General features: G+C 42.0%; 3 protein-coding genes across 5 annotated transcripts; 2 read left to right on the top strand and 1 right to left on the bottom strand.

Moving 5' to 3' along the window:
- The first annotated feature begins 52,618 nt into the window (after positions 1-52,618).
- Acyp2 (acylphosphatase 2) lies at positions 52,619-204,903 on the top strand. 3 transcript variants are annotated; one of them, XM_085692328.2, is made up of 4 exons: positions 52,619-52,940; positions 75,730-75,746; positions 76,909-77,018; positions 124,002-124,603. In XM_085692328.2, exons 1-4 carry the CDS (start codon positions 52,805-52,807, stop codon positions 124,144-124,146), a joined length of 408 nt encoding a protein of 135 aa, XP_085548454.1. In that variant the 5' UTR covers positions 52,619-52,804; the 3' UTR covers positions 124,147-124,603. The 3 variants fall into 3 exon arrangements, with proteins under 3 accessions (XP_085548454.1, XP_085548456.2, XP_048283537.1); XM_085692330.2 differs by lacking the exon at positions 124,002-124,603 and adding an exon at positions 87,428-88,653 and having other exon boundaries at positions 52,647-52,940; XM_048427580.3 differs by lacking the exon at positions 124,002-124,603 and adding an exon at positions 203,920-204,903 and having other exon boundaries at positions 52,763-52,940.
- Tspyl6 (TSPY like 6) lies at positions 169,847-172,499 on the bottom strand. Its single transcript, XM_048427591.3, has one exon. It carries the CDS (start codon positions 172,497-172,499, stop codon positions 171,492-171,494), a length of 1,008 nt encoding a protein of 335 aa, XP_048283548.3. The 3' UTR covers positions 169,847-171,491.
- A 26,850-nt stretch (positions 204,904-231,753) lies between the features above and the next one.
- On the top strand, positions 231,754-280,165 carry Cimip6 (ciliary microtubule inner protein 6). Its single transcript, XM_048427576.3, has 5 exons — positions 231,754-231,881; positions 258,153-258,360; positions 267,810-267,963; positions 278,882-278,997; positions 279,665-280,165. The coding sequence occupies exons 1-5, from the start codon at positions 231,859-231,861 to the stop codon at positions 279,863-279,865; spliced, it is 702 nt and encodes a 233-aa protein (XP_048283533.3). The 5' UTR covers positions 231,754-231,858; the 3' UTR covers positions 279,866-280,165.
- Positions 280,166-288,358: the final 8,193 nt, after the last annotated feature.

Here is a 288,358-nt window from a genome sequence, read left to right as displayed (position 1 = left end):
CCCTCAATTCCATCAAAGAACTCAGAAGGATGTAATATTACTTGAATAAACAAAGTAAATTAAAAGCAACTTCCAAAAAACACAGAAGTAGAAGAGATATCCGGCTGCCTGGACAGTCACTCCAAGTTTCCTCTCCAATGTTGGAGCACCCATTTTAAGTCTACAGGCCAATAATATTTTCACAGACTTTTCTGTGAGGCAGGAGTTTTTGAAGGCTTGTCCTACCCTATCTTGACAGCATTTTGCAGTTGCTTTCTTTTGTGTCCTGCTTGTCCAGTTTGGACAGCATATTGTCAGGAGTCAAAGTAAGGGCAGTTTCTTGCCCAAATGACTAGCTTTTGCCAAAAGAAAAAGAACTCCATATGTACATTTTTCAGTGACCATTATCTTCTCTGAAGTAGATCGATGCTGCCTGGAGCAGACAGGCCTTATGTTATTAAAAATATTTTAAATGTTATATTTTGTCTTTGAAGTATTTGAAGACCATCTACCTCTCTAAAATATATCTCTGTATGACCTTGACAAGATACCTAACAGAACTATAAGTTTGATTGTTACAGATGACTAAAATATAGGATAATCTATATTTTAATATCATAAATAGCTTTTAAAGACTAAAACGTTACTTAACCTTTTAAAATGAGCTGTATAGCCACAAAACCTTAAACAAGAGTAGAAACATACATATAGAATAGCAAGAATAACCTTAAATGTATACTAATATACAAGAATTCATACCAATGTAAAATATTTGCTAGTAGTGGTTAAAAGTAGACTTAGTAATACACCCTTTTATTTCATAATTTCTGTACTATATCCTCCCTTTTTTCCTGACCATGACAAACAACAACTTGTAACCAAATCCCCAAATAATAACAAGCATCTATAACACATCAAATGACCAAAAGTCATCCATCCCAGTCCTTGTGTTCTTTAGACTGCTCCCTGCTGTTTGGAGGCTCTGGCATCTTTAGGAGACCCTGGGAAAATTGGGATAATGGTCAAGTCCTGGGAGCACTGTCTGCATCATTTATTGTCCTGTCTCTGCGCAATGGGAAAGTATAGGGTTTGTCGGTAGCCCTGGCTAGAATAGTCTGCAAAGTTGGACCATCTCAGCAGCAGCTGTTGAAGCTGTTCTAGGCACAGAACTCTGAGAAAATTACGACAGAAGCACTCTGAGATCAGTCACCTGGACCACCCAATTTCATTGATCTCTGGTCACCTTGCTCTGAAAACACATGAGTTTTCAAAGGTGACATACCTATATGCATTAATACAAGTATGGAATGTGCGGTGTGCACAAGTCAGTAAAAGATGATATCTTTTGTTTTATGTTTGAACAGGTAAATGTATCTGTCAACTTTATAAGTCCATTTGCATTGTATAATCAAGCTGTAATATAAGTCTCTATTCATGCCATATGAAAGGATGGTGTATAATAATAAGTCATGAGGACTCTGTAGCCAACAAGATTTATCAAGAATCATCTCATCTCAGAGCTGTCCCCATGTCAAGGTATCAGCTTACATAGAACTCTCCTATAGTCTTTTTTAGCTTTCTACCCCATGTCTGTAGCCGTGATAATCAGGAGGTCTCCCCCAGTCAAATCCGATCTCTATTAATCTGGAGGGAATCATCTTTAATTTCCTATGGAAACCAAAGCAAAACCTCTCCCCCAATGCAACACATTGTCTAACTTACATTTTGAAGTTAAGACATGTTTTAAATATATATGTTGGTTTAATTTAGTGGTTTCCATTATCTTGTCTCTCAGCAGCCATTGTTTTTATACATTAGCATTTTTATAAATTCAGTTAACAAGACATCATATAGGATCCAGACTCCCAGAGCATTTTCTACCCTTACATGCCTTTTTTATTGTTTTACACTATCCTTAAATACTTTACTATTATTTTTAAACTATTTATTTTTTTATGACTGTCTATACCCATTTTTCATAAGTCTATGCACACTATTAAATACACTATAAACTATTTAGAGATTTTTTTCTGTCTGAACTTGCTTTACTACATATCTGCATCCTTTTCTGTCTGCATGAGCAAAACCTTAAACCACCACATGGCTTAGTTCATGGCACACTCGCAGTTCAAACACGCAGGTGCCTCATGGGAGATGTGTCTCTTTACCACCACTGGCATGAGAGATGAGACTAGGAAGCCATTTTTGTTTCTGTTTTTGCGTGTTTAGAACCTTTTTTAAAAGCTTTTTTTAGGTCTTATGTGGATATACGTGGCCAGACACTGGGTGCCATTTGTAGGCAAATTTTTCTGTCCCAATAGCCAGTTCCCAAATCATGACACAGGGACTTATTTTTAATTATAAAAGTTTTACCAATAGTTTAGGTTTATTTCTAACTAGCTCTTAAAGCTTAAATTGACTCATATCTTTTAATCTACATTTTTAAAGATGGCCCAGTTACCTTTACTTTGTAAAGTTTGTGCTGTTTGGTGTGCATCCCTAGCATCTCCTCATGACTCTACCCTTCATCTTCCCAGCATTCTCTCTGCCCCACAAATCCTGCCTAGCTATTGGCCATTTGGCTTTTTATTAAACTAATCAGTGGCACATATTCACAGTGTACAAAGCAATTATTCTACAACAGCCATCAGGCTTGGCAGCAAGCCTTTAAGGGTGAGTAATCTCACCATTCCTCAGTCTTTTGTTCTCTCCTGGGCCCACCGAGTCACCCAAAATACTCCTACGAAAGATCCAGAATAATGTTTGCTCATATGCTTGGAAACAACTCCAGCTAAGTTGAAACCTAAAACCATAACTACAGCAATTACCTATTCCTTCTAGTTTCTCATTGGTCTTAGTGATTGGATAATTTTAGAAAGTGGCATTATTAATTTTCCTGGAAAGAAACTTTAAATGTAGCTTGCTAGTCACAACAAAAAATTGAATATGCAGTGTGTGTCTAGCAGGTTATTAGCACAGTTAGTAATGGAGTAATAAAAATAATTCTTGATAGTCAAATGATATACTGTTTACCACAATTATAGGGGCCATATTATATAGGCCCATATTTCTACACTGTACGGTGGCCAGAATTTTCTGGCCACAGTTTGGCCTGTCACACAGGAGGTGGTCACTTAGCCTTTTGAGACAAACTGACGCCATCCTAAAGAGAGTGTCAGGACATGCTAACGTCGCTCTGCTCCTTCTTTGTAATTTGGGAGGTCACCCAGGAAAGAGATGTTAGTTCAATCTATGTGACAGAGCAGGCATAGGTAGGAAGACCTGACAAAATGGGCATAGAAAGGTGTGGATGTAACCACAGTTATTTTCCTGGCTACCTAGGACACAGAATGCTAATGAATTTCTCCTCAGTTTATGTTTTGATATAAAAGCTGTTTGGATCATAAACGTGGGTGATTTTTCAGGATGCGAACTCAGGATTTCATGAGGGATCCCTGAAAACTCCCTCCCGATAAAGCCATGTGAGTTGTCTCAATTATTCCCACACCTCCCCTCTGGTCCGAGAAATAATTTATGGTCTTGGCTGGCCCTGGACCACAACACATGATCTTCCCTTTTAATAGATTTTTATGTAACTAACAGTTTTTAAATGTTAACATTTCTCCTTTTAAACCAACATTTATATGCTGTGAGTTCTTTGTAGTAGAAAACTGTGAATCTTTCCTTAAAAGAAAATGTTTTCATTTTAGTTTTAACATTATTTCTAAGAATAATGTTAAATATTCATTTAACATTCACTAAATGTGAAAGTATTCTCTCTGAGAAATCAGACATTTGAAAACAAACTAAACTTTTTTGGTTTCTTATGTATAAAATAGCAATTCTAGTAGAGAGTTTATGTAAGAAATAAATTCTGGATGAAATATGCCAAGCTGAAAATGGATGTTGAGATCACCGATGGAAGTTCAAAAGGAACTTCAAAGTCACACATATTACACTAGGATTTTGTTTAGAGGATATACACGTTTTTCTTATATAATTAGTAATCATACATGCTGGATCTGGCCTGATTCCCTTATTTTACATATTGCTGAATGTTGGCCTTGGTAATTTGAGAGACTCACGGCAGTTTACACTGTAGTTAGTAGCAGAGAGAGGACTAAAAGTCAGATTTCCTGTTGCCCAGTCTCATGCCCCATCCAGGAAGTAATGTAAGACAGAGTGTTTTGCTACATCCATGGCTGTCTCGCCAGTGTAGCAGAAATGCTGACTGGATGGGCAAATATTGCCGGAAGGATCAGGATCTGCGCTTCTCGGAGTTGTGTCCTGGGCTGTCCCTTGGCAATCAGTTGTGGTGTAATGCTACCTGAGTTGCCATTTGTACTGACTCGACCTGACTGTACTTGGTGCTATATGTCTGTCTTTTCCCTTGTCTGTGTGTTCTTTTTGATCCTTGCATATTGCTAACAGATCAGACTATTCCAGGCAGTTGCGGATACAAACAAGACTGCTGAGGACATTTTTGAGTTTTGCGCCCCTATTCATTAAAGCCTTTAAAGAAATAGCCAGTTCTGGAAATAGGGAAGTCATCGTAAAATAATTCCTTAATGATGTGGAGCAAAAGGAGTTGCTCTTATCAGGAGAAACCTTAGAAGCCTTCTGTAGGAAAACAGCTGCAGCAACACTAGATGTTTGCCTGAGAATTACGTGCAGGAGGCCTATGCAGCCTTCATTATGGCCAGAACAAACCTAGGCTAATTACAACATCTGACCCTGAGAGTCGGGGAGGGAAGAAAGTTGAGATTTATGGTATGAAACCAGATTTAGACAAGTTTGAGATCATGTCTAAAATTTCCTAGCAGAAAGTTTTCCCAGGAAGATAGTGGCCTTCTCCTCTCACACCCCAAGATATTCTGAGCACAAGGTCACTTAGCCCTGCCAGCCGCCTGGTACAGACTGGGTGAAAGTCCTTGTGCCCAAGTCAAAGCATTTTCAAAGATTCTTTTTGTAAACTATTCTATGCTTTTTTTTAATGATCTGATGATGTATGCCTTTGCCAAGTTCTTTGTTTGTAATAATATAAAAACCTTACACTGAATCAGTAAAAACACAGCAGCATTTTCAAAAATACATTGAAAGTGGTCTGTCTGTCAATTCCTCCGCTGTATCCTGAAATCTTCCATCCTTTGCCCTGATTCCCTCACGGTCTGAGTGGTTCCCCTGAGCCGGTCCGTAGCAGTGTTTGTTTTATTTTGCTTTTGTTTTGAGAGAGGCTCTCACTGTGTACCACTTTATGACCTGGAACTGACTGTATAGACTAGGCTGGTTTTGAACTCACAGCTCTGCCTGCCTCTGAAGGCTCCTAAAATGTGAAGGAGGTAACATCTAGCATTTTCCTCTACTGAGTCTTAAAATTGTGGAAGAAACTTTACTTCCATAAGCATAAAGATTAAATTATGTCTATAAACTATTCATATTTAATCCTATAACTGTACCTGGGCTTTTGGGGTCTTCTAGACAAGTGTTATTTAGAAATAAAACAGTATTTCTTTTAATCAGGCATGTATGGATTTACATAACCCAAGTTTTAAGAAATTGTATATATTCAAGGTGGTATGGCATAGACAGAATTCAGATTTTCAATAATGTGGGTTTTGTGTGGATATGCATGTGTGTACAAAACTGTTACAACCTAATCAATTTCAGTTAATTTTCAATACATTTATATTTTTCTCCGTGTAGATTAGGGAAGAAGTACTTGCTTAGTATATGTGAGGTCCTAGCTTTGACCTCCAGCAAGTCATAAAGAGCATTCAAATTCAAAATAGTAATAATAATAATCTGATACATTAAAATTTTATTTTGGAGACAAGGTTATACTATGTAACCCTGGTTAGCTTGAACCTCACTATGTAGGCAAGGAGGGCCTCTAACTCACAGAGGTTCACCTGTCTCTGCCTCCTGAGTGCTGAGATAACGTTTAAAAAGGTTTGTATATTTTATGTGTGTAAGTGTTTTGTTTGCACGTATGTCTATGCGCCATGTGAGTGCCTGGTGCTCACAGAGGCATCAGATACTCTGGAATTGGAGTTGCAAACTGTTGAGCCACCACACGGGTACTGCAAATTGAACATAGTTCATTTGCAAGAGCAGCAAGGCCTCTTATCCCCTGAGCCACCTCTTCAGCTACCTGACGCCTCTGTGGTATTTCTCCTACTCTTGGGAGAGAGATTGCTCTATTGTGATTGGACACTGTGACCGAGACAATTTATACATAGGAAAGCATTTAACTGGGGCTTTGCTTGCAGTTTCAAAGGGTTAGTCCATTATTGTCATGACATGGAGAATAGTGGCACAAAGGCAAGCATAGTCATGGAGAAGTAGCTGAGAGCTTTACATTCTGATCTGCAGGCTGGAGGTGGAGAGAGCTAATTGGGGGAATGGCATGGGCTTTCGAAAACTCAAAGCCTACCTCCAGTGATTTATCTCCTCCAAAAAGGACACACCAGCTAATCTTTCCCAGTAGTTTACCCACTGAGAACTAAATACTCAAACATAGGACCCTATGGGGACCATTCTTACCCAGTCCACCAAAGATGATGTGTGTTCTATGATATTCATTTTCACGGTAACTCTAAATCTAATTTGTCTAAAGTTGACAATCAAGATTAACCATCACACTGATGATACACATGAATTTTACAATAGAAATCCATTTTTAGTGATTCTATTTAGTGTCAGAATATTTAGTTTGTACATATGTGAGTACTTTTATAATCAAAGTTCTTTTTATTAAAGCAGGATGGCTCTCTCCCAATAAGCTTGATTTTCCTGCATTTTCATAACCTTTCACTTCTTCAAAATTGTTAGTTTGCAGCCTAAGTCTACTGCAGATTGTCTGATCCTAACAAACTTACAGTAGTTAAGTTATGGGTTGATATTCATAGTCTTATAGGCAAAACTCAAGTTCATAGGTAGGCTGCTAAGCAATCCTTACTGTGGTGGTTTGAATATGAATGGCCCCCGTGGGCTCATATATTTGAATGCTTAGTCATTAGCAGGTGGCACTACTTGATGAGGAATAGGAAATGTGGCCTTGTTGGAAGATGTGTGTCACTGGGGGTGAACTTTGGGGTTTCAGATGCTCAAACCAGGTCCAGATTCTTTCTGCTTCCTTCTGCCTGTGGATCCGGTTGTAGAACTCTCAGCTCCTTCTACAGCACCATATCTGTCTGTGTGCTTCAGATAATTGGACTAAACCTTTGAAACTGTAAGCAAGGTACAAATAAATGTTTTCCTTTATCATTTGCCTTTGTCATGGTGTCTCATCACAGCAAGAGAACATTCACTAAGACATTTCTGAGGGAACAAGAGATCTCATGTTGTAATGTCATAAGAACAGTTACCCGTGTCTTCCCAGCAACAGGACCTGTTATTGTTAAAAGCATACATAAATGTTAGTGCTTTCCCACAACCCAGAGAGGAGTTAGCGAGCTCGTGGTGTCTCCGCTAAGGGCTGCACAGTAGGTATTTGACAGACTACAGCCACAGGAAGTCCTGTGAAGCTTTGCCCATTCTGCTAGAACTTTCAGGATCACAAACATTTCTACATTTAATTCCATCTTATTGGTGACTTGGAAAGAGTCTAATTCTCATTACTGACCTAGAATGTCAGACGGAGACAAGTCCCAGTGGGTTGGTGCATTCAAGAGAAGTCAAGCCTTAGTTCATTGAGAACAGCCATGGTTGGAGGAATCATGAAAATACAGAAGATAGGAAAGAATAGTGACGCTAGGAGAATCAAAAAAGCCCAGACATGAAGTATGGGGAACAACTTCCTCTCCAAACAAGTGACAAGAAGTTGGCACAGGCTTAACTGTCCTAGAATCCTGCTCTAGCCTGTGTCTCTGCAAAGGCTCAGTCTGGACATTATATTCTCATGCAGGTTGGGGCAGAAATAACTTTAAAATAGAACTGAAATCCTACCCTCTAGGCAAAAGGCTGACCAGATGAACAAAGGTCGCCCTTTCTCAAAATACAAGAAAGGTTTCTATACTTGCATATGCCGGAGCCTGGAGAGTGTGCCCTAGTTAGGGGCAGCTTCCCACGGAGTTCATGTGAATCTCACAACTAATGTAGAGCTGTGCTTCCCTTCTGGCACACTGACAGTACAGCTAACAGTCACAGTTACTGAAGAAAGAAGTCTGACTGCTCCCAACCGTCTTGTAGTATTAGTGGCTAGGAAATGAACATTCTGTGTGAGTCGGCAAACAGGAGCCTTAGGCCGAGGAGTGGTCCGAGCATTCCTATCTTGTTTTACTCTACCCTCTTCCTGTCACCCACATCCAGTCACAAGAAAGAGCCTTGGAGACTGGGGTGCTGTGCCCCTTTAATAGTTCCTCTTGTTGGGATGGCCCCAACCATAAAATTATTTCATTGCTACTTCTTAACTGTAATTTTTGTTACCATCATAATGTAAATACATGCTATATAGGATATCTGATATGTCACTTCTATGAAAGCATTACTCAATCCCCAAAGAGTTCAAGGGCCTCAGGTTGAGAACTGTTGCCTTAGGGTGATGCGGATTTAATAATTAAGACAGCTCTGGTACCATCATATCATGTAGCAAATAATTAGATCTCTTTTATCTTGACTTCCTAGCATTTACTTCCATTACTGAATGGAGCTGAGAAGCTGCTAAAAGTGGCTCATGGGCTGTGAATAATGGGAAATTCATCTAAGCCAGGATCTTGATTGATTAACAGTATGTCTATATTTAATGGTAACCTATTGTTATTGAGTTTATCAATATTTTCCAACCTAAGGATTTTATTCCATTAAAAATATTTCTTCAGTCAGGTGTGGTGGCACATGGCTTTAATCCCAGCAGTTGCGAGGCAGAGTCAGGAAGATCTCTGTGAGTTTGAGGCCAGCCTGGTCTACAAAACAAGTTCCAAGACAGCCAGAGTGGTTACACAGAGAAACTCTGTCTTGAAAAAAACCAAAATAAATAAGTAAATAAATAAATAAGTAAAAATTAGGGAGTCATTGTCAGGGGCCCAGGAAGGCTGGAATGTTGGCCAATTCTAAGAATGGAGAGAGGAGGGGGTCCACTGAAGGTGGGGGAGGGGGATGAGTCCCATCCTCAGCAATAGAGACTAGGCAGGGAAGCTTAGGCTGTTCACTGATAGGATTACTTGTCTGGAGTTCATTTGACCCATGAGAAGTGGTTTCAGGTTGAGACTTGCTGAAGCTTATAAGATTTTTTTAAGTTTACAGAAAGAGAAAAGTTTTAGAAATATTAACATTCCTATTGTTTGTAATCCACATTGTAGAAAAAAAGAGTAAATTCACACCTTTGAGTTATAGAAAAAGATAAAACAATTATTTGGGGTTGAAAACATGAATACTCTTTCCTCTGTCCAAAGGACCATATCTATCTATCTATCTATCTATCTATCTATCTATCTATCTATCTATCTATCTATCTATCATCTATCCGTCTGTCTGTCCGTCCATCCGTCCGTCCGTCCGTCCGTCCGTCCGTCCGTCCGTCCGTCCGTCCATCCATCCATCCATCCATCCATCCATCCATCTATCTATCTATCTATCTATCTATCTATCTATCTATCTATCTATCTATCGGAAAGAGATGTTTTTAGCACAATGAGAAGCACTTAAATCTATACTTATGGGAAAAAAAACAAGGAAATTTAGATTTTTTGGTTTGTGTGTATGATAATAGTCGTCAGTGCTTCACCAGGATAGACTCACAGCTTATCAGAGCTCCGCTCATTACTATTAAAACTCTGAACTTCTGAAGTCTTAGTAGCAAAACGGTAGCTTTGTGAGAAGGAAAGACATCTGAAACATTTCTCATTTTAAATCACTTCCCTAGACCTTGTCTCAGTCAGGGCTTCTGTGGCTGTGACAAAACCCCCAACCAACAGGCAGGCTGGGAGGAAAGGGTTTATTTGGCTGCTGTTCATCACAGAAGGAACTCAGAACAGGAACTAAAACAGGGCAGGATCCTCCAGGCAGGAGCTGATGCAGAGGCCATGCAGGGGTGCTGCTTACTGTTTCCTTCCTATAGCTTGCTCAGCCTGCTTTCTTATAGAACCCAGGACCATCATCCCAGGGAAGGAACCACCCACCAGGGGCTACACCCTCCCCCATTGATTGCTGATTGAGAAGAAGCCTTAGAGCTGTATCTCATGGAGGCATTTCCCCAGCTGAGGATCCTTCCTCTCTGGCCACTCTAACTTGTGTCAAGGTGACACACACTACCAGCCAGCACAGCCCTCATCAACTGGCATTTCCCCCCTTAAATTGTTTTCTTTGGCTCTCACAACTTACTTCAGCTTTTACATCCTTAGGCCTTTATAACTTGCATTCACACACTTTAAGACCCTCACAACTTACATAAACTTCAAACCTTTTCTTTCCAGCCAGTCATTTACCATGAGCACAAGTGCTTGATTTCTGAAAGCAGTTGTAGATGTACTAGTTTAGAAAAGTGAGGCCTGATTTTTATATATGAGACACACTGACTAGGAAGCTGCAATCTTGGGATTCCGGGCTGGTTTGCCACTGTTAAACTGATAATGATATAGTTAGCCATCAACACCATCACAGATCTGAAAAGGGTAAATGATAACAGGAAGTCTCATCCAAACAGCCGCTGCATCAAATAAAATATATCAAATAAAATAAAATGACAGAGACTCACCCACTACTTAGCAGGTTACTTAGGCTCCCCATGGTAGTCTCCATGGCGATGTTGGGGTAGAGGATGGGATGGTTTTGGCTATCACACAGGACAATATTATATCTCAGCTGCCATACAGGAGGGCATTAACCTTCAGCTGGGAGGTTTTCCTATAAAAGAGGAACTTGGGAAAACTTACCTACCTGGGAGACACAGAATAGGGCAATCACCCCCAAAGTGTCCACAGTTTGGGCTGGGCCCTGGTGGCAGGTGAGGGACAGGATGGCTCTTTACCCAGTGGTTAGCAACTCCACAATCCAGGTGGAGTCATATTTTTTTGAGAGCTCAGGGTCACTGTTGAGAGCTGACATTTTCTATAATCACATGAAGATTTTTATTAAACACTTTATATGCCATACTCAACAGAACGCTGAGGAGTTTGAAGACCATCTATTAAGTATAACTGATTTTAAAAAGACTTTGCTTATCTTTAGCTACTTGTTTCAGGCTTAACCTTGAAAATATAAACAGGAGGCTAAATAAAGTTTGTACCTGTTAATGAATTACATTTGTACCTAGCACGATTATGAGCATATTTCTGAGTACATTAAAGAATTCAATCTTTTCTAAAGTGATTTGAGGGTTTTAATTACCTTTAACAATTTACAATAAGTTAGTAGGTTTTATAAGATTAGGAATTTACACTTTATCCCTGTTAAACTGAACCTTAAAAGTTCAAGTTGAAGACTTAATTGAGGGTTCCCTTAGCATCAAAATAAAACTTTAACCAAACATATGGTCACAAAGACAGAGAGGTTAGATAGATATCTTCAAATCAGAACTTAGGGACTTATAAAGTTTATTTATCTAATCTACTGTATTCATCAAACTTTTGCTTTTTATCTAAACATTTTTAGAAGCTAGGTGTTGAGCAGTTAGCAAAGACGTAGACAGTTAGACATACATCTCTAAATCAATTTCTGCTAGCAGTATACCTTTATAACTTTCGGAATTTATCATCATACAAAAATCTATCTAGTCCAAAATATTTTTGGAGACCTAGTGTTGCCTCTTTAGTCTAAAAGGAGATACACTGACAGGCACAGGGCTCAGTATAATTGTTACAGTAGTTTGTTTATACCACGTGGTCATATTAGTCAAGATATTGCTAAGGTTACATTTCATGTATTCTCCTACCTTCATTTAGATGGATGCCAGTCACATGGTTGCTACTTAAAAACATCTATTTCCTAAACAAGAACTGAATTCAAATTATACACACAGTAAGTCGATCTATCTTTCTAAATAAGATTGCATATGCATAGATTTTTAACTATCAGCCCTTTGTTACAAGTTTTAAGCTAACTTTTGGTTACAGATTTTACAGATTTTTAACCATACTCAATAAATTGACAAATCCTAAGATAGTTCACAGCACAGTCTTAAGGGGAATAAAAACCTTTCTGAGAGCATAGAGCAAAGAAATAATAGTGATACAAGATTTTAAGAGTGCAAAGTAGAAAAACCTTAGAGATAAGAGAATTTTGAAACTTTAGAGCAGAAAAAGTTTAGGTTAAGGAGATTTTGTGATCATTTGTTTGGGAAGTGCTAGAAGTTGTTACTGTGAGAGAGAATCTGAAATCGAGTGTGTCATCGTTGGCCACCAAGCTATACTGAAAGCAAGCCTTTTGTCGTAAGACAGGGAGACTTTCATGAAATCACTGATTCTGAGAAGGAAGCATAAAGGGTTGCAGGCAGGAGCTCCTCTGGAGGGAGAGTTCCGAGAGACAGAAAAGAGTGTAGCCATGAGGGAGAAGGGCCATACTCCAATATTACCATACAGGCACAGGTATGACAGGTATGACAGGAGAGACAGGGCAGGCAGCTCTGAGGGGGAGATAAGGAAAGAGCTGCAGGGTATTCCAGGAGGGCATGGAGGAACTGGAGGACCGCAGCTCCTAGAGAGGCAAGGAAGCCTGAGGAGGAATCTGGAAACAGAGGGAGCAACAGAGATTAATTGTTGTGTTGACAAGAATTTTATGGGCATCTCCATGAAGGCTGAGAGACTTGTCCCAAATCACAGAGGAGAGGCACCCCTTTTCATGTGAGAGAGGTCCAGTGAGCCGAGAGGATCGTCTTGGTACACTGCTGTGGCTTTTGTATTAGTAGACAAAGCAGGCAGCTCCAGAGGGACACTTACTTAGTGGAGGAGGCAAGATGAGTGTAGAGGAAAAAACAGCTGAGAGGTGGACTGGGAGAGATTTGGGGGAAAGGGAGAGTTCCAATAGAGAGAGTAGCAATTGTCTTTGCAGGGATGTGCCCACGAGGATACAGCAGGCTGCATGAGCCAGAGAGATACTATCCAAGTAGGTGAGTGTTGCAAGAAGGGCTGCTGTTGGTTCCTGTCTGCTCAGAAGCTCAGACCCGAAATAATCACACAGAAACTGTATTAATTAAACCACTGCTTGGCCTATTGTCTCTACCTTCTTATAGGCTAGCCCTTACATTTGAATTTAATCAATTTCCATTCATCTGTGTATCTTCATGTGGCAGTGGTTTACGAAGTAAACTTCCGACATCTGTCTCTGGCGGGGCTACATGACTTTTCTCTGACTCTGCCTCCTTTCTCCCAGCATTCAGTTTAGTTTTCCCTTCCTACCTAAGTTCTGCCCTATCAACAGGCCAAGGCAGTTTCTTTATTCACCGATGATATTCACGGCATACAGAAGGGAATCCCACAACAGGTGAGCAGCGATGGATAGTTAGAGCAAGATGCTGTGGAGGTAGACTCCAGAATCTAGGGTCAAATATGGTGGGTGGCAGAAGCCAGAAGGAAGAAAAATGATCCTTACATACCTTCGGAGAGTCAGAGAGCAGCTTGGTTTAGGTTAGAAGAGAAACTGAACCCCTTGGAGGATCATACATGCTCCTCCTGGGTTTTGTCACCAGAGGAATGGTTTTTATTGTAGATATGAGGGAAAGTTCAGCCAGACATCTGGAAGAGTCCAGAGCAGAGTAAGTTACAGATTGAACATGGCCAGCAAAATACTGGACCATGAGAGGAGTTGGTGGGGATTGGGCAAGAGAGAGAGGAGCAAGAGAAGGGGCAGGAGACAGGAGTAGAGGACCAAGGAAGCCCGTGCCTGAAGTGGCTGGGTTATATGGGAATCAGAAGCTGGGGGATGGGAAGGGAAACTCCGGAGCTGGAGAGGTTTAGAGTGGGAGGATGTGTGAGAGAAGAACACCAAAACCACAGGTACTGAATCAGCAGAGAAGCCAGGATATGCTTTAGCATGCTAATAGCACCTCAGTAAGCTGTTTTCCTGGTTTTTTGGGGGACCTGACAGAGATAAACAGCGTAAATCAATAGGAGGCAGCAGCATGAGATACTTTATTAGAACAGTTTTTTCTTACTCAGAAAAATTAGAACATGAACTGACTATAAAAGGTAAATAAAATTGTTGTCAAGTTATTTACACAAGCCTGTAACCTGAGGAAGGCGTGTAGTGGCATTTCAAATGTATTTTAATAAATAAAGCTTGCCTGGGGACTGGAGGGGGCGAATAAAACAACCACACTGGTCAGCCTTATAGCCAGGCAGTAGTAACACACACCTTTAATCCCAGTAGCCACACTAGTTGCCATAGAAACTAGGTGGTGCATGCCTTTAATCCCAGTGGTGCACACCTTTAATCCCAGCCCTAGCGAGGATTAGAAGATGGGAGAAAACAGCTCTCATACATGGTCTCATTCTGAGATTCTTGGAGGCAGAATCACCATTTCAAACTGAGGTCGAGGTAAGAGTCATTGGCTGGTTGCTTTGCTTTTCATATCCTCAGATTGAACCCCGGTTTCTCTGTCTGAGTCTTTATTATTTGTACTTCAGTAGGAGGGTCTGTCTCTGAGAAGGGTGCACTCTAAAGGCCAGGCTGGCAGCCCAAACTAAGACATCTTCTGGAGTCAGCCTCCTGAGTGTTGGATTACAAATGTGAGCCACCATTCACAAAAGCACTAGTCCCAACCAGCCAATGAAACTTTCTTTCTTCTTTTCTTTTAAAGATTTATTTATTTTTAAATATATATTTTTATTTTATGTCCACTGATGTTTTGCCTGCATATGTGTCTCTGTGAGGGTGTGAGAAGTCCTGGAGTTAACAGACAAATCTGAGCTGCTATGTGGGTGCTGGGAATTGACCCCCAGGGCCTCTGGAAGAGCAGCTAAACCATCTCTCCAAACTCTTAAAGACTTATCTTTATTTTGGTATATATTTGCATGTGTGTTCATGTGTGCATGATGCAATGCTAATAGAGGCCAGAAGAGAGTGTAAGGTCCCCTAGAACTGGAGTCACAGGCAGTTGTGAGCCACCTGACTTGTGTGCTAGAACTTGGGTCCTCCAGAAGATCAGTATGTTCTCTTAACTACTGAGCCAACTCTCCAGCCCCAAATCTTTCTCTTTTTTATACTTCAATTGTTCAGCATCATGTTGCATTTTATTTTATTTTATTTTATTTTATTTTATTTTATTTTATGTCCATGCTAGGGATGGTATCTGTTATTGCAAGTTTTTTGTTATTCTGTTTAAAATTTGTGTGTGTATGTGTGTGTGTGTGTGTGTGTGTGTGTGTGTTCATGCACACTTTCCAAGGCATACATGTAGAGGTTTGATGTGGGATGTCTCCCTGTTTGTTGTGAATATGTAATATAGAATTTCTCTCTGTATGCTATAAATATGTTTTATTGCCTTTGATTAATAAAGAAGTTGATTTTGGCTAATGGCTTAACAGAATATAACCAGACTGAAAGAAATATAAAAAGAGAGAGTAGGAAGAGTCAGGTAGAAGCCATGTAGCTGCTGCAGGATGCTGGATGCTGGATGAAACCTTACCGGTAGGCCACAACCACATGGCCATATACAGATGAATAGAAACAGGTTAATTTAAGATATAAGAGTTAACTAGAAATATGCTTAAGCTATTGGCCAAAAAGTATTGTAATTAATATAGTTTTGTGTAATTATTTAGGGTCTTGGCAGCCAGGAAACAAATGAGCAGCATCTGGCTACAAATATGTGTTGCTGTCATCGGTTGGTAAATAAAGCGGCTTTGGTGTATGACCAAGGCAGGATAGAGCCAGGTGGAAAATCCAAGATACAGGAAAATAATGGCAGTCTGGGAGATACCAGCAGCCAACCAAGGAGCAGCATGACAGAGCACTGGTAAACCACAGGGCGCATGGCAATGCATAGATTAATATATACGAGTTAATTTAAGATGTAAGAGCTAGCAAGTAATAAGCCTAAGCCATTGGTAAAACATTTATAATTAATATTAAGTCTCAGACTGGTTATTTTTAAAAGTAGCTGTAGGATAGGGCAGAACAAAAAACCTTCCAGTTAAAATGGCACACCAACATGAAGCTCTCAAATTTTCATAGGGCCTAAGAAAGTTTAAATTAAAAAAAGCGTTCTAGAACACACAAATGGAGCCAAAAACAGCTTCCTAATTATATCTCCCATGTGAGCTGTGATACAGGATTCCAAAGCATATGGAATTGAGCATAGCATGGCAAATTTCTACCTTGGTACACAGAAGTGTCTTCAAGCCAAACAACATTCTATATAGTGAATTTAACTTTTGCTCACACAGACAAAGAAGGCTAAAGGAGACACAGTAAAAAGAAGTCCATACACAAAATCCTCTGAACTGGTTCCAGTGTATTTTACAATGTGTGTAGTCTTAAGAAAGAAAGAAAAACAGTATAGGCAGTTAAAGAAAGTAATGAATAGTTTTAAAAATAAAATAAGGTCTTTAAAGAAAAAACATAAGTAATATAAAAGAAAAAAGCCACATAAAGATTGGAAAATACACAGGGAGTCTGGATCCTATATGTTATTGTAATGATTTTGAATTTTTTAATGGCTGGTGAACAAGAGATAGCTACTGGGAGACACAGGATTGAAAGAGAGACTGAAAAAATATATCAACCTAAATATTTTAAAAATGCTTTATCTTTAAGTCATTAAAAGTAAAAAAGTAAAAAATGTATTTGTAAAATGGAACTTAAAAGACACATTGCTTGAAGAAGCAGTTTTACTTTTGTTTCCATAGGAAACAAGAGGCTATGAACTAATTCTACATTAAGATGGACCAGCTTTGATCAAGGAAGACCTCCTGAACCTTGACAGAGATAGCTATAAACAAATAGGCGATCTTCCCAGGACTTGGCCTTTCTCTCAAATTTTCTCAGGGACCCTTGCTGTGGGACATTGTTCTCTTCCCTGTCACTTGTATTTAAAATAAATGCTGATTGACTAGTATCCAGGCAGGAAGTGTAGGCAGCACAATCAGGCAGGAAGTAGAGGCATGACAAGGAGAGCAGGAGAATTCTGGTAAGTGGAAAGATTCAGTTTGCAGTCATCATCCAGACATAGAGGACACCAGACAAAGAGCAAGCAAGTTGTACTTGCCTCACTGAAAAAAGTGCCAAACCATGTGGCTAACACTGACAAGAATTATGGACTAATATAAGTTATAAGAGTTAATAAGAAGCCTGAGATAATAGGCCCATCAGTTTATAATCAATGTAGACGTTTGTGTGTTTCTTTGGGACTAAATGGCTGTGGGACCTGGTAGGACAGAAATCTTGGTCAACAAATGGTGTGCCAATGTGTGGCTGACTAAACTCACTTAAAAACCCAAGAGAGTTTGGGAAATAATTCTAGAAAAAAAGTACAGAGTTAAGCATGGCTTCTTGGTAGCATTTTCTCAGGTGGGCTGTGCTTGCTAGAGGCAACCACTCTCATTTAAGAGAGGCTTCCTGACTCAGCTTTAGCTGTAAAACCTTGCAACTCTTTTAAGAGGTCCTTCCATGGAATACTTAAATGGTGTTGATGAAAAGCTGACCACATGCTTTTTGGTGGTGGCAGCTACCTTGAAACACCATAGAGTTGTGGCAATAAACATGACCCCAGTCAGTACCTACCTCTGCCATGAGGCTAGAATTTCAGAAAGCTAAAAACTGGGCTAGATCCAGCTGTCAAAGCCACATCGTCCTAGCCATATCGTTCAGCAAATTAAAGACTCATGTGGTTGGAAAAAGAGAGATACACAAAAAGGATAGATTCAAATGAAGAAAATCTATAAATAGTCTACAGTGTGTTAAAAATATATGTAAGCTTAGGAGAGAAAAAAAGGATAAAGTCCTTAAAATAAAAAAGAAAGAAAGAGAGTAGTTGGGTGTGATGGCGCACACCTTTAATGCCAACACTTGGGAAGCAGTGGCAGGTGGATCTCTGTGAGCTCAAGGACAGAGGGAGTGGTGCCAGGACAGCCAGAGCTACACAGAGAAACCTCCTCTTAAAAAGCCAAAAATTTAAAATAAAAATTAAAACAAAGAGTTTAAAATAAAGCCACATAAAGACAAAAAATACATAGAGAGTCTAGATACTATATGTTATCGTGTTGTCTTTAAATTGTTTGATGGCTGAGGAAGGAGCAAAAGCTGCTAAAAGATATTTGATTATAAATGCCGCTAGATTAATCCAGCATGTATATTTTGAAAATGCTTGACTTCAAAATTTAAGTCAAAAGGTATGCTACTTTGGAGAAGAGGTTTTGCTTTTGTTTCCACAGGAAATGAGAGGCTGTGGATTCATTCTGGATTGAGGAAAATAAGGTTTGATCAAGGAAGACTCCCTGAGAAATCTCCAATAGGAGCAGATGGCCCAGATGATCTAACATTTCAGAGGACCTCTATTGGAGTTTCCTCTGAGTTCTACATCCAGAACAGTTTCAGGACTGCTAGCTGAGATGATCAAGCCACACAGAATTTTCTAGTCAGGATTTGACCGTAATTCTAAAATTTCCTTAGGTCCCCATAAGATTTTCAGTGTCCCCAATTAGCAGGAAGTAGCCTGGAAAACCACACCCACATTTCCAAAAAAAAAATGGATTATGGATGTTTGCCTTTGTTAAGAATGTTGTTTACAAGTTGTTATGGATAATGGTCATTAGAAAAGCTAAACAAAGGAGACTCCATTCAGAGTTTTTGTTAAAAAAAGGGGGGTGAAGTACTGTGGGACAATGGTCTCTTCCCTGCCACTTGTATCTTAAGAAAATGCTGATTGACCAGTAGCCAGGCAGGAAGTAGAAGTGGGGCAATGAGAACAGGAGAATTTTGGGCAGTGTAAAGTTCAGTCTGCAGTCATGACCCAGTTGCAGAGAAAGCAAGCTAGCAAGATGTGACTGCCTTGCCAAAAAAGGTACTAAACCACATGGCTAACACAGACAAGAATTATGAGCTAATATAAGTTATAAGAGTTAATAAGAAGCCTGAGATAATAGGTCAGTCAGTTTATGATTAATGTAGACCTCTTTCTTTCTTTCTTTTTCTTTTCTTTTCTTTTTTTTTTTTTTTTTTTGTTTTTCAAGATAGCGTTTCTCTGTGTTCCTTTGGAACCTGTCCTGGAACTAGCTCTTCTAAACCAGGCTGGCCTTGAACTCAAAGAGATCCATCTGCCTCTGCCTCCCAAGTGCTGGGATTAAAAGCATGAACCGCCTCTGTGTTTCTTTGGGATTAAATGACTGTGGGAGCTGGTGGGAAAGAAACCACTGTCAACAAACCCTAAAGATACTTCATTCACAGAGAGCAAGAAACAGTTTGGAGAGAATAACATCCATATTCCCAAGATTTGGGGGGTTATGGATGATCTTTAGTTATTTGGTAGGTTACAGATGTTTGCTGTATTTAGGGAAATGTAGGAATAAAGGATGAAAATACAACTATTAATATCAGATATTTTGCATTGACATGGATTTTGGTATGATATAATTTTTTAAAGTTAATTTTGTTACACTGTATATATGTTTCTACTTCTACTTAAGATATTTTTGTATATTGATACAAATTTAAGGTTATTATCCTTATACTGAACATCCGGGTTTTTGGGGGGGGCTTAAAGTATTACCTTTATAGCACATACACCTTGCTTAAGTATACAATATATATGAAGTTTTAGTTCTTAAAAGTTATTCAGGTTACTAAAGAAATAGAAGCTAATAGTCACCCATACCTATCAAACTTATATTCATGTTAGTTAGATTTTCAAGGTAATACAGAGGTATATTTCAGATGGATAGGTAATCTTCAAACACTTCAAAAACCTATAGAATATGGCATTAAAATGCTTTAATAACTTAGACTTTTCTCAACATGAGACGTGTCTGCTCCTGGCAGCACCAATTGCTTCAAACAAGATGATGGGCATCAAAGAAACACACTATGGAGTTTTCTTTGAATGTGGTATGACTAGCTATTTAGGTAAGAAATTGCTCTTGCCTGGACTGCTTGACAGTATGCTGTATAAATTGGAAATGCAAGACCACAGGAAAAAGATCACTAAACTTTTCCAAAACAAGGTAGGATGGTCCTTCAGTTTCCTACTTCACAGAAGAAACTGGATAAATCTCTAGCTCTGTCTTCCATATTGCCAAAGGAGTATTGGGATTATAGATGGGTGCCAGCACAAATGATCCTTTATGTAGGCTCTGGGAATTAAACTCCACTCATTAGGTATACACAGCTAATGATTTTAACCCGTGAACCACCTGCCATCCTGTGACCATAGTTTTCAATCTACACTTGTCGAACTTCATTTCAGACTATGTTGAATCGACCATTCCATGTCTCAGCCCATTTGCTGGAGACCACTTTCTATTTTGGGACCAGCAACTGAAGAAAAAGCACATCCAGTGATTTGTGAAACGAATAGTCTTTTATTGGGCCAAAATGAGGCTAGAGGGCTCTACAAGGGAAGGAGGGGGAAGGATTACTTGAGCCCAGTTCAAGATAAAGTCTGACCCTTCTGCCACTACCACCCTATCCCCTGAGAAAAAAAGTTGGGGGCAGAAATTTGGTCTTTGTAGATTCTTCAGAATTTTTCAGGATAAATATCAACAAAATGTTAATGTGCTCAACTTTAGGCAATGAGCAGATGACCCTAGCTGAATGACTGAGACAGCGGGAACTAGCTTGAACAGAAGATTTATTATCTTGTGTCTGGATATTGGCCCCAGGGCTGATTTGATTCAAAGTCTCCAGTGCTGCAGAGAACTCTCAGGCTTTCCTGAAAACACCAAGGCTTTTCTTCTGAAGAGAGGAATGTGCTTGCAGACAGGCCCATATCATTTTTTGTCAAAAAGGTATACAGGAGAGAGAAATCCTGTTCTTTGACTCAATTCTATGTAAATCAGAGGTCATTTGAACGCCATTGCTAGGAACCTAATTAAGCCACTTTAAGCAAAACAAATAGATCTGTGACTCTGTTGACTTGTGTGATTGAAAGTTTTTGGGAGGGTTCTTTTAAAAACTAGCTTTTAAGAAGTTAGTCTAAGGGCTTAAACAGCCCCCCCCCCCCCCATTAGCTTTTGCCTTTATGTGACTCTTCCTGGGTGTGGCTCCAATCAGGCAAGTTTTCTGGGCCTCTTGGCAAAAAGCTTCTGGCAGCGCTGGCTCAAATGTCTCAGCCGTCTCCTGAGTCTCAAAGAGAGCATTCTCTCCAGCCGTTCCACTGAGCCAACCAATCATTGCAGCACACGGATGAAGTACTACGATTAGTTAAGCATGGACCTGCAGCCTCTCAACTAGTGTGAGGAAACGGATTAGCCCTAGTCAATCACCAGGACCAGGGGCAGAGGCAGGTTTGCAAACAACAACAGAAACAGGAGAGTAAACACTGCACAAACAAAAAGAATAAACAGCAGTCCCAGCAACTTTCCACACAATAAGCTTACGGGGTGAGAGGAAGACTTTTCCATGCAAAGAGAGAAGATGAGAAGGAATAATGCTGAGATAGGAGCAAGGGTTCTCCAAATCTTTGCTTTAGTTTGTATGATATGTGTTAGCCATTTTGTGGGCTCTTTAAGGAGTTAGATGCCCATTTTTCTGTGAAGGCAGTCGATTAGTGACAGAAGATTTCTAACACACTGATCTTACTAACCCTTTCCAGTTAGCATGCTGGGGATGGTTTTCCCATCCGTTGCTTCTTAGCTTTGCTGTTTCAGTTATATAATTTTAGATCTACTTTAGATTTTAGGTCTACTATATAAAGTAGACCCGTGCTTTTATTCATCTTGCATGAAGGAGTTCTATGAATCAGTTACTCTGACTTAACTTCCACGATCCAGTTTCCTCCTCTGTGAAACGAATGGTAACTTTTCCTTCTGTGTTTTAGACATGTTTATGAAGATGAAATAAGGTCAATTTATTTCAAAGAGTAGGCCTCAAGACAGTGCTGTGAGCTCACGCCGCCAGGGGGTGTTCAGCGGTACCCATAGCAGATACTGCAAGCAATTCATCTGCAGCTTATGTTCCTTCTGCCAAATACAGCAGGAGTCCCTCCTCCCTTGCCCCAGCCAGCCAAGGCCAGCAGCAGGAAAAGAAGCCGCAGTAGTGGAGAGAAGTCAGAGGCCAGCGAGAGCCTGAAGAAGACACAGGAACTAAGGCAAACAGGTCACAGGCACACAGACCAGGTTAAACCAGAAAGGGGGAGGCTGGCCCTTTCCTGAGTGCACAATGTAGCCCCTTCCAACGAGCTCTGAGGAGCTGCAGAGATGACTTGGTGGTTAAAAGCGCTTTCAGTACAACCCCAAGGACCTGAGTTCAGATCTCATAGCCATGTAACCAGTGAGGCACAGTCTTATGGCTGTAACTCCAGCAATGTAGTGGGAGCAGGCAGGAGAATCACTGGGCGTTGTTGGCTGCCAGCTTAGGTGAAAATGCAAGAGCTCCGGGTTCATTGAGACAACCTACCTTCAAACCAGTGAGAGAGCTACAGGGGAGGCTGCTTGATGTACCTTTCCATACACAAGTACACCCACATGCACATACATGCACAACACTCTTGCACTCACATCAACACACAAACTTAGAGCAATTCCAAAGACACAGATTAAGAACATTCTGGTCATTACATTGGTCCCTTGACTCTGGCAGGCTCTCTTGATGGCTCTCCTCCTGCCCACTGGCAGTCCGAGGTGCCCCAGGATTCTTTCCCCACCCCACCTGCAAGAGGCTCACTTTCGGCTCTCCATCCAGCACCTACGATGGGTAAGCTTTCCCTCTCCCTGCCAGTGCAAATGCTTTGCTGGATCCACGGGAATGACCATCAAGTGTCCAGCACCCCTCTGGTATTCTCGGAGGTGGAGGAACCCCCGGTCACTTTGCTGACACTCACCTCTGGCCACTTCCCTTGAATGATGCTTAATCTTTTGAGTGTGGTCTTCAGCCTCTGGCTTCATTCATAGTCTTGGTACTTGGTGATGGATTTTCCCCCGGCTTTGGCCCTTGGCCCTGCCCAGTGTGAGATGTCTCACTGGACAGCTTGTGCCCACTTAGTTATCTCTGAGTTCCTGGGATGCCTTGGGCTTTCAGGCTTTGAAGGCTTTCCCCTTCCTCATCCATGGAAGCTTCATCCTCGACCATACCTCCAAGCTCCCCGTGGGATATCTTTGGGAGAACATCAGACTCCACACCTAGCATCAGACTTAGGAGTTTCTAAACTTTTCTGCATTTGCAGTCAAATCTGGCCCCAGTACCCCATAATCTACCCAAATGGCTACCTGCCTGCTTCCTAGATCCCAGTATTATACAGAACATTCACAACTTCTGCCGGCAGTCGGTTAAACGGAAGGAGGTCCCCTATGTCCCAGCTTTGGTTTGTCTTTTCTCCAAGTCTTCCTGTTCCCCCGTTCAGCTCCTTCTGTCTATGAAGCCCGAACCAGAGGGAACCTCCCCTACTCTTGTCCGTGTAACCAGCTCCTTGTCAGCCACCATGCACAGCCCCATCTCCTCCTCGGCTCACTTGCTCTCTTTTCCTCCCCAGCACAGGTTGCTCTAACCACCCCACTCTGGTACCCACTTTCAGTTTACTCCACCAGCAGCCTGCAGTCCCCCAACTACTCACTCCTGATTTGCAGTAGGACTCCCTTTAATTCTTCCCGCGTGGTCTAATCCAGCCTCAGTTTTCCCTTTGTGGGAGGTTTCTGGGGTGCATGGCCTGATCAAGGTATATGTCCTCTTCTCATTAAGTAAACTCTCTCAAATAGAAAAAAAAAACCCTGGCGTCTAATGCCTCTGAATCCTTTACTTCATTAAAGAATTCCAGTCCCAGTCATATAGTCTTATCTTCCATGACATATACGTGATTCTATCAACTTAGTTCTCAAAGAGCACAGGTAAGTTTGAGAACAGACACAACACACCAAACTAACAGAGGCAGTCCCAGACCAGGATCCCCAAAGAGACTACAGCACCCCAGGGAACATTCTAGCTAAAGACTTATTTACAACTTGCCTTCTGACTGTTCTCTGTAAGGCTGCCCTTGAACCAGTAAACTCTGAGAAACTCCAAGAGTCCATCCAGGACAAACAGGAAAACCTGTCTCAGCTCCTAGAAGACCTCACAAAGGCCCACTTATACTATACCAGTCTAGACCCCAAAATCCAGATGAACAACTCCTCATGGCCTCTTGCATCTCCCCAAATTCCCCTGACATTAGAACCAAGTTAAGCCTCTGGAGAGAGGACTCCTAGCCCCACAGGCAGAAGGTGTACCATGGGAGGGATGAAAAAGCCCATAAACAGAAATACCAATTGCTGGCCAAGGCCATTCAACCAGCTTTGGCAACTGCCTAGGCTCCCATGTCTCCTAAGGCTCAAGAACCACTGGGTTCCTGCTTCAAACGAGGTCAGGAGGGTCACTGGGCCTGGGCCTGCCCTGACCCCTGCACACCACGTCCAAAGTGCCATCAAGAGGGACATTGGGTTCTTAACTGCCCTTTTGTCTTTCACAGTGCAGGGACATCAGATCCAGATCACCCATGAGGACAACTGAAGGGGCCTGAGCTCCCCTGGGCCAACCTCTGTCATCTCCAAAAGGGCAACCCAGGGATTCACTACAGTGTCAGAATGATCCTTCTCCTTCCTCTTGGATACTGGGGCCACTTTACTCAGTCAGTCCTGATGGAGTTTTGGGGACCCATCTCTCCTTCTAATTTCCGTACTGCCAGGACAGTCTTACCAATCTTGCCAGTCCCCACCTCTCAGTTGGATTTCAGGGGTGTTCCTCTCACTCATTCTTTCCTGGTGGTGCCAACCTGTTCTCTCCCTTTGTTGGGAAGAGATCTTCTATTTTCTCTGCTCCCTCTCATTCACCTGATCTCAACCTCTCTAGCAGCCTCGTCCCCCTTCTTCTAGCCACTCAGCCTGCTGGCTCCAGCACTCTAGTTCCTTTGCCAATCCCCCAGGTGGACCCCCAAGTCTGGGATGCCTCAAAACCCTTCTGTTGCCCAACACCCCTGCCATCATCCAATTATAGGAGGCTACCCAGTACATCACCCAAGGCACTCTTGTTCCAGCCTCAGAGGACGCCTTCTTCTCTGTCCTCTTCAACACCCGGTCATAAAACATCTTTGCTTTCACCTAGGCTGACCCCGATCCTCACCTCTCTACTCAGCTCACCTGAACTCAGCTCACCTGAACTGTCTTACTCCAAGGGTGCTGGGACAGCCCGTACCTATTTGTCCAGGCCCTGATCTCTAATCTGCTCTCTTGGTCTCTTTCTCTCTCTGTCCAAACTTATACAGTATGTAAATGACCTTCTCCTCTGCAGTCCATCCCTACAAATTAGCCACACTGATACCTCTGCTCTTCTCAATTTCTTGTCCAGCTGGTGCTACAAGAGCAGCCAAACACAAAAGACACAAAGTCACCAGGCGAAGTTGGCAGCTTAAACAGGAGACAAGAAGCGATGCTGCCCACGGACAATGCTCAACTCTGTGGCGGGTCAGGGAGTATTCAGTTTCATTGAATATCAGGTTTGAATAGCGGAGGTGAGTGCACTGTCCGTACGGGATGGAGCTGTGACTTCCGTGACTGTGCTGTGCAGGCACTGCCTTCTGCAGAACTGATCCCTGGCTTGGGAGACGCTTCCCCCACTTCTTTCTCTTTTCCCCTTCCTCCTTTCCCCCTTCCTCTCCTCTCCTCTTCCATCCTTTTCACTTCCCTTGCTCCTCTCCCTCTTCCTCTTCTCCTTTCTCTTTCTTTCCATTCTCTACCTCCCTCCTGCTACATTTGCTGTATTTACCTCCCATCATCCCAGCCTCCGTGGTCTCCTTCCTCACAATACTCGGGCCACTTAAGCTGCTGTTGGAAGCTCTCCCAGGGATGTCCAGTGGCCGGTGGTTTTGTGACAGGGATAACAACTCTTCTAAAACGTTATCTTGGGTGAGGGGAGGGGTGTATGGTCATCTCTCTCTCTGGTGTCTAAGCAGGAATGCCTGATGGTCACCTCATGGCAAGAGACGCAGTGTCCTCTGCAGAGCAGGCTGTCGGGCGGATGATGGATCCCCCTGTGTGACATGCCTGCTCTGTTCTTTTTGCAGCTGAGTCCCAGTACATCAGGAGTGGCTCCTTCCCAGTGGCTCGCCCCATCTTGTTCCTGAGTGGCCTTTGTTGAATTCTTCAGCTCCTTCTCTGGGCTACGTTGGCTTGTGAATAACAATGTGGGCATGGGTGTGTATGTGCACATGAATGTGTGTGTGTACAAACGTTTCTTCTGTGTGTGGTTTAAGGCTGGCACCTCCCACTCTGCTGTCTTGGTGAGCCGCAAACAGTCTTCCGCAGGCTGATGGAGTGGTACCAGCATGTCAAGGGGTAGGAATGCGTTGCCTTCCGCGGCTCTCCCCAATGAACCTTGCCTCCCTCACTGGCTTGGTGCTCTCCAATGATGAGCTCATTACTGATCTAACTTAGGGCCATCTTTGGTCTGAACTAAGGACAATTCCCTCTAGAGATGATGGGTTTTACCCTTGCCAGTGGCTGATGGAAGCACACTGGGGTCTCAGACCCACAGGCAGGCTTGCCGTCACTGCTGGATGGATTCTGAGCTCAGTGCCCTTTCCTTGTTATTCAGGATAGGCTCAGAGCTCTGGAACATGGCCACTGTCTGTCCTGTAAGAGCCTGCGGCTCAGCCTTCAGCTCTGACAGGCACTCTGTGCAGTGCGGTCAGTAGCTGTGCTGAACTGTCCCCCTCCTTGACAACAATGTTCAGGATTGGTAAGTCATCCGTTAAGTTTAGAAAGATTCTTTCTACTCTCATTTCATTAAAAAAATTCTCCAATTGCCATTTTAACGGATCTTCTCCATCATTACCTTAATGCAGACATCTTCTTTTTTTCAATAGAAATTATCGTGTTTTTTTTTAGTTTGTTTTTTTCCCCCAGGAACGTCTTCCCAACCTCCTGGGTTGCTTACTGAGATGGCTGTCTTCATTTTTCTAACACAAATACCTTACTTTATGGTTCTATCCAACTTGACAATGCAAAACAAATACAATTAATTTTATGCATATAAAACTAAAATAAAATCCATCGTGGCACCCTATATAGAAACACCAAAAACCTCAGTGATCAGGGGCTAAAATTCCAGAAAATCCTGAGATGAGTTCATTGAGCCGGCTCTCAGGTAAATGCAGTGGGAGACACATTCTTGTTTTCTTGGAATGAGAACTATTTGATGAGAGTGTGGAATTTAAATTAATTAATTAATTTATTATTATGTATACAATATTCTGTCTGCATGTGTGCCTACAGGCCAGAATAGGACACCAGACCTCATTACAGATGGTTGTGAGCCACCATGTGGTTGCTGGGAATTGAACTCAGGACCTTTGGAAGAGCAGGCAATGCTCTTAACCACTGAGCCATCTCTCCAGCCTGAGAGTGTGGAATTTAAAAACAACAACAAAAAATTGTATCAGTGTTTTGTTTGCATGTCTGCCCACCATGTGAGTGCAGGGCCCGCAGAGGCCAGAGGGTGTTAGATCCCCAGGACCTGGAGTTACAAGTGTTGTGAGTCATCATGTGAGTACTGGGACTCGAACCTGGGACCTTTGGAAGAGCGGCTTGCACTCATAACAGCTGAGCCATCTCTCTAGCCCCAATAGTATGGATTTTTGAAGTGCATATTTGAATACACATTTTTCCACCTAAAGAAAACGGAAGCAGTTCGTCCTGCTCCGCGATTGACCTGAGGAAGTTTACTGTTGACATCATAGCTCAGTGAGGGGAGCTTCCAAGGTTTTCTTGGTCTGGAATACTTCGACTAACAAATATTATCTGTAGGGCTAGAGAGATGGTTAAGAGCTCTTCTTGTCCTTGGAGAGGACCCAGTTTTGAACCCCAACACCCACATCATGGCTCACAGCCATCTGTAACTCTAGCTCAGGGAATCTGGCTCCCTCTGCTGGCCACGGTGGGCACTGCCCCACAGGTCATCTTTACAGTCACACAGGCAAAACACACATACTCAAGCAAAGGAAAACAACAGAAATAGAAATCTCATTTGAGTGTGAGCTAGGGCTAGTTTGTAAACAGCCCTGGCTCAAACCCTTTTACAGGGTTTTGCCGTCCTTCGGGGCATTTTAAACATTAGAAGTAATTTGAAGCTTCTGTAATTCCCAGACTTGAGTAATTCAGGATGATTTTCTCTTCAGAGACAGGAAAAGCTGGGGAATAGAAACCTACTTCAAGATGTTGGGAGACTTAAAAGGGGCAGCGAGGAAACACGGACCTGGAATTTTGGAGGAACACTCAGAAGCATGTTGGGTGCCTTTTCCAGAGACTATCGATGCCCTGTGGCGGGCCCTGTGGCGGGCCTCTGAGGCTCTGTGATGCTGTCTATGCCTTTTACAGTTTGTTTCTAGGAATAGTTTAACCTTGCTCTAGATTTTGATTTTTGGGCATCTAGACACACATCTCTTTTCCTGTGTACGTATGTGCGCATGTGCGAGTGTAGGTCCCCGGTAAACATTGGTATCTCAGCTCTTCATCTTGTTTTTGAGACACGGTCTCTCACTAGACCTAACCTTGGGCTTGCTGTATCAGCTAAACTGGCTGGCCAGTGAGCCCGGGCGTCCTCCTGTCTCCATATCTACAGGGCTGGGGTTCCCAGTATAAGCCGCCATGCCCCGCTTTTACACAGGCGTTGGGGTTCCACACTCAGGTCCTTGAACAGTGAGCACTTTACCCACCCCTTCTGTTTCTTTTTCCCCTAGGGTTCCTTAGTGATGCACATTAAATTATGTTTTCCCAAGCGTAAGTTGAAGCCCCCAACCTCCAGAATGGCAGAATAGGACTATCTGAGGTTTTTATAGAAGTCAATCAGCTAACACCAGGCCATGGAGAACCAGCTAACACCAGGCCATGAAGAACCAGCTAACACCAGGCCATGAAGAACCAGCTAACACTAGGCCATGAAGATGTGCTCAATCTTATGTGATCAGAGTCCTTCTTTATTAAGTGGGAAAATTGGGGCACCTAAACGGGCAGAAGTCAGCTGCCGGGGTGACACTGAGGTGAGGCCTGCTGGAAAGGGACTGTCACACCGAGCTGATGGTGTGAAGCAGGGCCATGTGCCTGGCTGCTGCCTCCAGTTCAGGCTTCTGGCTCCAGAGCCCTGAGAGAGTGAACTCCTCTGGTTAGCCTCTAACTTGGGGTTCTTTTCTTTCCTACTGCATGCAGAGAGAACAGCTCCACCCGGAAAGCAAGTGTGGGTGGGGCTAGAGATTCTCTTTTTATTCTATATTTTTATTTATTTTTTTGAGGACTGAGCCTCTTCTCTCTATAGTCAGGGCTGTCTTGGGTCTCCCTTTGGAATCAGGCTGGCCTTAAGCTCACAGAGCTCCTCCTGCATGGGATTAAAGGAGTGAAACCCCACACCCAGCTAGGGGGACTGTCACGTGTGGAGTGAGTTCCAGGGACAGAGGACATTGTGCAGGGACACAGCGCACAGCAGACAGGACTGCCGAGAAGCTTGTGTCTTTGACGGGGCTATGGACTCGGATTGTCCAACCAGGAGGCGGAACAGGGAATCATTTCTTTACTAGTCAATGCCCAAGTCAGGTTCAAGGTTCAGCTGTGGGTATCAGTTCCCTTGTGTATCAAGAGGATGGTACAAATCCTGGGCCTTTTGCTATTCTTTTGCAATGGGAAAACCTGGGCTAGGAGGTAAGTCGGGTCCAGTGCAGGCCTGAGGTGACATGAGGTGGGTTGCACTGGAGTGGCCAGGTGACATCCACATATAACTAGGGCAGTTGTGACACACCAGGCGGCTGCTTAGGACCAAATGCTGTGTTTCTCCGGAGTTCATACCCTGAAGCCTTAGCCTATCACGGAAGGTAATTAGGTTTGGATGAAGTTGAGTGGATGGAGCCCCATCCTATGATTAGTGCCCTTCTAGAAAGAGATAGAGACTCAAGTCCCCTCTCTCCGTGCCATGGAAGGGAGCAACAAGAAGTCAGCCATTTCCAGAAAATAAGCAACCTGAGGTGAGTATCCTGAGGTGCACCGGCAAAGGACCAAGTCCTGGTGCTGGTTTACAGGTGCGGGGTTCACCGCCACCTCTTTCTGCCCGTTGTTTTCAGATCTCTGCTAAATCCTCAGTCTTGTTTGTTATCTCTATAAACAAAGAATGCATGTTTATTTGAGATTAATAGATGATAATTTCAATACCCAAGTGCCTGTAGGATTGCTTCTCTTATGTCTGTCTCCCCATATATTTTGTCTTTGGATGGTTACTGTCTGATAAACCTTGTGTTTAGTGTAGAAACACTTCAAGATGTAGAACATCTTCCCCTAGCTGTGAGCCACACTTACCCTACTGGCCACCAGGGGTCGCCAGAGCGCCATTACTGGAGTCGGTGAATTTCCTTTCCTGTTCTAACCAAACCCATGGACAAGCTTCTGCAGCAGGCCTACGCCAACATCATCCTGCGTCCCCACCAAGCTGCACTCTCTTGCCCTTATGTACAGAGCTGGTTTTAAACAGAAATGAAGTCAGAGGCATAGAAAATATCGTTCAAGACACTTTCAGACACACAAAAATAGAGTTTGGTTTAAGAAGAAGCACACTAAAAAATATCAAATGTCATTGTTCAGGCAAAGGGGTGAACTTGGATGAAGGCAAGAGATGCAGGAAGGAGAAAGAGTGCCGATCATGATGACCATAGGTGTGTGCCTAGGCTGCGTGAACGTTTACATCAACAGCAATGTCTTGGGTTAAGAATATGGAGAGAGCGATGGGGGTTTGGGGTGGTCTTCGCTGATGAAATGTTTGCTGCCTAAACACAAGGGCCTGAGTTTGGACACCAAGCACCAACTTAAAGCTCCGAGGGCTTGCCTGAGGCTGGGGAAGGAACCTTCTTCAGGCGAGTGCACTCAGTGCTCAGCCAAGGTTGGGAACAGCGCCGGTCCCACTAGCTGTATTGGAACCTCTCCGAGGTTCAGCCAGATTGTGGTGTAGGGTAAGAGAGCCAACCAGAGAAAACCATCCCAGCTCTGAAAGAAACACACCCTGGTTCTGAACTCTGTAGTGTGGGACTGATTATTTTATGTTGAACACTGCTACAGTCTTAAGGAAGACTAAAAGAAGATCATAGTAATTTACTTATTTATTTATTTATTTATTTATTGGTTGTTTTGAGTCAGGTATTTATTTGTGTAGCCTCGTCTGTCCTGGAACTAACTCTGTAGATCAGTCTGGCCTCGAACTCAAGAGATCGGCCTGCCTCTGTCTCTTCAGTGCTGGGACTAAAGGCATGTGCCACTACTACCTGGCTATTTTATTTTAATTTTAATGGATCTGTGTCTGTGCAAGTGAAGGCAGTGCCTACAGAGGCCAACAGAGGGCATCAGATCTGCTGGTGTTGGACTTACAGGCAGTCGTGAGGTGTTTGACATGGGTACTGGGAACTAAACTCAAGTCCTACAGAAGAACAACAGATGCTCTTATCTGCTGAACCATCTCTCCAGCCCTGATCATAATATTCCTGAGGACCTTCACGGAACCTTTGAAAAATCATTTCAGATGACAGGAATTACAAAGTACCCAGTGCCCAATGAGGTAAACTCCAGAAAGCGTGTCGTCTAAGCAAGAGTTACCATTCATATAAGCAGCAGAGAGACAAACATAACCAGTCATGAAGAGGAATATCAATGAACTGACAGCAACTCAGAACTGATGAGAGTCTAGAAGTCCTCATTAGAACCATCTCGATAGGCTCGAAAGGTCAGGGAGAAGCACGGAGGATTGACGCGACAGCAAATGGGCACTAGCCGAAGTTTAGACGGAAGAGCAAAACTGGAAGACACACCAGCAGAAGCCATCTAACACGGAACGTGGAGAAAGGAGGGCTCTGGCCCAGCAGGCAGCGCTGGGATTCTGTCTCCCTGCCTGCATAGCAGCTGCATTGGAGCTCTGGAGTCTGGGGAAGGCTGCGGCTTCCAGAGGAGAGCTTAGGTGGCAGGGGAGAACTCCAGTTCTTTTTTTTTTTTTCAGTTGCGGCTCTGAGCATAGTGACAGTGTCTCATGTGTTCCAACTGGCAGGCCACTGTTCATATACATCAAGAGTAGATTGCATGTGGCTTGCAGTAGGAGCGTGGACCCAAAACACCTTCTCCCCAAGTATCAAGAGATATCCTTGGAGTCAAATACTGCTCCTGGGTCCAGAGATGCTAAGAGGTGGTAGCCACTGTTCCACACTTGCCTGCCATGTGCAAGTCTCTCTCCCTCCAGCTGAGGTGCCTGGCCATTCTTTCTTCTTTCTTTAATTTTTTCTCCCCATGTAAGAGACAGATTACAAAGATTAAAGGATTCAAAAGGACTGCATGGATGGAGAAGATGGCGCAGTGGGACAGATGCTGAGTGGGAGGAGGGAGAAGATGTGCAGGGGGTACAGATGCTAGTGGGAGGAGGGAGAAGATGTGCAGGGGGTACAGATGCTGAGTGGGAGGAGGGAGAAGATGGTGCAGGGGGTACAGATGCTGAGTGGAAGTCATAGGTTCAGAAAGACCTGAGATTCTGAGTCCACACCCCAGGCTGATCTTAAGCACAGAGACAGTCCACTGTAATTAAAAACTAAACAATTAAAAAATCTCTTCATAAAACACACACACACACACACACACACACACACACACACACACGCACGCACGCGCGCATGGTGCACACTCACACGCACGCACATACATACTGAAGTGAGAAGCACTGACAGTAACGAAGTTCAGGTTCCGGGGAAGAGGATCTGACTCTCGAACTGACACGGTAGGAAACTCTCATAAGTAAGAAAATGTGACCCTTTTTAGAGAAAAAAATCATCAGGTGTTCCCTGGGAAGGATTTGGTGGCAGATCTATTAGATAAGGGCTTTAAAACTGTCAGAAATACTCTCAGACTACTAAAGGAAGATGTGGAGAAGTCAAAAAAATGGCAAGTGAACAAAACTGAAAAGAATGTACAAGAATTAAAAAGAAACCAAACAGAAACTCTTTACTTGAAAAACCCAATACTTAAAATTCATAATTTGCAAAGTGTAATTTTATGACATTTTTAATGGATGAAACTAATGGAATAGAGGGTTGGGGGCTGGAGAAACGGCTGAGGGGATAAGAGCAATTGCTACTCTTGCAGAAGATCCAGCACTCAGATGACTGGTAATCTCTGTAACTTCAGTTCCTGTGTGTGTGTGTGTGTGTGTGTGTGTGTGTCTCCCTCTTCTGGTTTCTTAAGGCACTGCATTCAGGTGGTGCACATACACACGTGCAGACATACATTGATACACATAAAATAAAATCATAAATCTTAACAAAAGGACTGAACGTTTTATAAGTTCTTGACGTTAACTTAGCATAAACTCAAGTCAGACGATATAATTTTAGGGTGTTAGTCATGGTCCCCATGGTAACCACTAAGAAGACAGCCAAAGAATACACACAAAATGAAACGAGAGTTTAAGTGCTTCAGTATAAACAGTTAAACACAACAGAAGCCACTGGTACAGGAAGAGACAGAGAAGCTACAAGGCACACACAGACAATGAACAAAGCAACAGAAGGATCGCTCTCCTCTCCTCCTTGGTTACTTTAAATGTAAATGAATTAAACTCCTCAGCAAAGAGACAGAGATTGGCCTAATACGTTAAACCCCCAAGCTAAACAACCCTGATTCATAGGGGACCAAGGTTGACACTTCTTTCAGCATTTGCCAAATGTGGCCCTCCCTTCAGGTTCTGAGTCCTGGCTCACTGCTTCCAGATCTCTTCTTTGCCTTTAGGTTTCTCAAGTTTGCCAATGATATGTCTTGGCGTTGATTTTTTTCAGGTTGCTTTTTTCTGTAGTTTGCTCAGCTTCTTGATTTCATAGGCTTATGTTTTGTCAGTCTTGAGGAAACACGTATCATTTCCTCAAACACCTGTTTGACCACTGCCCTTCTCTGTTTCTTCTGGGACTTTGAAGATCAGAGTCTCAGGTTTTCTGATAGCTGATAACAGGCTTCCAATATTCAATCACCTTTGTCCTGTTTTTATCTGTTCAGATTTACTAATTTCTGTGTTTTTAATCTTGGTCCCTTTGTTGTGTGATTAATTCCATTTTCAGTGAATTATTACATTTTGGCTATTAATCTTTTTAGCTGCAATTTCTCCATTTGTATCTTTTTATGTTTTTATTGGAGATTTCAACTAATTTCAAATGTGTCTGTAACTCTTCTCTGGGTGGAAATTCTTCAGCTCCTTTTCATAGAATTCTGACATGTAAGATATCTTAATGTTAGCCTTTTTATTCTAGTATCCATGATATAATATCCTAGATGCAAAATTCTCAATGCAATCTGAGCAAACTGAATTAAATGTCACATCAAAGATATGATAATACCCAAGTGGATATCTGCTTTTGATATTCAAGATTGCTTTCACATATGCAAAATAATAGGTGTGAGGCAAACATTAATTAAGTAAAAGATTAAAACTACTCGAATTATCTCTGTACACAAAGAAAAAGCATTTGGAATAGTCTAATATCCTTCCTTGATCAGATATAAAAATATTAGAAAGTTATTTTACTAATACAAAAACCATAACACTGACATCAAAGGGGATAAAAGGAAATTTGTTTTGAAATCCAACATGAGCTGTGATCATAGCTCGTGCAGCGGTTTTCATGAGGATGGATCCTATAGGTTCTTAAGTTTGAATGCTTGGTCCTCAGTTGGTGGAACTGTTTGGGAAGGATTAGGAGGTGTGACCATGTTGGAGGAGGTGTGTCACTGAGGGGGCTTTGAGGTTCCAGAAGCCAAAGCCATTCCCAATTAGCGCTCTTTCCCTGCCTCGAACATTTGCAGCAAGATGTAGGTCCTTAGCTGCTGCTCCAGTGGCATGCTTGCCTTCTGCTACGCTCCTCACCAAGATGATCAGGGGCTCCAGCCCTCTGGAACCATGAGCCCACCAGTTAAATGCCTTCTTCTCTAAGTGGCATTGGTTTCGTAAGTAGGTCAGACTGACAGCACAGATTTGGATGGTCTCAAATTCCATGTTCCAGTGTGGTAACAGCTTGATGAGGGCTTTATAGTGACAGAGCAAAGAAAGTCATTCCCTCAAGGCGCTTTGCAGATACGTGGAGGGAAACATTAAGTAGGTGGGCTGCAGCGAAGTGGAGAAGTGTCACCTTCAGGCCTCAGAAGCTATCTGATGGCAAAGCTTAGTCTTTTCATTGGTGTAAATTAGAATTTTGTTAAGTTGATGAATTCCAAAGGTTTTGATTTTGGTAGTCATGGAATGTTAAGTCAGACACAGATAAGCTCAAGGGTGTCTAAGAAGGGGTTAAAGAAAGCCCAAGGTGAATTGCAAGTAAGGCCAGGACCTGCAACATCCCAACCTTGTCAGAGTCTCTGAAGTTCCAATCAGCTTTGCAGAAGGTTAACTTGAAGGTGCAATTTCTTTTTATTTTCTTCTCCTCCTCCTCTTCACCCCATCCCCCTCATCTCTTTGTCCTTGTCCTTCTTCTTCTTTTGGAGACAGGATTTCTTTTTTTTTCCCCAAAGTTTATTAAAATATAAAAGTTTCCATTTCGCCCCTCCTCCCAACACCCTCCCACTCCCCCCACTCCCTCTCCTCTTCCCTCTCCATTCCTAAGAGCAGTCAGGGTTTCCTGCCCTGTGGGTAGTTCAAGTTCCTCCCGCTCCCTCCAGGACAGGGAAGGTGAGTATCTAATCAGATTGGCTCCCAAAAAATCCAGAATATGCAGAGGAAACAAGTCCCAGAGTCATTGTCAATGACTTTTTAGAAAGACTTCGGGCCAGCCACATTCAGAGAATCCAGCCTCCTCCAGAGAATCTGGTTGGATCAAGCGCTCCTTCAGTCCCAGTCAACTGGCCTTGGTGAACTCTCATTAGATCAGTCGCCTTGTATCAGTGGGTGATCGCTTCCCTTGCGGTTCTGATTTGCTTTTTCATGTTCTTCCTCCTTCTGCTCCTCCTTTGGACCTTGGGGGGCTCAGTCCGGTGCTCCAATGTGGGTCTCCGTCTGCATCGCCAATCATCGCCGGATGAAGGTTCCCTCTGATCTTGCCCTCCCTACTCACGTTCTTCTTCCTGCTGCTTCTCGGTTGGACCTAGGGATTTAAGTTCAGTGTTCCAACGTGGGACCCCATCTCTATCTCCATCTATTGCCAGATGAAGAATCTATGGTGATAAGCAAAATATTCATCAGTATGGTTATGGGCCAAGGCCAGTTCAGGCACCCTCTCCTCTGTCCAGAGAACAATCTGGGGATCTCTCCTTGGACCTGGGATCCCATTTACAATCAAGTCTCTAGTAAACCCTAAACTGACTTCCATAGTTGAGATATATTCTTCCCTGAACCCATACCTATCCTTCCTCCCTCCCCCCCTCCCAGTCCCCCGAGTATTTCCCATTCCTCCCCTGCTCCCTTCTCTCTAACCTCCTACCCTTCCAACTACCCTCCCAATCCCCCATGCACCCTTGGTTACCTGGAACTCTTGTCTATTTCCAATCTTCAGGAGGAAAACTACCTGAATTTTCTTCAGGTTCACCTTCTTATTTAGCTTCTCTAGGATCACGAATAATGGAGACAGGATTTCTTAGTGTAGCCCTGGATAACCTGGAACTCACTGTGTATATATCAGGCTGGGCTTGAACTCACAGAGATCTGCCTGCCTGCCTCCCGAGTGCTGGGTTGAAGGTGTTCTCCGCCATGCCAGACACTGAAGGTGCGGTTCTTGCTGGGAACTCTCCTTCATGCTGTCTATAGAACACTGATGCCATAGTTGGTGACAAAGGTCATTAGCTAGAAGCCCAAGGCTAATAAACAACCAAGGCTCAGTTCTGCTAGGGTGTCACAAAGCAAGTTTGTCATCATTGCCTCATCTGTTTATACACCATCAGAAGTCCCAAGCAAAAGTAACCAGACAAGAAAAAGATAGGCAATCTGCACCCAAAAAAGAAGAAAGAAAATTGCCTGTTTGCTGATGACCAAATGTAGCCACAAGGCTGCCACAGAACTGTTGGAACTCAAACATGAACTCAGGGAAATTGCAGAATGCAAAGTCAGCTGGAAGAACTGGTAACATCCCTTTATACCAATAAAAGCCATCCAGAAATTAATAAAGCAACTCCATTAACAATGGCATCAAAGCAGCAAACCACCCATGGGAGCCAGAGATCTTTAAGTCGTTGTTAAACTGGGACAGTAGGAAAAACAAAGGAGGAAAGATAGCCCACGTTCAGACTGGAAGAATCAATACAGGTTCTATGAAATCAATATCAAAATAGCAAATTTCTTTCTGTTTCTGTTTCTTTTTCTTTCTTTCTTTCTTTTTTGAGACATGGTGTCTCTGTGGCTCTGGTTGTCCTGGAACTTGCTTTGTAGACTAAGCTGGCCTTGAACTCACAAGAGACCTGCCCGCCTCTGCCTCCTGAGTGCTGGGATTAAGCCGTGCGCCACCACTGCCCAGCTGGAAATTTCTTATAGGAATAGAAAAAAAAGGTATTAAATTTGTGTGGTGCTACCAGCAATCACATAGACAAAACCTTGGGAAAGCAAACAACACTGGGAGCTCACACTTCTTGATTTACAGTTTTGTTCCAGAAGAACAGTAATGAATGCAGTTTGGGTCCAGGATTTGGTGTCGATGCCCCATCACCAACTGAGCACTCGCTGGAGTTTATTCTTGGCAGTTGGAGCAGTTATGATGCAGGGAGTGGAGTAATGGGGATGGGGAAGGAGGAACTGGGGAGGGGCTAACAAAAGTAATGTGTATACGAGGAAGCTACATGGGGACCCATGATCTGACAAATCTGTGAAAGATAAAATAGAAGAAGAAAATAGAACACATTTGATGTGGACCAACAGCGAGGGGGCAGAATACTGGGAGCTAAAGCCTTAGATGTGCTTGATGGTGGACCTGGGAGAGGTGAGTGGCAGGAATTGGGTTAACCAGATCTGAGAACGCCCGACCCTTAGAAACTCCCCTCGCTTGTGAGCTAATTAAAGCATCTTTGAACAAGAGTTTGAACAGAGGTTCCCTGCTTGGGTGAACAGTGCTGTTCCCAGACATGGTTATTAAATGAAGATCTCAGTGCCAGGCACAGGGTATCTCCTTGCAAGTTAGTCAGGGAGGCCCCAGAAGTCCCCGAGACAATACAAGCTAATGCCGTTGCTTTTGGTTCCCTACCATAACTAGATGATAAGAAACCAATGCAAAAGATGTCACATGCTTCACGTGCTGGCACAGAGAAATCTGCCTTAGCTGACTGTGAAGCTTCCTGCTGGCTAGTTCTCATCCTGCTGGGAGGTGCTGTGGAGGTGACTGAGGGAAAAGAAAAATCCAGGGTCTTGCCTAGTGCTGCCCCCTGAGTGCCACAGAACCAACCAGCCAGCCAAGATGAACCCACTGAGCAGCAGTGGCAAGACTGTGTAGGGATAACCAACTGCTTTCTTCACGCTTGGTCCTGAAAGCATGGTCAGAACTCACGGTTAGGTGAGCCCATGGGTCCTCGGAGAGAACATAGTGACTTGTTTTTCTAAAGGTCATGTTGTCAAACTGATTCCTAAATATTTAGGTTTGTATTCATTGATTTGTGCTGCTCTTAACTTTGGTCAGAGATGTTTCTTATTGCAGAGGGTAGTGGTTAATGCTGATTATTATTATTATTATTATTGGTTTTTCAAGACAGAGTTTCTCTGTGTAACAGCCTTGGGTATCTTGGAACTCACTTTGTAGACCAGGTGGCCTTGAACTAATAGAAATCCACCTGTCTCTGCCTCCTGAGTGCTGTGATCAAAGTCATGTACCACCATGCTTGGCAATATTATTTTTTGGTTGTAGAAGTTTCGCCACATTGGCTGAGACGACCATCTTTCTCCAGCACTATAAAATGTGATGTGTTGTGTTATGTTGCTTAATTTCCATATGCTGAGCCATCCTTGCATTTCAGCAATAAATCCAAGAATTGATGCTCTCCTTAATACGCAGCTGGATGTGTGTGCTAGTAATTCTTTTAGAAACAAGAGTCTCTCTGTTTAGCCCTGGCTGTACTCACCATCTAGACCAGGTTAGCCTTGCTTGAATTCACAGAAATCTGACCGTCTCTGCCTTGCACTACTTGAATTAAAGGTGTGCACACCTAGCTTTGTTTGCTAGTGTTTTGTTGAATTTTGCATCATTGTGCATAAGGACATCAGTGTGAGCTTTTCTGTAGTTTTTTTTTTGTACTGTCTTTGGCTGGTTTGGGTATCTGGTTTGGTGATTGCACAGAATGAGTTGGGGATTGTTCTTTTTCCCTTAATTGTTTTTGGAAACATATGAGAAGGGCTGGTGTTAATGCTCCTTTAAGTCTTTGTTGGATTCCACAAATCCCCAGGTCCTGGGCTTTTCTTTTTGTTTTCTTATTTTTTAATTGATATTTCTTGAGCTCTACATTTTTCTCTGCTCCTCTCCTGCTTCTCCCCTCTCCCCTTCAACCCTTCCCCAAGGTCCCCATGCTCCCAATTTACTCAGGAGATCTTGTCTTTGTCTACTTCCCATGTAGATTATATCTATGTAAGTCTCTCTTAGTGTCCTCGTTGTTGTCTAAGTTCTCTGGGATTGTGGTTTGTAGGCTGGCTTTCTTTGTTTTATGTTTAAAAACCACATATGAGTGAGTACATGTGATAATTGTCTTTCTGTGTCTAGGTTACCTCACTCAAAATAATGTTTTCTAGCACCACCCATTTTCCTGCAAAATTCAAGCTGTCATTTTTTTTTCTGCTGTGTAGTACTCCATTGTGTAAATGTACCACATTTTCCTTACCCATTCTTCGGTTGAGGGGCATTTAGGTTGTTTCCATGTTCTGGCTATGACAAACAAAGCTGCTATGAACATAGTTGAGCACACGTCCTTGTGGCACAATTGAACATCCTTTGGATATATACCCAAAAGTGGTATTACTGGGTCTTGAGAAAGGTTGTTTCCTAATTTTCTGAGAAATCACCACACTGACATCCAAAGGGGCTGTACCAGCTTGCATTCCCACCAGCAATGCAGAAGTGTTCCCTTTACCGCCACAACCTCTCCAGCATAAGTTGTCATCAGTGTTTGTGATCTTGGCCATTCTTTCAGGTGTAAGATGGAATCTCAGAGTTGTTTTGATTTGCATTTCTCTGATGATTAAGGATGTTGAACATTTCCTTAAGTGTCTTTCAGCCATTTTAGATTCCTCTGTTGAGAGTTCTCTGTTTAGGTCTGTACTCCATTTTTTTTTTATTGGATTATGTTTTCTTTTGGTTCCAATTTCTTGAGTTCTTTGTATATTTTGGAGATCAGACCTCTGTCTGATGTGGGGTTAGTGAAGATTTTTTCCCATTCTGTAGGCTGTCTTGTCTTGTTGACCATGTGCTTTGTTTTACAGAAACTTTTCAGTTTCAGGAGGTCCCATTTACTAATTGTTTCTCTCAGTGTCTGTGCTGTTGAGGTTCTATTTAGGAAGTGGTTCCCTGTGCCAATGCGCTCAAGTGTACTTCCCATTTTCTCTTCTATAAGGTTCAGTGTGGCTGGCTTTATGTTGAGGTCTTTGATCCATTTGGACTTGAGTTTTGTGCATGGTGATAGATAAGGGTCTATTTTCATTCTTCTACAAGTTGATATCCAGTTATACCAGCACCATTTGTTAAATTTGCTTTCTTTTTTTCATTTGATATTTTTTTAAGAAGCAAAAGGTGTTTGAAGATGTGTGGATTGATATCCGGGTCTTCCATTCAGTTCCATTGGTCCTCCTGCCTGCTCTTATGCCAATACCAGGCTGTTTTCAGTACTGTAGCTCTGTAGTAGAGTTTGAAGTCAGGGATTGTGATGCCTCCAGAAGTTCTTTTATTATACAGGATTGTTTTGGCTATCCTGGGCTTTTTGCTTTTCCATATGAAGTTGAGTACTGTTCTTTTGAGGTCTTTGAAGAATTTTGCTGGGATTTTGGCATTAGATAACATCTTGTCACAACTTTAAGTTAATTTAAAAATTAAATTTATGATTATTTTTATTTTATGTGTATGAGTATTTAGACTACATATATGTGCACCATATGTATGCAGTGTCCTTGAGGACAGAATAGAGTGTTGGATCCCTGGGACTGGAGTTACAGATGGTTGTGGGTCCACATACTTGCTCGGAACTGAACCTGGGTTCTCTGAAAGAGCAACCTGGGCTCTTAACCACTGCCCCAGCTTTCTAGTCCCTTTATGTTAATTTTAGGAGCTCTTTAACCATGTGTTGTTATGGTGGGACAGATGCCGAGTCCAGAAAGACTTGTTCTGTGTTCGGGGCGGGGTTCCCACATGGACTGCTTGTTGAAACACTTCTCTTTCAAACATACAAATGCATGTTGGGTCTGACGAAGATACAAATCCTAATCTCAGGCGCACAGTTGAAGCACTTATTTAAAAACAACTTAGAAGGAAAGGCTGGAGGAGATGGCTTAGTTAGTAACTTAACTTTTACACACACACACACACACACACACACCAGACCACAAGATGAAAAGTGTGAAAGTGTGAACCACTCAGAGTTCAAGGCCACCTCTGACCCAGGGCGGTGGTTTGAACTTGTCAGACCCGGTCTAGAGACCCCACAGCATCTTACTAGGTCACCTCTCTTGACATCTTCACTCTGCAAACAGAACTACCATCGTCACCAATAGCCAGACTGCAAATTAAAAGATGAATTGCCACGCCCCTCCAGAACCCTTTCTTAAGCTTCTGCTCAGCAAGCCCCTGTGATGGTTTGAACAAGAAGGGCCTGTGGAACCTCACACACTTATGCTTGGTTACCAGGGAGTGACACAAGACGGGAAAGGTTCGGGAGGTGGAAGTATGTCACTGCGTGTGGGCTTTGAGGCTTCAGAACCCCATGCCAGGTCCCTCCCCTCTCTCTACCTGCTGCATGCAGATCAAGATGTAAAGCTCTCAGCTACTTTCCCAGCGCCAGTCTATCTGTTCCCTGCTGGGATGATCCCGGGCTGGGGTGACAATCAGTAGAGGAGGAGCCATGCATGGCTACTGCAGGTAGAGAAGAAAACACTGGCGAGGTGGACTGGGAGAGGCTTTTTGGGAAAAGCAGGGAGGAAGAGTAATGTTTTAATAGAGATGCCCATGTGGGGGGGGCACCCCAAAGGGCATAATAATTTTCAGGAGTCAGAGCAATGGAGAGATGCCCAGGTAACAGGTGCCCAAGGGAGCATAGTAGACTACAGGGGCCAAAGAGAGAACACTTGCCAAGTAGGTGAGGAAAGACAGATGGGTAGGTGGAAAGAAGTGGCTGGAGCCGAACTCTAGAATTTGGAATCAAATATGGTGGGTGGTACAAGCCAGCAAGGGCAAGTGATCGACAACAGGAGGGTCAAAATGAGCAGTTTGGTTCTATGAGGAGAGGCTGAACCTCTTGGAAGGGCAGCTCATGCATGTCCCTTCGCGGGTTTCTAGCTCCAGAGTGCATGAAATGGGCACAGTAAAGAAGCCAAAATAGTTGCTCCATAGGTGAAAAATGGAGGAGTTTATTCCAAACTGCCCAAACTGTCTTTTAAGATAGCAGAGAAAAGTAATTGTGTGTGTGTGTGTGTGTGTGTGTGTGTGTGTATGTGTGTTGGGGTCATCTCCAGGTTTATGTGGGATTGAGAACCTGTGAGAAAGGGAGCCCTTGAGCTAGGTTGCAGGCTTGTGAGAAAGGACTGAGAGAGCCTAGGGGTTAGATTTGATCTTGACATGCTAACACATGCCACAGTCATGTGTTTATAGGAGTGCCTCATGTTCCTTTGCCAGAGATAAGGAGAATGAGTCTTCTCATTAGGATTAGAAGCTATCTTCAAGCCCCTGAAGGAATACAGGCATTTGGCTAAATGCCAGACTTCATGGAAAGGAATTTCTTGGGCCCTGACACTAGGGAAACTTGGGGTTTCCCTAACTATTTCCTTTGCCTGAATTCACTCTTCCCACCTCTTTTGATTTACTTTGGGTTGGGGTAGGTTGAGACATGGTTTCTCTGTGTAGCCCTGGCTGTCTGTGAACTCACTCTGTAGGTCAGGCTGGCCTCAAACTCACAGAGATCTATCTGCCTCTGCCTTCTAAGTGCTGGGCTTAAAGGTGTGCATCACCTCTGCATGGTTTTGATTTACTTTTATACATTTCTTTTATACATTTCTCAGCACTCACCCTAACATACCTTCTGAATAGGGTATCAGCTTCACCCCTACACCCACTGATGACACACATTCATCTCACCCTAAATACTTCCTAACGCGCGAATGAGAGACCATTGTAAGGTGAGTTTTTGCCTCAAAAGGTCAGTTTCTGGGTAGGATTCTGTTTCTGGTGATCTTGAAAAAAAGGTCTTTAAAAGTTCTTAGGCTATTTATTTATCTCTAAAATACAGTGCTTGTCTTAGTTGATCACTGTGGCTTTTGTAAAATAAATTAAATGGGAGAAAAGTATGCTTTGAGTTTGAATGAAAATGAGGACGTGACTACTCCAAGGTATGGTTGAGGGAAAGGCTTCTATTATAGATATGAGGACAAGAACAACAGTCAGAGGCATCTGGAAGGGTCCAGACTGAAAAGGGTCATGAAAGAGGTGGTGGAGTGAATGAGAGAGAAAGAGAAGAGAGAGGGACCAAGAAGCTGAGAGAGACAGTAGAACCAAGAGGCCAAGGGAGTGCATGGGTTGAAATGCCCGGATTATATAGAGAGAAGCCTGAGGGAAGGGAAGCATAGCCCAGCCCCTGGACTGAAGATGTTTTGGGTAGGGGGCAGGGTGAGAAGTGCTGCAAGGAGCCACAGGTGAGGCTTGTCTTTTGAGACCTGACAAATGATGCAATAGTACAACCATTGCCACTGAGAGGTGGTAAATAATTAAAGATTAAATCTTGCAAAATGTTTCCCATGCTCAAGTGAGCTCTTCCTATTTATACAGCAAATGCCCCTGAAACACACTGGCTTTCAAAAAGACTCATTTTTCTGGATGTAATATAAGACAAGATGGCTCAGCAGATAAACTCACTTGTCACCAAATCCAAAGACCTGACTTCAGTCCCTGGGACCTGCATGGTAGTAAGAGATAATCAATTCCCACAATTTGTGCTTTGACTTCTACAGGAACACTGTGGAATGCGGATGCCTCCAAAATAAATAAATAAAAGTTATTAAAACATCTTTTGTCTTTTAAATATTTGTTTACTTAGTATGTATAGTGTTCTGCCTGCATTTCTGCCTGCATGCCATAGAGGGCACCAGATCTCATTATAGATGGTTGTGAGCCACCATGTGGTTACTGGAAATTGAGCTCAGGACCTCTGGAAGAACAACTTAGCCTCTGAGTCATCTCTCCAGCCCAATTAAAATATCTTAAAGAGTATAGTATAAATATACTTCCAGCATAATGTCTTGTATAAATGGGAGTCAACCAGAATTTACTATATGAATTTCCTTAACTTGTTTTTTTTCCTATAACATCTATAGCTAACAATAATTCACAGTCAAGATTATATTTAAGCCACCTATTGAGTGAAGGATCCTAACAGTGTTTAAATATATTTCTCATTTAAGGGTTTAGTGTGTGTTTATGTAGTTTGGAATAGTGACTTGGGAATGAGAAGCAGTGTAGGGTCTGCTTGCCTTTCATTTTCTGCTCATAGCCTGCTTTGCCTTGAACAGTCGGTAGGTGGCAGCAGGAGATCAGAACTTATGTCTGATAACTAAGCAGCACTCTGGAAAGGTTCCTTGGTTTGTTTGGTTTTAGGTTTTCAAACAGGATTTCATTTGACACAGGCTAGCCTCAAACTTGCAGTGATCCTCCTGCCTGGCTCTCCCCAATCGGGGATTATAGGCGTGTACCACCACACCCAGCTAGAAGGTTCTTTTTTGATGTTAGGGTTTTATTAATTTGTAAAAGAGAAGCAGGATATCAGGTAGACAGTAAATACAAATAAGCACGAAGCAGCATATTTACAGAACATAGATGGCTCAAGCCCCCACCGCATGATATGTCAGCAAACTGCTAATCAAAAGGTCAAGGGTCACTTTCCTTATTCTCTTCTCTCCTCTTCAACCCCCATCGCAGGTCAGATCTTCTTTAGTGGTTTGAGAGTCAACCAGTTCTGTCTTGACCTGATAATGACTTGGGAGTCATTGATTGAGAGTTTAAGTCATTTGCCATGTACTGACATTGTGATTCTGAAAGTAGTTTTTAAAGAAATGACTCCATGAACCACAACGGGAAATTATTTTGAAATGTTATTATGAATACCTATAAAATGTTCATTATATAAAAATAAATAAACACACACACACACACATATATGAAGACAAACATTGAAAAGTAAACCTCTTATTTTTTGTTATGTTAAGAAAGGGTCCCGTGTAGCCCAGGATGGCCTCAACCTTGCTTTGTGACTGAGAATGACCTTGAACTCCTGATCCCCCTTTTCACCTTCCGAGGCTCTGGGATTATAAGGGTATACCGCCATACCTGGCCTACACAGTAGACTTTTACTTTTGAAACAGCTTTAGATTTATACAATGATTGTGAAGATAGCACAGAGCACCCGAATACCCCACCTTCCACCCTTCTCATGACTCCTGTCTTAGCACTGGTAACAATGGACATGCTTGGAACATCATTCAAAATGCCACCTTTATCATAATTAATGAGCCAATAGCATTCTCTTACTATTAACTAAAGCTCTGACTTCTGAATTCCTTGGTTTTATTTAGGGTTCTTTTCTGCTTCATGATTGCATCAGGAGCAGGCATTATGTTCACCACTCCTTAGACTTCTGGAAGGTGTTTCTCAGAGTGTTGCTTCTTTCTTCATGACTTCAATAGTTTTGAAGGTTGTTAGTCAGATTTTGTGTTTTTTTTTGTTGTTGTTTTTGAGACAAGATCTTTCTATGTAGCCCTGACTGTCCTGGAACTCACTATATGTATAAGGTTGACCTTGATTTCACAGAGATACACCTGCCTCTGTGTCTCCGTGCTGGGCTTAAAGATGTACACCACTATGCCTAGCTATTAAGTATTTTATAGTTTCTCAATGGATCATTTTTAATTTTCAAAACTTTGCAAAAGTTTCAAACGTATACAAAATTAGAGAATAGTTTAATGAAACCTCATATGCCCAGAACTCAACATTCATAACCATCATCAGTTCGCCAAAATTATTTTTATCTACAATGTCCTGCTCCCTACCCTTGAGTATTTAAAAATAAATAACGAATATATTATAGTACTCTTTATTTCAGCATATACCACTAATATAGTAGGTATATGCTGTTCATGACACATGAATTACCTGCTCATGTGTTAGAGCTGTAACTCAATTTGTAAAGTAAGTTAACCTAGCGTGTACAATGCCTTGCATTCAACCACCAGCACCTCAGGGCCACCAAGCCTGATGTCCTGAGTTAGATCCTCAGAACCCTCAGAACTGAAGAAGAGAACCTACTCTATGAAATTCTTCTCTGACCTCCACACATGTGCCATGGCACATGTATAGACAGACAGACACTTACATGAGGAAGACTGAGAAAGAAGAGGGGAAGAGGTAGTAGTTGTAGTTGAAGGCTGTCTCTGGCTACATGGCTAGTTTAGGACTAGTCTGGGATACCTGAAATCGCTATTGCTGCATGTAATGAGACACATGAGGTAGATCCTTGCGATTTCAGCACTTGGGAAGCTGAAGGAGGAGGACTACCATGAATTCTAGGCTACAGAGTGAGACCCTGTCTGACCAATAACCAAAAATCACCCCAAACAAACAAATCAAAACAAAGCTGATGATGACTGTGTTATATTGAGTAGTCAGCCTGCATTCAAAATTTTAGCAGTCTAATTGGGCTCAAAGAAGTTTTATGGAAAGCTTTGACTCAATGCTAGGGCATTTTCCTTGCATGCATGACACCCTGGCTTCTGTTCCCAGCATTGCCAAAGTGTGTGTGTGTGTGTGTGTGTGTGTGTTTGTGTGTGTGTGTAGCGGGGGAGTCCTTTTCAATTAGCATACTCAAAGCTATGATCTAAGCAAGGCTTATTGATTGAATTTAGCTGATTGGAGAAAGGAAACTTTTACATCCATTTCTGCTAAGACCTGAAGTAGCAAAACTACTGTTATTCTTAAATTCAAGAGGAAGTGCTACATGCCGTGTGAAACATGAGGGGCATCTTAGACTATTTACAATGTTGCTAGTCCAGCACCTACCTCAAGCTGCAAGAACTGTTGCGAGGAGTCACTAAGTATTGGGAGCCCTGTGGCCTCATTTCAGATCAGCATATAAATACTTGTTCAATGGCTCTCTGAGAGACAAGACCCATGGAGATGGTCTCTCACTTGGCAAGAACCACTATACCTCAGGACAGTGCCAAGACCACAGCCTGCACCTGCACATTCTCTTCTCTCTCTCTCTCTCTCTCTCTCTCTCTCTCTCTCTCTCTCTCTCTCTCTCATATTATTGAAGACTCTCTTGATGTTTTTAGTGTCATCTTTTGAGGCACATATGTAACAGAGGCTTATGTATGTTGGACCCTTTTGTAGAACAAGAGAAAAGTTAGAGAAATATAAGCCAACTATATGCAGGCAGTTTATGGCAAATAACCCCTACTTCTGTAAATATGCTTTGTTAAGTTTTGAATAATATTGTTCTTGAGAATTTGTCCCTATGTTTCTCACCTTTTAACTTTGTAAAGACAGGATGTGCCTGGCTTGATATTTAGCCAAGCTAACAAAATGCTGAGCACTGTTTTAGGTTTAAAATAGTTTTGATGTAAAAGTTGGGAAACAACTTATTTGACATATTTGTTTTTGTTGGAGGTTAACACTGAAGGATGGGAAAAACATGTTTGCTTGTTTTTCTTCTTTTTCATTGATTTTATTGAGCTATACATTTTTCTCTGCTCCCCTCCCTTCCTCTCCCCTCCCCTTCAACCCTCTTCCATGGTCCCCATGCTCCCAATTTACTCAGGAAGATCTTGTCTTTTTCCACTTCCCATATAGATTAGATTCATGTATGTCTCTCAACATGTTTGTTTTTTAAGTATAAAATAAAGATGGTTCAAGTTCTTTGGGGTTGGCCACTTGTGTGAAACTCATCTGGTGGTCGGACAATTCTTCAACTGATACTGCTTCCCTGTCTCAGAACCTGAACCTAGGCTGCAGTGAGACCACTAAGGAGTTCAGGTCTTTTCATCTCACTTGAGAGTGTGTGGTGGGTGTGGTGAAGCATTTCTCTTTCTCCCAAGCACAGAGGATCTTTAAAAGAAGTTATTTGGGAGCTTGGTGTTAATTCTTTGGAGCTAGTAAAGACTGGTAGTTGGGCCAACCTAAGGAGAAGAAAATGCACGGCTGGAGAAGCCTGGACAATGTCAGCAAAGCTGAGCAGAGGGCAGGGAACCCAGAGCGGGCTGTGCCTTCATCAGTGGCAGGGCAGAGAGCACCCAGCGATGAGATGGGATGGAAAGGAGGAAGGCTGTACCTGTGGTCAGTTTACAGCGGACCCATCCAGATGTCTTTTTGTTAGGGGGGGAGTTTCAGCTTATATATCGGAGGATCATATTTAATACAGACACGGGAATGGAGCAAGTACAGGGAAGACGCCTTGTCCACCAAAGACTCAGTCAGGGATTTGTATATGATAAAGCTGGAACTCAGCTTCTAATATTTCCAATCTCAGAGAGGCATATTGGAACTTGTTCCTCACAACTCCCAGTTAGGTAGTAGGATATTAAAGAAAGGGGAGGGATCAACCAAGCCTTTCCTCCTCTCTAGCCTGGGCAGTACTGAGGTCGAAGAGGTAAGATGACTTAGTTCTTAGCCCTTGGCCCTCAGACCCCCTGAATTTCCAAAACTAAATTGGGATATAATAAAGAAAAATTACTTCAAACCTGGGACAGAATTTCCTTCTGGGAAAAAAATGCCTTCCTGGTAAAATGCTTAAGCAATGTTCTGATAAATCACAAGATGAAAACCTCTTCCAGGAAGTTATTTACTTATTCAGCTGGATGGCTAGTTAACCTCCAGAAAAAACAAACCAATCATATTCTGATGATTTTGAAGCTAGTTTGGTAATAATTTTCTAACCCTATCTTCAGCTATAAAGTGTGTCTTCCACAAGGTAATCACTGATTGGCTTGTTTAGGTCTCTTCACACACAGATACTGTAGGGTCTGCTCTTTGAGTGATGACAAAGGTGTGTCAGGGACAGCAACACTGTGGCAGAGACAGTCATTTCGGTTGCCTGTGATATCAGTCACATTTTGGTACCAAATTTCTGAGAAATCACTCTAGGAATCTCTCATTGACTTTTTGTGGTGATAAGGTGATCAGTTAAAGAGATTAATACGTAGTATCTCCTTAGGCCAAATAACATCGGGACACAGAGACTGCATTGCCTACCTCCAGTTCACAGTTTCCAGGGCTTGGTCTTTATACTGACCCTGCAGGCAGAGTTTCCTTTTCCATGTATTAACCTAACAGGGCACTACAAAACAAGCAAGTTGCCTTTCTTCTTCACTCTCTACTCCTCCCCTTATCCCCTTTCCCAACTTCTCCTCCCCTTCCCATCCCTTCCTTTTCCTTTTGACAAGTTGTAGCCCAGGCTGGCCTCAAATTTAAGATCCTACTAACTTAACTTGTTATATCAGTTACTTTTCTCTTTTCTCTAACCAAATACTTGACAGAAGCAACCCAAGAGAGGGAGGGTTCACTTTGTTTTGTGGTTTGAAGGAATAGTGTGCATCATGGTGGGGAAGGCATGGGGAGAAGCAACTGTAGCCAAGAGCATGTGGCAACTGTCTGTCCACACCTCAGTGGAGCAGAGATAGACGCAGCCCCAGAAGCAGACGCAGAAGTAGGTCTGAGCTACAGACCTCAGCTGCCCCCTTCCTCCAGCCTGGCTCTCTTTCCTGAAGATTCCATAAATACACTGAACAGGTGTCTACCAAATGTTTAAGTACAAGAATCTGTCAGACTGCTTCACATTCAAACCACAGAGTCTCTGGATCGATAGGATTACAGGAGTATGCCACTACTCCTGACCTACAAATTCCTTGAAGAGAGGATTGAGTCTGAGGTGGGACACAAAGAAACCTGTTTCCTGACCATTCCCCAAACAGGAGAGATGTAGCTATATACATATTTCCTTTACAATATTTTTTATGATGGTGAAAAATAAGCAGCCTGAATGTGCAATAAATTAAATACATTATGTAATATAAATATAATTATAATGAATTAAAATATTCATTAGAAATACCATGACCTGGAAAAGACAACAAAAACTCAATTCATAAAGCATGCATGCTTTATATTAATTATAGTTGAATCCATGCTGTATTTAAATACATATATACATACACACATATGTATACACACACACACATAGAAGACAGTAAAAAATGATAACGTGTTAAGATTATGGATGACTGATTTTTCTAATTTTTAAAATTTTTCTAGATCTTTCCTGTTTAAATTTACTTAATATCAGAAACATTTGCTTATGATTCTAAAGTTTTATGAAGCAAAGGATAACCAGTCTACAGTCCACAACCCCAGAGAACCTAGACAACAAAGAGGACCCTAAGAAAGACATACATGTATCCACTTAGGAAGGAGAAAAAGATAAGATATCCTGAGTAAATTGGGAGTGTGGAGAACAGGGGAAGGGAGGAAGAGGAGAGGGGAAAAATGTATAGCTCAATAAAAACAAAAAAGAAAACATTAAAAAACAATTCTAAAGTCTTAAAAACACATTTTATTAGCAATCCATGCTGAAATGGTACATAAAAATTTTCATTTACTAATGTTCAGCTGTTGGCAAACAATACATTTTTTTTTGTTTGTTTTAGCTAAGCAAATGTCAGTTGTTACTATAACACTTCTGAAGTTAATACAGAGCTACATAGTAACTGGCAGAGGTTCTCCTGGGTAAAAGTGGAGAAGAACAGGCAAAGGTCCACCTTCCCAGGCAATGGTTTTTAAGGTACAGAACTAATGGGGAGGATGCAATCTGAGAAGGACTTGCAAGGCAACTGAGCAGCGAAGGGAAGATTTAGGGGTACCTGGAGGTATCCCAGGTAAAGTAGGTTCCAGAGAAGAGTTTTTATTACGTTCTCCTGAAAGCGCTGGACAGCGGGTTACCTTCAGTGTTGGGGAAGCACCAAGTAACAGGTTAGAGGAGGCTGGAGACTTAGGCTTGGTTCTGAATGCAATGGAGAGAATCTGAGGATATCTGAGAAAGGCTAACAATCTATGTGAGCTCCAAAGTCTTCAGGAAGTGACTTGGGAGTGGAGGGGAAGAAGTTAAATTGTGACATCTTTGCATCACTAAGCCCATCATCAGCTAAACTGATCGAGAGTAGCAAATCTAGAACATATGTTACCTAAATATTGATTTGACCACATTTTGTCTGAGATTCAGAGTACTCACTCTGGCCTGGAAGCAGGCTGATCTCACACTTAAAACATCAGCTGACCTCTGCCTCTCCAGTGTTGGGATTAAACGAGTATGCCACCACACCTGGCCCTGAGTTTTGAGTGTTCCAGACAGAACTGGCATATAGTATTTAATCCAGTTATAGTAGATTCTTCTATTCAGAAAGAGGCAAAGAAATGTCTAAAGGTATCGAGGCCAACAAGTAAATTGAGAAGTGGAATTTCTCACATGTAAAAGTGTTTGAAGTTTAGAAGGCAGGTTATCAAAAGTTGTATCCTGATTATTTGGAGTGATGGGTTAGTATAAGGCAAGACTTTAAATACCTCCCTAGAAAATATAATTTTCTAAATATAAATGGTCTTAATTGTCCTAGGCAACCGAACTGTCAAGACCACGAAAACAAAACTACAAAACATCTAAAACTGTACGACAACAGACAAGATGACTGTTTCCATTAGCATGGGAGGAAATTATTAAAATCTCTCATCCTAGACAATATTGCATCTATTTAGAACTGGGATTCAGGCAGAAACCTTTCTGAATCAGGAGCCTAACCGAAAAAGTCAAGCTTAATTTAGGGGTTAGCTCACCATGACTGTGGATTTGGCAACTGCTGGAATATTTCAAAATTAATTCGCCAACTGAAAGCCTTGTGCCACTAAGCTAAGCAGCTCCTTTAACTGAGGAGGGGCTGGAAATGGGGATCTCCTTCCCAGGGCACATTTGTTCATGTGGAGTGGAGGGCACCACATTTACAGAATGGTGAGCATAGTTAAGAACGACAAATATAACTTGAAATTGTTGAGATCTTAAATGAAATTGGATGTGAGGTGAATGTTAATTAGCTTGAATTAATCTCTTAACAGGGTACCGACCTGAAAACATTTAAAACTTAGAAAAATCCTTTGGCAGTTTTATCCTTATATATAATGAATTTTGGTAATTTGTATCCGCTCTTGCCCTCTCTCACCCTCTACCCCTTCCTCGTCCCAACAAGTCTCCTCCGATTTTCATCCTTAAGGAAAAAACAAAAAACCTAACATTTTTGTGTGTCAAATAAACGTCAGTAGGTAGATGAATATACTCGTTCGGTTTAATCCCTTCGCCTGTCGACCTTAGGCACTGGGGTCCGAGCAGATTGCCTGGGAGCGCGAGCGCCCCGAGTCCAGCCGCCCTCAGTGCGGGCGGCCGTCTGTCGCGTGACTCGGCGCTCGCGTCCCGGGCCGTCGCCGCCGGGCACCCGTGCCAGCGCCCATGAGCCTCCTCCGCGCCGCCGTCGCCGCCAGGCACCCGTGCCAGCGCCCATGAGCCTCCTTCGCGCAGCCGCCGTCGCCGCCGGGCCTGCGCCGCACACTCCGATCCGGCTGCTCGCGAGAAACCTGGCCGCCATGGCGGAGCCGCTCAAGTCTGTGGATTACGAAGTGTTCGGGAGAGTGCAGGGTACAGCCTGACCCTGAGGGGCCGAGACGGGGCTGGGGGAGGGACAGGAGGAAGATATGGCCGTCCATCTTAGGGCTTCCTCTTCCTTCCGAGGCACGCACTTCCGCTCGGCCATGACACAGCAGCCGCGCGTGGGAAGCAGGGGCATTGCGCGTGCGCGGGAGGGCTGCAGCAGGGAGGCCCTGGGGGCGGTGGGAGGTCACCCAGGGTATCCGAGGGGGCGGCCGCCACCCCACTGGAGAACGCTGAAGGTTATCAGACTTGGGTTTAGCAAGGATGCTTAATGATACTGGCTGGTTTACTTTGTCCGAGGTTATAGATCCCCTCCAACTAACTAGCAAGTTTTTTTCCTGGGTTCTGGAGATTGAACATATTTTATACTTATTTTTGCATCTGTGCACTATTCCACTGAATGAAATTTTCTAATTTTTGTTTCATTATAAGCTTAAATAGTTGCACAGAACATAATGTCTCACTTACTGTAAAATTTTTATATTTGTAAATTAAAACGTTAAAACATTCTTTGAAATTTACCTAATGGGCTTGACATGGTGGCTCACGCCTTCATTAGGCAAAAGCAAGTTGATCTCTTTGAGTTCGAGACCAGCGTAATCTACACACAGAGAAAATTAATAGAATATAAATACTGTAAAGATTTAATATATACTATTATTCATTTAATGGAAGAAAGCTTTTTGAGACTGAGAATTTGGCTCATTTGGTAGAACACTTGTCTAATTGGGTACCTGCACCACACCAATGTGATGTGGTGGCATATGCCTATAATCCAGCCAGCTCTTGTGAGGTGGCTGCAGATGGAGTTGGAACCAGTAGAGGCTGCATGAGACCCTGTCCCCAAAATAAAAACAAGTTTCTTTTACAATGATATAACTTTCTGCTTGCGTCTGATTTCCATTCTACATCCTCATAACTTTATACCATTATTTGGTATACAGGAGAGTTCCTTACTACTCACTCCATCTTCACCCACCTCCCATCCCATATGTGCTGTGCATGTGTGTAATAGAATTGGCATACAGGATCCTTTTATTAACTTCCAACAGCAATAGGCTTTAATGCTAAGCATTCGATTGCAAAGGTGAGTTTGTATTGGAAATTTATTTCTACGCAGTGGAGCTGGGAGTTTGTTGTTTTTTTTAATGGAATCCTGTTTAAGGAGAAGGAGAATATTATCATTTTATTTTGATATTTAATAAATATTTTACATTTTGGGGATCCAGGACAAGTTAAAATGAATGGGAGTGCTTTATTGTTTCTGAGAGTCACTATGAAAGGGGAGGTAGGGAAGGAAAATCACAGCACGCAAGTCTGAGGTCAGGTTTAGGAAAGAGTGCATGAGGAAACTGGAAGCTTGAAAAGCGATTTTTTCACAGTTCTTGGGTTTGTGCCTTTAGAAAGTGCACAGGAGTCATGGCAGTAGTACCCACCCCATCCTGTCTGATCCCAGAAGCTGAGCAGTATTGGGTCTGGTTCATACTTTTGATACTGTGATAATTTGTCTACTTTTGGAGTTAACTAAAATCCCAAAATGGGTTCTAAAAATCCCTGAGAGGCATTTTTGTTTTATTTGACGTGCGAAGACCCACTTCTAATCCAGATCTTTGAGGTAGAAAGACCCACCTCTAATCCGTGCACACCTCTGGAAGCCTATATAAGGACATAGAAGAGGGAAATTTTGCTAATCCGGGCACACCTCTGGAAGCCTATATAAGGACATAGAAGAAGGAAGCTTTAATCTTTGCCTGCCCTCCCTTTGCTAGCAAGTCCATCCCTCACTGGCATTAGAGCCTAGTTCTTCAGGATTCTGGCATATACTGGAGACCAGAGGAAACACCCAGCCTCATGGACTAAGCAACTACTGAGCAATAATAGCCAGCCATTGTTGGATTAACAGGACCACAGCCTATAAGTCTAATAAATCCCCTTTCTATATATATTCATTCTGTAAGCTCTAGAGAACCCTGACTAATACAGATTTTGGTACCAGAGGTGGTTCTAGAGCAACAAAAGTATAAGGATGACTCTTTTAAGTATCTGGAATAGGCTTTCTAATTTGCCAACACCTACAGTTACCGAAGCCTCTCCTGGGAGCTTAGAGAGCACTAGAAGCCCATGGCAGGAACTGTTTTACAAACTTCAAGAGATAAAGGCCTTCGTTATCCCGATTCACCAATTATGAATGGAAAAAGATTTGGTAACTCAGTATGTAAAACTTGAGTTTGTGGAAAAATAGGGCAAATGATGCTGCTGGTTGATTGTTCCTAGATCTCTGTATAAACTGACAATGGAAAGGAAGAATTCTGTGCTAGAATTAACCTATCTCCAGCATCTCAGAATAGGGTGATAGACAAGAATGAACCTGGTGATAAAAGTGACTGGCTCCAGATATAAAGTTTTCTAAGTGTGCACAGGAAGAGGATCATCTCTCCAGACAAGAATGAACCTGGTGATAAAAGTGACTGGCTCCAGATATAAAGTTTTCTAAGTGTGCACAGGAAGAGGATCATCTCTCCAGCAGCCACAGAGCTCAAGTTTTGGAAAATCAAGCCAAGGTCCTCATTATAAGGTTGACTAAATTGCAGTGAAAATTACAAGTCCCAGCTTTGGAGGGTGTCTTTGGTTAAGGTAAGGGCATTCATTGGTAAAGAATGGGACCTTGCACCTTGAGATGGGAATGTGTGGAAGTACCCTATTGAAGCTGAGAACTTTGAACCCTCAGGATTTCAGGGGTTTATTTCACCTGAGGAAGTAGTCTCTATACCCTCAGCAGAAGATGTACCCAAGTCCCACCCCCTCTTTCGTCTTTGATCGAGGAAATTAATCCTTTGTTATCTTATAAACAAACAAACAAACAAAGAACAATGAATTTTGCTGAAGGAAATGCCAGGCAAGACAATTCTGGTGTCCCACAGGGCCCACCGATAGTTGTCTCTAGACTTCTAATCAGACTTAAGGAAAAGAAGGGTCCTGGTGGGAAGGCGGGAAGTATAGTCCATGGGGACTAGTATAGAGTTTAATGAGTTTACCATTTTATTCAAGCAGATATCTGGGGCTATTTGTGGGAATAGATTTTTAAGGGTGTAGGATAATGTGGAATAAACATAAAACTGGATCAGGCTGAGTGTATTGATATGGGCCCACTAAGTGGAGATTCCAGGTTTAATATGGAAGCTCTCCCAGTTTAAAAAAGTGTCACACATGAAGTTGAATGGTTGGCTGAAACATTTGAGAAAAGTTATCATACAGAAAAGGAATTGGAGATGCCTGATATTCCTTGTCTTAGTGTTGATGAAGGGGTTCTTCTCCTCTTCCTCTTCTTCCTCCTTTTCCTCCTCCTCCTTCTTTTCGGTGTGTGTGTTTTGAGACAGGGTTTCTCTGTGAAACAGTCCTGGCTGTCCTGAAATTTCCTCTGTAGACCAGACTGGCCTAGAAGTTACAGAAGTCTGCCTGCCTCTGCCTCCTGAGTCCACCACTACCGCCTGGCTTGATGAAGGAATTTTAAGGTTCAGAGAAATTGCGATGCTAGAATGGGTATGCTGTGTAAAATCTAATCCTCCACAATGGAAGACACAGAAGACACGCCCTTCACTGATCCTATGAGACATAAAGTATTGAGCGGGGGCACCAGTACACTTGGAGGGCTTTGTTGTTGCCCCCTTTCTTGTGTCATACCTTAGGTTTAGAGACACTGCTGCTTAATTGTATGAATTAAATGCAGTGGGTTCAACTGGGGACAAGGTACCAACAGCCACGTGCCAGCACTGAATTATCAAAGACAAGGTGATCTTGGTTATTGTAATGGGCAGAATAGACAAAGAGTGTCCATAATTGACCTGACCCATAATGGTCATCACAGGCAAAGCAGCATGACTCATAGATCTCTGGTACTGGCTAATCAACCATAGAGTTTCCATTCCATATATGAAAGAGATAAGAAACCTATTGAATTTTTGTTTGATCTATATATGTGGATGAAAAAAATCACAAATGAATGAAAAAAAAGGCTGCATTGGATTATGGCAAAAGGCAATCAATTTCCAAACTTGAGTCAAATTGTGAATTAACAGCCAGATTCCACTGAGGAAGGACCTTGAAAAAAATATTTAAAGATTTTATGGTTAGCCTTTCTCCAGTCCTTTCCAGAAGAATCTGCAGCCTTTTACCAGGGTAACTATTCAATGGGGGAAAGAAAATAGCCAGACTTTCTGGGGTCTGTTGGATACTGGTTCTGAACTGAGGCTGATTCCAGGAGGTCATAAGAAACGTTGTGGTCCTGTAGTTAAAGTAGAGACTTATTGAGGCAGAGGCTGATGTCCAATTCAGTAGATCCAGTGGTCCCCAAACTCATCCTGTGGTTATTTCCCTAGAAAGCATAATTGAGATAGATATAATTAGAAGAGGGCTATTATGTATGGAAAGGCTAAATGAAAGCCCTTAAAGTTGCTCTGCCAAGGACTATAGTGAATCAAATCAGTATCACTTCCATGGAGGAACTGCAGAAATTGGTACCAACATCAAGGACTTGAAAGATGCAGGCGTGTGGGCTTTTACCACATCTTCCTTTAGCTTCTTATTTGGCCTGTATGGAAGGACAGTAGAGAATGACAGTCGACTATTAAAAACTCAGTCAAGTAGTGGCTATAATTGTAGTTGCTGTACCAGATATGGTGTCCTTACTTGGGCAAATTAACACATCTGGTACAAAGTATAAAGCTATCGATCCAGCAAATGCCTTTTTTTATTAATTTAATTATTTGTTTATAAAATTTTCCACTTCCTCCCCTCCTCCCCATACCCTCCCATTCCCCCCACTCCCTCTCCTCCCCCCCACTCCCTCTCCTCCTCCCTCTCCGGTTCTAAGAGCAGTCAGGGTTTCCTGCACTGTGGGAAGTTCAAGTTCCTCCCCTCTCCCTCCAGGTCTAGGAAGGTGAGCATCCAAACAGACTAGGATCCCAGAAAGCCAGTACATGCAGACAAAACAAGACCCAGTGCCATTATCAATGGCTTCTCAGTCAGCCCCCATGTCAGTCACATTTAGAGACTCCGGTTTGATGACATGCTCGTTCAGTCCCAGTCCAGCTGGCCTTGGTGAGCTCTCATTCGATCAGTCCCCTTGTATCAGAGGGTGAACACCCCCCACACGGTCCTGATTTCCTTTTTCATGTTCTCTCTCCTTCTGCTCCTCATTTGGACCTTGGGGGCTCAGTCCAGTGCTCCAATGTGGGTCTCCATCTCTATCTCCATCTATTGTCAGATGAGGGTTCCCTCTAGTCCTGCCTTTCTTGCTCATGTTCTCCCTCCTTCTGCTTCTCATTTGGACCTAGGGAGTTAAGTCCAGTGTTCCAATGTGTGTCTCTGACTCTATCTCCATCTATTGCCAGATGAAGGTTCTATGGTGATATACAAAATATTCATCAGTATGGTTATGGGCCAAGGCCAGTTCAGGCACGCTCTTCTCTGCTGCCCAGGGAACAATCTGGGGACCTCTCCTTGGGCCTGGGAACCCCTCCAGAATCAAGACTATTGCAAACCCTAAAATGGCTCCCTTAGTTGAGATATATACTTCCCTAGTCCCATATCCATCCTTCCTCCCCCCCTCCCATTCCCCCAAGCCATCCCCAATTCTTCCCTTCTCCCTTCTCTCTAACCATCTCCCCTTACTTCCACCCCCCCAACCCCACCCCTCATGCACCCAAGTTTGCCTGGAAATCTTGTCTACTTCCAATATCCAAGAGGATAACTATATGATTTTCTTCATGTTCACCTTCTTATTTAGCTTCTCTAGGATCACGAATAATAGGCTCAAAGACCTTTAACTATGGCTAGAATCCACTTATGAGTGAGTACATACCATATTCCTCTTTTTGGGTCTGGGTTACCTCACTCAGTAAAGCATTTTCTATTTCCATCCATTTGCATGCAAAATTCAAGATGTCATTGTTTTTTACCGCTGAGTAAAACTCTAATGTGTATATGTTCCACACCTTTTTTTTAACCATTCTTCTATTTAGGGGCACCTAGGTTGTTTCCAGGTTCTGGCTATTACAAATAGTGCTGCTATGAACATAGTTGAACAAATGCTTTTGTAGTATGTTAGGGAATCTCTTGGGTATATTCCCAAGAGTGGAATTGCTGGGTCCTGAGGGAGGTTGGCTCCCAGTTTCCTGAGAAACTGCCACACTATTTTCCACAGTGGCTGCACAAGTTTGCATTCCCACCAACAATGGATGAGTGTTCCCCTCGCTCCACATCCTCTCCAGCATAGGCTATCATTGGTGTTTTTGAGTTTGGCTATTCTGACAGGTGTAAGATGGTATCTCAAAGTTGTTTTGATTTGCATTTCCCTGATTGCTAAAGAGGTTGAGCATGACCTTAAGTGCCTTTTGGCCATTCGAAGTTCATCTGTTGTGAATTCTCTGTTCAGATCAGTACCCCATTTTTTAATTGGGTTAATTAGAGTTTTAGTGTCTAGTTACTTGAGTTCTTTGTATATTTTGGAGATCAGACCTTTGTCTGATGAGGGGTTGGTGAAGATCTTCTCTCAGTCCGAAGGTAGCCTTTTTGTCTTACTGACAGTGTCCTTTGCTTTACAGAAGCTTCTCAGTTTCAGTAGGTCCCATTTATTCATTGATTCTCTTATTGTCTGTGCTACTGGGGTTCTGCTTAGGAAGTGGTCTCTTGTGCCTATATCTTGTAAACTACTTCCCACTTTCTCTTCTATCAGGTTCAAAGTGGTCAGATTAATGTTGATGTCTTTAATCCATTTGGACCTGAGTTTTTGTGCATGATGATAGATATGGATCTACTTTCATTCTTCTACAGGTTGACATCCAGTTATGCCAGCACCATTTGTTAAATATGCTTTCCTTCTTCCATTGTATACCTTTAGCTCCCTTGTCGAAAATCAGGTGTTCATAAGTTTGTGGGTTAATACCTGGGTCTTCTATTCGATTCCATAGGTCGACTTCTCTGTTATTATGCCAATACCAAGCTGTTTTCAATACTGTCGCTCTGTAATAGAGTTTGAAGTCAGGGATGGTAATGCCTCCAGAAGTTCCCTTATCGTATAAGATTGTTTTGGCTATCCTGGGTTTTTTGTTTTTCCATATAAACTTGATTATTGTTCTCTCATAGTCTGTGAAGAAGTTTAATGGGATTTTGATGGTGATTGCATTGAATCTATAGATTGCTTTTGGTAGAATTGCCATTTTTACTATGTTGATTCTCCCAATCCAAGAGCAGGGGTGGTCTTTCCATTTTCTGGTATCCTCCTCAATTTCTTTCTTCAAGGACTTAAAGTTCTTGTCAAATAGGTCTTTCACTTACTTGGTTAGTGTTACCCCAAGATATTTTATGCTATTTGTGGCTATCATGAAACGTGATGTTTCTCTGGTTTCCCTCTCTGCTTCTTTATCCTTTGTGTATAGGAGGGCAACCGATTTTTTGGAGTTGATCTTGTATCCTGCCACATTACTAAAGGTGTTTATCAACTGTAGGAGTTCTTTGGTAGAGTTTTTGGGGTCGCTTATGTACACTATCATATCGTCTGCAAATAACGAAAGTTTAACTTCATCCTTTCCAATTCAAATCCCCTTGATCCCCTTATGTTGTCTTATTGCTATTGCTAGAACTTCAAGCACTATATTGAAGAGGTATGGAGAGAGTGGACAGCCTTGTCGTGTTCCTGATTTTAGTGGAATGGCTTTGAGTTTCTCTCCATTCAATTTGATGTTAGCTGTCGGCTTGCTATATATTGCTTTTATTATATTTAGGTATGACCCTCGTATCCCCAATCTCTCCAACACCTTTATCATAAATGGGTGTTGAATTTTGTCAAATGCTTTTTCAGCATCCATTAAAATGATCATATGGTTTTTTTCTTTCAGTTTATTTATATAAATAAATATTTATATAAATAAATATGGATTACATTGATAGATTTGCGTATGTTGAACCAGCCCTGCATCTCTGGGATGAAGCCCACTTGATCATAATGGATAATTTTTCTAATGTGTTCTTGGATTCGGTTTGCCAGTATTTTATTGAGAATTTTCGCATCGATGTTCATGAGTGAGATTGGCCTGTAATTCTCTTTCTTGGTTGTGTCTTTGTGTGGTTTTGGTATCACGGTAACTGTAGCTTCATAAATTTGGCAATGATTCTTCTGTTTTTATATTGTGAAATACATTAAGGAGTGTAAGTATTAGCTCTTCCTGGAAGTTCTGGTAGAATTCTGCATTGAAACCATCTGGTCCTGGGCTTTTTTTTCGTAGGGAGATTTTTGATAACAGCTTCTAATTCTTCACGACTGGCAGGTCTATTTAGATTGTTCACCTGGTCTTGGTTCAACTTTGGTATATGGTACTTATCTAAAAAATGTCTTTTTCTTTTACATTTTCCAATTTTGTGGCGTACAGGCATTTGTAGTAAGATCTAATGATTTTCTGAATTTCCTCTGTGTCTGTGGTTATGTCCCCCTTTTCATTTCTGATCTTATTAATTTGCATGTTCTCTCTCTGCCGTTTGATTAGTTTGGATAGGGGTTTGTCAGTCTTGTTGATTTTCTCCAAGAACCAGCTTTTTGCTTCATTGATTCTTTGGATTGTTTTCTGTGTTTCTATTTTGTTGATTTCAGCCCTCAGTTTGATTATTTCCAGTCTTCTAGACCTCCTGGGTGAATCAGCTTCTTTTTTTTTTCTAGAGCTTTCAAGTGAGCTGTTAAGTCTCCAATGTGTGCTTTCTCCGTTTTCTTTAATTGGGCACTTAGTGCTATGAACTTTCCTCTTAGCACTGCTTTCATAGTGTCCCATAGGTTTGAGTATGTTGTGTCTTTATTTTCATTAAATTCAAGGAAGACTTTAATTTCTTTCTTTATTTCTTCCTTGACCCGGGGTGATTTAGTAGTTGACTGTTCAACTTCCATGAGTTTGTTGGCTTCCTAGAGGTAGCACTGTTGTTGAATTCTAACTTTAATCCATGGTGGTCTGACAAGACTCATGTGGTTACTAATATCTTTTTGTATCTGTGGAAGTTTGCTTTGTTACCTAATATGTGGTCAATTTTTGAGAAGGTTCCATGAGCTGCAGAGCAGGAGGTATATTCTTTCCTATTTGGGTGGAATGTTCTATAGATGTCTGTTAAGTCCATTTGATTCAATACCTCCAATAATTCTCTTATTTCTCTGTTAGGTTTCTGTCTGATTGACCTGTCCATTGGTGAGAGAGGAGTGTTGAAGTCTCCTACTATTAGTGTGTGTGGTTTAATGACTGCCTTGAGTTCTAGAAGAGTTTCTTTTATATAAATGAGTGGATTTATATTAGGGGCCTAGATATTCAGGGTTGAGACTTCCTCCTGATGAATTGTTCCTGTTATGAGTATAAAATGTCCGTTTCCATCTCTTCTGATTGATTTTAGTTTGAAGTCAATTTTGTTGGAAATTTGAATGGCCACACCTGCTTGTTTCTTAGATCCGTTTGCTTGAAAAACCCTTTCCCAACCCTTTACTCTGAGTAGATGTCTGTCTTTGTGATTGTGAGGTGTGTTTCTTGTAAACAGCAGAATGTTGGATCCTGTTTTCGTATCCAATCTCTTAGTCTGTGCCTTTTTATATGTGAATTGAGTCCATTAATATTAAGTGATATTAATGACCAGTGGTTGTTGACTCCGGTTATTATTATTTTTTGTTTGTTTGTTTAATAGAGTTTGTATGTGTCCCTTCTTTGAGTTGAGCTTGTGAAGGGTCGCTAGATGTCTGAGTTATTGTAGGCAGTGTTGGCAATGTTGGATTCCTTGGGTTGCGATTTTCCTTCTATTACTTTCTGTAAGGCTGGATTTGTGGCTACGAATTGTTTAAGTTTATTTTTATCCTGGAATATTTTGTTTTCTCCATTGATAGTGAACGATAGCTTGGCTGGGTATAGTAGTCTGGGTTTGCATCCATGGTCTCTTAGTTTCTGCAGTACTTCTATCCAGGACCTTCTGGCTTTCATGGTTTCCATAGAGAAGTCCAGTGTAAGCCAGATAGGTTTACCTTTGTAAGTTACTTGACCTTTTTCCTTTCCAGCTCTTAATATTCTTTCTTTAATCTGTTTGTTTTGTGTTTTGATTATTATATGGTGAGGGGATTTTTTATTTTATCAAGTCTATTCGGTGTTTTGTATGCTTCTTGAACCTTCATAGGAATATCATTCTTTAGGTTGGGAAAGTTTTCTTCTATAATTTTGTTGAATATATTTTTCTGGGCCTTTGATCTGCAGTTCTTCTCCTTCTTCATTCCCTATTATTATCTGATTTGGTTTTTTTATTGTGTCCCAGATTTCTTGAATGTTTTGTGATGAGAATTTGTTGGATTTGCTGTTTTCTTTGATCAGAGCATTTATTTTCTCTATGGTATCTTCAGAATCTGAGATTCGTTCTTCCATCTCTTGTATCCGATTGGTTATGCTTGATTCTGTAGTCTCTGTTCGTTTACCTAGATTTTCCATATCCAGCCGACCCTTGTTTTGTATTTTCTTCATTGCCTCCATTTCAGTTTTCAATTCTTGAACTGTTTCCATTACCTGTTTGATTGTTTTTTCTTGGTTTCCCAGTGTATCATTCACGGATTCACTCATTTCTTCAAACTTTTTGTTATACTTCTCATCCATTTCTTTACTCATTTCTTCAATCTTTTTGTTGTACTTCTCATCCAGGTCTTTAAGCGAGTTATTCATATCCTGTTTAAGGGACTCTATTGCTTTCATAATGGCACTTTTTCCCACTTCTTCTGGATTAAGAGGTTCAAGTCCTTCTATTGTAGGGTCGTTGGGATCTGGTGTTTTCATATTGTTTTTCAGATTGTTGGAGGAGTTCTTGCCTTGGCGTCTGCCCATCTCTTCCTTCAAATGCTCTCTATTGGATCTTCTGATACTGGATCAGATTCCCTTGTTGGGCAGGGACTTCACTGACAGAAGGCCTACCTTTCCTCAGGCAGTCTATTGAAACACAGGCACTCCCTCCTGCTGGGTTGCACTCACAGCCCAGGCCCAGTGCTCAAGATAACTGAGCTGGGGAAATCCCCTCCTCCGATGGATGTCTGCTAGAAGATCACTGCCTCTTGCTGGCCAGGAATGTGGCTGAGCTGACACAGGGCCCACTTGTCCTCAGGCAGGCTATCAAAACACAGGAACTGCCTCTGCCGGGTTGTGCCCACAGCCCAGGCCCAGTGTGTAAGGCAGCTGCACTGGGGAGATCTTATGGCCCCAAGGGGAAGGGGTGAAGAGAGGAAGGTGTACCTGGATGAATGCTGGGATGGGATTCGGGAGAGCTCAGCAGGGTGGAGCCGCTACTGCAAGGTGACCAGGAAGTCAGGGGGGTCTGGGAAAGTCTGAATTCCTCCTTGCCGGGCTTGTGCCTCGGGCCAGGAGCACACTCACCCCTCCTCCAATGGATGTCTGCTAGACAATCACTGCCTCTTGCTGGCCAGGAATGTGGCTGAGCTGACACAGGGCCCACCTGTCCTCAGGCAGGCTATCAAAACACAGGAACTGCCCCTGCTGGGTTGCGCCCACAGCCCAGGCCTAGCGCGCAAGGGAGCTGCACTGGGGAGATCTTATGGCCCCAGGGGGAAGGGGGGAAGAGAGGAAGGTGTACCTGGATGGACGGTGGGATGGGAGTCGGCCAGCAAATGCCTTTTTCTTGGTACCTGTCTACAAGGACTACCAGAAACAATTTACTTTCAGTTGACAAGGCCAGCAGTTTATACCTTTACAGTTTTATTTTAAGAATATTTTAACTATTCAGCCATGTGCCATAACTTAGTTAGAAGAAATCTTAATCCCCTGTCTCTTCCACAATATATATCATTGGTGCCCTATATTGATGAAATTATGGTGATTGCACCAAAGGAACAGAAGGTAGCACTTTCTTTGGAGTCATTGGTAACCCATATGTGCATCAGAGGATGGGAAATAAATCCAACCAAAATCCAAGGACCTTTTACCTCAGTGAAATTCTTAGGAGTTCAGTGGTTTAGGGCATGCAGAGTTATTCCTTCTAAGGTAATGGATAAGTTAATGCTTCTGGCCCATCCCACCACCAAGAATGGAGCACAATGTTTAGTGGGCCTGGTTCAATTCTGGAGACAGCACATTCCTCACTTGGTGTGTTATTCTGGCCCACATGCAGAGTTACTGGAAAACTGTTAGCTTTGTGTGGGGCCTGGAACAGCAGACGGCTCTTCAACAGGTCCAGGCTGTTGTGTAGGATGATCTACCATTGGGCCATATAATCCAGCAAACCCTATGGTACTTGAGGTATCAGTGGCAGATAGGGATGCTGTTTGGCAGGTCCCTGTTGGTGAATCACAGAAGACACTTTGGGAATTTTGGAGCAAGGCCCTACCATCATCTGAATGTCTATCCCCCAAATAAAGGGCACTCTCATATGTAAAAGAAACACCACTAATGCTTAAATCACACATTAAGCCCTACACACTAATAGTGGGAGACTTGAAAACCCCACTCTCACCACTGAACAGGTCTGTCAGACAGAAAATTAATAGAGAAATAAGGGAACTAACAGATGTTATGACTCAAATGGACTTAACAGACATCTATAGAACATTCCATCCAAACATAACAAGAATATACCTTCTCGGCACCTCATGGAACCTTCTCAAAAATTGACCTCATACTAGGTAAGAAAGCAAATCTCAACAGATACAACATAATTGGAATAACCCCATGTATCTTATCAGATCACCATGGCTTAAAATTAGAATTCAACGCAACATTAAATCCAGAAAGCCCACAAACGATGGAAATTCAACAGTGCTCACTTGAATAATCAATGGGTCAAGGAAGAAATTAAAGATCTCCTAAAATTCAATGAAAATGACCATACAACATAGCCAAAATTATGGGACACAATGAAAGCAGTGGTAAGAGGAAATTCATAGCACTAAATGCCTACATGAAGAAGCTGGAAATCCCACACCCGTGGATTAACAGAACAGCTGAAAACTCTCAAACAAAAAGAAGCAAACTCACCTTCAAAGAGTTGGTTCTTTGAGAAAAATCAACAAAATAGACAAACCTTTAGCCAAACTAACCAAAAGGCAGAGAAAGAATATCCAAATTAACAAAATCAGAAATGAAAAGGGGAACATAACAACAGATACAGAGAATCATTAGGTCCTATTTCAAAAACCTGTGCTCTACAAAATTGGAAAACTTAAAGGAAATGGACAACTTTCTGGATAAATATCACCAAAATTAAATCAAGACCAGATAAGCAAATTAAATAGACTTATATTTGCTAAAGAAATAGAAACAGTCATCAAAAGTCTCCCAGCTGGAAAAAGCCCAGGAGCAGATGGCTTCAGCTCACAATTCTATAAGATTTTCCCTGAAGAAATAATACCAATACTCCTCAAATTGTTCCACACAAAAGAAACATAAGGAACATTGCAAAAATCTTTTTATGAAGCTTCAATTACCCTGATACCCAAACTACACAAAGACATTACTAAGAAAGAGAATTACAGACCAATCTCACTTACGAACATTGATGCGAAAATAATACAATACTGGCAAATCAAATTCAAGAACACATCAGAAAAATCATCCACCATGATCAAGTTGACTTCATCCCAAAGATGCATGGATGGTTCAACATACAAAAATCTGACAATGTAATCCACCATGTAAACAAACTGAAAAATAAAAACCACATGATGATCTCATTAGATGCTGAAATAGCCTTTGACAAAATACAACATCCTTTCATGATAAAGGTCTTGGAGAGAGCGGGGATACAAGGAACATACCTAAACATAATAAAGGGAATATACAGCAAGCCAACAGCCAACATCAAACTAAATGGAGAGAAACTCAAAGCCATCCCACTGAAATCAGGAACAAGACAAGGTTGTCCACTTTCTCCATATCTATTCAATATAGTGCTTGAGGTTCTAGCTAGAGCAATGAGACACCAAAAGAATATTAAGGGGATACAATTTGAGAAAGAAGAAGTCAAACTTTGACTATTTGCTTATGATATGATAGTTTACGTAAGTGACCCCAAAAATTCTACCAAGGAACTTCTACAACTCATAAACAGCTTAAGTAACGTAGCAGGATACAAAATTAACTCAAAAAAGTCAGTAGCCCTCCTCTGCACAGATGATAAATGGGCTGATAAAGAATTCAGAGAAATATCACTTTTTACAATAGCCACAAATAGCATAAAATATCTTGGAGTAGCTCTAACCAAACAGAAGACCTATATGACATGAACTTTAAGTCTTTGAAGAAAGAAGTTGAAGAAGACACCAGAATATGGAAAGATCTCCCATGCTCTTGGGTAGGTAGAATTAACATAGTAAAAATGGTACTCTTACCAAAAGCAACCTACAGATTCAATGCAATGCCCATCAAAATCCCAGCAAAATTCTTCACAGACCTTGAAAGAAAAGTACTCAACTTCATATGGAAAAGCAAAAAACTCAAGATATCCAAAACAATCCTGTACAATAAAGGAATTTCTGGAGGCTTCACAATTCCTGACTTCAACCTCTACTACAGAGCTACAGTACTGAAAACAGCCTGGTATTGGCATAAGAACAGACAGCAGGACCAATGGAACCGAATTGAAGATCCAGATATCAATCCACATACCTGAATTTTGACAAAGAAACAAAAAATATAAAAAAGAAAATATATTTAACAAATGGTGCTGACATAACTGGATATCAACATGTAGAAGTATGAAAACAGACCCATATTTATCACCATGCACAAAACTTAAGTCCAAATGGATCAAAGACCTCAACATAAAGCCAACCACACTGATCCTTATAGAAGAGAAAGTGGGAAGTACATTTGAATGCACTGGCATAGGAGACCACTTCCTATATATAACCCCAGTAGCACAGACACTAAGAGAAACAATTAGTAAGTGGGACTTTCTGAATCTGAGAAGCTTCTGTAAAGCAAAGGAAATGGTCAAAAGACAAAATGGCAGCGTACAGAATGGGAGAAGATCTTCACCAACCCCACATTGGACAGAGGACTGATCTCCAAAATATACAAATAACCCAAGAAATTGATCATCAAAAAGAACAAATAATCCAATAAAAATTGGGGCACAGATATAAACAGAGAACTCTCAACAGATGAATCTAAAATGACTAAAAGACTCTTAAGGAAATGTTCAGCACCTTAAGATATTAGAGAAATGCAAATCAAAACAACTCTCAGGTTTCATCTTACACCTATAAAAATGGCCAAGATCAAAAAAAAAACTGATGACAACTTATGCTGGAGAGGATGTGGGGTAAACGGAACACTCCTCCATTGCTTGGGGGATTTCAAATTGGTACAGTCACTTTGGATATCAGTATGGCAATTTCTCAGAAAATTAAGAAACAACCTATCTCAAGACCCAGCAATACCACTTTTGGGTATTTACCTAAAGGATGCTCAATCATACCATAAGGTCTTCTGCTCAACAGTGTTCATACCAGCATTATTAGTCATAGTCAGAACCTGAAAGCAACCTAAATATCCCTTGACTGAAGAATAGATAAGGAAAATGTAGTACATTTACACAATGGAGTACTACACAGCAGAAAAAACTAATGACATCTTGAAATTTGTGGGTAAATGGGTGGATCTAGAAAACATCATATTGAGTGAGGTAACCCAGACCCTGAAAGACAAATATCATATGTACTCACTCATAAAGACATAAAGCAAAGAAAAACCAACCTAGAATTCACAATTCCAGAGATCCTAGACAACAAAGAGGACTCTAAGAGAGACATACATGGATCTAATTGGCATGGGAAGTAGAAAAAGACAAGATCTCCTGAGTAAATTGGAACTAGGAGATCATGGGAGAGGGCTGAAGGGGAGGGGAAAGGAACTGGGTGGAGTGGAGTAAAATATATATATATATATATATATATATATATATATATATATATATATAAACAATTAAAAAAATAAAGTTCAGATACACAAAGAAAAAAAAAAGAAATGTGTCCTGGCCATGTGCTGGTTTACAAGTACCAGGAGTTTGTTTTGGACAGTAGTAACTGGGTCTTAGAATAGGACAAGTTTATTAGAATGTAATATAAATAGTTTTTCTCAAAGTTTGTTTAAGCTTTGTATGCATAGTGGTGCATACATACCTGTAATCTCATCAATCAGGAAACTGAGGCAGGAGGATCACAAAGTCAAGGCCAGATACATAGCTGGGCTACGTAATGATATCTTGCCTCAAAGAAAAGAAAGATCTAGGGGAAGGGGGTTGAAGGAGGGAAGAGAAAGACAAATAAAAAGAAATATTACTTCAAATCTAAACCGTGATGAATTACTAATGGTCTCATCATATGATCAACACATACATATCTTCCCTTGCATAGACAGATAAATAGAAAACCTGCATTTTCAAAGTTAAAAATTTAAGTACATTAGAGTCAAGATGTGTAACGATGCCGACTCTCACACCTGACATTTGTTATTCCCTTTTGTTGCAGTTCTGCTGCATCCCCCACGTCATGTCCTCTCATCTGTGCTTTTACCCCACAGTTATTTGAGTACCCAGCTCTGTGTCTCTCTCTCAGGAAGGGCAATATTTTGAAGGTCAGGCTGAGGGCTTGTGCCTCTGGTAGGGACTTTAAATTGTCTTGAAGTAAACTGTGAAGAGATGGTGTGGGGGCTGTTTCAACCATTTGAAAGATGCTAACATGACCTGGAGCTCTAAGGAACCATGGAGAAAGGTAAAGCAGAATTTTAGTCTTTAAAAGGCAGTCTTTTCTGGGAATTAAACATGCTCAAAGTTATTAAGGGAAGGTGACCAATCAGTGGAAAGTCTGCGAGGAGACAGGAAAGACAGTGAGGGTTTGAATATGTCCACAATATGTTATACACATGTGACCCCATATAAACACATTTTATGTAATTAATGAACACCATTTTGAAATCATTAAAGAATTAGATGTAGAGCAGTGACTTGCTCACTTCCTGGGTTCAGGCTGGCATAGTCATTCAAATCCTAAGATAGAGGCATATATTATAGTATGCAAATATGTTACAAAAAAGGATTCCGATATTTAACTTCTTCATATGGCTTCTTCTTTGATTGCCAGTGTTTCCTTGTAGACTTGAGTATGTTTCTTTTGCAGATATTCAGTTTTCTCACCGTCTCTCTTTCATCGAGTAAGGAGCAGGTTGCTGCTCACTGAGCCTGCCTGAGTGACAGTTGCCCTTGCGTCCTTCCTGACTGATAGGGCCTATGTCCGTCCCAGTTTCCAGAGCAGTGTGCCACATCAGTTCCTCTTCTCTTTCCCAAGTGAGGTGGAAGCAGGGTGGGGGCAGGGAGCTTTAAAGGCCTCTCCAGCAGTGGCGTGTTCTGCTCCAGCCACAGCTGACGGACCGCAGCAAATGTGTCTGCACCTCTGCCTTTTGTTTCCATTTCGATGGCTGTCCACTCCACAGTGCACATGAAACTAGGGTCAGGCCTCTCGGAAAGATTCCAGAAGACTTCACGTGGGCTGTGGAGCTTTGCTGACTTCTACATGGCTCACTGCTTCAAAAAGTTAATGAACTGGAGATCCACCTGACACACATTCCTTCTAAGGATTTAAAGTAAAGGGCCCAATAACCAATCTCCTCCTTCATTCTCTAAAGTGTTGACAGGGAAGTGGCATGTGTGTGTCCACAAGGGACTTAATAATAACGTGTGTTACAGATTGCATGTGAGCACCTTCAGAGCACGAGGGCAAGGCATGTGTCTCCTCAATTCATGAGATGAGTCGCACATCCCCGGGGAGGAGTCCTGCTAGGGCGCAAGAGGTTTTCTTCTCCAGCTATAAACGTAAAGTCCTGGGAAATCCCCACTACTGAGTTCTGCTTCCAAAAGGCCACTTGTCAGTCCTGACTCACATGGCATCCCCGACTTTTGCCTCTGTCTCCTGGCACAGTGAAGCTCTCACAAGTCACATCTGAGGTCTCGCGGTTGCAGTGACCCAATTAGTATTTAAGGACTTTACACAACAGCCAAGTGGTCTTAACTTTGAAACATTAGGTATACAATGAAGACAATTTAAATTTCTATTAAGTATTTATTACATATTTCATGCAGAAGTCATCTGGTCCCCTGTCCCCCAAATATCACTCAGCAGTGATACGGGTTAGACAGTTGCTCAAGAAATATGAACTTGGCTCGAAACTATGTTCTTTAAATCCTGTAGTTATTTAGTAATTTTAGTAATTTTAAGATTGTGTGTGTGTGTGTGTGTGTGTGTGTGTGTGAGAGAGAGAGAGAGAGAGAGAGAGAGAGAGAGAGCTAACCATTTATAGTTGCAAATACTTTTAAATTTAAAACCTTGGAGTTTAAATCAAACTAACATGTGTGCTTGGTTTTGCAACAAATCAACGTCAAAATGGAAATTCAGTAGCTACCATATCTTGTTCAATTTTCCACCTCAAGTTGTCTATATTCTACAAGACACCCAACTTAAAAATTTATTTGTGTGTGTGTATGTGTGTGTGCGTGCGTGTGTGCGTGTGTGCATGCACACCAAGTGTTCTATATCTGCCAATGTCAATTTAGGCATTATTTAGAAACTTTCTGCTGTCTTTTTATTGTATGTGTATAATCATGTTTGTGTACTGATGTATACATTTACACAGATAACTATAGGCATGGATACATGCTATCTTTTCAGTCACTGTATTATTACTTATGTAAAGTTCTTCTAGAATCAGTATAGAATTCTTGATGTTTGAGATTCATTTCAGAACTTTGAATGCAATAACTGTATTATCCTTATATATGAAAGTAAATTTAAATTCTAATTGATGTGACAGAAGCTGAGAGATTATGCCTTCAACTGTGTGCAGTAAAAAGAATAACTGAACTGGAAGTGGAGTGAGGCTTTAAATCCCCAAAATCTGCCCCCCCTCCCCGCCTGTGGCATCCTTCCTCCAGTAAGGCTCTACCCCTAGGGTCCCGTCACCTCCCCAAACAGCAGCACAGCCAGGGGAATGGCCAACTGAGAGATAAAGGGCTAGTAAGGTCATAGAGGATGTGGTGACCAGAATTCATTTTATTTTCAGTATCCTGAGGATTTTAAGCTTAGGAAGGGGTGGTTTTGTTTTATTTGAGGAAAGAAAACCACCTTGCCTGGTTTGTGACGAGTAAGTAGAAGGTGGAAATGGACACGGGATGTGGGGAGGGAGTCTGGGAGGTGCTTGCAGTAGACACGGGATGGGGGAGGAGTCTGGGAGGTGCTTGCAGTAGACACGGGATGGGGGAGGAGTCTGGGAGGTGCTTGCAGTAGACACGGGATGGGGGAGGAGTCTGGGAGGTGCTTGCAGTAGATAGGTTGAGAAAGTACAGAAGCTTTTGGTGTGAAACTATTTCTCCTAGAATGAAAGAGGTGGAGCACAACTCAGCTATCTTTTAGTAAGTCTTCAGTACAGTTTGGGGTTGGGATATAATTTTCCAAGGCCACGCATGACTTTGCGCGTTTGCCGGTGTGTGATAATCTTAGCTTTGGGCCTCTGCCCATCCATCTGTCATGTCCCTTTGCTCTTGCCGTACTAATTGTTGCTCATGAATGAAGTCTGAACTCTCAAAACCTCGTTTAAAAATTATTAGTTTGTTTTAAAAACTAGCTTACAAAATAACAGGCTTCATATGACATTTTCATAGATACTTCATTTTGAAAGCCCATTTTTCAACGAATGTGTCTAAAAGTCACCAAGATTGATTTGTCTGCCTAATAAACTCTCATTTGTGTCCAGGCTTATGGATATTATCGCTAAAATTGTTTTTTCTTTTATTTCTATTTTTTCTCATTGACTTATGTTTTCATTTGTGTGTGGGGTATGGTGGTCAAAGGGTAATGTGAGAATTGATCCTCTCCTCCCACCATGTGGGTTCTGGGGAACAAACTCAGGTTGCTGGGCTTAGCAGCAATTGCTCTTATCCACTGATCCATTTACTTGCCTTGCTTTTCCTTTTTAAAACAGGGTTTCATTCCTCCTATGCAGAACTCACTGTAAAGACAAAGATGACCTGGAGCTTGAAGCAGTTCTCCCGCCTTTGTCTCCCAATGCTAAGATAAGCAGGTTTATATTATTTGCCTATCCCTGCTGTAAATATTTACTGATATTGATTTTTTGAAATGGAATCTCATGTAGTCCAGGTTGGCCTCAAACGTGCCATGTAGCCATGCTGTGCACGGCTGAGATTCTGGCGGCAGTGTGTTTCTGTCTGTGTGGGGTTCTACTTCCCCTCCTGGATTCTAAGCTCCTAGATGCAGAAACACTGCGTCTTTCACAGTCACTTCCTCCTTTGTACCCTGAATTAAAATAACCTTTTTGTTACACAAATAATTTGTAAATAATAATTTGAGTTGTCTAATATTTAGATTTTATCTGAAAAATCCATTATAAGATTATACATGTCATTTTCTTATCCTTACAGTTGGGTATGTCTTTGTTGTTTGATATTATTTTTGAGTTCTAGAAGAAACTGCAAGTTCAAAACCAGTGTGGTCTACACAGTGAATGTGAGACTAACCTGGGCTATATGGTGAGACCTTGTCTCAAAAAACCAAACCAAGCCATATTAGAGTGTGAATTAGGGTTTTCTCATGTACTGTTGACTTGTAAGCTAGCCATACCCACTTGTTAAGCGATCAGATGGTTTGTCATGCACACCAGCTGAACCACACCAGTGGGAAGCCACCACGAGGGCCCGAACCCAGGGCCTTGTTCACACTGGCCAAGTGCTGTACGCTGAACTCCACACCTGACCTGAAGTGAGAACCCTTTGCAAGCCTACCTGACACTTCCAGCCGCTGGCCGCTGGCTTTGGCACACAACAGCAGGTTCCCTAGATTCTAGGCACAGTTTCTGTAAGTCTGAGATGAGGTCTGAGGACACTCCCAGTGTCTGGTGGTTTGTGGACGTTCAAGTAAGGAAGAGATCGTGTCCTCCTTTTTTATTCCCCTCTTTGTGATGCTGAGGCTTGAACTTGGTGCCAGTGCTCTGTCCCCAGGCTACACCCCAACCCTCCAGTTCCTTTTACTCCAGTAAAAAGGCCTATCCCTTGCTTGTGCATGGGTTATTGAGGTTGAGTAGTCCAGAGGGGGTATGTCAGCCTGGAGCTGTCAGACTGTGTGCTTGGTCAGTACTTACTGTGTTCTGAGCCCCTTGCTGTGTGGTAGAAGCCACATGTGTGGCTTTCTGCTGTTTCCGTTTATATGCACAGGCGGATGCCTTTCCCTCCGTAGATAACAGATTGCTCTCTGGCTGTCCTTCCCATCAGTCCTCCCGCCCCTCATCCCTCCACACGCTACTTGCTTTTCAAAAAGATTTCTATCGTCTCATAACATTTCGCTGGTGAGATTGCACTGTCTTTATTTCCTCACTGCTCTTTTTGTTCCTATTCATTTGATTTTACAGTCTCCTGCCATCAGGAAACACTGCAGCGTTATAAAACACCCAAACGATGGTGCCTTCACATGCTTCTCCACATGCTTCTGTGTGCAAACAGTGTCTTTTGACCTCCTTGGAGGTTGGTTTGGTCTGTTCCCTGTGACTTTCCAGTGAGTTTTTTCCTGGCTGTCTTCCACCAAGGTATAATTGACAACTGATAATGTTTCTGCTGTCTTACACACAGTTTGTTTTGGCATGTATGGGGCCATGGAATCTCCAGCACAGTTCAGAGAGCACCCATCACCCCAGAATTTCCTTGAACCTCTTGCTAACACCCGCTTCCCTCTCAGGCCTTGGCAATAGACAATCTATTTTCAGTCTCTATAGCTTTGCCACTCTAGAACACATAATGTGTGAGTTTAGCTTCTTTTGCTTAGCACACTGTGTTTGGTTCGTATATGTAGTTCCTAAGGCTGTGCGTGGTTTTTTTTTAACTGTTGAGTAGTATTCCACCTATTATGTGCACCTATTGTGGTGGTGGTGGTGGTGATGGGTGTGTGTGTGCCTCATTGATTCTGGCTATATCTAGAAACAATTTAAACTTGAATTTAGTTCTTGCATTAGAAAAGAAATTCTAAAAACTGAGGATAGGTACATTTTATGTCAACTACTCTCAACTATTCGTTCATTTAGTTTTTGTGGAATTAGGGACTGTCTAGGACTTCTTACATGCTAAGCAAATGTACCATTGACCTGCATGCATAGATAGCCTCCTTCCCGTTCTTATTATTTTGAGGCAAAGTTGCCCAGGCTGGTCTTGTATTTTCTATGTGGCCTACAGTGAACTTAAGCTTGTGGTTCCTCTGCCTCAGTCTCTCAGGTGGTCAGGATTATGGGCCTGTATCACTAGATCAACTGTGTTTTTAATAAACATTTTAAAATATTATTATTACTATTACTTGGTTTTTCAAGACAGGGTTTCTCTGTGTAACAGTCCTAGCTGTCCTGGAACTAGCGCTTCTAGGCTAGGCTGGCCTCAAACTCATAGAGCTCCGCCTGCCTCTGCCTCCCAAGTGCTGGGATTGAAGGCGCCACCACTGCCTGTGTAATTCAACATTTTGTTATCTACATTAGTTTCAAATATTGTATTTTTCCCAAAAAGTCTTCATTTTAAAAGAAAGTAATTTTCAAGAAGACCCTTTGAGTACATTCAGATAGGAGTGTTTGATTCATTTTGTTACTCACCCTTTAATAGATGCAAGTTATGGAAGAAAATACAGTTTATAAAAGGCAGACAAGCTGACGTTTCTCTTTGTTCTTCTTTTATTCAGGTGTTTGCTTCAGAATGGTAAGTGAGACCTGTCTTTTATTTTTATGCCTTTTTTTAACAATTGATTTTAATCACAGAGGCATTTCCAACCCATTTCTAACCTATAGTTTATATCCTGTTCATGGCAGCTTTTTTAAAAAAATTTTTCTTAAAATTACTGATTGTGATTTCTATTAAAACTGTCTTTAAGGTTTTATTATGCTTCCTATGTTTTATTATTTATGGAACTTGTATGAATTCCAAACGTATTATGTACTGTTAACTGTAGTTTGTATTTTTACCTACCCTCTGAACTGGCCATCACTGTTTTAGGTTTCTGGTTGCTGACTCCACGAGTCCCACCATGTCCCCATCAGTCAAGCCCCTCTGTATTTTGGATAACTCTGTCCTTAAGAGTTCATTGCCCCAATTTTTACTGTGTTCTTGATTTTCAGTCTAGCTCCTGAATTTGTTCATAGCCAACTGTACCAGAACCATCTAACTATGCACTAGCCTCCGGACCACTGTGTCTAGGCCAGTGTTCTTGCTGGTTTGATTTTATTAGTAAAATTGTGTCTGTTTTATTGGAATTTTAGAAATGATTCAGTATCCATTCCTGCCTGTACGAATTTTATATTGATCACAAACTTTTAAATCAGTGATCGAGAATCCTGGGTTCATCAGTCTACGAAGCCCAGATTAACAATGTAAATGATCATTAATGGATGTGAGGAAAAACAATTAAATTATATGTAGTAGAAGCCATTGGAGCAGTTCTCACTGTTGGTCTATTTTCTCTGATTGCACCAATCTTACAAACAGTGGTGTGACCATAGGTCAGCTATGCAAGCACATAGACTGTATTTTATATGTATGCATGTTTTGCTTGCATGTATGTCTGTGTACTGCTTGTTTATTTAGTACCCACAGAGGCCAGATAGGGCATTGTATCTCCTGGAACCGGAGTTATAGATGGTTATAAGCATCCACGTGTGTGCTGGGAATTGAACCCCAGTCCTCTGCAAGAGCAGTAGATGCTTCTAACCACAGAGCTATGTCTGCAGTCCCAAAGACTATATTTTAGAAAACAAATGATGTCAGGTGAGCGGTCTCTGAATATCAGAGTTGTTTTATAAGTATACACTTCTAGTGATGCACTTGACCTCTCTTGTTTTGTTTGTTTGTTTGTTTCCTGAACCAGTACACAGAAGGAGAAGCTAAGAAAATAGGAGTGGTTGGCTGGGTGAAGAACACAAGCAAGGGCACCGTGACGGGCCAAGTGCAGGGTCCCGAAGAAAAGGTGGATTCCATGTGAGTAGTCAGACCAGCAGTCTGCAGCACCTAGGAAGCTCTTCTGATAGTTTGATGCTTCATTGGAAAATAGTGGTTCCAATGGCCAGATTCCGCTCTTGTGACTCATAACAAGGCTGGGGTAGGTAGGCCACAGTCAGAGCGGCCTTTCTCTGTTGGGAGTAAACTTTCCTCCTGGGCAGGGTTCAAGACGAGCCGTGGCACTTCTTCCCAGTCTGTCCGCCATATCCAGGACCCAAGTATTTATCTTTTCAAGTATTAGGATGGCGCGCAATGTCTATAGATGGTTCTTAATGCTGACTTCAAGGCAAAAAGATTGCTATCTTTTTTCCGATGTGTAACAGTATGTTTACCTAATTTTAGTTTTAGTTTTACAGTGGTAGAATTGTTTAATGAATGCGATTGTTATCACAGTACAAGCCCTCACAGTCTAAAGGAGAGGGGATTGCGCAGTGAGGGTGACAGTGCCCAGGCTGCATGATACCATTTTCAAAGGCTTTGACTTTCCAGCCTCACAGTTTCCACAGCTGCCTACAATACTTACTTTTAAAATAACATAAAAATAACTGACTTTCATTGAGCATTTGCAACACGCTGGGGATGAACGAATATATTGCATGAAATATTATATATAGTCTTTCAACACAGCCTATGACTTAGATACTAAATCATATTTTAATTATAAATTATCTTTTTTTTACTGTTTTCACATTCCAAAAGTAATATTTTGTTTTTGGGTTGTTTTCTTTCTGTAATAAGCTTGATAACAGAAGGCAGGGACACGAAGGCAAAGCTGGCACCACTTCCTCTCTGCGTCTCCTCAGTGGAGCCTGTCCCAACCCCCAACAGCTGCCTCTTTCCTTCCAAACATTTATGTGTGCACTAAAAATTGCTATTTTATGTGCATGCATGTTTTGTACGAAGGTATGTCTGTACATCATGTGCATTTCTGGTGTCCAAAGATGCCAAGGAAGGAGCAGATCTCCCAGAAGTGGAGTTATGCATGGTTGTGAACCTCCACGTAAGTTCTGGGAATTGAATCTGATTCTTCTGGAAGAATAGCCATTGTTCCTACCCACTGAGCCATCTCTCTAGTCTCCTTAAAGTAGATATTATAATTAATATCTCATTTTTATCACCCACTGTAACTCTGGCACATTTTCAATAATATGTTTTCATTTGATAGGCATTTTTACAGTTGGTAAGTTTATAATGAATGAATTCCTAGTTTTCTAATTTATTTGTATATAGCTGTGCATTTGCATTTATCTGTATAATTGTGCGCCCTTTCTTCATTGGTGTTCTATTGTGTAAGTACCTCTTACAAATGGAAACGTTTAACTGGGGGCAATGCTTACAGTTTCAGAGGTTGATGGGGAGCAGGCAGATGCGGTGCTGGAGAAGTAGCTGAGATCTGCATCCTGATCTACAGGCAGCAGATAGAGAGCCACTCGCCTGGCATGAGCTTTGGAAACCTCAGTGCCCACCCCCAGTGTCAGGCTTCCTCCAACAAGGCCGCCCGCCCCATCTCTGCCTTCTCATCCTTCCTTGTTCCATGGAGGACTGAACCGCAAATGCATGAGCCTATAGGGGCCTTTCTCATTTAAACTAAAACCTCACAGCCACCAACTTGAAAAGTGGTGTCTAAAAGTGATCTCATATAAAATATGAGTTAACAGTTAACCATTAATGAACAGCAGGATGCTCATAAAACACAGAAACTGTGAGATACTGCACAGAACAGGCAGGTGATTGTGACGTGGTTTAAGAGTAGAGTCTGTGAGGAGGTGGGAGTTCAAGCCAATCGTGTTGCGTTCCTCGTCCTCAGGGAAGCATGGATTTGATAAAGTGTCTAACCTAAGTCATGTCACTGTCTTCCTCTTTAAAGCCTGCACCGAGTGCCAGCAAGGTGGCGTGCAACCTCCTGTCCTGTGTCCAGGTCACATTCTCGCTTTGTCTCTGTTCCTTACAACCACACAGACAGACAGAATGGCAAAGACTGACATAGTTTGTCACATACACATTAATGATTTTTTAATAGGATTTGGATTTTAAAAATAAAACCACAGTTTCCTAAGTCACATTTTGTCACTTAAGATGCTTCTCAGAAAACTCTTCTGAGCCAAGTGGTGGACATTCTTCTTCATGGCTGCTTCAATAATAATGTGTGCCATTATTTATTTCCCCATTGCTTCAAATGCTTGTTTTTGTTGCTTGCTCTTTACAGTAGAAGAATGCTGCCATCAGCCTTTGATCGGTCTTTTTATTTTGTTTTTAGGGGGTGGATTCCCAGGAGTGTGGTTTGTTGAGGTTTGGTGAGTAAAAGCACTCACCAGACTCTGTGGTGGTTTCATTTCTCTTGTGATAAAGAACCAACAATGCAGCTTACAGGAGACAGGGCTTGCTTTGGCTTGAGTTCCAGAGGGTACACAGACCATGTGCCAGGGAGCGCACGGCAGCAGGACCAAGGACAAGTCACATCAGTAGTCAGAAGTAAAGAGAATGGGAAGTAGGCCAAGCTCTGTGACCTCAGTGCCCACCCCTGCTGATGTACGCCCTCCATCAAGGGTCTATCTCCTGAGACTATGGGAGACATTCCTCATTCAAAGCACAGTGGACTGCTTTCAAAATTAGATGTAGAAATATGCTCTTGCCCTCCTCATTCTGTTAGCAATTGCTTTTATTGTTTTATTTTTTCTTTTATCTAATTAGCAGTGGAGTGTGTTTTAATAATTTAATGGCAAAAGTTACTTTAGCGGGTTGGAGCCAAGGGGTGCATGAGCCAGATCACACTTGAGAGAGGCTTCTGGGGGCGGGGCAGAGGCAACCTCTGAGCAAGAGTGGAAGGAAGAGGCTGGGAGAGAAGGCATTGGTCTTTATAAGGGGATACAGTGTATGCACATAGGGAGAGCACATGACTTCTGGAGGGAGTACCCATGGGGTCACACCTTGGCTGCTGCCACTCGGTCTCCGAGGGCAGGCCAGTGTAAATGCTGAATGCTGAGTTTTTATTTATATTAGTTACACTTCTCTAATTAGTAATTAGCTGGAGCAGTATCATGCCTCTGGCTACACAGGTTGTTCTCACAAACCCCATTTTCCCATTGTTTAATAGTCTCTTACCAATATTGAGGGCCTTTTGGTATACTGGTAATGGATACAGCCCATAGAGGTAGACTATTAACTTTGTCTATAATAGTTTTTGCAACATAAATTATTTTTAACTTTTATAAGCTCAAATGTGGTTCTTTTCTTTTCCTCATTGAGTAGCACATTGTGCTGTGTGCTAGGTTTTTTTCTCCCTAACTTTTGATGCTTTATTTATTATATTTAAGCATTTACTCCATCTGGAATTCTTTTTTTATTCATATTTTTAGTGAAAGAATCATTTTCTACCAGGTGGGTAGCCAGTTGTGCCAGCATCACTTATTAACTAATTGTGCTTTATGCCATTCCGTTGAGATATATTTTTGTCATTTATTAGAATGGAATAATGTAGCTCTTCCCCACTGACCTATTTATCTCCAGACCATGTCATTATAGATTCAATTACAGTCACTTTGTAGCATTTTTCTTTTTACTATTCTTCTTTAAAAAACTCTTTTAAAAGATTTATTTCCATTTTTCCATGAATGAGTTTTTTGCCTCCATGTAAGTCTATGTGACACGTGCATGCAGTGCCCTCAGATGCCAGAAGGGAGCAGTGGATCTGGAGTTACTGATTGTTGTCAGCTGCCATGTGGATTTGGGGAACCCAAGAGCAGCCAGTATTCCGTACCTGCTCAGTTGTTACTTCAGTTCCCAGTTTTTGTTTTAAACCTACTTTATTTTTTATTTCTTTCTTTTGCTTTTTAAAAATATTTATCTATTTTCTTTTTATTGATTCTTAGATTCTTTTCTCTTACAATATACCCTGACCACAGTTTCCCCTCTCTCCACCCCTCTCAGCACCCCCTCACCTCTCCTCTCCCCCAGATCCACTCCCCCTCTATTCTTCAGTAAGGAGATGACCTCCAAGAGATAACAGCCGAACAGGACAAAACAAGATACAATAAGACAGGACAAAACCCCTCATATTGAGGCTGGACATGACAACCCAATAGGAGGAGAGGAGTCTCAAAAGTAGACCTAAAAGTCAGAGCTACCTGCACTTCTACTGCTGGGAGTTCCACAAGAACACCAAACTAAGAGCCGTAACATAATTGGAGAACCTGTGGCAGACTCACGTATACCCGGTGACTGCTCCTTTGGTCTCTGTGAGCTCATGTGAGCCTTGCTCAGTTGATTCAGTGGGCTGGGTTCTCCTGGTGTCCTCCATCCCCTCTGACTCCTACAATCTTTCCTCCTCCTCTTCCACTAGGGTTTCCAGAATTCCAAGGGAAGCAACCTGATAGAGACCTCCAATTTAGACTCTCTGCATATATAATGACTGGCTATGGATCTTTGCAACCACTCAAATCTGCTGCTGGAGAAAGCCTTTCGTATGACAATTGGGCGAGGCACTGATCTATTAGTGTAGAAGAATATCATTAGGAATCATTTCATTGATTTTTTTTTCCAGTTGTATTTGGTTCTACCCTAGGCCTCTTGTCTATCCAGTCTTTTGTTCCTGGCTATCCAGACTGTATAGGGCACGGGGTCTCTCTCATGGCTTGGCTTAGTTTAGTTAGTTAAACTAAACATCGAGTGGCCACTCCTACAAGTTCTGCAACACATCTTGCAGGCAGGACAGATTGTACCTGGAAGATTTTGTGACTGGGTTGGTTTCCAGGTTTCCCTTTTTGTAGCCTGCAGAGTACCTTCCCACACCAAAGATACTAGAATGTAATGTAGGAGTGAAGGCGCCACATCTGCACCAGCTCAACCTAAGATTAATGAGCTGCGTGGATGCTTTCCTCAGCAATAGGGCCCCACTTTCAGTTTTCAGAGTGACCTTCTGTCAGCATCAGTGTGGGTTGTTTAGGGATCTCCATGGGACCTTCTTGACCAGCAACTCAACCTAATGTAACCTGGTCTCACCACTGGAAGCTTTTTTTGTAGCTTGCATAGCTACAAAAGATGGCCAGTTCAGACTCTGTGTCCCCTATTACTAGGCACTAGGTGTAGGAAGTTACAAGGCCAAGAGATGAGTCAACCTGTAGTCTGCCTGAGGGCCTAGCAACAGGCGCTGTCAGAGGTCCTGACCTTGCCTAGCCAGTGAGGGGTGACCACACAGTGTCAACAGATTGGAACACAGCCTAGGTGCTGGGAAAAGGGTATATAAGGCTCTCCCATTGCTGAATAAGTCTGCTGTTTGCCCTTTAACTGACTCCCAGAGACTGTGCCATTGACTCCGCACCTTCTCACCCCCTTCCTTGAGGGATTCGTTAGGGTCCCCCTCATAAATTCCACTGTACTGGATATCCACACTGCCCCTCAAAGGCCCCTTAATTCCAGCTGTCTCTCCCTGCACTCCCTCCATCTCTTCCCCCATCCAGCTGATCCCTCTCGCTCCAAGGCCTACCTGCCTCCAGTCCACCTACAGAACCTATTCTATTTCTCCTTCCCAGAGAGGTCCATGCTTTCCTACCTATAGCCTTCCTCTTTACCCATCCTCTCTGTGCCTGTGGATTGTAACTTGATTATCATTGACCTAGCAGCTAATATCCACTTACAAGTGAACACATACCATATTTGTCTTTCTGGGTCTGGGTTACTTCACCGAGGATGATATTTTTCTGGGTGCATCCATTTGCCTGCATATTTTATGATGTCATGCTTTTAAACTGCTGAGTGATACTACATTTTGTAAATGTACCACATCTTCTTTATCCATTCTTCACTTGAGGGACATTTAGATTGTTTCCAGTTCCTGACTATTTTAAGTAAAGCCACAGTGAACATAATTAAACAAGTGTCTTTGTAGTAGGAAAGAGTGCCTTTTGGGTATATGCCCAAGAGTGGTATATCTGGGTCTTGAGGAAGATCAATTTCCAGTTTTCTGAGGAACAACCATATTGATTTCCATTGTGGCTGTTTGCTCTCCTACTAGCAATGGAGGAGTGTTCGTTCCCCTTGCTCTACATCCTCTCCAGCATGAGCTGTCACTTGTGTAATTCATTTAGCCATCTTGACACATGCAAGATGGAATCTCAAATTAGTTTTGATTTGCATTTCCCTGATGGATAAGGATGTTGACCATTTCTTTAAGCATTTATCAGCTATTTGAAATTCCTCTATTGAGAAATCTCTGCTTAGATATATACCCCATTTTTAATTAGATTATTTGGTTTTTGAATATCTAGTTTCTTGAGTTCTTTATATATTTTGGATATTAGACCTGTATCTGATGTGAGGTTGGTAAAACTCTTTCCATTCTGTAGGCTGCCCCTTGGCCCAATTGATGGTGTCCTTTGCCTTACAGATGCATTTCGGTTGCATCTTAGTGCCTGTGATTATGGTGTTCTGTTCAGGACATCTTCCCTGTGCCAATACATTCAAGACTACCCCCCCACACTTTTTGTTCTATCAGGTTCAGTGTATCATATGTTATGTTGAGGCCTTTGGATAAACATGGGTCTATTTGCATTCTTCTATGTGCCGACATCCAGCACATTTTGTTGAAGATACTTTCTTTATTTCCAGTGTGTATTTCTGGATTCTTTACCAAAAATCAGGTGTCCATAGGTGTGTGGATTTATGTCTGGGTGCTCTGTAGGATCCACAGGAGGCATGGATGTTGAGGGGAAGCTATGTCTGTTGTTCTGTTGCAGCACTGGGGCAACGCTGATAATTGGGTCTGGGTGGAGAGAGTGGGCAAGGTCTGTGGGCAGTTTGTCTTGTCTTCTGACAGGTCGTCTATGGTTGACCAGGGGATGTCTACCTGAGTTGGCAGCTGGGACACAGGTGTGGCCTGAAAAACCTCTTTCTTATGCACTTATCTGGAATTGTGTTACCTTTACTTTTAAAAGAATTTCTGTCTCTTGTGTATGCTTATTTTGGTTTTGTTTTTTAGAAGCAGGGTTGCTTTGTTAAGGCCCAGCAGTCCTGGCTGTCCTGGATCTTGCTTTGTAGACCAAGCTGACCTCGAACTCACAGAGATCTGCCTGCCTTTGCCTCCCAAAAGCTATCATTGGAGGCATGCACTACCACCAAACAATACTTTTTATGTATGCATTACTTAGAAGAGTTTTAAAAAATTTATGAAGATAATATAGCTGCCATATATTCCTTACTAACACTTTTCATTGATATCTATAGATGTTATAGTTAATTAATTAATATTGACACATCTTAAGTGCTGAAGAGATAACTCAGTAAAATGCTTGTCAGGCAAGCATGAGGAACCCAGTTCAACACTCAGAACACACATAAAAAATCTGGGTATAGTGACATGTGCTTCTGATGCCAATATTGGGTAGTTGGAACAGGTGGATCCCTGGGACTTGCTGGCCAGCCAGCCTAGCCTACTTTGGGATATTTGTTCTTTGTTCAGGGTAAATATACTTTATCACATTGAGCTCTGATTGTTTCTGATATTAAGGTTACAACATTGATGTCAGAAACTGTATTTCAGGGTTCTCTGAAAGAACGGAACTGATATAAGGAATATATATATTAAAAGGGAATTATTGTATTTGTCTGGAGTTTTGGTTTGGAGAGTTCAATAATAACTATCTCACCAGATAGGCTGAGAACCTGATAGCTGCTCCTAATTTGGCTCTGAAAGTCTGGAAGGTTCCTGGAGAGTTGCTCGTATTCATGCTGGAAGGCCAAATATAGGTCCCAAGTTCAGCGAGGGATGCAGCAGCAACAACAGCAGAGAAATAAGTGAGCTTACCAGCAAGAGTAAAGGCGAGTAGGCAAAAGCAAAGCTTTCTTCATCCGTCCCATGTCTGGGCTGCCACTAGAGGGAGCAGCTCACGTTTAGAGTGGGTCTTCCCTCACAGCCAACATTCAGGCAGTCAGTGTTGGCACAGCCTTTGATCCCAGCACTCAGGAAGGAGAGGCAGACGGGTCTCTGAGTTCATGGCCACTCTGGTCTACAAAGCAAGTGCCAGGACTACATAGAGAAAGCATCTCAAAGCAAGAAGAACACAAAAATCCTCACAAGAATGCCAAACAGCTCGCTTGCCTTTTAGTTGATCCCAGATTCAGTCAAGTTGACAACCGAGATTAAGATTCTCCATCACAAATCCAGGACTTGTCAGCCTGACACAATAGAGTTACATGGGAAGAGAGACTAGATGAGGGCTTATCTGGATCAGGTTGGCTGTGGACGTCTCTGGATTGTCTTGATTAGTTAACTGATGTGGGAAGACCAGCCTATATGAGTGCCACCATTTCCTATACTCGGGATCCTGGGCTGTATGCGTGTAGAGGAAACTGACCACTGCTTAGCATGCGTTCATTCTCTGCCCTTGACTGTGGGTGCAATGTGACCAGCTGGTTTAAGTTAACACCACTTGACTTCCTTGCTGTGATGGACTATAGTCTGGAATTTTATCTCAAATAATCCTTTCTCCCTTGAGTTGCTTTGTCAGATTATTTCAACCCAGTGACAGGAATGAAACAAAAATAGGCTCTGAACAGTAGAATACTTTGTAGAATCCCTTACAGATAAATATTTGCTATTAAATAGTGAATTCACAATTTATAATTCAGCATTTTTGTCACTGTGTTTTACTTTTTCTGTCTTTTATTAGCATATATGTACCAAATAATGGATGTTATTATGACATTTCTGTAGTGGGAATTTTTCGTTGGGACTATTGACTCCCCAGTAATGACATGGAGACGTATTAATTATAAAAGCTCAGCTGATATCTTAGGCTTGTTTCTAACTAGTGCTTATAACTTAAATTACCTCATTTCTATTAATTAACTTTTTGCCTCTAGGCTTTATTACCTTGTCTCTGTATTGCCCATCCTGCTTGCTCTGCCTCTCCCGGCATCTCTGCTTACTTCTTCCCAGCATTCCCTCTGTCTGGAAACCCTGCCCTACCTATTTGCTGTTCAACTTTTTATTAAGCTGATCAGGGTGACACATCTTACAGTTTACAAAAAGATTATTCTATAACACATTACCCTATGTTTATAATGTTTTGAGTTGTCTTACATTTATTTATTTGCCTATTTATTTATTTATTTATATTTTTTGTGCTTGTACGTGTGTGGAGGTCATCCTGTGGAAGTCTGCTCTCTCCTTCTACCATATAGGTCCTGGGGCTCAAACCCAAGTCATTAGGTTTGGTTGTAAGGTTTTTAATCATAGCCCCCAAATACCTTCTCTTGCCCCTCTCTTTGTTAAAAGTCCTTTTTCCCTTACTAAATGGTTGCCTTCTACTTTCTGTCTTTTCAAAAATAAAATATAGATTCCTGATAAGAAAGAACACACAAGAAGTTGTCTTTCTGGGTCTTTCATTTAATATGATAATCTCTAGTTTCAAGCAAATGACAAAGTTTCATTTTTTAATGGTTGAACTAAGCTCTTAAAGACTTCTAACTTCAAAGACCAGACGCTTAAAAAAGAAGATGAGTCTGTTTACTGAGGTGTGAGCAGAGTGTGGAATCCTGGATCTGTTAGAACAAAAGAAATGAACTGGGAGGGAACTGATGGGCAAAGAGAAACTACTCGAAACTGTTCTTTCATTGGATTTTGGAGTTGAAGAACAGCTTGGCCAAGCCATGTTTGGCTGCAGTGAGCTGGTGCAGAGGGAAGGGACAGGAGTGGGATTATATGGGCTAGTACCAATAGGTGCGTCTCTGCTGAAGGGAAGTCGGGAGAGGCAGTTCTCACTGACACCGCCTCTTGTCTAGTGGTTCTGTAACTCACATCATCCAATGACTGCTAGGTGGATTTCATCCAGACTTCTGGAATGTCATCAGAATGTTAGATATGTTGGTAATATCATGCATACTCTAATTTTTAATATAGTTTCTTCTTAGTGTCTGCCCATATGCAAAGAACACAGCAGTGAACCAAATGCCTATTCTCCTGTTTCAGTAACAGCTCACTTTTGACATCTTGTTTCATCTCCAATATCTATTTATTTATATTTATTTTTAAAATAAGGTCTCTCTATGCAGCCTTGGCTGTGGCACTTGTTATGTAAACCAGCCTGGCCTTAAACTCACAGAGATCTGCTTATCTCTGCTTCTCAAGCGCTGTACCACACTTGCTCCTCCAATTTTCATTGTTTATACGTTTAAAAATTTATTTATTAGTGTGTGTGTGTTTGAGTGCTTACATGGGGGTGCTTACATGGCCTGCATGTGGAGGTCAGAGGACAAATCGCACAGGTCAGCTCTGCGCTTTGCTTGTACGTTCCAGGGATTGAACTCAGGTTTTCAGGCCTGTGCTGCAAGCCCTCGTACCGTTGAAATCAGCTCACTGACTGTATACTTTCTTCCCCTTTTGTTGTTGTTAGAGTGCTGCAGTTAGGGTTTCTGCTGCCGTGAAGACACATCAGGACCACGGCAGCTCTCACAAAGGACAACATTTAACTGAGGGAGCTCACTTACAGTTCCATCACCACCATGACGGGAGCATGACACCATGCAAGAAACGTGGTGCCGGAGGAGTGCCTGAGAGTCCTACATCCTGTAGACAACAGGAAGTCGACTGAGACACGGGGCAGTATCCTGAGCATAGGAAACCTCAAAGCCCACCCCCACAGTGACACGCTTCTCCAACAAGGCCATACCCACTCCAACAAAGTCACACCACCTAATAGTGCCACTCGCTATGAGATCATGGGGCCAATTACATTCAAACTACCACAGAGTATTCATGACAAATCTATACCATCATATTCTCTACCAATAAATTTTGGTGAATGATGCCAAACTGGCAATATTTTATAAAAATTTAATCTATAGAGCAATTTTATATTGTTTCATTTATATTTTATTATTTCTCTCACAGAAAATCTGCTTACTGCCAGGACATAGTCTAAGCCCCACAGCAGATCTGCCTTGCTGATCAGCAGATCAGTCATGCCTGAGTGCAGCGCATGACTTCTCAGTCATGGAGCCCCAGAGGCCTGTCTGTTCCCACATCTGGGTCAAGGTCACTTGGACAGTTTTGCTCTGGGGCCTGCCCCTGTCTGAAGAGTAGCCTTTCTTAATCTTGAATGTTTGTTGTCTTAGTTCCTTGTTTTGCAGAGATACAATTCTCCATATGTGAAAAGAATTCTTTCAAGGAAAGACACACAAGAGAAAAAAGGTCATATCTATACGGTTCCTTGCCCCTATGTTTGATTGACTGATAGAGTCATATAATTCTACAGGCTGACAAGTTGGCTCAGGGTAAAGGCACCTGCCACCAAACGTGGTGTCCTGCCTTTGATCTCTGAAATCCACACTGTGAATAAATTATCTGCTCAGAATTTTGAATATATCATGTCATAACTTGTAGTGTTGTTTTTTGAGGCGAGAATCAGAAGTGTTTCTTCTTAGAATCTTGTTAGGTGTCAATGTGCCCCTCTTTCCCACGGTATCATATCATCTGCTCCTGGACAGCTTTCCAGTTTCTTTAACACTGGACTCTAGGAGGAGGAGAATGGTATGTTTGCATGTGTTTATGCAATAATTATACACGTTTACAGGGCATATGGTGAAGGTTCAGTGTGTGCAAAGAGTGTAATGATCAGATCAAGGTGACTGGTGTATCTATGATGTAAAATAAACATTTATCATTTCTTTGTGTGAGTCAAAAACATAAAATCCTTGCTACTAGCTACATTGAAATATACAGCCAACAATCAACTGTCATTATCTTAGAATATCAGAAAATATTTCTTCTTTCCAGCCATACCCCTGTAACTCTTTAACCACTTTTCCTAACCATTTATTTTCCACACTAGTCTATTTTCTACTTTAAAATATTTATTTATTTATTCATTTACTTATTTTGTGTATGCTTGCAAGCATGTGGACATGTCCGTGCCGTGGCATGAATGTGGCCATCGGAAGACAACTTCTAGGAGCCAGTCCTCTCCTCCCATGTGGTGCTCAGCCTCGGCAGCAGATGGCTTTATCCAGTGAGCCATCTCCCCACCCTCTCGTCCATAAAATCAGCTTTTCAGCTTCCATATGTGTCTGATCATATGATAGTTGTCTTTTTTCACTTAGCGTAGCATCCTGCAGTCCTGTCCGTGCAGCTGTGAGCGGCAGCATCCTATTACATTTGTACAGCTGAATAGCATTCCATGGTGAACACGTAGCATCTTTTCTTTATCCGTTCGCAGGGTGGCAGACGCTAGCTTGCTGTTTCTTGGCTGCTGCTGCAGAGAATATGGGCGTGCAGAGAGCCACTTAACAGACCGGGTCGCTTCCTCCTGATGTGCACTGTGCCGCAGGATTGTCTCCAGCTCCAGCTTTCTTTGTAGGATGCTCTCACCAACAGTGTAGAAGAGGCCCACGAGAGACTTCTTTTCTTTCTCTCTCTCCTCTTGGCACTCTTCTTCAGAACCTCTGTGTGGCCCTGATGCCGTGATCTTCAGCTTCACCGGCAGTGAGCAGCATTATTTCAGGCAGAGCCTGGAGTCTGTGCCCTTGTCATCCCATTGCAGTGTTTGCTCTCATTCTGTGAATTGCCTTTTTCTATCTCATGGCATGCTTCCCCCCATTTTTTTTTTAAAGAAAGGTAACACGTGTGTTTTGTTTTGTTCTCCTGAAAATGTCATCGCTTTTTGCAATGTTTCTGTTTCCTCTCTCCCTTTGCTTTTTTCTCTTTGTTTTGTTCCGCTTCTTTTACTCATGGCCCAGACTTCTCCTACAATCATATTTTCAGTAACTTAATCACACATAAAAAGCAGGCATAAGTAAACAGGCCTTTAAGGAAACTTCCAACATTAACTTGTAGACATGTGACCGTGAAGGATGGTGCCAGCTGGGTGGAGAGTGGGCCTCTTGGGGGACCCCCAAAGACAGCTATATCGGGCCTCCCAGTCCTGAGTCTGAGTTCCAGGGTGTGAGATACCTTGCACGTCAGTTTCTGTTGATACATAGGCTGAAGTGTCCTTGGTCTTGCATAACCACTGTTGAAATCTCTTGTTTAGATTATAATTTTGTATCACCTAGCAGTGGTTTAAGCTTTAGGTTAATAAACTACACTTAAAAGAGATAAATCTCATCAGAGTTCACTTATTTCATTAACTCGAAGCCTAGAGATATATAGTTATTTTGTTCAGTAGCCAAGCATTTTCAAGACCAGCATGTCTGTGACTGACTCAGTCTTTCCCCCATGACCTGAAAGGTAAAAGTGAAGTCACGTGTCCTGCCCACCTTTGCAGGGACAAAGGCAGGAAAAGGCACAGCTGTGCTGCTTTCCCTAGACCGCTCCCAGAGTCTTTCGTTTCATTGTCCGATGTAGGGCCATATGGTTACTCCTTGATGGGATACAAGGAAAACTAGGCCATTGTTTTAGATTCTGATGCTCTGAACAGAGTTGCTATCCTCTTAACCAGGCAGAAGGAAAGGGGATGGGCACTCAGTAGTCAGTGAACAGTGTCTGCTATGTCATATTTTGACTCTGCCATCCTTGTGAGACCTCAGGCAAAGGAGATAAACATGCCATGTCTAGTTGTACTGTGAAAATGAACTGAGACAATCCACTACAGCACTTTGGCATGACCCCTGGCAGGTGCTCTGGCAGGTGGACCAGCTGTCCACACATGCCACCAGCTCCTAGCTGTTTGGGTTGTCATCGGTCTACACGCTTCATTGGGATTACCCAGGGAGAGTTTGTGTGATGGCATCCAAGCAGGAAGATGACAACACTGGAGAACGGGAATTACGCTTAACCAACACCATTAATTGTGATGTTATCACAAATAAACACATTTAGGCCTAAAGGGATGAATTTATTTCTGTGATAAGATGCACTAATTATCAGAAAATCAAAGTGCAGTAAGAGATGTTCTAGAAAGGCCATGCTTAGATATGGTTGTTCATACTGCCCCATTGTGTTCGTGCTATTGAACAAGGAGTATCACTTTAAAACAAGGCGCTACTTTGTAAGTTCCGTGGCTGTGAGGTACAGAAGTTAGGGCTAAGCCATCTTTAGAGACAGAATTTGGGAGACCTGGCTGTGGTTCCCATGGCCCAGCTGTGTTCTCACTAAGAAGCAGCAGCTTGAAGGACGCACTGCAGATGTGTGTCCGTTCCTTCCCATTCTGAGTTTTATTTTCTCAGAGGGAAATAAAAGGCTTTATTTTGAAAATTGCACTGTATGACTCTAATTGTAGAGCTAGGTTCTGCCAACATTTTTGATAAGAACCGTTTTGAATCTATTGTTTTATGAAACCTTCTTTTGGGAACAAAAAATTTAAATTTCCTATTTTTATTAATAATTTTAAATTAATATACAGAGTTATGACAGTGAACATCAACTTTTTATTAAATACTCCTAAAATACATTTTTTCTTAAACTCTAAATAGTAATTTTGTAAAATAAAGACCAGTTGTGTTTGGAGACAGTGAGCCTAATTCTAAAATTAACATGACGTCTTGGTTGGCATATGTTTTTAAGACCATGTCACATGTCTCTCTCCAAGGGATTATCCTGCATATAGGAGAGTGATCAAATGGTTCCAGTCGTCTGGAGAGCTGCCTCCCAATGTGTAGGGAATGCTTGACAGCATGGGGGCCCTGTAGCAGGAGAAAAAGAAGTGCTTCAGGCGGGGGGGGGGGGGTCGTGCTCACCTCCATCTGGTGTTTGAAGAGCTCACACACAAAAAAAGGATCCATGTCCCCTGTTGCTCCAGAAGACAAACATTTTATTTGCCCCAATCACTGCATTTCCTAGTTTCAGTCCACTCTAGCAAACAAACTTCTTATAAAGTCTTCTAATGGCAGAACTGTGTCAGTAACTAGTGGGCTGGGTCAGAGAGCGGCAGCCTCTTCCAGCCTGTGCCCACGTATGTCCTACTGCTTGTTTTGCAAGTAAAGATTTGCACAGTCATAAACATTTATTTATGTTTTGCTAATGGTTGCTGCAGAAGTCTTGATGACCATGTGACCTAAAATATTTACTATATATAAAATATATATGTATATTATATATATTATATATATAATATATATTTACTATATAAAATATAGCTTAATATAAAAGTTTTCTCACTCCTGTGTACATATTTAGTGTAAAAGATTCAGCCTATTCAAATATGTTTGCCTGGCTAACCTCCAGTATCCTGTCCAGCTAGGATTATGTACTTTTATAGGTTTAACAAAATACATGCACTTACATGTGTTCCCAGTTGAAATAAAAATTAGAATTTCAATAGTCACCAGTGTAACTGTATAGACCTCTCCCATGGACAATGTCAGTAGTCACCAGTGTAATTGTATGGACCTCTTCATGGACATATAGCATTTGTATAAAATGTTTAATACAAACAATTGCTGCTTTAACTAGTGCATGGCATTGTTTTGAGTTTCTAGCTGCTGCAAAGGTAGATTGGAATGAAGCAGTAGAATTTTTGAACAATTAGGTGGTATGCTATTCAGTTATTTAACATTTTTAAAAGAATCTTTTCAGCCATGCCGTGGTTCACACCTCTAATCCCAGCACTTGGGAGGCAGAGGCAGGTGAATCTCTGTGAGTCTGAGACCTATTAGGGCTACAGAGCACAGGACAGCCAGAGCTACACAGAGAAATCCTGTCTTGAAAAACCAACAAAACAAAACAAACCAAACCCAAAGCTTTTCTCTGGAAGACTGTTTATGGGCTGAGTCTCTGTAACTAAAGATGCTAATTTCTCCAGACTTTTTTAGTCTGAGAGAATCTCAAAGCACCTTGCTAACATTATTTTCTTTTTTATAATTTTTTTTATCAAGTTTTTGGGTTTTTCCCCCAGACAAATAGCTGGATTTTTAAGATGTTTCATTGGCTGTTTACTGAAAATATAGATAACTTGGCCATTTTTGTGGAATTGCTAGTCACCAAGGAGCAGTAAATCTTTTAATTACGTTGAAGTGTTCGTGTGTGTCTGTGTGCGTTCACATGGGCATCGGTGCCCTGGAGGCCAAAGGAGGCTGTCAGTTCCCCAGGAACTACTGGGTATGGGTGCTGGGAACTGAACTCAGGTCTTTGCAAGAACAGCAAACTTGCTTTCCTGCTGAGCCATTTCTCCAGCCCTGCAACCCTGAAAATGTTTCCTTCCTTTTTTCCTCCCTCCCTTCCCTCCCTCCCTCCCTCCCTCCCTTCCTCCCTTCCTTCCTTTTTTCCTCCCTCCCTTCCCTCCCTCCCTCCCTCCCTTCCTCCCTTTCTTCCTTTTTTCCTCCCTCCCTCCCTTCCCTCACTCCCTCCCTCCCTTCCTCCCTTCCTTCCCTTTTCCTCCCTTCTTTCCCTCCCTCCCTCCCTCCCTTCCTCCCTTCCTTCTTTTTTCCTTTCTTCCTTCCCTCCCTCCCTCCCTCCTCTCTCTCTGTCTCTCTCTCTCTGTCTCTCCCTCCTTCTCTCCCTTCCTTCCTTCCTTCCTTCCTTCCTTCCTTCCTTCCTTCCTTTTTTTCTTTCTTTGTATTTTTTTTTTTGGTTTGTTTTTGAGACAGGGACTCACTATAGTCTTGGCTGGCCTGGAACTCACTGTATAGGCCAGTCTGGCCTTTAACTCATAGAGAAATACCTGCCTCTGCCTCCTGAGTGTTAGGACTAAAGGCATGTGCATTTTGAAATTCATTGTTTTTATATTATAATTGTCTTTGGATGTGTGTGTGCGTCAAGAGAAGACATGTTTACACTATGACATTTTAAAAAAAGATTTTTAAAAATTAGGTATGCATGTATGCATGCACACATATGAAGCTTGGAGGCAACTTTTAGGAGTTGGTGCTCTCCTCTGGTGGGTTCTCAGAACTGATCTCTGGGTGTCAGGCTTGCTTGTGCAGCACCCACTCCTAAAAGTTTGGGTGGTATGTTACGCAGATGTCTGTTAAGTCCATTTGGGTCATGACATTTCTTAGTTCTCCTATTTCTCTGTTAAGTTTCTGTCTGACTGACCTGTCCATTGACAAGAGTGGAGTGTTGAAGTGTCCTACTATTAGTGTGTGGGGTGATGTGTGATTTAAGCTTTAGTAATGTTTCTTTTACATATGTGGGTGTTTTTGTATTTGGGGCATAGATGTTCAGGATTGAGACTTTATCTTGATGGATTTTTCTGTAATGAGTGTGAAGTGCCCTTCTCCATCTCTTCTGATTGATTTTAATTTGAATTCTATTTTTGTTAGATACTAGGATAACTACACCTGTTTTTATCTTAGGTCTATTTGATTGGTAAATCTTTTCCCAACCCTTTAATCAGAGGTAATGTGTGTCTTTGAGGTTAAGGTGTTTTTCTTGTATGCAACAGAAGGCTGGATCCTGTTTTTGTATCCATTTTGTTAGCTTGTGTCTTTTTATAGGTGAATTGAATTAATTGATATTAAGAGATATTAATGACCAGTGATTGTTGATTCCTATTATTTTTCAGTGGTAATATTTGTATGCTTCCCTTCTTTGGGGTGTGCTGGTGTTATCTGTTGCCTGTGTTTTTATGGGTACAGCTAGCTTCCTTGGGTTGGAGTTTTCCTTCTAGTACTTTCAGGAAGGTTGGTTTTGTGGATAGGTATTTTTTTAATCTGGTTTTGTCATGAAATATCTTGTTTTTTCCATCTATGGTGATTGAAAGCTTTGCTGAATATAGTAGTCTGGACTTGCATCCCTGATCTCTTAGTGTCTGTAGCACATCTGTCCAGAACGTTCTGGCTTTCATGGTTTCCACTGAGAAGTCAGGCATAATTCTGATAGGTCTGCCTTTATATGTTACATGACCTTTTTTCTTTGCAGCTCTTAATATTCTTTCTTTATTCTGTATGTCTTGATTATTATATGGTATGGGTGTTTGGTCAAAAGTGAGACCCCAATCCTCTAACACCCCTATATCCAAAGAGGCTGGAATGTAATGTTGAATTGGAGATGTCACCCCAGCCTGCTGGGCGCTTGGACTCCAACTCCCAGTCTACCAGGCACTGGCTCCTCCCAGGGGAGGGTTGGGACTACTCACCACAGGGTATTTAGGGTTGCACTGGAAAGAGGAACACAGGTTTTGGGTTTGAGTGTGTGCTTCCTCTGTCTTCCCCTCACTATGCTCTCCTGGCCACCTGGCCATCTATTAAACATGGACATTTAATTTGGTTTAATCTGGTCTGATTGGAGTTCTTTTGTGTCAGTGAAGTGGCTCATCTTAAGATTTTTTTCTAACAATGGGGACTTTTTTTTTTTTATATAGTCTATTTGGTGTTTTGTAAGCTTGTACCTTTATAGGCATGTCCTTCTTTAGGTTAGGAAAGTTTTCTTCCATGATTTTGTTGAGTATATTTTCTGTGCCTTTGAGCTGGAGTTCTTCTTCCATCCCTATTATTCCCTTGGTTTGTCCTTTTCATGGTGTCCCAGATTTCCTTGATGTTTTGTGTTAAGAATTTGTTGGATTTAACATTTTCTTTGACTGATGAATCTATTTCTTCTATTGTATCTTCAACATCTGATATTCTATCTTCCATTTCTTGTATTCTGTTGGTTATGCTTGCCTCTGTTTTTCCTGTTTGTTTACTCAGATTTTCCATTTCCAGATTTCCCTTAGTTCTCTTTATTGCCTCTATTTCAGTTATTAAGTCTTGCACTGTTTGCTTCACCGTTTGATTTTTTTTTCTTGGTTTTCTTTAAGAGATGTATTGATTTCTTCCAGTTTTTTGTTTGTCTTTTCCAACATTTCTTTAAGAGAATTTTTCATTTGCCCTTTAAGGATCTCTGCCATCTTCATAAAATTGTACTTAAGGTCATTTTCTTCTGCTTCCTCTGGTTTAGGAAGTTCAGATCTTTCTGTTGTATGACCACTGGGTTCTGGTATTGTTGCCATTTTGCTTTTTAGGTTTTTGAATATATTCTTGTGTAACATGAAGGGGCCTGCTTGTTGGGGTATCTGTCTCACCCGGTACCCCACAGCCAGCAAGCCCCAAAGAAAATCACACAGAGGTCTCCATAAGTTATAAAACTGATTGGCCCATTAGCTCAGGCTTCTTATTAGCTATTATGACTTATATTAACCCATTATTCTGATCTATTTTAGCCATATGGCTTGGTACCTTTTTTAGCTGGAAGGTCACATGTTGCTTCTTCGGTGATCTGGGCTGGACTGCAAGGAATCAGCTTCCTCCTTCCCAGAATTCTCCTGTTCTCATTGCATCACCTCTACTTCCTGTCTGGTTTTCCCCGCCTATACTTCCTGCCTGGTCAATCAGCATTTATTTAAAACATGATTGACAGATTATAGACAATTCTCCTGCACCACTCTTGCATTAGTGCCTACTCATCTCCTCCTCCAACTGATGCAAGCAGTGTCTTTGATTCTTGGTCCAATCCTTGCAGATAGTGTCTGTGTCTCAGAGATCCTATCATGGACCGATTTTTGCAGTTGCTGTCTGAGCAAGACACTTTTGGTCTGCTCTGTGCAGTTGCTGTCTGTGTCTCGGGGAGCTGCTGAGGTTTCCATGGATCAGTGGGACTTGTAAATTCCAGTGCTCGAGGTCAAGGAGCAAGTTCAGGTGGGAATGTTATCTCTTGAGTCTGTCCCACGATGTCTCCATATTGCTTTAAACACCAGCTCAACTTCTAGATAATTTGCCTGAAGGTAATTCTTCATATAAATATATATGCCTGACTTTTAGAAGAAAATTCGATACCAGACAATGTGATAAATGATGCAACTTTCCTTTATTAAGTCTTTTATAGTTTAGAAGATTAGTGGGTTTTTTGTTTGTTTACTTCTATTATTTCTTTGTGGATTTCTCATCATATGTTCTATTGATCTCCTTGGCTCCTTGCATTTGCCCTCTGCTGTCCTTGCAACCTCTCCCCACAAATCAAAACCAAATTAAAAGAAAAAAACAAAACAAAGAAACAAATTAAAACCAAAAAAGAATCTTCGTGGAAGTTGTAGTGTGGTCTGTTGAGTCACACAGTTTGCCCCGTAGTTCTTTCATCTTTACTTGCATGTTCACTGCCATGGGGCATTGGTCTAGCTCAAGGCCTCTGGCCTCTGCCACACCACCGATGGTGGGCTCTCCCTGGGACTTCTCTTGGAAATCCTGTTGTCCTATGTCATGGAGATCCTATAGTTTTGGATCTGTAGGTTCATCTCCTTCACATACTCCAATAGTTCATAGATTCAGTGGACATTGGGATGGGGCAACTCATAGCCCTGAATCTGGGCCTAGGTGGTAGCTGGGTTGGACAGCTTGCTAGCTTTCCCTCATCCTCATTATCCAGATGAGCTCTCCAGCACCCCCTCAGCCAGCTCACCCAAGGCAGCCTGCAGCAAGGAGCAGGACAGCTTTCCTGCTCTCAGGCCCTCAGGTCCAGATCCCCTCATTGATATCACTAGGGCCAGCTCTACTGTTTTGTCCAGGCAAGGTGCTGGCCCCCCTCTCCTAGATGCTGTAGGAAGAGCATGAGGGGTGGGGGTGGGGTGGGGTCAGTGCCCCTGCTCTCACCCCCTCAGGGCTGGCTCACCTGTGCTCCGACAGTTGGGCCAGCTTTAGTGTGCTGCCCAGGTAGGGTGCAGGGCCCACTCTCCTGTGTGCTGTAGCTGGTGAGGGGCAGGGCTGGTTCTCGCACTCTTGAGACCCCAGGGCCAGCTCTCTCGCCTGCCACAGGTAGCAAGGGGCAGAGGGAGGAGAGCATTTTTCCCTTCCCCATGCCACCACATGGCAGATGAGGGGATGCAGGCCAGCTGTCCTGCTCTCATGCCCTCAGAGTTGACTCACCTACATCATCAACCACAGGCTCAGCTCTAGTGTTCTTCCCAGGTAAGGTGCCCACCTATGGTGAGGGCTGGGGCTATTTCTCCTAAGTGTGGGGGTAAACTCTCCCCTGAGGGGTAGGCCTAGCTTGCCTGCTGCCATATCCAGTGAGGGGCATGGCCAGCCATCCCAGGGCCATCTCAGCACAGCATGGTTCCAATGACCCCTGTGTTAACCCGGGCCATGCTGTAGCAGGCCATGGACCCAGACAGGGCCCTTGGCAGCAGTTCGTGCCCAGATGCCACCTCAGCCCTAGTGGCAGCACAGGTCACCCAGATCAGCACAGTCCCAGTGGCAGCCTGGCCCCTGGGTACCAACATGATCCCAGGTGACTGGGCAGAGCCCGGCCTCCGTGGGGCCGTGACCCTAGGCCGTGACCGCTAGTCATCTCCTGGGCTCCATACTGCAGCACCAGCCACCTGGATAAGCATGGCCCCGAGTGTGACATGGTTCTCAGAGATGGACCTGATCTGAGGTGGCCGAACAAACCCCTGCCATCTGCATGGCCCTTGGTGATGACAGGAGCCCCAGACATCAACTCAGACCCTGGCTGCTATAGGGCCACATTCCCAGGCATGGCCTGCTTCAGCAACCCTGACCCAGGTCATGGTGCAGGCCACTTAGGGTGTCCCTGGTGGCAGCATGGTCCTCAGATGCCCTCATGGGCACAGGTTGTGGTCCCAGGCATCTGTGTGCTCTTTGGTGGCAGCAGGGGCCACAGACATCAGCACAGACTCTGACTGTGGTCAGACCACAGACCCAGACATGGTCTTAGGCAGAGGGCCTGGCCTGGATATCACCATGGTCCCAGGTGGCAGCACAGACCCCCAGCACTGGCACAGACTTCAGTGATCTCAGGAACCACAGACATCAACATAGACCCTGGCTTCAGCAGTGCCACAGACCCAGGCATGACCCTTGACCATAACCTTGGTCTGGATGATGCTATGGTCCCACATGGCAGCCCAGGCCACCCTAATCAGCCTGGCCCTGGTTATGGCACAGCCCTTGGACACAATCATGGTCATAGGTTGTGACCCAGACCCAGGGGCTTCGGAGGGGCCCCTAGCAGTAACATGGGCCAGGGGCATCAACACAGAACCTGTCATGGCAGGAGCATGGACTCAGACATGGCCCTCAGCAGCAGACTGGGTCAAGCTGTCATCATGGCCCTATGTGGCTGTGCAGGCCCCCCAGATTGGCACGGCCCCTCCCTGTGAGAGTGTGGCACTTGGGCACCAATGTGGCACTAGGTGGCAGCATAGACCACAGGCCCCTGCATGCCCCCCCCCCCCCCAGTGGCAACAGGAGTTACATCAACACAGATCCCCTCAGCTGCTTCAGGGCCACAGATCAAGACCTGGCCATGGGTCATAGGCCAGGCCCAGACCTCTCCCTGGACTCACTACCCTCACCTCTCCAGATCCTCCTCTCTCCCACCTCCCCAGCCTGTACTCTCTCACCACAATGGTGCCTGACCACCCAGCATCAGGGCTCTTGGCTATCACAGGTGCTTGTTTGAGTACGGCCCGCCCCAGCCACAAGGAATGGGGTAGAGCTGTTGCTTCTTCTCTCTCCTGTGTCCAGGCCTAGAGACCTCGGGCAGCACTTGGTATGATGGTACCGGATCCTGGTTGATTGTGACCCCCAAAGACCAAAAAGTCGACACAGCCATCTGTGCCGACTGCTGATTCAGGCCCGCGTCGGGGCTGAGGCTCCTGGCTGATTGTTCATAAAATAGTGTTTTCATGAGAGCTTTTAATAGGACTTTGGACATCAGTGGAAAGCATGCCGATGTGGGTAAGTGGTATTTCTCTGGATATAAGAAATACAAACACTTCCAGACTCTAGGTGGAACTCTTTCACATACACACACATATATAATTTTGTTTATAATGTTGAAGCCCTGTTTTTGAATGGAGATATTTGGAGATCTTTAGAAGCCTCTAAACACTTATAATGAGTATTTTCAACATTTCCCAGTTCTCCCTTTCTGTTTGCTTTGTTGCCACATAATTAGAAACTTATTTCATTTCGTGACTGGACTGAGTTCAGTCATTTTCAAATTTGTCATAAACTTGTGTCATTGTTTCATGACAATGAATATAGGGTATGTTTCCCATGTATTTGTTTGCTATAAGCCTCAATGTTAAAATGGAATCGCTACAAAATGTGTCTTCCTTTATGGATGGTGTCAGCAGGGGAAGCCCCAGGTATAATGCCCTGCTGCTTTGGTATTAATCCCCCTTCAGCTCTTTCTCTTCCTTGTAAACAAAGAAGCATTAACAGCTCTGCTCCCAGAATACAAGTGAATGTTTTCCTACGGCTTTCTTTCTCTCCCCATTTTCCTAGCTCAGCTTTGTGTCTTCTGTTAGGACGGCTCTTTGAGCAGAGTTCTGGAAGATGAGGCATGCTGCTTTTAGATAGTATGAGCCATGGATGTGGTACCCCGGCCAGTGCACAGGCATCACCTGATTCTCAGAACCGTGCTGGGAGTGTGGCAGCAATCTTTGGGGTACCGGAGGCACAGGCTGTTCTGAAACTTGACTCCTCTGTGTTGTTGGTTATGCTCTTTTCGGGTTTGCCCAGTGCTTTTTCAAGTCACTGGTGATTTTGTTCAAAGCCAAGGGTCTCCAATAAACTTCCCACGGAGCCTCCTAACAAGCTCCCAAGCAGTGCGAATTCTATTTGTCCTGGTTGTGTTTAGAGCAGCGGTAATACTAACCAGGCAATGGCATTTGTTGAGACTCGCAGCCCTGTCTACTTATAAAAGCACTCTGTCATTTAGTTTAGTGTGTCTAAAGTCAGTGTTCTTTTCAACCACAGTGTTCGATTTCTGAGACAGCTTAAAGGGACAGAAAAAGAGAGATGTTTGAGAGGGGACACAGTGAGGAGCGTACTCAACTGTCAGGAAGCTGAGCCATCTGCCCATGGGAAAAGATGGCTGCACCCTTTACAGGCGGTAAGGTGAGGCATGGAAATAATTGTAAACCATAGCGCTCCACTCCTGCAGCCTTGTTTTGGCCTCATCGGCCCCAAGGGAAGCTGAGAAGTGTAGTCTTTTAGCAGAAAACTATCATTCCAAGCCCCAAGGGGATCTAGGAAAGGGTAGGGCAGGGGAAGAGATTCTTTCCTAACTATTTTTCTATTGAGGAGGGTTATTGTCAGAAGGGATAGTTCAGGAGCAGTTGAAAAGGGGTGTTAATCACCTTGAAAAGGCAAGGATAAGACCACTCACTACCTCAACTTTTGAACCAAATTTGAAGTGAACTTTATTCAATACTGGCCGGGATGATGGACACTGTTCAGGTACACACCCAGGCTTCCCAGAGAATGGCCACAAATTATCTCAGTTCCATGCTTATAAAGGCAAAACCCATAAGGCTGCATACTTTCTACCTTCGTCCAACCATGGACAAGCACACATCTTAACGTACTTCCTGCCTATGTCCCTCCGCCTACCTGTGACCAAGCACATCCTGTGCATTTGGGACAACCAAGCTTTGTGGAAGTGAAGATGTGGTGGTTATCTTACATGAACAACAGCCCCAGCGTTCCAGAAAGTTAAATGTCCTTGGGCAGGTGAGGCTTACAGGTTAAAGGCATTTTTGTTTTATGATCTCTTAAGCACAGTAATTAAAACAAAACATAACTAGCCTTACATTTACCTCTTGAGTTGCACCCTGAATCAAATCCTTGACTATGTGTTCCCTTTCCAGCACCATGACTGCCTGTATGCTCCCATGCTTCCTGTCATGACAATTATGAATTAAATCTCTCAACTATAAGTCAGCCCCAATTAGATGCTTTCCTTTATAATAGTTGCTGTGGTCATAGTAATAAAACAATAAAACCCAAACTAAGACAGAGGAGTGTCTTAGTTACTGTTCTATTGCTGCGCAGAAACACTATGATCAAGACAACTCTTAGAAAAGGAAGCATTTAATTGGAAGCTTGCTTAGAGTTTCAGAGGGTTAGTTCATTACAATCATGGAAGAAGAAGACAGTCATGGCCCTGGAGAAATAACTAAGAGATTTATATCCTGATCTTCAGGCAGAAGGCAAAGAGCAACACTGGACCTGGTATGGACTTTTGAAAATCCAAAGGCCACCTCCATTGACATACTTCCTCCAACAAAGACACAACCCCCAATCCTTCCCAACAGCCAACCAGCATTCAAATATATGAGCCTATAGAGGTCATTCTCATACAAACTCCCACAAGGGTTTGAGCCTAAGTCCCTGAGCTCCAACTGATTATCTATTGACATTTGATGGCTTCTGGAGAATCGGCTTTCTTTATCGGTCTGGCCTCTGGTAGGTGGACTATGTTACAGTGATAACCTCATACCCTTGAGAATCACATACTCAGTGATTTTTTTTTATAAAAAGAAGACATAGAATAGGGAAGAATGGAGGAGGTGGGATGGATCTGAGAGGAGTTAGAGGGAGTAGTCAGGAGGCTATGAACAAAATACATTATGTACATGGTTGTTCCCAGGTTCTGGCTATTATAAATAATACTGCAGTGAACATGGTTGAGCAAATGTCCTTGTGGTATAATTGAGCATCTTTTGAGTATATGCCCAAGAGTGGTATTGCTGGGTCTTGAGGTAGATTGATTTCTAGTTTTCTGAGAAATCACCTTACTGATTTCCAAAAGTGACTGTACAAGTTTGCACTCCACAGCAATGGGTGAGTGTTCCCCTCACCCTACATTCTCTCCTACATAAGTTGTCATTAGTGTTTTTGATCTTGGTCATCCTGATAGATGTAAGATGGAATCTTGGAGTTGTTTTGATTTGCATTTCTCTGATGGCTAAATATGTTGAGCATTTCCTTAAGTGTCTTTTGGCCATTTGAGATTCCTCTGTTGAGAGTTCTCTGTTTAGGTCTGTATCCCATTTTTAATTGGATTATTTGTTCTTTTGATGTCTAATTTCTTGAATTCTTTGTTTATTTTGAAGATCAGTCCTCTGTCAAATGTGGAATTGGTGAAGATCCTTTCCCATTCTGTAGGTTACTGTTTTGTCTTGTTGACCATGTCCTTTGCTTTACAGAAGCTTCTCAGTTTCAGGAGATCACATTTATTAATTGTTTCTCTCAGTGCCTGTGCTGCTGGAGTTATATTTAGGAAGTGGTCTCCTGTGTCTATGCATTCAAGGCTACTTCCTGCTTTTTTTTCAATGAGATTCAGTGTGACTGATTTTATACTGAGGTCTTTGATTCATTTGAACTTGACTTTTGTGCATGGTGATAGATATGGATCTATTTGCATTCTTCTACAGGTCAATGCCCAGTAACTGGTAAATTATTAGCCATAGATATTTTATAGTGACCTTCTCTAATGATAGATGATGATAGATGTACTTCTGTTACTTTCCCCCTCATTTCATGACTTTCTGTTAAATGGACCAGTCAGGCTGATGAGATGGCTCAGTAGGGAGGCATTGCCACCAAGCCTGACAACTTGAGTTTGATCCCCAGGTCCCACATGGTGAAAGGAGAGAACCAGCTCCCCCAGGTTGTCCTCTGACTTCCTCATTTGCCCTGTGTGTTTACACATGGATGTGGCATGGGTGAATACTTGTACATATACAGACACACAAAACCCACAAATAAATGCATACATATCAAAGATTATCTTTTATGTTTTTATTTTATTATATTTTACTTGTGTGCATTATACATGTGTATATACATGTGTGTATTATACATGTGTATTTGTATGTGTGTGCAAAGTTGGCATTTTCTTTGGGCTGCCAACTAACTCCCAAATAAAGACATGGAGACTTATTATTATTATGAATGCTCAGCCTTACCATTAGCTCTTTTTAACTTAATTTAACCTGTTTTTATTCATCTCGGGGCTTATTTATTTTTTTAACCCTTCTTTCATTCTGTATGTCCTACTTTCCTGTTTCCTCCATGTTTGGCTAGCTGGCCTCTGGCGTCTTTTTTTCTTTCCTTAAGTCTGAATTCCTCCTCCTACTTTCTCCCTCACTTCTCTACCTCCTCCCTTGCTTTTGGCCATTCAGTTTTTTTATTAGACCAATCAGATGCCTTAAGCAGGCAAGGTAAAACACATCTTTACATAATTAACCAAATGCAACACATCTTTAATTAGTTAAATAAATATTTTGCAACATAAACAAATGCAACACATCTTTACATAGTTAAACAAATGCAACATCTTTACATAGTTAAACACTCTTCTGCAACATGTGTGCACATGTATGCTGAAGCCAAAGGTGAACTCTGGGTATTTTTCTCAGTTGCTCTCCACTATATCTTTTGAGGTATAGTGTCATTGTGATGTCAAGAGATACAGTTGTTCATTATCCCTCTAACATGTCACTAGGATAGCATGTCACATGTCACTGGCTAAGACTGTTCAGTCTTCCTTTGAGAATTTGCTAGTACTTAATGAGAGATGGTTGTCTATTATAGGCCATAGGAAAAACTTTATCTCCAAATTCTGTCACAGAAGTACTTACTAAGCAGCATCCGTCCCACAATAACTACAATCTCGGGAGTGAGAAGCTTGTTCGCATCTCAGGCTAGGCTGTGAAGTCTGCAGGGCTGGGAGTATGTCGTGGTTCCACAGGAATAGGGAGCTAAAGCTGGGCATGGTGGCATGCACACAGCTCTAGTCCCATCCCTTGGGAAACGGAGACAGGAAGAGCATTATAAGTTTGAGGCCAGCTTAAGCTCATAACAACCCTGTTCATTCCCATATAAAAATGTATCTATAGCTGGAACTGAGAAGGAATGGTTAGGATTGGAGAGGGTATAGGAAGGATTGATAGTCTGGGAACTCCTGGAATGTAGTGAAAGGTGGGAAGGGAATGTTCTAACATCCTCTTTCTCTGTCCTGCAGAATCTGCTGTAGGTCTCAGTATTTCTCCACTGCCCACACAGTCACTGCGTTGTCACAGTTGTGAGGTGCCCCTCAATCCCATGGGAAAAAAACATAAGGGTTTACTGGTGCAGCTGGTTCTGTCAGGGTAGAGAACGTGTGGAGGGCTCTGCACAGCACTGGTTTTGAGTTGCTTCCTATTTGATGCCCTATATGTTGCAGGCTCGGGGCTGGTAGTGAGCTGGAGGAAGTGTCCGTCCTGGTTGGCTTCCCACTGTATCAGTGGAGGAGTGGTGCCCGCTTGAGGGCCATGCTAAGGCCCACGGGTTGACTGCATTTTCCTAAAGATTCATGCAAGCCTACCTCACATCTGCTCTGTCCATCCCCAAATACAAACCAGTTCAAAACCATAAAACTCCCCAAAGACTTTTAAAGATAAAGAGGCACTTAGGCTCAATTTGCAGCCATACATTCCTCTCTATACAAAACATATAGAGCAGACTAGGGAATGGCATCAAAATCTGAGTTAAGAGGAACTTTATGTGAGACCTCTGATTCCCGATGACCAGGGACGTGTCCCCTTTATCAAGTAATTTGCTTGCCAAGAACTACTATGTTCTGGCCTATTGTTTGTCACCATGGTGACATTAGCCAGATGCCATGGATTAGAGTGCTGTTCACCTATTTAAGAACAACCTGGTTTTCTATTTGCTTATGAAGATCAGCTTCCATGGGTAGAGGCATTGCAAACAAAATTAACCAGAGAATGCTCCCCACTCCTTAAATTAGTGATTCTAAAAATTTTCAACTGGAAAATTTAATAATAGAGTAAGTATATCTAAGCTTTCTGGAAGCGCTTGTCAGTTCTATTTTTGGTTTCTTAGGAAACAAGTTAAAAGCAGTTTTTAGTCCTTGATGCATTTCTAATTACACTTTTTCTTCTCCTCTGAAAGGCTTGCTTTCTTTTTAAAAAAGATACAGGTTTTTTTTTTCTTGTACTAATTGAAATATTGGTTTTAAAAATCCATATCCTCTCCAAGCATGGTCATTAAAAATCTATATATAAACGTTTTCTAAGGGCTGACACACGGAAGTGAGATGCTTTAGGCAGAGCTCTCCTGCTCAGAGTTGTTTGTTGTGATCATGAGCTTTATTTGTGAGTATATTTTTAGCAACTGAAGTGACACCCAGGCTGAAACTCCTTCTCCTTCAATCGCTGGCCTTGCTGTTCGACGTTACCCTCTCTGAGAATGGGTTTCCAGACAAGCTCAGTTTCCACACCTAGAGAAGGAACAGGAGGCCACTGATGGGAAGAGGAGGGGAGGATCTGGACATCATTCATCTCTTATTGCTGTATAAGTTTGTAGCCTGTGGCATTTGCATGTCAGCAGCCTTACATCTCATCCTAATGGATTTCCACACGGTTACATGCTTTCTGAGGTACTTAAGAGAGGAATGTTCAGGGCTAGAGAAATGGATAAGTTTGGAAAGTTCTTACCGTACAAACCTGAGGACTGAATTTGGACCCACCGACTCACATTAAAAAGCTAGGTGCAGTCAGGCACACTCGCAGACCTAATCCTGGGGAGGCAAGACAGAAGGATCCCAGGACTTGCTGGCCGCCCACTGTAGCTAAATTGGTAGGCTTAAGGGTCACTGAGAGAGCCTGTCTCAAAAATAAAATGAAAAGTGGCCAAGGAAGACTCCCAGTGTCACATGTATGTACACCCAGTGTAAACACAGGATCATGCACACAGGTGCATATATACATAAACACATGCATACACACACATAAAGAGGCGAAACTTGGGAAAGATTTGCTAGGTGGTTGTCACCTCTTTCTGGGATATGGACCAAGGGAATCTTTCTTTCCCAGCCTCTTCCCTTCTGACGCTGTCCTTGGGTCTTCACCTGCTACCACCCATTTTCAAAATAATTCGATTGACCCTGATAATCTGTGGGGTTTTGAGGAACACACACACACACACACACACACACACACACACACACATCTTCTGCCTTCTCTATCTTGTGCCGTAACGCTCCATGTTTGGAGAGTCTCCTTTGAGGCTTCACCAGGAACATTCTCACCCGTCTTCACACAGCTGTCCCTGTCATTCAGGTCTTAGCTCAGATTTGTGCTTCTCTAGACAGGGCCTTACTGGTGACGGTTCCCATCTCTTCGCTTTTATTTTCACCAGCAGCAGTGGTTGCCTTTGATTATTCTGTTCAGTTGTTTCCCACCAGAACGTAAGCTCCGCGAGAACTGGCTGTCTCCTGACTTCTGTGGTGGAGTTATGAGGCAGTAGCCTAATTGCTTCTTAAAGTTTCCAGACTACTTAATGCCATCCATCACATTAGCCAATAAGCTGTAATACCTGAATTTTGGAGGGAACAAATTCATAGCATTCATCTTGTACGTAAAACTTACTCAAAACAGATCTGACAGTGTTGGAGCAAGATCATGTGGTCAGAACCCCTCTGAAATGAAACCAAAACCACTGAGCTTGACCTGTGCTGTGCATAAATGTACATTTTATAATTATAATACTGCTTTTTTTCCATAAATCCTGTGCTGTGTGTTCTCTAATTGCTGCTCCATATCCGCCCTCCCTCTCACTAGCTATTGTAGAAGGCTGACCTCCCTGTACTGTGACAGTGGACTTCCTTTCTCTGCCTGCTAGGATGGGGAGAGGCTAGAAAGACAGGTCTTAGTTTCTAGTGTCTTCCTTCCCAGGCTGTGGTTGGAGAGGAGCGCCATACTACCAAAGCTCCAGCCCCTGACCCGAGACCCTCTACTATAGCCAGTATTAGAGTATTTCCTGTGGTTAGTACTCATTTCTTAGTTCCTCCCTGCCCTTCAGGCCCAGGAATGGTCAAGAGTCCCCGTTATTGCTAGCCCTGGGATATTTCATCTTGCCTTCCTTTATCCCTGCTCACAGTTCTGCCAGTAGTTTACTCTTCTGCCACTTGGGTTGGATGTGTCATCTGTCCCTGACAGAACTGTGACTGACAGAGATGTACAGAAGGTAGCCCCCATTTTGTAAACATCCTATGAGATTCAGTTTATATGACCATGGCTCAGGATGGCTTCAAACTCAGCCTTCCTGTCTCAGCCTCCTGAATTCTGGGACTACTAACCTATGCCCCTACACATGGCTGTTTTATTCAATTATATACTTCTTTAAAAAACAGGTTCTCATGTAACTCAGACTGACTTCGAACTCACTAGGTAGCTACTCTGACTTGGGTTTGAATTCTCGATCTTTCTGCCTCTCTTTCCCTGATTACCACTCTAATTGGTGGTGTGAATGAACCTGAGAGAGTGGAGCCTAAAAATGAGGCAGACAAAAGTTTCACCAGATACCCAGCTTTATTCAGAGCATCAGACAGTTCGTACTCTGAGGGTTGAGAGTCATAGGAGTAAGGTATCCAGTCACAGGGATAAGCCACACGTGGCAGGCAAGTTGCATGTGACGAAAACATGGTTTTCCGTAGAGGTATGTAAATAAATAACAATAGTCAGCTGTATTGAATAATCTAATGTAAACTTGCTCCTCTCTGCTCTACCTGGGAGAGGCACAAAAGCGTAGTCTAAGAGGAATTTTATGCTTTTGAAGAGACAGAAGTCACACTCTTCTTGTCTTGTTTTCTTGGAGTTTTTTCACAAACATTCAGAATTCCCTTCTGCATAACTCCATTCTTGGACCATATTCTGACACCTCGCAAGAGATGGGATTACAGGAATGTGTCACCAAGTTTGTCTTGTATATTTAACTTTTTACTGATTGTTATCACAACATATCAAATCACTTATTATGCTATTAAAATTCCCAATAAACGCCTTCTTAAAGCATGACTTACGGGTAGATCATGTAGCTCAAATTGTTTGTTCAATAGTGACAGGAAGTTTGTGTCCTTCCATCTAATTCCTGTTGTGCAATACAAAATTTTTAAAACAGTTGGCTCATTTTATTTTGAGAGTACTACGAAATAAAACAAGGCTGACCACCCCTGCTCCCCGAACACACATACCTATATACTCCCCTAAACCCATCACTTTAGGGTCCTGGTGAAAATACACTTTTTTTAAAAAACAAACAAACAAACAAACAAACAAAAAAAACAAAAACTTGAACCCAGTATCTTATGTTTTCTGGTCAGTGCTTTGTTTGAATATGACCCTTTTATGTTCCTGTATTTTGTTAGTCCAGAAAAAGAAAAGGAAGTATTTAGTGGAAAAGCCTTGGAAGATAATATAGTTGGGTTGGCATCCATCTTCTGTAAGAACAGCACCGCAGCTGAAGACCCCACAGGACAGGTTTCTCAGGGAACCAGATACTAGAACAAAGTAACCATGAACTTGTAAACTCTAGCCTGAGAGTTCTCTTCAGCACTCTGTGGCTCTTTATAAAATCTTGTCTTAATCTGTGTGGGCTAGTAGAGCAAACCACCACAGACTGGGTGGTTTGTAAACAATAGAAGTTTGCTTCTTAGAAGTCTGTAAGCTTAAAATTCCCAGGATCAAGGTTTCAGCAGATTCTTAGTCTAGTAAGGGGCCTGCTTGCCTCATGGATAGCTCTCTTCTTGTTGGTGCTGGAGCTTCCTGGACCTGTCCTGTAAGGGTACCAGTTCCATTCCTAAGGGAGCTGTCTTCTTGCCTTATTCACATCTCAAAGGTCTCACTTCCAGGCACCTTCTCACTGGGGACAAGCCTTCAATATAGACATTTTACTGTGGGGTGAAGGTGGGGATACAATAGAGACATGAACATAGGACAAATTTAGATAATAGCAATCTCTTTTCTTAGGTCAACTTTCTTTTAGTATTATGGAGGGACTTGAACAGATTCATTCATTCATTCATTCATTCATTCAATAACTGTTTGAGAACTTACCATGGTCAAAGCACCAGGACGTGACTGTAGAAAACTGGAAGAATCACTAATCTCATAGCAACCGAGTCTCTCAAAGGACTCATAACATGAGCCCTAAAAGAAAATAAATACAATGACAAAACAGAGTAAATACAACATGCCCTCTGGATGGGATGGAAGAGGTAAATGTTCCAGAAGATACCATGTTCCAGTGGGCTGAAAGAGGACTTAAAGTCCAGCTTCATGACTCTGCAAATTCCCCAGTGTCTCTGAATACCATGACAGACTAACAAAGAGATAACGAGAATGTAATAATTAACAGTCCCTATTAATAATAGTTATAGAATTAAATTATAGAAAAATTCTAGCATTTTCTGCCTGGCACTAAATAAATAGTAGCTTCCCATTATTCCTTCCTAAAGTTATCATATAACTTTAAATCTGAATGCTGTAATAACCGTTCCCTGGTGACCTGATTTCAGGGAAGTGTCCTATACATTTCTGAATCAATTAATTCGTGAAATATTTATTGAGCACTTTCCATATGCCAGTCTCTGGTGATACAAAATGTTAAAACAGGCACCATCTACTTATTGATCTTACTTGGTGGTGACTCAGAAAGCCATCTCTCAACCCTGCTCATCTTTTCCTGAGCAGTACTGATAGCCGTTTGCCCCATTAAGATGCACATATATGTCAAATGTTTCTTAGAACTGTGAAATAGTTTTCTTCGAGACGGGGTTTTGCTTTGTAGCCCATACTGGCCTCAGACTCACTGTGTAGCCCAGACTTGCTCCAAAGTCAAAGGAATCTCACCTGCCTTAGCCTCCTCAAGTGCTGAGTCTGCAGATTTGTACCACCATGTCCAACTGCAATAGATTCAACTTGAAAAATGCATTAAACATTACTCATAATTATTAAAATCTCAGACATTCTCTAACAGAAATCTAAACACTTAAATATTTGATTCCTTTAAGTTCTTTGACAGTTGAATAAGTGTATATAACATTTTCGATAATATTCATCCCCTTCATTGCCGTCTCTTTGCTCACTGTAAACTACTGTCATTCCCCTAGAAATAACAAAAACATAAAAACATGAGATAAAATTCTTGGCTGACAGCCCCACCTCTCCTGGATTGTGTCTTGCTTAGAGGAACAAAGCAGGAACTTGGTCACACAGTCATAACTGGCAATGACCCTGTTCTAAAGTTTAACAAAATGGAAGTTTTCTGGTTTTGCACTTCCTTGGACTATTGTCCACTATAGCCCACGCCCTAGTTCACCAGAGCTTGAGACCTGACCCCGGGGCTTTGGAAACACTCCATGTGGAATGGACAAGGAACATGAACATGGTATTTAATGATGAACTGCCAACGGGAAATCCAGCTCGGTCTAGGAACACAGCAGACACCTGTTTTCATCATTTAACTAGGGAGGAGATTCAAGGGTAAGAAAATGCAACACATGTAGTAAATGTTATGAATCAAGGGACAGGATGTCGCTGTTGGCATTTTATAGCATCATATATCTAGGACACTCACAAAAACTAACTGAAAACCTGTTAGAACCAAGAAGAATTCATAAAAACTGGTGCGATTCAGTAGCTGCCTTGGGGTCAATGTGATGGGTTTCATTTTCATTGCTACCACACTAGGCTGTTCTTCCAGCGCTGGCTCTAGGTTCCATGGTCTGATGAGAACAGTGTGCTTAGACCAGACTAATAAGAAACTAATGAAGACAGCATTCTGCTGTTGCTGCTAGGCTTAGATGTGACTGGACTGCCAACCACCACCCCACCCTGACATTTGTTCTTAGACCCTACTGTGAATGAATACAACCCAGGTTCAGAGATTTCCCTAACAATTGTAGAGTTGGGGTAAGTGTATTAAAGAGGCCCACAAAAACAGCCTAGATTTAAATGTTGACTTTTTTTGCCATGGGACAAGGGGATGACAAAAATCTCACATTTAAATGTTGCCCTTGAACTCTCTGCGTAGCTAAGGATGACCTTGAGTTTCTGATCCTCTGTTTCCACCTTCCAAATGCTGTATTACTGATGTGTACACAACACTTGTCAAATGTTGACGTTATTTATTTATTTATTTATTACATTATTTATTTAGTGATATGTGTGTAGGCATACATTGCCATGCAATTGGTGAGGACAGAGGACAACTTTGTGGTATTAGTCTCTCCTTCCACTCGGGATCAAATTCTGGCCATGGATTGGACTCAGTCAGACTCAATGGCAAGTGTCTTTACTTGCCAAACCATTCTGCTGGCTCCAAATGTTTACTTTTAAACAAACTAATTAACTGGTAAGTAAAACGTGTCCTATAGAACTGTTTTAACAAACAAGCCTTCTACTACAACAAAGCTGAAAAGTAAATTAAAAAAAATACAGTTTTCAAATGATCATAAAGTCCAAAAAGTTTATTAGACCAAAGGCTGGCAAAAGGGCTCAGCAGGTAAAGGTGCTGCCACAGAGTGGGATTTGATCTCCCAAACCCATCTTAACATGCACAGACTCTCGTATATACATGAACACTGCACACATGCATACACAGACAAACACACATGCATGTGTAAGGGCAACTGAATGAATTGTTCTATTTAATATAGTTCATTTTGTGTTGTGAGATTACCTCAGTCAAACATGAGCCAGAGACAGAGGAAGAGAAAGAGAGAGAGACAGAGACAGAGATAGAGAAACAGAGAGAAACTAGTATTGAAAGTGTATGGGCAGCGAGCTGCCCTCATACATTTTCATTTATATAGTACATTGAAATGAACATTTTGCAAGACTAACTCTGCAAACCATTGAGAGTATGCAAATTCCTTTATTTTATTCTGTAATTACACTTTAAAAGAACATGACTTATAATAATCAGATATGCATGGGCTTAAACACATGTGCTGTTAAAAACATGGGTTATTTGGCTGTTTGATGTTTTCTTCCAGCTCCAAGGATGTGTGCCTGTGCATGTGTGTGTGTGTGTGTGTGCGCGCGCGCGCGCACGCGTGCATGTGTGAGCTCGTGTCTGTGGTGTATAGGTGCACTTGCCCATGTGTGCTGCTAGGGAGGCCAGAAGTAGACACGGTATCTCCCCCAGTGCTCTACACTGTCTTTCGAGACGGTGTCTCTCTGAACCTGGAGCTCACCCATGGTTAGGTAGACTAGCCAGCAAGCTCCCAGAATCCTTCTGTCTCCACCTGCTTACAGGTTGGACTTACAGGTACAGCAATGCCAACATTATTTGTTGTTGTTAGTTTATTTTTTTATTTTTCTGAAACAGGGTTTCTCTGTGTAACAGCCCTGGCTGTCCTAGAACTCACTCTGTAGACCCGGCAGGCCTCAGATTCACAGAGACCCACCTGCCTCTGCCTCCCAAGTGCTGGGATTAAAGACATGGCCCCCCCCACCAGGCCAGCAATGCCAAGTTTTAACAGGATCTGGGCATCCAGACTCAGGTCCTCGTGCTTGTGCAGTAAGAACTTCACCAAACAAACCATTTCCCCAGATCCCAGCACAGTCCTTTTAATAGTAGAATTCCAATTGGTGTTCAATCATAAAGAAATAGTTAAATTATTCATTTATTTAATAAAAATTGATCACTGTAAGTAGAAACAAAACCCTGTAACCAAGAAATGGTTTTGCAGTCCTATACCACCAGTGGAAGAGAACGAACGCATTTTGCTTCTGAGTTTCAGATTCAAGTTGATTTTCTTTGAGACAGGGCCTCATGTCTGCAAGTGCAAAATGACAGTCTGGGCCATTTTGTTCCAAAAGCTGGAAGAACATGCCTGGGACCCTAAATTCAAACCCTGAACAAAACAAGATACCTCAAAAAGCAATGCAGTGGGAAAGGCAGGAGACCCTGCCATCGAAGGGTGAACGCCAGCCTCTGAAAGCCGTCCTGCTAGCTCGCCACAGACTCTCTGCTGAGTGTTTTAGTTTGCTGATGTTATTATAAGTGTGCATAATTAAAGTTTAACATTATCAGCCCGACTTTATGGTTCATCTGTGTACCGTACAATGCTAGTGTTAATGCAATGTATGCCGTTAATTGTATATGTAAATTATCTTCCCTGTATCTTAAACCTGTAACTTAACCCATAGCTTCTATATAATTGACACTACGTCAAGTGTGTTTGGTCTTGCTTTTCTTCTCATTAAAACTGCCTCATATTTGGTGAGTTCCTTTGATCTGAACACTCACGGTGTTTTCTTTACTTCATAGTTTCGCTGTTTGGTCATTGCTTCCATGCTGTTCATTCTTTATGAGAATCCTGGTGTTTGTGTCCTGGATCTACCTGTCTCCTGTGCCTTGCCTGTATTCCCCAGTGACTGGCACTCTGTGTGTGTGTGTGTGTGTGAGAGAGAGAGAGAGAGAGAGACAGAGAGAGAGACAGAGAGACAGAGAGAAAGTCTTACTATCTAGCTCTGGTAGGGCCAGAATTCACTAAGTAGCCCGACTTGTCCTCAAACTCACAAAGAACCTCCAGCCTTTCTTTTCAGAACGCTGAGACTAAAGATGTGCAGCGCCACACCCTGCGTCCTTTGTAGTTTATTTCGTGATGTAGTGCTGCTTTTGCTTCCAATCTCTCAATGTTCTAATTTGATTTCAAAACTTGCCATTCCTTTCACTCTCCCTGTTGAGATTTTGTATTGATAGTTATTCTCTGTATCCATCCCACTAAGAATTCTTGTTGTTTTTCTGTTTTCTTGACTTTATTTGCTATTGGTGGAAACGTCCTGTTCTGTTTACTCTGGCTTTCTGACTTTGGACTTCCAAGTTGTTTATGTGCTTCTGAAATTTCTTTGCTTTCTTAGGTCTGAGAGCATGCACACTCAGAGGTTTGGACAGGTGCAGTGTGTGAAGTCTGAAGAGCTGTGCTAATTATTACTAATAATATACGGAAGCTGAACTAAAAACTCATGAACAAGCTGGGCATAATAGTGTAAATCTATAATCCTTGTACTCAAGAGGCTGAGGCAGCAGTTCAGGATGGAAAGCCAGCCTGGACCACACAGTGAGCTCCAGGGCATATAAGATACAAACGATCGTAAGACTGTCTGGACATGGTTTTAATCTCAGCACTGGAGAGGCAGAGGCAGGCAGTTCTCCATGACTTTGAGGCCTGCCGGGACTTCCTAGTGAGACCTTTTCTTTGAAAACAATGTGAGAGCACATGAACCCGAGAACGTTTTTGGTCTCGGGCCTGGTGAACAGTTAAAGTGAGCAGAGGCTTCAGCCACAGAGAGACAGGCAAACCCTCTAAAAGGGAGACGGGGGCAGCCGCTGGTTTCCTTTATTGACCACTTCTCAAAAAACTTTACATGTTCTCTTATGTAATTTATGCTAATCATATGCTTCTCTTCTCATCTGCTCATGACACACACACAAATACATGCACACATGTGCACTCACACCCATTCACTCACTCACATACATACTCACAGACACTAACATACACACACACTCACACACATACTTACAGACACTGATATACATACACACTAACACATATACATACCCACATACATGAACATACATACACACACACACATACATACTCACAGACACTAACATACATGCACACTCACTCACACAAGCACACACACACACACACACACACACACACACACACACACACACACACCCATCCATTCCCTTCTTGAATTGTTTTGAGCTGACTTCTCCACACAGTTCAATGCTGCGCACCCAGCTTTGCCACATTCTTTCTAAAGTTATTCAGGGTCACCTGCCCAGGTGTGACCTTCTTAGTAAAGCCAGACAAATAGACAAATAGCTTCTTCATTCTTTTATACATCCCTTTTCTAGAAACTCCCCTCCTCTCCCTCCTCTTAGGGCTTCCAGCAAGTTCAGCTCCACCAGCACCTCATGTAACTGAGTCAGGGACACTTTGGTGCTGTTCATTTTGTAGTTTTCATGGGATCCAGGCTTTTTTCAGGTTCAATACATATAGCAATTATGAGTAATATACTATCAAATAGATAGTCAGCTTTAGAGTTCTGTGTTTATATGCATATGTATATTTTCTTTAGCAATCATTTTCTTTCTCGTTTATGCCTCCTCAGTCAAACAGCAAACAGCTGGTGTTGTTAGCTGAGCTCACCTTGAGCTGCTGCCTTCTCTTGGGCTGTCATATTTTTGTGTTTTTAGTTTAAGTTTTCCTCTCGAGGTGGCAAGAACGGAGAGCTGCTTGCTTCTTTTTATACTTGAACCTTCCTATTTTTTTTTTTATTATTTCCATGTCCTTGAAGACAGTTAGGATCTTGGGCTCAAGACACTGTTGCAATTTTTTATTTGTTTGTAAATAATTCCCTTCAGTCAATGAATGAGAGAAATTGGAGCAGATGCCGTAGATTGCAGTGAAGAGCTCCTCTTTACTGACACTGGACATACTTAGAATCCACTTTGAATTGTTTTCTATCCAGTTAAGTTTTACCCCCCCCAATCATGTGCTTTTTCTAAAGTCATGTTATTATGTTTTTGTTTAATTAGAGTGCTTGTCACTTTGCTAAATGTATAATAAATAAATTATACTTCTCTCGAGGTCAGCTAAGTGGCACCTCCCAGACAAGATAAACTGCCTCTCTTCTTTGACAGACGTAAGCCTCAGTTTTCACGGTGACAGACGTTATATTCACTAAGTGCTCACTAGCACATAGAATCCTTCATGGTCATCTTCTTTTCTGTCCCCTTGAACTAGGTGTGTTGGCCCATTTTCATTAGTTCTGTCTAATCCTCTTTGTGATTGTAAAAAAAAAATTCATTATTTGCTTCCAAATGTAGTTTAGCGAAGTGTTGCAGAGGATGTATCCGCTTTAATCATGAAATATGCGCAGTAAAAGCTATGAGCCGTGTGAGGGACCGAGATAGGCTCTATCCATGGTGTTCAGTGTAGTTCTTTAAGTGATTGAAAGCTGTATATTTGATTGCAACCAGTTTTCCTCAAATTATCAATCTATATACTTTTAAGGTAAAAACAGTATTTGAAAGACCGTTCCATTGAATTTTTTTCATACAACAGATTTTGCTCATGATTTCTCTCCTCCCTCAATTCCTCCCAGATCCTTCCCATTTCTCTACCATCCAACATTGTGTTCTTTTTCTCTTTCTTCCAAACAAACATATCAGAGCAACAAAAACAAGAAACACAAACAAAACTATCCCTCACAAAAACAGAAATCAATATAAATAAGAAAAATGCCAATAAGACAAAAACTGCCCCAACAGAGCAAAATGAGACCATAATTCTATAAAAATACCACTGAGTTCCCCTCCCTGACTCAGAGAAAAATGCAGAGCTCAATAAAAATCAGTAAAAAAAAAAATACCACTGAGCTAATTTTGTGTTGACCAACTACTCCCGATCATGAGAACTGCCCTCAGGCATTGTTAATATAACCAGTAAGAGTCCATTAGAGAAAATGAATTTATCCTTTGCCAATAGGTATCAATTGCAGATAGCCTCTTGATTAGGGGTGGGAGTCCATGTCTACTCCCCCTTCCCCCGTTAGTACTCGGACCCCATCTAGCTGGAATGCGTGCAGGCCTTGGACAAGCTATCACCATCTCTGAGTTTATATGTGCCTTGGTCCTGGTGTATCTGGAAGACACTGCTTCCTTTGAGTTATTCATTACTTTTGGCTCTTAAAACCTTTCTGCCACCTCCTCCACATTGATCCCTGAGCCTTGAAGGGACGGATTGGATGAAGACCTTTAGCACTGACTGCTCCAAAGTCTCTCCTTCTTCGCATGTTGTCCAGTGTGGGTCTCTGTGTTAGTTCTCATCTACGGCAAAAGCTTCTCTGGTGAGTGCTGAGCAAGCCACTGCTACAGCAGAGTGCCGTCAGGAGCTGTTTTACTGCTGGGTTCTTTTAGCAGAGTGATGCTATTTCCTCCTAGGTCCGTGTCCTATCTAGATTTAGGTTCTTGGCCACTTTAGGAGTGTCAAATATGGGTTCCATCTCATGGACTGAGCTCTAAACATGATTTTAGAAAGTAATTGGTCACTCCTGTAACCTCTGTGTACTATTACATCAGTATACTTGTGGGCAGGTCCCTGTTATAGGTCATGGTTTGTAGCTAGGGAGATTTCTCCTCCAGTCATGTGCAGAGTGTCTTCTAGTACCATGACAATTAGTCAGTAGAGTGAAACTTCCAACTAGGCAGCAGCTCAGCCTCTCTATGTTCAATGACATACATAAATGGTTTTAGCAATAGGGCCTTACCATCAGGTTGTGTAGAGTAACCACTAGCCTTAAAGTGGTGCAGGAGAATTGTCTGTATTCTGTTGATCATGTTTTAAATAAACGCTGATTGACCAGGCAGGAAGTATAGGTGGGTCAACCAGACAGGAAGTAGTGGCAGGGCGATGAGAACAGGAGTATTCTGGGAAGCAGGAAGCTCCCTCTGCAGTTCTGCCCAGATCATCGAAGAAGCAAGATGTGAGCTGTCCCGTTGAGAAAGGTACCAAGCCATATGGCTAACACAGATAAGAATAATGGGTTAATATGAGCTACAAGAGTTAACAAGAAGTCTGAGCTAGTGGGCCAATCAGTTTTATAACTTATGGAGATCTCTGTGTGATTTTCTTTGGGTCTTACCGGATGTGGGGTACCAGGCCAGACAGAAACCCCAACATGCTGGCCCCTCATGTTACATTGAAGGTAGCCTATTATGCTTGGGAGTTTCCAAGGGGCCCTGTTGGCCAATGACTCAACAAAATGTAATACTCCTGGCACTGGAGATTTGACTTTGTAGTATAAAATGAAAGAAACTAATTTTTTGAGACAGTCTATTATTATTATTATTGTTATTATTATTATTATTATTATTATTCAAGACAGGGTTTTTCTGTAGCTTTCAAGACAGGGTTTTTCTGTAGCTTTGGATCCTGTCCTGGAACTCACTCTGTAGACCAGGCTGGCTGCTAACTCACGGAGATCCACCTGCCTGTGCTTCCTGAGTGCTGGGATTAAAGGTGTGCACCACCACCGCCCAGTCAGGCCAGTCTTAAATTTAGGATGTAGACCAGATTGGTTTAGGACTTGTGACCTTCCTGTCTCCACCTTCCAAGTGCAGAGATTGTAGGAATGTAATACTCTGCCTAGTCTAATAAATTTGGGTTTTGTCATAACTTTAGGTATTATATTAATCGATGTTCTCCAGAGATGCAAAACCAGAGATGTCTGTATCTATATCTACATCTTAATTGTCTGTCTCTTTCTCTGTTTATTAATATACATTTATAATAAATATATTATGTATGTGTGTATAGAGAAAGAAATATGTAACTATAGCTATAAATATATGCAATGTTGTTTTTTTTACATACAGTGTATGTGGTATGCAGATATATGTGTATAGATATATGTATATATATATATGTGTATGGAGGCCAGAGGCTTATGTCAGGTGTCTTCCTTCCTCAGTTGCTCTTCACCTCCCTCTCTTCTTCTTCCCTTTTTCTTTTTTTCTTTCTTTTTCATATATACATACATACTTATTTGTGACAAGGTTTTTCACTGAACCTAGAGCTCACTAATATAGAGAGACTGGCTGACCAGGTTTAAGTGTACACTGAGGTCCTCCGGATTGCACACAGGAAGCAGTTTATTGACTAAACATGTCCCCAGATCCTGCTTGTTGTTGATGCACCTTGTGTATCGGCACAGTCATACCTGATGGGGATGGCAGAAGTCATAAAGCCGGCACAGCTCTTTGACTACGATCCAGCAAAGCTGAGCCTCATGATGGCTGCCATGGCACCTTTGCTTTTCTTCTCCACCTGTTGCATACTTGAGAGTCTTTTAATATTTGTACAATTTGAAAATATTGGATTGATGGAAGAATGTTTGTGAATCATTTATGCCTTCTCTAGGAATGCTATTTCCAGGCTTCCCCAAGACAGTCTTAAACATACTATTACCCCTGCTTTAGGGAGATATCCTTATCTACTTGAAGGTCTTCCTTACGCCTTGGAGATGGTGACACACATAAAGAAGTCAGAGGTCTCTTTATGAGGTTATGAGACATTTTTGAAACATCTGTCCCTTTACTTACTCAGGAACAAGATAACCAAAACAAAGTCGACTTAAAAGGTCAACAAGATCCGGTGGGCTGGAGGAGTTGACCACTGTTCAGATTACAGCCTCCTTCCACTATACACCCAGGCAAATATGTGGCACACGCAGCAACAAAGTTAGACTAGCTGGAGCTACCTCTGTCCTGCACAGAGACTTATACTGATGGGCAAAGAGTGATATAAAAAGATGATAGAAGTATTCTAAAAGATATAAAATATAAACATTATATTATGCCAAAATTTAAATAATAATTGCAGCAGCTTGGGCCTAAGGATATTTCTTGGGCACTGTGACCATGAAGAGTTAATAATGCACTGTTGAGGGCATGACAGTATACCCGGGTGGCTTGAAGATTGTTTAGGTCACGTGTCAAAGAAGCAGCCAGCCTGAGAACAAGCTGTCATGTGCCTCTGGATTCTAAAAAGTGGGTCATGGGATTAATGAGTGAAAATAATAGCTCTGCTTATCAATGATGTCAAAACTTGAGGGAAAATGACTGGAAATGATAACTCTGTTCTGTCATAGTTTATTAATGATGACTAGAAGATGAACAGAAGGAAGTGAAACACTTGTCCAGAAACAAAAATATATGGTCTGTGTTTTGAAACAACATAAATGTATCCCTACTTACTAAATTTTGTCTAAATAAAAAAACCACTCAGGCTGATAGTTAGTCAGGGCGCAAGATTCTTCTGACCATCATGGCCTGGCTTCCTCCCTCCCTGCCAACTCCTTACATCCTCTTCCTGGACCTGTCCACCGTCGTGAATGGCTCCTGACAGTATATATATGAATGTACACATATAAATGTATAAGTATGAAAAATGATTTTTAAGAAAATGGCTTGTGCATTTGTGGAAGTTGGCAAGTTGAAGTTTATTGGACAGTCTGCAAAGATAGAGGTTCTGGTAAGATTTATTAAGTGTGAAAACTATACACTCAAAGTTTTTTTTCTTTTGGTTTTTGGAGACAGTGTTTCACTCCATAGCCCTGGCTGTCCTGGAACTAGCGTTGTAGACCAGTTTATCTTCAGACTCACAGAGATCCACTTGTCTCTGCCTCCCAAGTGCTGGGATTAAAGACGTGTACCACCATGCCCCATTTACACAGAAAGCTTTAATGTCACAATCTGGAGGCAGATTCTTTGTCTCAGAGTTCTGTCTTTCCTTTCAATTCCTTCACGGGTTGGATAAACTTCCCTCACATTCTGTAGACTTGTTCTTCTTCATATAAACTAGTTGCAAATGTTAGTCACATCCAAAAAATGCTTCTACAGAAAGACCCAGCCTTGGCTTGGTCCAAACAATTGGCACCTTAGTCTAGCCACGTTGACAAAAGTCACCACCCCAGCAATCTTATGTATATTGTTGTAAACATAACAGTGGCCAAGTTAAAGCTCCTGGTAGCTGGAGTTTTTTCTAACCTGGACTCAATAGTCTATACAGCACTACAGTACTACAGATGCTGAATTAGACCTTACTACTATAAATGAATATGAAACACAAAGGATATGAAACACAAAGCATAACTAAAATTTTTATTAATTTGTTCACCATTTTTCAATAATGATGTGATACTTTATTCTTTGGATCTTGGGTTTCAAATCTTTTGCCCAATTCTGTGTTGGTCAGTTTCATATCCATACAATGTGGACTAGAGAGTGAAGACTAATCCACTAGCCTGCGTGATTTCTGCAGTCCTGAAGTAGGTACAGCACAGAATGTTCCAGGACCTCACACAGATCCACATTTCTCTCCTGGGGTGTGTTCCTTGTGTGGTTTGTGTCTGCCTCCAGACCAGGGAGACACTGTGCCCACTCCCCTCTGGCCACCGTCTAGTTAGGGCCTCCTAGGCGGGCTCTCTCTCTAACATTGTTTTTGTCTCCACATTGCCTTTTGTCATTTGACTGACATTTTTAAAATTCCTTTTAATCATCCTCTTCTGCAGCCCCTCCGTTCTCTTTTCAAGTGTCTGACCCTGGCCTTAATGATCAGCTCCTCTCTCTTTATTTCTTGTCTTCACTTTACATGGTGGCCTTCATCTCATCTATTTTTATATAAGATTGTTTGTAGGTTGCTAGTGCTTGCTTTTTAGATCCTTTGAATGGCAAGTGGTAGTTTATCGCATGTGTTTCTTTTTAATTGTAGAGTTTGACTTCCATTAGTTTGGCATTATGTAGCTTCCATACTTGGGCAGGAAATTAGATTTTGTCCAGAATAGCAAGATACAACAAAAATGACTTTCTTAGCTCTGGAGACTTCTTACTGCTGAGGACCAAATTGAATTAGTGACCCAGTGATTGGCTTAACTCGTTAGATAGCCTGCTGATAGGAAATTATGTTTGGACTTTGGAAGAAAAGGTATTTTGTTTTTGAGGCTCAATGTAGATTCCTGTTAAAAAGGAAAGCAGAAGGAACAGTGTTCCTTGCCTAAGGTGTTAAATAAGTTTCTGCACCATTAATTGGCTTTGTGGGACTAGTTATTTGTCAAGTTGTGTCCTCACACCGCACTCTGGTTGTGTGTATGGATGAATGCTATTCTTCCTAAAAAAGAAAAGTTTACTGACTTTCGCTTTGATTTCTCTTGAAAAGTATTGAGGAAATGAGAAAAACGATTTCTTTTCTTGCTGCTACTTAAAAAAATTTGGCAAGCTCAACTTTCAAACTGTTTGTTTTTGCAGATGTATTTCATCATTCCTAAGAATGAAGCCAGGAATGTTTGCTGGCTTCTAGGTTTGTACCACCCAGAAACTGAAAAAACAATCTGTTTTCTTAAAATGTGGTATTTGTCGGTGGGGAGGTAGAGAATCTTTTCATTTTTGTGAACTGTTAAATTTAAGACTTTTAGGTAATACATTTTGAATGTTTAAGTAATATTTACATCCTTCAAGCAAAGCAATGCTGTTTCTCAGTGTGTACTTAATTCTTGATGGGCTTTTGACTCTCATTTTGGGCTGATGTGTTTGTTGTTCTATAGCTAATAATTTACATGGAAAGAAGATGAAAGTGGTTCACGGTTAATTTTTCCCTTGATAATTTTAATAGACTGTTCATACCATCTTACAGCTGCCCTTATTCAGAGAGTCCCCGAAGGGTGTCACTTCATAGAACTCCCTGGGACTTGTGGGTTGACTAGACAACATTATACCTCTTATAGAACATCTCTTAAACCGTTAAAGTCCTTGGGTCGCTCTAGAGGAATGTGAGTAGAAAGAGCAGCCTAGCTAGTTGTTTCCTTCATTTGGCAAATACTTTTCTTGAGCTTCCAGTTGTAGCAAGCATTGAAACTGGCCTGTCTCCTTAGAAACTGACAAAAAAAAAAAAAAAACCGTAAAGCTGTTCAGTATCATAACTGCTGCAGAGTGGGTCCTTACAGAAGTGAGTCCTTTTTCTAGTTGTGTCTTTCCAGTGTTCTTGATAGAGCTATCTGTGCAGCATTGAGCACCAAAGTTAGGGTGTAACTCAGAAGCAAGGACAGAAAAATTTACTTTAAAGTAAAGAAATAGAATTTAAACCAACATGGTTCTCTGTTTCTCAGCCACCAAGACCTGAATAATTACACAGAAACTATATTAATTACAACACTGTTTGGCCTATGACTCAGCATATTTCTGGCTAGTACTTACGCCTTAAATCAGCCCATTTCTATTAATCTGTGTGTTGTCACGATGCTGTGGCTTACTGGGCAAGGTTCTGACATCTGTCTTCTTCAGCAGCTACATGGTATCTCCTTGACTCTGCCTACTTTCTCTATATATCTCTGTTCAGATTTACCACCTGGCTGTACTCTGCTGAGCTATTGGCTGAAACAGCTTTATTCATTAACCAATTAAAGCAACACATATACAGAAGAACATCCCACATCATCTCCCCTTTTTCTGTCTAAATAAAAAGTAAAGTTTTAACTTTAACATAGTAAAATTACATATAACAAAAGAGTTATCAAACAAGAATTATAGTTACAATATTTCTTTGTGAGTTGAAAATTTCATATCTAATTTATCTTTTATCATAACTAAGGAAAACTATAATTATCTGTCTTCAACTCCATCAAAGACTCCAGAAGGGTATAATATTACCTAAGCAAACAGGAAGTGCATTGTAAGCAATTTCCAAAGTTTTAAAATTGAGAGAGACATCTTGCTACCTGGACAGTCACCTAAAGTTCTTCTGTAATGTTGGGACATCCATCTTCAGCCTACAGGCCCATAGTGTCCAGTGGACTTTTCCATGAAGAAGGAAATTTGAAGATCTGTTTTGCCTTATAATGGCAAAATTTATAAATTGCTTTCTTCTGTGCCCTGCAGAATGCCTGACAGTTTCTTCTATGAAGCAATAACCCTGAAGAACCATCCCATCTTTTGGAAAGTTCAGCAATCACTTTTCTGTGGGTCCTGCATGTCCAGTTCATATAATATAAAGCAGTCCAGGCAAGAGCAGTTTCTTGCCTGAATGGTTAGCCTTATCTACATTGAAGGTAAATTCCATAAAGAGTTTCTTTGATGCCCATCAACCTCTCTGAAGTAATTGGTGCTGCCAGAAGCAGACATGTCTCACTATCAAAAAAGTCTAAGTTCTTAAAACATTTTAAATGCCTTATTCTGTAGGTCTTTGAAATGTTGAAGATTATCTAACTGAAATACATCTCTGTATATGTAGAAAACCTAACATGGCTAAAAGTTTTATAATTATAAATGACTACCTATTAATCTGTATTTTTAATTATACATTACATTTTTAAATGAGCCACATAAACACAATACCTTAAACAAGAGCAGAAATACTTATATCCAGCTTAACAAAATTAACCTTAAATTTGTATCAATAGACCAAGATTCATACCAATGCAAAGTATTTACTTCTATAGCATATCCCTCTTTAAATGAAAATAAACATTTATAAACAATCATTTTGGGAATTTGGGCATTGTTTTCTTCAAACTGCTTCTTGCTGTTTGTTGGGAAAAGTATTTTTATGGTTCATGGAAACCTTTCGGGAGAATCTTGTTCTATCAAACCACATTAGCCTTGAAGGAATCCACAGGTTCTCATCTTCAGTGGAAACAAAAGCAGAAATTCTTTTCCAAAATTACATATCCTTAGAGTCAGTTGCTTGCAGTCATCTGAAAGGTACAGACTATCTTTAAATCTTAAGATTTTTATGTTGAATTATCCAACCCTTAAATATATTGGTTTCATTAATTATTCTATTTATATTAGCAAAAGAAAGTAGCACAGGCATTCCCATTTCCTTTTTCCCTTTACAGATGAGAAAATTGTAGCTGAGAAAGATGAAGTGATGTTTAAATTATAACCACTTGGAAAACTAGTGGGACTTGAATCCTAGGTTTTTGTCATCAAGATTTTACAGTAAAGATCACTGTCTAAATTGGGTGCATGTTAAAACAGACACCTTTTGGAGGCAGGAGAGGTGGTAGGGCAGATGATGTGAATTGGGTTCCAGCATCCATGCCTGGTGACTCACAACTGCCTGTCACTCAGCTCCGAGGAATCTGACACCCTCTTCTGGCCTCTGCAGGCTCTTGCACTCACACGCAGATATCACACAGCCATCCACACATACACACAGAAATCTTAAAGAATAAGCCTCCGTATCTACTATAAAACATTTTAATGGCATTGTCTTAGGGTTTCTATTGCTGTGAGGAGAAACCATGACCATGACAACTCTTATAAAGGAAAACCTTTAACTGTGGCTGGCTTACATTTTCAGAGGTTTAGTCCATTATCATCATGGTAGGAAGCATGGTGGCATGCAGGCAGACATGGCTCTGGAGAAGGAGCTGAGAGTTCTACATCTTGATCAGCAGATAGCAGAAAAAGATCTGCATGTGTGGACTTAAGCATCTGAGACCTCAGAGCCCAACCCCACAGTGACACACTTCCTCCAACAAGGCCACACCTACTCCAACAAAGCCGCACCTCCTTATAGTGCCACTCCCTATGGGTCAAGCATTCAAACACATCAGGTGGGGGCCATTCCTATCCAAATCACCACAGGCATGGTCACATTTATTTATGTTAAATAAAATTACATGTATATTTTTACACTCACTTTAATATTTAACCTCAGCAGCTTCCTAAAATATATTAATGCCACTCTCATTTTGTGTGTGAGGAAATCAGTGCAAGGAAACCTGAAGAAGGAAACCTGAATGATACACAGCACACACTGTATAGTTCATATGTATGGATATACTTTAGCCTTTCCAGTTTCGAAATGCTTGCATTATACAGTGAGATATCTTGGAAGTACCCAAGTCTAAACCATAAGATCCGTTTATTGTTCATATTACTGTACGCACTTAGTGTTATATTTTGCAGCATTTCAGTGCCCATGAGTTGGCTGTGACCCATCCCAGAAGGTCAGGTGTAGAAATTTCCATGTTGATATGTACTCACTCATTAGTGGATTCTAGCCATAATTAAAGGACATTGAGCCTATAATTCGTGATCCTAGAGAAGCTAAATAAGAAGGTGAACCCAAAGAAAACCATATAGTTATCCTCCTGGATATTGGAAGTAGACAAGATTGCCAGGCAAAACTTGGGTGCACAGGGGTGTGGGGGGTGGATGTAAGGGGAGATGGGTAGAGAGAAGGGAGAAGGGAAGGATTTGGGAGAGCTTGGGGGAATGGGATGGGTGGGATGGAGGAAGGATGGATATGGGCGCAGGGAAGTAAATATCTTAATTAAGGGAGCCATTTTAGGGTTTGCAAGAGACTTGAATCTAGAAGGGTTTTCATGTCCAAGGAGAGGTCCCCAGATTGTTCCTTGGGCAGCAGAGGAGAGGGTGTCTGAACTGGCCTTCTCCCATAGCCACACTGATGAATACCTTGCATATCACCATAGAACCTTCATCTGGTGATGGATGGAGATAGAGACAGAGACCCACATTGGAGCACTGGACTTAACTCCCTAGGTCCAAATGAGGAGCAGAAGGAGGGAGAACTTGAGCAAAGAAGTCAGGACCACGAGGGGTGCGTCCACCCACTGAGACGGTGGGACTGATCTAATGGGAGCTCACCAAGGCCAGCTGGACTGGGAGTGATGGAGCATGTGGTCAAACTGGACAGTTTGAATGTGGCTGGCAATGAAGGCTGACTGAGAAGCCAAGGACAATGGCACTGGGTTTTGATTCTACTGCATGGACTGACTTTGTGGGAGCCTGGTTGGTTTGGATGCTCACCTTTATAGACCTGGATGGAGGTGGGAGGACCTTGGACTTGCCACAGGGCAGGAAACCCTAACTGCTCTTAGGACTAGAGAGAGAGAGGGAGGGGGATGGAAAAGGGAGGTGGGGAGGAGGTGGAAATTTTTAATAGATAAATAAATAAAATTATAAATAAATAAAAAAAGAAATTTTCATGTTGAAGCTCAAAAAGGTTTGGAGTTCAGTGCCATTTTGGATTTCAAATTTTTAATTAAGGATGATTAATCTAAATAGTATGACTAAAATGTTCATAATTGTCATCATGAGTAATTTTTATTGAATTTGTTTCCTCTTATAAATATTCCACAACTTAAAAGTCGGCATAGATCAAGCACTGAGCATTTGTTCAGTCATGGTGAATAGACTCAGTCTCAGTTTCTGACAAACAATTTTGCCCACTGAAAGCCAGGGGGACCAATGAGATCAGGGGGACCGAGGGATCAGGGTATCCAGGAGGACCAGGGGAATCAGGGGATCCAGGGGAACCAGGAGGATCAGGGAGGTCAAACATTGTCTTCCCGAATGATGGCAAAATTTAGACATCATGTGTTGTAACTTTTGCTGGTGATACTGAAATATTGAACTTACCCTAACACTTTAGTAGTAAACATCACTTATTCCTGACAATTTACTTTAATTTTTTGTTGTTGAGTTGTACACATGTGTGCACACTTACACAGGAATTGAGTTTTAGAGTTGTAGATGTGGCTTTGTGGGTAAAATATTTGCAAAAGCACGGAAATTGAGCTCAGGTCCCCAGCACTCATGTAGCAGGCAGGTGTGGCAGCACACACCTGGGATTCCTGATCCTCCTGCCTCTGCCTTCCAAGTCCAAGGAGTACAGGCTGTGATACAGCACTCAGCTGTGGTGCTCTCTCTACGACACCATGTTACGATCCATCGTTTCCATCCATATTGCCCGGCAGTGTAGGAACTAGCACTTGGAAATTCACGTAGAGCAAGTCTGTGCACCGTAGCACCAAGAAGTCTGTGTTCTTCTCCCAACTTCTCTCTGTTTATCTTCCTCCTCTTCTCCCCCTGCAATTTATTTTTGCAGCATTGTTGGGAACAGAGTTTGAAAGTGGGGCATAGCATTGCATTAGATCAGGTTGACTGTAATTTCCTCCATAATTCTTGGCACACAGTCAGTGTTCGTTACAGGCAAATTAAGGAATATACAAACGAAGCATGAATGGGTGTCAGTTGCTAGTTGTGGTGATGTGTATCTGTGTGTGTATGTTTTAGTAAATCAAATTTGGATTTTCCATTTTAATTGGAGACTTCTGTGTACAGGTCTTTGCAGCGCCTGCACTCTTATTATGTGAGGGAGATGCAAGAATCACTTGGAAATGTTAACTTCTTTGTCTAATCCACCTGTGATGAGCATGCTGTCTGAAAGTCACACTGATGGATTGCTGTTTACGTTACAGCAAACAGTCCTTGTAGATTGTATATCAAAGTAATACAGACTTTTTTTTTTTTTGAGACGGGTTTCTCTGTAGCTTTGGAGCCTGACCTGAAACTACACCAGGTTGATCTCAAACTCACAGAGATCCACTTGCCTCTGCCTCCCGAATGCTGGGATTAAAGGTGTGTTTCACCACCACCTGGCAAAATTTATTTATTCATGTATTTTATGCATATGAGTACTGTCTTCATGCACACCAGAAGAAAGAATCTGATCCTGTTACAGGTGGTCGCGAGTCACCATGTGGGTGCTGGGAACTGAACCCAGGTCCTCTGGAAGAGCAGTCAGGTGTTCTTAACCACTGAGCCATCTCTCCAGCCTCCCAGACTTTCTTTATTTTGCTTTGGTTTTGACTGTAGCTTAAATTTATCTGTCACCCTGGCATCTCCAGTGTGTTCTGCTTTGCCCGGCACAGCTGGCTGAGAATTACCCCATCCTCCTAGGACCGAAGTGACAGTGTCATGGTTGTCTTGTGGCATGTGCCGCTAGTATCAAGAGTGCTAATCACTAGAGGCATAGAAAGAAAATGGCCTTGTTCCCCAGTCTACACACAGGTCACTGACCGATCGATCACACAGCAAGGATGTGGAGCTTCTGTGCAGCCCTAGGGACTTCCCTCACTGGGGCAGCAAATTCTGTTTATAAAGTGATAGTGTGGTCTGGAGCTGCACAGCCCAAGCACAGCTGAGAAGCCGAAGCATTCCTGTGCAGAAGTACCCCTCCCCCAAAGTATGTGCAGAAGTACCCCCCAAAGTATGTGCAGAAGTACCCCCAAAGTATGTGCAGAAGTACCCCCCAAAGTATGTGCAGAAGTACCCCCCCAAAGTATGTGCAGAAGTACCCCCAAAGTATGTGCAGAAGTACCCCCCAAAGTATGTGCAGAAGTACCCCCAAAGTATGTGCAGAAGTACCCCCCCAAAGTATGTGCAGAAGTACCCCCCAAAGTATGTGCAGAAGTACCCCCCAAAGTATGTGCAGAAGTACCCACCCCCCCAAGTAAAAACCAAACCAAACCAAAAGATTAATTGCCTATAGTGGAAATAAATTCATTAATAGAAACTAGCAATTGCCTTTCTTTTTTCTTCAAACATATCTTGCCTGTTTCTAACCACAAAATCCTTTTTGCTTTTTATCAAAAAGAAAAAAGAAAAAAATACTTACTTTTAGACAAATTAGGAGTAGTAGATTAAATAAGGAGAAAACATATTGTTAGAATTTCATCTAGAGATGCCTGCTATTAAGAATTTGGAAACATTCATCCTTGCTTGTAATTTCACAGTAAATTGTATAAATTTATGAAGAGGTGTATAATGTTTTATAAAACAGATTTAGTCTTTTTTGTGAATGTCTTTACAGATCAGTAAGCATATCAGGAATCTGTCCTCATCACCATTGGCTATAAGGTATTTCAGTATATTAATGAATAAAATAAAAGCTCATTTAATAAAGCTCAAATAATAAAAAATAAATTATATAATTGTTTTTCATATTTATTGTTGATCCTATAACACACATGTTATTATGAGTTCAGTCTTTTTTTTGTTTTTATGATTTTGCTTTCGAATCTTGTCTAGGGAGCCCTTCCTGATACAAATATTTTAAAATTATTTAGCACTGTTTATTTAACCCCAGAAATTTTAACCAATGTAGAATTTGTATTTCATATTATGAGACAAGAATCTAACTTAATTCTTTTCTAAAACCCCATTAAATAATTGATCCCTCTACCAATTTAATATATTAATTTGTCATAAATAATCATTATAAAATATTGGGTGTTTTTGTAGAGATTTAAATCTCTATTCTTTTTTATTGATACTGTCCAATTATCAAGTGCTTTGAATATGTTCCAACTGATGTCCCCCCAGGCAGTAATTCTTCTTTTCTCAAGGAATTCAGCTAGTCTAAAAGTTGATAATTTTCCAGATAAGTTTGATAATAATTAGTCAAATTGAAAATGATTTTATAACTTGAACCTTTGGTAATATTTGAAATATAAAGATTTAGAGGGACTTCCTACCTTACCAATTCTTTAAGTCCTTCAGAAGTATATTTCCTCCACAAAAGGACTTAGTCTTCATCTCCTGAATTAAAAGTGGGCTTCTCTCTATTGAAAGTGGTACTTAGTTTGTGTCTTTCAAAATTACCATTTGAAAAAAAAAACCAGAATAAATAGAAATCACCATTTGGATGTTGGAGATGCAGTGAAGTTGCCTAGCATGCACAAAGCCTCGGGTGGGATATTCACCATATGTGAACTGGGAATGGTGGTGCATGTCTGTAATCCAAGCCCTCAGGACACTCAAGACAGCAGACGATAAGTTCAGGGTTATCCTCAACTTACACACAGAGTTCGAGGCCAGCTGTGGCTACATGAGACCCTGTCTGAAGAATAAACATTACTGCTTGATCTGACCCAGTGTCTTGCAACTAATGATGACCATCTTTGTCCATTGTGAGCACATTGTCCATTGTCCTGATTGTCTACCGCCCATTGTCGACAATGTCCTAAGCTTTCCTTTATGTTGTTTTGTCCTTGGTGTCACACAAGGTTCTTCTTCCTTTAGGCATCACATTCGTATTTTGTTTCTTTCCAGTAAGGAAAACAGTAACTTTCCTGACAGTCTCAAGAAACAGACTTCTGCTCGTCTCTTTAGTCGGATTTTAGGGCCACATGGGCATCACTATCTACCAGGGGATTTTGGAAAGCAAATAGTTTTAGGTGAATGCTTTCCATCTAAGCAGAATTGGGATTCCTTTTATAAGAAAGAAAGAGAAATGAATCTTGGATGGACTACCACAGATTGAAATTTATGCTTATAGATCTTAGGACTAGTTGAGTGTGATGCCCATGCATGTAATCTCAGCATCTGGCATGTGGGGAAGCAGAAGGACTGGGAGTTCAAAGTCACTCCAACTACACGTCAAGTTCAAGGCTAGTCTGGGTTATATAAGACACTGTCTCAAAAAAAATCCAAAAAAATAAACAAAAATAAAAAATAAAACCAGATGTCATAATCTAGGAGATGATAAGAAGCATGGAGACAGCAATCCAGATGTTTCTGCAATAGATTTCAAGTGCACATACAGACGCTACCAAAGGTTAGAGGTGGACAAAGTACTTTAACGGTGGAGTCCACTAGAAAATCTTCAGCTTAAAGATAGGACTTGGACAGACCCTTAAAAGATGGATCAATAATTTAACAGTGACATTTGTTGATTATTTTTTTAAAAAATAAAATAATAGGCTAAAGACATACTTTTGAAGCAGTAGATTAGTTTAACAAGAATAGTGTGCTTATACTATGAAGGAATAGAAAATCAGGTGGCAAGGGTTTGGGAGATGGCACAGTGGGTAAAAGCTTGCCATGCAAGCATGAGGCTTTCACTTAATAGTCCCAGTACCCACGTAGAATAGACAGTCCTGGACCTGCACGCTTGTAACCTCAACACTGCAGGTCAGAGACGAGCAGACCCTCTCTGCTTGCCAACCTAACCAAACAGTGAGCTTCAGGTTCTGTGAGAGATCTCTCAAGGGAATAAGGCAGAATCTCCATGACACTCAAGGTCCTCCCCTGGCCTCTGCATGCCATGGACACACACACAAACAGGTCAGCACACATGTATACCCTACAAGAGTATTGGATGGGAGAGATAAGCTGGGGTAATGTGCTGGAAGGTTTGGATGGCACCATGCATTTGCAATCTGAAGTTACTTCCGTCAGCAGATCCACAAGTAAGGAGATAGACTGCAGATCCTGTATTAGCGTCTAAGGGAGTGCTGCAGATGCGTTCATTATAATGAATACCCAAGCCTTTCTCTACTCATTAGTGAAATTCATGATAGTTTTTACCAGCACAGTCGGTGATCAGGTTCCCAATACTCCATTAGATGCTTGAGACTGTTGACTGTTCTGTCACAAAACAGTGAAGTCCTAGAAGCAGACTCCTGCGAAACTCGGGCTTCACCATTGCCAAGCAATGCTTGGTTTCTGTTATTACTCTGACAAATATTTTAAATATTGTCAGTCTGTTTTCTCATATTAATAACTAAATGTAATCTTTCTTAATTAAAATCAGTTTGCACTGAATAACATGAAATGAGTGAAAATACTCTGATATAGTTTTGACTAAGTATGTTTTGTTAGCTATTATTTCATAAGTCTAATGTTTTGTTTATTGAAGGTATTTAAAGTTCAAAGCACATGTGTTAACTTAATGGCTTCCTATTTATTTGATGCTTGGTTTCTTTTCCTTTTCCTCCTCCTTCCTCTTCCTCCTCCTCCTCCTCCTCCTCCTTCTTCTTCTCCTTCTCCTTCTCCTTCTTATTCTTCTTTTTTTGAGACATGGTCTTATGTAGTTCAGACTATGAAATTGTGGTTTCTCCGGCCTTGATCTCAGGCTCCTGAGTTCCTGAGTGCTGGGATAACAGGCATATGCCACCATTCCCCAATTTATTTTGATTTTAAAATCAGCCTTTATACATTTTGTAGTTCCTTTAAAATTAGTGAGGTATGTTAGTTCTTTCCTCTAATGCACTTATGAATTTTTTAAAATGATTTTTCGAATGCAAATCACACAAAATACTAAGATCTGTCATGTACTGCTTTAATAATGGCATCAGTTGCTTTAGATGGTTTTAGTAATGAGACAATTTAAAAACATAAAATTTCCAAAATTACTTTATAAACAAACATCTGAAGCCTGACTTAAATTTCTGTAGCAACTAGAATATCAGAGATTCCTTTTTTCAAAATACCAAATGCCTCATCTTTCCAAATTCTTCTCTTTAATTACCATAGAACCATTCTATCAGAATTTCATCAATAGGAATTTAACTATGAGTTAGAACATAGATTACACAAACGTTTACCAGCTAGTTAAAATGTAAATGCTCATTGTTGGAAGTTACTGTTCAGCCCCGTTGCACTGAGGCTGGATTCGGCCCTGGGACTTGGTTGCGTTGTCCCACCAAGCTGCCCCTTGGGAAGGGGGCAAGTAGATTTGAGGTCAACGACTCAGACACTGGGAGCCAGGCTGAATGCAGCAAGCTCAGTTTCTTCAGGAAGGAGAAAGCCTTATATACCTTCTACCCATCCAGCGGAGGGGAAGCTGCAGCGCTGGCACCAGGTCGCCTTTTGTGGCAGCTGGAGGCTGGTTTAGATCATCTTGTCTCAGGGCTTTACAGTTGTTGCTGGGGCCCCTTGCAGACCTAGTTTGGCTCATAAGGAAGTTACCATAAGACTTTCTCAGTCAGTTTAGTCCAGTTTAGACCAGAGAGGGCTGTTGGTCCTCAGGCCCTTTGTACCTGGACAAATATCACCCCATTTGTCTACCGTTTTTATTTTAGTTTTTGGGGTGCTCAGTGGGAGTCAGGGTGTCTTCCCCTGGCCTTGTTGTCTTCACCTTAGGAGGGCTCAGCCTTATGGACCATGTTTGTCTTAGGTTGGCTTGTCAAGCAAGCTTTTACTCATCATTGACTACTAGCCTTCGAAGAGCACCATACCTGGAGAGTAGACTGCTGTAGAGGTCTTAGTAGCACTTTGAATTTCTGTGAGCCATGAGTCTATCCCCTCCTTTGAATAGTTTTGTTCAAGATGTCTAAGATCCATTAATACCTGCAAGGTCACCTTGGTTGGTAGCTGCCCGTTGACTTCAGATGTGTGTAGGAGACACTTGAACAGAATACTGTTTAGGAGTGCCACTCCACCAAACAAGGCATATGCAAGCAGCATGCAGGAAGGATTAAGGAGTTTCTTAAAATTATCCCAAACATTCATCAGTTAGGAAGTCAATATCCAAAGACATGACCTGAAACCTAGTTATATTTAATTGATGAATTTATTCTCAGAGTAATATGGAATAATTAAGGAACATGTCTGACCATGTTCCTTTAATATTTTGAGATAATTGAAGTCTTTCCAGGGAGGCAATACAAACCTGGTAGGGGGTGAGACATATCATTTGATACAGAGGGTCACAAGCCAGCAGTGACATGTCTCTTACCAGGGTTAGTTCCTCAGCCCAGAGGTGAATTTATTGTCACAATATGTGTCTGGCCTGATAGAGGTGTTGATTAATTACCTCTTGGGCATGTAGTGTCTCAGCAGACTGGCAACCATGTGATTTAATGTGTCAGCCGTGGGGGCTGTTTGTGTTAGTGATACCATTCCAACCCTGCTTCCCCTAATTGCAGGTACAATGGCCACAATAATGGCGGTTATGATTCCAAGATCTCTTTTTATTCTATTTATGTTTGCTCAGCGTGTCTGAGGCATAATGGTGATGGCATGAAAATGGGTAGCGCTGACAACAGGGGCCCAGATGGCTGCTGGTTCTCTCATTAGAATGGCTGTTGTTGGCTGTCCCAGCCAGCAGGCTGTTAAGGAACATTTCTCATGAGAGCAATAGAGGGTACCCATTTGTTGCCAGAAAGAAGAAGGGGCACCAGACACAGACTGGGGTGGCCTTCTAGCTAATTTGATGTTTGTGTCATGTATATTGTACTCCTTTTTGTAAGCATCCATTATTGGTATACTTTCGATGGAAGTAGGTCCCACCTTTAAAAGTGTTAAGGAGCACAAATCAAGACAATTGGAGGGGACACATAAATACCAGTTGCCCATGATAGGGTCAGATTGAGATGGTATGGGATTCCTGAGAACATGTGGAATAAGGTGGGAGACATCAGTTGAAGTGAGTCTCCACATGCCAAGTTTGAGATTATTAGGCTGTACTGGATAATCTGCAGACCACTGGGAACCTAGAGCAGGTTGGCAGTATTCCCAAGGGATCAGGAGCGCTATGGAGGTGGGCAGTCTGTGCATCTGTGGACATCGAGGTGAAAGTGGTTGGGTTATTGCTGGAGGATCCCTTGGGGATTTGTAGTGATGGGGGTCAGAAGCTCCATGCCCGCCATGGTTCTGTTGGCGGCATTGCCATGAAAGTCTCCTGTGGTCATATTATATAGTCACACACAGGGACTGGTGGAGGAAGCATTTGTGGTGCAGCAGAGAATTTTATTTGTGGGTCAGGTGCCTCCTAGTTTTTGTGTTGTGGTTACTAGAGCCATGAAACGCAATCATAGACTTGCATTAGAGGAGAACAGAATTGGGTATGCAGGGGAGTCAATAGCTACCAGTAAGAGAGTAGGGCAGGGGGACAAGGGCCCACAAACACTCTGCTAGGGTGGGGTGAATTAGGAGCAGGGAGTAGACAAAATACATTACCCCTCCTGGCCTTCCTCCTCCTCCTCCAGGGATGCCTGATCCATGGCAGGCCACAGATCTCTTGAGGGTACTCATATCAGCCCAGTGACACCCTGTGATGTGGCAGTCCCCTCTGTGTGTTGCTTATATTGGTTAATGAATAAAGAAATTACCTTGGTCTGATAGGGCAGAACTTAGGCAGGTGGAGAAGACAGAACTGAATTCTGGGAGGAAGAAAGCAGAGTCAGAGAGTAGCCATGGATCCTCTGCCTGAGACAGGCGCAGGTTAGAATCTTTGTCAGTAAGCCACTGCCACGTGGTGATATACAGATTAATAGAATGGGTTAAATTAAGATGTAAGATTAGCCAATAAAAAACTAGAGCTAATGGGCCAAGCAGTGTTTTAATGAATACAGTTTCTGTGTGATTATTTCGGGTGTAAGCTAGCTGGGCAGCCAGGACTAACAAGCGGTTCCACCTCCTACAACAACCCTGTGGAAAGACACATGCATATCCTTGCCCTTGAGTCAGGACTGGGGCCGGGGGTTGTCATTGAAGAGTGATGGTGTCCCTCCATCTCACCAGCAGCAGGGGTGTGTTCTGTGACAAGTAAGCCCAATGTTTGTATTCCAGGCTCAACCCTGCTTCATCAAAACTCATGAAATTTATATGGAAGATTGCTTTCACAAAAGTCAAACTGGGGTCCTGCTTTGCTTTGGGAGAGATTTTCCAAGCAAGAGCTCCTTAATTGTGTGGTTTGCACACTCAACAAGGGCTCAGCCATGGGGATTGTAAGGAATATCTGTAGTCTGAATGATCTTTCAAGAACCCTCAAAGTCATTGAATTGCAGTGATGGAAGGCCATTATCTGTTTTTCTGGCCCATGGCACTTCCATTATTAATATTGCTGACTTTAAGGCTTTAATAGCATTAGTTTCTTTTTTCCCTGGCAATGCAAGGGCATAGGTAAAGCCAGAGCAAGCATCAGTCATAGCGTGAGCATATCTAAGGTTGCCAAAAGACACATGATGAGTGACAGCCATCTGCCAAATGGCATTAGGCAGCAGGCCATGGGGGTTAACCCCTGCCCTCGGGAGGGACCCCAGAAGGGCAAGCACATAGGACCCGGATAGGTGTTTCCACTGGGAGACTGGTAATCCAGGAAGGAGCTTATGTAGGTTTTGAGCAAAGAGGTGAAATTGTTGATGTGACATCCTGACTTGTTCTAGCAAATCTATAGATGTTGTCATTACTATAGCGTCTGTCTTTTCATTCCCCTTGGCCAAGATTCCTGGTAATCTGGTATGCAACTAAATGTGAGACAGATACCATGGATGGCTTCTTTGACCTAACACATCTTGTATTAATAGCGTTATATTTGCATTTGGGTTTAGGGAATCTTTAATCCTTAAAAGGGCGAGAGCACGGGCTGCTTGTATGTATATTGACTGTGAGAGAATATGTTAACTGGCTTGTTTTGGCATTTAACCAAGATTTTTAAGGACACCAGTAATTCCCCCTAGTTGGACAGACCCAGGATTGGGTACCACATGTGTGATGTTCTCCTTGTTCTGTCTTTTTATTAGTATCACATGTTTGGATTTGTTTGCATCTGAGAAGTCCAGAGTCGCACAGGGGATGGGCCTGGTTGATGGTATGGAGTAAGTAAGTTGGAATCTCAGTCAGGAGGGAAGGGAGTTCAGCCAGATTTAGTTCTTTGAAAAGTGGTTATCTATTGATCTCGTAAACCCAGAGACTATCTTCTAGAATGATATGGTATCTGCCCACAATGCCTGGGTGCTTTTTTTTTTAAGGGAAAGGGGAATATTATTTTATTTGGTCTCTTCCATATGTTCTCTGAGTGAGCATTTGCGTCTTGATCCTGGGTTGAAAGGTTTGGTAAAACTTGGAAGTGACTTTGTGTAAATTAGAGAGGACTTGATGAACCCACATTAAGGAGCCTTCCTGCCCTAATGCACCCAGGGATCCTTTTGACATCCAAAGGACGAGCACCAGGAGATACTGCTTTAATTTATGGCACTGCAACTTGGATTACAAAGTAAATATTTTTGGTAGAACAATTTTGCTTCCCTAAGCAGAGCCACTTTTTCTAAGGCGCCCATTGGGCCCTCAAGGAGGGAGAATAAGTGTTTCATCTCTCACTCAGGGACAGGTAGGAATGGTGTGAGCCAATTAATTGTACTGCATAATTGTTGTATATCAGTGAGGGTATATTTATCCTTTACATTAAGTTTAAAGGTAAGAGGCTGAATATCCTTAGTAATAAAAAATCCTAAGAAAGAGAAGGGTGACATCCTTTGGACCTTTTTTGGTGCCACCATTAACTTTAAAGAGGCTAGATCCTGGGACAGCAGATCAATCACCTTTTGCAAGTCCTTCTTGTTAGGGTGAGCCAACGACTACTCATTCATGTAATGAACAAGAATAACATTCGTTGGACATTATCAAGGCTTGGGCAACATAAAGCTGACGGTGGAGGGACTAGTTTTCATTGTCTGGGGTAGGATAGCCAGCCTCTGGACCGGTTTATGCATGTTGGATTTCAAACTGTAAAGACAAAGCAGTCCTTGTCCTATGGTGCCAAAGGGATTAGAAGGAAGCAGTCTTTAATATCTAAGATGGTTATATTAGAAGGAAGCAGTCTTTAATATCTAAGATGGTTATATGGTGAGATGGGGAATGGCACCAGGGTATGGCAAGCCTGTTTGCGCTGATCCCATTTTTCTATTTGGTCATTAATTGCCCTGTGGTCCTGTAACAGGTAATATATTCCGGATTTTTTTTTTTTTTGGTATTACGAAAATAGGGGTATTATGTCTGCCGGTAGACAGTTCTATGTGACCCAATTTGAGCTGCTCAGGCACCAAGTTTTTTACTATGGACAGTTTGGGCTCAATAATAGGCCACTGTTCCACCCGGATGTCTTAATCCAAGAGCCATTTGATGGCAATAGGACTTGGGGGGTGGGATGTCTAGAGATCTGGGGAAAACAGTGGCCCTCAGAATTGGGGGTGCGGGTCAAGAGCAGGGTTGCGATCTGCCATGCCCACCTCAAAAACTACAATGTCATCAAAGAAGGCATGGCCTTCTGTTGGGAGGACCACACCCATGTCCTCCATATCTCTTCCACACAGGTTATAGGATACATTGGCTATAATAGATTGGATTGCGCCCGTATTTCTGTTCAAATCCTTCCTGTGTACAGGTCAGATGGTAATTTTTGAGTCTTGTTGGCTTCCCATGCCACTATTCAGCGAGCCTGGTTTGAGTTTCCAATGAGGGGCATGGAATGCCTCATTTTCTGTGAGTATACTGGCATCTGCACCCATGTCTACCAGCTCTCTGATGGGATGCCCATCCAGGAATATGGTTATAATGGTGAGTGTAGAAAAATTGGCAGAATCCAAAAAACCTTATGATCGGTGTTTCTTCTCTTGCTGGCAAGGCTGAGGAGCACCCCGCCTGGAGTTTACAGGGGCTCTGTTGTCATCAGATTGAGATCAGCAGTCTTTGACCCAGTGAAATCCTCTATGACATTTGGGGCATCTGGGTTTAGGTTTGGCCAGAGGACAGTCTCTTCTTAAATGCCCCGGTTTGCAGCACCGCCAACATGTTCTATCCAGGGATGTTTCCTTCTCAGCCGAGTAAGGTTGATTGGTGAGAAAGGCATACAGAGAGCTCATAAGGGCTGCAGTAGGGTTGGCCCTAGGGTCCAAGTCCCTAGTGACAATTACCCACTTATGTATATCCTCATTGTGGACAGCTGCCACCGCATTCCAGGTAGGAACATTAAGCCCCTCCCAAGTGAGCTGTTCAATTCACATTTCTCTGGTGAATTCTGCATCCCCTCTCCATTCTACTGCTTCATTAACCTGAGCCAGGAAGTACATACAAAACTCCCTTGGCTGCTGCACTAGGTTACAAAAGTAAGTGCAGGGTCCTGTGGGATGCAGGCCTTAAGGGCCTTAAAGGCCAGGTTGGAGACCTGTTGGAAGTTAGCTTGCTATCCAAGTTGGGCCTGACTAATGGGGTTGACATACTGCCTGTGGCCCGCGAGCAATGCCAGGAGGTATAGGAATGTTATATTGTATATTAACATGGGTCTGTGACTTGGCCTAATTATAATCATCATAGGCAGAGCTCCAGTTAAGAAAGACCACAGGCTCTAAGACAGCCTTCATTAGACAATACCAATCATAATAGGTTTGTAAATGCATTGTCCATTGTCGCAAAACCTGTTCCAAGTATGGCAAGTTGCGAGCAGACTCATTGGTCACTTTGTGAATGAGGGAGAGATCTGCCAAGGGAGTAGGTATCCATGGCTGAATGGCCCCACTAGGGCCTACGTTTCCCGGAAAGGACATGGTTGGAACCTGGGGCATCACATCTGAGATGAGCAGAGGGTTTGGTGGGGTATTAGCTGTGATGGGCAGACAGCGTGGTAAATCCACAGCCCCCCCACCCCCGTTGGTAGTGTGGGGGAGGCATAGCCGTCCAGAGTGCAGGAGGGGCCGAAGGAGAAATGGGCATGAACTTGGGGACCGCTATACTTCCCCTCTCTCTATCCGTTTCCTCTCTATCTCCTTTCCTTCCTTTCCTCCTTTTCCTTTTAACTTTTTCTCCGGCCTCCTCTTGGTCATTGGGTTTCGAGGGAATGCTAGACGTAGATGGAATGGAGGTGATACTTAAGTTGGCTCGGTTGTTCCTGGCAGTGTTTGCTGGAGGCCTTGATCATCTCCCCAGCCACGGAGAATTTTCAACTGGAGACTGTTGCCAGCAAGATAGGAAGGAAGGATAGTTGAGGGGCCTCCTGAGGCTTTCCTGGCCCAGGGATCAGGCTCCCGCATGTTTTCTGGGGAAATTCATGGTGCCAACACGGCTGCCCCCATCCAAAGCCTCTCTAGGTCTGCAGTTCGGGCCTGGAGCCCTTGGCTGATTAAAAGGGATCTGAGGGCCCCAATATGGGCCTCTTTACAACGAGAAGGGAGATCACTCATGACGAAACAGGCCTAGGCAGACAGGAAGAGAATGTGTGTCGGACCCTTGGGTTTTGTACTTAGTGGGGGATTTCCATGTTTTTTTTTTTTTTTGATATGTCCCTGGGATTTTATTGTGACTTTTAGAAGAATCATTATCCACATACAGGTTACCTCCCTTCAGACCCTTATTAAAAACATATATTTTAAAATTAACTTACAAACTACCTTTCCATGTGGACTTTTCTTTTTTATTATTATTATTATTTTTTATTGAGCTCTACATTTTTCTCTGCTCCCCTCCCTTCAACCCTCTCCCAAGGTCCCCATGCTCCCAGTTTACTCAGGAGATCTTGTCTTTTTCTACTTCCCATGTAGATTAGATTTATATATGTATCTCTTTGGGTCCTCGTTAAGTTCTCTGGGATTGTGGTTTGTAGGCTGGTTTTCTTTGCTTTGTGTTTAAAAACCACTTATGAGTGAGTACATGTGATAATTGTCTTTCTGTGTCTGGGTTATCTCACTCAAAATGATGTTTTCTAGCTCCATCCATTTGCCTGCAAAATTCAAAATGTTGGGGTTTTTGTTTGTTTGTTTGTTTTTTGCTGTGTAGTACTCCATTGTGTAACTGTACCACATTTTCCTTATCCATTCTTCAGTAGAGGGACATTTAGGCTCTTTCCAGGTTCTGGCTATGACAAACAAAGCTGCTATAAACATAGTTGAGCACATGTCCTTGTGGCACAATTGAACATCCTTTGGATACATACCCAAAAGTGGTATTGCTGGGTCTTGAGAAAGGTTGTTTCCTAATTTTCTGAGAAATCACCACACTGACATCCAAAGGGGTTGTACCAGCTTGCATTCCCACCAGCAATGTAGAAGTGTTCCCTTTACCCCACAACCTCTCCAGCATAAGCTGTCATCAGTGTTTTGATCTTGGCCATTCTTTCAGGTGTAAGATGGAATCTCAGAATTGTTTTGATTTGCATTTCTCTGATGACTAAGGATGTTGAACATTTCCTTAAGTGTCTTTCAGCCATTTTAGATTTCTCTGTTGAGAGTTCTCTGTTTAGGTCTGTACTCCATTTTTTTTTATTGGATTATGTGTTCTTTTGATGACCAATTTCTTGAGTTCTTTGTGCATTTCCATGGTTTGTTAGGCCATAGCCATGTGCCCACAGAGTGTCTCTGGACAAGGATGACGTTTGGGGGTCAGCCTTTGATTCCACTCCGGGGGGGGGGGGGTCAGTTTTTATATAGAAGTGCCGGGTGAACTGGGTCAGAGAAAGTGTGCCTCCCTGTTCACGGGTACAGACAAACACAAACAGCAGAGAGGAAGAGGGGTCTCAGCACTTACCCGCGATGTGACCAAGAAAATAGACAACACATTGGGACTAACTCACCATCAAACACCAAAAGTGGGCTTCTCAGCACACTGCGGATGAGAGAAGGTGGCGCAGCAGGATGGGCAGACCAAAGTGAGAGCGGGAGGAGTTATCCCCGCCACAAGCAGTGACAGCAGGAACAGGATGGCAGCAACAAGAAGAATGACCCTGCTGCCTGTGCCAGGCCACACCCTGTTTGGGCGCCAGATGTTGCTCTGTCCCACCGAGCTGCCCCTTGGGGAAGGGGGTGAGTAGGCGCCTGGTTAGGAGCCAGGCTGAATGCAGCAAGCTCAGTTTATTCAGAAAGGGGAAAGCCTTATATACCTTCCACCCACCCGGGGGAGGGGAATCTGCAGCGCTGGCACTAGGTCATCTTTTGTGGTGGCTGGAGCCTGGTTTAGGTCATCTTCTCTCATGGCTTTTCAATTTTTGCTGGCCTTGGCAGACCTAGGTTGGTTCAGGCAGAAGTAACCACAGTGCAGGCTCAGATAGCTGGTTTAGTCTAGTTTAGGCCAGAGAGTGCCTGTTGCTCCTCAGGTTATTTGTGCCTGGTTAAATATCACCCCACAGTACTTTGCTTTGTTTTTTGTTTGTTGTGGTTTATTTTTCATAGTCAAGTCACCTTTATTCCAGGATTAGAGCAAGGCTGTGCAGGCTGCAGACAGTGGAGCATAGGCCGGGGCAACCTGACATCTGCTCGGCGATAGCCGTGTAGTCAGTCTCTCAGGCAGGTTAGTCTGTTTAAAGTCGGGGGAGGGGGGTGGAGTTTTGCTATATGGAGAAACTGCTGAAAAGCACACTCTCTCTTCCCTGCTTCTCCCATGAGGAAAGTTCCATCTCACGCTGGCTTCCATATACCATCCCAGATGGAAAGATGGTTTATGCTTAGTTCCTTTCTCCAAGATGTACAAGTATCTCTTTTCTTAAAGGAGAAGCCAGCAGGACTAGGGAGGCTTAGAAAGGACCTTTAAGGCAAAACTGGAGTCTTGGAGGTGTGCATGCTAAGGCAGGTGTCCGCAGCAGTGGCCAGAGGGGATGGGCAGACTGGGCTGGGCTAGGAGTTGATGGGGTACTAGCCGGTCTGGCTTCTCTCTTTTGACCCTGGTCCTCCCATCCCCTGTGAGGCTTTGCTTCCACATCTGAGAAGCTCCTACCTTCTACTTCCTCTAAATAGTCTCTGAGCTTGCATGTAAATTTAGTGTTTATTGTGATGGGTTTAAAAGCTTTCTTCTCTGTTTGGGCTATGTAACAATCTGTCTCTGCTACTCCCCTCGCTGTGGCAATCCCCTCCCACTCCTGCTCTGACCTAGGCAATAAGTTAATGCTGAAAAACTCAAAAAAGGGGGCATGCCTGGCCAGTGCAGGTTTAATATACGTGTATGTAGAACACATACACACATCAACATGGTCAAGATGGGGAAGGAACCTGGGCTCGCTCACTGTACTTGGCTGTGAAGCTTTCCCAATCCCAAATGAGGAAAGGTTACCGAGTCCCTTCCTGGACTGAATTGTGGTGGTAAACAGCGAAAATGGAAACCACTGTCATTAACTTCTTTTCTGCGTGGGGTATTCAAAACTGTAAAATGGGAAGGTTGCCTACAGTATCCATATTGGAACCCTGTAGGTGTGGGCAGGTTGAAGTTAAAACCTCTGGACCTCATTCCCCAACCTCCCGAGGCTTGGGGTCAGTATATTCAATAGTCTGTGTTTGGGAACAGGGGAGTAGAAAGTGGGCCTGTCTGCCTGCATCCCCATCGCAGGCTCAGTAGTGCATGGTCCCCACGTAGTCTCTCCAGAGCAGAAGCTGAGGACAGTGAATGCTGGGATCTCCATGGGGTTTGGTCTTTGGAGCCAAGAAAGGATCTAGTGGCCTTCTCATTAAGATTCCTGACTCAAACCCATCCCAGGTCTATGACAAGGGCATAAAAGAAGGTCGACTGGTACACAGGCCTTTAGCCAGCCCAGCCATACAAACACTGAACTCTGGCTCTTCCTTGCCCTTCCAGGTGGAGGCTGAGTAGCCTCTCTACCTTCCTTCCCCGCTGCTTCTTTCTCTTTAGCTCTAACCATCCCTCCCGTTGTTACCTGAGCTCCTCAGTGTAGGAAAATACAGGTCCTTTCTGCTTCCGTACTTTAAAGATGTGAGGGAAGAGAGAAGGAAAGGGGAGGGTGAGGAGTGTGCCAATCTCTGTTCACATAGCCGCCACCCCCCCACATCCCCCACCCCCCTCATCCACCCACCCCTCCCCGCCTGCCTTGACTCCAGTCCCTTCATGAGGAGGAGGAACTAGATGAGCCAGAGGGCAGCCAGTCAGCGCTCACACACAGAAACACATAGGCACATAGTAAGGGGGTTAGGACGAAGTTAGTAAGTGGGTACCAGACAGGGGGTTGCATTAGCCCTCCCATTGAAGATAGTGAAGGATATGATGCAGATCCAACCTTCCTCCTCTTGCTCAGGTAGGAGTGCCAGTTTGATGAAGTCTTTTTCAGAGAGCTACCTATTAATGTCTTTGTACTTTTTGGCACTGAGGATACCGGTTAGCTTGGTGTCCAGCTCATCTCCAAGATCTTCAGGTTCTGTAGTCAACCACCATAGTGAGTAGGTCAGGACAGTGGCATATCTCAAAGATGTGCTCCATGAAGGAGGGGTTGCCTTTGTTCAGCTTTTTTGTGGCTCTCCAGGAAGTTACGCCAAACTCTGCAGGTGGTGATCTCTTCTCTCTTCTCCTGGCGGTGTCCTTCTTGCAGGCTGACTTGAGTTGTTCCAGATCTTCAAGGGTGATGCTGTTGGTCAGATCCTGAAGGAGAGTCCCATAACTCTGTCTGCCATGATGCCTCCAGAGCCGAGAGCCCAGGGTGTGGGCATTCTGGTCCGTGGTTCCTAAGCTCCCTCTGGAGCCTGCTCCTTGGCTCCGGCTGCCGCCGTCTCTCCGGGCCGCGAAGCAGAGCCTGAGCACAGCGCGAGGGTTTTGGTTGGGTGGTTTGTTTTTGTTTGTTTGGTTTTGTTTTATTTTGTTTTATATTTATGTGAATAAATGTTTTGCCTGCATGTATGTATGCATTCCTTGTATGTACCTGGTGCCTATGGAGGCCAAAAGAGAGTATCATGTCTCCTGGAACTGGAGTTACAGATGGTTGGGAGCTGTGATGTGGCTCTTCTGTAGGTAGCAAGTGCTCTTGTTGAGCTGTCTGTCCTGCCCTCGTCCCCATTGTTTTGTGACTAGAATGTATTAGTGGGCATAACATGAAGCCTAAATAAGCTTGCTTTGTTCAGCTTGGGTTTCACACACTGGTGATTAGTAATGAGGAGGATTTTTTGCTTGGTAGTTGATGATCAATCATGTTGGGGCCCAAAATCAGCACAGGTCAGCACAGGTGGAGAAAACTACAGCCAGCCTACATTTGAATTCAAATTGAACATTTGAATCCTAATTAAATGGGATTACCTCATTTAATCCCAGCCTATACTGACTGATCCGTAGTCAATGTAGAGACCTGTGACCATGAGGATAATGGTTGTTATTGTAACATTGTATACAAAGTTAATATTGTAACAATATTAACAATGTAATATTGTTATTGTTTTGTTATACAGGATCCCTGGGGCAATAGCTGGCAAAAAGTTATTACCCTAAAAAACATGTATATATTCTTTAAGAAAACAATCACTGCCAAATTAATTGAAAAATAATAGTACGTAACACTAGTTGAGAGCTTCTATTAGCTGGTAACAGCTACAAATGTTATAGAGTAAAATGCCTAGACCAAGGCATGCTTTTATTTGCTTGCTTGCTGCGGGAGCTCCTTCTGCTCCTTCAGCCAACAGTCTTTAAGATACCAGCCCACTTGGGCATAGTCTCTTTTGCTTTAACAAGCAGCGGTAGCCATGTGCTAGCGCTCTTGCTTCTGGCTTCCGGCTGTTAAACTGTTCCTGATCACTCAGAGGGCTGTTGTCTGGGACGGTGATCTGTAAGTTTTTTCTCCTTAAATAAATAACTCTTTTATGAATCATAATTCCAAACTGATGTGGGATTGTTTTGTGACTTATGCCTTCACTTGCTTGTTGTTTTCGTTTGTTTGTTAGCTAGTGTCATCCTTCAGGACAAGTCATTATCAAATGGCCTTCCCACATATCAGGCAATCATTACATCTGTGCTGAGCACTTGTTGTTTAACAGGCCTTGCAAAGTGTGCATTACCCCATATTTTGCTGGACTGAGAAACAGGGTTAGGAGAAGGAAGTCACAGTTTCAAGTTTCATAGCTAGGGAAGGGCAGCCTTAGGATCTGACAAGATGTGTTTCAATAAAAAGATCGCCCCGTTATTAAAATTGCATTCTTCATGGTCAGCATGGCAGAACTAAGGGGAAATGGAGTTTATAAAGTAATGCATGCAGATTTGAGCGTGTGATCCCTGCTCACTTCCCACATGATCCAGATGACACCAAGAATCTCCTCAGCATGTAGAACTCTATATATTCTTAGTGCAACACTAGCTCCTTCTCTAGCCTCGAAGGCTCTCCCCCTGTTCTCACTGATTCCCAGGACTTACTCTCTAGTGTTCCCTCTCAGTGCCCTAGCAAGCTACCTTATTTGGGCTGTAATGCAGGCATGTAGCCCACCCTTTCTGGTCTTTACAATTTGGTTTTGCTAAGGATCTCCTCATATATGATCTTCCACACTTTGCCCATGGAGCCAGGGTCCTTACTTCTTCAGATTTCTCTTTCACTTCCCAGAGTAGCTCCCTTTGAGCCCACATTCAGGAGCAACATCCCCAGCTGGGTATCAGTATGTGTCTGCATCCACTGTCTGTATCCCATTAACTGCACAAATAGTGAGACTCTCGGGAAAGAGTGTGAGTTGGAATTAGTCCATTAGTCTGACAGTCTCCACAGAGCTCCATTTTAATTTTAAAATTGAATTGCATTGAATTCTCAACATTGACATTGTGCTCAATTAACCTTAGATGGTGAGAAGTAAAGTTGGCTAATACAAGAAAGTGCTACCCTGCTCTTAGAGTAGAAATGGTGCGTGACTTCACATAACTAAGAGGAAGCCTTCTTTAGAATGTGCTGGCTTCCCACCTCTTTTCTATACCAAATCAGTCTGGATGTCAGCTGTTTCTGTAGCTGTTTCCAGACCACGTTCCCCATTAGCTATTCAGAGTGAATGTCAGGAGTTTGAGAACTGGGTTTGTTTGTAAGACCAGAATTTAGACACTAACACAGTTTTAGATAGTCCTGTAACACTGAGAAGGAGCTGAAGATTGTTCTCTGCCTCTGGACAAGCCAGGCCCAGGGGCTCACATCATGACATTTGCTACTGAAATTTTAATTCCTGTCAGGATTATTTTTAATGGGAAAGAGCTGAATGCCAATTGACAAAAAAAACCCCTTAAATTATATCTCATGTCTAATATAATTTTAATTTATTCATCTTTAATTTCTGGAACAATTTGCCTGGTAATTTGGCAGGTATTAGTTTCTTACCTAAGGTACTGCTTTAATGGATTTTTTAAGAACTCATTTGTCTCACATTCCATGAGCATAGAAGCCTGGGTTTTCTGGTTGTGTAAACATTATTCTGTTTATTAAACAAAGGATTGCATTTGGGGATGTTTGAATATATAAACAATAATAAAAAACAGAACATGAAAGATGAGGCGGCTCCTGCATGTGAGATGAATTTGGAAGGCGTGTTGTAAGATTCCATGTGGAATGTTGCAGGGATGCCTGTTATTTGGGTCAATACTAAGACTATAGACAAAATAATTTCTCTTATGTGAAACTTGACCAGACTTGTAAACTACTAACCTCTCATTGCTTACATGTCAAATGAAAAGTGCGCTGCTCCACTCTTTTAAAAGTGTGGCTATGCCGGGCAGGAGTGGCCACACCTTTAATCCCAGCACTCAGGAGGCAGAAGCAGGCAGATCTCTGTGAGTTCGAGGCCATCCTGGTATACAGAGTGGGTTCCAGAACAGCCAGAGTTACATAAAAAAAACCATGAAAGAAGAGAACTACCGTAAGTTGCCCTCAGACCTCCACACATGCCTCCATGAAAGGTACATGCACACATCTGTGTACACACGCACAGAAACATAGTACATACACATAAAATAAATACATAAAATGCAATAAAATAAAGTAATTTAAGAAGTTTAGAAGTTTGGGTAAGAATCAGATGCAAATGGTTAATGTGAGTGACCATGGTGGGAAAGGAAGGTCATTCTGATAGCCACTCTTGCAGAGTGACTGGAAGTCGATAGGCCTCACATCCTAAACATTTAAAAGACGGTCCAGAGACTATAGAGATAGTTCTGTGGCGAAGAGCACTTGCTCTTAACCTGGGTTCTGGTTCCCCGCACCCTATTGTAAGATCACAACTGCCTGTGGCTCCAGTTGCAGGGGATCTGATGCCCTCGTCTGTTCCCCACAGGCATAGGAAGGCAGGTGATACACATATGTACAGACATACATACAAGTAGACATTTATACATATACAAAATAAATAGAAGCAAACCTTTAAAAGCTGGCATGGCAGAAACCACCAGTCTGGCATGTCCCTGGTTAACTGGCCCTGGTGGCACACAGGCTTCTGCTGTGCAGGTGGTAGCTCAGCGTCTGCAGTGTGTTCAACACAAGATGACAAGATCCTGAGCTTGGCCTTCAAGCAAGTCTTCATCTGGCCATGGACCTGTAGGCTCCATACAGGCTGGACTGAGTGTGGTTGGAGGCAGACAAAGTGTTACTCCCACCAGGCGAGAATAAGACCACTACCATAATTCCTTAGCCAAATTTGTAGCAAGCTTTATTAAATACTGGCCAGGACAATGACCCTAACCAGGTCCATAACAGAGAATGGCCGCAAATTACATTAGTTCCATGCTTATAAAGGTAAAACCCACAAGGCTATGCACTTCCAAACCTATGTCCAATCGGGGGCAAGTATACATCCTGACGTGCCTACTGTCAACTACAGATCCTGATGTGCCAACTGCCAACTACAGATTTGTCCAATCGGGGGCATGCATACATCCTGATGTGCCTATTGTCAACTAAGATTTGTCCAATCGGGGGCAAGCATACATCCTGATGTGCCTATTGTCAACTAAGATTTATCCAATCGGGGGCAAGCATACATCCTGAAGTGCCTATTGTCAACTAAGATTTGTCCAATCGGGGGCAAGCATACATCCTGATGTGCCTATTGTCAACTAAGATTTGTCCAATCGGGGGCATGCATACATCCTGATGTGCCTATTGTCTACTAAGATTTGTCCAATCGGGGGCAAGCATACATCCTGATGTGCCTACTGCCAACTGAAGATTTTGAGAGCACATGAGCAAGTTTGTGAGAAAATGAAATCCTGTGTGATTCCCACCTCCCACATACGTGTGATCAAGCACATCCTGTGCAGTGGGGACCACCAGTCTGTGCACAGAAGTGAGACAGGTGACTGATTCCCTTCCACGAGCAACAGCCCAGCATTCCGTGAAGTCCTCTGTCCTTGGGCAAGTAGGGTTTACAGGGCAGGGTCATTTTTGTTTTATAGATCTCTTAAGCACAGTCGTTAAAATTTAAAACATAACTTTAACCCTCTTTTAAACTTTTTAAGGCACGCAGATTAAACAAAAAAAAAAAAACAAGAAGAAAACCAAAAGCTGTTTTAAAATGTCTGTGAACTTACTGCCCTTCTGGAGGACCTGGCTTGGTGACCAGCACCCGGTGACCAGCACCCACACGGTGGCTCCCGACTGGCTTGGTGACCAGCACCCACACGGTGGCTCCCGACTGTCTGTAACTCCGGTTCCAGGGAGTCCAGTGAATCAAATGCCCTATTCTGACCTACACTGTCACGGCATGCAAATGGGGCACACACATACACATAGATCAGTATTTTTAAATGTTGCAAAATATTTAAAACAACAAAATTCTATAACTTTTTAAAGACTAATAAATGAGTAACAGGATCAGCATATTCCTTAGAGTTTGTCATGCTTGATTTTTTAATATGATCTTTTCACATTTCATGGACATTATTGTCACAACATATTTCTTTTTGTTCTAGTTTTGCCGTGTTAACTCTTTGGCCATGATTTTTAACTTCATATTTTGTGTTAGGTTTCTTTACTTGCTAGTGATACTTATCTTTGATGGGTTGTTTTGTGTGTTGAGTCAGAGTCTCATGTAGCCCAGATGCCTCAAACTTGCTCTGGATAACCTTGACCAGTAGCCTAGGATGACCTCTAACTTGCTATGAATAACGTTGGCCTTCTGGTTCTCTCACCCCTCTCCCCCCAAGTGCTGGGATTACACACATGCCACCACATCCAGTTTATGCAGTATAGGATCACACCCAGGGTTTAGTGCACATTGAGCACCCCATGTTATCTGATAGGTTTTACAGGGAATGTATAGGTCATACAGTATTCATACTGAAGAGAGAACTTAGGAACAAGTACTTCTCACAACTAGTAGTGATTAGTTTTTACTCCAGAATGTCTTAGCAATTGCTTTCTGACTTAATTTCTCTCCTGAACAAATTATAAGCTTTCACTTTTTTTGTGTAAATGGAGTGTACGGGAATTGGGAAGAAGACATTCTGAAATAAGCCAAGTAATGAGAGGCGCTAATCTAGGCCAATCCAATATTGAATTAAATTCCCTACTGGATCTAGTTAAAGTCACTTTTGGTGCCCACCGTCAGCTAAAGATTTAGAAAGCACATAGGCTGGGTTGTGGGAAGATGAAATCTTGTGTAAGCATGCTGGTCTTCCTTGTTTTTCTTTGCTACAGAAATTCCAGCATGGCACGTGTGTGGTCTAAGTCCTCACTGTGTTACTATAAATTCATAGCTCCTTTGAATCCCGAGCCCCATATTCAGGATTCAAAACTTCAAGATAAGTCTAGACTCATCTTTGAAGAGGTTGAGCATTGGGAGTTTTGTGCGTTTGGGAGGGCTTGGCTTTTTCTGGTAGACAGTCCCTTGTTATTTCTGGCCGGCTTGAAAGGGCAGTTCTGGCTGGCTTGAAAGGGCAGAGTTGGGAAGGACAAAGGATTTACAGTACTGAACTTTCAATAATGTGTTGATGTCTGGAAAGAGTCAAGCCACTGCTGATAAGAAACAAGCGCTAATTTTAAGCAGCAGTGAATGTGCTGTCTGTGCTGACTCCTGCGCAGGACAGCAGAGTGATTCAGGGCAGACTGGTTCTAGTAACCAATCCCTAAGTGAAACCAAAGAGAGAAGGAAATACTGGAGGAGGTGACAGAGGTCAGCCCCGGAATGGGACACAGAGTCCTTTGCAATTCAACGACCTGTCCCCAGGTTTAGAGTGGGTGGTGGCTACTTCCCCTTCCAGTCCCCATTGCCCCCCTCCCATACTGTGAGTCAATACTTAACAGTACCCTTGAGAGCAGCATGGGTCAGAATTACTTCTAAATCAGGGCTTGAGATGTAGTTAGTATTGAGAATCATGAGTCATTCCTGGCATCCAGCTGAACCTAGTACATCCATTTTGATGCTTAGAGAGAGAGAGAGAGAGTGTGTGTGTGTGTGTGTTCTGATTTTAAAATTTTGTAAAGTTTGGCTGGTATACTGAAAAAACTGCTTGAGTTTGTAGAATTGTTTGACAGTTTGATGTTTTATTGTATTTATGTTATTGTGCATATTTTCTAGAAAATTCTGCAAATGTCTATTGTTGAGTTTAATTTGAAAGTTGAGTACTTGCTTCGGGATTTAAATTGGGAAATCAGTGTTGGGCTATATGTAACTTTAAATCCTATGCATTTAGACATTTAGAGTACCTTTTTTTCTGGGTTTTTTTTTCTGTTTTTTTTTTCTCTCTCTTGAGATAAGTTTCTCTGTCCTGGAACCTGCTCTGTAGACCAAGCTGACCTTGAACTCACTGCCTCTGCCTCCCAAGCGCTGGGATTAGTGGTGTGCGCCACCACTGCCCAGTCTGAAGAGACCTATTTTCCCAAGGGCAGTTAGCGAGGCAGGTGTCAAGACCTGGATTCTGCTTCAGCTCTTCGTGGGAACTTGCAGCTAAGGTACTTTATCTCTCATCCCTTTTATTCCAGTCCTGAAATACACGTTAATTCTGACCTCCTTGCTTCCAATAAAGCCATATTCATAATATTCTGTGATAAAACCTTAAAAAGTCAGAGGGAAGCAGTATATCTAAGGCTTTATCAAACCATAGTATTTATTGTTCTCTGTGTGAATAAGGGTGGAGACATTGCATTGAATAGAATCATGAAAGGAACTATTGTTAGCATTAATCTTCATACATATTCATATTTTTAAAATATATCCATTCATATTTAGTAAATATTCCATGATATGTTAAGGTCTGTAGGTCTCTTTTTTAGGTTCAATCTCTTAGTCACAGGTTTAAAAATTCCAGGATTGAGACTCAAAATAACCATGTAGGAATGGAACAGGCCAGTACTAAATATAATAATAATCCCTATGTAATATATAGTATATTATATACATAGCATGAATAATAAAAACTCAGAGATAGATATTGGGGTTCAACCCCCAAGATCCAAAAAGCAAAGCAACCAGCCACTGTCTCTTACCTCAACCTCAGTTCGAAACGGCAATCCTGCCTCCAGGAATCTCAGAATGAGACTGAGAGCTGTTTCTTTCAATTTTATATTCCTCTCTGGGGCTGGGATTAAAGGTGTGCAACACCGGGATTACAGGCATGCACTGCCCAGTTTCTATGGCAACTAGTGTGGCTACTGGGATTAAAGGTGTGTGTCACCACTGCCTGGTCTGTAAAGCTGACCAGTGGGGCTGTTTTACTCTCTGATCTTCAAGCAAACTTAATTTATTAAAATACACATGAAATGCCACTATATAAATATATATTATATATAATAATTTCTTTGATTTTGCATAACTTTCAAATTGTGCTCTCTGAAAATGAAGCCCTAGCCGTCCTTCTAGATGAGCCAAGATGGCAGACTGTCTATGAAAGTAGCCTTGTTACAAAGCCTATGGACAGGTTCAGAGAGTTGACTACAGCCTACTTCTTTTTGAAAGAAAAAATAGCTCAAGCAATAAATTGCCTTCTTTCTTTAGGAAATAATCCCATATACTATAACCTCATTACAAAGAATAGATCTACATTTTGAAGCAGATCTGGAAGGAACAGACATGCGGAGTCAGGAGATCTCCGTCACTGAGCCAAGTGGCAGGAATGTGGCCTACGGAACAGGATCAACACGAGCCATGGTAATGGCAGCACCCAACATTTATTGAATACTGTCTGTTTAACATGACATTGCAGATTACGTATTTGTGTATGAGGAGAGGTCTGCCATTACCCTCATTTTGAAGATAGAAAGTCAAAGTGTATAAAATGTGTACAAAGTCATGCATACATGTGCTCGCTTTCAGACTTGGGACCTGTATGCAGAAGCCACCCTTAACCAAGATGCTATGCTGCCTTTAAGAATTTAAAAATAGATTCATAATCCAGTTAGAGGAACTAGTGTCAGCAAGTCTTGAGTCTTAAGTCCTAAATTGTTTAGGAAGTGGCCCAAACATTCAAGTAGTTCTAAAACTGAAAGGAAGAATAAATAAATAACAGTAAGAAGTAGAGAGGTTCCTTCCAACAGGCTCTGAGTCCTGTGCACTGCTGTGTCTCCCATGGACTGGTAAGCGTAGCAACTGTGACGCTAGCCCAAACTCAGTAAGTGGAAACTGAGGTGCAGGCAAGGACACCTGTCACCACAGACCGGAATAAAATCCGAAGAACTATAGTTCAGGGCAGGGGCAGGGTGCTCCTGATAAGGGGTTTATGTTATCTCTCCTACTCTGTCTGGCTCCAGTCAGAGTCAGGGTTAATTTAATAGAGTCCGCTCAGGAGAAGCAAGGGCAGTAGGCCAGGTAGGCCATTAGAGAGCGGCCCAACTGGGTTACAGTTCCAGACAAAAGAGTAATTTTACTAAGATTGATTTTCACCATGACAGCTTCCGCTTCTGCAGGACATGGCATCAAGGAGCAGTGACATTAGATGTCCACGGGCTATAGAGCACAAAGATTAGTTTTCATAAACACATACTTTGATAGACTTATAATACATATTTGTTATGGCCCAGTTTAAGTTAATATTCCCTTATTTTATAAACTATATGTAAGCTTATATTTAAACTTATTTTTGAAACTATATAAATCCACTGACTATAGATTTTATATGTAGATGTGAAACAATAAAACAGGTTTACTGCCTAAACGGATATATCCTTGGTACATTTTGTTCTTCCTTCCAACCCCCTATTTTCTGAGAATCTCGAGCAAGACTACTAACTTTGTTTCTGCTACAGATAACCTCCCCTTCTTAATTCTGTGCTCCAAAGCTTTACCCATCCATTGCAACGAGTCACGTGCCTCTCAGGAATGACCCCGAGGTCTCATTTGGGTAATTCTTTGAAGACAATTAATTAATTGCTTTAAAACTCAACAAAATCATGTCTATGGCTATTGTAAAGACAGTAAGGCAACGGGGGCTCCTCTCTGAGAGGCCCATACCCAGACTGAAGGCATACCTTACCCTTCCCGGGTGCCTCTGTTTCTCTTAGCCCTCCTTTGTAAGATCCATACTAAAGTGTCTTTAATAAACTCCAACTTTTCTTCATAATACTGATGAGCCTTCAGGTTCTTTTCTGCACTGAAGCCACAACTCCTAGGTTTGCTTGAATTAAGGTCTCTAACATTAAGGGATTCCCTTAAGCTGCTGAAGGTGACAGTGTCCATCAGCCCCTGTGACCTCTTTATTTGACCCATATGTTATTAGTAACTATATTGAGTGGTCTATTATAGGTTTTCTAAGTATCTCTTGGTATTGGTTTTCAGTCTAATTCTCTTTGCAGTCAGAGATGTTATTTTGCGAGGGTTTGAGAGCTGGAGAGATGCCTGAGTAGTTAGAGTATCTGCTGCCCCTGCAGACGACCTGGGTTTTGTTCCCAGGGCCCACACGGCGGTTTACAATCATCTGTAACTCCAGGTCCAGGAATCCTGTAGGAAACAGAGGAAGTCCTGAAATTCTGAGTGACTGTGTTGTTGATAGGGACATGACCTTGTCAAAGAAGCTAGCACCAGACCAAGGAAACAACAAAGTCCCTCCCAACCCCCTGTCCCACCTGAGAGTCAGAGGGAACTAGCAAAGCTTCCCTCCGCCACCCCCCCCTCCCCCGCCCCAGGCTCAGGGAAATGACAGCCTTCCTCTGGTCCACCAAAGCTTTCTCTGCCAGATGTTTGCTGACTTAGGGCTGCTCCCTTACAGAGAGTGCTCCTGCAGAGATGAATTAACCCAGCCTCCTTGATCCAGCTGTGTACACAAACCCTGCCTCCCTACTCATCTCTATACAATACCTGCACTTACTTGTTCAGATGTATGCAGTAACCCTCTTCACAAATGATTGATTTTTTAAAAAATAATAATGACCTATGCCTATTCAAAATCAATGTATGCTTTCTGCAACTTTAGAGTATGGTACATATGATTATTGGGTCATATTGGTCTGATATACCTGAAAGATACTATGTTCCAGTTTCTCACTATGATTTTTTACTTCTGTTTTATTTCATCAGTATCATTTTATATGTAACTTTAGATCATGTTATTAGGTACATTAAAATGTGGAATTATTATTGCTTACTATAGAGTTCAACTTTTTAAATTCAATTTTTATTTATTATTAGTGTGTGGGGGTTGTGCAGAAGCTCAAATGAGTATGATATGTGCATGAATGAGGGCATACCCGTGCTGAAGTACACAGTGGTCAGAGGACGGCTGTGGAGCCTCTTCTCTCCTCCACGGTGGCGTCCAGAGATTCACACCTCCATGGTGGCGTCCAGAGATTCTCTCCTCCACGGTGGGGTCTAGAGATTCTCCCCTCCACGGTGGTGGCCAGAGATTCTCTCCTCCACGGTGGGGTCTAGAGATTCTCCCCTCCACGGTGGCGGCCAGAGATTCTCTCCTCCACGGTGGCATCCAGAGACTGAATTTTCATCAGACTTTCATGGCAAATACCCTCATCTGCTAAATTTTCTCGCTGGCCCAGAACTCAGTGTTTATATTTTTTAAATATGCCTATTTCTAATTATATTTTCCCTTGTCACCTTTGTCTGCTATACAAAAATGCCATATATGATATTGACGTATTTTCATCTAATATATACTTAAAATCTCCTAAAATTATAGCAATTATAATATTCATCAAACTCAGTTATCCACATATGGCCTTTTCATTGTTCTTTATTCCTACTTGTGCCTTAGCTGCTTCAGCTTGGGAGTGGAGTATTCTCCTTAGAATAGAATGTTGGTAAAAACTTCTCTATATAACATGAAACTACTGCCCCATTCTTCTTCTAAGGGGTAAGTTCACAGGTTGGAAATTTGGAGCCCATGTGTGTGTATTAACAACTTTTTAAAGATATCCTTCTGTTTTCCTTTGGCTTCTCTAACTCCGATTGCACGTTAAGTATGTTAAACAATTCTGTTAGAATGTTATGAGTACCTAAGCACAAAAGCTAAAACAACAGTACCTGGGTTCTTACCGTCTGGCCTATTTCTTTTGCGACTTATGGGGCTGTTATTTGTGTGTATGTATTTAGGGACTCATCTGACTTTGTCATTTATTATGGGCAAAAAGAAAACCCTCTCTGATCTTGAAAGACATCTTTGTAAATTCCCTTCCTGAAATTATAAATTCACCTCTAGTGCCTAGATCTATACACGGCATTGTGACATTCCTCCTCGGAGGGAATCTGCTAGCAAAGCTTCCTGACAAACATCTGCCGAGAATGTTCCTGAGTGGTGCTTGTGGTTCCTTTGTGTGGTTTCCAGAGGTCAGCTGCCTTGCTGATCGTCATGGGTATGCTGCTTTTTCAGGAATGTCTCAAAGGGACCCTACTTGACAGAAGTGATGCCACACTGTGACATTCGGCTGCTTAAAAGAGAACCAGAATGGTCTCTGTCTTGTTCTTTTATCAGCTTCAAACAAACACGCTGTTTAAAAACAGAGATGGGGCTGATGAAGTCATCAGCCGAAAGCCTCAGCCACCGCCACCCGTATCTTCTAGTCTAGGATAAATCTCATGACAAACACTTCCTAGAAATGTTAGAAGACTATCTACCAACACATGCAACCTCCCATTTTCCACCTCTGAAACTGGGTTGTTAGAGTCTGATGTGAGTTAGTGGAGTATATTCCAGGATGCTCTGTGTTTCCCTGCTACAAATACTGAACTTATAATGGCTAAGAGGGGGCTGTCTAAGCCACCAGCGTTATAAAGGACAGGACATCATCACAACCAATTAATACTTAATATAATTCTTACTTTACCACCCATGGTGACATGGGCAAGTCATCAAAGAGCCAGATGTGCTGTTTTCATAATAGAATAAAGAAGAACTGATATATATGTATTTCTAAGTGCCATATTTTCTGAGAATTTATTTTCTCCTGAGAAATACTTCTTTAAAATTCCTAAATCTAAAATATTTTGGACAAAAATTGCATATATGTACATCATTTAAAAATTAGAGTAATCCCTAAAAGAAAGTGTGACTCAGGTGGTCCAGGGACCTGCAGTTTTGTCGTGCAGTGGGAATTTCTCTTCATAATGAAGATCAAGTGTGGTGTGTCTGTGTGGTCAGTAGATGGAAAGTGGAATGAGTGTGCACGGGGGTGTGGTCAGTAGATGAAGGAAAGTGGAATGAGTGTGCTCTCAGGGGGTGTGGTCATTAGATGAAGGAAAGTGAAATGAGTGTGCTCACAGGGGGTGTGGTCATTAGATGAAGGAAAGTGAAATGAGTGTGCTCACAGGGGGTGTGGTCATTAGATGAAGGAAAGTGAAATGAGTGTGCTCACAGGGGGTGTGGTCATTAGATGAAGGAAAGTGAAATGAGTGTGCTCACAGGGGGTGTGATCATTAGATGAAAGAAAGTAGAAAGAGCGTGCACACAGGGCAGGGTGTGGCTTGGGACGGTTGTCCTTGCGATCTTAGTGCTGCATTTTAAAAATGAAATGTAGGTCACATTCGCCCAACTGAGAAGAGAATAATAGCTTGTCAGTTTCGAGTGGGCCTCATCTAGGAACCCATCTACAAGTGTAGTTAGCCACCTTGACAAGAAGAGGCTCAGGAAATTGTCTCCCAAAAGCAGCACGCCAGACTCTTGTATCCTGAAGAGCTCGCTCGCCAGCCACTCTGAGACTGCTCTCATTATCTGACCACGCTGTACGTTCTCATTTCCCAACACTTAGTTCTTCCATTGTTACTGGTCTTCGGAACAAACCCACCCCCTACTTCATCATACATGCGATGAGTAGAAATTCCCCGCTGCGCAAGGATACATTTGGGAAGCAACTGGCTGGTGTTGTGAATGGCTTTCCAGTGGGTAGACAGCAACAGGGACAACGAAGTTAGAAACACTGGGGCTTCTGTTACCTAACAGTGCATTGGCTTCTCCCCACTCCCACACCCCCCACTTCAGCTTTGGTGGCTTAAACTGCAAAATAGGGTCACTTTCATCTTTGATATGGGAGTTTCCTGATACTTTATGTTCCTTTAGGCGTTTATGCAGGTGTTTAGGCCGAGTGAATACATCTGTTCTTGTTTGGGTAAAGTATTTTGTCCATTTTCTTTCTTTCTTCACTTTAATATAGAAGTCCTTATTTGTGGAGGGTTTGTTTTGTTTTCCATTCTTCTTTTGGCTAAATGGAGAGCAAGTGTCAATGACACTGCCTGAAGAATCTGTTTCAGCTTTTGAGAAGGAATACCAGATTGGCACTTGCTGCCAGCCCTGACCACCTGAGTTCAATCTCCCAGGACCCACATGGTGGAAGGAGAAACGACTCCCGAAAATTGTCCTCTGACACGCCGCCCTCCTCCCAAATGCTTGTGATTGAGAAGTGATGAAAACGCATTTTTAACGAAGCCAATTCAATTATAAATGAATTAATATCTAATTTAGGCATATGTTGACAAACTATAATAGATGCCAGCTGAACCGCATCCAAATTTCCATGGAATTAACAATCTTCTAATGCAGTATGTTCTTGGACTGTTCTAAAATTACTGCCTTATTTAAGGAAACATTGACCTTAAAAGTAAATCCTCTACTAATAAAACTCATTGGCATTTGTACTCAGGTGCTTAGGAAGCACACGTGACAATGACCCCCTGAGGAGGAGTCACAGCATTCTGGGCCCTCGCAGACTGTCTCAGACTGCCTTAAGGTCTTGGCTACCATGTTGTTCCTCTAACATCAGCAGTGAACAGGCACATAAGTAGTTCTGTGAATGTTTCCCTCTTTTTCCTCCTTGTATTTCAGGAGCATAGTAGTCACAATCTTTAAAAAAAGATTGACTTTTTCAAAAAGTTGTGTGTAGATGTATGAATCCATGCATGGGAATACAGTCAGCTATGGAGATCAGGGGTGCCAGAGCCCCTGAAGCGAGGCTACAGCTGACTGCGAAGCACCAAATTCAGGTTCTCTGCAAGACCAGTGCGTGCTTTAACCACAGAACCATCTTTCTAGCCCCCACACTCGTCTCTTGAGTAATCAAAGTTTTAGTTTTAAAGGATAAACCAGTACCAAATCTTTTCATCAAATATGTTTAAATTAAGAGTATGAAATCATTTCACATGGTACAGGAAAAGAAGTGAGCTGTGTACTTACCATCTGCATAATAAATGTGCATAATTGTTGCATGCATGGAAAAAGGGCAGGTTGCTGTGCTCATAATATTTCGGTTAATGTCGTCAAGTCCATGTCCATCAATCTAGATATCATTTTTACAGAAGAGTAAGTTACAGTTTCATTTTCTATGCAGCAGCAAAAAGGATGAAAACAGGCTGAGGAAATGGTTTGATGAATAAGAGCACTTGCTACACAATCATAAGGACCCGAGTTCAAATCTTCCAGGATCAATGTAAAAAGTTGGGCATAGTTGTGCACACTTGTGACCCTAGTCTTGGTGGAGGTGGCATGGAGACAGGAGGATTGCTGGGGCTTGCTGGCTGCCAGCCTATCTCCAGGCAGGGAGTGTTAGAAATGGACACCTGACGTCCTGCTTTGGACTCCACACAGGTGTGCACTGCTCCACACATACATATGCACATAAAACATGCATACACCCCATATGCATGCATACAAAATATAGGCATAGTAAGTAAGATTGCCCTTCCAGGGTTTAGTAGTCCTGAAAAACCGTGTCCGTCACAGGTGGAGCTTACATATTGAAAGCTGGGCTACTTGTGTGCTTTGCTGTCATTATAGTTCTCGTCTTCAACTAAAATGGAAAACAAGATGATATTTGTCAGGATGCACATGTAACTTTGATGGTTTGGTTCAAATGCACATGGAACAATCTGAAGGCAGCTTCCTTCTTCAACCAATCCCTGAATTACTAATTTGCAACCTTTTGTTTTTCCATATGAAGTTGCAGCTAACTTCCTTGGGTAGGACTTTTCCTTCTAGTACTTTCTGTATGACTGGATTCATGGGTAAGTATTGTCTAAATCTGGTTTTGTCATGGAATATCTTGTTTTCTTCACCTATGGTGATTGAAAGCTTTGCCGTATAGTAGTCTGGGCTGACATACCTGGTCTCTTAGTGTCTGCAGAACATCTGCCCAGGACTTCCTGGTTTTTAGAGCCTCCATTGAGAAGTCAGGTGTAATTGTGATAGGCTTGCCTTTACATATTGCTTATCCTTTTTCCTTTGCAGCTCTTAGTGTTCTTTCTTTATTCTGTATGCTTGCTGTTTTGATTATTATGTGGTGAGGAAATTTTTTTTTTTTGGCCCTGTCTATTTTGGTGTTCTATAAACTTCTTGTGCCTTCATAGGATTATCCTTCTTTAGATTGGGAAAGTTTTCTTCGATGATTTTGTTGAATATATTTTCTGTGCCTTTGAGCTAGAATTCTCCTTCTTCTATTCCTATTATTCTTAGGTTTGGTCTTTTCATGGTGTCCCAGATTTCCTGAATGTTTTGTGTTAAGAATTTGTTGGATTTAACATTTTCTTGACTGGCAACTATATTTCCTCTATTGTATTTCAACACCTGAGATTCCCTCTTCCATCTCTTGTATTCTGGTGGTGGTGTTTGCATCTGTAGTTCCTGTTCACTTACCCAGATTTTGAATTTCCAGAATTTCCTCAGTTTGTCTTTTCTTTATTGCTTCTATTTCATTTTTTAAGTCTTTTGTTTCCTTCATTTGTTTGTTTTTTCTTGGCTTTCTTGGCTCTCTTTAAGGTATTTGTTGATTTCTTCCAATTTGTTTGTCTTTTCCTCAATTTCTTTAAGGGAATTTTTCATTGTTTCTATCATATTCATGAAGTTATTTTTTAAGGTGATTTTTCTATAGCTTTATCTGTGTTGGGATGTTAAGGTCATGCTGTTGTAGGAGCACTGGGTTCTGGTGGTACCATATTACCCTTTATGTTGTTGATTGTATTCTTACACTGGTGTTTAACCATTTGGGTTTGAGATAATTATAAGTACAGTTGTTGATTCTTGTGATGTCTTTATCGGATGGGTCTTTTGTTCCATTGTTGTCTGTTTCCTTTATTGTCTTTTGGCCTGAATAGCCAAGGGTTCTGGTGATTGGCTGGTCTCAGGTCCAGTAGGATTGTCTCAGTTGAGGTTTATGGGGGTTTGGGTGTCTAAATACATCATATTGTCCAGTTCTTCTGGTTGGTATGAACCTTACTTGTGCCTAAGAGTCTGTTCTTCCTACTGGTGTGGTTTGTGCCTGTGCCTTTCCTTCCATCTGTTTTACAGCTAATGTAGGTGGTGCCTGTGCCTATAGGGGCTGCTGATGCTGTGGTGGATGGTTGGCCAGCTAAGGGGAGAATGATGGGATCGGTGGGTTTGAGCAACAGAGTGGGTCTTTGAGGTTACAGAGTACAGGTGGGGTGTAGCCTGCCTGCAGGTCTTCCACTTGGTGGCCTACAGCTGGGACTGCCCTCCCTTGTTTTCTTATAGCATTTTTATTATTTTCAACCTTTAAACCTCCAGAGATTGTTCTCTGCCCACCATTTCACTAATTTCTAAATAGCAAGCAAAGATGGTCCTCCAGTTACACTGAGGCTATACCCTCACCAGCCAGAAGTATCATTAGATTGAAAGTGTGTTGAGTGTATCTCATATGCCAAATGTCAGCACTTAGCCTGGCCTGCCTTAAATATACTTAGAATACTTGCTCTACCGTTAGTTGGGAAAGTTCCCTATCAAGTGTTGAGTATCTCATGCAATTTATTGACTGCAGTGTGGTAATGTTGGTGAGTTCTTTGACATTTCTGGTCACAACACTAACTGAGGAGAGGATGGAATGACATAGAAAAGATTCAAGTAGCATTCTGGAACTCTGTCCTATCTTAGGGCAGCTGGGTGACTACTTCTGAGGCTTAAGGGGCTGTGGATCCTCTTGAGGACACTTTGAGGACTCGAGACTGCTGCAACCTTCTTCTCAGGAAGCCCCAGCACCAGCCGTCCTATAAATTTCCAGAAGAATGTGCCAAGGCATAGAACTGGGGCCAAGAACATGACAAATTTCTAGGCACTGAAGGGTTTTACCACCTAAAAGAGGAGCCGTGAACTAAGGGACATAAAACACATTAATCAACAGATTTGACTTCATAGAGAATTAAATGCTATCATCTGGGATGAAAAACAAAATACTGGATGGTACAGGGAGGGTACACTAGAGAAACTTGATTGGGAAAGGATGCTCCAGAGACAGAGCCGAGGATTAAAGAACACATTCTGGAAAGAGGAAAAGTGTGATTCAAGGCTTGAACCAGGAGTGAAGACCAGAATGCCCGGACCACTGGAGGGAGGGACGGTGGCACAGGTGAATGACATTGACAGTGTGACTCCTAAGAAGGGGGGATCAAATTCCACATATGAAAAAAGTTTCCAATTTCAAATGTGATTTCTGCTGTATTTGTTCTAGCTTGGTTTCTATGGCTATGATAAAATGCTCAGACAGACAATGACTTGTGGAGGGAAGAGATTGTTTGGCTTACACTTATAGGTCACGGTCTCCTACTGATGGAAGGCAAGGCAGGTAGTTAGAGCACCTACTATCGTGGCTACCACTCTAACCCCCTGAAGGGGTGACCACCCTGTTTCCTTTGACTATAAACCATAGCTTCTGCTGAACCAGCTTTCACAGTCTGCTGAAGTCACAGTCTCCTCAGGTTTTGGAAACTTACCTGGTCTGATGCTCCTTAAAGGCTAGAATAAACAATCCTGACATTGCTAGGCTTGTGCCACACACCACATTCACTTAATGGCATTCATACTTTGTGAAATGCACCTTCAGCAATCCTAGACTCAGTGTAATCTTGAGTATATCCCTCATTTCTCTTAATTTTGCCTACAAAAGCCCATCTAAATAGATTATATTATTAATTGTATTGTTTAATCTCACTTGGACTCAGTGTGTATTCTTCATCCTCAGCCTGCCATTGCTGAGGAGCCAAGTCTACCAAGGAAGATTTCTAGACAGTGACATAATCCCTTTCCCACCCAAAGTACTTCTTTGCTATTCATTTTTCCTGGATAAATGCACTGTTTTCCAAATGCTGTTAGTTTATTCCGAACAAAAGCAGAAGTCTCAACTGAGCCACTGAATGCCTTAAAACCTGCTTAAGCTGTGATGGTTGCTTTAGCAAAGCCTTTTCAGTGAGCAGTCTATGTGTGATAAGTGCCGCTGTGGCTAACATTTGTTTGTGGGTAGCATCCAGACATCAAGAAGAAAATTGAGATTACAATATGTTGTAATATTTAAGCTTTTATTTTAGAAAGCAGGTGGCATATTGTATATGATCCCAGTCCTTGCTGAATGTCATCAGTCCCTGGCCAGCCAAGAATACATAGTGAAACCCTATAAAACAAAACAAAACCAACAGTAGCTATCTCCAAACCAAAAGTAATGATTATATATGGCTAGTCCTGACTTCTGATTTTACAGTAACTCACTACCTCAACTTCATTACTACAGAATATAAAAATTATTAAATCATTCATGTTAAGAAAATTGTTGTAGTGGTTTGAATGAGAATGGCCTCCAAAGATTCGTATGTTTGGCTGCTTGGTTCTAGTTAGAGGAAGGGAACTATTTGGAAAGGATTAGGAGGTGGCCTTGTTGGAGGAGGTTCCCAGTTAGCTCTCCATGTCTGCCTGCCTACTGTCGTGCTCCCCACATGACAGTCATGAATGCTAACCCTCTAAACTCAAACATAAGCCTTTATTTTATAAGTTGCCTTAGTCATGGTGTTTTTGTTCAAAATTGAAAAGTAACTAAGACAATTAATAGGAAACTAAGGCAACTTGGGAAAGTCTAAACCAATTATTATTTTGTTTAATTTTCTACTACAAAACAAAAGGCAGCATCTCTTTCCATGTGTAGCTGGCACACTCTGGGGTCAGATAGACTTGGGCCGGAATAGGAGTTTTCCACTTCCAGGCTGGGTGACCAGACTCAAGTTATGTGCAAGCTGAGTATCTTTGCTCATTTGCAAACTGGAGTCCATATTACCTCATGAGATTGCATGAGAACTAAGCAAATAATACACAAAGTCTTCAGCACAGCACCTTATAGAAGGCTCAATAAGTGATTGATACTATTCTAGGTGATTGTTACAAGCTTAAGAAAGCCTGTTGGTCTCCTTTATTTTATTCATGTGTCACTTCAGAGATTCAGTTGAAGCTTGACTCCATTTGGGCCTATAATTGCAATGCAATTATTTAACTGCATAGCCTCCTGAATTAGAACTAACCTTGGTTAGAATTTAACAGTGCTCTCCATGCTAGCTCTGCTTTCTTAAGGAAATATTTTAGAAGTCATGTCAATTAGTGCTTCCCTAAATCCTTAAGGGCTAAAGGTATGTTGTTAACTTTTTGATTAATTTTCATCAGCCAATTAATATCTGTTGATCTCACAAGAAATGGGATATCAAGACTAACAGAATTCCTATTCTACAGGAGTTATAAAGTGTTTATTACACATTATTTTGAGTGTGTCTACTTTGTACTATACACTACACAGCACTATGTTTTAGGGATGTGTAGCTAAAAAGATGAAGCTGAGTGAGCATGGGGGTACATGTCTATAAGCCTAACATGTGGGTGGCTGAGGCAGGAGGATCATCACAAATTCAAAGCTAGCCAGGGTTACATGGTAAGGCCTTGTTTCAAGAAAGAGAAGAGGAGAGGATGAGAAAGAACAGAGGGAAGAGGAGGAGGCAGCCCCTTTCTTTGGAGTAGCTTAAGGTATAGTTTGGTGGTGTGGGAGAATGGTCTGTTTTCTGTCAATTATATTTTAAATAAACGCTGATTGGCAGACAGGAAGTATAGGCAGGACAACCAGACAGGAAGTAGAGACAGGTCAATGAAAACAGGAGAATTCTGGGAAGGAGGAAGCCCATTCCTCTGCCATTGTGAGCCCACCACAGAAGAAGCAAGATGTGACCTGCCCCACTGAAAAAGGTACTGAGCCATGTGGCTAACACAGATAAGAATAATGGGCTAATATAAGTTATAAGAGTTAATAAGAAGCCTGAGCTAGTGGGCCAATCAGTTTATAACTAATGTAGACCTCTGTGTGATTTCTTTGGGACTTAATGATTGCGGGAACCTGGCAGGACAGAAAACTCCGTCAACAGTTCGGTGTGTAGGCTGTGACTTGAGAGCCACGCCTTTGACACCCCAGATTTCTGAGATGTGGAAGATCCCTTCTTATGTGGTCCAATTGTACTCAATGCTTGGTGGTTACTGTGTATTTCTCATGTTGTTAGCTGCTTGTCCTCTGGGCTAGACTGTGGGCTGAGGGTAAGAATTGTGTTTAGGAAAGATAACTAAAATATGTTGGCTCTTAAAGAATGAAAAGTTGGGTGCATACAAAGAATGAGCTCCAATATAAATGTATACGGAACAAATGCTACAAATGTAGGGGACTGTACTGTATTTTCTAAGCTATGGAGGAGGACCGCAGATGAGGAGAACCTATGAGCCAAGGCACACAGGCAGGTTGCTGGAGGAGCAGTAAGTTCAATGGGAATGGATTCTGGGGACAGCATTGGCAGAGCTTGGTTGCAGTTGCAGGGATTATTACTTTGACCCGAAAATCTGAACAAAATGTATCAAATCACTGCCAATGGTATAAAAGAGACAGAGAGAGAGAGAGGGAGAAGCTTCAGGAAGGGTAAGTGGAATATTTCCAGTCATGCACAGAGATGTCGAGGACAAAAATAAACATGTAATGAAAGAGAACTCTGGAGACAGCATCAGAGGGTCAGCTCCAGAGGTCTTACCTGGAGAGGAGGTGGGGCAAACTCTGCTGCGGCCAGGTCACACGCCAACGGTGCAGAGGAACGCCGGGGGAGGCAGTAGAGCCAGCACAAATTTAGGATAGTTAAATCCTGAGTACAAGAAATTGTACTCCGTGTCTTTTGGGATTAAATGTTTTACTCAAGTGAGTGCCTACTGTGTGGCAGAGCCCTGATTTGTGCCTCAGGGCACTTTCTGTTGTTCCAGGTCCAGGTTAGCATGACGCTAAATGTGAAAGTCTCCCCTTCTTTTCTATCGGGCCAATGCAGGAAAACAGACTAAACCTTGACCTATATAAATTAAAGTAGGCACCATCTCTTATGCTTATAGCTACCAAGAGCGACCAGAAGATTTTGCCATTGGGAGATACGGATATTATTATGTGTGAGGGCAATTGGTAATAAATGTTACAAAAAGTTAGTAATGTCTGTGTTTCAAAGGCAGTAATTAAAGTTTTTAAATACCTTTATGCAAGCAAGGCATAGCGACACATGGTTTTAATTCCAGCACTTGGAAAGCAGAGAAAGGCTCTGTATATTTGAGGCCAGCCTGGCCACATATTTAGTGCATGAACAGCAAGGGCTATCTGACACAGATTATCCTTACTATCTCTCAGATACCTTGCTGCATAGAGACACAGAAGATTGTGCTCAAAAACGTCAAATAAAGTGATTATTAATAAAGTGCCACAGATTCTGTTGCTGTTGACACCAAAGTCCCATTGTATGTGCTAAATTGCTTTTAGCTCTTAATATTGAGTGGAACAGTCCTATCTCAAAGAGGGGGGCCTGAACTTTGAAATACAAAGCTTCTCTTAAAAGATATTTTAGAAATGGTTCCTTAGTTAAGAGTGGTGCTCTTGCAGAGGACCCAGTTTGATTGCTAGCATCGTCACTGGGTAGTTCACAGTCACCTGTAACTCCAGCTCCAGGGACATCTGCTGGTTTTTCATGGATACGAGCAGTCAAGTGTACATGCTCCCACCACTGTCACCCCCCCACACACACAAATGCACGTGATTAAAAATAATCTTCTTAAAAGAATATGATGGGATAAATTTTCTACATAAATTACCTTCACTGAGCAGAATAGCTATGTATGGATTTTATAGTCTATTCGCCAGAAGAACTGTGCTCTGAAATGAACCGTCTGCAACTAAATGAGCAAAGCATGGTAAACGCTAAAAAAAATTAATGGTCCATGTCTAGAAAAGAGAACAGTTTAAATTCTTACAAAATTGATTTAGCCATTTAAATGTGGTACAGTATATGATCTTACTTGAATTCTCATCTATGGATTATTGGCCTCTCAAAGAGATCTGAAACATGGCTTTAAGTTGGACATTTTCTGGCATATAGGTTCTGGAAAATAGGTTCTTTTAGCCTTCTTTCCTTACTCAATTATAATTATACACACAGAAAAATGCCCAAAGTTTCACAGACACAAGTGTGTTCAGCACCTACATCAAGATTAGACATCACCAGCTCTTCAGAATCTGTGATACCTCAATTTCTCTCCATCCCACAGATAAACTCCAAGATGATTCTCCACGTGCCTTACACTTTTCCACACATCTTGTGAGCAGAGGCACTGAGCACCAGTGTTCGGGGGGATTCAGATAAGCAATTTCAAGAGATGGCTTTCGAGCAAAGAACACATTTTCTAAAAGACTTGAAAACAGATGGTGTCCTATGGAACAAAACAGGTTTACTTATTGTCAGTAAAATATCTCTCTTGAAAGCAAAGGACAACCATGTTTACTCCCATTATAAAAGAATTCATGTGGGGTTGGAAAGATGGCTCAGTAGTCCTCTTCCAGAGGACCTGGGTTCAATTTCTACACCCACATGGCAGCTTACAACTTGCTGTAAATCCAATTCCAGAGGTCTGACACCATCACACAGGCAAAACACCAATGCACTTAAAATTACTTAAAAAAATTCATGTTCCTTAAACTCAGAATTCTTTATAACAGAACCCTGTGTGCAGTTATCACTTGGTTTTCATGTTACCTTGTAATTATTTTCAGAAACTGGTAAAATGTCGATGGTATGTATTAAATTCCTTTTACCCAGAATCCACTAACCAGCAGAGTAACTTGTTAGATTGTAAATTAAATCCCAAATCCTTCATTGCTTTTAATAGTGATCATGGTTCTGATGTCTACTCTAAGCAGCTTAATTTTTCTGTTTTGTAAACTTCATATATGAAGTGAAATTACATAGCCATAGCATGTGTTTGTCCTCATATATCCCAAAGCATATTTGTGAGATTCATTCTTTTTTTTCACATAAGTGTAGTTATCTCTCATTGTGTGAATAAATATTAAAAACTTGCCTCCCCCGACTATTGGGGCTGGAGTAAAGGCTCAGTGAGTTCCAGTTCTTGCTGTGAAAGCATGGGGGCATGAACTCAGGTGTGGCTGTTCACATAAGGGGATGAACTCAGGTGTGGCTGTTCACATGCCTATAACCCAAGACAGGAGTGGGGGTGGGGAAGTGGGCAGAGACAGGAGAAATGCCTGGGCTTGCTGGCTGCCAGTCTGCCTACTAGCAGAGAGAGAGACGTGCTCCCAAAGGAAAAAGGCAGAGTGACAAGAGTGTGACACTCAGTATCCTTCTGTGGCTTCTAGCTTCACATGTGTGTATACCACATGTTTAAACTATATACACAAGTTCTCTCCTATTGATGGACACTGGAGACGTTCCTGGATTTCTAGCTTCACATGTGTGTATACCACATGTTTAAACCATATACACAAGTTTTCTCCTATTGATGGACACTGGAGTCGTTCCTGGATTTAGGTATTAAAACTGTGTGATTACTGAGCCTGGAGAGATGGCTCAGAACTTATGAGCACTGGCTGCTTTTTCAATTACCAGCACCTACATGGCACCTTACTATAACTCCAGTCCCAGGGAATCAAACACACTTTTCTGGCTTCCAAGGGTCCTGCATGTATGTGGTACATAGACATACATGCAGGCAAAACATCCATACACATAAAAAATATTGTGTGTGTTGAAGAGGGGGTGGCCAAGGTGTGCCATTGTGGGTGCAGAAGTCAGAGGAAAACTTGTAGGAATCGGTTTTCTCTTTGTACCATAACGGTTCCAGAAATCGAACTCAGGGTTGGAATGCAAATGTTCCCAGAATTAGAAGTGTGTGTGTGTGTGTGTGTGTGTGTGTGTGTGTGTGTGTGCACAGAGACACTCAACTTTCTGAAGAATTTGTAATAGACTACTCTCAGATGAGCCGTGAATGAGAATGCTGTTCTTTTGTCGTCACAAAGGAATGACAAGCATGGCAATAATACTCGTCACTTTTCAGCTGCTTAGGAAGGAAACACTATAAGACAAATTATTAAATAAAACAATTAGAGCCACAAATATTTTATAAATTATTTTTTCATGAAAATGGCAAAATCCAATTTTCAAGGTCTGATAAATCAAGCTATTAAAATTAAGGATAATTTTAAGGATAATTAAATAAATAAAATTAAGGATAATTAAGGTTAAAATTTTAACAGGAATCAAAACAATGAAAACTGTTACAAATATTCACATTTTTATATTAAACAAAAATGATTTTTCCCTAAATGTTCCCAACTAAAAGAAAAAGAAAATCTGCATACTTTTCTCCGTAGTATACAGAAACAGATAAGAAAAGTTTACTAACTACTTGTGATAGTTTTAATCTCTCAACAGATGAAACCAGAAAACCCCAATGAATGACACGTTGTCCTTCAGAGAACCCTTCTCTAAGTAGCACATTTAGTACTCCAACCACCGTTATTTTCTCATCTCAGCCCTGAGAAACATATCTCTCTCTCTCTCTCTCTCTCTCTCTCTCTCTTTCTCTCTCTCTCTTTTTAATTTTGTGCTAGGGCTGGAACACAAGGCCTGGATGCTAGTGCTCTTACCGTTTAGCTCCTCTCCCAACCCCAGGAAACGTATTTCTCTTCCTATCATCCTAAAGGTAGAAACTTCCTTGTCACAAGCTATCCGTCAGTCTACCTTATTCCTGCTTCACCTCTGGTCTCTGGTTCAGCTTTGCTTAGGATGCACACACACGACTTGGTTCTAGCCTCAATAAACTAGAAATTACTTTTTCCTATCTAGATCTATATCCCTCTAATCTTAAACCACACATGGCATTGTTATTAAAGGGTGTGGGGGGAACAAGGTGTTGGAAAGAAAGCAGAGGCTGCAGTACTGAGGCACCAAGTCTACATGCCTCTCTGCCTCTGGAAATCAAAGCTGAAAGTTAAAGTGCCCACTTTCACAGATGCTTTGGGGCCATCAATTTCTTTAGTCAGAAGTGACACAGAGATTGAAGATTAATTATATCACCACCAGCCTTGCAACATTTTCAGGTTGAGGAAGGGAGGCAAACAAAAGTGCCTAGTTTTTGTACTAATTCACTGGTTGGGGTTAAGAAAGTTTGTTGAGGGTAAGGTTTACTTTGTCACCCAGCCACTTACTTTACTGTCAAGAGGGTTTCTGGGTGATAAGGATGGGTGATGGTGGTGGTGAGAGTGGGTAGGAAAAGGGGGAAAAGTGTCCCCACCCCCCTAAGGAAAAAAGGATCATACTCTGGTAGAAAGTCTTGCTCCATTACCAGTTCTGGAGTTTCTTGTTTACCAGACAACAGAAAACAGTAGCTGGCAGCAACTCAGGTGGGTAAGATTCTGTAGCAGGCAACAGTCTGGAACCATGAAAGATGCACAGACCAAATGGTCTGTTACTATGCTCGCGATGGCCTCGCTCTTGAGATGTTCACAGGCAATGCAGAGAAGGGTAAACAGCTTTCCAGTCGTCTAAGTGGTAGACCAATGTCCCTGGAAAACAAACTGTGTCCAAATGGTGCAGATAAAGAAGGTGAAATGCAGAGCGTCATTTCCTCAGCATAGGACGGGTGAACTAGGCATCACGTGACACAAATGCAACGAGCATAAAGATTGTGTGGAGATGAGACAACAATATCGTGGGAGTTTCAGTCTTGTAGCTGAAAAGTTTAAAAGCAAAGGTTTAAAAGAGGAAGGGTACAGAAATGTCGACACAAAGGCATACCCGTTTCTGTTGCTCAGTCAGTCACTAGTCCAGCAGTTAAGTCCTAGAGGACTCACATGGGCAATGGCTAACCAGACTGGAAACCAAAGGGTCTAGGAATCTCCACAGGCTCTCTGATCTGGTGACGTCTGGCTCTAGGAGCCCCTACATGGAAGGGGTAATACTGGAGTGGGTTTGGCCAGAGGTCCTCTTTGATAATCTGGGCAATCCTGTCACGCTCTGGATGGCTGTGGTCTGAAAGCCAGGTGAAGAAACTACACGTGACCTCCTGGTTCCCATAAATGAAGGGCTGCGGTTCATGACCAGGGCGCCAGATGATTGGAGTGGAGAGCGATACCACTTGGCCAGTGGGTCTGACCTCGTAGTCCTTGACGATCAGAGTGTTTCTAAAGAAGGGGTTTCTTCGGAAGAAGAACTTGAATCGGCAACTCGCCCTGGAGAGTCTGGACTCCTTCACCTCCAGGTTGGTTATGTATCTTAGCATTTCTGCATCTCGGCCTGTAATCATCTCGAACAGCTGCGGGTGGTTGCGAAGGGCCGTGACCCAGAAGCCGGGGATGCTCTGGATAACGTAGTTCCTGCGCTCCAGATAGTACTGACGGAGCTGCCCATACTTGTGCTGCAGCTGCTGGAGGGCGCGGTCGGCCTGGGCATTCACGGTGTTCAGATCCAGCTGGATGGCCTCCAGGGACCTCATCTGCAGAGCCACATTCGGGAGGCGCGGTCCCGCCTCCGCATCCTCATCTGCCGGCTTCTCAGCCCCCTCCTCCCCTGCACACTTGTCCACCTTCCGGACCCTGGCCTTGGTCTTGGCCACACCGTCGGGGGCAGGCTGCTCTGCGCCACTGGGGCCTGGCAGGCCTTGCGGGAGGCCCTTGTCCGGGGCGGCTTCCGGGGCTTCGGGCGGCGGTGAGGCCTCCTCCTGGCCCAGACCGTCCATGCTGACCGCGACGCTGGGCCCAGCATCCCCGCCGGCTCGGTCCTGGGGAGGGTTCTCCACCGCTGCGGGCTCACCTGCAGGCCCGGGCGCCACGCTGCCCTCCCCAGCCTCAGTCGGCCCTCCGAGGGAGCTCATGTTGGGAGCGAAGCCGCCGACCGTTAGCCTGGCAGTTGGACCCTGGGCAGTTGGGCTATGGTGCCCTGCGCCGGGCTGCTCTCGGGCACGCGTGCGAGTCTCGCGAGACCTGTGCCTCGGCCGGAACCCAACCAAACTCCTGTCCCAAGGTTTTCCGAGAAGCTGGGGAGGGCACCGCAGGATAATTTAAGTATGTTTTGATCCAAGGGATTGAGAACGTCATAGGTGTTCTGTTGTTGTTTGAATGCCTTGGGATTAAAGGCATGCACCACCACCAAGCTAGTGTTTCATTCTTTAACCTAGACTGGTCTTGAACTCAGCAGTTCTCCTACCTCATCTTCACAAGTACTAAAATCAACGGTCATGTGACACAACACACTAAAAACTGCCTGTCCAAGATCTTTTACATTTATCCCTGTCATCCATCTGGGCATGTTTGTAAATGATGTGGTAAGGATCTTGGTTTATTTTATCCATATGAATATCTAATTGACTCAGCCTATGTTTACTGAAAAGACAATTCCTTTCCTGTATATAGGTTTTTTTAAAAAAAAAAATAGTTCTATCTAAAAGGGGTATATGTCTTTAATCATTAGTCAGATGACCTTACTTTACTTTAAGGAATTAGGGAGGTAAGACCCCATCCACCCTACCCCCTACCCCCCCCCAATGCCCATCCAGTGAGAAGAGAACAGGAAATGTGTGGAGAGGACTCAGACCCTTCAGACTCTAACTTGGGTGATGTGTAAAAGACCAGCAGAGTTTTACGAAAGGCAATGCAGAGCATCACCAATCGCCAATACGAAAAGGCACAACAGAGAGTGCATAAGCCTTGTTTTGAATGTCATGGTGCTGCCTTACAGAAATTAAGAACAAATTTGGGCAGCTTTGTGCCAATACATTTTCAAACTTAAATGAAAGATGTAACTTGATGGAAATAATAGCTCATTAACACTGATGACCAGGCATGCAATCAAAAGCTTATACAGACCTAGAAGCAATAAATAAATCAGGAGTTTGGGGGAAAGTCCACAAAAGTCATATGAGGTTCCAGTGATTGATTGTGTGAAAAATGTTACCGGCCCTTTAAAGACACACCGTTTATCTTTGTATTCGTTGGACATCCAGTAGGTGTTTGTTGTACACCTCCTGTGTGCCTCCAAAGGTTTATGACCATGAACAGAACAAAAACATTTTGTAGACACAAGTTTTGTCCCACCCAGTCCCACAGCTGTTCAGTCCCAAAGAAACACACAGAGACTTATATTAATTATAAACTGTTTGGCCTATTAGTTTAGTGGTGTGGGAGAATTGTCTGTATTCTGTCAATCATGTTTTAAATAAACGCTGATTGGCCAGGCAGGAGGTGTAGGCAGGAAAACCAGACAGGATGTGGAAGTGATGCAAGGAGAACAGGAGAATTCTGGGGAGGAGGAAGTTGATTCCTCGCACTCCTGCCCAGATCACCAAAGCAGCAGGATGTGATCTGCCCCACTGAAAAAGGTACAGAGCCACAGGGCTAACATAGATCAGAAAAATGGGTTAATCAAGATGTGAGAGTTAGCTAATAAGTAGCCTGACCTAATGGGCCAATCAGCTTTATAACTTATAGAGATCTGTGTGTGATTTTTCTCTGGGACTAAACAGCTGGGGGTACCAGGCAGAACAGAAAAACACAAACAAGCAGGTTCCCCTCATGTTACAGTTCAGGCTTATTACTAACTAACTCTTACAACTTAAATTAGCCCATAATTCTTATCTATGTTTAGCCACGTGGTTTGGAACCTTTTCTCAATGCAGCACTTTCATCTTGCTTTCTCTGCATCTGGGTGGTGACTACAGACTGAACATTTCCTCTTCCCAGAATTTTCCTACTCTGGTCATCCCTGCTATACTTCCTGCCTGGCTACTGGCCAATCAGCATTTTATTAAACCAATACACACGACAAATCTTTGCAGGGTACAAGAGCATTATCCCACAGGACTTTACCTTTTTTCTTATCAAAACAAGAACTCTGAATCTAATCTCCTTTGTTTAGCTTTTTTCCTAACCATTATCCATAACAACTTGCAACCAACACTCTAAACAAAGCCATAATTCATTTTTTGGGAATGTGAGCATAGTTTTATGGGCTACTTTCTGCTGATTGGGGGCAGTGATAATCTTAGGGGGACTTAAAGAAAATTTAGGATTATGGTCAAGTCCTGACTGGAGTATTCTGTGAGCCTGGATAACAGTCTTGAGAATGTTCTGGATGTAGAACTCAGAGGAAACTGCAACAGAGGTCCTCTGAAACATTGGATCATCTGGGCCATCTGTTCCAATGGGAGATTTTTCAGGGGATCTTCCTTGAACAAACCTTATTTTTCTTAACCCAGAATGAATTCATAGCCTCTCATTTCCTGTGGAAACAAAAGCAAAACCTCTTCTCCAAAGTAACATATCTTTTGACTAAAATTTTGATGTCAGGGCATTTCAAAATATATATGTTAGATTAATCTAGCAGCATTTGTAATCAAATGTCTTTTAGCAGCTGTTGTTCCTTTCTCAGCAGTCAAATAATTCAAAATCAACACAGTAGCATACAGTATTCAAATTCTTTTTTGTATTTTCCATATTTTGTGGTTTTATTTTTTTAACTCTATTTCTTTCTTTTTATTTATTTATTTATTAAAATTTTCCACCTCCTCACCACCTCCCATTTCCCTCCTACTCCTCCTCCCCCTCCCCCTCCCTCTCCAGTCCTAAGAGCAGTCAGGTTTCCTGCCCCATGGGAAGTCCAAGGTCCTCCCCCCTCCATCCAGGTCTAGGAAGGTGAGCATCCAAACAAACCAGGCTCCCACAAAGCCAGTGTTTTTGAGACAGTATTTCTTTGTGTATCTTTGGCTGTCCTAGAACTCACTCTGTAAACCAGGCTACCTTGAACTCACAAAGGTCTGCCTCTGCCTCCCAAGTGCTGAGATTAAAGGTGTGTGCCCCTACATCTAACTCTTCTCTCTCTCCTTTTAAAGGACTTTCTCTAACCTTTTTCTTTTTTCTCCCAAGCCTATGTAAATTTTTAAACATACTGTAAACTGCTTAGAGGCTTTTTTCTTTAAAAAATCTGAATCTGTTTTTACTATTTATTTCTCTTTTCTGACTACATGAGTCTTTAATTTGCTAAGCGATATGGCTAGGATTAAAGCCATGACTTTGGCAGCTGGATCCACCCCACTCCTTGCCTTCCTGGGAGTCTAGCTTCATGGTGGAGGTACTAGTAGGAGCCACTTTTTTTCCCCGCAACTCAGTGGAGTTTCTAGGTCCATGCCACCACCAGGAAGCATTGCCTGCAGCTGCTCAGAATCACTATTTAAGTGTTTGGTGTCAGGGCCTCCTAAAAGAGCTGCTGAGATTTTGCTGCTAACACTGAGTCAGGAAGCCTCTCTCAAAGGAGCCGCGCCTCTGCGAACCCCCCAGAGAACACAGGGCTTGTATACTTTTGTAATAGTTTTGAATTTTATTCTTAATGAACTAAGAAATCACTACAGGATTTTGAGTGGAGCACTCAAAATCTGCTTTATTTATTTTGTTTTATTTTTATATTTTGGTTTTCCTCTGTAGCTTTGGAGCCTGTCCTGGAACTAGCTCTTGTAGACCAGGTTGGCCTCGAACTCACAGAGATCTACCTCCCTCTGTCTCCCAAGTGCTGGGATTAAAGCTGTGCGCCCCCCACCGCCCGGCTCTGCTTTATGTTTTCTATGGATCACTCTGGCTCATAGGTAAAATGTAGACTGTGTGGAAGCAATGACACACGTTGGGGGAGTCTTTCAGGAGATGAGTCCAGCAGTCAGGATGAAACATGCTTCTCCCATCAGATGGTAGCAGTAGCAGTGGATAGCAGATGCAGGGATGCAACCAGAATGCTTTTGTTATTAGCTGGATAGTGGTGTATAAAAAAAAGTTAAGGATGACTCCCTAAGATTTTGACCAGAGCAGCTAGCACAATGGAGTTTATAGAAGAAGGTTTTGGGAGAAGTTGTGATGGAGAAGTTTATCTTTGCAGGAACATTCTGTGCTTTGGACATCCCAGGCTGGAGGTGACTTGGGCAGCAGAGTTTGGAGGTTAGAGCTGAGGACATTCGTATCAGAGATAATGGGCATAAGTGGTCACGGACGGCCTGCAGCCTCAATCATGAGCACGAGAAAAGGAAGCAGCAAAACTACCATAGAAACTGAAGAGTGATGGGGAGTTGGGGGGAAGCCAGGAGTCGGAAATGGAAGTGCTCAAGTGTGGGCTGCAGTTGTGTCAACAGGAGAAGTCGGAGAAGTCACAGCTGAGATTTAGAACAGAAGCATCATTGGCGAGAGACACTTAGTTACTTTTCAGTTGCCACAATAAGACTACATTAGAACTAGAATCCTACTAGAAGAAAGGATTTATGGTGGAGCTCACAGTTTCAGGTGAGCCCATGCTCCCATGGTGCGGAGCATGGCAGCAGGCAGTAGGCATGGTGATGAAGTAATAGCTGAGTGCTTCATCCTGATCCACAAACAGGAAGCAGGTGGCAGGGCAACTGGGAATGAAACCCCCAAAATAACCGCCATTGACACACCTTCTCCAACAAAACCACACCTTCTAATCCTTCCCAGGCAGTCCCACCAACTGGGGACCACGTATTCAAATATATTAGCCTATGGGGTCCATTCTCATTTAAACCGCCAAAGTGAGTCAAGAGTCCTTTCGATGGTTTGCTAAGAACCAGAATAGGTCTTAAAAGAACAGAAGGAAAGAAACTGGCAGCAGTGTACACTGACTGTTCTTTTGGATAATTTTGTTCCAAATGGAAACAAAGAAATGGGTCATGACAAGAACAGTCTCAGTGGAGGTGTCAGTTTGGAGAAAATAGGAATGGGAAAATTAAAAGAGAAAATATAACCAATTCTTTTGAAGGTTTATTTTTTTTTCTTCAAAGAAATGGGATGACGGCTAATAGAAAAGTGGGTCAAAGAACATTTTTCTGTTTTGATGATACAAATAGAGGCTGGTGAGATGGCTCACTGGATAAAAGCTCTACAGAATCCTAACTGGTTCCAGCTTGGGCACTGAAACCCTTGGGTATAGAAGAAAACCAGCTCGGGAAAGTTCTTCTCTTGCTGCTGGGTTGGGATCTGGGCTGTGTGTTCTAGATTCTTTGTCTTTCATCTGAAGCACTGGAAACTGGGGTATAGAGAGTTCTAAAAAGAAGTAAGACAACTTTGTTTGGGGCAGAGTGACAGTGAAAGCTACAGAGGAAGACAGTCCAGACTGATGGGAGCCCAAAATGAGGACACTCAAGGGCCCTGATTGTCGTTTGGGGGCTTTTGCTAATGGGGCTAGAGAGAGAAATGAGTTGGCTACTAAGGGGTGTGATTTGAATGGCTCTCCATTTTGATCAGAAGATGAGGTCATACATTTATTCTTCCTGCAGCACAGGCCCTTTCCCATAGTCATGTACAAAGCCGTATTAGTCATAGGCATTAGACAGTAAACAGGGAACGCTTCCTTAAAGAATGCTAGAAGACACAGTGCAGGTGAAGGAATCGGGCTGCCAAGTGCATCACTGCAAGAATGAAAGATGCATAACCCAAAGCCAAACGGGGCTCCCAGGTTACTGAACTGTCTCTCTCTGTCTGTCAGCCTCACTCTGACTCTTGTGGCACACACTCTCATACATACATATATCATATGCATTCACCATACACAGAACAGCACATTTTAAAAAATAAAATTGAGAAAAAGACCCATGTGTATATGCTTCTGTGGATGAACTAACAGAGAGCAAGGCCCAATTGTGTAGGAGACGGAAGGAGAGTTATCAAACACATGCCTTGGTAGATAGAGGAGATCGAGCCCATGCCCGAGTGCAGCAGGAGTCAGGGATTTCACAGGGATTTCACAGAAACATGGCAGCTTCACCTCTGAGAACTGTCAGGATGACAGGGTGTGAGGATGGGTACACAGGTGGCAGAAATGCTAGCGAGGCCCATGGAATTGTCTCCTGATTGCTTCAGTGTCCTCAGAAAAGGAGAAAGCAAGATCGTGGAACAAGCGGGAGGACAAGAGCCCGTGGGAGTCTGAGGGGAGAGAAGAGTGTGGCAAGAGTTTCCGTGAGAATGGCTGGGCGGCTGGGCTACGGGGCGATCTTCAGACAGCACTGAGGTTATGAATTTGAAACTTAGCCCATCCCCATGGCTGTGAATTTGCCACGGGCAGTCTCCAGGTGCAGTGCGAGAAAGCAGGGTTGTATTTAATCAGAAATCTTAGGGTTCCAGCTGTCAGGACAGAGGTGCACAGAGGAGAGGGTCAGTGAAAAGGTGGCCTGAGTGTGGGGCAAGAGCTCAGATACTGGAGGGCTGGAAGGGGGGAGAGATAGGGCTTGCGGGGAATTCCTCAGAACCCCACTCCTCTGACCACGTTGGGCTATCCTGAGGCCGGTTGAAGTCAAGGTTATCACAGTGAGCTATGATGGCAGGGTTGGAAGGATCCCCTGTGTGCATATTGAGATCGCTGGAGACCAGAGGGAAGCAGGAATGAGCACAGAACCAACATTTCTGCTAAAGGTGACGAATGATACATACAGCAAGAATGCGCAGTGGTCTGAGTCACTGTAACATTCAGAGCCGTGTTGTCCAGCTAAGGTGCAGGGCCACCACTTCCGGGTCAACATTCACTAGCAGGAAGGCAGACACTCAAGAATTTTATGTTTCTAATGTCACAGACCCTGTTATATACTACTTTATTTTCTTGAAAGATTCCAAAATACCACACATATATAATAGGCAATCAAAAATAGGAGTCATCGATCCTTCTTAAAATTAAAATCTGAATGCTGGTAACAGTCTTGAGTTGGGTGTGACACGTCGCTTCCTTGTGGCGTTCCATCCTGCTGGTGCCGTAGGGGAGGAGCCAGAAACCGTGGAGAAGAAGCTCTGTGGCCCTAGGGAAACACATTCTGCTCACATTTTATTGTTGTGGCTCTGGTGTTGTTTTTAGGGTTAGCAAGTAAAACTAATACAGAATCTCCAAAATGCAGTCAAAAGGGAAGGGAATGTGGCAAAAGGAGGAGAGAAATGGGCCTTGGAATGATTTCCGCTGAGTTACACATTTGTCTGCTTGCATATTTAAAGTCTCTGGGAAACAGAGAAGGCATGACTTTACAGAGGCAGAGGGGATGTAAGAGGAGTCTGTGAACTACACCCTGTTTTCCTTTGACTCGTCAAACACCATTACTAGCTTCCAATGTGTTTTGAAAGGGATCCCGCAGAAGCCACTTGACTCATTTAAACAGTCTTGTTTGTTCAGAACTATTGTTCTCCGGACTAGGCCACCCAGAGTAGGAACTCAGAAATGAAAAGCATGTTGGTAGGCCAGAGAAGAAACGCGTTGCTAATCTGTTTCCCTCAGAAAGCCTATTAAACTGTTTGTAAAGGGAATGGCTACATAGAAGCCTCAAGTGGTTTCCGGAATGCCTTTACAGCTGTGGCAGAGGCTCCCACTGCTTAGAAAGAACATATAGCTCATGCAAACGTAGAAAGAAGGGGAAATGTTGCCAGGATTTAGATGCTGATTTATCTTAGATGAGTTAACAATTATGATGAACTGTTTTTGAATATGCTCAAACAGCAATACAGCTGACTGCCTCCTGAAGATGTAAGATACTGAAGGTCTGTGAAGTCCTGGTCCAGCTGACTGGCACCAAAGTGGCAGAGACAGATGACAGGGCTAGCCCAGGATAGCCTGGGGTAGAAAAAACCATAAGTCCCTGACTGGACCTGTGTTCTGCCCAGTACCAAGGCCCTCCCTAGAGAATGCAATAGAGTAGCAAAACACTAGTATTATAGTACTCATACTATATGCATAGTGCCCAAACATCAGCCTTGATATCAAGTGTTATTTTAGAGTTCCTCAGAATTCATAAAAGTGTAACTAAGTAGACTAAACAAGGAATTCTTTACAAATACAACATAATATAAGTGTACATTTAGATGGCAGATTGTTTTAAGAAAATCTATAATTTTGGTTCAAGACAGCAGGTAGGGAACAATAAAGACACTGATTGCAGTGGGGAAAATGTGAGTTTGGATTGAATATTAGATTTTTAAAAATACTTGTTTTGTGTGTGTGTGTGTGTGTGTGTGTGTGTGTGTGTGTGTGTGTCCACACATGCATCACATTGTGCGCTTGGTGCCTGGAGAGACCAGAAGAAGACATTGAATCCCCTGGAACTGGATTTACAGATGGTTGTAACCAACCATGCTGGCACTGGGAACTGAACCCAGGTCTTCTGCAAGAGCAGTAAGTGCTCTTAACTGCTGGGCCATTTCTCCAGCTCCAGTGAATATTAGATTTTCTAAATCAAATTATATGACTAGAGGGATGGAGGAAATGAAAGCAAATACAATAAATGTTAACTGGCAACACAGACACACATGCATACACATGAGTGCATTCACACATGAAACATACAGAGACATTTCATCTTCCTATTCCTTCTGTGTTTTGGTATGTGTGTAAACATTTGTATTAGAATGAGAGTCAGCATATAATCACCATTTTCTTTTTAAATTTGTGCACCAAGCACTTTTACCAACTAAGCCATCTCACTGGCCCAAAGAAATTGTTTTGTTATTTTGGTTTTGGGTGGTCCTGGGGATTGAACCCAGGGCCTTAGTCATGCTAGGCAAGTGTACTTCCCCAGCCCTCTAAGCTCCATCGTCTTGATAAAAGCTGGATGAGGCAAATGGAAGAACAGCAAGGAGATGGGAAGAACAGAGATGTGGTCTGCTGGGCTTAGGCAAATGCTTTACCTAGCTGATCCTAAGTTTCCTTCTGTTTTATATGTGCTGTCTGCAAGGGGTGATATGATAATTAAATTAATGGCATGCATTGCAGAGATTATGTTATCTGGCTGTGTTTGTTCCTTGTCCCAGAGCCATCCTGCCATTAACGCCTCAGAGAGGGAGGAAGGATGCCTCTCAAAAGACGGGGCGTGACAGCAGCGACTGTCTAGTGAATGTGCCGCCCAAAACCCGGCAGCACTGCTCTCACCTGGAGTTTGTGGAATAAACACAATTTCAAGACTTCTCGGAATTCTTTAAATCAGGGCCTGCATCTTCACAAGGTCCTGGGGCAATTCACCTATATGTGAAAGCTGAAAATGCTCGGACCTGTGACGAGGCTCAGTGGGTAAAGGTGATTGCTGCCAAGTCTGATAACCAGAATTCAATGACCCTGCCTCACATGGTGAGGGGGAGAACTGACCCCTGTAAGTTGTACACTGACCACATGGGTGCTGTAACACACCTACCCACCTGTTAAGGAAGCATAGAAAATGCAGCAAGACGCCTCCTTCCTTCTAGCCAGAGGGAGTATGTGAAGAAGATGGAAGCCAGAATGGAGACACTTATCTGCTGATAAGACTTTCCTTGTCTGAGTCAAACTCCACAGAGGCAAGCTGAGCAGGAACTAAGAGAAAGCCAAGAGCACAGGAACGTCCATGCATTTCCAGCTGAAGACCTGTGCTTCTACTTGTGAGAGGAAGCAGAGCAAAGAGAAAGAGAGCAGCTGCATTCTGGGGGACAGAGGGAGCCTGAGGTGGCATCTCGGAGCTGCCCTTGATTCTCACAGTGAAACGATGTAGCAACTGTAACTCAGAAGCTGACTAGGAAGCCAGTGCAGGGAGGGAGGGTGTAGTGACAAAGCATCCCCAGGCCGGTGGTAAGCACAATATTGACTATCATAACCCAAGAGCTGTTCTGAGCCATGAAAAATCATCTGGGAAGGACCTTTGCCAGTCAAGAATTTAAGCATCAAGACCAGCAAGGCTCCAAAGATCCAGATAGACACAGGGCCTTGCCATGGAGCTCAGAGTTACTGAGAACCATGCAAGTTTCTTCTCCATTAGAGCCAGATCACTAAACCATTCCCCACCCTAATACTCACACACCATCACAGAGAAAGGCTGGAGAAAATAATAAAGTTCTGACCATATATCCAAGCAAGAAGAGTCCCTTAAGGAGGCTGCTACTATTACAGAACCACAGTGAATTTTCCACAAAAGGGAATATTTTTTTAAAAAAATACACAGTAATACAAAACTTGCAGAAAACGCAAGGGTAGAAACTCAATAGCAGAACGTGATTTTCTTCCTCACTACATGACAGGATGTGGAAATAAAGTGACAGTATCAAGTGTAATAGTAGTACACTCCTCTAATCCTAGCACTGAGAGGTAGAGACAAGTAGATCTCTGTAAGTCCTAGGCAAGCCAAGGCTACATAATGGAACACACCTCCCCGCTCTGGTGTGTGTATGTATATGTGTGTGTGTGTGTGCGCGTGCGCACACGTGTGTATGCTAGTGCACATGTTCATGCGTGTGATGTAGACTTAACAAAAGCTGGAGGAAAGGGTTTGATACTGTCTTTGTATGCTTCTGTATTGTCTTGCTTGTCACAGCCCTTATCTTTGTATATTCTTCATCAAGAACATGTTTATCAAAGCCCTGTAAGGATCCCTGGTTTAGAAAGACACCCTGTGAAATCATTGTTACTATGTCTGAAAACTAAGTCAGAGTTTCCATTTGGCTCAATAGGAAATCATCAGCTCTGGAAACTTGGATGTGCAGGAAAGATAAGACAGGGCAATGCTGGAGGATATAATTCAGTGAAAGCCTTTTCCTTTTGAATGAGAAAGCCTTGCGCATCCCAAGGTAAGGAGTGGGATGCCGCGGAAAGGCAGTTTGGTTCAGGTTGGTGAGAAGTACAAGCACTGAAACAAGGGCCCAAAGACTTGAGGCTGGGGTTGCCAGAGCTTTTCTAGAAGATGTGAGTTATTTGGTGAGAGGTTAAACACTGGCTCTCTACTGACAGATCAGCACCCCACCCCGTATACTCCCCACCCCGTATACACTCTGGAAACAAGTCTGCCGAGGTAGCAAAGTGTTGAGATGGTTTCAGAAAAGAAGAGGAATCGAGAACTCTGTGATTCTGCATGTCTACCTGGTTCCAGGGACTATGGGATCAGGTTCTCTGGAGATGAACTAACAGCCCACTTTTCCACTCGCGGGCCGCACTAGTCAGAGGATTGTGAGCAGACGCACATCTTCTCAACCAGTTTCCTTGGCGTGGGTCAGAGGGGCCACAAGAGAAGCTATTTCCGCAGCCAGGAAAAAGACTCAGGACTGACTTCCTGGAATTGCTTCTCATTTCAGAATCAAAAATAGCTTTGAAATGCTGTGCTATTTGGGAATTGGGGCCTATTCAGTCTAAGAGCATCTGTTAGTAGCTGTTAAAATTCAAATAAAGTCCAAGTAAAAGTTGTATTACACTCATCAATTTCAAGTTTAAAGCACACTCACAAAACCTGTACCACAGTTACTGTCACAGCCCTAAGACACCAAATGGAATTCCTTGGGTTTCTGCTTCCATCCCTACTTTGAACATGAGCCACAACATTGAATTTCTTTAAAGGTGTTTTTTCCTACCTACCTGAACTTTTCAACTGAGATTCATTTTCATATTCAAAAGATTAAATGTGAACTCCACCAAACAGTTCTGCATCTTGGTTTGGATTATCCTACAGCTTTCTTAGTAGGAATGAAGCCATTAAAGTCATGAAGCCAGGATTGGGAATGTGAATTTTCCTCTTTGTCTTCATTCCAATTTTAGTAAGTGAGATCCTTGACTTAGGTGCTGTAAGAAAAGAAACTTTATTTATTGCTTAGATGTGACTCTGTAAAGAACCTAAATGCCCTTGAGAAGGGGAAGTGACATATGACACTAGAACTGAGCTCCACAGGTAGGGGCATCAGCAGCGCCCCTCCCCACAGGGCTCTGGACTGGTTTATCTTTAGAAACCGTAGTCCTCGTATTTTGTTTTCTTTCTTCTTTTCCTTTATATGTGGAAAAATACAACAAAATTTATAATATATTAAATACAGTAAAATCTGTAATATATTAATGCAATAAAAATATGTAATGTTCCACTACAATTTTATCTATAAAACTAATGATAGCGATTTTCATTTTTGCTGTTTCCTATGTGCCTAATATACACAGTGAGTGGAGTTATTATTGAGATTCATTTCCATCTCTGGGAATTGTAGTTGTAAATTTTAATGGCTACATGGTGGTATGTTGAGTTATAACTTATTGAACATCTTGTTTACAGGGTTTTTTTGTTTTTGCTGCTATCAATACTTTAAGAATGTCCTTATGCACCTAATTTACTTGAGTTTCTTATATGACTGCTATAAACGGAGATTGCATGTTTGTTTCTTGGCTGCTCAGACCCTAAAAATCACACAGAAACTATATTAACTACAACACTGTTTGGCTAATGACTCAGGTATATTCATAGCTAGCTCTTACATCTTAAATTAGCCCATTTTCATGAGGCCGTGGCTTACTGGTAAGATTCTGACATCTTTCTCCTTTGGCAGCTACATGGTGTCTGCCTGACTCTGTCTTCTTTCTCCCTGCATTCAGTTTAGTTTTACCGCCTTTCTATATTCTGACCTGCCATAGGCCAAGGCAACTTCTTTCTTAACCAATGGTAATAAAACACATTTATAGCATACAGAGGGGAACCCATATTATCTCCCCTTTTCTGTCTAAATATAAAGAAATGTTTTAACTTTAAAATAGTAAGATTGTATATAACAAAACAAATATCAGTTACAAAATTTTTGTGAGTCTAAAATTTCATTTCAAATTTATTTTTTTATCATAACTAAGGAAAACTATAGCTATCTGTCTTCAACTCCATCAAAGATCTCAGAAGGATATGATGTTACCTAAGTAAACAGGAAGTGCATTGGTAAGTAACTTCCTAAATTCTAGAATTGACAGAGACATTTTGCTGCCTGTACCCAAAGTTCTTCTGTGACATTGGGACACCATCTCCAGCCTACAGGCCCACAGTATCTGATAGACTTTTCCATGAAGCAGGAAGTTTGAAAGACTGTTTCACCTGTATTGGCAGTTTGTCTGTCACTTTCTTTTGTGTTCTGAGTATGTCTGACAGACTCTTTCATAAACAGAAACCTTAAAGGACTGTCTCACCTTCTTTTGGCAAGTTTAGCAGTTATTTTTCTGTGGGTCTTGCATGTCCAGTTTATACAGCATGCCATCAAGCAAAACAGGCAAAAGCTGTTTCTTGCCCAAATGACTAGCTTTGTCACACAGAAGGTAAATTCCATAACAAGTTTCTTCAATGCCCATCAACCTCTCTGAAGTAATTGGTGCTGCCAGAAGCAGACATGTCTCACTGTCAAAAAAGTCTAAGTTCTTAAAACATTTTAAATGTCATATTCTATAGGTCTTTGAAGTGTTGAAGATTATCTGTCTAATTGAAATATATTCTGTATATCTAGGAAACCTAACAAGCATGGCAATGAGATTGATTATTTTAAATGACTATCTTTTAAACCATATTTTTTAGTGTGCATCACATTTTTAAAATGAGCTTTATAAGCATAATATCTTAAACAAGAGTAGAAATATACATATAACAAAATTGACATTAAATTTATATCAATAAACCAAAGTCCATACCAATGTAAAGTATTTACTTTTATATTATATCCCCTTTTTTTCTTAAGAAAGAGATTGACTGTGACAATTAACCTCTTATAATCAGCCCCCTTTAAATAAAAAAAATAATAATAAACAATCATTTTAGGGATTTGGGCATAGCTTTCTTCAAACTTCCTCCTACTGTTTGTTGGAGGAAGTATTTTTAGGGTTCAGGGAGACATTTTGGGAATCTTGTTTCATCAAACTACATAAGCCAGGAAGGAATTCACAGTTCTCTTCTTCTGTGGAAATAAAAGAAAAACCTCTTTTCCAAAGTAACATATCCTTAGATTTAAATTTTGAAGTCAAGATACCTTTAAAATATTTATGTTGGTTTAGCTCAGCAGCCCCGAGAATTAAATGTTTTTCAGCAGTTAACTCATTAACAATCAAAAAATTGAAAGAAAACACAGTAATATACATAGTCCAGATTCTCTTGTGTATATTTCATGTTTATGTGGCTTATTTTTTACTCTATTACTTTTTAATATTTATTTTATTATCTTTACCTCTTTAATCTATGACTGTACTCTTTTACATTTATTGTCTCTTTAAAGATTTTGTTTTATTTTTTAAAACTATTTTTTTCTATGACTGCTTATACCAATTTTCTTTTTGTCTTAAGCCTATGTATATTTTTTAAAACATACTGTGACCCATTCGAAGGTATATTTCTGTCTAAATCTGTATTTATTATTCATTTTATTATTGTGTATCTGTAATCTTTTTTTGATCAGTGCTGTAAACTGTTAAACAGGCATGGCTGTTGGTTTCACCTTGCTCGGCTTCCCAACATGGCAGAGGTCCATTTGCCACCAGCTCTGGGAGCCATGCTCACCACCCCAACTCTGGGAAGCAGTTGACCCATGCTAGCACAAAGTAACTTACAGCATGCAGCCCACAAACCCCATTCAAGTGCTCTGTAACAGGACTTCCTGAAAGAGCCAGAGCCATTTGTGCCAACAGCATGAACCAGGAAGCTATCTCTTAAAGGAGCCTTGCAGTTTTTGGTGCTAGTGCTGAGTCAGGAAGCCTCCTCTTAAAGGAACCATACCTCTGCTCACTGCCAGCAAGCAATGCCTATCTGAAAATATGCAACTTCTAAGAAACTACAATTAAATCCTGTTTCTGTGGGTCTAGAAGCCCCCCCCCCTTTTTTTAGCTTTCTTGGGCTTTATGTGGATGGTCTTGCTAAATGTTTGGGCACCATTTGTAAACAGAGGCTGCACATTTGTTTCCCAGATGCCCTGATCCAAAAGCTCACACAGAAACTATTACAACACTACTTGACTAATGGCTCAGGCATATTCATAGCTAGCTCTTATATCTTAAATTAACCCATATCTATTGATCTGTGTATCACCATGAAGCTGTGGCTTACCAGTAAGGTTCTGGTATCTGTCTCCTTCAGCAGCTAGATGGCATCTGCCTGACTCTGCCTTCTTTCTCTCTGCATTCAGTTTAGTTTCCCTGCCTACCTATATTCTGCCCTGCTATAGGCCAAAGTAGCTTCTTTATTAGCCAATGGTAATAAGACATATTCATAGCATACAAAGGGGAATTCCACATCAGAATGGCATGTTTTTATCCTTGGCCTCTTTATCTCTTAACTTGAATATTTTTTTGAAAATCTGAGTAAGCTATTTGTTATATGCTAACTTCCTGTGTCATTACGAATATTGCTCATTTGTGTTTCTCCTATTATAATTCAGTTTTCAACATTAAAATAATTTTTCTTACGGTTTTTGAGCAATTTATTTTTGCCTTATTAAATTGCCTTATGACAATTTCCTTTGTCATAAACTTTTGAAAGATAATTGTCCATCTTACAAGTGTTATAACTCTGGAGAGAAAGATATCCTGACTTGTTGGGAAGTCAGGCTATACCTGAAGCTGGGGTGTGGTGGGAGATGGTCTGCCTGCAAGATGTGACAATCCTGCTCCTCTCTGAGACAGCCACTACAGCTGAGCTCTGCTCCCCCCCCCCCAGGGAGCTTACAAATACAGGTATCTGTTTCTGCTTAGTTCTTGCCCAAGTTGTTACTTCTGCTTCACTCTGCTAAGGGGGAAACCCCTGCAGAAATGTAGCAATCTGCTCTGACTCTGGCAAAAAGTTATTATTTCTTCTGCTCCACTCTCAAGGGAGTTTCCCATCAGAGATCCTGCTCCACTCCTGTGGAAGAAGAGCTTTACCCAAAACTCTTGTTTCAAGAGGTTTATTTGTGAAACGGGAATCTAGGAGAGTGGCTGCCTCTGCCTGAGGGAAGGACAGCTGCCAACTGAACAGGCAGAGGAGCTTCTTAGGGGTGGAGTTTTTCCAGGGAGAAGATTTTCAGGGAGAGAATTGGTCAGATTTTAATTCATTTGAGTTTGGGCAAACTCAGATTGGCTAGATTTCATGTTCGGGGATTGGCTGGTTTTCTGCTCCAGGATTGGTTAGTTTTCCTACTCAGGGATTGGTTGACTTCATGTTCAGTTGATCAGAGGGGAGATTTGGCTCTAGTTTTAGGGACAAAGTATATTCCTTTCACTGGCTCTAGCTTCAGAGTCAGGGTGTGTGTCTTTCATTGGTTCTCATTTCAGGGCCAATATGTATTTCTTTGGTTCTGTTTTCAGGGCCAAAGTGTTTCTTTCACTGACTCTGATTCCAGGGTCAAGATGTGTTTCTTTCTTTTACTGGTTCTGGTTTCAGGGCCAGAGTGGGTTTCTTTCTCTGACTCTGGTTTCAGGGCCAGGGTGGGTTTCTTTTGCTGGCCCTTTTACTCTATACATGTAAAGACTTCCTAAATATTTGATTGTTCTTTTTCTCTTAACATGGAAAAAAATAAAGGAAACAGTTCACTCTTTAGTCCACTAAGGGCTACCTTCGATATGTGATATAAGAGTTTATCTAAATCTCCTCTTTTGTTGTTTTGTATTTAGGTGTTAGCCAATTACTAGGGTATAATTAGGCTATTTCTTTTTAACATAAATACAGTTGTAATTACACAGAAAGGTAAACTCAATATTTCTGTTATCTCTCCACCTAAAAATTAGAAAACAGTAGAGATAAAGAATTCCTAGTCTGCATATAAAGAGTTAAATAAGAAGTCAATTTCCAAAGACTGATCCTGTTGCTAAATGTGTATTCTAAACACCTTAAAGATTGCAAATTGGTTTCAATGGCCATACTTTCCTTATCTTGATTGTTCCTGTTACTCTCGCCTGTGGCCCTAGTTTATTTCACCTTTCAATGGTTGTTATTCTAAACTTTTATGCCTGAATGCTCCTCTATATTCAGCATATACCAGCCCTCCATTTCATTCCTAGCCAACGGAAGCACAGAGGAAAGGGCTGTATCACCTGTAGTTACAGAATTATTTTAAAGAATATGCAACATGCACAAGTGTTTGGTTTTATCTTCTGAGCTTTATAAAGATCAACATCATACTGAGACCATAGAAACCATTGTTCTGTAAACTAAAAGGAAGTCCAGAATATTTAACATTTCTTGTTGAAAAATGATTTAACTTTAGGAAATTTTTTTTCCTACTGAGTTCCTGCATAAAAGGGATGGATAGTGGGTAGAGCAATAAAGAATCAAGCTGTTTCATACAAGCCGCTGTATATGTGGGAAGAGAGAACATCACATAAGCCTGGAGCAGTGTCTATCATAGACACAAAGGATGGTGGTGGTGCAGGTCTGTGCTTCCACAGGGCTGGCGCTTTCAGTATCATGAGGCAAACTGAAACATTCAGAGCAACCTGCCAAGGTAAAAAACAAATTGACTTTGTTAGGGAGAATGTTAATTTCCTCCTCCCCCACCTGTGAGTTAGCCCATACAGAACACACCCAGACACCAGATTCGCAGCACAAAGGAGATGTATTACCCCGAGGGGCAACAATGTATTACCCGAGGGTCTAGGCTGCAAAGAGCAACAACAGCAAGCAGGTGTTTCTGCAGGAGCAGGTTTTTAAGGGCAAGAAGTGGGGGAGTCTGTGCTAGGGTGAGTTGGTAAATCCCAATTGGACATGTGAGCCAAATAATGAATTTTGATTGTTGGACCTTGTGTCAGTGGCCGAATAAGGAAATGGACCTTGGGGGCTAGCTTTAGGAATGAAATTTAATGATTTTTAGCAAGAAAGAGAAAGGGGGAGGAAAGGGCACAGTGGCCAAGCCTGTCAGTGCCGTGTTTGCCACGCTCAGGTCTGTTCGAAAGCCCTTTGGGCTTTACTTGAAAAAGTTTGTTTACCACATTCTAATGAGTTAAACACTCTTGTCTAAGAATAGGAAAAGAAAAATGCATTAACTAAATATGAATAATAAAGTATTTATAATATGTACCAATTTTATGTTTTCAATGTTAGTTTACGGTGCCAAAGAAATTGATGGCTCAACTATTTAAAAATAATAGCACCATGGCAACCTAAACTGAATTCCCTAAACCATATTAAAGCTTCCTAATATTAATTTAAAGCTCTCTGTAAGATGGGACATGAAAAAGAAAAAAGAGCCACCTCTCATCTAAATAACATTGATTTTACCAAGAGCTCTCATCACATGTGCTTTTGACCTTGATTTGGAATGATCCAGCTCACTGAATGGCTGCAGTGTGGCCACTCCTCCTGTATTTACTCAAGTTAAACTTTTTGTAAATCCCTAAGCTCCGGGCCTAATAATGCATGTTTGTAATTCCAGCACTCAAGAGATAGAAGCAGGAGAATCAGAAATTTAGGTTGTCCTCAACTTCATAGTAAGTTTGAGGCCATCCCTGGACAAATGAGACCTGTATCAAAAACAGACCAACAGCAAACAAAAGAACCAGACTACTGTTAACCATCATGCAGACACATTTCCCCCAGAACAGTAGAAACTGACATGAACAAGCCTCAGCAGCTAGGAACTTAAAGGGGAAACAGTGTCCCTGGACTGTTTCTAGCTTCCAATATTAGGTCAATATTTGTTTTAATTTTCCCTCCGACTGTGGGCTAACTTTTGAGTGGCAGTTCTTGAGCTTGCTTCAACACACTTGGGACTGAGCTGCCAGGGAGTCTGAGAGCTACGGAGCCGGGCGGGCTTGGGATGGAACCGTCTCCTTCCTAAGGAATGCCAAGCATAGACGTGATGAAGCACACTTACAGAATCCAACATGCTCAATGAATTTTGTGTGCATGAATATGGAGTCTCAGCATATACTGCTTGGAAATGAATGTCCAAGCCTGCTTGGTTTGCCTAATAGACTATTTGGTAAGAGCAAATAAGTTCTGACTTAATATAATTTCGTATTCATTAACACTTAGCCAATAAAAAGGGACATTAAGCATAGCCTTAGTTTAACATATGACAGTAGCTCATAAAACAAATGCTATATTGCATATAGATGTATGTATCCATCTCATATTTGCATTTATACATTCTTTCTGTAAGCAAAAAGTGAAGCTGGAACCTCAGTGACTTACAGGTCCCGCTTTCTCATCCTTCTGTGGAAAATTCCTTTAAAGAGGCTACAGATGTAAAAGTCCCAGAAAAAATCCTTGTCTACAGATGTCTAGTTTATCCTCTACAGGAATCCTAACTTTTGTTCCCATAATACAAGTCTGCCAGCATAACTTACTGCAGTAAGGATGAACACTGGGTGGAGGCTCCCCAGGGCTCATGCGTGGCACGCACGCTCTGCCATTGTTTATCTTGCCAAACCGTACTCATTTGTCTCTCCCAACAGACTAGGGTTCACTGGGGACAGGCAGCCTTGCTGTTTGGTTTTGTGTGCCTAGCTCAGAATGTACAATAGGCATTTAATAACTGTTTTTACGTGTTTTACATTTGACTTGTCTTCTGTAGTTATTTTAAGATAAATTTTAACTGCAATGAAGAGGATAATACAACTTGTAATTCATAGTTTTTCCTTCGTTTCTGAGACTCCATTCCAACCCACTGAGATCCAGCAATAAGAGATGTCCAGGGCCAAACACTGATAGGAAAGACACAAATCTCAAATCTTTTCATAGCACCTGCTACGATTGCCCCAAGCCTCAGAAACAAGTTTAATCTGTATTCCTAGCAAACAGCTAAGAGCCTGACATAGTAAGGGCTAATAAGGATGGAAAAGAAAAGAGAATGAAAAAAAAAATTCAGATCAAAGTTGTTTGGCTGTGCAGGATGGCTAACAGCCTATAGCCACCAAGATTCTGTCAGATTCCAGGATGCAAGAGAACAAATACATGAACAAGGGGTGAGAGGGCAGAGTCATGGAGGCGGAGAGAGGTGGAAGGTCTGAATGATCACGCAAATGCGGTGGGCACATACATAACTGAACTGTCATGCTAAATCGTTCAGAGAGTTAGGATGAAGACAGAATTAAGCCTAAAACGGAGCATGAAAGGATCTCAGCAGAGTGAAAACTCCCACCAAGAAGGATTGCCTGGTTCCAGAATCCAGTTATAATTAACCGTGTTGTCACAGCTTCAAAGGAAAGATTCAATGTCAATTTCCTAAAATCTCATTCTTCAGATGCCAGAAGGCTTCTTACCTAAATGAGCTCAGTTCATCAAGTGAAGTAGCAGATATAAAGTCTCTATCAATGGCGGCACCACGGTGCATATGCACAGGTACATTGTTGCTTTGCTTTGCTTTTGTTTTCCAAGACAGGGTTTTTCTGTGTAGCCCTGACTGCCCTGGAACTCACTCTGTAGACCAGGCTGGCCTCAACCTCAGAGCTCCGCCTGCCTCTGCCTCCCAAGTGCTGGGATTGAAGGCGTGCACCACCACCACTCCAGATGCATTATTGATATGTGTTAGGGGCAGCATAAATATCTGAATAAACAGGCTATGAGATATACATAATTAGCCTGTACAGTACCCAAGCCAGATGAAGATGGGTTGAGAACAGGCTAGACCAAGTTTATCTTGGAACTGCAACAGCAAAGACATTATGTGGCAACAGTCATGACCGAGTTTGGAGACGCCGTTGTGTTCAGTTTTTGTGATGTGGGGATTAATCCTAGACTCTAGTACTATGAAGTAAAATTTTACAAAAAAAAAAAATTAGAGCCGTAATTTATGAATGAGAGTTACAGTGCCTGGTGAGAAAGCCAGGAAGATTTTGGTGGATGAGGAAAATCTTCACCATGCTCTACATTTTTCTACTACACAGATTCACTTAAAGGTATTTGGACAAGAGCTATAAAAATAGTAACTAATCTCTACAAATGAATTATTTTCTTTGTTAGACTAAGTGAGTTGCAGCAGAGCAAGTAAACTTCCGTTTTATGGCTTTCATTTATGTTTATTGATTTGCATCCTATGACCTCTACCAGGGAGCTAAAATGATCTCACTCTGCACTTTTCGTGCTTTATTTATAGCTTACCACCCAGAAGACCCCAGTTTCCCTGGAAAGGAAGCATATGTTATGGAGTGTTTTTATCTCAGAATTGGACTTAAGTTGTGTTTTCAGTATTTCATACATTTGGAGCTGAATAAGACACATTCGGGGCCGAATATGACATTTGGCCTGACGTATGACACATTTGGAGCTGAATGGCTGGACTTGAAAGCTTAGATGTATTCACATGATTGTATAGAAACTATCTGTTAGGGCGGACGATTCTACGAAAAGGGACAGACACGGCTTAGCACACAAGGCCCTTGAACTGTTCTTCTGATTCATTTTTCTGCAAACTAATTTCAAAGTGATTGCCAAGGGGAGGCACGCCCCTGCGTACAGGCACGCCCTTGCGTACAGGCTCATCCCCGCAGACGTGACTCCACCCTTGCTAGATCTCGGGAAACCAGCTCTCAGTTCAGAACTTCATGGCTATCAACAGGATTGCTGTCGCAGAGCCACTGTCCTTAAGATACGTGGTCTTACAATAGAAGACCATTGTGTTCCTTGTGTTGATGGAAAAGGATCTCTATTAAAGTCAATCACAGAAGCCAGTGTATAGGTAACCCTATCCTGTAGTTCCTACTGAGAAAGTAATGGAATTACTATCAGGGAAGGAGAAAAGACCGTAGATTCATATACTTATTATATCTTGCTTTGCTCCCTAAAATTATTTGTAAGAACATATTAAACATTAACAAGAGAGTGGACCCTTAACAATAAGAATAAGGGCAGGGCACAGGAAGAAGGTCCTAAGAATACAATAGGGCCTCTGCTGTGGGTGGGTTAGAGTTTGGCTCTAACAGTCCAGTCGCCTTCATCTGCTAATGACATTAGTTCTGTTTGCCTAAGAACATTTTTAAGGGAAGTGGAGAAGTCAGGGTAAAGGATGAAAATACAAGAGTGTCTGGCCAACTCGTTTTTCATTTGGCTTCCTGTAGGAATAGATCTTAACATATTTGGAACAGAGAACATACTGAACTGTGTGTCCTTAATACGGCCTTTCTCAGTACACTTCTGAGACAGGATGTTCGTAAATACCCAGTGGCACTGAGTTCAAAATCTAGGCTGTCTGGACCGGCCATCAGCAGAACCCTAGAACTCTGTGAAGCTGTTCTGTCTCCTCTTTCACAGGCAACTCAACAGCTTTATCTGTGCTGTCTCCATGTCTTGCTCCGTCCTCACCCTTAAAACTGTTCTAACCTCCTCAACCACATCACTGATGCTCTCTTGCTAAGGCTACAAACTACTTTTCAGTTTATATTTTACTTGGCCTCAGCAGCATTTGGAAGTTGCCTACCGTTTCCTCACAGTACTCTGTGCCCTTGCTTTTCCTTGCGCCACACTTTGACCCTCTTCTCTGCTCCTTCACCCATGTGTTTCTGCTTCTCTGCTGTTGGTCCATCAATGCTGATGTTGCTTTAGATATGAGTAAATGGAGCCAGCCAAATCGTGTACTAAAACTGTGCATGAGCAACCAACAAAAGATACTTGCTACTTCTGAAGTCCATAGCATAGGGTTTTATGTAGTTCTTGTTAACTGAACAGCAGCAGCTGAGGTAGGTGTGGTATGTCAAGCTGGTCAACTTCTAGTCCAAACTCTTTCTGCCGTCTTTCATTTTAGATCCAACAGAGTTAGGTACTACATTTCCCTGAAGTCAAAATTTCAAATGTAATTTATGCTTTCACAGTCAGTGATAATTATGTGAAATTTGAACTTGGACTTGTGTTGTGTGAACCAGGGACAGCAATGCTGAGACATCCATGACTCTGGAGATAACACACCAGAAGGTGGGGCTTCCTGCCATGTCCATGTGTCAATGAATTATTTCAGTGACAGCCTCCAGGCTCCCTGCAGGGTGTGTTTCAGGGAAGTTCTAGTAATTCCTTCATGCCCTACAACCAAGCATGAGGATCCCAAAGTTCACTCCCATTGCTACGATGCTAGCACCTTCTCACCCCTGACTAAGACAAAAGTAAGAGTCTGTGTGTCACTTTGCCAAAGGAGCTAGAGGCTACAGTTATGGCCTCTCTTGGTCCACCTTCTCCATTCCTAGCCCTTGGACTGGCATTTCTCGGGGTTCTGGCCACAGCTCATGCCTGGAATACTTTCCCAGACTCACTCATCTGAAGAGGCCGAGGGATGTGAACTGAGGAGCACTTCTGCCAAGACTCAGAGGCCCTGTGAGTGGAATTCCCCGGGAAGTATGTGATGCTGGGGATTCCAGAGATTACTCAATGGGCAAAGGCAGAGGACAGATACACTGCAGTAATGTTATTACTAGCCTGCTATTTGACCTAGAGAGTCCATGAGGTTTAACAAGTAACCATCCTCTTCAGTCTTCTTCGGAGCTCTGTGATGACAGCAGTAGCGCCCTTTGCAGAGAGGAGGAATCCGGTCTCGAGTTATTATGCAGGACCTGGGTTTTTTTTTTTTTTATAATCAGCTGGCAAGGTTTCAGACATGCTATTAAAATACCATTTAAACATTTACCTTTATAATAAAGTGTTATTTGTCCACACATACCTGAATAAAGAAAGCTGTTTGGGGAAAGGAGAATAGCAAAAATGCTATGCACTGTCCTTCCATTATTAATGCTAGCTTAAAAGCTTGAGATTGGCAAGCACCACATTAGCTTTTAATCCATTCGCCGTCCTTTCCTCCTGACTGCTTCTTCACTTCCTCCCATGCTTTAGACCAGTGCTGCAGAGATATTGGAAAGGATAATTCCACCCAGGAAAGAGAACTGCTATGAATTATTGACAGTGTCGGCTTTCTAGTGTTTTAATCTTGCCTCTTTGCTTCAGTCAAGGATATTAACTAGATGGCGTTGTTCTATCATGCTAGGAGCTCGCCTGCCCGCTTTCCACAGGCAATACCGACTTGAACTACAGAGGAGACGGCGCTGCTGGTTTCCGGTTCCTCACACGATGAATCCTCCACACATTCTACTCTCTATGACTTTGCTTAATGGTAGCCTAATGGGGCAGGTTTCAAACTGAGTTTCTCAGAGCCCAAGGGATGCTCTTGAGATGCTCGAGGCCAGTGAACCCTCTGGTGAATGGGATTTTCCTATATACACATACATGAGTTCTTCTCTTGTATCAGAAAAGCACTGTACCAAGAGCACAAAGTTTTCATCTAAAATGTTGGAAAAAGAGATATTTTCTGTCAAAGGCTTGAAAATCCTGAATTAGTACAACAAATACATGAGTGAGTGTTTGTATATCTGTTGAGATACCAGGGGAAATGCCCTAGGACATTTATATGTCAGCATTAACAGTCAGGCACGATTCTCTGCAGAGGGCGGCGTGCCTGTGACTGGGCTTGCAGGGTGAACTTGCTACCCCTGCTGTGCTGTAAGAATTCTCTGGACACCAAGCAAAGCCAGTCACTGTGTTTATTTCTATCCTGTATAAACTTGGTCACAAGAAACAGTGGAAAATTGAAGGAGCTGTTAAACATAAATAAAGCAATTGCCATGAATTATCATGCTCCACAGGCTTAAAGCTGGGTCACTCGTCAGATCCCACGGCCCCCAGCACCCCTGAAGATGACTGTACCCATTATCTGTGCTATTTCATAGGGGAATCCCACAGGCAAACTTATTTTAAAAGCAACTTTTAAAAAGTATTCTAAAAATAAGGTTTTTGTTTCTTTGCTATAAAATCAAAGCTGAGTCCATACTCAGGGTTTCTGCTCGCATGTGATGGTATAGAACCTGGAATGCCCTCCTAGACATGGGAGCCATAGACCTGAAGAAAGCGTCCAGGTGACAAAGACTCATTCTTCCAATACGTTATTCTCTAGTAATGACATCACTATTTAATAATAAGACTGAGTCTGCCTCCGAACTTGCATGGTAGTGTCAGGGAGGCATATGAAAAACACATGAGCAATTACATAACTACAGCAATTTACATATGTCTTTGCCGTGACACACAGTGGAGACAGGGCCCCGTCATGCTGACCCTGAGAGATCAGTAGCCTAAGTTCATTTTCAAAGGCACAGCTGAATGCTTTCCTGTTGCCAAGGCCATGAATGTGCGGCACTTACTGTATCTGGTGGTTAAATATGTACCCTCTGCCACAAGAATTATAGAGAATGTTATGGAAGCTCCAAGAGGCTCAATGGTTGATGACTGCTTGAATGATAACACACATACACGCACACACAAATAAAATAATAATAATAATAATAATAATAAAAACAGTACTGCTAATTTATTAGACAAAGAGATCTTTCCTTGGTTATTCAATATTCACCAGTCCTATGTTTTATTTTATTCATAATGCAAAGATGGCCTGAAGGTGCTTGGAAATCATTCATGCAAGATCATTGTGATTTTTCCCTTCCATAAAAATCTTTTCACAACATGTATAATCCCCATCAAATATGTAAGAAATACATTCAAAATGAAACCCCTTCTGTTGCTACTGTGTCATTGTTAAAGCCAATATGATTTTGGTAATGAAATAAAAAGTCTCACAAAAATTAGTTTCATTTTTTAAAACCCTGCATAAGACACTTAGAAACACATGTAAAATACATTGCAGTGAAAGGAGGTGCATGCCTATCAAGTAATGACTTCTGTCAGTAGGGTTTTCTAATTTTCACTATTATTTTTATTACTTGTATTTTGAACTTCCTAATGATCCTATCAAAGGGTAACATTTCTTAAATAAAAATGTCTAAAGCACATGTATAAGTGGATTCGTTCAGATTTATAGTGGTAGCATTAGACTTCAGTTTCTCTTAGGTGTATAGGACCCGTCCGTCCATTCAATGACCCATTCAACGTTTATAGCGTCCACTGCACTCTATAAATGGATAAAGTCTGAAGGCAGCAGAGCGAAGGATCCTCGCTATGTTGTCCACTCGCTGTGCCCTTCCTTTCTCCTTGCCCCTTCCTTTCTCTGCATAGTTACTGCAGCATTGCTCTAGAATGCAGTGAGTGGGGGGCAGGGGTGGCAAAGGAGCCCAGTGTACGGAGCAACTTGAATTTATTCAGTCGGTGTGGAAAACAACTGACAAATCAAAAAAACATCACACGGGTGGCCCCTAGGTAAATCAGAGGAAACCAATGGAAACAAAGAATATTACACCCCAGCAAAGCTCAGCAAGACACCAACTACAGCTCTCGAGCTCACTAGAAGCTCCACCTACAAGATTAAAATATTACTCAAAATAGCAAGAAAGGTCAAGCTTAACTAAGTAGGAATTTATTGAGAGGTGCAGAGACCCCAAGCTAAGCAGACTGCAAACTTTGAGTGAGGCACTAAAAGATGTGAACAAAAGTAGTAAAATATTTACTCTTTAAAAAAATAACTTATTTTTATCTGCATTGATATTTTGCCTGCGTGCATGTCTGTGTGAGGGTGTCAGATCTTGGAGTTACAGACAGTTGTTAGCTGCCATGTGGGTGTTGGAAATCCTCTGGAAGAGCACTCAGTATGCTCTTAACCACTGAGCCATCTTTCCAGCGCGGAAGTTTTCCTGTTGATAAGATTGCTACTCAAACACACTGTGATTTGTGTAGGTAGTGCCCCTCAGCCCCCAGTATCGTGTTCTAAAATCCAGATCTCCGGCTAGTGGCCCTATGTTGGGAAATTATGGAAACTTTAGGGTTAACTTACAGCCTACCTAAAGGAAGTAGATCCCTGGTATGGACCATTCTTCAGGGGCATCTTGTCCTTGGCTCCTTTCTGTCACTCTCTCTGCTTTTTGTCCATAATGTGGCAAAGAAGCTCCATGCCTCTGACACCACGATGTTCTGCCCAAGTGTATGGGACCACGGGAGCCTGGACTGAAACCTCTGAAATCATGAACCAAAATAATTCTTTCCTCTTTTAAGTTGTTTCTATAAAATATTTTGTCACAAGTAACTAATACAGAATGTGAGTTTTCTCCCAATGGGTGTAATATTTAAAAGGAAATGTGACAGGAATGGTTAAAATTATGCTACGATCTAGAAGTCAATATATGACAACATTCAAAAGTAATGTTATTGAAGGAGATAGGGATGTGACTGAATTAAAATGTGCTCTAAAGTTATTGTGTTGGTACTGGCTTAGAGAGCAGAGATCCCAGTGCAGCCAAACAGAATGTCGAGGAAATTATTAGGAGCATATGCTAGTCTTGAATGTGCTGGGAACTGCGTTTTAAGTGTGTGGGCAAAGTTAAGCTATTCAGTTAAAAAGTACTGGAGAAAATGTCTAACTGAAAAATTAGGAGATCTTTTACGTAATTCTACAAAAGCTAAAGACATCCTTTTTATTTTTATTTTTTTAATTTTTTTATTTGTTTGTTTATAAAAATTTCCACTTCCTCCCCTCCTCCCCATACCCTCCCATTCCCCCCACTCCCTCTCCTCCCCTAAAGACATCCTTTTTAAAACACCTTTATTATGTAAAGGAGAGGGGAGGCAGGGATGTCTGTGAGGGTTGTGGGACACACATCACTGCACACACATGGAGGGCAGAGGACAATTTTCAGGCTTCATTTTCCAAACGTGGATGCTAGGGATTGAACTCAGGTTGTCTGGCTTGACAGTAAATGCCTCTATCTGCTTAGCCATCTCGCTGGCCCTGAAGTTGCAAATACAAAGGATAAAACCATATTTTAAAGATATTACATTTTGAACACACGCATTTACTTTTACCCCTACATAAACTCCACTTACTAGGAAAAAGGATTTTCTTGAAGGATTAAACATCTATAAAGTCAAAGGAAGGGAGAAAAAGTTACAGCAACTCTGAGAACTGGGAAGAGTGAGGTAAAGCTGAGCTGCACACCTTTGTCAGAGACATACTTAAGATCTAATGGGCACCGGGCCTGCCAGGGTTTCTGTTGCTGGGATAAGACACTGACCAAGGTCAAACCTGGGCGGAAAGAGTGTATTTCATCTTACAACTTGTAGTCCACCATTCAGGGAAGTCACAGCAGAAACCTGGAGGCTGGAGCTGAAGTGGAAGCCATGGAGGATTGCTGCTCACTGGCTTGCTTTTCCTGGCTTGCCCGGTCTGCTTTCTTATATAACCCAGGACCTCTTACCCAGTGGTGGGCCCACCCACAGTGAGCTGGGCACTCTCATGCCAATCAAGAAAATGCACCATAGCCCCGCCTGCAGGCCCATCTGGTGAGGGTGTTTTCTTTACTGAGGTTCTTTCTTCCCTAAAGGACTAACTTGTGTCAAATTGGCATAAAACTAGCTGGCACAAGGCCATAACCTTCACAGACTCCCAGGACGGCTGTCCAGGTCTATGCCCTGTGGGCAGGAATATTGGGTGTGTTTTTCCTGGAGAATATAATAGATCCAAGAGAAAAGGTGTTCAGAGACCAACATCGGATTGAAAAGGGAAACCAGTTATTTGGCTCATCCTAATCAACACAGAAGCAGAAATCAGGGGCAAGCTGGTAGACATGTCCATTTTAGGTGAGGGGAGGTGAGATTCTCATACAAAAACATCTGTTAAAATATTTGAATCTCCCCTCAGATGGGTTGTCGCTGTTGAGAAACTATTGGCCCAGACATTGACCCCTGGCTTAGCAGGCTTTGGCCAGTTTAGCAGGACCAGCATCCAAGGAAGCGCAAAGTAACCTTAAGGCCTCCCATCGCTCTGTTGTGCACCTGCCACAGTGCGGTAAATTAGCTTAACTCCCACATTGCTGTGAACTGAATATGGAGGCTATTTCATGTAAGTGTCTCTTTACACACAAATTGCTCTTCAATTTTTAAGTATACATTCCTTTCTGGAAAGAGAAGATGTATCTTCTCTTTTTTCTAGAAAGCAGGCTGGCGAGGGCTGGAGAGATGGCTCAGAGATTAAGAGCACTGGCTGTTCTCTCAAAGGTCCTGAGTTTAATTCCCAGCAACCACATGGTAGCTCACAACCATCTGTAATGAAATCTAGTGCCCTCTTCTGGCATTTATGCAAACACTGTATACATAATAAATAAATAAATCCTTAAAAAAAGAAAAAGTAGGCTGGCAAGATGGCTTATTGGTGCAGGTGCTGGCCGCCCTGCCTGGTAGCGGGAGTTTGGTTCCCAGGGTCTACATGACGAGAGGAAAGAACTGAACCCCAGGGCTTGTGCTCTGACCTCCACTAGCAGAGATGCCACAGCACACAGACATATGTACAGACAGATAAACCTAAAACAGAAACTAAACTTAGTGAGTGTGCCTGCTTTCTGCAGCCTCCCCTGGCGGTCCCCCCAGTTATCATCCCTTTGTCCTTCCTCCTCAACATCCCTCTGAGCTGAGGGGGGGACACAGAGGCTGCAAAGTGCCATTATATTCCCTCCAGGTGCGGGGAGTGCTGCTGGAAGACTGGCCATTGTCATCACCCTCTTCAGGGGCCTCAATAGCGCAGTCTCCTGAGTAAAGGCCACACACCTCTGCACAGCATCATTTGTCTGGTTGGTATAGGAGGTGTGAAGACGCCCAGCCCCAGCTGACACATCCACAAAGGCCACCCATACACCGCGGACCCAGGGAACATCTCGGAAGAAGGGGTGGAAAGATTGTAAGGCCAGAGGACCAGGACGTCTGTCTGCTGTGAGACAGTGTCTTCTGTATATAACGGAGCACTGTACCCTTAAAGCCTCAGCAGTACTTCCACCTAAAGAAGACCTTCATGGTCAACGGTCAACACTAGTTGACATGCTAATGTGGACAGGGGAACTCTCTCAAGTCCCCACCCCTAAATAAAGAGCAGTGGGCAATTGACGGCAGTTCAGAGAGGGAAGATCAGTCCTCTCCAGGGACAAGGCCCTGAAAGGGTATTCAAACCCAAGTGGTCTACCTTAAATACTTATACATATAAGCAATACTAAATGGGCTCACCAGTTCTATTTATAAATCGCTATTTATAAAGCTTAATTTTTTAATTTATAAAATTATTAAAATTTATAATAGAGAGAAGTCATAAACTTGAGGGGGAGGGGTGGGAACATGGCGGAAATTGGAGGGGAAAGTGGTAAAAATGATGCACATTCAGGTCTCATTTATGAAATTCTATATAACAAAATTTAAATTACTGAGAGTGTTATAAGGGCTGGCAAGATGGCCTGACAGGCAAAGGTACCTGCTGCCAGTCTTAGACCTGGATTTAGTCCCCAGCCCCAGTGTTGAAGGAGGAGAGACCCAACTCAGTCACATTTTCCTCTAATCCCCGCACATGCTCACTCTCTCTCTCTCTCTCTCTCTCTCTCCTTCTCTCTCTCTCTCTCTCACACACACACACACACACACACACTAAATAGTTTCTCATTCTTTATTTGAGATTTTAACATAAAACTGTGAACATTTTCAGATATTTACCAGCATCATTTATATTTATTTTTTTAAGCGCTCATAGTTTTTACCCATTTTTCTATTGCATAAACATCTTATACATTGGTTTAAAGTAGTCTGTACAAGAAGAATATTCCAAATAAATCTTCTATTTTACTACTTGTTCATTAAAGACTTTCTTTCTTTCAGTCAGGCTTATCTAAGATTTGCAGATTTGCTAACATCTTCTTAAGAGTGTAGTTGAAATGCTGTTGCTCTCGCGGTGATCTACCCAAGTGCGTTCCAGTGTGCACGCCTTTGGTGCAGCTCTCCTTTGTACAAAGCTCTTTGCATGTCACATTCTACCTTATAGTCGTCTTTATTCTCCAAACTTACCTAGCAGACGTAAGCTCCTGAGAGAACAAATTGCATTGTAAGGAGCTATGTATGCTATCAAGCACGTAGACTATGCCGTGCATAAAATGCCTCCTAAGTACTTAGTGAATGGGTGACCTATACCATTTGATGATGTGGTGATGGTATGTATATATGCATACATTTATACATATGTGGATATTATGTATATTGGATATATATGGAGATACAGAGGCCAGCAGAGCCTATCTGGCGAGTTCCAGGCCGCTTACAGACCTTGTCTTAAAAAAAAAAAAAAAACAAACAGAAAGTGTATGGCACCTGAGGATCAACACTCAGTTGTTCTCTAGCCTACACACACACACACACACACACACGCTCACACACACATGCACACATACATATGAGTTTACCATATACTTGGTAATGAAAAGAATGGTGAATTAATTACTTTGACTACTAACCACTTTGTAAAAATATTTTCAAACTTAAGAGAGCTAAGTAATAAAGGCCTTGAAGTGTTTCTTTTAGGGCAGGGATAACGATTTTACTATAAAATAAGTTGCTTAAATTATTACCTTTTCTTTACCCATGTGTAACTGTATATTTTATTTTGTAGTATTCTTAGAACAGCATATACAAAGTAAGCAATTTGTTTATTTTAATTAACGTTCTGTATCCAGGATAACACCCTTCATTGAGAATCACGTGCAAATGTGCACTGCAAATGTGCACTCCCCTTGTTACCTCTCACGGGTCTGGTGATGTGTGCTGCGCAAGCTCATTCCTGTTTGTTTCTGTTTTGCAGGAAGGCCTGGCTAAGCAAGGTTGGGAGTCCCAGTTCTCGCATCGACCGGGCAGACTTTTCTAATGAAAAAACCATCTCTAAACTAGACTACTCTAACTTTAGTATTCACTACTAATGGGAGAAAAATAACAATTGTAATGCCTACATTGCAGAAAATAAAACATATTCTTAAATTCGTAGCAGTAGGATTAAAAATGGGAACTTTCTGTCCTGGAAACCTCAGAATTATATGTTACTAAAATGTGTGAAACTGAAAAAAAATGTTACCCACCTATGTTTTTAGCAAGCAGAAGCCAAGTATTATAAAATAACACGTTGCTGTAAAATATCTGCTATGATGATTCAAGTGAAATTTTGTCTTATGGAGGGAGTCACTAATTTCAGAAAACATTGTAATGTGTACATGTTATTCAGCTAGAGATAAAATGAGGTTAACTATCTAAAATTATGTTTAGATACTGTTGCCTAATAAGGTGAATTTTAATGTTATCTGAAAATAATTTACTACTAAAGTTGAGTAATCTGTATTGTTATTGAAGTCTTAGAATGGTTAAAATAAATTTGTGTGATGATCACTGTAACCAGAAAGTAGCAGCAATAAAGAGTTAGTGTGTAAAATTCTTGTGAAATCCAGGCCTGATTCGGAACTAAGCTGGAGCTACTTGGTGTGTTCATCGTCACTGTTCTGTGGAGTGGAGAGGCAGGCTGGGTGACAACAGCTAGAAGACCCTGCTTCGGTCTAGGGAGCTTCAAGATTCGTATCTGCTTCCTTCAGCTGCAATCCTTTGACTAAAAACACTGAGAATCTAAATGAGTCACCTAAACTTGGACTATCACTTGGAGTCTTCAAATGATAATCAGCCAACATAATGTTTGAAGGAGGGGATTAGTTTCTATACCATGGAATTATAATATTGAATAGGAAAGACCTTTAATAGAAAATAGTATTTCAAATGTGCACATAATAAATATGTTCTTCAATGATTTCTTTGTTGGTTTTTCGAGATTGGGTTGCTCTGTGTTGCTCTAGTTGTCCTGGAATTTGCTCTGTAGACCAAGTTGGCTTAAAACTCAGAGAGCCACCTGCCTCTGCCTCTCAAGTGCAGGGATTAAAGGTGTGTGCCACCACCGCAATTTTATTTCTTTTTATTGTGTGTGCATGTTCGTTTGTGTGTGACTGCAGAAATGCATTTACTGGATGTGTGTAGAGGTCAGATGACAACTTTTCAGAAGTCATTTCTCTCCTTCTGCCTCGTATGTGGGTCCTAACCCGCCAGGATTGTGTAACAAGCACCTTTATCACTGTGGTCCTGATTTTCACATTTGTAGAATGGACGCCTCCATTAAAACACAACTTCATGTAGATTTGAACACATAAACAAAGTTGATTGCTGTGTTTTGTTGTTGTTTAGCACAGCTGGTGTGATCAAAATGGAGTGGAGAGGCCCCTCGCGCTTGGCTCCTTCCTTGACTTTTGGTCTGTTTCAGATCCGTGGGAATGCAGGCTGGAAACCACCATGCTCTCCATGTGGCAGATGCCACTGCTATCTGTAGTGTAAGACGCTGCCTTTGCCTCCGAGTCTGTATCCAGTCCTCTCCTCTACCTGCTGCATGGTGAGAATTGAGAGACGGGAGCAGAGGGGGATGTCAGTCAGCTTGAAAAGTTCATCCCATGGATTATAATAACATAACATATGTACATAATATATTTACATAATGGTGGAGAATGACCTTCCAGATAACCAAAAAGAAAAGGAGCATTCCTATTATTTGAGACTATCATGATAACAAGCAGTATATTTATTGGGTAGTATAATTTTATTCTGTTCTATTTCCCTATTCTATGTTAAGGAAAGTAAACATGATTTTGTGTTCCCTTTCTTTGGGGAGGATTTTTGATGCCAGGTACATCTGAAGACTTTTCTTCTAAGGTTTCATTTTAAGAAAGCATCACGGGTGGTGACACATGCCTTTAATCCTAGCACTCAGGAGGCAGATCTCTGAGTTCAAGACCAGCCCGGTCTACAGAGTGAGTTCTAGTACAGCCAGGACTACATAGAGAAACCCTGTCTCGAAAAACAAAATGATGGGGGGGGGAGTAAGGAAAGAGAAAGAGGCAGCATTGTGCTGTGGATGTGGATGCGGACAAAGATACGTACTGGGCCTTCAGTGGGTAAAAGAGAGGCAGAAATGCCAAGACCTAGGGAGCAAAGGATTCTGTCAGACTTTGGAAATGGCCAAGAAGCTGCACTTTTCCACGTCGTGAAAACCTGTGCCTTTCTTCCAGAAGGCCCTCCAGGGAGATCAGTGAGGTGCCAGAGGAATTCCTGGCCCTACCAAGATTCCTATCCCCAAAGTACTACAAAGCATCTCCAAGCACTGATGTGTGTGTCTTAGGCAGCAGTCACGGTAACCGATAGGCACTCGAGACCAGAGAGATTGACCTGGGATGCTTTCTCACCTAAGGCCTCTTATGTGTGCCTTCTGAGAAAGAATGCAACACACATGGAAATAGACTTAGCTTCCCAGCTCACAGACAGGTTTAGAAAGAGGAAGATGGATTTATCTTTCCATTCAATGTTTTGGAATAAAGATCTGTATTTCTCTATATACATAGGAAGGTTCAGTGGCTTAAAATATGTGTATATGTGAGCGAAGGTGACACTGATATTTGGCATTTTATTTATATCCTTTAGTAGTTCTTTTCACTCTTAAAATAATTACATTTTGCTGAAACAATCTTCCCTCTGCACAAAGTAAATCATATATTAATAAATGACCTCTACTAGTTGGTAGAAATACTGTAGGTAATGTTTGAAAAATAGGTGTATATGAATGGGAAGAAAAAGGATAAAGCAATATACAAATACATTATAGAAGTGAGATAATACACCTTAAATTTTAATTTATTGAATTTTATGTTTAATTTATACAAGGATTTTTAATTTATATACAGTATTCTAGGCATTATAATAAGAAAGGTTTTTATCAAAATTAGACATTTTAAAAACCTAGAAAGATTTAAGAGAAACATACTTAGTTCAATGACTATCAGCTGGTGCCTCAACACTCCTCGTACCCACGTTCCCTGCCCTTTAAAAACCCAGAATCCCAAGCAATGTGACTGACAAAAACTTAAGATCATTTTCATATTTATATAAAAGTTCCTATCTTTTTAGAAACTCAGTCAAGAGGCTGCTACATTAGCAATAACTCATCATTTATGACTCTTTGGAGGATCTAGGTTCAATTCTCAGCACACGCATGGTGACTCAGAACTGTCTGTAATTCCAGTTCAGAGACATCCAGGCAAAACAATGCAGACAAAACACCGAGATGCATAGAACAAGGAAAGCTCAGCAGGATGCTGTTGACAGGATGGAGTGTAATAAAGACCTCCTCCGATCCGGTAGGAGAGACCTAAGGAACGGAAGAAGAAAGCTCTGAGCTGTTTCTATTAGGAGGGGCATGAATCTACAGCTCATTTAAAACTAGAATCTCAAGATCAAAGAAGTACCCTGCAGCTGGAAGAATCTGCAGTTCTCTTTGTATTAACAAAGGGCATATATACAGCAAAAGAGGAAACCTGCAGGTGGGGAGTGGAGGCGGCCAACAATGCCCATTAACTTGACTTTGTTGGAATCTATTGACCACTATGACTTTTTAAAAACATTATTTTATTCTTTGAGACTAATATAATTATACCATTTCTCCCTTCCCTTTCCTTACTCTAATGCTGTGGGAGAATGCTCTTGTACCCTGTAAAGATTTGTCACTCATATTGGTTTAATAAAATGCTGACTGGTCAGTAGCCAGGCAGGAAATATAGACAGGCCGACCAGACTGGGAGAATTGTGGGAAGGGGAAAGGCTCAGTGTGTAGTTGCCACCCAGATACAGAGGAAGCAAGATGAAAATGCAGCACTGAGAAAAGGTACCAAGTGCTTTCTTGGTCACCAAAGTGACCAAACAGTGCTGTAATTAATATAGTTTCTGTGTGATTATTCGAGTCTGGGCATTTGGGAAATGAAAACACAGTCTCTGTCTGCATTTTAAACCGTTGCATGCATCCCTCTTTCAAATCCATGCCCTCTCTTTTCACTAAGTGATGGTACATAAAACAAATTTTGACTTTTTTTGGAAGTATATGTGTTACAAATATGGTTTATATGTTAAGTCTTGCCATGACTGTGGATATGGGAATTAGAGAATGTTCAGTCCTCTGTATAAAGGAAGACGACACATATCTAGAACTCACTTGAGGAACTGAGCACAGCTCATCAGAGGAGACTTCGAGTGGTTCGGGAGGTCTACATTCTGGACCCAATCCATCCTCTAGTTAGCAGTGTCCTGAGGTCCTCAGCTGCAGAGTCCAGAAGTCAGATCCTCACTAGACACAGGTAAGCCAGGGACACCCAGGGGTGATGAGAAAGCCACAGAAAACTGTGCAAAAGATGTGTGTGAGTTGGTCCTTAGCCACTAGAGCTGAGCAGAACTCATTTGTTAGGATTGCTTGGACATCTCGTAGGCCAAATCCCGGGAGTAGGGTACAGCTCACGTAGAACACTTTCCAGCATGTGTGGACCTAAACAAGTACCTCAGAGAAGCAAACAAAACCAAAACAACATCAGGTTTAGTTACGTGACATTTTCTAAGTTTTGCTCTGATTGCCCCTGTCAGGCTGGCATGGTACACGAACTGAACCATAAGCCATTTGTGCTGAGAATACACATGCTACACAGAAAGCACTACAGCAAAGGAATTCTTACTTCTTACAGTGGCCAACATGAAGAGTCATGTCTCCAAGTTTGTTTTTCTGTTATCTCTTATTTCTGTTTTATTCTTCACAAAGGTGAAAATTATACAAGAAGAAATACAAATATGTAATTAGTGGTTAATTTTTAAATATTTTATAAATTTATAAATGTTTATGCATTTATAAATGTCATACAGATTCCTCATATTTAGAATCTTGGGTAAGAGGTAACTTTTCCTTAATTAATTCAGAGGTCTCTCTTGGGGAATGCTGATTTTTCTGTTTGTTTTATTCCTCATGTGTGCTAGGTAAATTCTTCATTGACCCTTACCTCTGGCTATGGTTTGTGATAGAGAATAAAACCAAATTCTGATAATTTTTTAAAATCAAAATTAAAAAAATATATAGTTCTTATGTGAGCCTAACAGCAGGCTTTCAACAGGAAGTGACATATTTTCCCCCTTTGCTATAATTTTTTTCCCTCTGCTATGAATCAGTGCATTCTTGGTTAGATAGTCCACGTGCATCTTTCCTCTTCAAAGTACATTTTTGTTTTATGAGTTCTGTCCCCACTTTTCATGATAGATGCTGAATATAGCAACTACAATCGCTCTCCCTTTCTTCCTCCCCTCTCCGCTCCCCCCTCCCTCATCATTCTTCACATGTTCGATGATGTCTGGAGGAAGAGTCAGAAGCCTCAGTGGATCTACTGTGTTAGAGACGGAGTTTCTATTTCAGACTCTTCTAAAAGGTGAGAATCACTGCTGCAGGATAATCTTTTTGTGCCCTGTGAAGATGTGTCTTAGTCTTACCTCATCTGTCTAAGGTGCCTTCTGATTGATTTAATAAAGACCTGAATAGCCAATCGTTAGGCAGTAGAGTATACATGGGACTTCTAAGGAGAGAAAGGAACCCTGGGGAAGAAATAAGAGGTGGGGAATTCTGTGGTGAGACAAGGAGGAAATCAGATATATAGTACTGAGGAGAGGTAATGAACCATGTAAAAGAATATAGATTAATATAAATGTGTTAATTTAAGTTTTAAGAGCTAGTTGAGAATAAACCTAAGCTAAGGCCAAGCTGTCACAGTAAGAAGTCTCTGTCATTATTTGGGAGCTGGCAGGCCAAGGAAAGTCCAACTATAAATCATCGTTATTTCACTCTAGAAGCATAAAGGCACAATTTCTACTAAGTTCGTCTGGATGAAAAACATGTCTACAAAAGCAATCAGGAAATCTGTTCAAAGGATATACTGTATACTATTATTTTGGAGATGTAGCGTTAATATCAACCAGAGAAGACTTACATGGAATCTTGACAATGCGAAAGGTGATTTTTCAAGGAAGTTTAGAAGAATTGGCTTTTCTTTATTCACTGACCCTAATTGCCACACTTTCCTCCACTTAAGTCACAGCACCCAAGGGAGACGTGGTTGTCCCTTTAGTCAAAGCATAGCATTTGAGCAAAGAAAAGAGCCTCAGGGGCAGACTCTAGGAGAAACTGTTGAAAGACGTCGGCAGAAGTGATGAAAGTAGAGAAAAACAAGGGAATGCTTATTGCAAAACAAGGGCACTAGTTATGTCCAGGCTAGAGGGGGTGGGTTGTGGACCAGGACAGGTACACAAAGCACCCCTGGCCAGCTAGGAACTTACATTGCTTCACTTGAGTTGTAGGCTCATAAATGCTCACTTTGCAATTAAAATCTGCATGGCTTTCTTATGATTATATATCCCATAATTTAAAAAAAAAAAACCTAAAGATCCTAAAAGTGCCTAACACAATACGGATTAGGACAGATCAGCCAATCTAAGACTTTGAATACAAGAGGAAGATACTTTTTTTTTTTTGGTAAATACTGGCCAGTTTATAAATAAACTTCCCTCATTAAGATATGAATGCTAATGAAAACAAGCCACACAAAGCCCTACAGCCCAAGGTAAAAGGTGCATTGTCTGTTAGAACAGCAGACGCGCATACCTCGGGAAAAGATTTGTTATTGAAAGAAAAATTTCAGGAAACATCTGTTGATTCACTCCGTAGTACACAATGAAAACTGACCTCTGCAAGAGAAAAGCAGAAGGCCTTTGGAGAGAATGTGTACAAGTTACAATAAAATAGATGGTTAAGAAAATCGTCTGGAATGGGTGGGTGATTAGCCTGCCGCAGATCTGTACCCCATGACCCTTTCCCAGGCCAACTCCTAGCTCCTCCCTAATCCTGCTGATGCTGGGAGTTGCCCCCAACCTCAGTGAACTTCCACCACCACGACTCAGACCACACCACCCACAACTTATTAGTGACCCTCCTGTGGTCTGCCCAGTCTCATCTCAGCACCAGGGCCACTGTTGGTCTCTGTCCCCAACTCCAGAGGAATCCCACAAACTTGGTATGTACTCAGTCAGAAGTGGATATTAGATGTAAAGTAAAGGATTATTATGCTGCAATCCACAGACCCAGAGAGTCTAGGTAACAAGAAGGGCCCATAGTGGACACATGAAGAGACAGAAGAAATCTCCTGAATGGGATGGGAACTTGAGGGTTTGTGTTGTGGAGTGGGTAGAGAGGGAGAGTGTATTAAGAGATGACTGGAAAGAGGGTGCATTTGGGGGTCAGGTAGAAACCTGGTGCAAAGGAAACTCCCACAAATCTACACGGACCCCAGCTAAGACTCCCAGTGGGGCTGGAGAGAAACTTCAGCAGTTAAGTGAATGGGTTGCTCTTCCAGAGGACCTGGGTTCAATTCCCAGCACTCACAACTGTCTATAACTCCAGTTCTAGGAAATCTGGCACCCTCAAACAGACATACATGCAGGCAAAACACCAATATACATAAAATAAATACATCTTTCAGAAAAAAGAAGAGAGCCTATGTTTAGGCCCGGTGGTGGTGGTGCATGCTTTAATCCCAGCACTCAGGAGGCAGAGGCAGGCAGATCCCTGTGAGTGAGGACAGCCTGATCCACAGAACGAGTTCCAGGACAGGCTCCAAAGCTACACAGAGAAACCCTGTCTTGAAAAACAAAACAAACAAACAAACAGAAAAGACTAAGACTCCCAGTAATAGTGGAGAGGGAGCCTGAACTGGCCAACTCCTCTGATCACATTGGTGACTACCCAATTGTCGTCTCACAAGCAGAAGAGAACCTTCACTCAGTGACTAATGGAAACATATGTAGAGATACACAGCCAAATTTTAGGCAGAGCTCAGGAACATGGTAGAAGAGACAGAGGAAGGATTGTAGGAGCCAGAGGGGTCAAGAACCTCACAAGAAAACCCACAGAAATGACTAACCCCGGGTTCATAGGGACTCATAGAGTATGAACCAATAACCAGGGAGCCTTATGAAACTAAAAAAAGAAAGAAAAAAGAAAGAAAGAAAGAGAGAGAGAGAGAGAGAGAGAGAGAGAGAGAGAGAGAGAGAGAAAGGAGAAAGACAATTAGCTGAAGGCAGGACACGGTGGCACTTCCCTTTAATGACAGCGCTGCAGAGGCAAAGACAGGTGGGATATAAAGATTATACCTGAGGAACAGGCTGCACACACACAAGTCTAGTTTAGGTCCATTATGGAATTATTACAGCAAACAGCAAAATGTATTACCAACATGGAGCTGTGCATGCCAAACCATCTGGTCATCGGAAGTTTGAGGATGGTAGGGGGACAGGACTAAACAGAAGCCAGATCACGCCGTACCTTAGCTAAGAAAGGTATCATCTTTATCCACTGTAAATGCAAGGGTCATCCCAAGTGTCCACCAGCCCTACCCCACCCAGCCTGCCCCTCTAGCTTTGCAGTCGTTGTTTGCTCTGCCTGCACTGGTTCACACTGCTCCGGCCACAGGAGACTCTTAGTCATGAGTTACCCCGGGCTTTTCTGCTTACCTCTCACTCTCGTAAGTACCCACAGGCATGGCTCAGCCACTTCCTTCTGGCACTTTGTGTGCCCTACCTATCACCACATTTGACTATCAAACAATCTTTAGTCTCTCCTCAACATCTTCATTTTCCACATGGACCTTATGTATTCCCATTCACCACCCCCGCCCCAAAAAAGTGGAGGGGACACAGCTGAATGCTGGATGCATCAGCAACACCTATGACAGCATTTAGCCATTACCAATGCTCATCAGAGTAGCCGGTTGTGGTGGCACATGCCGGTAGGATTTGCCTAGGGAGGCAGAGACAGAAGGATCTCTGTGAGTTCAAGGACAGCCTGGTCTACAGAGTTGTTCCAGGACAAAGATATACAGAGAACCCGTCTCAAAAAGTAAAAGTAAAAATAAAAAAATAGAGGTTAAAATAAAGCCACGTAAAAATGGAAAATACACAAAGAATCTTGATACTGCATACTATTATGCTCTCTTTAAATTGTTTGAATGCTAAGGAAGGAGCAACAGCTGCTAAAAGATACTTGCTTATAAATGCTGCAGAATTAATCCCAGATAGAAGTTTTGAAAATACTTTGACTTCAAAATTGAAGTCAAAAGGTATATTACTTTGGAGAAGAGATTTTGCTTTTGTTTCCACAGAAAATGAGAGGCTGTGGATTTATTCAGAATTAAGAAAAATCAGCTTTGATCAAGGAAGAACACCTGAGAAATCTCTGGCAGGAATAGATGGCCCAGATGTCTGAGATCTTCATCCAGAACAGGTTCAAGACTGCTGCCTGAGATGATCAAGACTCACAGGATACTTCAGTCAGGACTTGATCATAACTCTAAATTTTCTTTAGTTCCCCATAAGACTATCAGTGTCCCTAACCAGCCGGAAACATATGTAGAGATATGTAACCTGAAAAACTACACCCACATTCCCAAAAAATGGACTATGGATATGTTCCTTTTTTTAAAAAAAAAAAAAGAAGAAGAAGAAAGGGAAGTGGTGCAGGAGAATTGTTTGTATTCTATCTATCATGTCTTAAATAAACGCTGATTGGCCAGGCAGGAAGTACAGGTGGGAAAACCAGACAGGAAGTAGAGGTGATGCAATAAGAACAGGAGAATTCTGGGAAGGAGGAAGCTGATTCCTCCCACTCCTGCCAAGATCACCGAAGCAGCAGAATGTGATCTGCCCCACTACAAAAGGTACTGAGCCACATGGCTAACATAGATCAGAATAATGGGTTAATATAAGTCATAAGAGCTAAATACAAGTCAGAGCTAATGGGCCAATCAGCTTTATAACTTAGAGATCTCTGTGTGATTTTCTTTGGGGCTAAACAGCTGTGGGAACCAGGCAGGACAGAAAACACCAACAAGCAAAACCCCTCATGTTACAATCAGTAAATATTAAATATGAGACTCAAGGACTTAACGTAGATGACAGAAGTCAGACCACATATTCATCACAATCAATAAGACATGACTAAGCTGATGGCTCGGTGGGCTGAATTCCACATGAGAAAACCTCACCTGCATGAACCACTCCACATGCTTGCTAACTCAACAGAACTTCTGTGGCTGCCGACAGTTGGAATGTTACAGGCACATTACCTTTGGTTATCTTTAGCTCTGCATTTGACCTAACATCCTTGTGACCACCAAGTAAAAATTCTTTTTGGAATGTACAATCAGACCTCTTAACTGCCACCAAACCAAAAGTTCAGAATGCCATCTGGCAAAACCTAAGGCCTAGAGCAGAGATTTCCCCGCTTTGTTTGTCACTGCCCAGCCTGGTGTTCCCAATGATGTCTTAAAAATACTGTGATTCCTAACTTTTTGTTGCTAACATTTTGGGACACAGTATTTGGGGCAACATGAGTCCGTGTTCCTGGGCTCTGGTCATCTATATTTGGCTCCAGAATAAACTGTCCCTAAATCCCTTTTGAGCAGAGAACTGTGTTGTGACAGGAGACATAAAGCGTCAGCATCCCCCACTGCCAACCACAGTGTGACAAACCCGAGGGGAGCTCTCTTTCTGTAAACAACTGAACAAAAATATATAAAAGAGTTCTTCTCAGACACTGGGCAGCAGCCAGTACAGGCCTGGGACTTCTATGACAGTTCCCTTCCTGTCTAGAATTTACCTCTAAGCAGAAACTCATATCAGAGTCATGGAAGGGGGACTTGGAAATTGTGCCTGGAGATTTTGCTGAGGGAAAGTGACAGAGAAAAGTCTAGGGAGTCTCAGGTTGGTGGAGCTGGCAGGGCAGAGCCCTGGAAAGAAAAAGGCTAAATGAAGAAGAGATAAGAAGAAGAAGAAGAAGAAAAGAAGAAGAAGAAGAAGAAGAAGAAGAAGAAGAAGAAGAAGAAGAAGAAGAAGAAGAAGAAGAAGAAGAAGAAGAAGAAGAAGAAGGGAAGAAGAAGAAGAGGAGGAGGAGGAAGGAGAAGAAGAAGAAGAAGAAGAAGAAGAAGAAGAAGAAGAAGAAGAAGAAGAAGAGGAAGAGGAAGAGGAAGAGGAAGAGGAAGAGGAAGAGGAAGAAAAAGAAGAAGAGGAGGAGGAGGAGGAAAAGAAAAAGGAGGAGGAGGAAGGGGAAGAAGAAGAGGAGGAGGAGGAAGAGAGGAGGAGGAGGAGAGGAGGAGGAGGAGGAAGAAGAAAAGGAAAAGGGGGAGGAGGAAGGGGAAGAAGAAGAGGAGGAGGAGGAGGAGGAGAGGAGGAGAAGGAGGTATTCCCTGGAGTTTTCCATGCCTGTGAGCCACACATGTGCAGAATGAATTTCCACAAAGACACAAGGGGAGCTGTAAAAAGAGGAAAATGCAATGTTGGCACGAAACTGGGAAAAGAGAAGTCGGAAGTAGATCATGCTTTGCGATTATTCTAGACCTATTACAGGAAACCCAAAAGCTAGCACTGGAGGAGGTCAACTAATCTGCAAGTAACACCTGCCGGACAAAAGAAGCCCTTCGGTTTTAGAATACCCACTGTTGAAGTTCGGAAGGAAAACTGGAAACTGTCAACCTAGTTTCTACATCTAGTGCAATTTAAAAAACAAACAGACAAAACATCAATTTTCCAGATGTTCTAAATCTGGAAAAAAAATAGTTTCCAACAGATCTGTGTTGTAAGGAACCTACCAGCCCCCAAACAACACTAAATATAAACTCTTTGCCCCCCACCCCAGAAAAGCATTAAAAATAGTAAATCGGGGAGTGTTTTTCTCATTAAACTAAAGAAAGGCCGTGCTGAAGGCAGCCAAGGTAAAGCACACAGGCGGGCGGGCTCCAGGCACACCGGAGCACTCTTGGACTGCTCCTTGCAGAGCTCCATGCTGGGGCTGAACTGGCAGCCAGTGCTGTGCACAGCTCAGTCTGCACATGCTGTACTAGCAGTGCTTCTCAACCCTTGGGGAGCAAACGGCTCTTCCACAGGGGTCACATGTCAAATATCCTGCATATCAGATATTTACAGTAGCAAAGTAACAGTTATGAAGCAGAAATGAAATGGTTTTACAGTTGGGCCGCCGTGACATGAAGAACTGCACAGAAAGGCTGCAGCAGCAGCAGGGCTGATAACCATGTAATGTGAACACAGACGAGGATAAATTGATGCTTTGCCAATGCTAGACTTTTAAAAGGCTACAGATTTAACTGTTTAGTGACGTGTCATTAGGTCATCTCCTTCTCTCTCTCTCTCCTCTCTTTGAGACAGGGTCTCTCTGTGTAGCCCTGCTGACCAGGAACTCACTCTGTAGACCAGACTAGCCTCACTCAGGGCCATCTGCCTCTGCCTCCTGAGTGCTGGGATTAAAGGTGTGCACCTCCACTGCACAGTCAGATTTCTTAATTTAGCCAGAAATTACACATGTGTGGATATTTGTCAAAATTCAAGGAATTATAGTCTCCGATGCATGTTACTCTAAAATTTTCCCTCGACTGTATTTGAGACAGGGTCTCACCATGTGTTCTGGCTGGCTTGGAACTCTGTCTCCCAGCTCATCCTGCTTTCTGCCTCTCTAGGGCCAGGATCAGAGGCGTGCAGCATTGTGCCTGGATGAGGTTTGGTTTGGTTAGGTTTAATATTAAGGAATTATTTTTAAAAAGAACCCAATGAAAATTTAAAAAAGAAAGATTTAATTGCTGAAGTATAGACGTCACATCAAACAGCAGACTAGATGCCACTGAGGAGAACATTAGTGAGCTAGAAATGGCTGAGTGAGATTAGACACACCATTGGTGGAAAGCAAAGCCTTTAAAATCTATCATCAATTTCTCAGGAAGAAAAAGATGGAAAAGGGACGGTCATAGTGAGGGTAGTTCTGTGAAACTGAACCCCAGCTCCGACCTACCGGGAAAGCAGAATAGCACTTTCAACACTTGCAGGGGAACACGGCGGGACGATGTAAATAGCAGACCTCTTCAACAGTGACTCAGATACAGGCCACTGCGGGAGCCAGAGTGCGAGCCAGAGAGAGCTGGGGCTGTCTTTGAGTCTGTACAGAAGGGACCACCTTCAACCGGAACTTTTTAAGTGTGAGAAGACAAAGAACAATGACATTCTCAGAAGTGTTAAATCTGGTACTATGACCCACATATAGGTAAAAATCCAGAAAGCAGAGCTGTGTACACGTTTTCATCAAAACTATGCATGAACCGGTTACACTGTCTAGATTTATGTGTATATAGTTTTGTGTATATACACAAAATATGTGTATGTATTTCGTCTTCGTTAGGGCTTCTATTGCTGCAATGAAATACCGTGACCAACAAAGCACGTTGGGGAAGAAAGGGTTTACTTGAATTACACTTCCACATCATAGTTCATCATTGAAGGAAGCCAGGACAGGAACTCAAGCAAGCCAGGAACCTGGAGATAGGAACAGAGGTCATGGAGGGGTGATGATTACTGGCTTGTTCTCCATAGGTTGTTCAGCCTGGCTTTTTGTAGAAACCAGGACTATGAGCTAGAGATGGCGCCACCCACAACGCCTGGGCCCTCCCCCATCAATCACTAATTAAGAAATGACCCATAGGCCTACAGTCCGATCTTAAGGAGGCATTTCTCCGCTGAAGCTCCTTTCTTGCAGATCATTCTAGTCTGACATAAAAGTAGCCAGCACATATGTGGAGGAGACACACCCGCAGGTTCCGTGTGGCTAGAACTGCAGAAAGAACCGTCTGCGACAATAAAATGCGCTCTGTTTGGACTAACGTGGCTACCAGCTGTTCATGACCACTGAGCCTTGAAATGTGGACTTAATTTTTCATTTTAATTCAAGTACATGTAAACAGTCACGTGTGGTTACTGTTACTATGTTGCACAATGCAGCACTGGTCGATGGTGGAGATACAGAATGAAATCCACTAAACCACGACCTCCAACTGGGATACTTGGTTTTCTTACATGTAGGGTTCCAGGTTGTTCGGTAGTAAAGCATTTATTCCTTTAAAATATAAAATAACGTATTGAAAACTGTGTGTTAAACCTCTAATGCCGAATTTGAAAGTAATGATTTCACTAGAATTTTTAAAAATTAAACTCTACCAGAATATAAACCCAATTAGCACTTAATCCTTCAAAACTGTGTTTATATCCAGATCTCTCTTTAACAAACCTTTACAATCACTTCATTTAAATTAGTAAATTAGTTTTAAGGTTTTTTTAACCTTTTAGTGTGCTGTGTGTGTGTGTGTGTGTGTGTGTGTGTGTGTGTGTCCAGGTGTGTCACAATGCTCATGTAGAGGTCAGAGCAGAACATTGTGAAGGGCTCTCTTCTACCATATGGGTCCTGGACCTCAGACTCGGGTCAGCAGGTTAGTGCCAAGCATGCTTATATGCTGAGCCATCTCACATCCCATTAGTTTCCTTATAACAATATTTAATTGGGATTAATCTGATGGATTATAAGTCAGAAATGACCTTTCATCTCAAGGACATAATGGATTATTCTGAAGAAAAAAGGAAAGTAAGTTAAAGTGTTGAAACTTCCAATTAATTGTCTATATTAATTTTAACAGGAGGAGATTTGGTTTTATACAGTTTAGCAAATACATCACTAAAGATGAAAATACAATCAGGTGAATTTAAATTGAAATGAATAAAAGATTTAGCATTGGATTTTTAGGAAACAGAAAGATCAAACAATAAACTCTTTCTTACTGGCCCTCCCCATACCGATTTGTTGGAATTTAGCAACAGTAAGGAGTCTCTCCATGGGCCCCGTGAGGGCTTACAGTGCTCAATGTGCTAACGCAGCTGAGATATCAGCACACTCTATTTAGGCTGTAGCTTAACTCTGATTAGAAAAGGAATGTCAACACTCCAGCATTCTATTGTTTCATCAGTAGTTTAAAGAGTGGGGAATATTTGCTCTGTTCTCAAATGTCAGCAAAGCGGTCCTGGGCAACTCTTTCTGTTCTGAGCTGTCAATCCACAACACAGCGCAGGAATTTAACTCAGTATGGGTGTTCCTGGGCATCACTGCATCCCGGCATGAAGAGTCTGGGACTGTAATTTAATTCTGCCCCACACACCCTTTAAAACCAACAGTGTCACTACATTTTGTACCCGTGTGTAAAGACAAAATTTCCAGTATGTGAAATGATTTTCATATGAATAAATTTTGAAACATCTCTTGAAAATGTCAAAATGGATCATTTTGTTGCTAATCATGTTTTTGCAAACCACAGTGGTCATTGTTTTTCATTAGGGGACTTAAATACTGGCTATACCTGAGTAATTCACAGTTTAGAAATAAGACATTAGTAGACACATCTCGAGTTAAGCTCCAAGACAAGTAGGTGATGCTATAGACTGCCATAAGGGGAGCAGAAATCTTAAGGCACTGTTTTGTTATCTAAGGGAACAGTCTGAAGTACTCTTCCCTCTAATTCTCTCCCAATGATAAAGGTCTCCTAACCAAACCGCCCTCTGTAACAAAGGACGAGATATGCTGCCTGCATCTTAGTGAGTAGCAGGCTCCGCCTACTTACCAACCTGCAGTCACTCAAACAAGCTAACACGTCTTCTATTAGAAACCTGGAGTCACACCCGATCCTGCTTCCCACAGCCTCTGGTTGTTCACGTACAAGCCTCAAGTAGGTCTCTTGTACACCACAGCTAGTGTGAGTGGCTGTGAACTGGGTCGGTCTCATCTCCCAGTGCCGACATGGCACGTTTGGCCAGCCGCGAAACTCTACAGCCAGAGTCTCTCACTCGTCAATGGGGGAGCATAGGCCATTGTAATCAGTGATTATCTCTTGGTATTCTAAGAAGTTTAAGGAAACAATTCATAGATACTGCTTAAAAAAGTTAAGGTAGCTTGGCCTGAATGGAGAATGGCACCAGGGATTTGGTTTCTCATGTGTATTCTGTCTTGTTTCTAGAATTCATTGCGATAGGATTATATAAACTAGAAATTACAGTCAAATAGCAAACAAAGCTCTGATTCCCTTAGCTGGGCAAGACCTTGGCTCTGGAATAAAGATTCAGATAACTCTGAGTGAGGGTAGGAGGCAGAGTGAACTGTCTCACTGCCCTTTGTGCCTTGCCCTCTCCTCCAGATCTCTAGCTGCTTGAATACAGCTCCCTGATGACACCGGTATACAAAGCTGAGACCGTGAGGCCAGCTAGAACAGCTCCTTAAGAAAGTACAGGTTACAGATCTGTACCCCATTTTTCAATTGAATTACTTGGTTTTTTTGTGTGTGTCTAGTTTCTTCTTCTTCTATATATTTTGGAAATCAGCCTGCTTTCAGATGTGAGATTGGTGAAGATCATTTCCCATTCCGTAGGCTGCCATTTTGTTCTATCAACAATGTCCTTTGCCATACAGAAGCTTTTCGGTTTCAGGAGGTCCCATTTGTTACTCTCAGTCTGTGCTACTGGGGTTCTATTCAGGAAGTTGTCTCCTGTGCCAATGCTTTCAAGACTATCTCCCACTTTCTCTTCTATCAGGTCCAGTGTATCTGGATTTATGTTGAGCTCTTTGATCCACTTGGATTTGAGTTTTGTGCAGGGTGATAGATATGGATCTATTTGCATTCTTCTACATGCCAACATCCAGCTAAGTCATCATCCTTAGCCATCAGGGAAATGCAAATCCATCTTATACCTGCCTCAATGGCTAAGGTCAACAACACTAGTGATGGAGAGGGTGTGGAGCGAGGGGAACACTTCTCCACTGCTGATGGGAGTACAGGCTTGTTACAGCCACTTTGAGAATCAATATGACAGTTTCTCAGAAAATTGGGAATTGATCTACCTGAAGAGCCAGCTATACCACTCTTGGGCATATACCCAAAGGATGCTCAATCATACCACAAAGACACTTGCTCATCTACATTCATAGCAGCTTTATTCATAATAGACAGAACCTGGAAACAACCTAAATGTCCACCAACCAAAGATTGGATAAATGAAATGTGGTACATTTACACAATGAAATATTACTCAGCTATAACCTAACAATGACACGAGGAAATTTGAAAGGCACATGAATGAAACTAGAAAAAAATTCTTGAGTGAACTAACACAGACCCAGAAAGACAAACATGGTATGAACTCACTAAAGGATAACCATGTTGCAATCTACAGACCCAGAGAGGCTAGGTAACAAGGGGGGCCCACGGGAAGAGGTATGAATCTCCCTGGAAAGGGGAAACAGAAGAGATCTCCTGGTTAAAATGGGGGCAGGTAGGCACAGGACCTGAGAGTTGAGTTATGGGATGGATAGAGGGAAGAGAGTACTCAGAGGTGACTGGAAAGGAGGGATGCGTAGCCTGAACTGGCCACTCTCTGCGATCAGATTGGTGACTTCCCCGGTTGTCACTGGAGAGCCTACATCCAGATGGAAGTGACGGCTGGAGGCAGATTCAGAGACCAAAGGTCAAGCATTGGGCCAAGCTCAGGGATTCCTGCTAAGGAAAGGGAGGAGGGATTGTAGGAGCCAGAGGAGTCAGGGGCATCGCAGGGAAACTTATGGAAATAGCTAGCGTGGCTCATGAGAACGCAGAGTCTGAACCGACAACCAGGGAGCCTGCATGGGATCGACCTAGGCTCTCTGCACATATGTGACATTTGTGCAACTTGGTCTATTTGTAGGAGTCCTGGCAATGAGAGCAAAGCTGTCCCTGGTGCTTTTGGCTCCTGGGAACCTATTTCTCAGGTCAGATTGCTGTGTCCAGCCTGAATCCAGGAGGAGGTGCTTGGTCTTGTGGCAGCTTGATAGGCCATGCTTTGCTGTTGCCCTTGGGAGGCCTACCCCTTTCTGAGTGAATACGGGGGAGGAGTGGACTGAGGGTGGTGTGAAATGGAGGTGGGGGGAGGGAGAGGGAGGGGAAGCTATGATTGGTCGGAATGTAAAATAAATAAATAAAATTTTAAAAAAACAAAATACAGAGTAATGGTGTGTGCCATCCCTGAGCACTGGTATGGAGTACCCACTATTAGCATGGTCAGAGTCCAGTGCCGACAAGTTCATTAGGAAGTCTGTCCCCACTGGACAAAAGCAGGCAGGGGTTGGCATGTATCTCAGCTGGCAGAGCGCTGCCTCCTGTGCTCAGTTTGTGTTCAATCCCAGCATGGCATCAGACTGGGTGTGGTGCTATAGACCTGTAATCGCAGACCACGGGAGGTCGAGGCAGAAGCATCAAGGCTGCGTGAGACCATATCTAAGAAACAAGCGGGAGGCAGGATGGTTGCTAGAGAAGGAGATCCAATTTCCTTACAACCCAACTGAGGCTAAAATAAGCTCCTTTCCCCAGATAAGGTGGGAAGTGTGCAGATCCGCAGAGAAACGCTGGAACGAGGGCGGTCTGGCTGGGTAGAAGGATCTGATCTGGAGATGTGTGGCCCTTCCTGGGAGTGTGAGTTCATGGCAGAAGAAAGAGGCTGAACAAGCCAACCAGCCAAGAAAAAAGGCACAGACTGGGGAAAGAGAAAGAGCATTTTTCCCCACCACCAAGGCTTTAGGTATATAGTAACAAAAACTCTTTGAGAAGAATTCACAAGTAGGGAAATACCAGAGGGCTGGAAGATTCAGGAAATAACCACCAAGACCGATACTGTGCCTGGAGCTGGGAGGCAAGAGACCCTCCAGGCTCCCACAGCACTATTTGATAACAGCAGCTGGCGGGAAACCATGAAGGAGCCCTTCCTATTTTCCAGGCAGCACACAGGGGCCACCATGCTGCCTGAAAACGCTGGAGGAGAGGTCTACAGTTGGCACCCAGAAGACATTGTTCAAAGCACCCAGCCTGAACCACTATGCTGAATGAGGAGCGAGGAGGCAGATTAAAGAACCAGAGCAAGGTTTGCATTGTGTCTGCGTTTCAGTTGGGGCAGGGGTGCACTGCATCCAAGCAAAACAAGCATGAACTTTTCCAGAGAAAGTAAAAATAAAAGGTTTAAAAGGAGCAGTAATCACGGATCGTCCCATAAATCTCAAATGACCAAATAGGAACCAAAGTGACAGAAAAATAGATTGTGCCACAACTCTGCGAATTATGACTGAAATGAAACTATATGCCCTCCCTGTATTTCAGGTAATCTCAAGCATTCATTAGGGAAGAAATATACTTAGGATCATTCTATTTCTCTGCTCTGTGCTTTTCCAAACTAATGACACCCATACTGAAGCTAAAGCGAAAGTCTAGAATGAGTTACTTGGTCCTGTCTTCTATACAACTCAGGCTCGTGTTTAGGGAGAGAAATACCAGCCTGGAGTAGAGTCTATTGGGAGCAGACTGTCCTCAGCCCTACAAACATTCTTCCAAAGATGATATCTAGTTTAAAGTGAGGATTAGTGACAAACCCAGCAAACAGCTAGAACCTAAATGCTGAACAATGAGCAAAGGCTAGTTTTGCAGGGCAGTTGCCTGTCGACGTGCACATTGACAGACGTGGATGGAGCCTTCTCTGTGAAACTCCTCCCGGGAGTGTGAGTTACGTCAGACTGAGTAAAGGGAACTATGGACCCAAGCGATGAGTACCGTGCTGTCATCCCAGGCAAAGTGTGGCCATCTTCAGGAGCCAAGCTGGGCAAGCTCACAAAAGAGGATCACAGCATTTCCTGCTGAATATCGACGTTCTATCACAGAAAGGAGGGATGGAGAGAGTCATGGGACTGGACCGGACATTTAGCCTCTCTCTCCTCCCAACCAGTTACATACGCAATTCTGCCCTAGCTGCTCATGGTCTGGGGAAGGGTCAGAGTATGTAGGCTGGGAAGGACTAGGAAGGGTGGATGGCTCCGTCTAGGTGGCCATGTGGAAATCATCGTCCAGGCTGGGTACACACAGCTCCCAGCCTTCTTCCACACAGCTGCTCCAGCCTGTAACCCCTCACCCATTGCTCTGAAAGTGTAATAAACTCATTCTTTTCCCCAGGGTGAAGTTTGGTGAAATTATAACTCAGTTTGTCCGTCCTTGGGACCCTAGGGAGAGGGGGTAGATGTTGCTTCCCTCTCCCCCAGGAAAGGAATTTTAGCAACAATTTCACAAAGCTCTTTCCCATGGAACTATTTCCTGAACTCTGCTCAGACAGGCGGGGTAAATGATGGCACCCAGTGGACAGGAAAGCCAAAGAGGCTCAGAGGGTTCAGGTTGCCAAGGGTCTCAGGAATAACAAACCAGAAAAGCCATCTGCATTAGCATTTCCAGCAAGGGAGAGCAGACCCTCCTTCACCGGCTCTGCTGACAAAGCTTCCGGCCGACCTCACTTGGCCATCCCTGACCCAGAAGGAGCAAGGACTGTCTGTGATGCCCACACCCTGCCCCATAGCTATTCCTTGAGTGACAGTGTTGAAATACCACGACTCCTTTCTAACGCACTTTCTTCCCTTAAAATATAAGAAAAAGCTTCTAAGATCTCTTTCCCTGAATCTAGTAAACAACTATTAAATCCTCGACGGTTGGCAGAGAAAGCAACAAAAAGGGAAACTCAAGTCAGGCCTACCTCGGGCTTATTATAAGGGATTAAAGTCAGGACGAGTTTCCGAACTCTGGAGAAGCTTGTGCATGCTGCAGCTATTAACTTCAGCCTGAAACACAAATTCCATCACAATTCTGTAAGGGAGAAGGGACAAGCTAGAATATTTAGTTTCATGCTTTTATAGACTCATGAAAGTTTAGCTTATCGAACTATTTTCAAGACAATGACATTGACCTAGGAGGTTTCACAGGTAAACTGAACTATTAAGCAAGGGTCTCCCTTTTTCTTCTCAAACTTCTCAGCTGTGATTCTTTTTCAGGCATGCTCAAACTTTTAGACTTTCTTTTTTCTTAATGGAAACTCAAGCTGCCTCTCAACTTCCCTGGTGCTACAGAAGGAAAGGGTCGACCCAGCCATATCAAAACGGTCACTACTGTTCACCAGCACAGTGGAAGTCTCAAACTGTTGCACCATATGGTCACAAGCCGCAGTCACGGCCTTGGCCATCACACGCTTAGTCTTGAACCTTCCTGTTTCTCCTCAGCAGACCATGGCACCTGTACGTCTGTGAGAGCTCACTGTGAACGGTGGCTTTTCCACCGAGGAGGCAGCACACCTAACCCTCTGCGCCATCACCGAATAATTATCCATCCTTCCCCGTGGCCACAGCCCTTCTTCCACTCCCCGTTCACGCCTGCCACACAGTTTGATTTTAATTGTTACAAATCTGTGATGGAAATGATTTGACCGAAAACATAATCTCATAACACAGGGCTTCCTAATCTTTCCTGACCAGTCAACAAGGAGAAAAGCCTTGCTCCGTGTATCATGTCCATTGTCAGTACTGTAGCTTAGAGCAAGGGGTAGACGAGAGTGCACGGGAGACCATGAGGTCTAATGTGGGGGGGAGGACGGGAGCAAAAGTAAGTGGAGGCTGCTTCACTTTCCAGCTGGGTGCCTTCAGGTGGGGTTGAGGATGCTGGGGCAGCAGGGAGATGGACTTACTGAGTGCTATTTTAGGTTTTGCTTGGATTTGAAGTGTGGGTTTTTAAAAAAGTTTTTTAAAAACTTTTTTATAACATTTTATTTTATGTGTTTGCTTGTAACATGAGGGGACCTGCTTGTTGGGGTATCTGTCCCAACAACCGGCAAGCCCCAAAGAAAATCATACAGAGATCTCCATAAGTTATAAAACTGATTGGCCCATTAGCTCAGGCTACTTATTAACTCTTCTAACTTATATCAACCCGTTATTCTTAACTTTATTAGCCACATGGTTAGGTACCTTTCACAGCCGGGTAGATTATACCTTGCTTCTTCCGTGGTCTGGGCAGGACTGTGGAGGGAGCTTCCTGCTTCCCAGAATACTCCTGTTCTCATCGCCCTGCCTCTACTTCCTGTCTGGTTGGCTCGCCTATACTTCCTTCCTGGCCAATCAGCGTTTATTTAAAACATGATTGACAGAATACAGACAATTCTTCCGCACCATTTGCTGTTATGCCCAGATCTGTGAAGTCCCCCAAAAACCAACAAGGAGACCGAGTCTCATATTTAAAAGCAAAGAGTCTTTATTTTATACAACTTTGCAAACTCAGACTCTCAAACTGTATTGGAATAATTGGAGAGCCCCAACTCAGTCAGAGTTGGGTTTTTATAGTAGTAAAGGTGGGGGATAGGGGTTTCTGAGGTTCAGGACCCCTGACTGGCTGACACTTGTCTAGGGGTGTCCTGGTGAATGTGTACTGGCAGGTGATCCTGTCTACAACTGTTGGAACATTAGGCATTTCCTTGGATGGCCTGTTCTTGGGTGGTGCCTGGGTAATCTCAGTTTGTGGTTCTTCCTGCAACCAGGTATTGCCTCAGGGTAAACTACTGAGACTCAGGCCTCCACTGAACTTATCCATGGCTGAGTCCTACTCTGGCAGGTGATAACGGTTGAAAGTAAAGAACTTCCTTGGGTGATCTGTTTCTATTTAGCTTACCAGGGCTGCCTCCTACATTGGCTTGCAACCAGGCACGTGCTGTGATGTTCATGTGAAAGTCAAAGGACAGTTTGGGGTAGTCAGTTCTCTCCTTTCACCATACGGGCTGCAGGGATCAAACTCAGGCTGTCAGTGTAGCAGCAAGAGCCTCCACGTGGTGAGCCATGAGGCCAGCTTCTTTTTTGTGTTGAGATGGGGTCTCACTCTGCCACGTGGAGAGTCCAGGCTAGGCTGGAACTGTGGAGTGCACAGGAGCTCGACTTCCAATCCTCCAGACAGTGCTCTGAACGCTGTGTTAGGTGTCCTGGAAGCACGGTACGCCAGCCAGCCCTACAAGGCCTTTCACTACCTTCCACTGTTTAATCATTTTATTCTTATATTTTGGTAACTGGGTAAGAATTCTATCCTTAGCCCTTGATTGACTGACTGATTGGTTGACTGATTTATTTGACTGATTTATTTATTTATTTATTGTTGGTTTTTTGAGACAGGGTTTCTCTGTGCAGCTCTGGCAATTTGCACCATCAAAGAACACAAAGTAGATTTTCTGGGCAGGTGGTGAAGAACTAAAGTTGTTCAGCTTAAAAGAGCTTTTAATTACCATGTTTAAAATGTGGAGATTCGCTAAGGTATACAGGAACAGTTTTTATGTGTGTCGATAAAAAAACCTGGAAACAGTATAGATTTAGTAGGATATACACACTTGCCTACAAAGTAAATAAAATGAAAAATATTTGTAAAAGAAAGGGTTTTTATAGGTCAATCTCATCCAAGGCTTTTTGTTACAGAGAATTCTTTTCTAGGGCCTAGGGTTTTATGAATAAATTGAAGCCTCACAATTCAGTAAGAATGGGTCAGAATATAGAAGTCACTCAGTAATTAATTAAACAAGGCGTTGTAATTAAATAAACCACTGTGTGGAAGAGGACCATACCTCTAGAATTCTTTAGGCATAACAGGAAAAACAGCTTTAAAAATTTTAGCTGGAAGCTTTTCTGTGTTCCACCAGTACCACAGCCATTTCTAAAATAATCACCCAGAGGCTTAATATTAATTACAGTTGTTTGGCCAATGGCTCGCACTTGTTACTGGCTAGCTCTTACATTTAAATTAACCCATTTCTATTCATTTGTGTATTGCCACATGATTTCTTTCTTCACTGCAAAGGATTTCCAAACTAGTGACTTCTAGCAATTGCTTTTGCAGGAACTCATGTATGGCAGTTGTCATTTCTGGAGATTTCATAAGATATTTTAGGCTTTGTTTATTTATCTACATGCCTATCATACAAACATCCTTATGTGTACACCGAGGACTGCCGTGCCAGAAATGATCTATTTTGCATGAGAAGTTGACTTTTAAGAAATGGAACATCACATATTTGCTTGCTTCATAATAATGTCAGTTTTAAAAGCCTGGCAGAAATTACTTCGCTTTGAACTTGATCCAGGGGAAGACGGTGACTCTTTTCTACCTGTGACTCATTTGAGCCCGTCTGTTCTCAAAGATAAGCCACCCAATCATTTCTTATTCCCTTTACCTTACAATTAGTCTGCTGGGCCATAAACTCTTATTGCTCACGTTAATGAAGTAAGCATGAGGTAATGCACACTTTTTAAAATTTTCCATCTCAGTATCATACACATAGGAAGAATACAGACAGCTGGCTTTTAATGAATGTCACCATTTGCTTGGCCAAGTTCTATACCACGTGTGTACAAGGCAAATTAATGATGTGGTTTTTTAAAAATAGAATTCAGGCTAGCTACTGTTTGGGTCGTGCATTTGAGAGTCAGGCCTGTATCCCAAGCACGTTGCTAGGGGAAAGGCAGTGCGTCTCCCTCAGCTGCAGTTTTCATAGGATGTGGCACTGCATCACTCAATATTTTTAGCTCTTTGCTATGGTTCAAAAATGATCAGCCATTTTCTGTATCTTTAACATTGTGGGTGGCCAAGCTCCTCCTCCTGTGGGCCTCACATACGCTATGCTAGTTCTGGCGTTTTTAACCTGACATTACTTGTAACTAGATGACTTTGGATCATTCTTTGTTGAGACCTACCTCCTATCCGGAATGACACATCTATCATTTAGGATAATGGTCATCGATTGTCTCAGACGTAAATTGACAGCAGAATCACACTATTTTTGAATCTAGAAAAGATTGTTAGGATGGTAATCTGGGTGCCTGTGATTTTATGATTGAGAATGCACAGCACAGAGAATTAGGTCAATTAGTTATGAGAAAGAAACCACTAATAATTGTTGCAGAATATTATTTGAAGGTGTGTTATATTTGTTTATGCTCTGGAACATTTGTTTAGTGATCTAAAGATGTGTTGTTTTTGTTTAAGAGGCATTTGTTTAACTCTATGATTCTTTGCTTGTCTAAAACACGGGATAGTCTAGTAAGGAGCTGAACAGCCAATCAAGGCAGGAGAAAAGATAGGCAGGGCTGGCAGGCAGAGAGAATAAGTAGAAGGAGAAATCTGGAAGGGAGAGGAAGGAGAGAGGGAGGAGAGAACAAGGAGAGTGGATGCTAGGGGCCAGCCACCCTACACAGCCAACCACCCTACACAGCCAGTCACCCTACACAGTCAGCCACCCAGCTACACAGCCAGCCACCCAGCTACACAGCCAGCCACCCAGCTACACAGCCAGCCACCCAGCTACACAGCCAGCCACCCTACACAGTCAGCCACCCTACACAGCCAGCCACCCTACACAGCCAGCCACCCAGCTACACAGCCAGCCACCCTACACAGCCAGCCACCCTACACAGTCAGCCACCCTACACAGCCAGCCACCCTACACAGCCAGCCACCCAGCTACACAGCCAGCCACCCAGCTACACAGCCAACCATGGAGCAGGAGTTAAAGTAAGACATACAGAAGTAAGAGAAAGGTAAAAGCCCAGAGGCGAAAGGTTAATCTAAGAAAAGCTGGCTAGAAATAAGCCAAGCTAAGGCCGGGCATTCCTAAGACTCCATGTGTGTTTATTTGGGAGCTCAGTGGTGGGCCCCTCAAAGAGCAAACAATGAAAAGGAAGCAGAACAACAAACAGCAGGTTCAGAACTTTCTATATAAACAAGTCAGTAATTACTATTGAATCATAAGGTGCAGTTTCCTAGAGAAAGCACCAAGGATGGTTGGAATATTATATTATCATCAGCACTGAAAGGCAATACCCATAACTGTCGATTAACTAATATAATGCTTGTTAGATATCATTGCAGTTTTATTGTCAAAGTTTTCCTATCTGAATGGTTTAGCCCCTTAAGATTGTAACTGCCTCGTGGTAGGCATGATCTTTTAATTAAACAAAAATTCATACAGTGGGCCTGGGAAAGATGTTTCAGTGTGCAAGAGTGCTTCCCGTGTAAACAAAGGACCCAAGTTCAAATCCCTAGCACCCATATAAAAATATAGTATGGATGTAATTCCTGTAACCACAGTCCTGGGGGTGCAGACTGGCAGATCCTGGGAGCCCTTTGGCCAGCCAACACCCAAATCAGTGAGTTTCTTATTGGTTGATGTGAAGTCCCGTCTCGAGGTAACAAGCAGGAGGGCTTTATTGCCTTGTCTTCAGAGGAAGACACATGACGTGCTCCTCTGGCATCTGTGTGGGAATGCAAGGGATCACACATGCACCCACACAGTTTGTTCAGGTTTATATTGTGTGTTTATCACATGCACCCCTGTACCTCCGCACCCCCCTTTTTCTCATCCCCACATGGTCATCAGTTAGATGATTTTATCTCTACTTTTGTTTTATGCATACATGGTGTGCGGTAACTATGTAAAATGTAGGAACCACAAGGGAGAGAAAACGCATTAATTTTGCCTGAGACTGGCTTAATTCACTTACTGTATCTCTACTTGTATCCATTTTCCTCCAAACAACCTAACTTCATCCATCTTTATGACTGAAAAGCTCCCTCGGCACCACGTACAGGTCACATGACTTGATAAAGCAGTACAAAGTAATGCTAGCTATTAAACCATCTACTCTGCATCTATTAAACCATCTATACTAGATGTTTCCTGATTCTGTGAATGAAGAACTTCAGGCTCCGAGATTCTAAATGTCTTCTCTAAGGGCAAGCTTGTAAGATGGAGCCATAACTCAAGCACCTGCTGCTCCCAGGACCTATGTGCCTAGTCAGTTTGACTGTTAACGATAAAACTAAGCATCTCAGTGTGAATTTGAATGCCTGGCTCAACAAATGTGCGCTAGGACCCCTCCCTTCCTAGCTTTCCTGTTCTCCAACCCACGTACACTTCCCTCATATTTGCTTACCACCCACTCCCTCCTCCAGAAACACACACACACACACCACCACCACGTACACACCCTTCCAGCTTTTTAACAACACAGTCCACGCTCGAGTATGTAAGTTGCGCAATGTTAAATCTATCTACAATCTATTTTCCTAAGCCTGACGGGACCTTAGGACGTGCATACAAAGGTCTAAGGGCAATCTCCACTAGCCCACACCGGTCTCAAGCGAATATAAATATGCAAGCTGACTTCGGCTTCCCATGATCACACACACTCCTCATACACAGCAGAGCTCTATTCAACAGAAACCTCTCTAATCCCATTTCCTTCTCTATGCAGGAAAACACTTCAGTTATCGCATGTGCCAAAGACGTTTGGCTTTGGTAGTGGAAACTGGGAAGCAATGGTAAAATGAAGTAAGAAATTCCAGGGCCAAGGTGAACGTCAGGTTCCTCCCACCCCACCCCAGAGCTTGCTCTTCGGGGAAATGCAGACATGCTAGTCTGACCGCCAACTGCCAAAACCTGCCTTCCTCTGCACCCACCCTGAAACCCCGCTCTGACAGGGCAGATGCACGCACCACAGGGAGCCTCATTTGCAGGGAGCGTTCCTTTGTTCTATTTTAAAGCTCGCCAAAGGTCTGGCGACAGAGATTCTGTCATAAACCACGGTAAAGTGGCTGCCAAGCTTCCCTATGGGAATCAGGACTTGCACAGCGCGCAGAAAGGCTCTTGGAAAGCAGGTTTCCCAGGCGGCCGGGGAGGCCTGGAAGTCATCCCTACTCACTCCTCAAGACCAGCCCGGTCCCCGCTAGGCTGACTCTACACGGCTCTAGGATTGGTTAGGTTTAAACTCGTCGTCCAACCCGAGGCGGGAGATAGGAACTAGAGACTTTCGGGCTCTTTCCCTCCGGCTCGGGGGCCAGCCCCGCCCGACTGCGAACACCCTGCAGAACTCTCTTACCACGCCTGCGCACAGTCCCCAACCCCTTGCAGCTTCTCCTGAGGCTGTGTCGCTTAGCAACACTGGAGTCACAGTGGCCACGCTCTGGAGCAAGGGTTGGTCAGTGTTCTCTCCAGACCTTCCTGGCTGCCACGTGCCAGGCCGAAGGGGGCCATGGAGGGAAAGGAGAAACAGCAGTAAGTTCCAGGGTTCGGCTTTCTGTTTCCCCTTCTGAAAACCTTTTCTTTCTTGCAAAATGTTAAGCGAGACCCAAGGAGGGGCTCAGCGCCTATGATCCAGGCCCAAGGAGGGGCTCAGCACCTATGATCCAGGTCACACACTTCATCCAAAAGGTTTCTCACGCTGCTTTCCCGGGGTTGAGTGATTACTGTATATTTTTTTTTTTAAATGTACCATTTACTGAGCACATACTGTGTGCCAGAGACTTTACGCGCATCACCTAGCCTAAGAGGCCATCTTGAAATAATCATTCCTTACACTCCACGTTTAACGCATAGGTAAATTCTGTGGGCCTTACTTTTAAAATTATCCACTCTCCTGTTGTTCATCACTTCCTCTCTTGTCCTCACCCAGTGTCAGGTACCAGCTTCTCATGGATATGGGCATCACTTTGCTTCCCTAGTCTCTCCGCAGACTTCTCAAGACGTCCTCTTTTTTAAAAAATTTCTTTCTTTCTTTCTTTATTAAAAATTTCCACCTCCTCCCCTCTCCAATTTTCCCTCCCACTTCTCCCTCCCTCTCCAGTACTAAGAGAAGTCAGGGTACCCTGCCCTGTGGGAAGTTCAAGGCCCTCCCCCACTCCATCCAGGTCTAGGAAGGTGAGCATCCAAACCAACCAGGCTCCCACAAAGTCAGTCCATGCAATAGAATCAAAACCCAGTGCCATTATCATTGGCTTCTCAGCCAGCCCTCATCGTCAGCCACATTCAGAGAGTCCGGTTTGATCACATGCTCGTTCAGTCCCAGTCCAGCTGGCCTTGGTGAGCTCCCATTAGATCAGGCACACTGTCTCAGTGGGTGGACCAACCCCTCACGGTCCTGACTTCCTTGTTCATGTTCTTCCTTCTTCTGTTCTTCATCTGGACTTTGGGAGCTCAGTCCAGTGCTCCAGTGTGGGTCTCTGTCTCTATCTCCATCCATCGCCAGATAAAGGTTCTATGGTGATATGCAAGATATTATCAGTGTGGTTATGGGAAAAGGCCAGTTCAGGCACCCTTTCCTCTGCTGCCCAAGGACCTAGCTGAGGACATTCCCTTGGACACCTGGGAAACCCTCTAGAGCCAAGTCTCTTTCCAACCCTAAAATGGCTCCCTTAATTAAGATATCTTCTCAAGACGACCTCTAAAAAAAATTTGGAGCAGGTCACTTGTGTGCCACCTTCAAAGCTACTGCCTTCTCTGAGAGGACTCTGCTCCCGCATGCAGCTCACTTGCGAGCCATGACCTTTGGTGATCCTTACAGTGACACCCACACCCGGACAAGCATCAGCATCACCTAAGAATGTGCAGAAATGAAATCTCTTGGGGTCTCCTGGCACCAAACACATTGAATCAGGAACCCTGGGACCCCCACAATCTCCTGTTTAACAAGGCCTTCGGGTGGTGGCCTGTGCCTTGGAGGTAGTATAGCCAGTAGGAGAGATGTGATGCCTGCTCCCAAAGTGAAGTCTGTGCTGTTAGAACACCCGCTCTTACTGTGGGCCAGCTAGAGAACTAACTGAAACAGGTCCCTAGACACAAGCCTCTGAGATTAGAGGGCAAATTACACCTACAGATCCCTATGTTTGCCAAGGTCACCACAGGTACCAGGGCTGTTACTTTAGAGACCACACTTCATGTCTTAAAGAGGGGTACATTTCTGATACAGAGTTCTGGCAGTTACAGTTGGCTCTGTTGGAATGGTCTTTCCTCAAATACCCACTTAGTTGTGCCCATCCCTCCCTATCTTTTTTCAATTACCACCTTCACAATACAGCCCCCGCCCTGCCTAAATATGCAGTCTCTCTTTCTACATACATGCATGTCTTTTCTTCCTTACCATGTGACACAGTCTAACAGACTGTTTTATTTCCCATCCGCCGCCACTAGATCGTAAGCCCTGTGAAGACAGGAATTTCACCTGTTTTCTTCCTGTGTATCCTCAGTGCCTCGTGCGGCACTGGGCAAGAAAAGACCTGCTGAATGATTTAAGCATGATTCTTCCTTTCTTCCTCTCAAATCCTTCACAATAGCTATTGCTCTCTGATATAAATAAAGGAATGGAACCTTAGATATTAAATGGAAGAGTTGGGATTCCAATCAAACCTAACTACTGTTTGTTTGTTTGCTTTTGTTTTTGTTTTTTGCTATTGTTTGCCTTGCTGGTATAGGACCTAGGGTCTCAGGCACATTTGTGTTTTGTTTGTATTTTCCTTGTGCAAAGATGCTACTACAGAGCCATGGATTTCACATTTATTTGTTATCTATAGTCAATCATACCATGCAGTGCAGATCTCAGTGAATGCGTCCACATGTAAGCCACCATCCGTAGTTCTCCCTTCAAGGATCTAATCCTAGTACAACTGTGCTGCTGGGTTACAGCCAACAGATGGGGAAAAACTGACGCCAAGGTGTGACATGAGGGGCCGGCTTGTTGGGGTATCTGTCTCACCCGGTACCCCAAAGCTGGCAACTCCCAAGGAAAATCACACACAGGACTCCATAAGATTATAAACTGATTGGCCCATTGGGTCAGGCTTCTTATTAGTCCTTGTAACTTATATTACTCCATTATCATTATCTATGTTAGCCATAATGGCTCAGTACCTTTTCCAGCGGGGGCAGCTTACATGTTGCTTCTTCAGTGGTCTGCGCAGGAGTGGCTGAGGAACCTCCTTGCTTCCCAGAATTCTTCTGTTCTCATTGCATCACCTCTACTTCCTGTCTGGTTTTCCCACCTATACTGCCTGCCTGACCAATCAGCGTTTTATTAAAATATGATTGACAGAATACAGACAATTCTCCCGCATCACCAAGGCATTCACAGTCACAAATTAACTAACTGGAAAGTCAAAAGTTTTAGATAAATCTGCATCTCTGGGAACGTACTAGAAGCATGTTAGAAGATACTTTCCCGGTAACCAGCTTTTCTAAATCCTTTGCAGAGGCATCTTCGTTATGAAGCAAGGAACTGAAATCACAGACTCTGAGTAGTGTTTTTATGTGGAGAAGAGAGAGGGTTAAAGGTGTATAAAGGTATACAGCTACAACAAAGCCAGAATGGATAACAATTCTAGTGCACTCACCTGAAGTATGTAAACACTGCGACATAAACAGGGCACGCACCTGGGCCTCGGGCAAACAGTGATCAACCGAAATAGTCCCCACTGCATGGAACTTACTGATTCGTAAGGGTGTGTCTGGTGGCTGCTCGCTGAAAACAAAGAACTACTTGAATGCAATTTGAGTTACAGTAAAAGCCGTGGAAAGCTTGTCCACGCCTAGAGAATCGTGGGGAGGGAGATACAGGAAGCGTCAGTGGAGGTAACTTTTCAGCTGCTCAGGGGACTAGGAAAGAGCACCGGTAAGCAAGAACATGAGCAGGTGCCATAAGGAGAAGAGAGAAGGGAAAATGGGGACAGAGATGCTTTGATGAGGTTGGAGAAATTAGCTGGCTCACTAGCTATGATCAGGCCACCGGATTTTATTGTAAATGCAATGGAAATCCGTTTGAGGATTTTAATTGAAAAATGACACAACAGAAAGGATGGGCTGGCTTTGATTTGAAGTAAGGTAGGGCTATATTTTAAGAGTTGTGTATAAGTTCCATTTTTCACTATAAATCTGGAATCATTGTTATTGTTGTTATCGTTGTTGATTTAATAATGCATAGCTGGTCTTTCTTGTTAGACTTTCTTTGGACCACTGGCCACCAAATAATGACATAGAAACTTCTTATTAATTATGAAAGTTTGGTCTTTAGCTTAGGCTTGTTCTGAACTAGCTCCTATAACTTAAATTGACCCATTTCTATTCATCTACATTCTGCACGTGGCTCTTTACCTCTCTTCAGTACCTGTGCAACCAACTCCTCCCATGTCTTCCTGGCATATCCTGACACACCTAGATTCATCCTGAGTTCCTCTCTTTCCACAGAAATCACAGCTATTCTCTCTCACACAACACTTCCCCCTTTTGTCTAAATTAAAAGGAAAAGCTTTAACTCTAACAGAGTAAAAATATATACAATGATCAAATAGTAATTACATTCACAATGTTCAGTCCATGTGTATTTGGTAAATTTGGAGAAAATACTCTATATTCTATCCTATCTTGGTAAGTCCAAAGTTGTGAACCTAAACCATTTTCTACTATAACTTGTATTACCAACCTAAAAATATCTTTTTAGACATTAAAACATTTTCTTGATAAACAACTTAAATCTTTATGTCTATAAGCCTTTATAAACTTTACATCTCTTGTGTAAATTTTTTGAATTTAGTAACAAAGAAGATGGCATATCTAGTCTTTAACCCTCATCAAAGATCTGAGAAGGATAAAATATTACCTGAGTAAACAGGAAGTGCAGAGCAAACAAATTCTAAGACATTAGAAGCAACTGATACTTCTGTATGCCTAGATAGTCATCAGTGGTTTCTCTGCAGTGTTGGGGCATCCATCTTTGGCCTACCCACATAGAATATCTGACAGACTTTTCTGTTAAACAGGATTTTTGAAGGACTTTCCTACATTGTCTTGGCAAAGTTTGGCAGTTATTTTCTTTTGTGTTCTTCTTTTCCAATTTGAATAGTATACTGTTGTCAATTGAGATAAGGGTAGTTTCTTGCCCAGAGGCTATCTTTTGACACAAAGAAAGCAAACTCCATATGGAGTTTTTTTGATGCCCATCATCTTCTCTGAAGTAGATTGGTGCTGCTAAAAGCACACATGTCTCATTCTCATAAAACACCTTGTATTATTAAAACATTGTAAATGTCATATTCTGTAGATCTCTGAAGTGTTTGAAGACCACTTGTCTATCTAAAATATATCTCTGTTTGACCTTGAAAACATCCTAACATGGCTATAAGTTTGATTCTAATAGGTAACTAACTACTAACTTGTATTTCTTTATTATCCTAGTTTGTAATAATAACTTTCAAGGCCTAGAAATTTATATTACATTGTTAAATGGTCTACATAGATATAATATCTTAAACAAGAATAGAAACAGACATTGACTATGTTCTAACAAAAATGACCTTAAATTTGTATCAATATACAAAAATATCTTAAACAAGAGGAGAAAACATATAGTATAAGAAAAATAACCTCAAATTTATGTCAAAATATAAAAATCCATACCAATGTAAAACATTTTAAAATATTTAAGACTAATAATTGGGTTTTTTTTACAGGGGAGGGTTAAAAGTATATTCATTAATCTACTCTTTTATCCTATCATTTCTATATCCCCTTTTTTTCTTTTCACAAACAAGATCCTTGAATATAATCTCCTTTATTCAGCTTTTTTTCTCTGACCATTATCAATAACAACTTGTAACCAACCCCACTAAACAATGATAGATATTTATAAACCACTGAATGACCAAAAACTATCAGCCCACTTCTTGGGAATGTGGGCATCATGTTCTTAAAATTACTTCCTGCTATCTATGAGATAATGGCATCTCTAGGGGACTATGAAAAAATTGAAATATGGTCAAGTCCTGGGAGAGCTATTTGCATCATTTGTTATGCAGTCCCTGTGAAATGGGAAAGTGTAGGGCTTATCTGAAGTCCTGGCTGGAGTAGTGCATGAAGCTGAAGCATCTCAATTAGTTACCTTGACATTCTTCTGAGCAGTTTGCCGTCCAAAGGTAATCTTTGGGTAGTGTTTGTTAGCTTAGCGATGTTACCACAATCCAAGTGGAATCATTGTTGGGGGCCCCATACTCTTTTTGAAAACTTCAAAGATGACTATTAGGAATGATCATGGTTCACCACAGAAAACTTAAACATTTTAAATATCACATGCAGCAGATATCAAAGAGGTTAAAGGGGCACAATTTGTTAATTACATGCAGACTATAAAAACTTAATTCCCAGTTATGTGATAGAGACTCAAACCCCAAATCATGTACAAGAATTTAGATGAAGCCTTTTTCTAGAATTAGCACTCTCTATGACCATTAATATCATGACAGAAGTTTAATATCTATACATATTTTATAAATTATGAGATAGTATTTATACCTTAAGAAAAGTTTTAAAGAGTCTAAATAAAACCAAAAGATTATGAGATTAGTGGCAATAGAATAGTCCCATAATTTTGTTTTTTTCCATATCAGGTAACTCTTTTGAATGAGACAGAAATTTTGAATTTTACTTTAATAAGCAGACTTGTGTTTAGAGAAGGAGAGAGCCATACTTCAACTCCAAAATCAGTTTTAATTTTTAATTGAACTGGTACTCCAAAATGTTTGTAGAGAACAGCAGAAACAAATATTTGGAAATATTTATAAAATTTTATCCTGTTGGAAATGAGATATACTGATAGGTCAATTTACTCTTTTTCTTGGGACATTCTTTCTAGATGATTCATGCTTTTCCTTTAGATGTCTCATTTGTCCATTGGTCCTTGGACTTCTTAGTTGCATGCCTTTATTCTCCTGGAAAGACCAAAACAAAACAATGACCCAACCCTATCTTTGGAGAGTTTCCTTTTGGGCAAGTTATATATTATCAAATGAAAAACATTTGTTAGACTTGTAAGTTAATTTACATTGAATGACCATTCTGTTTGATGAAGTATCACCTCTTTAATCAAGAAGTCTCTCCTGTTAGAATCTAAGCTTTATCAGTTTTGATGGTACCCATATTTTCTTTCTTCTCCCATGGAAGCAAAAACAAAACCTCTTCCCCAATATATCATATCTTCTGGTTTCCATTCTGAGGTTAACACTTTTTAAAATTAATTTTATTGAGCTATACATTTTCCTCTGGTCCCCTCCCTTCCTCTCTCCTGCCTTTTTACCCTCTCCAATGGTCCCCATGCTCCCAATTTACTCAGGATATCTTGTCTTTTTCTACTTCCTATGTTGATTAGATCTGTATATGTGTTTCTTAGTGTCCTCATTATTGTCTAGGTTCACTGGGATTGTAAATTATAGGCTAGTTTTTCTTTGCTTTATGTCAAAATAACACTTGTGAGTGAGTGCATATAATATTTGTCTTTCTGGGTCTGGGTTTCCTTACTCAATATGATGTTTTCTAGCTCCATACATTTGCCCACAAATATTAAGATGCCATTTTTTCTGCTGTGTAGTAGTCCATGTGTAAATATATCACATTTTTCTTAACCATTCTTTGGTTGAGGGTCATTTAGATTGTATACAGGTCCTGGCTATGATAAACAATGCTGCTATGAACATAGTTGAGCACATATCCTTATGGTATGATTGAGCATTCTTTTGTATACACCCAAAAGTGCTATTGCTGGGTCTTGAAAAAGGTTCTTGCCTAATTTTCTGAGAAATCACCATGCTGATATCAAAAGGGGCTGTGCCAGTTTGCACTCTCACTAGCATTACAGGAGTGTTCCCTTTACCCCAACATCCATTCAGCATAAGTTGCCATCAATCTTTTTGACCTTGGCTGTTCTTACAGGTGTAAGATGCAATCTCAGAGTGGTTATGTTTCACATTTCTCTGATGACTAAGGATGTTGAATATTTTTTAAGTGTCATTCAGCCATTTTAGATTCCTCTATAGAGAGTTTACTGTTTAGGTCTCTACACCATTTTTTATTGGATTATTTGTTCTTTTGATGACCAGTTTCTTGAGTTCTTTGTATATTTTGGAGATCAGACCTCTGTCTGATGTGGGGTTGGTGAAGATATTTTCCCATTCTGTAGATTGCCATTTTATCCTGTTGACCATGTATTTTGCTTTAAAAAAGATATTCAATTTCAGAACTTTCCCTTTATCAATTGTTTCTCTTACTGTCTGTGCTATTAGGGCTATATTTAAGAAGTGGTCTTTTGTGCTAATGCATTCAAGTGTCCTTTCTACTTTCTCTCCTATGAGGGTCAGTGTGGCTGGCTTTATTTTGAGGTCTCTGATCCATATGAACTTGAGTTTTGTACATGGTTATAGATATGGATCTATTTTCATTTTTTTACATGTTAGTATCCAGTTATGCCTGCACCACTTGTTGAATATGTTTTCTTTTTTCCATTTTGTATTTTTTGCTTCTTTATCAAAAATCAGGTGTTTGTAGGTGTGTGAATTAATCTGGGTCTTTAATTTAGTTCCATTTGTCTTCCTGTCTGTTTTTATGCCAACACCAGGCTGTTTTCAGTACTGTAGTGGTGTAGGAGGGTCTTCTGTCTATGTGTTGCTTTCATTGGTTGAAAAATGAAACTGCCTTGGCCTTTTGAAAGGCCAGCGCTTAGGTAGACAGAACTGAATGCTGGGAAGAAGGGCAGACAGAGAGCCACCATGGAGCTGCCAGGTCAGACATGCTGAATCTTTCCCGGTAAACCACAACCTCGTGGTGACATAAAAATTATTAGAAATGGGTTAAATCAAGATATGAGAGTTAGCCAATAGAAGGCTAATGCTAATGGCCAAGCAGTGTTTAAATTAATACAGTTTCTATTTGATTATTTTGGGTATATGCTAGCTGGGTGGCTAGGACCAAAAACAGGCCCTCTCTCCTACAACAGATTGGCGCTCCAACGTGGTAAACTGACTCCACATAAAATCTGAGCGAGCTTCAAAAAGAATACAGAGTTTAACAGAGTTTTTGTTGTTTGCTGGCGGTGTGCCACAGAAAGTTTTTCCTGACTCAGCAGCTGTACCAAAAAAAAAAAAAAAAAAAAAGCCACATGGTTTTAAAACAGGGCTTTGTGCAGTCAGCACAAACTCTGGCTATGAAGCATTTCAATGGCTTTTATGGGACCAGAAGTTTGTGTTCCCACTCAGGATCAAGAAGAAAGCACTCTGAGACCATTCCAATGGCTCAACACTCTCTGCCTGAGCAGGTGGTGGGATCAGGTCTACTAGGAGTGCACAAGCAGAAGAGCATGGTTGATTCCTGCTGCCATACACAGAGACATTTCCAGGCTGTGCAGTGCTCTGTGTGGCAGATTTGGCTGTAACTCAGATAATAAGAGTTTATGTGCTGCACGCTCATTCTCAGAGTTAAAGTACTGAGTGCGGCTCCTGCCTAGCAGCCCCAAAGCTAGCAGAAATAGTACATCCACCATTTTGAAATTGGAGAGAGGTGGAGCCAACATCCAGAGCAGTTGCAACCAAGCTTCTTAGCATTTTAAAAGCTCTTCAAGACAGTAGAGAATTAAAGACAATGATATAGGACAGATTCAGATCTAAAAGACCTCTAAATGGGTCATAGTGTTAGATAAAGTACGTAGGCATGGGAAAGAGGATTAAAAGAGTATAGAGAGTCATAAAATAAAGTTAATACTTTAAAAAATAAAAGGGTAAAGTCTTTAAAGAGACAGAATACAGATAGTTATAAATTAAAAGAAATAAAGAAAAATAAGCCACGTAAAAATGAAAAATTCACAGAGAGTTTGGATTCTGTGTTTTCTTTGAATGTTTTGACTATGAAGGAGCTAAGCACAGAGAGACGTTTCATTGTGTGGACTGTTAAGCTAAGCCAGCATGGATATTATGACTTCAGAATTTGGGTCTAAGGATATGATGCTTTGGAAAAGAAGTTCTTCTTTTGTTTACACAGAAGATGAGAACCTGTGAATTTGCCTCCAGGCAAATATGGTTTGATAGACCACGACCTCCTTTGCTCAACTGCCAACTGAGATAAACCTAGCATAAACGATACACCATGAAAGGCCTGATTACCAGCGCCCCCATACAGCATGAAGCAGTTTGGAGAGAAAAAACTACACCCATATTCCCAAATATTGTTTATAAATGTTCTTTTACATTTAAAGGGGGATGTGATATAGATATAAATAATTTGCACTGGTATGGATTTTACTTTATTGATATAAATTTAAGGTCAATCTTGTTATATGTATATTTCTGCTCTTGATTAAGGTATTGTGATTGTGTAGTTTATTTAAAAATGCAATGTATAATTAGGAAATATAGGTTGTTAATGGATAATCGTTGATAATAGTCAAGCTTGTAGTCATGTTAGTTAGATTTTCTAGATATATAGAAATATATTTCAGTTAGATAGGCATTCTTCATATCTTTCAAAGACTACAGAATATGGCATTTAAAGTGTTTTAATAACTTAGGGCTTTTCATGACAATGAGACATGTCTCCTCCGGGCAGCACCAGCTACTTCAAGAGGAATATGGACATTGAAGAGGCTCCTTATGGAGTTTGATAGTCATTTGGGCAAGAAACTGCTCTTGCCTGGACTGATGCATAAACTGTACATGCAGTACCCACAGAGAGATGACTGCTGAACTTGCCTAAAGGTGATATGGTCCTTTGCGGTTCCTGCTTCATAAAAGAGTCTGTGAGACATTCTGTAGGACACAGACAAAAGTGACTGAACTATCTTTAAAATTTCCCACTTCATGGAAATATCTGCTGGATACTATGGGTCTGTAGGCTGAAGATGGATGCCCCAACAGTACAGAACAACTTTAGGTAAATGTCCCAGGAAGTGAGATGTCTCTGTCATTTTTAGAGTTTTGGAAGTTGCTTACAATGTACTTTCTGTTTACTTAGGTAATATTATATCCTTCTGGAGTCATTGATGGAGTTGAAGAATAGATAGTTATAGTTTTTCTTAGTTATGATAAACGATAAAGTAGATATAAATATTGTAACTGTAATTCTTGCTTGATAACTGTTTTGTTATGTGTAATTATACTATGTTAAAGTTAAAGCCTTCCTTTTTGTTTAAACAGAAAGAGGGGAAATGGTGTAGGAGGTTCTTCTGTCTATGTGTTGCTTTCATTTGTTGAATAAAGAAACTGCCTTGGCCTTTTGATAGGGCAGCACTTAGGTAGGCAGAGTAGACAGAAGTGAATGCTGGGAAGAAGGGAAGACAGAGAGCCACCATGGAGCTGCCAGGTGAGACATGCTGAATCTTTCCCAGTAAGCCATGACCTCATGGTGGCATACATATTATCAGAAATGGGTTAAATCAAGATGTGAAAGTTAGCCAATAGGAAGCTAGAGCTAATGGCCGGGCAGTATTAAAATTAATACAGTTTCTGTGTGATTATTTCAGTGATTAAGCTAGCTAGGCAGCTGGGAGAAACAAGGGGCCCCACAAGGGGCTCTGTGGTAGAATTTAAAAGTCAGGGATTGTGATGCCTTCATAAGTTCTTTTATTGTACAGAATTGTTTTGGTTATCTGGGTTTTTTGCTTTTCCATATGAGGTTCAGTGCTATTTTTTGAGGTCTGTGAAGAATTTTGCTGTTATATTGATGGGCATTGTATTGAATCTGTGGATTGTTTTTTGTAAGATTGCCATTTTTACTATGTTAATTCTACCTACCCAAGAGCACGGGCGATCTTTCCAATTTCTGGTGTCTTCTTCATTTTTTTTCAAAGATTTAAAGTTCTTGTCATATAGATCTTTCACTTGTTTGGTTAGAGTTACTCCAAGATATTTTATGCTATTTGTGGCTATTGTGAAGGATGATGTTTCTCTGAGTTCATTCTCAGCCCACTTATCATCTGTGTACAGGAGGGCTACTGATTTTTTTTTAGTTCATCTTGTATCCTGCTACATTATTGAAAGTGTTTATGAGTTTTAGAAGTTTCTTGGTAGAATGTTTGAAGTCACTTATGTAAACTATCATATCATCAGCAAACAGTGAGAGTCTGACTTCTTTTCCAATTTGTATCCCCTTGATTTCTTTTTGTTGTCTTATTGCTCTAGCTAGAACCTTAAGAACAATATTGAATATATATGGAGAGAGTGGACAACCTTGTCTTGTTCTTAATTGGAGTGGGATCACTGTGAGTTTCTCTCCATTTTGTTTGATGTTGGCTGTTGGCTTGCTGTACATTGCCTTTATTATGTTTAAGTATGTTCCTTGTATCCCTGCTCTCTCCAAGACCTTTATCATGAAAGAATGTTGTATTTTGTCGAAGGCTTTTTCAGATCCACATGAGATCATCATGTGGTTTTTATTTTTCAGTTTGTTTATGTGGTGGATTACATTGACAGATTATCATATGTTGAACCACCTCTGCATCTTTGGGATGAAGCTGACTTGATCATGGTAGATGATCTTTCTGGTGTGTTCGTGAATTTGATTTGCCAGCATTTTATTTAGTATTTTTGCATCAATGTTCATGAGTGAGATTAGTCTGTAATTCTCTTTCTTAGTAATCCTTTATGTGGTTTGGGTATCAGGGTAATTGTAGCCTAATAAAAAGAGTTTGGCAGTGTTCCTTCTGTTTCTATGGTGTGGAAAATTTTGAGGAGTATTGGTATTAGTTCTTCTTTGAAAATCTTGTAGAATTGTGAGCTAAAACCATCTGGTCCTGAACTTTTTTGGTTGGGAGACTTTTGATGAGTGTTTCTATTTCTTTAGCAAATATAAGTCTATTTAATTTGCTTATCTGGTCTTGATTTAATTTTGGTAAGTGACATTTATCCAGAAAATTGTCCATTTCCTTTAAGTTTTCCAATTTTGTGGAGTTCAGATTTTTGAAATATGACATAGTAATTCTCTGGATTTCCTTTGTGTTTGTTGTTATGTCTCCCTTTTCCTTTCTGATTTTGTTAATTTGGATATTTTCTCTCTACCTTTTGGTTAGTTTGAATAAAGATTTGTCTATTTCATTGACTTTCTCTAGGAGTCAACTCTTTGTCTCACGGATTCTTTGTTTCTATTTTATTCATTTCAGCTCTCAATTTGTTTTTTTCCTGCCATCTAGTTCTCCTGGGTGAGTTTGCTTCTTTTTGTTCTAGAGTTTTTAAGTGTTCTGTTAATTCACTAGTGTGGGATTTTTCCAGCTTCTTTATGTAAGCATTTAGTGCTATGAAGTTTCCTCCTCACACTGCTTTCATTTTGTCCCAGTAGTAGGGAGTGCCTGTGTTTCAATAGACTGCCTGAGGAAAGGTAGGCCTTCTGTCAGTGAATTCCCTGCCCAACAAGGGAACCTGTCCCATAGATTTGGATATGTTGTGTGGTCATTGTCATTGAATTTTAGAAAGTCTTTAATTTTTTCCTTTATTTCTTCCTCAATCCATTGATGCTTCAGGTGAGCACTGTTTAATTTCCATGTTAAAAGTGGGTCTTTATTACCCACTTCTGTTTATTAAGTATACTTTTTAAAGTGTGATTAGATCTTTCCATAACTGCTTGCCTTGTAGAATTGTGTGGTATACCTATAATATGATTTATGCTGTTACATGCAAAAAAATCATTTCATTTTACTAGAAATATATGCTGGAGCATTGTCAGTCTTAATATGTACAGGTATCCCCATGATGGCTATAACTTCTAATAAATGTCTAATTACAGAATCAACCCGTTCAGAACTCAAAGCAGTTCCTGAAGAAGTATTTATGGTATGGTGTATATATTTTAATTTTCCAAACTCTGTGAATTGAAGCACATCCATCTGTCAAATTTCATTTATTGGAGCCAAACTCCACCCTTTGGAGTTTGGTTATAAAAAAACAATTAAAATATTTTCTTATAATTTTCTTGACTAGTTGCCAAGTTATAGGAAAAAATTTCAAATCCTTAATATTAACATGCTTATTATGGAATTCTGAGACTTCTAAGACATTTTCTACTCATTGCTAATCAATTTCATTATTTCCTTGTGCTAGTGGGTCTGGTCGACATGTATGGGACCTGATATGTGTTATGCATAAGGCATGATTTCTATTTCTGATTATTTCTTGTAATTGAATAAATAACAAAGTTAATTCTGAATCATCTGATATATGTTCAGCAATTTCAATATGTAAACAAAATCATAAGGGCTTTGAGCCACTTTACTTAAATTTCCTGACTTATGATGTGCCTTTTTTGCATCAATATAAAATGTAGGGGTTCCAGAAATTGATGTTCCCTGTACAATGAGAGGATGAATTCAATTAGTTCACTTTATAAACCAAAGTCTTTTGATTTATTGCTACTTTCTCCTAAACAATTACTGCAAGCTCTTTGCTGTGCTCATTTTCTGTTTATAGTGAGGAAATTTCAGCATTAGTAAAAGGTATGATGAGTCTATTCCTGCTAATTGATGAAGTTTTTAATTTTCCTTTCAGGGTCAATTCAGAAACCTTTTCTACATAGGTCTTTAAATTTTTACTCTGTGTTGTAAAAATATTCATTATAATATATTATCTTCTGTCTGCATTAGAATTCCAGTGATAGAATGTGTAGAAGGTAAAACAACCAGAATACAGTCATGCTGTGAACCAAATGATCTACATGCGCATCTTGTAATTGTAACTTATTTTCCCAAATTCAGTTCTTTTTCAACCTCAGATAATAATTTGCTTGGACTATTTAAGTCCTCATTGCCTTGTAAGGTTTGAAATAAATTATTTAGTTCTTAAATTGTCAATCCACTTATGGGTCATAGCCAGTTAATATCTCCCAGCAATTTTTGAAAATCATTAAAAGTTTGTAATTAATCTCCCCTGATTTGTACTTTCTGTGTTTGAATTTTAATTGATAGGATCTTCTCTTTGTATTTTTTTTCAGGAGTAATTTGTAATCCCAAACAAGGCAAAATTTTCTTCTTCAAACATTTTACTAAGGTATCTGTGTCTGAATCAGCTAGTAAGATATCATCCATATAATGGTAAATTATTGGTTAAGGAAACTTATTACTAATTATTTCCAATGGTTGTTGTACAAAATGTTAATGCATGGTAGGGCTGTTTAACATTCCTTGTGGAAGAATTTTCCACTGGTATCTTTCAACAAGCTGAGAATTATTTTAAGTAGACACAGTGAAGGCAACTTTTTCTCTATGCTATTCTTGAAAGATATAGTAAAAGCATTCTTTTAAATCAATCACGATAATAGACCTTCCTTTAGGTAATAGAGAAGTCAGGGGAATTCTAAACTGTAGTGAGCCCATTGACTGAATTACTTTATTTATGCCTCTCAAATATGTTAACATTTTCCATTTTCCAGATTTATTTTTAATAACAAATATAGAGGATTACAAGGAACAGTCAATTCTTCAATATACTGAGCTTTTAGTTGCTCCTGTACCAACTATTCTAATGTCTGTATTTTTTCTGATGTCAAAGGTTCCACCCAGACAGGTTTGTCAGTTAATCATTAAAGGTAGGGCTGTTGGTACTGTTGAAAGATTGGCTGTTGTGCCCTGTTTATGTACAACCTGAATGGTTTGTGACTGTCCTTATAATACCTTTTTATATTTTTCCAAGAGACATATGTTATGGTTTATGATTTGTTTCTGAGATTGGAAGAATGCTAATCTGAGTATTCCATTGCTGTAACAAATTACATTCTAATAACGTCATTGCTGCATTAGCCACATATGACTTTAATTTTTCTCTCTGTCCTTCTGGCCCTATACATTTGATGCATCTTGTTTTTTGTTTTATCTGAGATAAAGTTCCATCCCTAAAACCTCAAAATTTACCTCCTGAAAAGGCCAATATGGATGACAAAAATTTGGTGCAATTATATTATATCTACCCCTGTGTCTACCAAACCCTCAATTACAATGCCATTTGTTTGTATTTTTAACTTTGGTCTTTTACCATTTATTTTGCCAAATATTTGCTTCATGGTGTCTTCTGAAAGTTTTGTTTTATCTTCTAAAACTGTCCTGTCATCAAGAACAGTATGGTTTTCTATAAGAGGCATTAAGTTTTTTAATTACCCTGTGTAGGAATTTCCCCATTGCTGATCTGGAATGATTGGGATAAATTTGATATAGGGGCCTGCAAGAGGTCCTCTATGATGTTTCCCAGTGGCAGGGTTACCTTGTCTATCCTGTGTTGATCTGCACTCATTAGTCAAATACTGGCATTTGCCATATCTTCTGCATATTCCAGAGGCTGAGGCCTTCTATTTGGATTCTGACTAGAAAAAAAAAACATTGTTCCTAGGAATACCTTCCCTATAATCCTTTTTCAGATGACCTGATTTACCACAATAAAAACATCTAACCCTCTGATTTTTCTTGATATTTTTTAGAACTCATTTCTCCTATCGAAGTACAACCATGAACGTGAGATCCAATATCAGTTATATTTCTAATCCATTCATCTATAGGTGCTGATCTTTCATTTAAAGTCCTGATAATCCTTTTATATTCTTAATTAGAATTTTCCAAAGCCAAAGATTCAATTAACATTTGTCTGACTTCTGGATGTGATATTATTCTATTTACAGTTGAAGTCAATCTTTGTAAAATATCAGAGAAGGTTTCTTTGGGGCCTTGCATAATTTTAGTAAATGACTCAATCCTCTTTCCTGATTCTTCAATGTTGTCCCAAGAATTCAAAGCTGCTGTGTAGCATAAGGCCAATGTGTGATCATCAAATGTAACCTGTCTTTCCACCTCAACATAATGGCCTTAACCAAGGATTTAATCTTGAGAAACCTTATAACTTCTAGCCTTACCTCAATGTTCAATGGCCTTAGCTTTATATCTCCACCAGACTCTCCACTGTAACTGATAATCAGCTTCCAATACTGATGTGACTAACTTTTTCCAGTTTTGTGGAATAATTATATTCCGAGTAGCCAATGAATTTAACATTTGCTTCACAAAAGGTGAGTGCATACCATATCAACTATTGCTTCCTTAAATCTCTTCAAATATGACATTTCTACAAGATCCCAGTTAACTTCTGAATAGTCTTGTAGATACTTATTATCTGGTGGTCATTCTTGAACAGTTACTGGATAAATATTTCTAATAACTTTAGGCTGCTCCTCTTCAGTTTCATAATACAATGGTGTAGTAACTTCTGTTCCAAGATCTTCTGTCTCTGTGAGACTATCTTTCTTAGTTTCATTAGTCTATACTTGTAAGAATTTTATCTTTATCAGTCAATTTTTCTATTTGGCACTGATATCAAACAACATTTTTAGGGTAAAAGAAGAATGACCAAAATGATAATTGCCATTATGTTAATCCCAGCTAAATTGGTCATCCTTCATTTAGTTGTTCCATATTCAAACCATCCATTGTGGAACTATACAGAGACCTAACTCTGTGCATTGTAATATTTCCCATTTTTAATGTGGGGAAATTCTCTTTTTAAAGAAACCAATTCCCCCCTTAAGAATTTCCAGTTTTCTCACCAGATCTATTGATGATGACAGTGAAGTGTGAGGGTGACTGTCACTGAACAGCACAGTTGGGCAGAGAACACAGGCAGTGCACAGCCTGGCTGCGGGCAGCTGCAGCTGCTCACATATAGCTGTGAGCTGAGAGTGTGTGGCAGTTACAACAGCAATAGAAGCCCAAGTGGGTGCTGAGCTGGTTACCCTAGTATGACAGCATCCTGAGGAGGGGTCCAGGGGAAGCCCTCAACCCATGAGGAGAAGGAGTCAAGGAGTCAGCCATCTGAGAAGCAGACACGGGAATGTGCAGAAGGAGCTCCTGTGGCAAGAGTTTCCTGAAGGCAAAGTCAACCAGTTATGGGTGGGTGATTCTGATATTTGGAGCCCAGGCACCTGTGGAGTTTTGGGCCTTTGGAGTTTTGGTGGCAGCTGGAGACTGTTGTAGAGAGTCTGCAGTAGGAAAATCCTAGACTCACTCAGAGACCTTGGAGCAAGGAAGGAAAAGCCAGTCAGCTCTGGCAGCTGTGGCAACTGCAAAGTCAGTAGTGAGCAGCTATCTTGTACTGTCATGTCTTGAGTTGGATGCCAGGTAATGCATTTATCTAATTATTCTTTATCAATAAAAAATCAGGAGTCAAATGTTGGGGTAAGATCCTGAATGATCAGAGAAGAGGTCACCAATCATATCCTCTCTCTTCTGTTCCGCAATCAAAAGACTTGAAATCTTCTCTCAGCCCTGCCTTACTACTTTCTGACTCCTATCTGTCCTCAGTCCAAGACCTCTATAGTTAATTTTAGTTTGTTAGTGGCTAGCTCTGCCTTCTGACTCCAAACAAGTTTTATTGTTAGAATATGATCAATATATCATAAGACATTAACCAACCCTCCTAAATGATGATAAGTATTCATAACCCATCAAATTACCAAAAACCACCCATCCCACATCTTGCGAATGTGGGCATCACATTCTTAAAATTACTTCCTGTTGTCTGGTGACAATGGCATCTTTAGGGGACCCTGAGAAAATTGAGATAACGGTCAAGTCCTGGGAAAGGTAGCTGTATAATTTGTTGTTCAGTCTCTATGTAATGGGAAAGCACGGGACTTATCTGAAGCCCTGGCTGGAGTAGTCTGTGAGACTGGACCATCTTAGCTAGCTACTTTGAAGATGTTTTGGATGTAGATTGTTCAGAAAACTGCAACAGGTATTCTGAGAAGCTGTATCACCTGTCTTCTTTGGTGTCTGGTCCTTTATTTTCTGAAAACTCACAGACTTTTAAAGGTAACATACATATCTGCGTTAACACAATTTTGAAATGTTCTGTGTGTAAAAATCAGCTAAAGATGATTTTTGTTTTATGTTTGTATAGGTAAAAACCATCTGTCAGTTTTATCAATCCATTTGTACTGCATAACTAAACTGTCATGAGGACTCTGTAGCCAAGATTTATCATGTCTTATCCACTCTCAGAGCTGTTTCCATAGTAGGGGGATCAGCTTATATGCAACCTGTCTTGTAGGATTTTTTTTCTTCCTTTGTGCTTGAAGTCAAGATCCTCATGAGGTTTCCCCTGATGAAATCTAATCTTCGTTAATTTTGAAGGAATCTATAACGTTTTGTTTTCTGTGGAAACAAATGTATAACAGCCCCCCTGACACAACATATTTCCTGACTTCCATTATGAAGTTAAGACATCCTTAAAATATATAGCCTGATTTAATTTAGACTGTGGCTTTTTCCACAATCCAATCTCAGTAGCTGTTGAATTTTTTTTGCTATTGTTGTTCATTAGCATGTAGAAAGTTCAGTCTACAAAGCAGCATATAGTATTCAGATGTCCCATGGTTTTTCAATCTTTATCTGGTATGTATACATATATATATATATATATATATATATATATATATATATATATATATATATATAGAGAGAGAGAGAGAGAGAGAGAGAGAGAGAGATATGTAACTTTTTTCGTTCTTTAAAGACTTTTCTTTTTAAACTACTTTTTTTATGACTGTTTATCCCCATTCTCTTATCTAAGCACACTTTTAAGAATATTGTACCTGTTTAGAAGTTTTTTGGTCTGTATCTGACTTTTTGCACCTCTGTTGCATTTCTCTGACCACATGAGACAAATCTTAAAAGGCCATGACAACTGCCATGCAGCTATGTTTATCACGTGGTGCTGGTGCTGACTCTGCCCCCTTCAGGCCCTCAGGCAGCAGCAGAACCATCACCTAACAGTCCCAGCTGCTCCTCACTGTCCCAGCTCTGATCACTCTGTGCTCGTCTGCAGAACAGGGCCTTCTAAAGGAGTGCAGTTCTGTACACAGTAAGAACTGAGTCTACCTGAGAGATCGCAGCCACCAGGAAGCCACATCCGACTCCATGTTTGTAACTTTTTTCAGCTTTCTCAGGCTTTATGTGGATTTTCGTGGCCCACATTGGGTACCAACGGTAGTTGATCTTTCTCATTGACTTTCTTTTGGGACCACCAAGGCCCAACTAATGACATGGAAACTTTTTATTAACTACTAAGCTTGATCTTTAGCTTAGGTTTGCTCCCAACTAACTCACAACTTTTATTCATTTACATTCTGCCATGCAGCTCTTTACCTCCTTTCAGTACCATGGTACACTGCCCTCTATGTCTCGCTAGTGTCTCCTGCCGTTCCTCCACTCATCCCAAGTTCTCTCTCCCTGGAAGTCTCACCTATTCTCTCCTGCCTGGCTATTGGCCATTCAGCTCTTTATTAAACCAATGAGAAGGCACCTTGGCAAAACACATCTTCTCAGTGTACAAACAGATTATCCCACAGCAATAATGTTTTTATTCTTTTGAGAATTCCATACTCTGTGGTGTGGGAGAATTGGCTGTATTCTGTCGATCATATTTTAATAAAACGCTGATTGGCCAGGCAGGCAGTATAGGTGGGAAAGCCACACAGGAAGTAGGGGTGGAGCAAAGAGACTGGGAGTATTCTGGAAGCAGAAGCTCCCTCGCCACTCCTGCGCAGACCACCGAAGAGGCAGCATGTAACTTGCCCAGCTGAGAAAGGTACGGAGTCATGTGCTAACATAGATCAGAATAATGGGTTAAGATAAGTCATAAGAACTAGCCCCTCATGTTACAACTCTGCGTTTTGATCATTATCCCCCTCCCTCAATTCCCGCCACACCCACCTTCACCTTCCTACCCACCCAACTTCATATTCACTCATTTCTTTTCTTTTCCTTTTTAACTCTGAATCCCATTCATGTTACCCAAATACTCTTGAATGTGGAACCTGCACTGAAGCTTGGTCATCTTACCAGGGTCACACCTTTAAAACTAAACTAAACTAAAAACCTGACCAGTCCTAGTGGCTATCATATACCAACACTCCTTAGCTAGAGGTAGGATTTCGTGTCCATCTACCCTCTTCCATGCTGGTATCTGCCGGGATTGAGTTTGCATAGGTCTTATGCCTGCTGTCACAACCACTATGAGTTCATGTGTGCAACTCTCCTGTTGTGACCAGGAAACACTGTTGCCTTGCAGTCAATGAACACTTCTGACTGTTAATAATCTTTCAACCTCCCTGTGATGATTCCTGAGCCTTGAGTGGAAGGGTCTGATATAGATGCCCATTTAGTGTTAAATATTTTGACATTTCTTATTCTCTGCACCTTGGCCAATTGTGTGTCTCTGTTTTAATTGCCAATTATTGCAGGAAATAGCTTCTCTGGTGAGTTATTCACAGATATATGGGTACAGCAATTAATTAGGAATTATTTTAACTTGTGGTCATTTAGCAGAATAATAGGCTATCCCAGGGCCTATGATGTACTTAGTCACATGTTCTTGACTCCAGTATAGATTCTATTTCTTGGAGCTGTTAAAACAAACCTCAGAGGCAATTTATACAAGAAAGCATTTAATCGGGTTCACGCTTTCAGAGGGTGAGAGTCACTGATGGCAGAGCAAGGGCAAGGCAGCAGGAACAGTTGCAAGTTCATATCTTGCCCCACAAGTAGAAGGCAGAACAGGAGCACAGTGGGAATGGAACAAGTCTTTCCAAACCTCCAAGCCTACCCCCAGTAATATACCCTCTCCAACAATATTACACCTTCTAATCCTTCCCAAACAGTCCCAGCCAACTGTAGACCAAGTATTCAAACATATGAGCCATTGAATTCATTTGCATCCAAACTACCAAACTTTACACTCCTCTAATATTTATGCCCCTGAGCCGGTGAGTTTACCTTCACAAGATAGCCATTATTATAGCTCATAGAGTTAGTAGTGGGGTAATATTGATGGTTACTTTTCTTCTCTAGTTGTGTGCATAGTACCTTCTAGCACTATACAAGCAGCAAGTAGGGATAAAGCTTCCAAATCAATGCAAACTTAATTTCTCTGTTTTGTGACTCAAGTATATAGTGTCTTGAGCAGTAGGGTCTTACCATCAAGTTCTGGTGAGCAAAGAGTCATGGTAATAACTTGTAATGTTTGGGGGGTCTATGCAATCTCACTGGCCAAAAAAATAAATAATCAAGAGACAATCCTTTACTGGCACTGGGATTTTCTTTGCTAGCATGTGGTATGTGATTGTGATGTTGCTTTACCATGGACATTCTGGGTAGTATATTGGTTAATTTTGTCAACTTGACACCAATAGATTCACTAAGGAAGAGGGTATCTTAACTGAGGAATTACCTTCATCAAACTTGCCTCCATCAAAGTAGCCATGTACCTTGGGTATTTTCTTGATTAATGATTGATGTAGGAGGGCCCAGCTCACTATGAGTGGTGCCATCTTTGGGCAGGTGGTCCTGATTATATTTAAGAAATCAGACTGAGCTAGCCATGGAAAACAAGCCAGTAAATATTTCCTCTACAGTCTCTGCTTCAGTTCCTGCTTCCAGGTTCTGGTTTGAGCTACTGCCTTGATTTCTTCCAGTGATAGACTGTGATGTGTAAGCTGAAATAAACGCTTTCCTCCCAAGTTGGTTTTGGTCAAAATGTCCTATCATAGCAATCAAAAAGCAAGCTAATATATGTAAGTAGGCATCTATATGGCTTTCCTTAAAGGCCTTTAGCATGAGTTATCTCTCCTCATAATCCCACTTCTACTCTACCCTCCCAGCCCCCAACCCATTTCTTCCTTTCTGTTTTATTATTCTCCTTTCTCCCTTATTCCACTGTATTCTGTCTCCCCCCTCCCCACAATGAAACATTTCTCCCTCCCCCATTGACCCCTAACTGGTTTCTTAACCTCTAATGGTATTCCAAACAAAACATACATGTCTAAGATTCAAAGCTAACATCTTTATATGAGAGACAATATGCCATGGTTCTCTTTCTGTGTCTGAGTTACACAACTCAGAATGATTGCTTCTAATTACATACATTTACCTGTAAATTTCATTTTTCCTAATAGCTAATAATAATATTTCACTGCATAAATTTACTACATTTTCAGTTATCCATGTATTAGCTGATGAATATCGAAGACATTTCCTTTTCCTGGCTAGTATCACCAGAGCAGCACTAAACCTAGATTAGCATGTCACTCTGCATGATGTTAGCAGGGTACTTTGTATGACATATGCCCAACAGGGACTGAGCTGAGTCATGTGGTAGGTCTATTTCTCGATGTTTGAGGAAGTCTATGGTGATTCTCAGAGTAGCTTCACCAGCTCCCACTCCCACCAGCAGTTAATTTAGTCTTCTTCTCTCCATATCTACAACAACTCTTCTGCCATTGTTTCATCTTAGCTCTTCTGTCATTTTATTTTTATTCTGATTAGGGTAAGATGATATCTCAAAGTAGTTTTAATTGTCTAAGGATGTTGAACTATTTTTGGAAATGTTCCTTAGTCATTTGTATTTCGTCTTTTGAAAATTATTTACTTCCGTGCCCTATTTTATTAGGTTATTTATTTTCTTCATGTTTAGTTTTCAGTTTTTCAGTCTTCTAGACTCTAATCCGTTGTGAGACATGTAGCTTCCAAAGACTTTGCCCATTCTGTAAGCTGCTTCTTCACTTGAATGATGGCGTCCTTTGCTGAATAGAAGCATTTTCGTTTCATGCCCAGTTTGTCTATCCCTCTCCTGTTCAGAAAGTCCTTTCCTGTGCCAGTAAATTCAGACCTATTGCCCACTTTCTCTTCTATCAGATTCAGGGTAGTAGGTCTTATGTTGTTGTACTTGGTTCATTTGAAGGTGAGTTTTGTGCAGGGTGGGAGATAAGGATCTAGTTTTCTTCTATATGTTACTATTCAATTTTACCAGCACAATTTTTTGATGATGCTACCTTTTCTTTAGGCTGTAACTTTGGCCTCTTTGTGGACTTATTGTGTGGACTTATACTGGGGTCCTAAATCCTATTTCATTGATCATGTCTGTTTTTATGACAGTGATATGCTATTTTTGTTACTATAGCTCTATAGTGTATGATACCTCCAGCAGTTCTTCTATTGTTTAGAATTGTTTTCTCTGTTGTGTGTGTGTATATGTGTGTGTCTGTGTGTCTGTACATCTGTGGCTGTGTCTATGTCTCTCTCTCTCTCTCTCTGTGTATGGTTTCCATATAAATTTTAAGATTAATTTTTCAATTTCTCTGAAGAATTGTGTTGAAATTTTGATTTTGAAATTTTAATCTGTAAATTGCTTTTGATAGGGTAGCAATTTTTACAGTATTAATCCTGCCAATCCATGAACATGGGATATCTTTCCATCTTCTTTGGTTTCTTTCTTCAATATCTTAAATACAACTCTCTTACTCTCTTAGATTTATTCATATGTATTATTCTATACAGCATACACATACACACACTGTAAGTGATTGAATTGCTTCTCAGTACATACTGAGAAAGAAATACTTTAGGGTCTTTCTTGTAAAGAATCATATCTTCAAATAAGGCTACTTTGACTTCTTTCTTTCATATCACCGTCCTTTTCTCCTTCACATGTATTATTGCTCTAGCTAAGACTTCAAGCCCTATGTTCAACAGGGATGGTGAGGTGGTCATCCCTGTCATGTGCTTGATGTTAGTAGCAATGCTTTGTGTTTCTATCTAACTTGATGTTGGGTGGGCTTGTTATATATTGCCTTTAATAAGTTGAGGTATATCCCCTATATCCCTAGATTCTCCAAAACTTTGGTCATGAAGGGATTTTGAATTTTTGTCAAAGACCTTTTCAATGTTTCTTGGTATACAGTCTTGGAACCCTGTGTGTTAATGTACAAATGGAGTGTCAGAAGTGACCTCAATTCAATTAGGCATAGGCACAACTTCTCAGCCTAGGAGAAATTTAAAAGACTCTTGCTGGGGGCTGGAGAGATGGCTCAGAGGTTAAGAGCATTGCCTGCTCTTCCAGAGGTCCTGAGTTCAATTCTCAGCAACCATATGGTGGCTCACAACCATCTGTAATAAGGTCTGGTGCCCTCTTCTGGTCTGCAGACATATACACAGACAGAATATTGTATACAATAAATAAATATTAATATATATATATAAATATTAAATAAATAAATAAATATTTTTTAAAAGACTCTTGCTGCTGATCTGTGGGTGTCTATGGAGGGCTCATGGGGTTTTTCAAGTGGCCCTTGAATGTCAGAGGATGGAGTCACAATGAAAGTGGAGGTACTCCATGGGAACAGAGCACAGAATGCCACATCATCCTCAGATAGAGGTGAGGTTGAATCCAGCCAGAGTCCTAAACACACTTGACCTACACTGAGGGCATCCTCTTTCTCCTCGAATATCCTCCTGCTCCCGTAGCTCCTGAATGCAGCTGCTTGCAGACTTATCTCTAGCTCAGTCTGACTTCCTTCTCCTCTTATGCATCTTCCTTATGCTGCCAAGGTTTAAGCTTGTCTCCCTCTCATTTTTCATCCAGACTCCAACGGTCCTTGAACTTTAAAGAGTTTTTCTCCCATGGTCTATGAAATATTTTAAGTATATTTTTAATTATTTGTTTGCAATAATTTTTTGAGAAAGTAGCTTTAGCTGGCCTGGATCTTGTTGTGTAGACCAGGCTAGCCTTGAACTCACAGAGATCCACCTCTCTCTGCCTGTGCTGGAATAACAGGTATGTGCCACGTGCTACCTCATCTAGTCTAAAAGTATTAGAAGCAAAGAACACTGAGATCGAAATGATTGTTTCACCTCCACAGTGATATTTTCTCAAAAGTAGAAAGACATTTGGTGATATGTTTTCCAAATGAACTGTTAAAATTAAGTCATTATCCTTGTCCAGATGCTTGAACTATCTAAGCATAAACCATGAAAGGCAGCTCTTAACATACAAACTTTTTAGTTTCATCTATCGTCCGTCTGTCTGTCTGTCTATCTATCTATCTATCTATCTATCTATCCATCATTCAGCTATCCATTACCTATCTCTCAATCATTATCTCTCAATCAATCATCTATCTACCTATCATCTATCAATCATCTATATATCGCTCAGTCATCTATAACTCTATATTCTATCATCCATCTATCATCTATCTATCGATCATCTATCTGTCTGTCCGTCTGTCTTGTGTGTGGTATGTATACATTTTGGGGTGGGCTAAATGTGCCAATGTGGGATTGGAATTCAGAGAAGGATGCTGGTGTGCTTGTTCTGCCATTCTCTGCTTTATTCCCTTGAGAAACTTCTCTCACTGAACCTGGATATAGCGTCACTCCTAGCAAGCCCCATGATCCTCCCATCTCTACCTTCCACAGCCTGAGGGCTACAGAAGCTTGTGTACTCTTTTTACATGAGTGCTGAGATTTGAACTCAGGTATGTGTAAGGCAAGATCCTACCTGCTCCTGCCCGTTCAGCTGTTGCCCCAGTCCAATACTAAAGCTTTTAAAGGTGTGTTCAGATTAGCATGTAACCTACCCCCACACATGACCTATAAGCACAATCAAGTCAGTACTGTATTCCGAAAAAATGAGAGTTTGGTCACTATACTAGTATGCCCTGGTGAATAATCATTATTAACTAGATTCCTTTATTCCCTACATGATTTAGAGTGAGAAGATACTCCCATGCCAAATTTTAATAGCATAGCCTATCAACACCATTAATAAAATCTAAATTGTCTTCACTAATGCTTGAGATATACCTATATTTTATCTCCCTTAATTGTTTGTAACTACTGAGATGCTTATTGTGATAAATAATTTACTACTTAATTATGTTTTTCAGACAGCATAAACTAGAAGATGCTGGTGTATCAGGCATAACTGAAAAAAAAGAAGAAATCAAACCTGAAAAAAGTCCTGAAAAAAGCACACAACACTCAAAACCATGTGTGGACAGAGGACGTGTCAATTACGCTAAATTCATTAACACGAATGCAAGGACGTACAATGAGCCAGTTCCCTACATTGACAGCAAAGCGCCGGCAAAGCAGGTTGGACAAACGTTTGCTGTGTACAAATAAGAGTTAGACTGGAAAGCTGCTTTGCAGGACAGTTTGATCCCGGTCTATTTAAAGGACATGACACATCGCAGCGTAGTGCTGTTGTAACCAGTGGTTAAAGCAGCAGCTGGAGCTCTTCCGGGAGAGATTATTTGTGTGTCTGGGAGGAGTTCGACCAGTCACGTTCCGAGAGCATCACGTTGTAGCACGCAATGCTTCTTGAGCGCTGCTGAAAGGCGCTCGGTAGGGTTGCGTTTGTGACGTGTGCTAACATAGCACTTCCCGTGCTCTTCGGAAATTCAGGCTTCCTACAAGAGCGCCTTCCACGTACTGGATGCACACGTTAGCTGACAGGCATTCGTGCTTCTAACTGTGTTATCACCATTCTGTAATCATGTCTTCTCCATGTGCACCTGTATGGGTTTCTTTTTAACTTTGTGGTCTCACAAAGTAAACATTTTAGAAAAAATAATTGCTAGGAACAAGCTCAATTTTTTGTAAAGTATATTCTTTAATCTCTACAACAACCTCTACGAGGCATTATTGAAAACGTTTTACAGATGATGCTCCAGTGTGTTACAAAGCCAGCAGCATTCTTTGTGGCCCAGGACTACTGGCCAAGCCAAGCGCCTCTCACTCTATCTACCCTAAGTAAGTCGGGGTTGTTGAAGCGTGGTTTGTGGTATTTGTCTTCTATTGCTGTGATTATCAATTACAAGCCTCAATGCCAGCTTTAAGCCACACGGATCTACTTTCAGGCAGCCCTGAGTTTGGAAGTCCCAGGTCAGTCAGTCTCACTGGCTCCTTCTAGGGCTCCTAAGGGAGACTCTGTTTCCTTGCGTTTCCCAGCTTGGAGTGGCTGCCTTTATACCTCGGCTCATGGCACCTGCCTCTTCAGAGCCATCAGCATCACAGCCAAGCCTGTCCTCCTGATGGTTACTCTGCCGTCGTCTTTGGAGGACCTGTGTGATAACTGTGGGTCATCCAACACTCCAGAGTCGTCCCGCATCTCAAAACTCTGCCTCCTGCAAGTGCCCTTGGCGGTGCAAGGCAATTGGTCACATGTTCAGAGATTGAGCCAGGAGTGGATTTGGCTGATCAGAGGAACGCTTTTCTGGTCACGTGCTCACACTATAGATCTCACCCACTATGATATGTGAGACGTGTTATCCACCATGTACAGTTTGTGGCTTTAAAAAGAATCATCTCAGAGGAAAAAAAGCAGCTCTAGTTTGTCCACACGCTCCAATCTCGCTGGTCCACCCTCTCTCTGCCACTCTGTGCTTTCTGACTCTGGGCAAAAGCTTCGACATCCTTATCTGTAGAGCAAAGACAGCAATTATCTCTTGTAGTAGGAGGCCACTTGTTTGTTTTCCCCGCTGCCCAGACTCCTGAAATAATCACACAGAAACTATATTATTTAAATCACTGCTTGGCCAATCAAGCATATTGCCAGCTAGCTCTTACATCTAGTATTAACCCATTTCCAGTGTTTTATATTTTAGCACGAGGTTCGTGGCCTACCGGCAAACATGTCTGTCTCTGGCAGTGGTTCCATGGCTTCTCCCTCTCACCATCTCTTCCCTCTCCCCCTCCTCCCCCCCCCCCCCCCCCCCCCGACCCCGGCATTCAGTTTAGTTTTCTCCACCTACTGCTGTTCTGCTCTGCTCAGGCCCAAGACAGTTTCTTTATTAACCAATGGTATTTACAGCATACAGAGGGGAATCCCACATCAATCTTTCAGAGGAATTTTATGAGGATTTCTTGTGAAATGAGAAAACATTTCCTGGGGATGCGCGCGCGCGCGCGCGCACACACACACACACACACACACACACACACACACACGCACATCTTCTGGCCCAGGACAGGAACCCGTGACCGACCAAGGTGCAGATACCACCAAAGTCTGACTTAGGGAGCCAATGCATTTCACTGGGGTTGCTTCCAGGAGTGTAGGTGACAGGTTATTTCCTGAAGCAGAAATAACACAAAGGCAGCTTCGTCTGCAGGGTCCACCCCAGTATGGCTCACAGCTCCCAAAGCCAGGAAACCTGGAGCGCTTGTGTAGCCTGCAGGCAGCTTAGCAGATTGGAGAGTGACCTGTCCGGGTGACTTGGCTCTAACCCTCTTCCAGGCAGCTCGGCTGATTTCTGCTTCCTCCAGGCAGCTGGTCTGGTCTGAGTCTTTTTGTTTTTCACCTGGGTTTCCTTCCTTCTGAGAGGGACTCTTAGCTGTCTTTATTACTTACTCTTGGTTTATTACTTACGCTAGGGAGGGGCCTAGTCAATGCGGTCCGTTTCAGAGACTGTCTGAAGCCATTTTGAGTTATTTCTCTTCCCGTTTAAAGAGCTTCCTACAGGATGGAATGTTTGAATCTGTGAGGAAACTGCTACACAACAGTTAAAGTCGATACTGTGGTTAAGCCCCATTCTAGATGCTGGGGATTCAGCAGTGAGTCAAATAAATGGGGGAAATGCCCTGACCTTGGGCTGTTTATATTCTAATGGAGGAATGAGCCATAGTAAACTAACTAGGATGCTGGGTGGCCTGGGCTGACAAGAGAGACAGAAGGCCTGCTGGCGGGAGAATTGCTATTGTGTTTCTCTTTTAATTTTATTACTGTGTGTGTGTGTGTGTGTGTGTGTGTGTGTGTGTGTGTGTGTCTTACAAGAGTCTATTTTCTTCTTCCATTGAGTCCTATGGGAGCATCCTCAGGTCGTCAGACTTAGTGGCAGCCATCTTGCTGGCCCAGAGCTGTGTATTTAAATAGGTGATCAGAAAAAGTCTCAAAAGGGTTTTTAGTGAGGAAGTGGTCACCATATAGGACATCCATGATACACAAAGGAAGCATGGACTAAGCAATTGTTCTTAGGGGCAGAGTCTGATCTGCAGTCCTGGAACTGCGGCCAACTGTATCCTGCGGACAGCTGCATTCTGTAGTAGGAGCCCTCGCAGTGTTGAGTCGCAGACGTTCATCGTCTCCACTGCTGAGAATATACTTTCCCATGGATTTGCTTTCCAGCAGGCCATTTGTGGAAGGAAAAGTGTGCCATCTGAGTGGTCTCAGACGCCTCACCTTGTTCCACGTCTTCCTTGTCTCTGGCTAGGTGGAGCTCTGCTCTTATGTCATATGTAAATGGAAACTGTCTGGGGGACCCTCCACACGGAGGTCATCTACTGTTCCTATGTTAACAGGGACTGAGTGCCAGCTCAGCGTTGAATCTAATACACACACACACACACACACACACACACACACACACCACACAGAGCAGAGACACCAAGAGAACAAAGCTGGGTCAGAAAATAGAAAGAAAAAGAGAAGGTACTGTGGAGAACCCCACAGATGTTAGGGTGGGCATCAGCACAGCTAGCTGGCAAGTGCAGTGTACTCACCGTTTGTTCGTGCTACTGGTAAGACCGGGCAAAACAAGCACAGAGAGAGAGGCATCACAGATGAAGAGGTACTGGCCACATAGGGAAGGGATGGTCAGGTTTCAAAACAAAAACGAAGCAACAAAGAACTTGCGAATGCCCCAATCTCCAAGATCTTAAAGAAGACTCATTTTTATTTCACAAGTATGTAAACTTCGTTCTTTCATTCAAAATGACATTTCTTTTTAAAATGTAGTGCAATTAAAATACAGTAATGCTGACTTTAAGATAAAATCAAGCTGCCTAAATATTTTAATTGTTATCTAATGGTATGGTAGAACACAGACCGCAACACTGACTGCTTGATTGTATGTTTGGCTGGTTAATTTGGTAGGACCCTGATGTAGAGTAGTGTCTCCCTATGTAGATAGCCCAAGCGTTGAACCTGAAATCCTCCTGCCTCAGACTCCTGAGTGCTGGGATTGCAGCTGTGTGTTACCATACCTGGCACTTAGTTTTATTGGCTTACAAGACTTTTAAAAGAAAGGATCATATATATATATATATATATATATATATATATATATATATATATATATGTATATATATATGTATATATACATATATATACATACCTAAAGACATAAAATTATGGGTTCTAGATCCTTCTGGGAAACTGGTTTGCTGCTATTGTTTATTTTGCTTTTCTTTAAAGCTAGTCTAACAATGGGAAAACTCTATTTTTAATTTCTAAACATTGGCACTTTCAGGCAGACTGCACTGGCTTGCTCTTCCCCAAAGTGTAGTTTTCAGAACACTAGTTCTTGCTTGAAAAAAAAATACGTTTCCAAAGTGAAGCCAAAGGTTTATTTTTAAATACCTTTTTCAGAGAGTCATAGTTCTCACTAGTAAATAAAAGTTCTGAGAAATCCTGCGATAAGCGTGTTTGAATTTGCTTGAAAATGCTCACCCTTTCCCAGATAGTCTTATCTACGGGAACTCCCTCTGTGTAATGTCTATTGATAAACACATCAGAGAACTGGTGTTCCACAGAACACAACTTAGAAACGACTGTTATAGGAGACGTTAAGAGTTGCTTTTAAAAAGCTATATTTCCACCTCCCTGATATCTACTGTTTGAGAAGATTGTAACTCCTATGACCTTGGCTGCCTAGTGTTTGTGATAAAACTTCCATTTTTTAAAGACATAGAGTTCTATAATTAAATTCCATGGTCTCTGTAAGGTTTTGCCAGAAATCCATATCCTTAAGTATTCTCAGAATATGATGGTGGTGGTAGTGATGGTGGTGGTGGTGGTGATGGAGGTGGTGGAGGTGGTTTTGTTGTTTCGGACAGGAAATTACTGTGTATCTCTGGCTGGCTGGCTGCCTGGCCGACCATAAACTCACAGAAATCTGCTCTGCCTCCCAAGTGCTGGGATTAAAGGTGTGTGTCACAACAACCTGCCCCACCTGGCTTTGTCACTACCTGTGGTCTTAGCCAGGCAGCCACAGCTGCAACTATGATTCTAGGCCTACAACCTCTTCCATTCACCGAACTAGTTTCTCTAGAATGTTCTGCTTGTGTTTACCACTTATTGTCTGAGGAATATCCCATGATTTACCAAAGGAATGGGAGATAGCAATGTTTACTAAAACGTATCTGAAAGCTTGCAGATAATATATAATATATATTAACATAGTATTTTATAATAGTAATATCCTTGAGATGACTTCTAAATGTGACCATTGGATCCATATGGCAACAATCAAATTTTTCCAGGATCAGAAGGTTGTAGAGATCTTTATCATCAAGAATATGTCAGTATTTCCCCAAAATGGAGCCCTAGATACTAGCATCCTGGGGATTAAGAGAGATAGGCCTTAGACTATCTTTTTAACTTCCTTTTAGAGCTCAAAGCTTCAAATGGGAACAACTCTCTTAGACAGTGCCCTCTTTACAATCTGTAAAACATAGCCTGCCCTCCAAAGTCTAGATAAAGCTATCACACTCTGCAACATTTCCCAGGTACGTTTATTTTGCCATAAAATAATTGCCAAAGCTAATCAGTGCAATGTTAGAGTGGGCGCGGAGCACTGACTTTTTCCAGTAACCTTTCAGCTGAGCATGAGGTAAGATGGCGGGGAGCCTCTATTTCATTCATCTCACAGTGTCTTGTGAGAAAACACCGCAATCAAAAGGCATGCACACATGCATAGATGTGTACAGGTTCTCATGAGCTTTTCAGGTATGGGCAAGAGTGTCCAAATCAGGAAGAGAAGCTGCATCTAGTGCCCAACAGTCTTGAAAGCACTTCAACTACAGAGTCCTCATTTGCCAATCAGACATTAAGAAAAAGTGTTCATTATTTCCTTTATATCTGTGAAATTAGATGATTTTGATAAAATTCTTAAGGAATTTTACTTGAAAATGAACCCAAAATCTCTGCTTGCATTATGTTCTAGGGATAAACATGAAGATTCAGAAATGCCCAAATGGTTCCTTTGCCCAGAGTCCATTTTCCAGTTGCCTGAGTACTAGAAAAATAAGTTTCTGCTCAACAAAAATAGATAATATAAGTATCTGTCTTATGATATTATAACTGTAGTTACAGTTATAGTTTCAAAGTATGTCTCTTCTAAAATGTGTGTAGAAATTAAATGTCACTGTCCATGCTGAAAGTGAGACCTAGGCTCAAAGGTCTTCATGGGTAGGCTCTGTTCTGTCATGAAGGGCAACGCTAGCCTTCTCAGCCCTTCTTTCACCTGGCTGCCTTCCTGTACTTCTTAGGCTCCAGAACTGAAAGTCAAAGAACTTACCTACATTATAAAGTACCCCATCCATAGCACAGAGCTCAGAACTGAAGGCATGTACCAGTTGGCTGACTACCACTGTACCTGGAGGTGCTTCTTAATCTCTCTGTCCTTTCTATCTGTAAAGGGATGTGCCCGCCTCAGAATTGTGCTTAAAGTTGGTAAAATAAGGCATATCCATTCTAGAATTTGGGCATAACAGGGGTTGGTCTTAATTATGGGATGGAGGAGAAAGCAGGAAATCTGAGACCAGTAGCAAATGGGCATTTTTAACCAGATAGTGAGCAGACACCATCTGTTTGTAATCTGTTCTAGAGTTTTCTTGAGGTCTATACTAAGTAGTCTTGACTTCAAATTCCATGTTTCAGTTTATGCTGGAAATATGACGCGAGTCAGTTTCAGCCTATTGTCCTGATTTTCCTAGACCCCCAGTTTCTGTGAAACGTGTTGACAATTGCCTACCGTTTCATCACTCTTGGCTGCAAGCTGCAGGCCCAAACCTGGTCCTGATCTAAGAAACAGAGATCTGCTTCCCGTGGTCCTGTTCTGCTCTTGATCCTCTGGTTCATGGGCATCCCATCTTTCCCGTCTAAGAACGCCTCCTAACAAACCACCTGGAACTCGTAGCTCTGACTCCGGTCGCAACAGTGCTCACTTCCACGTTGTACTTCCTTACTGCTTGCTTCCCCAAAATTAATATTCCCAAAAAATAATATTTTTGTTGTCTTTGGCATTCTCGCAATTTTATTCAGTTTCTAAACTCTGAACAGTGTCCGTCAAATCTGACCCCATTAGACGTTACCCTGAATGTGCACTTCTTACATACATGCATGCGTGTCTTTTGTGCACTTCTTACATGCATGCACTTCTTACATACATGCACGCGTGTCTTTTTAGACGCTAAGCTGATTTAAGATGGACTCCTGTGCAGCTACACGGGATGGGCCTAGGAACGCCTCTCCCTTTGTATTGGGGGAGGCTTGATTGTCAGAACTTATTATTGTAATCACATATTCATTCCTGTTAAATCATATGGTAGATGTTTTTACTATAGATTCATAGCTGTTTTTTAAAGACATTTACCTTCATTATTTGTATGTGTAAACAGGTTGGTATGGCGCAGCGCACGTGTGAGGTCAGTTCTATCCCTCCACTGCGGGTTCTGGGGGTCAAACTCAGCTTACCAGGGTGGCTTGGTTTCTGTCGCTGTGACAAAGCAGAACCAAAAATGACTTTTGAATGAGTGTGGGTTGTTTGTTTGTTTTCTGTGGGTTGTTTTTTGTTTTGAGGGGTTTTTTTGTTTTGTTTTGTTTTGTTTTGTTTTGGCTTATGGTTCCAGAGAGATAAGAGCCTATTGTGGGCAGGGAAGCAGGGCATCAAGGGGCAGGAATGAAGTTGAGAGTCCACATCCCCAACGCCAAGCGCAAAGCAGAAAAAACAAGCGGGAAGAGAAGCGAGGCTTTAAACTCAAAGGCACCTCCAGCAAGGCAGCCCCTCCAAAAGCTTTCCAAACAGCACCACCACTGCCACGCGCGGCAAGTGGTCTCAACTGCTTAGCCCTCTTACCAGTCCAACATTTAATTCTTAAACCTAAGATCACACTGAACCCCAATCAGATCCCAAACTCCCAGGCATGCGGTTGCCTTCAAGGCCTCTCTTCCTCCGTCAAGCAGCTTTAGTGTTTCCGTCAGAGGGGACTGACCGTTCATTGCGCTCTTAGTTTCTGAGGGCTGAATGGTCCCAGATGCTAGGAACCCATCAGTTCTTGTACGCAGAGGTTAGTACTGACATTTCAGAAACATTGGAGATCGTTTCTCTTAGGGCTGTTTTTTTTTTAGTACAAAACTACAGGTTTATGAATTATAAATCAAGGTGAGTTGTGTTCAGAATTGTGACGTGAAACAGGAGAGGTAAAATAGGATGAACGTCCTACAATAATCATAACAGAAATTCCGTGATTCACTTTCATATATGTTTAACATTATATAGTCTTGTAGGATTTAACATGTATTCCATTATGTGGGGTTGGTTATGGACTAATAACTTTGCAAAATATCATTTTAGACAATACATTAGAATAGTACATAATTTTTAGATTAAATCATGTTTAACATATGTGTGTATAGTCTATACATAAAACATAAATATAAGAAATAAAAAAGAGCTCCTGGGTCCTGGGAAGACCAGCTAGCCCTGTTGCCCTGCTGAGGAGTTCTTCCCAGAGAGATCCTTCATCTGGCGAAGGACGGCGATAAAGTCGGAGACCCACATTGGAGCACCGGACTGAGCCCCCCGAGGTCCAACTGAGGAGCAGAAGGAGGAAGAACATGAAAAACGAAATCAGTACTGCGAGGGATGCTATCACCCACTGATACAAGGAAACGGATCTAATGAGAGTTTACCAAGGCCAGTTGGACTGGGTCTGAACAAGGACGTGATCTAACCAGATTCTCGGAATTTGGCCGGATTCTCTGACTGTGGCTGGCCCGAAGTCTTTCTGAAAAGCCATTGACTATGATACTGGGACCTGTTTCCTCTGCATATTCTGGATTTTGGGGATCCAGTCTGTTTGGATACTCACCTTCCTGGACCTGGAGGGAGGGGGGAGGAACTTGAAGAGAGATTAAAATTATTAAAAAAAAAGAAATAAAAAAGGAATATAACTACTGTGTTAATTTTTATGACTTTATTACTAGAAGGTACTGTAATAATTGAGCAGATATATTTCAGTTAAAATATGTGTCTGTTTTTAGATACCATTTCCTAGCTAGTACCCTTGTGAAAACATTAACTTCTGCGTTTAGGAATCCCTGGAGACAGTCTGAGTAGACTGCTTGCTGTGCTACCATGAACTTGGATCCCCGAGATGGGCATGCCTATAATCCCAGCAGTGGAGGCAAGGACAGGAAAGGCGTGGGAGCGGGAGGCGGATACAGGCAGATCCCTGAAGCTCACTAGCCACCCACACAGCAGGATTAGTGAGCTCCAGGTTCAGTGGTAGACCCTGTCTCAATAAACAAAACGGGGGTGCAACTCAAGAAGACACCCGATGTCACGTGCTCCACATGCATGCACATGCACACATACAGACATTCACATACACTGTACACAGAAAAAGTGAATAATCTTTTAATTCTAGACTAATACCTTGTTACATTAAATAACTGGATATTCATAGACTTCAAGCATCAGACGAAAATCTCCATCATCATCTGACAGTGCATTTCCCTTTTTTTTCTTCCTGTGTAGAGAAAATGGTGGTTCCACAGTGAAGCGAAAGAACCTGTCTCCCAGCCACCTTACGACACCAAGAGCACCCAGAGAAGTGATTTTCAAACGCCAGCTTGCCCGCTGGTTTTGCCAGTCAAACACAGCAGGCTGCGAAAGCCTTCTTGTGGAATAGGTAAGGTCAGCCATGGTAAAACTTTTTACTAAGATATGTCGGGCACCTCCCGAGAAAAATGATCTCTCTACAGGAGTTGAAAATACATGGACAGCCAAGAGACCCCAGGAAAGGTTCTTAGTCCCTCCCAGGGGACCCCACGTCTCCAGACACTGGACAGACATTAGTCACACCAGCCAGCTTCCAAGTCAGAAACTCTGGAACACTCTGCCCAGTTTTGCCACCAAATTCTAAAAGCTGTAACTATTGAAATAGCATATAACCCTAAAGGGCAGAATCTCAGAGTATAATCTGAGGGGTACTGATGGTGGGTGTGGAATGTCCCTCCTAAACTGGTGTTTCTGAACACAACTCCAGCCAGTGATGTCTCTGTAAAGCCTTTAGAATGTGGAGGCCCCACCCCTTAGGGTAGTCCAACCCAACTTCCTGTTCTCTCTCCAATTCCTGACCATCAATGCAGTGTGACTTGCCAACTTCAAACATCTGCCACCTTGCCCTCCCTGCCACCGTGCCTTCTCTGCCACCACGCCCTCCCTGCCACCACGCTCTCACTGCCACAGTGGGCTTATTCCTCTGGAGCTATAAACCAAAATGAATCCTTTTTCTCTTCAGTCATTTTATAACAGAGCATTTCGACCCAGCAACAACAACAACAATAAAAAAAACAAGATGCTAATTGTTAATGATCTTTATAGACCGTGCTTACAAAAGAAATAGTTGATTAAATTTTATGAAATGTGAATTTAAAAGTTAAATAAAAATTTAACCTGTAGAATATTCTTATTCTAATAAGAATAAGCATAATGATTTTCAAAGCGTATTTCCCTGTTTTTTTATCATCTCATTCTTATTTTTAGATCATGTCATGATCGGTGCTTAAAACACATAACTTAGGAAATACCATTACAGATTATTAAACATTTTTAGATCTAAAATGATTTATCTGTCTATCACTATAGCAAACCGGGTCGCTTCTTGTTAAAACCATAATGCTAGTAAGAGTCAACAAAAGATTCCTTTTGAAGTTCTTTAATGCTCTGACCTCTATGATTTGGTCTATTTAGCTGAAAATACATAGGTTAGCTAGACCAAAGGTCACAGCATTAAAAAGTAGAAAATGATCGTATGTATCATGCATAATTCCTAGCTCCAGGATAGGGGTTCGTGTAAAGGGCTAACTAGTCATCTCTGACCACGGCCTCTCCTTTAGAAAGAAATTTTCTGCTTCTGACTCATGATTTAGAGTGAGTACAGACAGCTCCATTTTCTGCCTCCTAAGACTATGAAATAGCAGAGAAATGAGGATAAAGTGAATGAATGGAAGGAAATTTTTATGGAGTGTGTGGGAGAGAGAATAGAAGCCTACTGATGGGTCAAAGACAAAGAAGCATCTGGAGGTGGAACCTCCGGCATGTCAGCAGACACGGGAGAGGACGAGAAGGAAGAACGCGGGAGAGCACTACTCCAAGTCGGGCTTTTGCCACAGCAGCTTCTACCCCGTCTTCACATTAACTACGAAAGAGCCAGGCATACGGCACACACCTTTAATCCCAGCACTCAGAAGTTAGAGGCAGGTGGGTCTCTGTGAATTTAAGGCCAGCCTGGTCCGTATAGCAAGTTCTTGACCAACTGAAACTTATAGTTGAGACTCCATCTCAAAATTAATAAAGAAAGGAAGGAAAGGAGGAAGGAAGGAAGGAAGGAAGGAAGGAAGGAAGGAAGGAAAGGAGGAAGGAAGGAAGGAAAGGAGGAAGGAAGGAAGAAGGGACTACTAAGAGCTGGAGAGATGGCTCAATGACTAAAGAGCACTTCCTTCTCTTGTAGAGGACCCTAGCTTGGCTTCCAGCATTTACAAGGCAGTTCACACCTGTAACTTCACTTCCAGAGGGTCTGATGCCATCTTCTCACCTCTGCAGGCTCCTTCATGCACATGGTACACATAAACTCACACAGACACACACATACATATCAGTACTAGAGAGCTTTTTTTTTCTTAATGAAGGCTATTGGAGCCTAGACTTCTAGTCAGACAATAACTATCACACTGGGTGTACTGGAAAATCGTTCTGGTCCTTCTATTCTTAATCATGAGTGAACAGCCAAAACACAGAATTATGCCAAGGTAATTTCTCTGGATAAAGACAAGGAAATATTAAGAGCATAAAACAAAACAAAAATCTAAAAAGTGTGAGAGAAACCAGGTGGAGAGACCATGAAGAAGTCCAACCTTTCTGGTGCTCTTTTCTGAAAGATGTAACACGAATTCTAATTGGTTTCAGTAATAAAAACCCAGAGTCAGATATCGCGACAAAGGCTGAAAGATCAGAGAGACCAAGGAACCAGTTACAGTCACCTCTTAACTCGCCAACTTCTCAGCCAGAAAGAGGGCAAACTCCTGTCTCTGTCCTGCTTTATGACTTTCTCTCTCCACCCAGCCTATCACTTCCTGTTTCCTCCTCCCAGATGCTGGGATTAGAGGTGTGCGCCACCACTGCCTGACCTCTATGGTTAACTAGTGGCTAGCTCCACACTCTGGTCTCCAGACAGGCTTTATTTGTTAGAATACAAACAAAATATCACCACAGATATAAAAATATCTGTAAAATAAAGGAGCAATAATGTCTAAAACATAGCATTTATTGAGAACATACTGTTTGTCAGGTACTTTAGAGAACTTTCCAAACATAAGCTCTGATTTTTTATTCTCAAATTAACTCTATAAAGCAGTGGTTCTCAACCTGTGGGTCACAACTCCTTGGGGTCAAAAGACCCTTTTACAGGGATCACATATCAGATATTTACATTACAATTTATAACAGTAACAAAATTACAGTTATGAAGTAGCAACAAAAATAATTTTATGTTCGGGGGGGGGGGTCACCACAACATGAGGAATTGCATTAAACAGTCACAGCATTAGGAACGTCGAGAAACACTTCTATGTAGTGCAAGGGTGTAGCAATAAAATTGTCATTCTCAGTTTTCAGATAAGACAGTATAAGATTGCAGAATAAAATTATTCTATTACTCCTTACCCTTTTAGGGACTTTTGTTGGGTCTAAAAATTAAATTAACATGAAGATCAACAAGAGGAAAGCACACACATTTTTAAAAGCACCTTTTTTTCGGGAACTACGAGTCTCATAAGGAAATTAATCGAGCCTGTGTGTCCTGATTTGGACAGAGCTGTAAGGTGTGAAGACATCCAAAGGCAAAGGGTTCAGGTTAGCCAACAAGCTAGTAGCTGGTAGAGAAGGTCAGGTGCGGATGCCCTCCAGGCCCATTTCCCTGGAGTGAGATGCAATGAGACTTTGCTTCTGTGGAGAAAGGGCCTCTTTAACTGGGATCTCCTCCCGTGCTGCACGTGAGTGTTTCCTACCTTCTCATGCTGTGAGCGTCCATCCAGCTGATCTGTGCATCTTCATCTAGACGGACCAAATCACAGAAGTCAGAGCGTTCAAGAGCTCTAAAAGGAATCCTTTGTTAATTTTTGTTAGTAGTATGGTTTTAATAAAATGTGACTCAGTTTACTATCACGACATTCTTAGGTATTTTAGATCTGGAAATATTTAATAATCTGTGTAAGGAAGCTCAGAATGTTTTCCTTGCATCCACTCATACAACACTGAGGGTTTCATGGTGCATTTGTCTAAACAGTTTCCTTCACTCCCCTCCCTCCTCCTGTCCTCCCCACCCCCTACCAGTTCCCATTCTCCCAGAGAGTCCTCACTTTCAGCTTTCAACCATCCCATTAACTTCCCACCCCTTCCCTTAGGAGCTCCCCTTTCAGGGCCCCCTTTCTAACTTTATGATCTCTGTACATACGTACAGTCTCTCTCTCATGCACATAAACTTTAAATTTGGGTTCCTCACATGAAAGAAAGCATGTGCTGTTTGTCTTTCTCAGTTTTGCTTGCTTCACTTAATTTCTATCCTATCCATTTTCCTGCAGAGGTCATGGTTTCATTTTTCTTTATGACTGCATAATATTCCTTTGTGTGTATGTACCACACCACCATCATGCACTCATCTGTAGATGGCTAGGCAGGTTCTATTCCTTCCTGATTATTGAAAATGTGCAGCAATGAACAGGGATACGTGAATGTCTCTGTGGTGTGCTGACTTAGAGAACTTTGGGTACCCAAGTGTGGTACAACTGGGCCATATGACAACTCCATTTTAAATTTTCCTGACACCGCCAATCTGATTTCCAGACCATCTACTGTTTTTCAGGCTCTATTAACAATCATCAGTATATTAGAGCAGCAGGTTTCAGGGCAGCACCTTCAGCTAGCACAGAGTTTAAGTAACTTGCAGAAGGCAGATGATTGGCTCAGCCGGGAGCGGGTTCCAGTGTCTGTGATTAAAGCTAACACTCTGCTCAGCCTCTGAAATGGTAAAGAAGTCGCCCTCTAAAAGGCATTGAAAGGGTGCACTGGGTGTAGCTGAATCTGAAAAAAAAAAAGAACATAGCCCCTCATATCATGAAACAGCAAAACAAATTATGAAGGAAGATTCTCAAACTTTCCATAAGAAAACAAGAGAACTGTGACTATTTAAGAAACGATCCATGTGAAGTCCAGCAGCTCATTAGTACATGCTCAGTGAGCCTGTATCTGTAGAGTCTCAGGGGAAATCATACCCTAGCAGGTTTAAGTGGCATGGGTACTAGGACACTTTCTGGTGGAATCAGGCATTGAACTTACCAAGAAAGAAACAAAACTCTCTTTGGCTCTTAAGGAAACAAAAACATTATAACTGGATGATATTGATATTGTAGGATTGTCACTAGAACTAAGTAAAACACCATTTGAAGCTCTACCGCAGTGCTTGTATATAATAATAATAAATGGTGGGTATGTGAGTCATTAGTTACTGTATTGTACTGTTAGGGACTGGATTGGAATTTAGTTTTTAAACCATATTCTCTCTCTCTCTCTGTCTCTCTCTCTCTCTCTCTCTCTCTCTCTCTCTCTCTCTGTGTGTGTGTGTGTGTGTGTGTATGTGTGTGTGTGTCTGTCTGTCTGTCTGTCTGTCTGTGTTTTGGTCTATCTGTCTGTCTCTTCTCCTCCCACTCTCTCCTCTATTGGTATTCCCCATTACTAAGTTCATTATTATATCCTAAGGTCTAGCATAGTGATCCAACTCAATAAGTAGTTTGAATAACCAAATGAATATACAGTCAAATGCTAGACTATTGATTATACCTTCTTAGATGACTACTACATATTACTCAGTAAACTGAGTTCAAATTTAAACTAACAAAGAAGAAGCGCCAATATTGACCTGAAATAATTCCTATGCAGTAGGTGTTTTGTTATTAGTGAAAAAATTGAGTGTAACATTTTAGGCTGTGTAAAACTTCAGCTGTGTGCCTGTCTTTTACAGCATACACACTATGCCAGCATGTACTAAGGTCAGCGAGAAGCAACCTCCCATCATTCTGTTCCCTCAGCCCACATCGTTACACCTCATCTCTGGCATTTTAGCAATGCTATCTTGTGCTGACAGTGAAAGGGCCCTTCCCACCACCACACAGCTTCCTGGCTGCCACCCACACTTAGTTCTTCATCTAATAATTGGCCGTGCTTCATCGTGTCTGAGTCCCTCTAAGATCCAGTCATATTTTGGATTTGTATCATAAAACTTCGTAATTGGAAAAGTTGATCTAATTGGTGAATTGGTGAAAGGTGGAACTTTTGGTTGAAATAAACCCTTGACTGTTCACCTATGACTTTTTATATTTAATGTTCTTTTGAGTTACAGATTCAGACCCAGTGGTAAAATTACTTGCCTAAGATGGATTTTAGTTTTTGTTTCTTTTGCTCCAAAGTGGATGATTTCTGCTGCATTTATTTATTTATTTATTTATTTATTTATTTATCATTTTAAATCTGGCATATGGAGCATCTTAGTTTCTTTTCTGTTGCTGTGAAGAGAAATCATGAGCAAAGCAACTTGTAGAAGAAAGAATTGGTCTTAGTTTCAGAAGGTGCGCTCATGATCACCATGGTGGGGAGCACAGCAGCGGGCAGGCAGGCATAACGCTGGAGCAGTAGTGGGGAGCAGTAGTGGGGAGTTTACACATTGAGACAACCACCACAAGGCTGAGAGAGAGCTAGCTGGAAACGACTTGGGATTTTGAAAACTCAAAGGCAACCCCCAGTGACACAACAAGACCACACCCCCTAATTCTTCCCAAACAGTTCCACCAACTAACCATCAAGTATTCAAATATATGAGGCTGTTGGGGATAAGTTCATTCAAACCACTACATGGAGCTGGAGAGATGACTCAGCAATTAAAAGCACTTACTGCTCTAGCAAAGGACCTGAGTTCATCTTCTGTATCCATAGCCCTTGCTCAACCTGTGACATCAGCACATGTGGAATCTAAAACCTTCTCTGGTCTCCGTAGGCACCTGAACACATATACCCTCATGCTCACACACATACACACATACACACATACACATACATACTCACACACATACAAACATACACACATATATACACATGCACACTCCTACACACATATATACATACACCACATACACTCACACTGACACACACATACATATACACACTGACACACACACACAAACACATACATATACACACACAAATAAAAACAAAATGAAACCATCCAAAATATATCATGAGAACTACAGTTTTTACATTTGTGATGTTTTTATGTAGGACTCAAATGAATTCTACTGAGAAGAGTGGTGTTTCCAAGAGGAAAATATTCGCTGATGTTTCATAAGTAGCCATAAAGAGTTAAGAAATATTCTCAAGTTAAAACTGCTAAGTTACAGCTAGGCGGCCGTGGAACACACCAATTTAAGCCCAGGACTCAGGAGGCAGAGGTAGGTAGAACTCTGAGTGCAAGGTCAGCCTGGTCTACAGAGTACTGGGAAAGACAACAGGAATCAGGGAGCATCTCTGGGGTCAGCTAGAAACCTGGTGCAATGGAAACTCCCAGGAATCTGAGGATGACCCTAACTGAGACTCCTAGCAGTGAGAGATGCAGAGCCTGAAGCAGCCATCTCCTGTAACCACACAAGACTTCCAGTGGAGATATTGGTACCCAAACTACTCACATAACCTCTAACCTACAATTTGCCCTGCCTCCAAGATATGTTGGGGTAAAGGTGGCTTGGAAATTATGGGAGTGGCCAACCAATGACTTGAGACCCATAGCACAAGAGCGAACCCCTTCCTGATACTGCCTGAAAGACCAGAACCCAGAGTCTGGACAGCTCATAGACTAGAACCAAACATGACTGGAAAAAAAATCAATGAAATGTTCTGGTGATATTCTGCTGTAGTCATAGATCAGTGCCCAGCCCAATTGCCATCAGAGAGGCTTCACCTAGCAGCTACTGGAAACAAATGCAGAGACCCACAGTCAAACACTAGGCAGAGCAGCAGGACTCCTGTGGAAGAGGGGGAGGAAGGGTTAAGGGAACCAGGGAGGTCAAGGACACCACGGGAAAAATACACAGAGCCAACTGACCTGGACTCATGGAGGCTCGTGCAGATGGAACAGTCAGCCAAAAAGCTTGCATGGGACTGATCTGGGCCCTCTGCACATGTGTTGCAGTTGTGTGTATTAGTCCTCTGCGGGGCTCCTGGCAGAGGCTGTGACAGCTGCCTCTGCCTCTGTTGCCTGCTCTTTCCTCCTACAGGATTGCCCAGCCTTAGGAGAAGAGGTGCCAAGTCTCGCTGTAACTTACTTCCCATGGCTGACTGGTGTGTTTTGGAAAGCCTGCACTTTTCTGAAGGGAAAGGAAAGGGATTTGTTGGGGGGAGCTGGAGAAGGGAACTGGGAGGAAAAGAGGGAAGGAGTGGAAACAGATTTATCTGGGAAAAATTAGTTGATTAATTAATAACAATTTAAAAGATGTAATTAAAAAAGAATGAAGCAAGTGTAACATGAGGGCTGGCTTGTTGGGGTTTCTGTCCCGCTCGGTACCCCATAGCCGGCAACTCCCAAGGAAAAATCACACACAAGACTTCATAAGGTTATAATCTGATTGGCCCATTAGGTCAGGCTACTTATTAGCTCTTATAACTTATGTTACCCCATTATCCTTATCTACGGTAGCCACATGGCTCAGTACCTTTCTCAGCATGACAGCTCGCATGTTGCCTCTTTGGTGGTCTGGGCAGAACTGGTGGAGGGAGCTTCCTGCTTCCCAGAATACTCCAGTCTCTTTGCTCCACCTCTACTTCCTGTCTGGCTTTCCCGCCTATACTGCCTGCCTGGCCAATCAGCGTTTTATTAAAATATGATTGACAGAATACAGACAATTCTCCCACACCAAGCAAGCCTTTGCAAGACTATTAAAATGTATCTTTTCTGCAGAATTTACAATGGGCTTCCAAAGCTACACTGAACACTAAAAACTGGAGGTGAGGGGGAAAAAATGGGGAAAGGAAAAATGTGTAGAATGTTTTTAGCCAAGAGATAAATTATAAACCTAATTAAATCAAGCTGTTTTCTAAGTCTATATTCATATATTTATTCCACATTAGGTAGAGAACATTATTCAGAGGTTTACTTTCTTATGAGAAAATTATAAAATAGTAAACTAAGTCCTCGAAGAAGAAAAAAAACAAAAAAGAAAAATGTGGGATTATCTTGGTTGTATTAGTGAATGTGGGAGTCAGCCCATAGTGGGTAGCACCATTTTCCGGGCATGGGTCAAGGGCTGTGTAGGAGCGAAACGTGTGAGCTAAATGCCAGAAGCTGATGGAATTCATTTCTCTCTGCTCTTGGCTGTGGGATGCGAGATGATCCAATCTTACGTCACTGCCACCTTGACCTCTCTGAGATAACGGACTGTGACTGGGACAGGAAACTGAGCAAGTTTCTTTTGTTCAGGGTATCTTAGCAGAGTAACAGAAACGGAACTACGATACAAATTAGGTACATTTTAGAAGAGGGGAAAGTGAACCTCAGTAGAGCTACATGGGCTGCCCCCAAATTGCACAGGCTCAGGATATGTGTAGAGCCTGAATCTGAAGCTGTGCCTGTCCTCTGCCACGGCTCGTGCATTGGCTTCTCCACTAAGTCACTATCTAATTCTAAGATGCAGAGGTACTGTGCTTTATCTAAGAAGTTGTCACTTGCTGAGATTAGTGAAAGCATCGATGCTCAGATAGTGAAAACACGGTATTCATAAAAAGACAGTCTTTTTTCAATATTCAAGAAAAGCATAAATTATGGGATTTCCTCAGTGCTGCAGCTCTGATGTTGCTGGCACCTACTCTTCCTGGTGTGCTCACAAGTCCTTGGGAACTGCGTGCTAATCTCGGTTAGAAACCAAGGAAATATTATCACTGATATCCTACATGTATTCTTTTCTTATTTTTATTTTTTTTATTAAAAATTTCCACCTCCTCCCCTCCCCCCAAGGAGCATAGCAGAGGAAGGTTACGCTTCCTGTTTGTGTTCTCCACTCTTCTTTATTCGCCCAAATTAGACTATGCTTTCTTTGCTTGTTTTAGACAGGGCTTCATTATATCACTCTTGCTAACCTGGAACTTGCCATGTAGACCAGGCTAGCCTCATATTCACTGGGCTGCACACCTGCCTCTGCCTCCTGGGTGTTCACATCAAAGGTTGCGCCACCATGTTAGACAACAGTCTGTCACACTGGGAGGAACCATGAGCTATTTTACTTAGTTCTGTTTTGTTTGAGACTGAGTTTCGCTGTGTATCCGAGGCTGGCCTTAAACTCATTATACAGCACAGGCTGGCCTCAAACTTGGGGTATTCCTCCTGTCTGAGTGTTGTGAATAAAGCATATTCCACCACTTCCAGCATAAAAGATTATATTTTATTACACTTTAATAGTTTATATACATGAGGTGCATAATCTGAATGCTATAAAATATATGATCAAAATTCAATCCACCCCTCTCTACCTTTCCTCGATCACACAATTCTTCCCTACTGGAGCCACAAGAATCGGTTTCTTATGCATTATTCCATAGATGTGCCAGGGATATGCAAATTCTTACATCCATGTCTATATTTGTTAAAAAGAGAATCAAAAGTATTTCCTTTGGCAGAATTCATTCAACTCTTTTATTGTTAGTAGCAGGTGGGCATTGCAAATGAGTGGAACCTCTGTTACTGGGTTGAAGAGTAAGGAATTTGTGCTGAGCAATGCCAGTCATCCTGAGTGTTCCCGTGGCATCAGCACAGAATTCTTTGGGCATCATCATAATCACTTAGCCACGACCACACACTCAGCCGAAAACCTCTCACACCCTTTCTAGCTGTCAGAAACAATTTGGCAAACAACTTTGTTCCCACTCAGGCACACTGGTGTCTGTTTAAAAGCACACATCTAACAGGAGCTGAAGAAATGGCTTAGTGGTTAAGGCTGGCTGCTCTTCCAGGTGACCTGGGCTTTATTCTCAGCAGCACACAGTGATTCCCAACCTTCTGAAACTCCAGCCCTCGGAGATCTGACACCCTCCTCCAGCCTTTGAAAGAATCAGGTACATGTGTGCATATACATACATACATGCAAGGAAAATGCTCAGCCATGTAAAATAAAAATAAGAATTTTTAATTTATCAATTCCATGTGTGAAACAAATTTTTTAATTTAGATATTTCCATTCAGAATAAATTCTGAGTCCATCTTATTACAGCTATGGTGAGATAACTTGAGACATTTCTGTTGTAGGTTCTTTGTTTGGAACCTACTAGGTAGAGCAGCTATCCTGAAACTCACGGGACTGCTTGCCTTCGCCTCGCAAGCACCAGGACTGAAGGAGTCTAACACATGCTTGGCATTTTCTCACAGTTTCATAAAAAAAATATCACAATATTTATAATTCCATATTCAAATCTAATTATCTTGTTGATTTCACTGAAATACCTCTCATCTTTCCTAGTTCCGCTTACGTGCCTGAGTACATCAGAAGAACACGAAAACAATTTCGTAGAATACATCTCCTTTATACATCAATATGATTCCAGGAAAAGTCCCAATGAGCCCATCCGGGGAAAGGTGAGGCAATGCTCAGAACTAAGCATTTAATACAGTACAGAACAGACGTACAGGAGAACTTTTCAGTCATATTTGTCATTCTAAACATTTATCTAAACAAACGTAGTCATCAGCAGGTTAGACTCAGCTCGTGGCGTGTAAAAAACAAGGATGGTGTCATGGCTTTGAACCACGGGCTCTTTGGTATATTTACCGAGAGCACTGGTTTAAAGTGATATCGATAAAATTTTAGATGTTCTCATAAACAGAACAGAATTGAAGAGTCATTGCTGGAAAGTCTAACAATACAGATGTTTGTTTTCATAGTTCATTGTAAGGAATCCTTTCGGGCATTTGGATACAATCGTCAAGTCTATGGATTATAGCTTCATTTGCAGCCATCGCAACCTACGAAGCAAAAAATAAAATTCCACGCAAATAGTTGCATCTGTTCAAGTAGCGGTGATCAGAATGCACAGACGCTTCAGTGACTGTCTGCTTTTTACTTCTCTGCCCCTGTTTGCAAGGCTCACCAAAACTTCTGGTGGTGTCTTTAGTTTTGGACAGAAGTGACACTTAGTGGAGAAGCAGACAAAGACGTTCCTTCATAACCAGGACTTGAACTCCCCACACACGCAACTCCAGTTCAGGCTTCCCTGGATAATGTCATCTTTGTTTTCCTTTCCAGAGACACGGGACCTTTGTGCAGAGAGAGAGAAAGCCACGGACTCTGCCGATAGTTCCCAAGGGACCCGAGGTATTACCGAACGCTCTAGGGTCATGTTCATCAGACCAGCCCCCCAAAACAGAAAAAGGAAACTCGTCAGGAGACAGAATGACTTCACCAGGCCCGCGCCGGCTGAATTCCCAAGAACTGCTGCAGACTTAGATCAGCTTCTGAGAAACAGAAGGCAGCCCAGGCTGGCAGGTCCAGCGCCTGGTAGGGTGAGGACCGCAGGCACACTGTAGGGCGAGCTCTTCTCACCAGGCATGGGCCTTTAAACCCACCAATAATAAAGCCAGGGTAAGTGAGGACAAACTCCGGTGTTCAGATAAAAGTGTCATCTCTGGAATGTAAGCAGATTTCCCCAGTGTCACGACACTGGCATTGTTGTGATCAGTAACTTCAGAACACAGAATTTACATAAACAGGGGGAAAGATTAAATAGTACACCCCAATTTTACTATAGATATGAAACAGTCTCTCTGTCTTTTTTTTATAAACAAAACAACTTAACAGAAAAACAGATTCCCAAAGGAGAGGCCCAGTTCGCTCCATCATTGTCACAGCCGTAGGGTCACACTGGTTGGGATGCTGACTGTACTTCATGACAGCTGTGTGGCCTTGTCTAAGTTATTTAACCTCTGTCTTCGTCGGTGTTCCTGCTGCTGCAATGAAACACCTTGACCAAAATGTAAACCGGGGAGGAAAGGGTGTATTTGACTTCACACTTCAGCATTGCTGTTCATCACTGAAGGGATTCAGGACAGGAACTCAAACAGGGCAGGATTCTGGAGGCAGGAGCTGATGCTGAGGCGATGGAGGGGTGCTGCTTACTGGCTTGCTCCTCATGGCTCACTCAGCCTGCTTTCTCACAGAACTCAGGACCAGCTACCCAGGGATGGCACCACCCACCAAGGCCTGGGCCTTCCCCTATGGATCACTAAATGAGAAAATGCCTTACAGCAGGATCTCGAGGAGGCATTTCCTCAGCTGAGGCTCCGTCCTCTGATGATTCTAGCTGGTGTCACAGTGACACAAAACCAGCTAGTGCCGCCTCTTTAGGTTTCAGAAAGTTGTTGAGCATGAGACTGGACACATTGGTCAATAAATGCTCATTGTAATGTGTAACGCCATTGTTACTATTACTACTCTCAGACCTCCTCTATACACAACTGAGAGTGTGAAAACCAAAAGCATTTGTCAGTACAGTCACACACACACACACACACACACACACACACACACAAATCAAAGACTCACAAGTATTTAGGAGATGAAAGGCCTCCTAAATTCCTTTGACCACATCATTTATCACACTAGCTTGGTTTAGATGATTTGGTAAAAATTTCTTCTATGACTCTTCTGATTTGTTGTGTTGGATGTGCCATGATATACACAGGTAGAATTAGGTGGAAGTGTTGCATTGTGTACGAGCAGAAGCACACGAATTTTCCTCTGATTCAGACAACAGCTGTCTTTTCTCCTCTACCTCATCCCCACTAAGAGAATTTTAGTAAACTACAAAGAGTCATGCTTGTGTGTTGGGGATTTCTGCCTCTTTTGTCATGGTGGATAAAGGCTGATGGTGAACCGTTTTGATGCCAAAATTCAGTATAAAATAAACAACCAAATAGAGATGATCATAAAGGAGAAAACTCCTGTGTTCCAAAATAGGAACGGTGCTTGTTTCTGCACCAGTGTGTAATCTGACAATATTGTCAAAACACATGCATTGCCATATAGTCGGGTGAAGATGACTGCATTAGTACCCATTAGTCAAATCATCCTCAGAGCCTACCTGTTTCACGAGTTCTAATTGCTATTAATAATAAAAACCCAGAGACAGATATTAGGGGGTGAAAGTTGAAAGATCAGAGAAGCAGAGCAGCCAGCCACTAGAGAACTTACCTCTACAACTCTCAGCCCCCAAAGAGACCACGCTCCTCTATTTGCCCAGCAATATCACTTCCTGTCTGTCTGTACGGACCTCCAGACCCTATGGTTAACTAAAGGCTAGCCGCTCCCTCTGATCTTTAGGCAAGCTTCATTTGTAGAGCACAAACAAACTATCACCACACCTACCTGCATATCTCGGCTCCCTTCCAAAGCAATGCTGTAGTACTGAAACAGTCTATACTGATGATGGTCTAGCAATCTCGTAATCAAAGAAGAGCATGCGCCCAAGAATGGGAGGCATCTCACTCAACAAGCACCGTTGAATCTGGCCGGTAAGAACTCTGATAAAGGGGGAGATGGTAATCAGATTTGAAAAGGGACCTAAAGACTTGACTTTGACTTCACATTTGAGCAGATACGCAGTTTTATAGTCTCCAAAGTAAAGAGGTAGAATTGAAATCTTGAGGCCAGACTCTGTCATCTTGAAGATGGCAGCAAGAAAGTTTGTATCTGTATAAACTAGAGATAGCCAGTAATCCAGTGAGAGAGTAGAGTCAGGCTTTGCCACACTCCAGTTTGTAACATGAGTTTATTGTAGGATTTATACTCACAAAGTTAACAATTGAAGTCCTGCCACTGATGCTTCTAGGATGCCCAATAAAAGGCCATGCAACACTCACCCCAAGATATTTCCATGATTCTCAGGAAAAAGAAGAAAAAGATTAGATCACAAACAAAAATTACACCTCTGAGCCAGGAGTGGTGTCTCAAGTTTGTTATCCTAGCATTTTGGGAAGCCGAGGCAGGAAGATTACAAGTTTAAGGCAAGACTATGGTTTATGGGGAGACCTGTCTCAAGAACAACTCTCCCAAATAAAATTATAAATCATACAGGAAGAAGAGCAAGCCAGGTAAAAGTCTGCTAAAAAGTGATGAAAGTTTCAAAACTGAAAATAGTGGAATTAAAACATCCTGAAGACCTGTGTGTGTGCACATGTGCATATAAGTCTATCTGTCCATGTATGTGTGTGTGTTTGTGTGTGTTCATGTATGTGTTCATGTGTGTGTGCATATATGCATGTGGGAATGTGTGTATGCACATGTGTGTGCGTGCGTATGTGTGTGTGTATACACATGAGCATGTAAGCTTGTCTGTGTGTGTGTGTTTGTGTGGTGTGTTGTTGAGGGTGAGGATTATATACTGTATGCCATGTAAGACACATGCTCTACCACAGAGCCCTAAATATTCTTATCTTTCTCCCAGCTTAGGAAATGTTGCTCTATTTTTGTTACTTCAAGCCCTCTGTTTCCTCTCTTCTTTTTGAAACAGCTTCTAGATTAAAGTTTCAACTTTTGGGTCTGTCATCTGTGTCCCTTAACTTTCCCCCATTGTCTTTCTCATGGTACTTACTACTAAGTAATGTATGAATTCTTTTACAGTAACTTTCTGCTAACTTGTTTTCATCCATATTCATTGTTATGCCAGGCTCTCGATTTAAACTAAAATAACATCCACTAAACCTAGTGTATAGTCCAATACCTACGCATGCATCCTTAGTACATGTGGCGATATTACCTAGGTGACAGCACCCACAGTGTTGCAGTTGGGCTTCATGTCTTACATTTGCATCCTTAAATGTACTGACTTTCCTTGGTTGAGTGAGATGTCTCACATTCTTGGTTGCATGTTCTTCTTTGATTATGTGATCTCTAGACCATCATCAGTATAATGTTTCGGTTTACTGCTGCCTGGCTTTGGAACAGTGATGAGATACACAGACAAGCAGGACCTGAGGATGATTTGACTAAAGGGCACCCTAACTCTAGTGTGAATCAGCAGCTTCTCTGCATTGCCCTGACTCTGCAACCCTGCTGCATTGAATCAGTCTCTGGCACAGCTTCGTATTGCTTAACCCGTCTGAGAACAGACTAGGGTGGCAGATTTCACTGTTCTGTGTGCAACTCTCTAGTTTTTCAACTGAGACATGCTGTGGAATGATCTCTTGTACACTATAAAGACTTGTCACTCAAATTGGCTTAATAAAATGCTGATTGGCCAGTAGCCAAACAAGAAGTATAGGTAAGGCAACCAAACTGAGAATGCTAGGAGAAAGAAGAATGGAGTCAGGAATCACCAGCCAGATGAACGTGCCATGCTAATAAAGGTACCGCCATGTGGCAGAGTGGAAATAAGGAATATGGTAGTAAGTTAGTGAGTAATAACCCTGAGCTATTGGACAGGCATTTATAAGTAATATAAACCTCTGTGTGGTAATTTGGGAAGTGGCTTCCAGGTATCTGGGAACAGGCAGATGGAAGAGAAGTGTTCAGGTTACAGAGACATGCCCCAAATTAACACATACCTATCATATCCATTAATCCTAGGCTGATTGTGCATCAGATCAATGGTTCTCAACCTGGGGATCAAACAACCCTTCCACAGGGATCACCTAAGACCACTGGGAAACACATATTTTACATTATGATTCATAATACTGCCAAAATTACAGTTAGAAAGTAGCAAAGAAAATAATTTCATGACTGGGGTCACCACAACATGAGGAGCTGTGTTAAAGGACCACAGCCTCAGGAAGGCTGAGCATCGCTGCATCAGATCTACCACCACTCATCCATAGCCATATGCTAGGCTTTTGTTCTTTTGTAATTTCTTCAAAATTGGTTGAAAGTTTGTTTTCTTATTATACCATCCCATTTTTTAAAATCTGTTAATGGATTTTATTATCTATGTTTATCTGTATGTACCTTTATGAACTCCAGAGGACATTAAGTACCAGATGTATATAACCAGTCAGCCATCTTGAATCAATCTCTAATTCTCTTTTAAGTAAATTATTTGCAAACTTAGCACCTTGCCCATTAGTAAATAAAATATTCTCTGCAATGGACCCCATGGTGGACTGGCAAGCATCACTGAGGCTTCTTTTCTGACCCAGGGAATGTGTTTTACTGAAAAGTGAGGGTTTGGGGCAAATAGCCCAATAGTGAGCTATTACTATCATAGGCTACATTGTCTCTTAATCTTTTCAAGTATGAAACATCTTTTTGTATTAAGAAAGAAAAAATTATGGTTCCTCACAAAAATAGTAATTGAACTTTCATTATCCATTGTTTGGGAAATGGATAATTACAAAGAACGACTCTTTCCAACTTCCACAGCTAAGTAAAACACCAATGCTGGCGTTGCACAGAGTGCTTGAATTTTTCTGTTTAATTTCCACACTACGTTTTTTCATGGGTCGATAAACTTTATCGGAATGTAGCGTTATTTCAGTTACTCCAAACCAAAATCAAGCCCACAATGTTTCTTATAAATTAATATTCTCAGATGCTGCAATGAATACATGGATGTTTGCGACTCTAAGATTGCTTTTTAGCACTAATGTAAAATTGTGTGCTAAGACATTTTAAAACCTCCTAATTCGTGTAATCCTTACAATAATCTTATTTATAGAAGGTCAATAAACACAAGCCATTTCTCCAAACTGTATTGTTAGCTAGCCTAGAACCCCAGTTTCTCAATGAACTGTGCTTTAATTCCCAGAGGTCAACCTACAGATTAGAGCAGACTTCTCACAAATAAAAAGTTGAGGACGGTGTAAAAAGTAGCAAAGCAACTAATTACAACACTTCTGAGAGACTGGATTTTGCTGCTCTGAGAATTTAGAATCCTGTTAGACTTCTTGGTGATGAACCAAAGTGAATCAGGAGTATCTTCATCAGTATCTCACTGCTGTGAGGAGACACTGTGACCAAGGCAACTCTTATAAAAGAAAGCATTTAGCTGGAGGCATGTGAACAGTCTCGGAAGGTTGGTCCTTTATGGTGGAGGGAAGCAGACAGGCACGGTACAGGAGCAGCAGCTGAGAGCTTTATATCCTGATCCACAGACAGCAGGCAGGAAGAGAGAGACTGGGCCTGGCCTGGCCTGGGCTTTTGAAGCCTCAAAGCCTACACTAGTGACATCCCGTCCTCCAACAATGGTGCAACTATTTGTATGCTTAGTCCCCAGTTAGGAAGATGAAACTAAGGTGTAGGGGAGTGATTTAGCCAAAGTCACACAGCTAGTATGTGGCTAGTTGGGATTGAGACCCAAGAGGAATACTCTAGAGTCTATAATTATTTACTATATACCATATATATTAAATATACCCCCAACTCCATGACCTAAAGATATAACTACCTACAAGTCTCCACTTAAGCAGCCATCCTACGATGATATTTAAAAAGGCTGAAATTAAATTTTTAAAAAGTAGGATACAGCAGAAAAATAAGGGAGATTTATCAAGAAATTATATCGATTAACCTGTATATTATCTATGAAAATATTCATTTTTGAAACAATTCTCACAATAGATTCTAAGTCCCTCTGCAGAGTGTTTTTCCTGGTCAGTTAACAGTTGTGTTACTTCCACCAAAATATTTGGTAATCACCCTGCCCAAACGTCTCCCAAAATTTGGGAATTACTGGACCTATTATATAAAAAAGGTTTCTAAAAGTAGATTTTCAAGATAAATTAATAAAACACCATACAAAAATATGTATTTGTTGATAGTAGGATTTTTTTTTCTGGGCTTTGCTATTCATGATGCACAAGAGACAAGCAGCATGAAGCCATTAGAGAGCTGTGTTTGGGCCCCACAAAGGAATGCTGTAAGTCAGAATGTAAGAAAAGAGAATGAAAATTTCCCACCCAGAGCTAAATTGTCAACCCTTTAAGGTTTATGGAGAGTGTGCCTTTAGATCGATAAACTGAAAGAGAATGATTTGTAATGCTTTGTTCAGGAAAACAGCCCAGGACTACTGTGTGTCCATCGAAGTCAAAGATGGAAAAAGACTCCATTTTACTTACAATAATTTCTTTATATTAAAATTTTTGATGTGGGATGTCCTGTGTATGCATTGCTTTTATTGGTTGATGAATAAAGCTGTTTTGGCCAATCACTTAGCAGAGTGAAGCTAGGCGGGAAATCTGAGCAGAGATATAGAGAGAGTAGGTGGAGTCAAGGAGATGCCACCCAGTTGCTGAGGAAACAAAACATGGAGAAAATGAGGTAATGGCCACGTGCCAATACATAGACTAATAGAAATGGGTCGGTTTAAGATGTAAGAGCTAGTTAAGAATGTGCCTAAGCTATTGACCAAACAGTGTTGTAATTAATATAGTTTCTGTGTGATTATTTGGGTCTGGGTGACCAGGAAAAGAAAGTGCAGTATCCATTACAAAGTTTCTTTCAGCTACTCTGTGGATGGAAAACCTAATACAAAGGATCCCTTGATATCCACCAGGGTTGGTTCTTGAACTCCCACAGATGACAAAATCTGCAGACATTATGCCTTTCAGAAAATGGCAGTGTTTGTGGGTTCCATATGCACAGCATCCTGTGTATTTAAGTCATCTTGAAACTATTGCTGACACCTGACATAATGCAAGAGTTTTGCAAACTGTTGTCATGCTGGATTGCTTAGAAGGTGGCAGAAAAGCATGCGCATGTACACGTTCGGGACAGCTGCAATTTTTAAAGTATTTTTTTTTTTTTTGACTCATTCAACTGAGGCCAACAGATGCAGGGCCCACGGAACAGAGAGGGCAACTGTTCTTACTAATAGGTAATTTTATACATCAATTCCGCACTAGAAGGACTTCATTTCACAGCCCTAAATAAAGGAAAGTTGTAGCACAGCAGCTGTGGGTAGAATACGAATTGGAGTAGTAAAACGTGAATTGCATTTCCCCCCTCAGTTCTTTGTAAAATCACCTTAATCTGAGGGTACTTGGTTTGCTTTTTCTGTTGTTTCTTTTTCGTTTTGTTTTTGGTTGTTGTGTGGTTTTGTTGTTGTTGTTGTTGTTGTTGGGTTTTTTTTGAGGCAGGTTTCTGTGTAGCCCTGGCTGTCCTGGAACTCCCTCTGTAGACCAGGTTGGCCTTGAACTCACAGAAATTGGTCTGCCTCTGCCTCTGCCTCTGCCTCCTGAGTGCTGGGATTAAAAACATGGGCCACCGCCACCAGCTGCTTCTGCTTCTTAGTAGTAGAAGCAATGGCAGCTTATGTGTTCTGAAGTGGTAGGGACTAAAGATGATGGAAAGGTATTTTTAAGAGACTGTCGTAATTTATGAGGGTCCCTAACCTAGCCCGTGCTGTCCACTATGCAGTTTGTGTGCAATAATCCTTCATCACCAGGTCAGAAACAGAGAAAATCCCCGTCCAATGCCTGTCTGCTCTCGGAGCTTTCTCCACCCTGTTTCAGTCTGTGTAGCCATAGTGCATGCTTGTGCAGGAGAAGATTGGCCTGACAAAGAAGTCTGACCATTTTTTTTTTTTTGGCTCATATGAGGTAACTTTCTCCTTTTCCTCCTCTTTTATTATTTTCTGGAGACAGAGGCTATACTAGCCCAGGCTAGACTCAAAAAGTGACTACATAGCCAAGGATGACCCTGAACTCCTGATCCTCATGCCTCAACCTCCTGAGTGCTAGGATTACAGGCATGCATCACCAGGCTTGACCTCTATGAAATAACTCCTAAAACCTTGGAATGTCCTTCTAGGTCAAAGTGTCTTTGTGCCTGCTGTGGTGGTGTACTCCTTCTGTCCTAACACTCAGAGGCAGAGGTAGGGAAATATCTGTGAATTCTAGACTAGCCTGGTCTACATAGTGAGTTCAAGGACAGCTAGGATTAAGTGGAGAGACCCTGCCTCAAAAAAGAGGGGGCACTTCTGATAGTTCTTAGTAATCTGGAGGCTCT

This window comes from Myodes glareolus, chromosome 8 (genome assembly GCF_982192425.1).
Source record: "Myodes glareolus chromosome 8, mMyoGla1.1, whole genome shotgun sequence".
In the NCBI taxonomy this organism is placed as follows: domain Eukaryota; kingdom Metazoa; phylum Chordata; class Mammalia; order Rodentia; family Cricetidae; genus Myodes; species Myodes glareolus.
This window is presented reverse-complemented; position numbering and strand designations above follow the sequence as displayed.

Excerpts from the sequence above, each read along its gene's own strand:
- Acyp2 (XM_085692328.2), top strand. The coding sequence starts at position 52,805 with ATGAGCCTCCTTCGCGCAGCCGCCGTCGCCGCCGGGCCTGCGCCGCAC. Across the intron at positions 77,019-124,001 it reads GAAGAAAAGGTGGATTCCAT|AATGCCTGACAGTTTCTTCT; the intron begins GTGAGTAGTCAG and ends TGTGCCCTGCAG.
- Cimip6 (XM_048427576.3), top strand. The coding sequence starts at position 231,859 with ATGGAGGGAAAGGAGAAACAGCA. Across the intron at positions 258,361-267,809 it reads GCAAAGCGCCGGCAAAGCAG|AGAAAATGGTGGTTCCACAG; the intron begins GTTGGACAAACG and ends CTTCCTGTGTAG. Across the intron at positions 267,964-278,881 it reads AAAGCCTTCTTGTGGAATAG|TTCCGCTTACGTGCCTGAGT; the intron begins GTAAGGTCAGCC and ends CATCTTTCCTAG.
- Tspyl6 (XM_048427591.3), bottom strand. The coding sequence starts at position 172,499 with ATGAGCTCCCTCGGAGGGCCGACTGAGGCTGGGGAGGGCAGCGTGGCG.